Below are 232800 nucleotides of genomic sequence, written 5' to 3'. Positions count from 1 at the left end.
TTCCCAACTACTCCACTACTCAAAATTATCTCCTATTTACTTTGGATATATCTTAGAAAACATATTTGTTGGTTTAATAGATAGAACACTGGCCTCAAGGTTAGGAAGACCCGTCTCTGACACATATTGTGTGACCCTGGGCAAGTGACTTAACTTCCAAGAGATTTTACAAAAATTATAAATTACAGAGCAGGTATAGACCTCTATTGGTAGAGGGGGGGTTCCTCACCATTAGCTCTCTATACTAATGGAATCACAGGTTTGCTGAGTGCCCTGCTCCCAAGTATTTGGTACATTTTTATATGCATGCATGTTGTTTCACCCAATTAAAAAGTAAGCTTCTTAAGGTCAGGGACTAATCTTTGTCATTATATATCCAGTGTCTAGCACATGCTAGGTGCTCTGTAAATACTTTTTGTTGAATATGATTATTGATAATGGTTAGTTAAATAGGCTTAAGGCTTTCAAAAAAAACCTTATGTTTTAAAAAAGTGGTCATCCCCCAGCCCTTGCCCCCATTCCATACATTTTTGTGCATGCAAATAGAAGATGAGCTAACAGTATAAAGCAGGGAATTTGGCTAGTGTTTTGGAGAAGAATATTGTGTCACTTTGTGCACAAATCATTGTCACCAAACAGAGAAGAGTTACATTTCCATTCCAGCAAATTCTGACAGTGATTAAAAATAATATGATCTCTCAGGCTAATCAGTGTCAAAAACATACAGACAAAGGAGTATAGACTCAGAATAAATGTATTCAATGCATTATAAAGTAAAAATATAATCTGGAGGAAGGTTATCAGATATAACAAAACCCTTAGTTCTATACACAGAAGCCTGTCCTGCAAGCACTTGTTATGACATGGAGAATATGGGAGGGTAAAGGGAATTATTTTCTGATAAGGAATGTTCTGGGATTCCATGTGGGAAAAGACCATGTGACATTGGAGGAGATGAAAGAAAACCCACAGAGTGTTTATATTCAAGGTCTCTCTGTGAATGTTCCTGATGTGTTTCTGAAAAAGACATTTTGTGATGGTCTTCTTGGTCCATAAGAAGATGGAGGGGAAAGGAGATAAGAAAAAGGTGGGGGAGAGGAGTCTTGATTCTTATGATGTCTCTCAATTTTCATGGATTTCAGATGTCAATATTTCCTCATGAGTTCATCACCTTTCTGAGTACTATTCTGGATGGAGCTCAAGACATCATCCTTTGGGGGCTCTGTGGGGGGGCAATCCTTAATTGGGGGCTCTGTGAGTGAGGGATAATTTTGGGAAGTTCTTATTGGCATCCTGACTGCTAGGACAGATTATATTACAATGAATCCTGTTTGAAGTCTCTTGTTGAATTGAAATTTTGTCATATCCAGGATTACTAAACATTTTTTTTTTTTACATTAGAACTATTTGTTACCGGAAACTTTCATGTTATAATGGTATTTGATGTTTTGTTTCTGAGTTACAACAGCGGATTGGATTCAGACATGCCTTTCCAGGCTTGATTTCTGCTTTGAAGTTCATTGAAAGGAAGCTCTTGGTTGGGGTGAAAACTGTCCCTAAATTTGCACGTTCAAAATTCTGTCTTTGCACAGGGGATCTGTCTTCTTTCCAGCCAACATTCATGACAAGTTAATGTAGTCTCAATTTAGCTCTCTTTAGTAACAGATTTGTCATTGCCAAGATGACTATTCATGGGGTATGGATAGCCAGTTGTTTGCAGAGAGAATAGAAAACAAGGGTCTTTTTCTTTCCCAAATCATAAAAATTCCTAATTTGCCATTTTAAGATAGCAGCGAAGACATCCGGGTTTCCTCTAAGGCAGTATCTCCTCATGAGAAGTACCCTGGGTCACATACAAAAGGATATTATGACGGAGAAGGGTCTGGTGAATTTCTGAAGGGTTGGTTTGTTTTACTGGAGTCTAGAAAGGTCCCTGGTCTTCCTTGTTTGCTTGAACACTGTGGTGTCTATTCAGGCTGTGGACATGTTGTGTCAGTGCTGCTGTTGTCGAGTGTTTTTGGTATTTGTTTTCTATTTTGCTGAGCAAAAAAAAAAATCATTCCCAGAGAGATAATTGAAAAATCCAAGGATACAGGAAGAAGTTGAGCAACTATCAGGTTTTTCCTCAAACTGCCTCCAAATATGCTTCTCTCTTGTTTCATCTGTTAGGTGGGCAAATAGTTTGATCTTAAGCATTTCCTCTCCTTCCACTGCCATTGATTTTCTCTTCCCCCACCCTCAACATATCCCCAGGTGTCTCTGTGGTTTGATCACTTCTTTAATACTGATCTGAGAAGAACGAGGCTTGGAGGACTGGGGGACTAGCTGCCTCTCCTGGAGGGGTAGAGCTGCCGTCCTGAGAAGGTTCTGACAGGTCCCCATATTCACTGTTATAAAACGTCTGACCGGCAGCTGGTGTCTGGTAAGACGGCCGACATCTGCCTCTCAGGGCTAAGCGCTCCTCTGTCTGATCCATGTTTCTGCCAGAGCCTTTACAGCTAGGAAAAAAGAGAGAAAGAGAAGAGGAGTTTAGGACTTCATTGATTGGTTCAGATTCATCTAAGCTTCTTGGATTCAAAGGGTAAGACACTAAAATGAAGGCTGTGCCCTGTAAAAAAATGGTGGAACATACCACTCAGCAGGAAAAAAAAAGCCTCTGGCTTTTCCCAATCCATTCCTACATATCTCCCAATTTAATGTAATCACATTCCTTAAAAATCAGCTCAAAACCCCATACTATTTACTGGCTCTCTACTGTGTAAAAGAAAATGGTCTAGCTCATTAGCCAGCTTATCTCAGTGGCTCTTTTTTTTTTTTTTTTAAAGAAACTCTTTAGAAGGTGCTACTATCTTATGTTTACATTGCTTTAATTTCTCATTATTCCCTTTCCTGATTTCCTACTCAGAATCATTTCTTATAATAAAGAATAAAAGAGAAAGGGAAGGAAAAGTTCATGATACATCAAAACTATGCATGTGATACCTATAATGTTCCATACCCATAGTCCCCCACCTCTGAAAAGAGAATTATATTTTCTCATCTTTCCTCTTATGCCAAGCTTGATCTTTATAAGTACAGAGTAGGATTTCCCCTTTTTTCTCTTTCCATAGTTTCCATCCCTGAATTTCATAGGATCTTAAATTTAGAGGTAGAAGGAATATTAAAGGCCATTTAATCAATAAGGAAATTGGTCTTAGAAAGGTTAAGTGATGTGCTCGGCATCACACAGCTAGTGTCTGTTGTCCTGTGTTTTTGGTTTTTTGTTTTTAAAAGATAGTATCATATACATTATAGATTAACAAATGTATTTTGTTGACCTAAGTAATGGGAAAAAATTAATGAAGAGGCTGGAAACAATGAAACACAATTTCTTCCATATATCAGGGAGGTAGGGGCTACTAGGATAAAACATTGAGTATCTATAGTAGATGTTTTTGCTTACTTGTTTTTCTTTATCACAGGAAGGGAAAATTGGATCTGTCCCGGGGGAGTGATCATGATGAAAAGACAAAAAGCATGAATATAGCTTAATTAAAAAAAAAGTTTAGTTGAGTTGAATTGAGTTACTTTATTTATATGGACGGAGAGGAAAGCCCCATGTTCAGTGAAAGAGAATCTTCTGTAGCTCAGACTTGGAAATCTATTACTTACTATGATGTAGACAAAGAAGAACATATCCAGGACTGGTGAATTGCAATTACCTGAATCCCCCTTCTTTTCTGTGTCTGTTTTCTATCCTCTCAAATTCTTCAGAGGCCAAGACCATTCCACTATCAGTTTGGTTTTCCTACAGAAAAAGAGAAAGCAAGCTTCATCTTTATAGGTTTTGTTTTGTCTCCTTAGCTGACTCTACATTGAAGTACAAGTGGGGAAGAAATGCAAGGAATGTCCACCCCATGAAAGGATCAAGGAATCAGATCTACGCTGGAGGAGCCGCAGAGGCCATCTAATCCAATTTCTTAATTTCATCAATGGGGAAACTGAGGCTCAGGCAATTGTAGTGACTTTCCCAAAATCAAAAAGAAAGAGTAAATATCAGAGGTAGTAAATGAGCTTGGGTGCCTTGGCCTCTGCAGACAGTGTGCTTTCTCTTTCTTGGGTCAGTGAGTCAATCAATCAGTCACCGAACATTATTAAGTACTAAATAAACAGGTACTGTGATAATTTACAGAGAAAGACAAAAATCACTGGGCACTCTCAAATGACTCAACCTCAGAATTTTTTTTTAAATAATCGGTGTAAGTAGCATAAAAATGCATTGTTGTCTGCTTTGCTGCTGCTGGAACCTCCTGTGTATGTTGTTCCCTTATTAGAAAATGAGCTCTTAGAGATCAGGGTTTGTCTTGATTTTCCATTTTGTATCCTCATCACAGCTCAATACTCTGACTTAGTAAGTACTTAATGAATGCTTTTTTTCTTCCTCCTTTCCTCCCTTCCTCCCTCTCTCCTTTTTTTCTTCTCCCCTCTCTTGCCTCCCTTCCTCTCTTTCTTGCTTCCTTTTTCCCTCTCTCTCTCTCTTCTTTCTCTCCCTCCTTCCCTTTTTTCCTCCCTTCTTTCCTTTAATAGACTATTACAAAAGTCTTCTGGTTGTTTTTCTGCTTTTAAGTCAAATATAAAATACTCTATATAGCTTTTAAAGCCCTTCATAATTGGCCCCATCCCACCTTTCCAATCTTCTTATACCTAATAATACAGGAACTCCATGACAGAATGACTGATCTTGCTGTCCTCTCACAAAGCTTGTTACATCGCCCAACCTGAGGCTGTCGTGGATCCTGGAACCCTCCCCCTCTTCATTTCTGCCTCTCAGTTTTCCATCAGATTTCAGCTAAAGTTTCACTTACAGGAAGCCTTTCCTGATCCCTCTTAATGCAAGTGCCTTCCCTCCTTCCCTTCAGATTTACTCCAAATTGTTTGTAGCCAAACAAAATTTGAAAGTTACTTCCCGTTAGACTATGAGGCTCTTAAGGGCAGGGATTATCTTAAATTTCTTTGTATCCCCAGTGCTTAGAACAGTGCCTGGCACACAGCAATTTAATAAATGCTTGTTGACTTGATTTGAAGCATAAAACTCTAGCAAATCCCAGGTTCCAGGATAGTATGGTGGTAACACAAGGGAGGGAGCTATTTACAGACATAGATCTTATTCCCTAAATGCAGCCAAAGGCCATTTCTGAGACAGCCAGGGATACTTTCTGTCAAAATAGGCCACGTTTCATTCCTCACAGTCATTCTATGCATTAGTAGTATGTATAATTTCTCTCCATTTTACTGAGGAAATGACTTGCCCCTAGCTAATAAGCATTAGCAGACTCCAACTCAGGTCTTCTGACGCCAAGGCCTGGGTTAGCTCCAACTGGATTCTTTGCCTTTCCCATCTCTGTTGCCCTTATTTGTTAATATAGAAATGTTCTTCGCTTCCCCTTTCCCCCTAGTTTAAGAAGGCTGTTAGTCTAGGGATGTAATTCATTGTGGTAGAAGGAAATGGCTTTGTAAGACTGAATTCTAATCTGCACAAGCCATTAGACTCCATCCTGGGAGTGTCTGGGATGATATTTGAACTAAAGGCATCCCTTAGAAATGAAGATTAGGACACTTAGTCACTAGTGGACTCCATTAGTGGGTCAGAATGAGATACCCTCTATGCAGGAAGGGAAGTGTTGGAAAAAGCCACAGGGGCAGGTTGAAGGACTGTTGTTTCCAGGAGGATGCTTCTGTTGGGGCTCAGAGTACTCTAGAGACACTAAGACAGAGCTGGCAGGATTGACCTTGTAATCCCTGACCTCCACAGCAGGAGGGGGTACAGGCCTTTTGTAAACAGAAATCACTCTGTATAGCAGGTCTGGGAACTCTGTTGGCAATACTGTTTCCTTGCTGCTATTTGGAATTTAAATTTTTACTTTCAAATTCTGAGACACTTGTTTGCTGGGAAAGGCCTTATCTCTGTTCCAAACAGGCATTTCCTGACCTTTCATAACACTAGGGCCAATTTCTCTTTCCTCCGCCTTTACTTACCGGATGTGTTTTAGATGATGTATGAGTCATTGGAAATTCTTCAAAGGTTTTTATTCTTGATGGACACCTGATTTGATTCCCTCCAGTCAAACAACTTGGAAATGATACACAATTATAGTATCTGTTTAAAAGAAAAATACATTATCTTGGGCTGAAAATGCTATTGGAAAACCTAAACTGACCACAATACTAAATGTACTCCTTAAAGTTCCCATTCTGTTCCTTGCTTGTCTATGGGTAAGCCCCTGGCAGCTAAAGAATTGTACAGCTGGAGGAGGACAAGGGGGCCAGCTGCCTAGAGAGGAATGATAGGGGAATACCTTCCTTGGAGTCACTTTTCCATTCTTACAATTGAAAGCAGAGCATTTCTGCTCCTGGAATAATTTCTTAAGCAAAGAAATTGTGTTCACCATTCTGGCAGGCAGAAGGTTTGAAGGGTGAGGGATGTATATATGATGATTTCTTTGGTGGACCTGGAGATATCTCTGTTGGACTAAGGATGGTGGGATGGAAGGGACCTTAGAAGCCATCTAATTTAATTTTATATATGAAGATGAACATGTCTTGAGAAAGTTTTCAAAGGAGATCTTATTCAAATTTGGGTTGAATTAGATGGTCTTTGAGCTCTTTTTCCCCTCTAAGATCTTGGGATTCTAACTCTGACTTGCCCAAACTTGTAGAGATGACAAGTAGCACGGGGGATGAGAGTCTAACCTATGTCCATTATCTCCAAAGAGCAGAGCTTAAATAGTGCCTAGTATATATAGGAACTTAATATATTCCTGTCAACTGACCATTCTTTCCAAGGAGTCCCAATAAGCAGAAAATAAAAAATAATGCACAAACTCCAAATGTTCCTTTATACTTACTGACTAAGCCCTTGGAACTAGAAGTATTCAGGCCTTTTTAAGGCCCAGGAAGTTCTGGGATTTTATTAAACCAAAAGCTGCCTGTTTTTCGACTATTGTTGCAACTCTTTCCCTGCTATCCCCTCATCCCCAGAAAGAGAACTGACCTTGCTGCTAAACTATGGCAATGGAGTCTCAGGTCATATTCTTCTGCATCCAAGTTGTGATGGGCAGCAGAAGGCCCCTGAGAGAAGCCGTCATCCTCTGAACTTTGCGAGTCATTCAGGGGAATGTAGTCCTTTCCTTCCTGAAGAGAAAGTATAGGTTTATGTCAAAGATGTCCAGTGGCTGATACTAAGTACACTGTCTATGCTGATCCACAGGTCTGCATCTGAGTTGTAAAGCAAATGAAAGTCCTAGGCCAATAGAATGAAGGACTCTCAAAAAATTAACTTGGCTAGGGCTTTTTCAGTGCCTGGGAGCTCCTGAAACATTCTCCTTGCTTACTCTCTGCTTCTGGTCTAACTGCCCAATACCTGCTGGTGGTATTAGATTCTTGGGGCTGTTGATTTTGGTCTCTGTAACCCCAGTACTAGCACAGTGTCCTGCACAAAGTAGTTTTTAATAAATGTTTGTTGATTGATTTCTGTAATGAGACATTTCACCTATTTAGAGCAAATACTAAGGCTACTTAGCAACTATCAGGAAAGAGGAAAAAAGTAAAAGCATTTAATGTGATCACTGTATCTTAAAAAAAATAAAGCTACCTTCCTTTTAGATAAAGATAGATTACTTACCATCTCTATATAGGCAATATAGCAGTGAACACATTCATCTATATACATGAACACATATGCATATACACATTCACACAATGACCTAAATATATACTGAATCACTTATATAACACAGGCATACATATGCACATTGATCAGCACATATATTCACATAAACACATATACATGCATACTATACAAACACACATATCCCTCGATGGACACATGCATTTATATCAACATACAGATTATATAAATACAGTCTTTTCTTCCCTCTGAGGTGGAAAGAAGTACGTATATATTAGGCAAAAATGGGATTCATCCCAGAAAGTAATACCTAGGCAGGCAGAGTCCAGCTGATCCAGGTATGGGGAAAAACATGTATTTACCTGCTGTACATTTTCCTGAAGCAGATCTCCCAGGATCTCTACCAGGTCAGAGAATGCAGGCCTTTCCTTGGGGTCTCCTGACCAGCAACTCAGCATGATGTGGCGGCTGTCAAAGGAAAAACCAGACATTTTTCCTATGTTCTTTCCCTTGAATTAGTTGCCTAATTCTCCAGAAAGCAGGGATAAGCCTTTGAGTGAAGGTGGAAAACTCACATTTCTGCTGTGGCGTACTCTGGAGCCCTCATCCGTGTGCCATCCTTAAGTCTTTGGCAGAATTCTTCATTGATCTGCACACCAGGATAGGGAGAGGCCCCTAGGTGGCCACACACAAAGGTGGTTGGAATAGCAAGAAATCAGAACACAAGAATAATCCAGAGAGTTCCTCTCTAGGACAGTGGGAATTAAGTAGTTTTCTTTTCCTCTAGAGGGATTGCTGCCATTCCATTTTTTTCTTGCCATCAGAACTCCTTCTACCCCACACCAAGTTGCTTCTGTCTCCCAAGCAGATACCAAGAGAACTAAGACCTACTTCATTGCTTGGATTAACAAGAGACAGGCCAGAGAAGTTTGAATTGTTATGTATTTTAATTGCTTATATTTTCTGCCTTTCCTGAGGATTTCAAACTAGACTGCTAAAGTTCATTCATTTAAAACCATGACCTTGGAAACGTCCTTGGGGACCATACTTTAATCATGAGATGGCTTTATTACTATAGCATCATTAGTTTTATACAAGTGAAGGCTTGGTCATGTGTGAAGATAGTTTGAGCCTTAAGTATTTAAACATTTTCTTTGTAGCCCTGTTCATCCCACACTCATAGATTTAGTATTTGGAAGTCATTTATTCCAACTCCTTTGCTTTAGAGTTGATGGAATTGAGGACCTGAGAAGTTAAGTCTTTTGCCCCAAATCACACAGGAAGTAGATGACAAGAATCTGGGATTCAAATGCTGCTTAAACTTTAGCTTCAAATCCAGAACTATCTATTCTTCATCATGCTGCTTTCTAATAATTTTATTAGTTTTTACTCCTATTTTACAAAGGCAAAGGGGCTGGCCAGAGATTTAAGTTCTAGTTGTAGTATCATAAATTTGTAATTGGCAGGAATGTAGAATCATAGACCCTAAGGCCACCTAGTTTATCCAAATCCTTCATTTTGCAGAAGAAACTGAGACCCAGAGAAGTAACAAAAGTGATTTTCCCAAGCTCACAAATTTTTTCCCACTTCACCACATATGACCCAGTTCCACCAACATGCTAAGAAACACTGGGCCAATTATTTCTCCTCCCTTTGTTTCTCCTTCTCTGTAAAATGAAGGAGTTGGACTAGCTGATCTATGGCATCTCTTCCAGTTTTAACATTCTACTTTCCACGTTTTCCCAATGAATGAAAGGTTAAGACTAAGACCTCAGCCACAGATTCCATGACTGTCATCTGAATTCACGAGGTTAAGCTACATTTGCCTTAAATGCACTCTGGGTCTCTTGTTGTGTGACCCTGGACAGGGAACTTCACCTCTTCCCACCTCAGTTTCCTCATCTGTAAAATGAGGATAATAACAGCACTTACATCTCAGGGTTGTTGTTAGGATCAAATGAAATAACCTATATAAAGTGCACTGTGAATCTTAAAGCTCTCTAGAAATGCTAGTTATTATTTAAAAGGCTCAGATTCCTCTTTAATATGTCAGTGTGCACATACATGTTGATATGAAGCCCATCAGTGGACATGTGTGTTGTATACACACATGTATATGCCTATGTTTATTGTGTGTTTGTATAGTATACATGTTGATGTGAATATACATGCTGATCAGTATGTATATGTGATATGTGTCATATCAGTGGCTTAGTACATGTATATATACATACATATATGTGTCATTGTTGTGGATGTGCATGTATATGTATTCATGCATAAAGATGAATGTGTTCATTTCTATGTTGCCTATATAGAGATGGTCAGTAATCTACTTTTATCTAAAAGGAAAGTAGCTCTTTTTTTTTTTTTTTTTTTTTTTTTTTAAGGTACAGTGAGCACATGATTGTGGTCTGAATAAATGAGATTTAGACATATTCTGATCTCCTTATTTAGGACGTAAATACTTAATTAGCCTTTAGTACTTACCTAAGGAAAAGATCTCCCAGAGCAAGACTCCAAAAGACCAGACATCACTTTGGGTGGTATAGACCTTGTCAAAGATGCTTTCTGGGGCCATCCACTTTAGAGGGAGCCGGGCCTGTGATATAAAGGGACCAGCTCTTAATCAAGCTGGGCTTAAACTTGTTAATTCAAAAGGGAGCAGAGGGGAGGGCATAATCACATTCTTCTGAGTGATGCAAAGGTTAAGAGTGGGATGCTCTCCACATCTCTCAATATATCCCTATCATTCCCTTATCACCTCTCCCCTCAACCACAAAAGCCTCTTAATTGCTCTCCATCTCACAAGACTTTCCTTTCTCCATTGCATTACTTAATTTTATCCAAACTACCTAAAGCATAACTCTGGTCATGTTGTCTCTGTCTTCTCTCTCCCCTACTCTCATAAACTCAAGTGACCCCCTATTGCTGCTAGGATCAAATATAAGCTCTTTTGGTTGGTGTTTAAATTTCTTCACGGTTCTACCGTTTCAATCATATTATCTAATATTTCTCTATGTGACCTCTGTAGCTATTCTGACTTATTTTCTCATACACAATGCCTAATCTCCTGACTCTGTGCTTTTGCCTTGGCTGTGCCCATTCTTGGGATGCTTTCCCTCCTCACCTCTGCCTTTTCAAATGCACTAATCCACTTCAGATCCTCCAAGTCTCAAGCAGTCCCTTTTACACAAAACCTTTCTGGTTCCTCAGTCTCTTGTATCTTCCCTCACAAGGTTACCCTATATTTGTTCTTTATGTGTTTTGTACATATTTATTTGTATGTAGACATATAATCTATATCTATATAAAATAGGAAGCTACATGTGGATATCTATTTATGTTTGGGCATATAATGGGCATCCATTACAATGTCGACTTCTTGAAGGCAGAGATTGTTTCCTGTTGATTGGTGCATCTTCAGTGCCTAGCACAGGGCCTGGCTAATGATAGAAACAAATGTTTGTTGATTGATCGATTCTAATAAAAAACAGACTTATTGAATAGTGAGCCTAAATAGTCATCCTCTTCCAGGCGGAGCCTGCTTCCTCCTTTGCCCTTTTGACACTATTGTTCACACTGTTATCAGGACTGCTTCTTTTCCTCAAAGGGCCAGCAGGGTTCCCAGCCAGGTACAGAGAAGGTGAGCTGGGCTCCAACCTTCTCCCAGTTTTGTCCTACAGGGGCATCGGGCCTTCATGCATTCCCAACTTCTGTGTGCCCTCCAGGCTGTGTTGCAAAGCCTGACCTTATTATCTTTGGATCTGTTGGGCCCCAAGCTTCATACTCACACTGCCCTTCCTGACATAATCGGGGTCTTTGTAGATGTCCCGGGCCAGTCCAAAGTCACAGATCTTCACCACGTTGTTCTCTGACAACAAGATGTTTCGAGCAGCCAGGTCTCTATGAATGCACTGGGGAAGGGAAGGAGAGTGAGACGTCAGACAGACTCTCTGGCCAATTAAGGTTTCTTGATGGTGGGTGGGATTAGTCATTGCTAGCTCATGGCTCAGAAGAAGCTGGCAGACAGAATTCAGGGGATTTTTATATTTGGGAGGCCATATATCAACTGTCTGACTCCATTAAGTGTCTTCCCAGCATTTGTAACCAAACCAACCTCCAACGTAGCTCAAGTTATACATATATGCACTTTAAAAGCCCGTTGTCCTTTCCTTACATCATAAACTTGTTCTGTGACACTGGGACAGAAAATGTAGGGGTGGAAGGGAGAGAAAGAGAAGGGGGGAGGTTCCATGGAAACACTGTCATAAATAGCTGATCAGCTCCGTTTTATAATATTTTAGTAGAGTTCAATATTAAATCATAGCATACAGTTATAATTTGCCCGTCATGTTACTATAAAAGGCTGTAGGTGTAGGCAATGTCATAGAGAGTATACTGGGCTGGGCTGGGCTGCTGGCTGACATATGGGTGGTGAGGTTGAATAATGATGTTGTATTCACCTTGGTGTACTTCATAGAGCCTGGCCTCTCATTTCACTGCCCATTCTTACTTTTACCAGACAGCACACCAGGGGAATATGAGGAATTCAAGCCAATCAGTGAGTACTTATTAGCCTATCTGCCTTTAAAGGCTAGCCTAGGGAAAAGGATGAAGTTAATATATAAACCATTGGTTTTGGATCATCTCCAATTTTAGTTATCAGTATCACCTTAATTACTTTGGAGAAGGAAAGTCAACTGTTCTAACAGCAAAGGCTTTGTACTCAGAACTGCTTCATGAGCTACTCTGGCAATAGCTTTCTATTTCCAAATAAAAAGCTGAATTTTTCTCCTGGAGGAGGTGGCACAGGCCTGCAGTCAGGAAGACATAGCTTCAGATATGACCTCAGACATTGACTGTGTGACCCAGGGCAAGTCACTTAATCTCTTTGCCTCAGTTTCTTCATCTGTAAAATGGGAAGAATAATAGCACCATTTCTAGGGTGGTTGTGAGAATAAATTGAAATAATATTTGTAAAGTGCCTATATAGTGGTGGATACTTAATAAAAATTTTTTTGAAACCCTTATTTTTATTTGTGATTTGCCTACAAGGTCATATGAGTGAGTAGTAGAGCCAGAATTCAAATCTTAAATTTTCTAATTTCAAATACTCTGCTTTTTTTTTAATCAGTAATACTTCTACACTATATTGCCTGAAGAAGGATTGAGTTCATAGCCTAGATCTACTCTGAAAGATTTTCCCTGTGCAAGTGCTAAGTGTAATCCAAAGCCTCACTGGTTGACTGTGATCTTGGACACTCCCCAGAGCCTTAATTTCCCTATCTGTTAAAATAAAGATAATATTTGTCCTGTGTCTCACAGAGGACTACTGTAAGGACAATGAAAACAAAATAATTTGTACAGGAAAAAAGTAGATAGAATCCATCTGACATTAAAATATCATGAAAATGCAGCAAAATGACATCACAGTGAACAATTAGGTCCTTAGAGTGATATCATGATTGTCATTTTGTATAATGAGTATTAGTTCTGGAGTCAAAGAATCAAGGTTTAAATACTGCTTCCTACTTGGTGGGTCATTTGATACCTCTGGGCTTCCTTCTCTTTATTCCTAACATAGGAGGCTAGACAAGAATCTTTGGAACTATTCTAGCTTGATCAATGAACAGTAGAAAAGCAGGCCTATAGGGGGTCATCTGGTATTCTATATTAAGGATGTGGTAGTAAAATGAAACAAGATGAAATAATGTTAAGTGGAGTATGTCCACAAAATGGAAGTGTTTGTTGTCATAATTCTTGTTGCTCTTTGACTGTTTGTTCAGAGAATCCCTAATGCTTTTCAGGAGACAGCTTCTTTTAGAAGGGTCAGCAAAACTTCCACCCTTTTCTCACCTTTCTTGAAGCAAGGAACTCCATCCCTCGGGCCACCTGGAAGCTGTAGCAGATCAGGTCTTCCATGGTCAGAGGACTTTGCCACAGGTCATCCTCTGCCCAAAGAAAACCAGGAGAAACATGCATTTAAAACCTAGACTGAAATCACTGGGGTTTGCCTAGGACAGGCTTCTTCTCTTCAGCTCAAACTCCATGAACAAAGAGGGAATGATTAGATTTTCTTATGTGCTTCTGAGGTACGGAAAGTTGGGCTTCTCCTTCTGTATTTGAAAAATTTGAATTAATTCATCTAGATTTGAGGGAGGTCATTCATTTCCAGGGGAAACCAGGATGGAATTCCTATCCCCTCTAGCTGTTAGTCCCTTCACATCTCCTATCCCCCTTTGTATCTACAGAGTGACTTAGTACTGTTTTAAGCTTTAATAACTGCAGAAGTCTAAATGCTACAAACTTACCAAAATTACCATTAAAATTTATTCAGATTTCTTTTACATTGATTTTGTTGTATGAATTTCAAATAATGCATTTTTAATTTTAGTTTTTAATTTCATTCCCTGTTATGGCTAGGATCTTAAGGTTTAGAATTAAAAATGCAGTTTCCAATCACTAAGTAGTAGATGATAAAAGTTTGAAAATTGACTAAGACAATGAATAGCACAAGACAGTGATTGAACTGAATTTTATTAAGAAACATATCAATATTTAAAAAATAAATAATCTTTCAAATTTTTTTTGTAAATTGATAACAACTTCTGAAGTTGTTAAAGTTTAAAATACCAGTAAAACTTTTAAGACATTCTGTATTCATTCATTCCTTTTCCCTTCTTCCCTCTGTCTCTGTCTCTCTATGCTTGTGTGTGTGTCTTTCTCTATCTTTTTCTGTTTCTGTCTCTCTCCTCCCTCTTTGTATATGTATCTCTCTATCTCTCTCCACTCCCATCTGTTTCTGCCTGTTTCTCTCTCTCTCTTTGTCTTTGTCTCAGGCTGTCTCCTACAGATAGTCCTCATAGACTGTAAAAGAGGCTATTTCAACTTTTGTCTTGTATTTCCAGGACCTGACTAGCTAGTACTTAATGAATGCTTATTGTTTGACTGATTGCTTGATTGATTAAATACTTCTGGGAATTGTTAGAGTAGTTGTAAGACTCAAAATTTTTTGAATTTCCATTGGGATAGTTTCAGATGATCAACATGGACTGTGGGGTGGGTGTTCCTGCTTTTCTATGGCAGGGGGGATCATGGCACAAGCACTATGTCATGTGAAAAATGTACTGGATTTTGAATCCAAGGAAAAATCACATTTCTAAGCTCTTCAGCTCTAAAATGAGTCTGTTGGTGTAAATGGCCTTTAAGGCCAATTGATAGATATCTATTCATTTTCCAATTCTTTGTTACTACAAAAAGAGCTGCTACAAACATTTTTGCACGTGTGAATCCTTTTCCCTTCTTTATCATTTCCTTGGGATACATACCCAGTGGTGGCACTGCTGGGTCAAAGGATACGCACAGTTTGATAGTCCTTTGAGCATAGTTGCAGATTGCAGAATGGTTGGATCAGTTCACAATTCCACCAACAATGTATCAGTGTCCCAGTTTTCCCACATCGCTGTAACATTTTTCATTATCTTTTCCTGTCATCTTAGCCAATCTAAGAGGTGTGAGGTGATATCTAGAGTTGTTTTAATTTGCATTTCTCTAATCAATAGTGATTTAGAATATTTTTTCATATGATTGTAGATGGCTTTAATTTCATCATCTGAAAATTGTCTGTTCATGTCCTTTGACCATTTATCAACTGGGCAATGGCTTGAATTCTTATATATTTGGCACATTTCTTTATATATTTTAGAAATGAGACCTTTATCAGAAACACTGGATGTTAAGATTTTCTCCCCGCTTTAAATCTTGTTTCTGCTGGTTTTGTTTGTGCAAAAACTTTTTAATTTAATATAATCAAAGTTGTCCATTTTGCTTTTCATAATGTTCTCTAGTTCTTCTTTGATCATAAATTCCTCCTTTTCCCAAATTATACCCTGTTCTCCTAAATTTTTTTAATGGTATCATCCTTCATGCCCAAATCATGTATCCCCCCATAGCTTTTAATTAAAAAAAGGCAGAGTCCATGAATCTGTCTTTGGCAATGTTTCCAAGGGGTTCATATCTCTGAAGCCAGAACATTTTTCTTACTGTTTCATGGCAATTAGGAAATATGATTCAACCAAGGTGACCCTTACTGGTCAACCATCTATGATAACCCATTCCTGATTATCTTTTCATTAGATTGAATAACTCTGGAGTCATCGTGTATTTTGGGAGGATAACAAAACCATAGATTTAGAGCTGGGAAGGACTTTGGAAGTCACTTAGTCCAGCTGCCTCTTTTTATAGATGAAGAAATCATGGCCCAGAGAAGTTGAATAGCACAAGTAATAAATGGCAGAATTGGAATTCAAATCTTTCAAATCCTACATACCATGGGACAAGAAATCAATTGGTCTCCTCATCCCTAAAGATTTGCCCGTTTTTTGGATTGTAGTTCTCTCTGTTCTTGTCACTGTGCCTGTTTTTCCTTCAGATCCAGGGACAGAAGAACAGTCATCATGCTGATGACCTTGGAACTGTAGGCCAAGAACTAAATTGGTGGAATTCAGAAAAACCAGCTCCCTTACCATCTTGGATAGGCTGGGCCCGGGAAGCAAGGCCTTTCCCCAGCAGAAAGCGAGAGAAGATTGCATTGTCACTGGTGCCAGTCCTGCTCCTTCTGTCTGCCTTCACAGCCTCCACCATGGAACGGACTTGGTTTCGAAGCCTAGGGGACTTTTCCTGGGGAAACAACAGGTGTAAGTGAGTCATACAGCTTAGAAACTTGAAGCTCTCAGTTTCCTTCTGTAATAAGGGATGCTAGGGACCCCATGAAATTTATTTTCCTGAAGGAGAGCTCTAGTCTCCTTCATAACTTCTCTTGGGCAAGGGGAAAAGGGAGTTGACCCTTGGTAAGGAGTTATTAAAACAAGGTCTCTGCACACAGACTGCATGTATGTAAGGGAAAGGAGCTGAATACATACACCTGAAGTTGAACCAAAAGTGCTCCCTGAGGCCATCTCCAATCCTACTTTCTGTCCCACCCTTCCCACAGGTCAATACCCTTTGGGACTCTGTGTCAGGGGCAAGGTTTGTGCACTACAGTGAGACCCATAGAAAGTGTAGAGCCCAGTGCCATAGCAGCCTTAGATTTATTTGAAGCCATATCTACCTCCAAAAGAAAGTAGACACTCTCTGAAGCTGGTTCTAGGGTTATAGCCACTAAAACCCAGATTCTTACAGTCAGAAGAGGCTGAAGATCCATCAAGTGCAACCTCAGCATGAACAGGAGTCCTTATTAAATGGCCATCTAGTCACTATTTGGAGACCTGATCTGACCTGATCCTCTAGCACCAGCTTTTGGAAAGCTTGCTCTGGTAAGGAGTTTTTCTTTCTTTTGAAACCTGCATTTTTGAAACTTCTTCCCCTTACTTCCTACCTTCCAATTGCTCCCAGCTCTGCCCTTGTGGGTCAAAAAGAATTTTATTTTATTTTTTCCATAGTAGCTCTTCAAATACTTGAAGAGAATGATCATGCTTTTCCTCTCTCAGATTCTGAAAGCTAAATATCTCCTATTCCTTTATCTGATCTTTATATAGTTTGGATTTAAGTTCCTTCATCATGTTGGTCACTCTTTTCTGAGACTCTTCCAGGGGCTACATATATTAAGAACAACGTGAGAGCAAAGAGAGTACCTGACACAAAATTGTGGACAAAGAGGTCTCTGGAGATTATTTAAACATTGCCATTTGTCGATTCCATTTTGAAAGCTCATTTACCATGGTTCAGTGGCCTCATGGTAGGTTATACAAGAACACGACATTGAGGGGCAACCAGAGCCAGAGAAGTTGCCCTCAGACACTCTTTGAGTGAAACTACTTACTCTGTAAGGACTGAAGTCTTCTCTCTTGGTCCGAAGGTAGTTGGAAAGATTCCCATATTTGCAGAATTCCACAATAACCATAAGAGGACCTAAAAGAGAGACAGAGAAAGAGATAAGAGAGAAGGATCATTGTGAGAGGCCTAAAAAAGGAAAAGAATCTATAAATGGCCAGGGACATACAGACAAATTATAGTTACTATACAGTAGTAATAATAATAATATTGTGGGGAAGTTAGGGAGCACAGTAGATAGAGGAATGGTCCTGGAGTCAGAAGGACCAGAGTTCAAATCCAGCTTCAGATACTCAACTATTATTTCCTATGTGATCCTGGGCAAGTCACTTAACCCTGATTGCTTCACCAAAATCCAATTCAAGGCAAAGCAAAAAAACCAAACCAAAACAAAAAAAAAACCCAAACCCTCAAACCAAAAAATCCCCCATACTAATAATGTTATCCCACTTGCTTCCTAGGCCTGTGGACATTTCCATTTCCAGAAGCATAGCTCAGAGACAGAGTGTTATTGGAGAGGAGTGTGACTTCTGACTGGCTGAGCCATTTCTGTTATATGTGTGTGTAGAGAGACTGTGGGAAAAAAAGTGAGGGAAGTGGAGAATGGAATGAAAGACACTGATGGAGAGAAGTCTTGGGCTTTTGAATAGCTTGTGGGAGTTCCAAGAGCTACAGACATAGAGAGGAGCCTGGCGCCCAACCTCTTGCTTTCCAGCTGCTATAACCCTAGAGACTGCCAAGAGTACATTTCCCTGGAGAGGTTGTTGTCATTTTGAACTGAAATTTTTGTCTTGTTCCTCAATTGAAGAGCTCATCTACCCTAACATGTATAACTAATCTGATTTCTGTTTAATTCTTATTTTGATAAGGGGATTTAAAAACTATTTGTTATTTTTGCCCCAAGTTTGGTAGAGGAAGCCAGACTGGTGAATGGTCACTCTCCTGGTCTAGAGGAGTCTATTTCCCACCCAGAGGAACTTAGTGCAAATGGTGCTATTCTAAACCCCCAAAGAATTGTACCCCTCTGCTATATGAGTGTGGTAGATAGCTCTAATACCTCTCTTGGAGATAGGCCATTTAAGGAGAGAGTTCCCAGACAGTTTTTCTCTTGCCCCTCACAATGGTCTTCCTTGCAGACAAGAGAGGCCAAATCTCAGATCAGATAGTAATCTGTGCCACACATAGGCCATCCATGTGTATATTAGGCAGCAATAATAACTAGTATTTATATAGTGCCTTAAAGTTTGCCAAGAGCTTCACAAATAATCTCATTTCATCCTCATAAGAACCCTGGGTGATAGATGTTATTGTCATTTCCATTTTTTTGATGAGGAAACTGAGCCAAAGAGCAGTTAAATGAATTGCCTAGAATTACACAGGCAGCATCTGAGACTCTTTTTGAACCAAGGCTTCCTGACTTTGAATACAGTGCTCTATTCACTGCCTCACTTAACCTGGTAAGTCCATGCACCATCCAGTGTATATTACTTATACATTAAGAAATTAAATCCAGAATCTGGCTACACTAATAATAGTTCACAGTTATATAGCATTTCAAGGTTGGTGAATTGCTTTAAACACATTTTTTCATTTGAACTATTAGGTCTGCTATTATCAGCCCCATTTTGTAGGTAAAGAAACTCAGAGAAACACCATGATTTGCCAAGAGTCTCACAATAAGAAATTTGAATTTGAATCAAAGTTTTTTTTCTTGTTCAGTATTTCCATGCTTTAAGCTACACTATTGGTCCATCTCATCTGTGACTGCTGAAATTAGAATTATCATGTGCCACTCAAATTTATTAAAAGCTAAAGGGAGGCAATAATAATAGCTAATATTTAGAGAGTGCTTTAATGTTTGCAAGCTATTTACATTTATCATCTCATTTGATTCTCATATGCTATAGGTGGTATAATTTTTTTTTTACAAATGAGGAAACCGAGGGTAAGAGGTTAAGTAACTTGCAAAATTCAAACTCATATCTTTCTGACTCCAAGTTTGGCATCTTATCCACTACACTGGATGTGATGGAGTGGCTGGAAGTCTGCACTGCCTCAAGTGCAGTCCTGGACTGCAGCTATCTGACGTTTTACTGAAGAAACAGAGCTCATCTGGGGCAATGCAGATGGTGTGAGGAGATCTTGCCCATCCCCCTGTATCAGAATTATATTCCCTGAGAGATAGAACATAAAAGTGCTCATGAGTTCTTAGAATAATAAAGAAAAGATTATTCTATTCAGTCTGAGAATGAGGAGACTGGGCTGTGGCAAAAGATACGAGTCTTAAAGAGATGAGATATTTATAATTTTTAAAAATATAGGTTTGCTCTCAAACCTTGTTTTGCTTAATGGTTGTTTCTATAGACTATCAAAATTAAAAGCTTCTCAAATCTTCAACTTCTTCTAGTCTCCTGCTTCCTTCCCTCTTATCTACAAACACAGCTAGGTCCCTCACCTCTTTAAAAAACAATCACTTGGCCCAACCATTCCCTCATATTGTTGTCCTATATCTATTTCATCTCACAGTCAAATTTCTAGAAAAAGTGGTCCAGGTTTGTTGCCTCCACTATTTACTTTATACATGCTGTATATATTGTTATAAGTATTCATCTTCTCCAATAGAATAATGATAATAATTACTATTTATAGTAGTACTTTGAGGTTTGCAAAATGCTTTGTGTACATTATCTAATTTTAATAGACCAAAAGCCCCTGGAGGCCAGAGACTTCTTCTTTTTGTCTTTGTACCCCCAGTGCCTAGCACAGTGCCTGGCATGTGATAGAATCTTTGTGGATGGATTGTTAACTTGATCACTGAAGGTAACTTTGTCTTTGGTTGCTTTGCTAAGTCACACTTATTTGCTACTTCTTAGTGGCAGTGAAGAAGAGCACAATGTCACAAGTAAGCCAGAGAAGAGAAACAAAGGAATCTTTCCCAGCTTGCGCAGTTTCAGCTCAGGACTGCAATTGAGACATGGGAACTTGCAGCCAAGGGTCTGAAACATGACTTGTTCATCAAAGAAATACAACTGAATTAAAATTTTGTCTAGAGAATGTTGATACCTTCAGTGAAAACAGGTACCCCTATACCCACCAGGGTAGGAATCCAGCTCCTTCCTCCTTCATATCTGCCATCCCCTCAATTCTTCCCCTTCCATGTCTGGCACCACTTCCCCCACCCCCAATTCTTCCTTCTTTATATGTCTCCTACTTTCCCTTGCCCGAAAATCCCCCTCCTTCAGGTACTCCCCCCCTCCAAGTCATCCTTTGCAGGTCTGGCCCTACCTTCTCAATGCAGCCCTCTCCTTATCTGGCACTCCCTTCCTCCCCAATCTCAAATGGCTCCACCCCCCGGCACTAACCATTGGGCTTGGTGCAGGCCCCCAGGAGATTGACCACATTGAGATGGTTTCCAATGTGTATCAAAATCTTCAGCTCCGACATCAGTGCTTTGTGCTCACTGGCAGTAGCCCCCTCTGGAAAGAAACAGCATGGCGTTGAAGGCTTCCCTAGCCCAGTCAGTCTGAGTTACTTCTTTACCATCTCTCTGCGTAGGGGCCTGGCTCTGCCAGCCTCACCCTCCCAGAGCAGCCATAGCCAGGACCCACTGAGGGAAAAGGTGTGTGTGTATTGGGGAGGGGCTCTTCACAGGGCTCCTCAGTGGCCAAGCTCTGCCACTGATGGCCTTGGCCCAGTCCCACTGAGAAAACCAGGTCCTACATCATTCCTTTCTCTTCAGAAAGACTGGCTCTCTTCTCTTTGCTCAGGCAGGGGCAGCAGAGCTGGCCTAAAGGGACTCTCTTGCAGGGGCTCCTAGAATCTTTCTTCAGGACTCTAAGCCAGGGGCTCTATCTATCCTGGACGCTGGAGAGTCAGGCTCACAAGCGGCTATGCTGAGCAGGCAAAGGCAGAAACTGACTACTTTCTTGCCCCTGCTTCCTACTTGTGTGCAAAATGCTTCCTGTCTGTCTGCCCTGCCTCCCTCCATCCTTCAGCTGTGTGGGAATAAGGACCGTGCACGCTCAGGGACCTTTGTGTTCTGGGATCTGTCCCAATTGGGCTTCACCGATGCTGTCCCCCCTGCTCCTTCCCACACAGGATACCACCTGGCAGCTGAGGTTCAGAAGGAAGAACATTAACTTTGGAGTCAGAGTCCTGCCGCTGGCCCTCAAAACCTGTGGGATCTTGGGCCGATCACTTAGATTTCTTTGTGCCTAATGTCCCTTATATGTAAAATGAAGGGACTGGACCAGATGAATGACAAGGTCACTTCCAGCTCTAGACCTTTACATGAGTCTGTACAGGCCCACAGGACACTTTGCCTCTGGGGCAGACTTTTTGGTGAGGCACAAAGCCTTGTTTCTCAGAGAGCTCCAGCCTCTCTTTCTTTTCAAAGCATCACAGTGGAAAAGGGCCACTATCTTTGTTAAGATCCCATATTTAGATGGTATTTTAAGGTTTCTAAAAATTCAAGACTTTTTTTTACTGTCAGGTTTGCAAAATACTATTTTATTTGATCCTCAAAACAGCTCTGTGAGCAAGGTGTATTATTATTCCCATTTTACAGATGAAGGAAACTGAGACTGAAGGATTGTTACTTATCCAGGCCAATATCTGAGGTGACAGTCGAATACAGGTCTCTCTGATTTCAGGTCTAGCACTTGCTACTTTACCACCACCTTCGGAGCAAGCATGAAGAGTGTCTGCCCTCCCATTTGACCCCCAGTGACCAGCTTACCTTTCAGCATTTTGACTGCCACCTTATCACAGCTGTTGCCCTTGTTGATACCAAAGGCAGAGGCTTCGACCACCTTTCCAAAGGCCCCATGTCCTAGGACTCTCCCTGTTGGGCAAAAGGAGAGAGGGGAAAGGGAAAGGAAAGGGAGAAGAAAGGGATGGGTCATGGTTGTTGTATGTGAATAGAGAGGTGCAATGAGGGGAAACAGCTTCGGTTATGGGGCGTAGGAGGTGGCAGGGAGGGGAGCCAATAGGGCAGGATGGTAGAGTGCAGGCATGGGAGTCCAGGGCCAGAAGGACTGAGGGGTGCTGAGTCAGCCATGGCGTGCCTGCCACAATATGGAGAAAAAGGCAGAGCCTAAAACTCAGCCGAACTGTGGCCAAACAGGAAGGGGCTGGGGGCGAAAGAGAAGGACCAAAGCAGAAGAGGAGAAGAGGGAAGAGGAAGGAGCCAGCATCCTCTCCCTCCAGGTGCTCACAGCCCTTCCCTAACTGAAAGCAGGGATGGAGGCAGGAAATAGCTCATGGGGCTCTGCAGATCCACCAGACCCCTGGGGGGCATGGGAAAGGGGAGCTCTGTGCCTGGGGGACTAGGGGTCACAGGCCCGGATGGGTGGGTCAGGATGAGGGGACAGATGTGTCTGTATTTCCGGGATGAGCTTTAGGAATGGAAGGAATTTCACATGTCCCCAAGCAGGTGTGGAGGATGAGGATCCAACTCTTTCCCCATCTGCTTCCCACAAGTCCTTCACTAACCACTGCACTGATCTCTCCTTTCCTCTTCCCCAGGAAGAGCCTTCAGGTTAGCACTATTTCACAAGCCACATATTTCCCAGTGATTTTCCCACCCATTTCAGAGCACTGAGTTCCCAGAGACTAACGAGATCCACACAATTCCCTTCTCTCACCCAGATGGAGCCGCTCTCGGGGAAACTCCCATTTGCTGGAATCATAGGGCAAGTATTCACACTGGTCCTCCAGGGCTACCTCGCCTGGGTCCATGATGATAGACAGGTATCCCGTCTTGATGTCTGCATGGGCAGGCTTCAGGGAATAGAAGAAGGGGACAGGGGTGGAGTTAAAATTTCTGTTCTCCCTAAAGTTGACCTCTTCTAACATTTTAAACTGGATTCATGAAAAGGCTATGTAGCCTTGTCAAAATAACATGATGAAGTCATAGAGACGTAATTTTCATATTAGATGATCAAGACAGTAGAAAAATATTTGCTTTGGAATTAAAAGACTGGATTCAAATCTCACTTCCGATGTCCACTAACTGGGTGATCTTGGTCAAGCCACTTAACTCTCTTGGATCTTAGTTTTCTGGGCCATAAAATGAGGGTATGACATAAGATGGCCTCTAAGATCCCTTTCAACTCTAAATCTATGAGCCTATGGATGCTCTTTCCTTCTTGAGTCCTTTATGTTTAAGGCCCAGTGCTAGATTCTCTTAGGGAAACTCCATGGAAGAAGGAGATAGTGAGATCCACTCCTATGAAGGGGTTCATAGAATGATAAGAATGGATACTAAAAACTCACGAGATCACTGATATGAGTCCCAGAGTGCTTGAAGGATGGAGAGAAAGCAAGGAGCATGTCAAAAAGAGATCTCAGGGATAGTATCTAACTTGGGCCTTGAGGACCTCAGAGGCAGAGGGGCTGGTGGAACTAGGCTGGGAGAGAGGCAGAGGGGAGAGATATCTTGACAGAAGAGATATGATGATCAAAAGAAGAAGGGAATGTTTAGGGAATGACTGTGTATTCAGTTTGGCTAAACCTGTTACTGTTTGTCCTTCATTATCAAAAAGGACCATGACATCAGAGATGTGATGCTCTGACGTGCAAGTGAATTAGATTTAAGTGAGGGAGAGCTGTGCTAGGTACACTGCTTCACTCTCCCCACTGGATGCACCTTGGTCTGGGGGCCAGATATAGATCAGGATGACTGGAGATTGCAGTGAGAGACCTTGGCCTTTTAAAACTAGATTCTTTAACAGTTCTCAGTTTTACAAGGCAATATCTATTCAGTGATTAAGGCTAGGTAAGTTATGAAGCAAAAAATGGCCTCTTTTACCTAGTCCAAAAAAAAATCAATTTGGCAGGAGAAGGCCCTCGGGGTTTCTGGCCAAAACAGAAACAATTGCTATTTACATTTATATTATATTTACTATGAGTCAATCATATAGGTTATATGAAGTAATAAGTTAGTCCAAGGATCAGTCCTTGAAAATCAGACTAAGGTGTATAATGTAGGGTAGTGTATAATGTATGGGGTAGTGAACCTTGAAGTCAAGAACACCACGGTTCAAATCCTGTTATAGGCAATATATCTATATCTATATCTATAGACTCCTGGACTTGAGAGCCTTCCTCCAGCTCTAAACCTATGATCCAAAATCACTTTCTCTTGTAGCTATAGAGAAACATTGAAAGTATATGAGACACTTCCTAGCTGTGTACCCCTAGGCAAGTCACTTAACCCCAAATGCCTTAGCAAAAAAAAAAGTATATAAGAAAGAACAGGATGGGATCTAATCTGGGCAATCAGAAGATAAACAGAGTCATTCCTATAAATTTTTATGCCCTGGGAAAGTATCATACCCAACACCTGTAATAAGTAGCATGAAGTGTACCCTTAGCTGGGGAGTAGGGTGGAGACAGAGACCTTGGAATACCAGTTCAAGGACACAGAAAAAGAGACAGAGCAAGGCTGGATAGAAGAGGTACTCACTTTATCCATTTATTTGGTAAGAGTCAAGTTGACAAATCAAGAAGCATTTATTAAGTGCTTACAATATGCATTGAAAAATTTTTAATAAATTAGTTTTGCTGAATGTTGTTTCTATGCTGATGAAAACCACAAGCCCTGACAACTTTTGTTCTCTAGAAAAAACTCTGCCCTTGTTACTGCTCTAAAGATTTTTTTTGGTTTGGTTCCAAAAGGCAGAGTTGGGAGAAATAGGGTGAAGTTATATCAGAGCAACTTTCACAGGATTTAGAGCCATAGATCTAAAGGGTGAGTTCTAATCTCAGACAATTACTAGCTATGTGATCCTGGGCAAGTTATCTGACTCTGTTTGCCTCAGTTTCCTTAACTGTAAAATAAGCTGGAGAAGGAAATGGCAAACACTGTAATATCTGCTAAGAAAACCCCAAATGGGGTCAAGAAGTCAGACTTGACTGAAATGAGTCAACAACAACAAAGAGATCATCTTGTTCAGCCTCTTCATTTTGTAGATAAGAAAACTGAGATACAGAATGACTTGTCCAAGATCACTCAGATCATCAATATCATAGCTGGTGTCTAGAGCTAGGTCATCCGAAGGATGAAAGATTTTCTCCTGAAAGCTGGAGAATCTTATAAAGGAAAGAATTCTGCCCTATTTGTAGGATCTGTCTGAAGGTTTCTATCTACCTGTATTGAGAGGTGGGGGGAGGGAGAGAAAGACACAGAGAGAGACAGAGAAGAGAGAAGAAGAGAAAGAGATGGAGAGAGGGAGTGAGAGAGGAGAGAAGAAAGAAGGGGGAGGGAGAGAGAAAGAAGGACAGAGAAAAAGAGATAGGGGGAGTGAGAACAAGACAGAAAGAATGAGAATGAGAAAGAAGAGAGATTAAGAGAGAAAAAATGAGAATGAGAGAAAAAGAATAAGAAAAGGGAAAATGAGAGAATGAGAAAGAATGAGAGAATGAGAGGGGGGGTAAGGAGAATTAATTATTATATGGAGAATTAATTACTAGGTAGAGAATAGAGCTTGACAAGGTAAGGAAAGGGGGTAAACTTCAAAGAAAAATAGATTTGATGATATTAACAAAAGAACGATGGGTGGCCAGCACATAGAAGGCTCAGGGATAGGCAGGCAGAAGTGAATGGTTTAGAAACAAACACTAATAGTTCCTCTATCTCTGGTAGTATGCTCCTATTTGGGCTAGCCCCATCTACTTCCAGTATCAAGAGGCAATCAGTCAACAAATATTTGCAGATTTTCTGCTTTGTGCCAGGTATTGTACTGGGTAATGGAAATACAAAAATAAAGATGAGATAATTCCACATCTCAAGAAGCTTCCATTCTATTGTCAGGGTAATGGGGGCAGTGAGGCCTGCAGGACAAGGGGTAGAGGGCATCTGGCATCTTCTCTCTGGTTCTGCCCACCTGCTACAGCCTGGGTGTAGCAGCCTCTCAGCAGAGGTAGGAATGGCTGGCCAGAGGCAGGATTCGGGGGGGGGGGTCCTGGTCTGCCTTAGACTCACCCGCTTCATGTTGCAGAAGATGAGGATGAGGAGGATCCAGAAGAACACAGCAATAACTCCGGTGCCAATGAGGATGACAATCTCCATACTGCCTTTGTCTTCAGATCCTAGGAAGTGGGGAAGAAAGGGAAAGGTCAGGGCTAACCCACTGTCAAGGGCAGACTCTGGGGTATGTCCATGAAATAGGGTGAGGATTCCTGGAGCCTTATCTTGTTTCTCCACAGCCCTCTAGATTGATGAGAGCTTCATGCACCTGTTCTTCCAGTTTGGGGTCTTCATTTTCCTGTCTCCTTTCAGCTCAGCAACCAGGATATCTCTAAAAAGTTCCCCAGGTCTTTGCTAATCTCTCCCAGCCCAGTAATAATAACAATGAGTATTTATATAACACTCTAATGTTTGCAAAACACCTTGCATATATCATCTCATTTAATCCTCACCACACCCCTATGAGATGCAAGTATTATAACTTCCCCAAGTTTATAGATGAGGAAACAATCTGAGGGAAAGTAAATTATTAGTCTCAGAATTCAAGAAGTGTCTGAGTCTGAGTCACAATTTGAATACAGGTCTTATAATTCCAGATCCAGCCCATTATCCAAAGTCATCATATTGCCTGAATGTGAGAAGGAGATGTAAGACTGGAAAATCCTATCTAATTGGAGAGCCTGACTCTGAGCAGAGGCCTTGGGGTCTGTCCTGGGCCTAAAAAGACTTCCAACCGGAACCAGAAGACAAGGCAAAACTGAAGTACTGTTTATTCTCCCATTCCTGACCCCCCACTTGAAAATTGTTCCTCCACATATTGCTGTCCATAGGAGACTTTGAGCCATTTCTTGCCATTTAGGGGAAAGGTTGGAGAAAAAAATTTGGAACACAAAGTTTTGCAAGGGTGAATGTTGAAAATTATCTTTGCATATGTTTTGAAAATAAAAAACTTCTTTAAAAAAGGGAAATACATGCATTAATATTTTGGAGGGTCTCTCACTGTGCCACCTATGTCTTATGTCCTAAATGGCTGCCCATCCCCAGGTGTGGCTCTGTTACCTTCCACAGACACGCTGGCAGAGGAATTGACACAGCCCTTGGCATTGCAGACACTGCACAGGTAGCGGCCTGCATCTTCCTCCCGCACCCTCTGGATACTCAGTCGTTGGTTGGAGTCAGCCAAGTCAATCCCTGGGAGAGAGGAAGGAAGGAAGTCAGGGATGGGAAGGAGAGGGAAGAATAGTTTCTCCCTCCTCCCCCTACCCAGTAATACATTCTTTAGTTATTCTCTTGTAGTCTCTCCGAGACCTTCAGGACTGATAACAGCTACCTCTAATCTTTAGAACCTCCTTCCTCTCTGATAGCTAGACTGTGGTCTAGGTCAAGAAGGGTCTGTATTGTATTCTCTGTATCACAGGGCCTTCCACATAGCGATGCTCAATAAATATTTGTTGAATTGAATTTAACTGAATTGGTCATGTATTTCAGATATGTGCATCCTGCTGCCTCATAGAGATTGTGAGCTCTAAACGCAGGGGCCGTGGCTTATATTGGAGTCACTTATCAGTCAACCTTGACACCAGAAAAAAAGCAAACAAGGCATCTCAGCAGCCAAAGCAATTGTCACAAAGTCAAATATTTTCCTCACAGAAGAGATTTTCATTCAGAGTCTAGTAACACATTTCTATCACAATTCATTATCTAGTTTCTCAGCCCACAGAATATTAAGATAAGCAAAATTATATGAGAATGAGGATGGCAGAGTACAGTTAAAGGCAGGCACAGTGAGAAGTGATAGCTACACTGAAGGAAAAGAGAAAGCTATTAAAAAACCACCTATAAAATGAAGATGAGAACTTTTCAAGAACAGTGAGAAGGGGCCTCTAGAGAAACTCTCAGTATCTCAGCCAAAGACAATTCCTAAGGTTTGCAGTGATGAGTTTAAAAAAAAAAGAGGTTCATACCTTTTAGATTGGCCAAGATGACAGGAAAAGAGAATGACAAATATTGGAGGCAATATGGGAAAACTGGGACACTGATGCATTGTTGGTGGACACATGTGCATTATGAACTTATCCAACCATTCTGGAGAACAATTTGGAACTATTCCCAAAGGGCTATCAAACTGTGCATATTCTTTGGTCCAGCAGTGTTTCTACTGGGTCTGTATCCCAAAGAGACCATAAAAAAGGGAAAAGGACCCTAATGTGCAAAAATGTTGGTAGCTGTCCTTTTAGTAGTGGCTAGGAACAGGAAACTGAGTGGGCCTAGTTGGGGAATAACTGAATAAATTATGATATATGAAAATGTAATGTTATTGTTCTATAAGAAATGATGAGCATGTGGATTTCAGAAAGGCCTGGAAAACGAAACAAGCAGAATAAGGAATACATAATAACAGTAAGATTGTGTGATGATCAACTATGACTGACGGTTCTTAGCGGTTCAGTGGTCCAAAACAATTCCAATAAACTTTGGATGGAAAACGCCATCTGCATCCAGAGAGAGAACTATGGAAATTTTAATGTAAATCAACACATGCTATGTTCACTTTTTTTCTTTCTCTTCTGTTTTTTTTCCTCTTTTTCCTCTCTTCTCTTTTTTCCCCTTTTGTTCTGATTTTTCTCTCCCAATATAATTCATAAGGAAATAGGTAAAAAATGTACATATATAACAAAAATTTTTTTTTAAAAAGAAGTTAAATTATGTTTGTTATCCTCTGGTTAGGAAGATTTATATCTATCTGCCTATTTGTCTATCCTATCCTATCCTATCCTATCTATCTATCAGAAGACATAGATAGAGATGTATCTATATCTATAGATATCTAGATAGATAGATATAAACCTATATATGTGCTCCAATTTAAAAAAGATTTCCATCTATTAGATTAGATTAGAAAGATTCCATCTATCATGGCTAAAAATTAAAGTTTTAGTGCTGAAAGGGGATGCACACTAATATCCTGAAACAGACTGTCCCTAACAATGCTGAATAAAGTATGCCTCCCTTTGCTTCCCTGTATCTATGCTAGAACTGCCATGTTTAGAGCAGATTTGAAGGGATATCATTACCTTTGTCTCCTCTCCACCCCCCTCACCCAGAACATGTGGACCTTGTCCTTGGTCTTTGCTCTGGCCCATTCACAACGTGGAATTCAATGTTCTCTAGCCAAAAGAAATTGCACATTTGGTTTGGCTGAGTATGAGGGACAGAGATAACCTTTAATGTATCTCCCTTTTTCAACCCTGGTAACAATTTCTTCCTGAATTCAACACTATCCATGAATAATTTTTGGTAGTAGTTGTTATAGTCTTCCCTGGGAATGAAGGAAGTACTTTTGGGATTGAGGGATGCTCTTTGCAAACGCCTCTCCCTTAGGTTTGTCCTCTAACAAGAACAAAAAAGCACCAAATAACCAATCTAACTAAGCAGGGGAGCAAGTGAATCTCTTCCTTTAGAAAGAATATAAGGTGAGGGAGTATAAGAAGGGGCTTTGTGGGGCAGGATTGTCTCCAAGACAAAGCAGGGGCCCTAGTGAGCCTGTATTTCCAATGGAAGGGCCTCAGCTAACTGCTCCATAGAGAGGGAATCTTTTGGAATACAACTGGGTGCCCAGTTCTTAGATTTGCTTTCTTTCTCTCAGTTTCTTCAAAGCTCCCTCTGAAAAAGTCCAAACTTGTCTGAATTAAACCAAAGGGAAAAGAGATTGTCCATTGTCCACTTCTGAACTCAATGGACAGTGGGCTTGGAGGACTATAGTGAAGAGCATGAGACAAGAGCCATCCCTCCCAGAGTCAGAAAAATCAGCAAACAAGAAGATAAATAGAAGGGTGAGAACCTAGAAGGGAGTAGTCAGAATTGTGGGTCATAGTTCCATGCCTGGGACTTTCCTTTGAGCCTTCCCAGGGCCTCCCCACTCCCAGGGCCCCTCCATACCTGATTCTTCCTCCAGTGGCCTCTCATCTTTGTACCAGACAATGTCTGGAACATGGGCCCCAGCCACCGGACATCGCATCTCAATGGAGTCACTGACGTTCACCGAAAGATCAGTCAGGTTCTGTGTGAGTTGGGGTACCTCCAGAGCTGGGGAAAGGGCAAAGTATGGGGTTAGCTGCAGGGACGTTCCCACAGCTAAGAATCCGAGAAAATAGCAGGGAGGGAGTGATGTTGAGCTGGGACAACAGGGGACAGAGGAAAGCATCCTGATGAGATGGTTTGATTGAGGAGGGAAAAGAAAAGAGGGGTGGGAAGAAAGATAGGACAATGACATGCATGAGTATATGGAGGACAGAGTGGGGGCAGCTTTTCCTCCCAGTACAATATAAGCCCTCAGAGGACAGAGTTGTGTCCAACTCTAGATGACCCCATGGACATTGCTGATGGGGTTTTCTTGGCAAAGATACTTAGGTATCTAGTGGGTCCCCATTTTACCAATGAGGCAAAAAGGAGTTAAGTGATTTGCCCAGGGTCACATAGCTAGTAAGTGTCTGAGATCATATTTGAATCCAGGAAGTCTTCCTGACTCTATCCATTATATTACTTCACTGCCCCCACCTAACACATAGTAAGTGCTTAATGAAATGCGAGCTGGTATAGTGGATGGATCATTGGATCTGACACCGAAAAGATCTACCTCATTTTCCTTACTTGAAAAGTGAGGATAATAATAGCGCCTCTCTCCCAGGATTGTTGTAAAGATAAAATGAGCCAGGTAAGGTCATTTGAAAGCTTTAAAATTCAGTTTTTTTCTGATTCTTTGAGAACAATTTGGGTTTTTCTTGGCAAAGATACTGGAGTAGTTTGCAATTTCCTTCTCCACTCATTTTATAGATGAAGAAAGTGAGGCAAAAAGAGTTAAGTGATTTGCTCAAGTGAGTTGCTCTCACAACTAATAAGTGTGTCTGAGGTCAGATTTGAACTCCGGGCTTCCTAACTCTATACCCATTATTCTATCCTCTACTTAGCAGCTAGTGCATCCTAGAGGCCCCACTATTATTATTCGCTGTTATTAAATACTTTTTGATTTGAACTTATTGAATTTGTGGTAATATCCATATGTTTGTATGTTGTTTTTTTGTGTGGGTATTGTGAGGAAAAAGAGAAATGTAGCCATGGAGAGCTGTATAAGGCTCTCTCTTCATAGCCCATGCTCCCATAGCCATCACTCCATCTCTTCTGCTGCCTTCCTCATGTTTGATCTGTATCCCTCTTTGTCTCCCTCTCTCTGACCTCTGGCCCCTGCTACCCTCTGGGGCTCCTCACCCTGTACAGAGATGTATTTCTTGTGGCAGTGCTTCTCGTGGCTCCGCCGGTCTTGCACTTCACACACGTAATCACCCTCCTCATCAGGGGCGATGCGGGGCAGGGCTAGGCGCAGAGTGGCATGGCGGGAACCTGGTGTGGAGCTCAGCTGCCCTTCCAGCCGCGTAGCGTACAAATGCACATTCTTGCAGTCGAGCAGGAGCGGGTTCCCCTGAGCATCATGCAGCGTGGACAGGTTCAGGCGGTACCACTGAAGATTCTCATAAGTGTAGTTGTCTGCCTTACAGCTGAGGGTCAGGTCCTGGCCCTCAACGGGCTCCTCACTTGGCTCCGACTCAATAGTGAAGCCATGAGGGATAGCTGTAGGAAAGATCATGTGGGTTCCAGGGGCCAAGTGAGCTGTCATCCTCACTACTGCCCTGAGACCTCACCTGCCTATTTCACAAAACCCAAAGGCTTTTTCTTAATCCTTATCCTCCTTGACTTTCTGTGCCATTTAACATTATCCATCATCCTCTTCTTCATGATGTCCTCTTCTCCCTTGGCTTTCATAACATTGCTCTCTGATTACTCCCTTGCTTGTGCTAGTTTTTTTTTAATCTCTCTCACAATCTAAATACAGGAATCTCCCAAAGTCCTAGCCATAACTCCCCCTTTCTCTTTGTCTTTCTCTCTCTTTCCTTTTTTCATTTTTTTTTTTTTGCCTTGGCAATCTCACTCACCCTCACAACTTCAAGCATCAGATCTTATTTTCATTTCCACCTTCAGATCTCACTGATTTAAGCATTCTCATAGAACTAAACAGAATTTTAGAAATAATTTAATCCAATGCTATCAAACTCAAATAGAAACAGATCTCTGTGAGAAGCATATTGACTTAGAAAAGCACAAAGTAACATTGTGTAGTATTTGTATTTATTTTGTTAAACATTTTCTAGTTACATTGTAATCCTGGTTTGCAACTTACTTGGATGTTTTGGGGTCTGCCTGTGGACAAAGGTCTTGAATTTACCCTTCTCATCTAGTTTATCCCACTCCCAACCCCTACTTTCACTTTTCAGAGGAAGAAGCTGATTAAATTAATTTGCTCAAGGTAATATAGATGGATAGTGACAGATTAGAGACTAGAACCTGGGCCTTCAAAGTCTAGTCATGTACTCCTGCTATAATTCAATATCATTATCTACTTTTTGGCATTATTCTTGGATGTCCTGCAGGCGTCTCAATGGAATGTCTTAAAAGAGAGTTTATATTCTCCCTTACCCCAACCCATTTGCCAAACTTCCTGGTTTGGGTTGAGAGCTTTACCAATGTTCTACCAGGACTTCAATCTTAGAGTTCATCTTGACTCTTCTCTCTCCCTTATCTTCCCTCCCCCCCATATATTCAGATACCAACTTGTTGAGTCTATTTCCACAACAGCTCATGAATCCATCCCCTTCTTTCTACTCAAACAGCCTCATCATCTCTTGCCCAGATTACAATAATTACCCAATTGGTCTCCTTGCTGCTATCCAAATCATCTACCATACAGCTGCCAAACTGACATTTCTAAAACAGAGATCTGACCCTGCCTATTCAAAAATTAATGATTCTCAATAATTTCACTGATAAAATACAAAATCCTCAACCTGGCTTTCAAAGTCCTGTATAAACCAGTCACCTCCTACATTCCCAGTAGTCTCATTTAACTTCTCTTTATATGCTTTCCATTTCATTTAGACTGACCTACTAGTCATTTCTCCTCTCCAAACTTTCATCTCTTTCCAAGCCTTTGCAAAAATAAAACCCCTTATCTGAAATGTGCTTCCCCTACCCTTACTCACTAGTTACGTAGAAGTAGATGAGTCGCTCATCCTGCCCCACTTTGTTGAAGGTGACACACTTGTACATGACAGAGACATTGGCCTCCTGGATCACCAGCTTGCTCACAGTCTGGAGTGAGAAAGGACATACTACTGAGATTTCTTTTTCCAACCAATGTACCCTTCCCCATGTGCCTAATTGAGTGATGGAGAAATAGCCTGTGGACATAAAGTAACTGAGGCTTTAGGATAACACAGAATGCTAGTAGGAAACATTTCCCAGGAGTACTGCTTTCCAGCCTTTCTCTCATGGGACAATACCCATCTGCTTTATTTCCTTAAAGAAAACAGGAACAGTTAGGTGGCAAAGTGAATAGACTGTTGCACTCAGAGTCAAAAGGATCTGAATTTAAATCCTGCCTCAGACACTTCCTAACTATGTGACTCTGGGCAAGCTTCTTTAACTTCTACTGTTTCAGTTTTCTCATCTATAAAATGGGTTAAGAATAGTACCTCCTTTAAAGAGTGATTGTAAAGATCAAATAAGATAACCTCTAAAGTGTTTCATAAACCTTAAAACACTATATAATACTAGCTATTAGCATATGATAGTTATATATTAATAGGAAGCCAGTAAAAAGATAAAAGGGATGGGTTTTGTTAGTAAAAAATGACAAAAGAAAAAAACCATTAAAATGACAGAAGAGAAACTTAGGAAGATTTATATGAACTAAAGAGTGAAGTGACCAGAACCATGAGAATAATTTAAATAATTAAAATAACATTGTAGAGGCAGCTAGGTGGCGCAATGTTTAGAGCACCAGCCCTGAAGTCAGGAGGACCTACGTTCAAATGTGATCTCAGACACTTAACACTTTTTAGTTGTGTGACACTGGACAAGTCACTTAACCCCAATTGCCTTGGGGTGGAGGGGAACATTGTAAGGAAACTAGTTTGGAAGAGTACTTCTCTTGGGAAGAGCTGTGATTAACTCAATGACCACAATTCCAAAGAACTGCTGATGAAACATACTATGTACTAGTTTATTCTGAAGTGATAAGTTCATGATATAGAATACAAAACACATTTTTGGACATGGCCAATGCAGAAATTTGTTTGGCACAACTATGTGTACTTGTTTAAAAGAATTTTGTTTTTCTTAATTTCTTTCTTTCTAGTGATGTGGGAAGTGGGAAAGAGAAAATAAACACTTAATTGAAAAATCTTAATTAAAAAAATCAGAAATACATAGTTACATAGTTGACCCTTAAAATAAATTCTTACTGTTTAATTGACTAGTTGATAGTGTCATAGGTCTCAGAGTGAATCAATTGCAAAAGTTTCCCAAACCAGAGGAAAACATTCTCCATACCTTGTACTAAGATCCTTCTTTCCTGCTCTGGTGCTTTTTAGCTACTGGACTATTCTGGAGTAGTACTGGACTATTCTGGAGTAGTTCTGGGAATATTCCCACTGACTAAGTCAGCATCACAGATGAAGAACTAGAAGGTACCTCAGAGACCATCAAGGCCTCTCCTCCACTCCCATCCCCATTTTATAAATGAAGAAACTTAGGTTCAGAGAGGTTAAGTAAATTGTCTCCAGCCATGGAGGTTGAAGTATCAGAGAGCCTTTGACTCCAGAAACACTTTTTGCTGTAATCCCAATAAGTTCCTAAGTGGTCCCTGTTAGAAGGTATGCTCTTTGAGTGCAGGAACTTTTTCTTTGTTTAGCAATTTTTGTATTTTCAGCATTCTGAGTTGGAGTCATTTCAATTGTGTCTGAATCTTTGTGACTCCATTTGAGTTTGTTTGTTTGTTTGTTTTGGCAGAGATACTGGCAAAATGATTTACCACTTTCTTTTCCAGCTTATTCGAGAGATGAAGAAACTGAGGCAAACACATAAAGTGACTTGGCCAGGGACACACAGTCAGTAAGCATCGGAGGCCAGATCTGAACTCAGCAAGGTGGGCCTTCTTGATTCTATGCCTGGTCTTCTATCCACTTTGCCATCTCTCTACCTACCAACATGCAATAAATGCTTAATAAATGTTGATTGGAGGAGAGGTTCTTGCCTGGGTCTTTTGCAGGGTTAGATTTCCCTGATAGGCTTTAGTCATAATGGGAAATATGATGGAAGATTAAGGGGAAGTGAAAATGGGAAAATACAGGGAACAAAAATGCAGGTATGGAAGTAGGGAGGGACCAAGTCAAGACTGCTGTAGTTCTCTGTCTGACCCATGGGTGCTCTCTCTCTGTCTCTATCTTTATCTTTGTGTTTGTCTGTCTGTCTCTATGTCTCTGTCTCTAATCTCTATTTCTCTCTGTCTCTCTCTTTTGCTTTCTGTCTTTGTCTCTTTCTCTATCTCTCTGTGTCTCTGTCTCTGTCTGTTTCTCTCTGTGTCTGTCTGTCTCTCTTTCTCTGCAGGTTCCATCCCTTCCCTTTCCCTCCCATTCCCTTTCCATCCCCCTCCTGGCCCTGAGGCCACTTCCCGCTGGGCCTTTGAACAGGAAGCATCTTTGGAGGTGTGTATGAAAACAGGAAGTGACTTGAGGAAATGGGAGTCCTTTGTTGTTCTGAGCCTCCATTCCCTCCTCCCCACATGTTGCTCTCTGGGCACAAGCTCCATTTGGGGGCACTGAATAGACTGAACAGGCAGACAAGAGGGATGGAAGGGGGGAACCATCCTCTTCAGCTACAGTGGGAGCAGAAATCAGAATGTTGGCCTTAAGCAGCTGGCACAACCCAGGTACATCTCTCTCCCACTTGTCTCAGCAGAAAATCCCGGATCTTCTCTCAAATTCATGGATGATTAAGGTTGGAAGTCATCAATATTTAATATCCCTCCCTCATCCTAGGAACAGAGGATAGAGCAGAAGCTGGTTTGAGACGGAGTGGCAAAAGCCTAAGATCTGGATTCAAAGGGCTCTATAATTTACACCCTTTATGACTCTGGATGAGTCACATAAGCCTCAGTTTCCCCATCTGCATAAGGAGGGACTTGGATTAGATGATCCCTAACTTAATAACAGGATCTTTTAAGTACAGATCAGGTCTCTTGTGAGGCTCTGAATCCAGCCACCAGGAGCCCTACCTAGGGCTCCATCCTTAAAGTCAGAAGCAGGCTGTTCTCCTGTGTAGTACACAACAACACATATGTGTCCATAGAAGCAAGGGATGGAAAAGGAAAGAGACAATAATTTCTTTGAATTTCCTCCCAGGAAGAACTGACATTTACCCTGGGATAGAGTAGTATATGGTTAGGTATTAAAGTAGATGAAAAGCAGAGGGCCTAGAAAGGTATGCTATATAGAGAACGGTAGACATGGAATCAGGAAGGCCTGAGTTTGAATTCTGTCTTCGACATTTACTAGTTATATGACCCTGGGCAAGTCAATTACCACTCTAGCCTCAGTTTCCTTAGCAGTAAAATAAGACAATTGAAGTTACTGCCCTTAAAAATCCTTCTAGTCTTATGATCACTAATCTTGTGAGGAAAGTGCTAAGAAAATCATAAAGCATTACATAAAAATGAATTATTTTATTATTGTTACTTTGCATATGGGGAATGTGAAATCCCCCCAAAGTGTCTGACTTTTAAAAATTTCCTAGAGATTGGCAGAAATGACCTTGGCACCCAAGTCTTTGGACTTCTTGGCAGTGATGGTGATAGTGAATTGTGGAACTGAGTCCTCCAATCTGTCTTCACCTCTCTACCTCAGGACCTCAAGGTTGTGTTGGTACCCACCTAAGCATTGGCCACAACAGCCCAGAGCCAGGGGTCTTTCCTTCTGGCCTCCCCTTCTGGTCAGTTGGCTGTCTGGACAGTGCCTAAAGAGGGGGCTACCTTGCCTTTACTCTTGGCTTTCTATTTCTGGCCTCATCCATGGTACCTGGCACATAGTAGATGCTTAGTAAATGCTTATTGATTCATTCCAGTCCTAGGCTAGCTCTCACTTTGTTTTTGCCTTCCACAGATTCAGTCCAGGTGTCCAGGCTCTCGATGGGGTTCACGGCATCCTGGGCTGACACTTCTCTCCAGTCCACACACTGGGGCATTCGGTCCCGCTGATGCCGCCCTCCAGTTGGCTGGCTCCTGTGCTTCCACAAGAGAGAAATAGGTGGGGGGAAATCAGTATTTGGGAGGGTCCCACTCCTCTCAGGAGAGGAGACAAGAGCCAGGTGGCTCCCTTCTCTCTTCCTTGAAGAATCTGGACACCTCTAGTGATCTTGGCATGTGTAGAAAGAGGGGTAGAGAAAGGGAAGACACTAATTTCCCTTTATTCTCAAGGTGAGGTTCCCCACCTTTGGACAGTCATTCATTCTCATTCTCCCTTAATACAAATGCTCAATGATACTTTATCTAGCCAACAGATGATGACTCCAAAAAGATTAGCCCTCTCCCCCACTCTGCAGACTATGGCAATTCCTCATTAGCTAACAAAATAATCTCCTAATCTTGGTCATCAAAATCCTCCATAGTTGGGCCCCAATTAACCTAATCAATACACACTAGTCTTAGCAAAGCTCTTGTCTTTGAGCCTCTTCCACATTTAACCTCAATGTCTCTTCTCTCATATCAGGCCCAGTGAGGTCCCTCTCCACACCAGGCTCCTTGACATCCCCTCCACAAGCTCATTGCCCCCTCTGTATCTTTGCTCTTGTGGCTCCCTGGACTGAAATGTCATGTTTTTGCCTATTCAAACCCTATTATCCCTTTAAGGCTCAATCTGGTTCTGTTCCTTCTGTTTCTTCCAGACTATAAGTCTTCCTCTGAGGGCAGGATTTGACTCATTGTCTGTCTGTAGACTCCTTGAAGGTAGGCCTTTTTCTCTGTCTCTGCAGTATTTACCCTCTTTCTCCCCAAGACAGTGAGCTGCTCCAAGGCAGGGTATGACTCCTTCTCTCATTTTAGCCCAGGTCCAGCTCTGGATAGTATTTTTAACGACAAATGAACTGAATGAATTGAATGCAAGTGAGGGAGTGATGGAGAGGCAAGCTACAGAACCATCCACAGCTGTTTAGTAGTACGATAATGCACTGCCAGGCTTACAAACTGGGGCCTGAGCCATCCTCTACTCTTTCTTCTAGGAAGAAGTTGGTGAATGGAGAGGTCTTTTTGGAGCCCTCATGGATGGGAACTTGGGCTCTTGGGAGGGAACAGTTGAGGAAAGATGTCCCTATGTTGGGCCGCTGAAGCTTCCCTACAACTTAGTCCTGGGCAGTTTGGGCTCTGCTTCTACTTGTCTTCCTTCTTCCTTTCCCAAACAATTAGGGCACATGTCAGAGGAAAGCACGATAGAGGGAATGAGGTGTCACTGGATTCCAATCCTGGCTCTTCTATTAATTATATTAGTTATTTTGAGCAAATCAGCTAACCTCTCTGGGTTTCAATTTTTATACATATAAAATGAGATGGTTGGGACTAGATTATTTCAAAATGCTTACTAATGCTAAATTTTTTAACTTGCAGCTCAAATTGGAATTTTTTGAGAAGTGGCAGGGCAGGGTCTGTGCCCCTAAATAGAAGCTCACACCCTGGGATGGGGTCAGTGAGTCAGAGTTTGCACATGATAGACAGGGAGAGGGGGATTAGGCACAGCAGGGGGGTGGGAGAGAGGCCCTGATTGGGGAGAGACTCAGTTGGAAGATCAGCATAAACAACAGGAAGGAAATCAGTCAGGAGCATCCCAGAGCCAGGACTCACTGGCCTTGGACACAACACTGCTACTCATCACCCCTCCAGTTTCCTACTGCCAAGACTGCCACAAGTACCCAGCCTCCTCTCTAGAGCTGCCCTGAGAAGTCACTGAGAACCATTATCATCAGCCTCTCTGCACTATCCACATTCTTTCTTTCTCTTCTCTCTTTCTTCTCTGTCTCATCTGTCTCTTTCCCTCTTCCCCCTTTCTTTGTCCTTTTCTTTCTCTCCCCATCTTTCCTCTCTCTCCCTTTCTCTTCTGTCTCTTTTTCTCCCTCCCTCTCTATTTCCTTCTCTCTCTCTCTCCCCTCTTCTTTGTCTCTTTTCCCCTCTTCTCTATCTCTGTCTCTATTCCCTTCTTTCTTTCTTCTCCTCTCCTCTGTCTGTCTCTCATTGTCCCCCTCTCTCTCATTACTCTGATCACATTACTACCATGATCTAAAAAGTAACTATGGCTCTCTTTTGCCAAAGTTCAAATTCTTTAGCTTGGTGTTCAAGGTCCTCCCAACCTAGCTCTTCAGCCTTACCTTACAGCACTCAATTTTATGTCCTCTACACTCCAGCTTCCTCAATCTCTTCACTGTTCTCTAATTGTGGCTTATGCTTTAATGATTGTATTCTTACTTCTAACCTCAAATGATCCCCTCCTTGCTTATCCATTTATTTAAATCGTATTCCCCTTTTAAGACCCGGCTCAGGTCCTTTATCCACAAAGTCTTCTCTGACTGCCATAAGGTACAGGTAGGGGAAAGATTAGGATGAGGGTTGGGGCTTGGGTACAAGTTAGGGTCAGGAATGTGACTAAAATCAGCCCTGTGAGGGGATACCCACAGGCTGCGTCTAGAGAACATCTTGCAGGGTGTCCAGGGTCTCCACTGCCACTGTATGACATCAGGTGGTGGTGCCCCATACACGGTACAGGTGAGGGTCTGGCGGCTTCGGCGAGAATAAATGCTGGGTGAAGATGCCTCCTTCTCAAGGATGTGTGGAGGAACTGTGGACAAAAGAACAGACTGATAGATGCAGGTGGCAAGGAAACCTTAGGTCCATCCTGGAGCTTTGTGCTACCTTTCCTCCTCTGCCCGTCTCCAACTTTCCCACTACGATTTCTACTATCATGAGGGGTGGGGATAGGGGGTTGGCTGGCCAGAGTGACTCTCAGCAACCAGGCAGGATGTATGTCAGGAGCCACTCAGTCTGGAGTACATGTGTGTGTGTGAGAATGGATTTGACTATAGCTGTGACCCACATTCCTTTGGCACATTCACCATTACCCCATCATACAATCTCCCTTACCCCCATTCCTGCCATCTATAGCTCTTTTTCTATTGTGTTTTCCTCTACCATTCTCTTAGTTCTTATCTGTTTGGCTGTATTCTCTTCTGAGCCCAGGCCCTCATCCCAGTCCTTATTCATCCCTGTCCCTTATTCCCTTTTCCACCATCCATTCCCCTGCCTCTACTAGTTCCATTCCCCTTCCCAAATCTGGTATGTTTCCTACTAGTCTGGCCCAGCCCCTCTCCCTTGGGTCATACCATTCACTACCAGCTCCAGGCTGATTTCACGTCTCAGGCCAGCCTGCCTGTTCCACAATGCCAGGGTGTAGGTGCCTGCATTCTGTTCTGTCACCTCCTTGATTACTATTGAATGTGGAGACTGGCGTCCAGAGACAGGCTTCCCATCCTTGTACCTGGAGGCATAGAGGAACTCAATCCTATACCTGTTGGTATTAGAGCCTCATTTTGCCCCATCATTTGTTCTGGTTCCAGACTAGGCAGGGAAGAACCAGAGGATCACAGATAAAGAGCTGAAAAGGAGATAATTTAACCTAATCCCCTCATTTTATAGATGAGAGAAGCCCAGAGAGGTAATGTCAGCTGGCCAAAATCATGTCATTATTGGAACTAGGGCTTTTCAGAAGAAGTTTGGATGAGCCTCATCATACCATATTAAAATAGCAACCAACAATAATCCCAGTTGCTCTGAATATGCACATTCAGCTCCCTTGTTCTCTTAAAGTAGGATATGACACTACCTTTGAATCACCCAATTGTATTTCCTGGTCTCTGGGACAACTCATTCACACACCATTTTCTTTGGCACTTGGGGATGGCTATGGTATTTGAGATGTTGTTGATGTTGTTCCTCCTTCCTTCCCAAAGAGAACTAGTAACATCATCAGGATGTTGTGCATGAAAGTAAGGGGACAGAGTTATATAAAGTCATCAGCCTCATTTTCTCCTCCAGAATCATCCAGCTTCAGTGATAAGACAAAGTCAAGATGTCTGGCAATGGCCCAGGATGCAGGAGTCTCTTGGGCTTTTCTAAATGGTCTTTCCCAGTTTAAGGCAATGCCCATTTAATGACTAAAGGCTAGGTAACAGGACAAAAGAGACAGTCAGAAGTAAACCCAGTGTGATTGGCTTAAATCAGAGGCAAAGTTACAAAAGCAAGAAAGACTATATCTTAACAGAGGCCATTGGATGGCCCAGTGAATAGAGTACCAGTCTTGGAATCAGGACAATCTGAGTTCAAATCTAGTCTCAAAATCTCTTGTTCTCTTGTTTTGGTATACTTCAGTTTCCACACCTGTAAAATGGGGATAAAAACAGCACCTCTCTCTCAGGGCTATTGTGAGCATCAACTGAGATAACATTTGAAAAGTGCTTAGCACAGTGTCTGGCATATGGAAGACACTTAAATGCTTATTCCTTTCCCTTCCCAACACATCAGGCTTTGACTTTCATAGGAGAGTTGACTTTACAAGAGCAGTGAGGAGAGTCCTGGCAGATAGCAGAACTGAGTTCAAATTCCAACTAAAGTCCCACCGAGTTCCCCTGAAGGTAGATGGCACATTTGCCAAGCACTGGGATCATTCTGGCTGTCTCTCTGAGGATAGGATTGAAACCTATTTAGTGAGTGTGGTCTGGGAAGATTTCTCTGGCAGGCTAAAGAAGAGTTATGTCTGTGCTTAGTGAGGGCAGAGATACTAGGAAGAAGCACTCCAAGGAGGGTCTACACTTAGAGATCAGGAATTCAGAAGACATTTTTTTATTCTTTCAGTGATTTGCCAGCAGATCACTCCTTGCAGTCTATTGAAGGGTGCTAGGAGCTGGGTTAAGCTAGAGGCCAGCCTGGGGAACAGGTCTGGTGGCCAGTGTTGCTCAAGTGATTAGGGATGTGATATAATTAATATAATGTAATGAATGTAAATTCTTTATTCCAAACAGCAAGTACAGGGCCCGGTGCATAGAAGCTGCTAATAGATGCTTGCCAATTGATTGATGGGCACAATAAAGTATTTATTAAGTATTTACTATATGCCGATCACTGGCTGAACACTGTATATACAATAAAAGCAAGACAAATAACTTTCATTCTAATGGAGGAAGCCAACCTATAAAGGGAGTGACCAATTGTTGTAGGGGCATATGATACAATTCAGACAGAGTAAGGTCAGGTCTATACCAAATGTTAGAGCTGGGATGGCTCTTCTGATGAAGTGGAATTTGTGATGAAGCCTGTGCTCTGAGCACTTGGGATGTTGAAACTGTCAGCAGTGACTGTCCATTAGAAATTACTTTTAATAAAACAGTGTACACCATGGGTTGTGATCACAGAAGACACTACCTTATTAATAGAAGAATTTCCTCTGTCAATATTGCTGTTCTCATGTGAATGAACCAGATGAGGAAGTTGCAGCTAAATGGAAAATTGACTTACATGATTACTTGAAAAGTCAAAGGAGTTGATTGTGTTGCTTTTGTTTCTCACTCAAGGCAATAAGAAAAACCATTCATAGGACACTTGTGATTTTGCCTTACAACAGTGATGATGAATATAAGAAAAAGACAATCATGAAGATTATCATTGCTTATGCATCAATATCTGCTTATGCATCAACATGCAATATCATTGCAATATGCATCAATATCAAGATGAGAAAGTAGGGAAATTCTTTGAAGAACTTGAGCGCCTGAAGATGCTTCCAATTAAGTTAAGCTACAGTTTGATAGTCAATGATTTCAATGCAAAGATGGGTACAGGTAGTGATAGCCAATAGGATGTCAGAAAATGTGGGTCAAGTTGAGAAAGGCTCCAAAAGCTTATAGAGTATTCAGAAATCTTACATTTATGCATCATAAATTCAGAAGACAGTCCCAAGGCTGCTGTTGTTGTTAAGTCGTTTCAATTGTGTCCAATTTTTCATGACACTGTTTGGGGTTTTCTTGGCAAAGTTACTGGAGTGATTTGCCATTTCCTTCTTGAACTCATTTTACAGATGAGGAAACTGAGGCAAATAGGGTCTTGCCCAGGGTCACAAAGCTAGTAAGTTTCTGAGGCCATATTTGAATTCAGGTTTTCCTTACTTTAGTGCTCTATACACTGTGCCATCTAGATGCCCCCAAAGGTGCTAGATATAGTAAATTCAGGACACCATCATGAAAAAAGTTGATTCTGGGAAAGGGACCTGTATGTGCCAAAATGTTTGTGGCAGTCCTGTTAGTAGTGGCTAGAAACTGGAAAATGAATGGATGCCCATCAATTGAAGAATGGTTGGGGGGTAAATTGTGGTATATGAATGTTATGGAATATTATTGTTCTGTAAGAAATGACCAGCAGGATGAATACAGAGAGGCTTGGAGAGACTTACATGAGCTGATGCAGAGTGAAATGAGCAGAACCAGGAGATCATTATATACTTCAACGATACTGTATGAGGATGTATTCTGATGGAAGTGGATTTCTTTGACAAAGAGATCTAACTCAGTTTCAATTGATCAATGATGGACAGAAGCAGCTACATCCAAAGAAAGAACACTGGGAAATGAATGTAAACTGCATTTTTGTTTTTCTTCCTGGGTTATTTTTACCTTCTGAATCCAATCTCCCTGTGCAACAAGAGAAATGCTCAGTTCTGCACACATATATTGTATCTAGGATATACTGTGACATATTTAACATAGATAGGACTGCTTGCCATCTAGGGGAGGGGGTGGAGGGAGAGAGGGGAAAAATTGGAATAGAAGTGAATGCAAGGGATAATGTTGTAAAAAATTATCCTGGCATGGGTTCTGTCAATAAAAAGTTATTATTAAAAAAAAAAAAGAAAAAAGTTGATTCTATCTTATGGGAAAAGAAATGATTGTTTATAGATGTTTAGTCATATAAAATTCAGCAATCCATTTAGTCTACTACTATGGAGAAATATGATGAAATATTATAGGTAAAATTGCCTATAATAACTGAAAACAAAACAAACATATAGCAAGTCTGAATTAAGTTACATCATCTTAAGAAAACAATACCATTTTTTAAAAAGTATAGCAGCCAATTAATCCTTTTATAATGTTTTGAACTGGTGAAAAAAGAGTTTTCTTTAGAAATTTTGCCTTGCCATTCATTACAAGAGGAAACTGGTATGAAAGCAACAAAAAGAGTGAAACAGATATGTTATTATTGCCATAATGGTCCACTTTATCATCAATGACAATGGTATCAGCATATTCAGGCCCTGACACTTCATTCTGTGATGTGCTCACAAGGAAGTAGAAATGGCTCTTAGGAAGAAGCAAGCACTAAGAATGACTGGATTGATCTAAATAAGTACACACCAAAAAAATCTTTGCTGGGTATAACACAATCTTGAAAACATTGTAGAATTTTTTCAGAAGATATTTCAGGATGAGAGAGATGCTCAAAAGCATGAGAAGAAAATCATGGATAAGAGGATGCTACTAACATCTGAACTATATGTCTACTGTCTTATCTTTACAAAATGTTTATGAGAACAATCTATGCACATATTACGGGTATCCTTGATGAAAACATAAGAAGATTGCAAGTTCTTCTGAATGATATTCCATAGCATAGAACAGCTTGCCAATCATACAGTTGATTGAAAGGTACAAAGAATACAAGATTCTTTTGGGTGCCTTTTGTCACAAATTACCAAAGATTTTTGACTCAGTTGATCAAAGTGCAACCTTTCAAGACTCTATTCTAATAAGGAATGTCTCATAATACTTTGAGACTGCACAAAATTCCTTGATAAATGCAACAGAAAAACATGATTATTATTAAGCAAGTATAGTTATGTCTTCCATTGTGATAGATGAGGTTGTATGCAGGGTCTAGGCTGAAGAGAGATTCCCCATAAATGATTAGGTTCTCCAGATGACATTGTGTAATTTATTGCACTAATATCCAGAACATGAAAAGAAAGAGCCTCTTTAATGGAATCCATGATTACTCAAAAAATCAGTCTATAGTAGAGGTGAGCAAACTAGTCCTGGGGGTCAAATCCAGTTTTCTGCTTCTTTTTGTGTGGCCCTTAAGAATGTTTTACATTTTAAAATAAACTTTAATGTAAAAACAATTCTTAGCTGGAGGATAGGAAGGGTAGAGTGCAAAAAGATAAAGAGCTAGATTTGGCTCTCAGGCCTAGTTTACTGACTCCTTTGTCTATAGGAAAAAGAAAAATGGATGAAAATGCCTATTATCCAAATTATGACATGAATTTGGAAGGGAAGTCCATTGAATCTCTTTATCTGTAAGTATTTCTTCAGTTACTACAGAAGGACAATGATTGGGCATAGCATTGAACAGGAGAAAAAAAGGAGATCTCATGGTACTGGGGAAATTGTGCAACTCTTTCAACTATCCCAAGCTGCTCTTATATAAAACTTCCAACATTTCAACATTAATGCAAGGTAGATGCAAGTGGACTTCAACATATTTCCAATAAAGACCCATGTGAAAGAAATAAAAGGCTTATGAACAAAGAAAGGTATTCATCACAAAGGCATTGGTGGCTCACCCATGAAGTAAGAAGGAGGGATAACAGATAGATACCTTGAATGATACAATGAAACTCATAGGACATAAAATGCCCTGGAAGAAGGGGTCCAGCACATTGAATAGATCCTTTGTGAAGGACCAATGAAAGACCATAAACAAGAATCATGTAGGATAAACAGGTATGAAAAGGTCTCAATCAGCATTAATGGAGGGAATACCTACATTAATGAAATCATAGATCACTTGAAATAAGTTTATACAGAAGCAAAAGGGAATAAAGTCACTCTTGTAAGAAAGCAGAAGGTAACCAACCACCTGCCATAATTGTTGATCAGTTGCATCAGGTAAATTTTTGTTAGCTCTTCATGGGCAGAGATCACAATGGGTAATTTTTTTTCCATATTCCTATTTCTAGAGTTTAACATGGAGCCTTGCACAGAGCAAGCATTTGATAGAAAATTTGTTGAGTTTATAGGAGGTAATACTATATTGGGGAAAGGCTGGACTAGTGAGTAATTAATATTAATCCTCATTTTACTGGTAAGAAAATTAAAGCATTGAGAGCTGATGTGGCTTGTCCAAGGTCATTCAATTTTTAAGTGTCAAACCTGGAATTTGATCCTTGGTTTCCTTGGCTCCAAGTTTCATTCTGTTTTCCATAGCAGATATTGTTGGAAGCTCAGAACAGCAAGAAAATGGGAACAGGAATGAATAAAATGAGAGAATGATAACCAGTTTTCATGATGAAAATATTATAAAGGCTATAAGAGGCTGGGATTTGAGGGAAACATTGGATATGAGAAGACTAGCAAATTCAGTTATCTACTTTCTTCTGGGCTCTGTCACATTCTGTGTTGCACAAAAAGGTACAATTAGAATTAACTTTCATGCCTCCCAGGCAAGACTTCCTCTCTACTTTCCTGATCTTGGCCCTCAGTGAGAAGGTGCTATCCCTAATCCCCTCAGATCTCCTTTCTGACCCTTCCAGCTTTTGGAAGTGATGGCATGTTGGGGTTAAGGAACTAGGGAACCAAGGGGGAATCAAAGGGTATTTTTGGAGGTGGGAAAGAGGTTACCATTGGAATTCTGGTGGAGGATATGCTGCCACCTTCACTGGAAGCTTCACCAGATCATCTCCTGCTGTGGCCTCGATCACAGGGCCCTTCAGCCAGTCCACACTAATGAAGGGTTTGTCTGTGAAATGGAGCGAACAGGAGTGAGGCAAAGACCTTTTTCATAGTCAAAGATGAATTCTTACATTTTTTAAAGGCTTAACTCAAATGCTATCTCTTCCAAGAAAGAATATCTTATTCTAGACTATAAACTGGATTGTAAACTTCTTGAAGGCAGGGAACAATTTTATCTAAACTTTTAGAACTTGACACAATTCTCTGCATAAGCACATAAAGGTTTGTTAAATTGCTTTTAATGACTATCAAATTTCTCACCAGCCTTAAAAAGGAAATGGGCTCCTTAACCTTGCTGAAGTATGAAGAGAGGGAACACTGACCTACAGAAGGAACAAAGAGCAGGGAAGTTGGACAGAGAATGTAGGCTTGAAAGCCCAATCACTGGGAACAGATATAGACAGGAGACATTAGGAAAAGACATGAAACAGAGACACAGAGCCAGTCTCTAAAGAGTATAACAGAAGTAGAACACAGAGCAGAAATATGGAATGGAGACACTGACTAAGTGGTCACTAAGCTGAGTCAGCAATCAGGGACTCAATTCCTTTAGGTCACTTGCAAATGTAGGGATGTACATGTACACACACACACACACACACACAGGTCTCTACAAAGGCTTTTGGTGAATGAATGAATGCATACAGTGATGGATAGATTAAAGATCTATAGCCCTTTTGGTTATGGGCAACACACATATCTACAGTTATGAGGTCTTATGAGGGGGAGGGCTAGCTGGGGTTGAGGCAGAAAGAAAGCCTCCTCTGTGAGTCTCCCTTCCCTCCTCTTCCGAATACTGTACCCAAGGGCCTATCCTCTCTCCTAAGACCCAATTGTGGCCATACCGTGCACAATGACCTCAGTGCTTTCCCTGAAGCTCTGGACACCATTGCTGGCTTCACACACATACTTCCCGAGGTCTTGTTGGCTCACATTCTGGATGACCAGGATGCTGGATAGTTCTGTATGCGTCTGTTGGGAGCGGCGCTCAGGTGTCACTGCTCCAGCTCGTTCTGTCTGCCAATGGGATGGAACAGGAGAGGTCAGCATCCTGCCTCTGCCCCCTTCTCCTGTCTTTGATACCTTGTGTTCCCAGAGGACGAATCACCAGGTAGTCCCTTGTTGTTGTTGTTGATCCTTTTTTCTCAAAGAGGACTCAAGACATCTGGGGGCTGATATCTTGACTTGCAAATGAATTGGATTTAAATGAGGCAGAGCTGTGAAAAACCATCAGCCTCACTCCTCCAGAGTTGTATAGCCCCACTGTCTTCAGAAGAATGGTAGCCTTGTTTTGGGTAGGAGGGAGGGAAGGACTAGGATGCTGACTTTTGTGAAAAAGGAATACCCAAGAACTAGGTTATCTAGGATTTCCTCAGGAGCTTGAATTCAGTTCTTAAGGTGACCCACCAGCACCTCCTTCCAAGAGAATCTCCCATAGATTCCGATGGCCTAAAGTTCTATAGGGAAGGTGGCCCAAAAGATATAGGAAGTTCTTGATGATAATTTTTTTTTTAATGCAAACAGTTTACATTCATTTCCCAGTGTTCCTTCTCTGAGTGTAGCTGCTTCTGTCCATCATTGATCTACTGAAACTGAATTAGATCTTCTCTTTGTTGAAGAAATCCACTTCCATTAGAATACCTCTTCATACAGTATCGTTGTTGAAGTGTATAATGATCTCCGGGTTCTGCTCATTTCACTCAGCATCTCCAAATAAGTCTCTCAAAGCCTCTCTGTATTCATCCTGCTGGTCATTTCTTACAGAACAATAATATTACATAACATTCATATACCACAATTTACCCAACCATTCTCCAATTGATGCGCATCCATTCATATTCCAGTTTCTAGCCACTACAAACAGGGCTGCCACAAACATTTTGGCACATACAGGTCCCTTTCCCTTCTTTAGTATCTCCTTGGGGTATAAGCCCAGTAGTAGCATTGCTAGATCAAAGGATATGCACAATTTGATAACTTTTTAGGCATAATTCCAGATTGCTCTCCAGAATGGTTGGATTCATTCACAACTCCACCAACAATGCATCAGTGTCCCAGTTTTCTCGCATACCCTCCAACATTCATCATTATTTTTTCCTGTCATCTTAGCCAATCTGACAGGTGTGTAGTGGTATGTCAGAGTTGTCTTAATTTGTATTTCTCTGATCAATAGTGATTTGGAACACTCTTTCATATGAGTAGAAATAGTCTCAATTTCATCATCTGAAAATTGTCTGTTCATATCCTTTGACCTTGATGATAAAATTTAACAAAATTTTTTTCAGTGAGGCCAAAAAGAGCAAATTGCTTAAAAATAAAATTGTGGCTACACAAAGATCTCAGAAGTTGATTCAGAGAAAAGAAAAACAAAGGAGATGGAAACAAGAATTAATAAAATAAGAGAATGAATAAAAAGGGATGGTATGGCCCAGAAGGAAAAATATTAAAATTAGTAAAGCTCAAAATGAACTGAAGCTGGTAACAAATGCTAAGAATATACAACTTCTTTTTATGTTATGTAGGAAACAAGAGATAGAACCAATAAGGGATAGAAGGATTACTGACTGGGATAGATAATGAAAATGAATGAACAGAAAGCAGAGCTACTTAATGCTTATTGTGATTTTCTTTTCTCTTGTTAAAAAAAAGATTTTCTGATTAGAAAGAATTTATTATTTTGATTTGCCATAGGACTTTTAATATATTTAACATTATATTTTTCCCCAATGATATATAAAAACAACTTTTAACATTCATTTCAAAAATGGAGTTTCAAATTCTCTCTCTCTCCTCTCTCCCTTCATTGAAAAAGCAAGCAATTTGATATGGATTATACAAGTATAGTTATGTAAACATATTTCCATATTAGTCATATTGTGAAAGAAAACAGATTGAAAAAAATCCAAGAAAAATGAAGTAAAAAAAGTATGCTTTCAAATACCTTCAGACTCCATCAGTTGAAAGAATAGATTTTCAAAAATGTTTATAATGTTCTAAATCTCAAGAAAAATGAGTAAATGATAAGAGTCCCTAGTTATCCTTAATTAGTTCAAGTCTTTGGGCCTAAATCAACTGTTTCCTAGTATACTGAAAGAGCTGACTTTGATAACCTTTAAGTGATCCATGAAAAATCATGAAGAAAAAGTCATTATTGGTCATAGAAATGCAAATTAAGACAACTCTGAGATACCACTACAAATCTCTCAGATTGGCTAAGATGACAGGAAAAGATAATGATGAATGTTGGAGGGGATGTGGGAAAACTGGGACACTGATGCATTGTTGGTGGAGTTGTGAATGAATCCAACCATCCAACGAATTCAGCCATCCAACCACCCAGGGAGCATCCTGGAACTATGCTCAAAAAGTTATCAACCTTGTATATCCTTTGACCTAGTAGTGTTCGCTCTGGGCTTATATTCCAAAGAGATCTTAAAGGAGAGAAAGAGACCCATATGTGCAAAAATGTTTGTGGCAGCCCTTTTTATAGTGACTAGAAACTGGAAACTGAGCCCATCCATTGTAGAATGGCTGAATAAATTATGATATATTAATGTTATGGAATATTATTGTTCTGTAAAAATGACCAACAGGATGATTTCAGAGAGACCTGGAGAGACTTAGATTAATTGATGCTAAGTGAAACAAGCAGAACCAGGAGATCACTGTACATGGCAACAACAAGACTATATGATAATAAATACTGATGGATGTGGCTCTCTTCAATAATGAATTGATTCAGACCAGTTTTAATTGTTCAGTAATGAAGAGAGCCATTTGCACCCAGGGAGAGGACTGTGGAAACTGAGTAAGGACCACAACACAGCATTTTCACTCTTTCTGACTTTTTCTGTTGTTGTTTGCTTGAATTTTTGTTCTCCTTCTCAGTTTTTTTTTCTTTCTAGATCCAATTTTTCTTGTGCAGCAAGATAACTATGGATATATATACATATATTGGATTTAATATATATTTTAGGCTGGATTCTTTGAGATGACAGTCTCGTCCAGCCCTGGGACCAAGATCCATTTGGTCCCAGTATATCTCTCCATTTAATAAACTATTAAGTTGGTCTCTAACCTTTATCTTGCTCAGTTTCTCCGGCATTACACTATAAGAAAAAGAGTATAGTAGTCTTCCCCAATTCCCAACCGGCTAACCAAGAACTCTTTTATTAAAGGAAAGAATCAAAAGGGGCTGTTTCCCCTATCTTTCAAGTCTTTTAAGTCTGCAACATTAGACACTGTCAAAGAATGTAGCTTCTTTTTTTTTTTTTTTCCAGATAGCTCTTCCCTCCCCCCCCCTTTTAATAGCTTTTTATTGACAGAACATATGCATGGGTAATTTTTCAGCATTGAGTCTTGCAATCACTTCTGTTCCAACTTTTCCCTTCCTTCCCTCCAATCCCTTCCCTAGATGGTAAGCAGTCTGATACATGTTAAACATTTTAAAGTATATCTTAAATAATATATATTTTAACATGTATTGGAATACCTGCCATCTAGGGGAGGAGGTGAGGGGAAGGTGGGGAAAATTTGGAACAGAAAGTTTTGCAAGGGTCAGTGTTGAAAAATTACCCATACATATATTGTAAATAAAAAGCTATAATAAAAATCATGGAGAAAAAGAAAGGATCAGAGGTAGTGGGCACATGTCATATAAATTTAAGTTTTAAAATGTGTGTATGTGTGTGTATATATACATGTATATGTATATAAGACACAAATTAAGAGGACACAATTTTTAAAATATAGTTTTGATATTATTAGGGGGATAACTTGTGATTATTTAGAAATGGAAGGAATAATCACCAAAAATTGATATGAGTTCATCAAGAACAGATATATGAAGAACCTTGTTTCCTTTTTTGATATAACTACTTGGTTAGTAGATCAAGGGAATGACACAAACATAGCATGCCTGAATTTCAATAAGACATTTTAAAAACATATCTGGAAAATGATGAGGAGTTGAAAGGCACCAAGAGACTGGTCAGGGATAAGGAGTGTAATAAATGTCATGATAGGGCTTCAAGGATTCAAGCTAAGCACCTCTGACATTCCACTAAATTTAAGGGAGAACATTCATTGTCATCTCCTGGTACCTTGGTAACTTTCCTTAGTTTTTCAATTTCTCTAGTTGGTCTGTGGTTTTGTCCACAGCAAAAAACTAAGAAATCCTGTCTAGAGCTATTTACTGTTTAAAGAATGGGGAGGAGGAGAAAAAGAGTAGGAGAGGAATGCCAGGGCAGGGGAAGCTGGAAGGAAATGTCTTACCTCCTAGAGAGATTGGAATGACTGGGGTTTGGGAAGGAGAAATGGGTGGTAGATATCAGCAAAAGAAAGAAGGCTCAGAGGAGGGAAGAATATTGGTCATACAGGGACTGGTCTGGGGGTGAGAAGTACTGTAGAGTCTATATTGGCCAGAAGCCTACAAATGAGTCAACTAGCACTTATTAACTACCTATCATACCTAGGCTCTCTGTGAGATGCTGGGGATCCAAAGACAAAATTGAAACAGTTTTTGCCTTCAAGGAGAGTCTACCCTCTCAATCCTTGCTCATGTATGCAGCCCGAGATGCTCAGCCCTGTTCAAGGCATCAGTCGTCCAGGAGAGCACCAGGATCTCCAGAGAATGAGTCAGGGAATGAATTCTAGACAGAGCAGGGCTGATGGAGGCAATCTTGATAGGCTCCCTGGGAGCTTCATTGGCCTGGGGTTAGAAAATGGGCAAGGGATGGAGGCTTCAGGTCTACAAAGATAGACAATGATGACAATAAAAGGAGGATGACTCTAGTGGGAAGAAGAGAATCTTTCAGTACTGAAAGAGAGAAAGACAGACAGTGGAGAGACAGGAACAGAGACACAGAGAGAGACAGAGAAATAGAGGCAGAGAGATAGCATGTGAAAGAGTGATTGTGTGTGTTGAGTCAGAGGGATGGAATGGGGAGACAGTGTAGTCTAAGGAAAAGAGACATAACCTTGGAATGAGAAGACCTGGATTCAAATATCACCTCTGGTGCCTACTACCTTTGCAATCTTAGATAAATTACTTAATCTTCTTGGGACTCAGCTGTAAAATGAGGATGTTACAATCTGGCATGGGAGACTTCTTCTAGCTCTAGTATAGACTTTATGAACAGTGAATAGGAGATGAGAGGGACACTGAAGCAGTGTTGAGAAAACAAGTATCAGCTTCCCATATGGCAAGGTGTTTTAATGGACATGTTGGGCTGGGGATTGTGCCAGGGGAACAGTCATGAAGATGCTTCTCCTGGTTTGAGGGTTTCTCTTTTGAAAAGGAACAGCAACATGGATGAATAGAAAGGGAAATAGATAGGGAAAAACTGAGTTCAGATCTTGCCTTAGATGCTTACTGGCTGACCCTGAACTAATCTTTCTGTGCCTCAGTTTCCTTATCTGTAAAAAAAGTCTAAATTGGTCTTTGAACTCTATGATTGTATAGTGAGTGCTAAGAGTATGGGGTTGTCATTTAACATATTAGTTGGTATGAGATAGACTATTTCTAGAATTCTATAATATATTAAGAGAGGTAGTTTTTTTCTTTGTTTTAGAATATTTCATCAGAGAGGGAACAATTAATTAAGCTGGTCTTCCTTGATGAAGGAACAAGGTACACTAAGTCTGAGTCTCTTTTCTGAGCCTCCATTCCTTACTTGTAAAATAAACATGTTCATCATTGCCTTAGAGTTTTGTGATGTTGAAATGACATACTAGATATGTAAGCCTTTCGTAAACACTAAGTATCATAGAATTGTGAGGAATAATTATTGCTTTTGTTAATTTTGAGAAGGTATAGACTTATGATTTTGTTGGTATGACACTCCCAACGAAGAAATTCCTTATTATTAATGTAAACTGGCACATATTTTGCAACGTAAAGTCAGAGACTATAAAGAACTAATTTGGGGCATAGAGAGAATAAATGACTTGCCTAGGACCACCCTGCCAGTATGGAAACCAGCTCTTCCAGATTCTGAGGCTAACTCTCCTTATCTTTTATTCATCTTGGCCTTCATGACTGCTCTTTAGTTATTATGTTAATAATAAAAACATAATTATATCATGATACAATTAACATGGCATCAATTATTAACTAACCAATATGGGTTACACTTAAAGTATATGTTCATGATTATATCAGTTATGTTAGAATTTAAAAATTCTATTAAATATCTTTACTAGAACTTGAGAAATAAGAGTTCCCCTGAAGAGCAAATATTTAATTTCAGTGTCTTTTGCCTCTTGAGACCCAGTGTTATGATCCACATGATCCTATGGGTAACTCTAAAGAGCAAAATATTAAAGGATATGAGATGATTTGAGAGACTTGGGACAAAAAGTATTTCCAGGTGATGGATGCTTCTTACCAAAGGGAAGGTTGACACAACACTAGCTATGGGCATAAAATGCGTGGAGGGAGGAATTAGCCAGAACTCACAAGAACCAGGAGGATGTGAGGGATGGTTGTGATGAGCCACAGGGAGCAAAGCCCTAACTATTCCATGGAGAGATACCAAAGAAAGACCAGCCCACTTAGGGAAGAATATAAGTAAGGAGGTCTCCCTGGAAGGAAGAAGAGGGCTAACCTGCTTTCCAGGATAATCCCACTGGAAGGTAACTCCTGAGTTGAACTCGGCCCATACAGTACAGTTCAGAACCAGCTTCTCCCCCACCAGCAGCTCCAAGGCTTTCTTAGGATATAGCTGAATGTCATATAGCTCATTTCCTGGGGGACACAGGCAAACACAGAACACAATACAGTAACACAGAGCATACAAAACAACACATACACAATAATATAAAACATATGGCAATACAGTTGACTCAATGATACAGAAAAGTAATGGAGCACAGGACAACTCTTACAACAGACAGCACATATGACAGATACAGCAAATACAAAGAAAGATGCGTGCATGCACACGTAACAATATGCATGAATGTTCATACACAGAGACATAGGCATATACAAAAATGATTCCAAAACTCTAGCTGGAGTCTCTAGGATTGCCTTCTAATCCCTCCTCTTTCCTTCCAGCCCCATATCCAATATCACCACTACCAGGGCTGTGAGACCCAGCAGAAATGGGAAACACATTTCCCTCCCTGGACTCAGGAACTGGAGAAATTTTCATGTTTCTCATTCTGGTGGCACCTCACAAACAAGGGCTTGGGACCAAGGCTGGAGTGGGCTCCTCTGGGATAAACATGAGGGGGATACCCTATGATCTGGCAGGAGTAGGCTGTTCCCATCATACCAGTGATATGGATGATGAAGATGTTGGAACGGAAGGTTCGGCCCCGGATGATGGTCTCACACTGGAGGAACAAGGTGTCTCCGAGGAGTGACGTGGGCACCAGCATTCCCCTCCTGTCATCCCACACGATTTCTTGTCCATCTGGCCGGATCACCCTGATTTGCTAGGGGTGGGGCGGATGGTCAGGGGCTGGCTGCCTCTCCCCTCCCCACCATAACTCAGGGACGTCTGGATCCAAGGCCCCTTTTCCAGGAATGGTCATCAGACACCTCCAGTTCTGATTCATTGGGATCAGAAACCCTGGGCAGGGAGGAGGAATCTGGAGCAGGATAGGGGAAATAGGGGGTGGTGGTGAGAAAGGAAGAAAGGGAGTGGTGGTTCATACCGAATGCAGAGTGACGTTGAGATCCGGGATGGACACCAGGCAGGGTACCCACGTATGGTCCTTGTTAACCAGGAGAGTGTCTGGCCTGTTGATGAAGGGCTGCTCGAAGTCTGAGGCCAAGGACAGCCATCCGCCGAGGAAGAGGGAGAGAGGAGAAATGAAGAAGTGGAGAGAAAAGAAAGAAATGGAGAGGGAAAGAAGAGAAAGGTGAGGAGGGTAAAGGAAGAGAGGAATGAGGAAGGAATAAGGAGGAAAAGGATGGGTATGAAATGGAAGCAAAGGTGGAATATAATAGGATAGAGGAAGGAAACAGAAGGAAGGAAGAAGAAAAGGAGGAAGGATAGGAAGAAGGAAAAGGAAAGAGGAAAAACAAGACTTCCTGAGTGGTTGGATGGATGAGTAAGGAAGCAGGGAGGGGGGTCCATGGAAGGGATAACATGCCAAACCTCAGGTCATATTCCCATGTTCAGATTCCCATCAGTCATGGGCCTTCATGGACATAGCTGGGTTTTCAGACCCGCTTTTTCCAGGTGAGTTCTGTCTTGCTATAGCCTAAACCTTATTGCTGTACTGACAAAGGGAGGCTGGAGGCCCCTAGTTTGATATGCCAGACACAGAATAAGCACTATAGCAGCCAGGCTTGTTTTCATTTTATACTGACACAGAACAAGTTTAGCACTGAACTTTTACAAATAAGATGAAAGAAGAAAGAAACAGAATTGATATTGAGGTAGGACTTCAGATTGATAAGACAAGAAATGGGATGATGTTTTCCTAAAAGCAGATTATCAAACGGGCATGGCAGCAAGACATAACTGTGATAGAGGATTTAAAATAGTCAGATATCTGCTGAAAGTCTAAGAAATTCCTGCCATGATGAAAAGTTCATCTCCAAGAAAGCAGATGAAAAGAAATGGAGGAAGATCTATTTTGGACTTTTTTCTGATTAATAAAAAGAGACTAGCTTGTGTAATAACTTGTGAAAGACTAGCTTAGGAGAAAGTGATCATGTTATCTTAGCATTAATCATAGTAAAGAAAGAGAATGCAATATTTTTCCTTTAAGAAAGGAGATTTCAAAAAGTTCTGAAAAAACTACTTTATTATCTCTTGGATTAATTCTTTTCAGAATTGATGGCTCATAAGAGATTAAAGATTTTCTAAAAAGTAATTCTGAATACACAATTATACATTTTCAGTTAAAGCAGAAAATGGAGAAGAATAAAGAGGGACCAATGTGGTCACACAGGGAGCTCTTAGGTGAGCCTGGATATGTACAAAGGGTAAGGGAAGGTGGGGCATATACATAAAGATGAACGCAAAATATAGAATAATAAAAAAATAATAGGAATGCCAGATTAGCAAGTCTCAAAATGAACTGAGCTTTGGGGAAAATGCTAAAAAAAAATAACAAGGAAGTCTTTTTAAAAATTATGTTGAGCTTTGAAAGTCTTAAGATCTCTGATCAATACAATAATCAACCATAACTCTGAAGGACTAAACAGCATCCTTCTCATTTCTTGACTGAAATGTGATGGACTAAAAGTGTAGAAGGAGATATGTACTTTCTAGGCAAGTCAAATTATGGATTTGTTTTTACTATGCCAACTTGTTACAAGAGAAGGCTTTTTAAATTAATGGGTGGGAAGAAGTTTGGTTTTGTTGAGAATGGGGAGAAGAAAAACTTTTAAAGCATCAATGAAGCATTTTTAAAAATACACAGTAGAAAAGAAAAAGAGGGATAGCTTTGAAACTCTTGATTTTAATAGTTAAAACAAATTATATGTAATAAAAACTCATATTTTCAACTACAACTTTTTCTAACCTCTATATGTGGAAACATTCATGTAAGTATTGGTGTTTTGTCAAAATTGGAATAACAAAAATGAAACACATTTGTGAAATGAAAAAAATAAATAAAAAGTAACAAAAAGAAAAAGAAGAGAGAAATTATAGAGAATGTGAGAAGTAACATGGGGTTGGCAACAATGTATGCTGTCTCAGTTTTTGAAAAGGGAAGAAGGAATCTGGAAGTTATGAAAAGGGTAGCTTATTGTAAAAATCTAAAAATATTTCCATAAAGTTATTAAACAGATGGTCTATGAACATTTAGAATTCAAGACTCACTAGGAACCAATATGGGTTGACTCAGAACTGTCAAACTAATCTTATTAAAAGAAAAATATTTGTTTACTCAAAATATTATAAGCACTTACTAACTACTAAAATTCTAAAGGACTTGTGATAAAAATGTTATCCAGGGAAGCTAGATGGCACAGTGGATAACAGCACTGGCCCTAGAGTCAGGAGGACCTGAGTTCAAATTCAGCCTTAAACACTATGTGACCCTGGCCAAGTCACTCATCCCCAATTGCCTTTCAAAAAAAAAGGATCCTTGATAGCAGAAAGAGCCCTGGATTTGGCACCAGAAGACCTAAATTCACATTCTAGCTCTTACTTGTACTAGTAATTTGGGTGCGTTGAGTCTCAATGTCCCTATTTATAAAAGGCAGATAATATGTTTGCACTGTATAGCTTGCAGAGTTTGAGGGAGGACAACACCAAATAGACTGTATTTGGACCTTTGGAAAAGTGAGATAGCTATTACTCCTAGCTGACCTCAAAGGCTCCTTCAGTTCTAGATATTACTGCTCCACCCTTCACCAATTCTTTGAGGAGTTTCCCTCCCCCTGCCCCTTCTAGGGAGGTCAGTACTCCAGGGGGCCCCTGGATGGTGCTCACCTCTCACAAACACATAGGTGCTCACTGCGGTGGTGCCCTCAATTCGAGCCTTGATGTATTTGTAGTAGCAGATGTAGGAGCCGGTGTCATTGGCCTGGGTGCTGGTCAGCACTAGCACCTTGCAGTAGGGCCGGCTGTCGGTGCCTTCACAGTCTCGTTCAGCTCCGACCTCGGCTGGCTCCCCAGCTTTGCTCTCCTTGTCACCTTGTCTAGGTTCCTCCCCACCCCGGGGCCACGCCCACTCCAGGGGATGCTGTCCTCTGGCAGAGGGAGAGGAGAAAAAGAGAGAAATTATGGGTGCACTATGACAGAGACCATTCCTGGACCCAGCGTCTTTAGAGTGGGAAGGATAAAGAAGAAGGGGAGAGAAGATGGGAAAAAAAAGGACTAGAGACCCTGGCAAACTGTCTTAAGTCCTGACACTTACCTGAGGAGACTAGAGGTCTAAGCCATGGTTAGCAATGAATGCCAAGTCTGGCCTGAGTGTCCTGCTCTGATAGACAGGGGAGGTCCTTTGTAGAATATGGAAGTTAGAGTCTCAAAATTCTTAGGACCTTCTGGGCCTTGGGAGGGGTCAACTATGCACCTGTATAAAAGTCTTTGGGGTCAGAGACTTCTAAGTCAGATGATGGGGAGTAGGGACTCCAGAAGGGCAAAACTTGGCAAATTCTTCACAAATTGGCTCTTCTGAGCTGGGCCAATAGATACCATTATGTCCTGGTGGAAGATACTTCTTTGCAGGAGGCCTGGGGGACCAGAGGTGTGCTGTGAGATCCTAAGTAAGATATTTTCCCCTCCTCTCTGGGCTTTCTGATTCCCTGGCTTTTCCTGCAGGGTTCCAAATTGCTGGATTTAGGGTCTGCTAGGCTGAGTACCCATTCATTTAGGATCTGGGTGACAAGGCTTTCTTTGTGTAGAAAGGAAACACTTTATAAGTGAGCTTAGGTTTCTTACTGAGAGATAGGCAACAGACTTGGTATATCCAAAGGTTCCCTGCCTATAAGTAAGTGTGTAATCCTATGTCTTCTCCACAGAGACTATGGAGAAACATAATATAGTTGTAGTTCTCTAAGGAAGGAAACTAATTAATAGTAGCCTAGGATAGAAAAAGGAGGGGATAGGGACTGGGAGAAGGGGAGGAGTTTAGGGAAGAAGCTAAGAATTATTTCAACGTGTAATGGTCTAAACAAATTAGGAGAGCAAGAGACAATTTACCTATCAGATCTTTGGAGAAGGGAGGAATTTATGACAAAGAAGAACTAGAGAATATTATAAAAGACAAAATGGATAATTTTGATTACATTAAATTAAAAAGTTTTTGCACAAAAAAACCCAACAGAAACAAGATTTAAAGGGAAGTACAAAGCTGGGGAAAATCTTTATATCCAGTGTTTCTGATAAAGATCTCATTTCTAAAATATATCAAGAATGGTGTCAAATTTATAAAAATATATGGCATTCACCAGTTGATAAATGGTAAAAAGATATGAACAATTTTTAGATGATGAAATTAAAGCTATTTCTGGTCACGTGAAAAAAATGTTCCAAATAACTATCAATTAGAGAAATGCAAATTAAAACAATTCTGAGATACCATTGTATACCTTTCGGATTGGCCAAGATGATAGGAAAAAATAATAATAAATGTTGTAGGGGATGTGGGACACTAATGCATTGTTGGTGGAATTGTGAAATGATCTAACCATTCTGGAGAGCAATCTGGAACCATGACCAAAGGATTAGAAAATTGTGCATACTCTTTGACCCAGCAGTGACACTACTAGGTCTGCATCCCAAGTATATCATAAAGGAGGGGGAAAGGACTCACATGTGCAAAAATGTAGCAGCTCTTTTTGTGATAATGAAGAATTGGAGAATGAATAGATGCCCATCAATTGGGGAAGGGCTGAACAACAGTGGTACATGAAGGTAATGGAATATTATTATTATAGAAAGACCTGGAAAGATTTACATGAACTGATGCTGGGTTTGTATCCCAAGGAAATCATAAAGGAGGGGAAAGGACCCATGAAAAGAATTCTATGTGCAACTATGAATCTTTGTTTTATAGTATTTGCTCTCTCTCTCTCTCTCTCTCTCTCTCTCTCTCTGTATATGATAGATTCCACCTGCTATTTTCACAATTGTCCTGTTTGTCTTGGCTGTTTCCATACTTCTTTCCATTCTCTTCTGTGCATTTAAAAAAGTTCCAATAGTTTTCATCTCTGACTATCTCCTCATTTTCTATTAATCATAAGAAAGAAAAGGAAGAAAGAAAACTTATAACAAATAAGTATAGTCAAGTCAAAAAAATTCTTACAGTGGTTGTGTTTGTTAGAAGGTCCTCTGAAGCACAGATCCTCTGAAGATTTAGTCATTGCTTTGATTAAATTTCTTAAATCTTTCAAAGATGTATTTCTTTTTTTATTTTCAAAACTTATGCAAGGATAATTTTTTCAACACTGATTGTTAAAAAACCTTGTATTCCAATTTCCCCTCCTTCTTCCCACCCCCTCCTCTAGATAACATATAATCCAATATATGTTAAATATGGTAAAAATATATGTTAAAATCAAAATAGGCATACATATTTATACAATTAAAAGATGTATTTCTTTATAATGTTGTTGTCCTTGTATAAATTAAGTCTCCTGGTTCCATTTGTTACCTTGAGTCAGTTCATTTTATCAGGATCCTCAGAAATTGTCTCTGTCTTTTTCTATGACATAATATTCCATTGTATTTATATGCCACACTTTGTTCAGCCTATATCTACTTGTCTAAGAGGCTATCTAAGGCATCCCCATTGATTCTAGTTCTTTTTTCTTCTTTCCCCTCTGAAAAATTTCCCTTCAGGATCAGAAAGTTTTGTTTTCTTTGTGATTTCTGTATCTCTGCTATTATCCTCCATCTTAACTACCCCCTTCACTAATCCTACTTTGTTAAAGTTTCAAGGTTGGTGGATCTCCCAATAGGTGCTTAACAAGGTTTATTGAATAATAATTTATATTTGTCTATGTCTATGCCATATCTTCCCTGAGAATTCCCTGGGTAGAGAGATCATATTTTCTTTACTTTTTGTCTCTTCTACTCTGGTGCGCAGTAAATATTTGCTGAATGAATGATTCATTGGGGGAAGGACTTTCTTTCTGAAAGATAGCTAACCATGAAAAATCAATGCAATAATCAATTTGCAAACATTGATTAAGTGAATAATATGTGCCAGACACTATACTAAGCTTGGGACATACAAAGACAGGAGTTTACATTCTATGAGGGGGAAAGGAAGTGAATATAAAACACATATAGATATATGTGTCTATACAAAATAATAAAAGATATTTTTGAGGGAAAGGCACCAACAGCTAGGAGAGTGATCAGGAAAGGTCTTGTGTAGAACTGAATGGGGATTGTATTGATTAGACATTAACTTACAGGTGGCACTGAAATGCTTAAGGACTATAAGCAAGAAAAGAATCCAAAAGAGGGAGGTTGGTGGGGTGCCACTATAGGGCATCTAAGAAGTTTACTCCCAAGGCTTTCACTACCATAGAGGGAAGAGAACTCTTGTTTTTCTCTGTTCTTCAGTACAGAGAGTAACAGTGGCCACTTTACAGTTTTCTCTGTTAGTCTCATCCCAACTTCTTTTCTCTTTAGCAGAAGTAATTTTAATTATGTGTGAGGAAAAGAGTCACTATATCATCCAGCAGGGAGTCAGGAATGGGGATTGGGATTGATAAATGGTAGCTAGCTGAGTAGGAGCCATTTCCCTGGAAGACAAGAGGATGGAATATTTCTCTGAGGAGATAGCCAGAGGAACTGAGATATACTCTTCCAGGAGGTCCAAAAGCTCATCTCTGCCTGAGATCATACTAACACTAATCTTACCTCTGAAGCTCAGTTCTAGGTTTACCCTTTCCCATGCCTCAAGGTTCCCAAGCACTTTCCCCTCAGGGATATCCAATCTTACTTCTTCAAAGAGATAGGAAATGGTGAGGATGGCAGGGCTGGAGCTCATGGGAGAGTATTTACCTGCAGGTGATGGCCAGAGTATCCTGGATGTCAATCACGTACTCTTCTTCTGTGATGTTCAAGGTTGGAGGAGTCATAGAATAGGTGCTGACAAGGCCTAGAAGTGAGGGGTGGGAGGAGATGGAAAAAGGAGAAAAGGAGGATCAGTTTGAGGCTCACAGTGAGAGAGCATAACTTCATGATATTTAGATTGGGAAGAATCTAGAATATCATTTAGTTTAAAGGTGTCAAATATTGAGTGTGGTTTACACCAGCTTAAAATGTAATTAGTGGAGCACCAGCCCTGAAGTCAAGAGGATCTGAGTTCAAACTAGCCGTAGATACTTAACACTTCCTAGCTGTGTGATCCTAGGCAAGTCACTTATTCCCAATTGCCTCAGCCAAAAAAAAAAAAAGTAATTGGTAAATATTTAACAAAATAAATAAAAATATAAAATGTTGCTAATAAAATAATAATAAAACTAAGAAAATCTGTGGAATGTAGACATCCTTGCTTTTGATTTAGTAGTCACTGTTTTTGAATATGACACCAATAATTTCGTCTACTTCCCTAATTTTGCAGGGGAGGGGAGCAGGTCTTGGTAAGAACCTATGATTTCATCAGTTTAGGGTATCTCTCTACCTTTACCCATTCTCACTCATGGCTGCAGATCTGAAAATCATTTTCTTAAAGAGTTGCCCAGTATTTTAAGGGTCACTTAGCAATTATATGCTAAAGGCGGGACCTGAATCCAGGACTTTCTTAACTTCAAGAAAGTTCTATTCACTTTATAACACTATTTCTTCCCTAATTTAATGAATGAAAATATGGGTTTGAAAACATAAATGACATGCCCAAAGTCATACAACTAGTAATGGCAAAACTGAAATCTGAACCTCAGAGATGGTATCCATTCCTGCTCATTCATAGAGGTACACATAGTGGTTGGGCAGTATCACAGCTACTTTTTATTTTTTCAGGTCACCAGGGTTAAATGACTTGCCCAGGATCATACAGCTAGTATGTGGTTGAGGTCACGTTTGAACTCAGATCCTCCTAATTCCAGGTGGTGCTCTTGCTATGGCACCAAGTAGCTGCCTACCTCATTTACTTTTTCAAAAGACTCCTGCTCATTTAGTGCTAAAGAAGTAAAGTTGGCGGCACAAAATAGATAGAGCACCATCCTTGGTGTCTGGAAGACCTAGGTTCAAATCTGCTCTCAGACACTTAACCACCTACTAGCTATGTGACTCTGAGCAAGTAACTTAATTCCAATTGCCTCACAAAAAAAAGAAGGGATGGCTCAATTTCACACAAAGGTAATGATGGTGATAATGATGAGGATAGCTGATAATTACATAGTTATAAGGCCATGAAAGCCATTTCTATATTTTATATGCTTTAAAAATTGTTAATAGTATTTTACTTTTCCAAGTACATGCAAAGACAGTTTTCAACATTCACTTTTGCAAAATCTTGTGTTCCAAATCTTTCTCCCTCTCTCCTTCCCTCTACCCTACCCAAGACAGCAAACAATCTGATATAGGTTAAATATGTGTATTTCTTCTAAACATATTTCTGTATTTGTCATGCTTCTCAAGAAAAATCAGATCAAAAGGGAAAAAAAGAGAAAAGAAAAAATACAAACAAACAACAAAAAACAAAGGTGGAAATACTATGCTTTGATTCACGTTCAGTCTCCATAGTTTTCTCTCTCTCTCTCTAGACATAGATAGTCCCTTTCCATAAGTCTATTGAAATTGCCTTGAATCACCTCATTGTCAAAAAGAGCCAAGACCATCACAGTTGATTGTCACATAATCTTGTTGTTACTGTATATAGTGTTCTCTTTATTTTGCTCATTTCACTTGGCATCAGTTCATATAAGTCTTTCCAGGCTTTTCTGAAATCAGCCTCTTCATCAGTTCTTACAGAACAATAATATTCCATTACATTAATAGACTATAACTTATTCAGCTATTCCCCAACTGATGGGCATCCACTCAATTTGCAGTTCCTTGCCACTACAAAAAGAGCTACGTTTTTGTACATGTAGATTCTTTTTCCTTTTTTTAATGATCTCTTTGAGATACAGGCACAGCTGGATCAATGGATATACACAGTTCTATAACACTTTGGGTATAGTTTCTAATCTCTTTCCAGAATGGTTGGATCAGTTCACAATTCCACCAACAATGTATTAGTGTCCCAGTTTTCTCTCATCCTCTTCAACATTCATTATTATCTTCTCCTGTTATCTTAGCCAATTTGAGAAATATGAAGTTGGACCTTAGGGTTGTTTTAATGTGTATTTTAGTAATTTAGTAATTTAGTGCATTTTTTCATATGATTAGAAATGGCTTTAATTTCTTCACCTGAAAATTGCCTATTCATATCCTTGGACCATTTATCAATTTGGGGAATGGTCTGTATTCTTATAAATTTGAGTCAATTCTCTCTATATTTTAGAAATCAGGCCTTTATCAGAAACAATGGTTGTAAAATTTTTATTTTATGTGCTTTGACATCCACAAAATAAATCTGAGATATAGATATCATTATCATTTCCATTTTACAGATGGGAAAATGGAGTAAATGAGTGACTTGTCTAAGATCAAACAGTATCTGAGCCAGAGTTCAAACCCAACTCTTTCTAACTCATAAGCTGTACTCTCTATGCCCTTCTCACTATCTCTCAGACAGACTAATAACCCACAAACTGACCCCATATTCCAATTATAAAACTGACTTCCTAAACCCAGTTGCTGATATCTGACCCCTAGAGATCCTCCTGCTTCTCTAGGAGCTCAGTAGGTAATGATAATGGACATGACAATGAGTGACTGACATCTGTGAGAAGAGACAGATCTGTTCAGCCCTTTCCTGTCCAGCTCTGGGGGAAGGTGGGACACCCCTGAGGGCATGCAGGAATAGGCTAAGCATCACCTCTCAGTGAACTCCCAGGTCAGCAGGACTGATGGATAGACATCAACATGTCACAATACTGACATTTGGAACCATGCTGTTGTTAACCTCAGCTACCACTTTCAGAATGATGTGGCTATCAACTCACTGGTCACCTGAACACCTGCTTTTTTTTTTTTTTTTTTGGTCTTTATAACTTTCCTGAGTACTCCTCAATCCCCACACCCAGAGTGACAGAATTAGGCTTTCAGAGTTGCATGGAAACTTTCTAATTTATCTTATCATTTTTTCTTCTTTCTTTCTTTTTTTCCCTCCCTCCCTCTTTTCTTTCCTTTTTCCCTTCCTTCCTTCCTTCCTTCCTTCCTTCCTTCCTTCCTTCCTTCCTTCCTTCCTTCCTTCCTTCCTTCCTTTCCTGCTTTCCTTTCTATTCCTGTTCTTATCTCCCCTCTCTTTTTTAACTCTCTCCCTTTGTGCAATCTGCAGTCCATCTCATCATTCTACTGAAACATTCTTCAAGGTTATTACTGACCTCTTAAAACCTTAGTCTGCTGGTCTTTTCATTCTGATTTTTCTCATTTTTAATTCTTGTTTATTTCTGCAACTTCTTATACTGTTGACTACCTCCTACTTTAGATTCTCTTCTTTTACCTAGTTTCTGTGACACTGTTTTCTTCTCATATACATCCTTTTCTGACCATGCTCAGTTTCTTTTGCTGATTCTTTTTTATGGTGAATGTGTAACAACAGCTCTTTTATTTTTTATTTTATTAAAAAAATAGAAAAAAAAGATAAACAAAACAGAACAGAACATTGTTATGTGCCCAGCAGAACATCAGGGAGCATTCAAAATATGTAACAGTAAATTACAGTTCAAGAAAGAATATATAAGGGCAGCTAGATGGCATTGTGGATAGAGTACCAGCCCTGAAGTCAGGAGGACCTGAGTTCAAATTTGATTTCAGACACTTACTACTTCCTAGCTATATGACCCTAGGCTAGTCACTTAATCCCACTTGCCTCAAAAATCTATAAAGAAATAAGTGAGTAGATGTCCATCAGTTGGAGAATGGATACATTATGGTATGTGAATGTTATGGAATATCATTTTTCTATAATAAATGATCAGTAGGATGATTTCAAAGAGGCCTGGAGAGACTTAGATGAACTGATGCTAAATGAAATGAGCAGAACCAGAAGATCATTGTACACGGCAACAACAAGATTATATGATGATCATTTCTGATGGACATGGCTTTCATCAAGAATAAGATGATTCAAGCCAGTTCCAATTGCTTTGTGACGAAAAAAGCCATCTTCACTCAGAGAGCAGATAGTGGGAACAATGTGAGCCACAACATAGTATTTTCACTCTTTTTGTTGTTGTTTGCTTGCATTTTGTTTTCTTTCTTGTTTTTCCCTTTTGATCTGATTTTTCTTGTGCAGCATGATATGTGTGGAAATATGTATGAAGAATTACAATATATGTTTAACATATAATGGATAACTTGTCATCTAGGAAAGGGAGTGGGGATAAGGAAGGGAAAAATTGAGCACAAGGTTTTGTAAGGGTGAATGTTGAAAATTATCTATGTATATATTTTGAAAATAAAAAGCTTTAATTGAAATAAGTGGGGAGGAATGGTCAGAGGGGGAAGCAAAGGGTGGGGGAAGAAGACAAGGGAGGAATCCAAGGGTGGGAAGAGATTAAGTAATAGCAAGGCAAGCTAAGGAGCAGAATTAAAACAGAAGAGTTAGCAGGAATAGGAAAGGGGTGTATGTGTGTGTGTGTGTATCTATATATGCATATATAAATATATCCTTGCTTAATTATAGCCTGATTGGGGGGATGAAAGGGGAAAAAATAAAATAAAAAAGTTGTTCTGCAAAGAACAAAAGAACAAGTTACAAGGAAGTAAAGAAAAGAGACACTCATGAATATAATTTCTTCTACTACTATATATCCTTTCTTGAACTGGTAATTTATTGTTACATATTTTGAATCCTCCCTGATATTCTGCTGGGCACATGCCAATGTTCTGTTCTGTTTTGTTTTGTTTTATTTTGTTTTGCATTCCTTTTTTGTTTTTATTTTTTTTTATTATTCTGTTTTTTTAAAAATGAATGCTAAAAAAAGAAAGGATATAGAATAGTAGAAGAAATTATGAGTATACATCTTTTCTTTGCTTCCTTTAGGTTGTTCTTTTGTTCTCTGCTAGGCACATTTTTTTTACTTTATTCTTTTTCTCACTTTCATTCTCCCTACCTCCCCCAAGCAGGTTATAGTTAAGCAAAGATATATTTATGTATATATATATATACACACACACACACACACACACACACACACACACACATATATATATGTAAGTATATATATATATATATATATGCATTCACACTTACCCCCCCCAAATGCTATACACACACACATATATTCACACCCACCCACAGACCCACTCACATATACACATATTTAAATATACAAATACATAGAGAAACATGCATACATATCCACATCTATTCACACACATGTATATGTGTATATATATGCATACACACATGCATTTACCCATATGTAAACATGCATCTAAAACAATATTACTATGCCTACCATCTCTTGATTGAATCTTTAAGTTTACCTTTATCTAAAATCAATGATTACTAGCCATATTTTTTTCTAATAAACTCTATTCCTGATCCTTGTTGTAATATTTGTGTATAGCTCTTCTTTCTGATCCCTGTTAATTCTTCTGCTTTGATTTTGCTCTTTAATTTGCCTTGCTATTACTTAATTTTCTCCCACCCATGGATTCCCTCCCTTGCTTCTTCCCTCACTCTCTGTTTCCCCCTCTGCCCATCCCTAATCCCTTATTTCTTTATAGATTTTGGAGGGTGCTATATCCTTCATGGTACAAACAGATAGATAGATTAGATGTAGATATAGATATAATATTGTCTATTTAACCCATTCCTTATGTGAGTAGATTTTCAGAACTATGAGCCCTCCTCCCCACTCTAATGCCTCTGTATTTATTCTTCCTCTGCACCTCATTTGTAAACATAATTACTATTTTTACCTTTTTCTAGGTGGCTTTGCTTTGTAGAGTCAGATCATACTCATCTCTACCTCAATCTTTCTTTTGAGCTACCCAATTGCTGATGTCAATCTTACACATATGGTATATCCGTTTCCATGTAAAAAACCTAAACAATTTGCCCATGTTAAGTCTCTTGAAATTGATCTTCGATACTGGCTCTTATATACTAAATTTTCTATTGAGTTTGAGTTTGATTGAAAGAAAGTTCTGAAAATTTCCAAGTTCATTGAATGTCCTTTTTTTCGTTCAATATTATGGATAATTTTGCTGGATAAAATATTTTTGACCCAAGCCTGTTTTTTTTTTTTTGATTGCTGGTATATAGATTCCAGTCTTTTATTGTGGCTGCTGCTAAGTCTTGTACAATTCTAATTGTAGCTCCAGAGTATCTGAATTGTTTTCTGTTTGTTTGCTTGTTTCTTGCAAAATTTTCTCTTTGATCTGGGAATTTTGAAATATGACAATAACATTTTTATGTGTTTTCCACAAAGGATTTCTTTGAAGTGGTGATCAATGAAATTTTTCTATTTCTATTTTCCCTTCATGTTCTATCATTCCAGGATAATTTTCTTGGATTATTTCTTGCATTATTATATCAAGGTTCTTTTTTTGATCACAGTTTTCAGGTATTCTAATTATTCTTATATCTTCTTTTCTTGATCTATTTTCTAGGTTTTTCTTTCTTTTTTTAATAGCTTTTTATTTTATATGCAAAGATAGTTTTCAGTATTCACCCTTGCAAAACTTTGCATTCCCCCTACCTCCTCCTCTATATAGCAAGTAATCCGATACACGTTAAATGTGTGCAATTCTTCTATACATATTTCCACATTTATCATACTGTACAAGAAAAATCAGATCAGAAAGGAAAAAAAGGAAAAGAGGGAAAAAGCAAGAAAATAAGAACCAAAAAGATAAAAATACTATGTTGTGATCCATATTCAGTTCCCACAGTCCTTTTTCTGGATGCAGGTGGCTTTCTCCATTGCAAGTCTATTGGAATTGGCCTGAACCATCTCATTGTTGAAAAGAGCCAAGTCCATCAGAATTAATTATCACATAATCTTGTTGCTATGTACAATGTTCTTTTTGTTCTACTTACTTCACTTAGCTTTAATTTATGTAAGTTTCTTTGGCCCTTTCTGAAATCATCCTACTGATTGTTTCTTAAAGAACAAGATCTGTAGTTTTTCTTATAAGATATTTTTCATTCTATTCTGTTTTTTCATTCTTTATATTATTTTGTTATTTCTTGGTCTCTTATAGCTTCACTGGCTTCCTCAGCCCAATTCTAATTTCAAAGAGTTAGTTGGTAAACTTTTTTTTTTCATAATCTTGTTTTTCTTGAATGGTTTTTATTTATTTTAGTTTTTCCTATTTTTTTCTTATTTGATTTTTAAATTCTTTTTAGAGTTCTATAAATTCTCTCTGGGCAGGGAGCTATTTCAAGTTACTCTTTGGAGTAGAAGAATCTCTTTTTACTTCAGTATCCTCCGCTGAAGATGAACCCCGGTCTTTCCTATTCCCATAGTAAGTTTCTATGACTCGGTTCTTTCTTTGCTGATTCATTTATTTTTTTAAATAAGAGATATAAGTATATAAAAGCACCTCTAATTATGGGGTGGGGGGATATTGCCTCTAGCTTCACTTCAACTCTTCCCTCTGACTAGGAACCCCAAACTAAGAACTTTAATCTCATGCAAGTGCCAACCGCCAGCAGCTACCCTGCCCCACTGCTTCTGCACTCACTGGGTGCTGGTTCCTTCTCACTCAGGGCTGCATTTCTGCAGTACAAACAGCTGGGTCTGGCATTCCTAATGACCTAAGTTTCACTCTGTCTTCTGGGACTCAGACCCCCATCCCCTCCGCTCCTCAGCTACCCTAGAAGTGAAAGTTTCTGTGGTTCCTGCTGAGGTTCCAGCCACACCTAGCTAGGCCCAGGGCTCCTCACTTGGTTTCTCTGCTGAGCTAGCCTAAAGGTGTTTGCACTTCACTCTGGTTAATCCCCAGCCTGGAGTCTTTCTTCAGATCTTCTTGGTTGGTATCTGGAGGACCCCTGTTCTCCTCAAGTCTTCTTGGTTTTTCACCAATCTATATTCACCCTGAGGTGTAAATTTGTTCTGTTTGTGGGGAAATCTAGAGAAACTGAAATTTACCAACCTATTCTCCCATCTTTCAAGAAGCCTCCACTTCTTTAGCTGGTTCTTTATCCTCTTTCATGAATAATATGGAAGGCTCTCTTCTATGTACCTTTCTCTTTTCTCTAAACATCTTCTTCAATCATTATTTCCTCCCATTGTTTCTACTATTATCTCTTTAGAGAAGGTTTTAAAATCTGTAAATCCAATCTCAATTTCTCCCTAAACTCCAATTCTCCACTGATATTTAGATTATCTTATAATCATTATATCAAAAACTAGACTCATGCTCTTTGCTCCAAAGAGCTCCTTTCACCCAACTTTCCTATTGTGGTTCATAGTACTAATAGTACTAATAACCTTCCAATCTCTCAAATTCAAAACTTTGAATTCTCTTTGATGCCTCTCTCCCCTTTAAGTTCTTCATCCAATCAATTACCAAGTCCAAGTCAAAATAACTTTCCCATGTCTTCCATCTGTTCTCTTCTCTCATCAGTTGTATGACATGGAAGACACTGGCACAAAACTGCCCCATATGGCGTGCCCTCATCAAAAGAAGGTGCTATTTTTTTATTTCCTTCACAGTTTAATTGTATATTATTTCAAAGTCTGACTCTTCTTGTGCAACAAAATAACTATGGATATGTATACATATATTGTATTTAACTTATACTTTAACATATTTAACATATATTGGTCTATCTGCCATCTGGGGGAGGAGATGGGGGGAAAAAGGGGAAAAATTGGAACAAAAGGTTTTGCAAATGTCAATGCTGAAAAATTACCCATGCATATATCTTGTAAATAAAAAGCTATAATAAAAAAAAGAAGGTGCTATGCTCTGTGAGCAAGGTAGAATTGAATTAGTTCAAAAGAAATTCAAGATGCATAAAATTAGAGAAGCCAGTACAAATATTCATATGGACTATTTGTGTCTGACCTGTGGTGGAACTTTCTGAGCTTATACTGGTCTGATCAGCCACAGTTAGACATACTGCAACTCGACTCATATAGTGATGTCATTTTGGTCCTCTTCAAGATCAAAGACAACAACCCACCAACCAATCCCTTCTCTCCATTCATATGACCATAGCAACTAATTCAGTGCTTTTTCCTTCACACCTAGATTACTGTAAGCCTATTTTCCTCCCAACTCTTTCTTCTTCAATTCCTCCAACAAGGAAAATAATGTCAGAATAATCTTCCTAAAACATAGAAGGGGAAGGGAAGATTGGCTGGCTTGCCTTTGGGAAATGATACATGCTTTTAGAGACCCAAACATTCTCCCTGAAACAAAGACCATTAAAAAAATTATCAACAGTCTTCAAGTGAGGATGGATGGATGGATTATGTATGTGTGTTTATATGTATGTATGTATTGTTGTATGGATATAAGATAGATGCCACAATTTCTGGAGAATTCAAACTGCAACATTTTAATTTGGGGGGTGAAAAACTTTTTCATTAAAAGTCAATACAGAAGCAGAAGTATAGTATTTCCATTGGAATGAAAAGCATCTATTGAGTACTTAATACATGCAAAGCATTTTGCTAAGTGTTAGGGATACAAATGAACAATCAAATAAGATATTCCCTTATCTCAAAGAACTCACATTCCAATTGTGGGGACAATATATATATATATGAAGGGTTTAGCTGGGAAGAAGGTGGAAAGATCTGGTGGTCCAGGGGATTTAGAGCAGAGGAAAATGTTAAAAATCTAATAGTCCTTATGATCTGGTGGCAGGGCACATGGTTAGGTCTAGCACTTCTCCCTTCTCATGAGAAAGACTGTAGTTGGTAACATACTCCATCCTCCCAAACAAATTTGGGTGGGACGAATAACAGAAAATAACATCAAGGAAATGCATTCCCAGAAAAGGAGGTGAGACAGCTCCATCACAAGGGTAAGGGAAAACTAGTGGATGACTGTGTACTCCATTGGATTTCATACAATATTGAAGAGATCTGGCGGAAAGGATTAGCACACTGGGTGGGCCCCCAGTGGCGGATTTATGGGAGGAAATGGACAAGTCACACAGGATGAAAAGGCGTGGATGGATTTCAATTGGTGCTGTTAGAAGGATGACATCACACATTCACTGAAATACTAAGGCTCCCTTTTGCTTACACTACCAAATACAAACTTCTGAGACTGACATTTACATCTATTCACAAACTGGTTCCAATCTATCTTTGCAGTCTTATTTCACATAAGTCTTCTTTATACAGTAAGCCAAGTTAGACTATTGGCTGTTCTTCTAAACTTATTTTTCAGATCATAGATGGAATTGGTTTGCTCCTCAAGCCTAGAAGACAAGCCTTCCATAATTCTGTCTGTTGAAGTTCTTGTCTTCCTTCAGAGTTCTTGGAAAGCTCATCCATTCTCATCTAAGCTCTCTATCAGGTGTCAAGCTCCCCAGTATGGACCTGAACCAAATTAAAATGCAATTGGAGAATATTTTTTAGAAAATAAATAAAAATACAATAAAACACAAATAACATTATATTTGCAAACTATGATCATATGCAACCTACAGGGATCTCTCTGTCTGTATAGATTAACTTTCCTGGATACCAATTTGCTGAAAGAGATATCTTTATTCTTAAATTTCTCGGAGCATTTTGCTTGAATTGTTTTTGCTTATTCTTTGTATTCCTAGAAATTAGTATAATGTCTAGAAAAGAGTGAGTGCTTACTAAATGCTTGTTGATTGACTGCTTCTCCTTTGCCCTTATCACCTTCTATCTTGTATTATACTTATTTGAGCATATTTTATATTTTTTCTATTAGATTGTGAGTCCCTGAGAGTAGGGGCTATGTAATTTTCCACCTTCATATCCCCAGCTCTAGCACAGGATAGTGAATAGAGTAGATATTTAATAAAAGTTCGAAATGAATTAGACATGAAATCCAACCTTGTACCCAGTACAAAATTATCCTCTATATCCTCCCTGACAGAATTGTCCAGTTTTTGCTCATATTCTTCCAGAGACAGAGAACTTACTACTTTACAAAAGTAGCCCACTCCATTGCTGGAAAACTTTAATTTGTTGAGAAATTTATCCCATAACTAGTAAAAATCTACCTTCCTATAATTTCCCTCTATGGCTTTAGTTCTGTTATTTTGAACCAAGCATAATAAGTTCCTCTTTCACATGAAGCCATGATGTTTCCAGAATCTCTGATGCTTCTCCAGCTCTCCCTCCCCACCTCCACCCCTCAACCTTTCATTCAATAGGTACTAGTGCAAATACCCAGATGCTGAGAAATCTAAAGAAATGTTAGGCAGACTTTGACCCTGATATCTCAATTGGCCATACATCCTGGGGAGATTAATGATAGAAAGAAAAACGTAAGTGCAAACATATTTATAACACCACTGTGTGTGTGTGTGTGTGTGTGTGTGTGTGTGTGTGTGTTATAGCAGAGAATAAGAAATAAAATGTGTCCAAATATTGGGAAATGGTTGAACAAACTAGGTTGTGAAGGTAATAAAAGATTACTGAATCATCAGCAATCTGAGCATGAAGAGTCCAAAGAGACCTTTATGAAGTGATAAGAGTGAAGTAAAAGAATCAAAAAAAAAAATTACATGATGACTATAATAGCATTGAAAGACATCAGAAATGGACATGACTCTTTTCATCAGTGAGTTGATTTAGGCCAGTCTCAATGGTTTTGTGATGAAGAGAGCCATCTATATCCAGAGAGCAGACTATGAAGTCTGAGTGTGGATCACAATATAGTACTTTCATTTTGTTGTTGTTGTTTCCTTGCATTTTGTTTTCTTTTTGATCTGATTTTTCTTGTGCACCATGATAATTGTGGAAATATGTATAGAAGAATTGCACATATTTAACATATATTGGATTACATTCCATCTAGGGGAGACAGTAGTGGGGAAAAGATGAAGAAAAAAAATTTGGAACATAGTTTTGCAAGGGTGAATATTGAAAACTATCTGCAAAACTGGAAACTGAGTGGATGCCCATCAACTGGAGAATGGTTGAATAAATTGTGGTAAATGAATATTATGGAATATTATTGTTCAGTAAGAAATGACCAACAGGATGATTTCAGAAAGGCCTGGAGAGACTTGCATGAACTGATGCTAAGTGAAATGAGCAGAACCAGGAGATCATTATATACTTCAACAGCAATACTATATGATGATCAATTCTTATGGATGTGACCTACTTCAACAATGAGAAGAACCAAATCAGTTCCAATAGAGCAGTAATGAACTGAACCAACTACACCCAACGAAAGAACACTGGGAGATGACTATGAACCATTACACAGAATTTCCAATTCCTCTATTTTTGTCCGCCTGTATTTTTTATTTCCTTCACAGGCTAATAGTACACTATTTCAAAGTCCGATTCTTTTTGTACAGCAAAATAACTGTTTGGACATGTATACTTATATTGTATTTAATTTATACTTTAACATATTTAAAAAAAGAAAAAAGAGAAAACTGTGCATGTATTGTGAAAATAAAAAGCTTTATAGAAAAAAAGAAAGACATCAGAAAGCTGATCAATTAAGTGTCAAAGTTATCTGAAGGTTATTGTTGATAAAAAATCACCTGGAAGAAAGGTGGCAGACTACAGGTCTGAAATCAGACCCATCTGGCCAATGTGTTGGTTCTCTTTCACTGCATTACTTTGGAACAAGGGAAGATTACGGGAGTTGAGGTAGGGGGGGATAACAGGCAGGGATGTGTTGGAGTTAGCTCATATTTGCTACCAAGTTTTACTGTTGTTCAGTCATTTTAGTTGTGTCCAGCTCTTTGTAATTCCATTTGGGATTTTCTCAGGAAAGATATCGAAATGGTTTGCCATTTCCTTTTTCCATCTCATTTTACAGATAAGGATGTGAAACAATTTGCCAAGTGTCACATAGATAGTAAGGATTTGAGGACAGATTTGAACTCAACAAAGATGAATCTCCATGACTCCTGACCTGGAATTCTTATTAGGCCATCTCATTGCCCAGTTGTTAAATTTTTAGTGTGAGCATTTACACCTTGGAAATCAGCAAATGCTACAAGTCAAGACTTCATTTATTGTTTTGTTGATAGTCATGATTTTTAAAAGTGATGGGCATTCGGATTAAACTTAAGAATATGTATGATATGCATTTTTTTCCCCAGAGAAGTGGTTGTTAAGTATTTATAAGCAAACTCCTGGCTACAGGAGCAATAATATTTGTAAGGGACAGCACTGAATTTTTTTAAAAAAAGCATTGATAAATTTTAAAAAATGGTGGGAAGAGGGCTGAGATTTATGCCTATGTCGTGAGGAAAGGGGGGAGTTTTCCATTTCTCTGATCCTATGGCATAGGCTTTACATTGAGTGGTACCAGAGTGGAGAGAACAGTTCTCAAAATGTGCCAGTCAAGGCCACATCACCCTCTTAGAAAACAGTATTTGAAAAACATTATAAATCCTGGAGCCATTTCCAAATAGGAAAATGGTCAAAGGATATGAATAGGCAGTTTTCAAAGGAAAAAAACCAAGTTATCAACAGTCATATGAAAAAAAATGCTCTTTGAGTTCTGTCTGACACCTATTCTATTGGCAAAGATGACAAAAGAGGAAAATGACAAATGCTGGAGGGGCTGTAGGAAATTAGACCTTTAATGCGTTGTTGATGGAGTTGTGAGTGAGTCTGGCCATTCTGGAAAGCAATTTGGAACCATGCCCAGAAAGTTACCAAACTATGTATATCCTTTGACCCAGTTTCACTACTATTAGGTCTATACCACAAAGAGATCAAAGAAAGCGGAAAATGATATATATGAGCAAAAAATATTTATAGCAATTCTTTTTGTGGTAGCCAAAAATTGACAACTAAAGGGGTGTCTTATTGAAGAATGGTTGAGCAAATGCTAGCATATGAATATAAAAAAATATTATTGTTCCTTAAAAATGATGAAATGGACAATTTCAGGAGAAACTGTGAAGATCTTTATGAACTGATGCAGAGTAAAGTGAGCAGGATGAGAATAATTTATACAATGAAAACAATATTCTGGAGAAAAACAACTGTGAAATACTAGTAGAATACTTATCAATACAATGATAAACTATATAAAAAGAATTAATATGAAAAAGGCCACTCATAAACTTACAGAAAAACTTTAAAACCATGCACAAGTTTAATCTGTATTAGACTATTTACTGTCTAGGGGAGGAGAGAGGGAAAAAATTTGGAACACAAAGTTTTTCAAAGGTGAATATTGAACACTATTGAGCACGTATTTGGAAAAATAAAAATTATTAAAAAAGAAACTTTAAATTCAGAGAGAGATATACATGTTTCGGTGTGGCTAATGTAGGATATGTATTATTTGCTGAATTCCTCAATATGTGTGTGTGTGTATGTGTGTATGTGTGTGTAGGTGGGAGTAGTAAAAGGGATAGATTTTTAAAATACTTAATTGATAAATAAAAATGACAAAATATTTTTAAAAGTGCAGGTACCAGGGATGATTAGGCTGGGGCTAAGGCCAGCTCAGGGCCAGGTTTTCTCCCTGTGTGGCCCAAGGCTAGCCCCAGCCCCCAGACAAGCCAGTCTTGAATGTGGCACACATTTCCCTTTTTCCCCCATTGTTTTACCACTTCCTTCCCCAACATGTCTGGGGAATTGACTAAGCCCTCAGAAAGCAGCCTTGCTGGGGTGGTCTCTTCTGCCCCGACAGATCCTGGTCCTGCTATTATTTCCCAGTCTCCTGTTCCTGTACCTGGGGATGGCAGCTGGGCTAAGGGGGAGCTAGTACTGCCTCTGGTCACCAGGCAGGGATAAGAATCAGGCAGCAGGAAGAGCTGGGAAAACCCCAGAAACAGGAATAAAGGGCACACATGTGAGCATCAGTATAACTGGGTTTATTTGTAGAATCTGGGTGTTCCTATAGGATCATTTATTTGGAGCTTGAAGAAACCTCTGAGAAGAAGTAGCCCAATCCATCTCATTGCACAGGTGAGAAAACTGAGACCTGGCTGCAGGTAGGAGGGGCAGAGATGGTATGTGAACCCAAATTCTCTGACTACAGAGCCCTTGTACCACCACACAACCATGGTGTCTTTCACAAAAGCACAATGTGTTTTAGCTTGCTGTTCTGTCATTTTTCAGTCATGTCTGACCCTTCATGAGCCCACTTGGGGATTTTCTTGGTAAAGATACTCAAGGGTTTTGCCATTTCCTTCTCCAGCTCCTGTTATAGATGAGGAAACGGAGATAAACAGGGTGAAGTGACTTGCTCAGGGTCACACAGCTTATAAATGTTCAAGGCAGGATTTGAGTTCAGGAAGATGAATTTTTCTGACTCTAGACTTAGCTCTACGTGTGCCCTCGTGTTTGAGTTCCTGTATGAGACTCTCCAGACAGACACACAGATGCACACACAGACATAAACACAGACACACAGATACACATATATACATGCACATATTAACACAGACACACATATGTACGCACAGGAACACATACATATACACACATAGGCACACACATACCCAGAAATATGTGCAGACATTCAAGAGACATACAGAGCCATAAACAGACACAGGCACATAAATGCACATCCTCTGCTCCTTCTAAATGTGCCTCTGTCTAGTCTTCCTTCTCATCTCTGACTCTTAGACTCTCATCCCTTGTCTCCTTAAGCATTTTATGCCAGTATTAGCTTCTGAGACTTTCCCAATCTCCCAGATGCCAGTGTTTCCCCATCCCATTCCTGGTATTTGTATAGCAGCACTGCCCTTCCTTATATTTATTTTGCAGATCTATATGTCTAATGTGCTCATATACGTATAGGTTGTCCTGAGAACAAACACTGTCTCATTGTGGTTTTTATATCTCTGTGGTCTAACACCAGTGCCTAGCACATAGTAGGTGCTTAATAAATGCTTGTTGATTGGCTGTAGATAGTTAGTCTCTCCTCTCAGGCACATTTCTTCCACTTTGGCTCGGAGATGAGGTAGTGGTCTCACCTACAATCTGTCCCAAAGAACATGGTTGGATCAGCAATTCCCCTATCTAGAGAAAAATAGAGATGGAAGGAGGCTCCCAGGTGAGTCCCCCAAGAGTCTTGGAAACAGCCACTGTGGGTGGATGACAATAAATTCTTGTAGAGGACAAATCTTCTATAGTCTGTCCATTCATCTAACTGTATGGCAAAAAGGGGGAGGGGGCATTGCTGGGTGAATAGAGGTGACAGAAAAGCTCCAGGGGGCAGGTTTGGGCCTGGGGTTCCTGCAGATGTATCCTGCCCAGGACCATCCCCCAGACAACAGGAAAGGGAAGGAGGGCTCAGGCCGGATGGGCCACACCAGAGGCTGCTGTCCCTAGCCCCTGGCCCCAGCGAGGCAGTCACTGTCCTCAGTGTGGACGGGACGATCTGCTCCTGTCCCTCTATCTGGGGACAAACCTTTGGAGAGGGACCTGGGTCCTACCTAACTTCCTAATGATATCCTTCTCCCACTTTTTACCTCTTTCCTCATGTCCCGATCCCACCGGTGAGCTCCTTTTGGGGAACTATTTGCACCTGGTAGACTCATCCTTGTAATTTGGATTCATTATAATTGAGGATCACAGATATGGTAAGGAGCTCAGGGACCATCTAGCCCAATTCTCTCATTTTATAGAGGAGGAAACTGAGGCCTGAGGATTTAAGTATTTTACCCAGTGATCTTTCTACCATACCAAGTTATTTCCACTGTGACTTGAGCTTGGGGAGTGTCTGGTTTGGGGATGGGGAGAGATGATATTCTTTACTTTCCCCTTAACTCCCCACCTCACCTCCCAACTCCCATCAAGATGGTTTTATGCTCTGGAATAATCCATGATCCTCCTCCTTCTTTCACCTCCTGTCAGCCCTCAATGATATGAGACCTTAGGTTCCTCTCCTGGCTGCGATTTACATAACATCCCTCCTGGGAGCAGGCCAACTGTTTCCCTGGAGGATACCAGGGCCTAGTGGTCCAGCCTCAGAAGCTTCAATCTCAGCCTCCTCATCAGCTGCCAGGATTTCCTGAGCACCCTTCCTATGCTGATCTGGGCAGAGGTTACTGGGGGGTGGGGGGGGAAGAGACGACCTGGCCCTTGGGAAGCACAAAGGGCTGAGCTGGAGAGAGCAGGTCTGTATTCGTCCTTTGACCTTGTACAGCCCCTAAGTGACACCACTTGGGAAACTGGGAATTGCTGATCATCTGATTCTTCCGCCCCCACTTCCAGAGTGCTGACCATCTCTGGACAAAGTCACAAAATTGAGCAGAAAACCTACTATAAATTTATGGTGCATAAGTCCAGCTGGGGTCCCATTATTACTTATAATTCTTTTATTCTTTTACTAATCCCCTCTTTTTTTCCCCCACAGCAGCCCCTTATCAGCAGCATGGTATGGTAGAATTAGCCCTGGAACTGGAGCCAGAAGACCCTCCTCCAATACTTATTATCTCCGTGACTTTACTTCTTGGGCCTTCGTTTTCTCCCCTATAAAACAGGAGAGTTGGACTAGATGGCCAAGGTCCCTATTCTAACCCTCTCTGGCTCCCAATCCAATCTGGCAAACATTTATCTATGTATTCCATAATTATCCAGATAACCTAGATTCCTTCTTCATTGAGAAGACTGAAGTCATCTGATGCAAACTCCTTGAGCTTCCCTCCTTCACTTGTCAGAATTCCAGACAGTTCATAACATCATTCTGTCTCTCCAGTCTCTTTCCCAGGTGTAGAGGATGAGGTATTTTGATTTCTTACTTAAAGTGATCTGTGCCTTTGATCCCAAACCCTTTCTGCTTCCCTGAACAGATCTTACCCCTTTCTCTTACCTCTTCACTCCTTTCCACTGGTTTTGTACTCTCTGACTCAAATGACTTCTGTTCATTGATAATCATTTTTGATCATGTCCAACCCTTTGTGACCTTATTTGGGATTTTCTTGGCAAAGACACTGGAGTGGTTTGCTATTTATTTCCTATTCCAGCTCATTTTCCAGATGAGGAAACCAAAGGAAACAGAGTTAAATGATTTGCTAGGGTTACACAGCTAGAAAGTGTCTGGGGTAGGATTTGAATTCAGATCTTCTTGACTGCAAGTCTGGTCTACTATCCACTGCACCACCTAACTGCTTTCAAATATACTTAGGCCCTCTTAAATTTACAAAAGCATTCATTTACCACATCCAGCTCTCATCCTCTCTCCTTCCCTTCACAATCAAACTTCTGGAAACTGTTCTCTACACTTAACATGCCCATTTCCTCAGCACCACTGAGGAATTCACCCTTGCAATAATCCCTTCCATTCCTCTCTTAAAAGCTGGCAAGCTAATCAGCAAATCCAGTGACCTTGTTTTTGTCACCTTTCTGAAGTTTGCTGCAACACTGAACACTGCTCATTATGGATCCAGGTCAGCACTGGATTTTGAGTTCAGAAGACCTGGTTCAAGTCCTTAGCACCTTCTGGGCAAGCCAATTATCTTCCCTGGCTCAGTTTCCTCATAAGTAAAATCAGGGGCAGATAGTAGTCTAGATGGCTCAGGGGTCCTTTCTAGCTCTATCTAGATTTATATATATCGTTGCATCCTCCAGGAAGCTTCCCCTGATCCCCTTAGCCAACAGTGATCTGACCTTCTCTAGGGAGGGAGCACCTGGTTATGTGTGTGTGTCTTTTACCCTCTTACTAAAATATAAGCTCCATGTGTCTTATCTAGACTTTTTATCTCCCCCAGGGCCTAGCTCAGTGCTAGAAATGTGGTAGGTAGCTGTTGTTAGCTAAACTGAACTTAGAATGGTATGCAGAGGATTCCCCAGCTTCTCGATGAGAAATAATAAAATTTCTCCCTCATTTTAGGGGAATAGTTTTTGTCCTTTAAGAAAGCTCAACCCTCCCCTCCCCTAGGACTTTTCTTCCTTTAGTCACTTCCTTTGTGTGTGTGTGTGTGTGTGTGTGTGTGTGTGTATGAGGGTTAAGTGAGTTGCCCAGGGTCACACAAGTAGGACGTGTTCAGTGTCTAAGAATAGGTTTGAATTTAAGTCCTTAAATCTTTAGAAGCAGTGCTCTATCCCCTGCACCACCTAACTGCCCCTTCTTTAGCCATTTTTACTAATTATGGTCCCTCTCAAGCAGACCATACAGAGGACAGTGTGGTATAGTGGATCCAGGCCTGGATTTGGGGTCCACTTAACCTCTCTGGGACTTGTTTGCAAAATGAGAGGGTTGGGTTGGATGACCTCTAAGGTCATCTCTGCATGGAAGTTTATGATCAAAGAATTCATTCAGGGCACCTGCTACTAATTTTAGATATAAACTTGGGCAAACCTCTTCCCTGCTGTAACTTCCCTCAGTTTCTTCATCTGTAAAATAGTCAAAATAATCCCAGACCTATCAACTTTATAGGACTGTTGTGAGGTTCCAATGAGACCCCAGACATAGAGAGCTTTGTATCTTCAAGATACTCTAGAAATATGAGTTATTGTTGTTGTTATTATTATTAAATGGCCTGAGAACCTAAAAGAGAATCAAAAGAAAGACTGTGGTCAAGTAGATGTGAGTGACTGAAGATGGATCATTCATAGAATTTCAGAGCTAGAAAGGTCCTTAACAGTCTGAAAGGTTAGTAACCCACCCAGGGTCACAGAAGGAATAAATAATAGAGCTAGAATTTGAACCCAGGTCCTCTGATGCCAAATTCAGCACCCTTTCCATTGTACCATGCTGCTCCTTCATTTTATAGATAATGAAACAAGGGACCAGAAAAGTAACAGCATCATTTATTTAGCCCTGGAAGGGTCAAAGGATCATATATATATGTATATTTGTTTATCATGAATATCTATTTACTTAAGGAGCCTTAAAAGGTAATTCATTGGGTCTAATCCCTTCATCCTACATTTAAGGAAACTGAGGCTTAGAGAGGGAGTGACTTATCCAATATCACATAATTATCAGGTATCAGAGTCAATATAGGAGCACAAATGGTGCCTTCTGTGATCAGAGGGAAGTGGGATTTAGTTGATCAAAGGGATGAAAATCTGGGTCTTAATCAAGGGACTCTAGGAGGATCCTACCCTGGAACCCTGTGTATTCTGGTATGAGACAGGAAGTGAGTTTGGAGGGGAAAGGAAGAAGGAAAGAGGAAAGTCACAATAAGGGATCACCCTGGCAATAGATTTGGTTTCTTCCTCTAGTTTCTGAAAATATGTAAAACCAGAGTGGCCTGAGAGAGATATCAGTAGGGAGAAGAGAGTGTCAGGCAGGGCCTCTTACATGACATGGAGAGAAAGTAAACAGTTGTTCTGAGAGCCCACTGAAGACAAGTAAGAGGGAAAAAATATTGCATTACAAGAGGAGAGATTCTGGCCAGATTCTAGGGAAGAATAGTTCACTTAGCAGGGTGAGATGCTAGTATCTCTCATCTATACAGTCCAGGTACCCTTCAGGTATGACACTCAGCTTCTGAACAGCTTATATCCATGTCTCTCTCCATCTTTATCTAATATATATCCCCACAATCGACACACATATTTACACACATAAAAATATTCAGATGTATAAACATACATACATAAACAAACACACATACACATATAGAGAATTGGAAAGGTCATATCCTTAACTATATATACTTATTTACTCAATGGCCCTTAAAGGTCATTATGTCCAACTCTTGCATCTCACAGATAAGCAAACTGAAGTTCAAAGAGGGAAGCGATTTGCATAAAGGGAATATATGTCATATATGTGTATACATATACATTATAGACAATGATGTGCATATACATATACAGGTGTATGTGTCTGTGTGTGTATCTATATTATATGTGTGTGTGTGTACTATGTAGAGGCTAGAGGGTGGAACCTTTCTGTCTCTAAATCTCTTTCTCTCCATTACTTTTCCTCCTCTTCCCTTCTCTTTCTTCCTTTTTTCCACCATTCACAATTAACAGTTCTGCTTCAGTTGACTTTATTCTTCTGCATACTCAATGTCATTAGCCCTTATTTCCTATTCCTGTTTATTCACTTCTTTCTCTTTATTCCAATTTCTTTTCCTTCTTTTCTCAACCATTCACAAGCTAAAATACCACCCTAAACTTGATAAGCCAGCATCAAGAAATAGGTAAGAAAGGAGTTTGGAAGGAAGTGTGACATAAACATGACCTGGGATAATTCATTGCTGAGCCCCAGAAAGGGATGAAAAAGGCATATGAATAGAAGGGAATGTTATCTCATGATAACAAAGGATGAGTATGAGGAATTGTTAAAAGGTGAGTGGACTTGCATGAACTGATGCAGAATGAAGAAAGTAGAACCAGAAGAAGAATATATATAATAATTGAAATGATGTAAATGAAACAATACTAAAAAACAGCTGAAATAAATAAGGTTGATTACAATGACCAGTCTTAGTCCAAGAGAAGAATTGATGAAATACATATCTCTTGTCTTTCTAGTAGAAAAAGGGAGGTAATTAATATGGAAGCAGAATTCTGAATAAAAATAAATAAAAATAAAATAACTCTGTAAACACTATTAGAGAGTTTATATCAATTTGCTTATGATGCCAAGGATATTTTTTTTAAATGAGTGATTAAAAAACCAAAAGCATCCATAAAAGTTCCTTAAAAAAAAAAAAAAACCTCCTTTTAAATTTCCTCTATAAACTTCCTAGAAGTCTCTCCTTAAGTAGACTCAGATACAGGGTCTGTTATGAATGTGTGACCATGAGAAAGTAATTTCATTTCCCTAAATCTTAGTTTCTTTATCTATAAAACGGAAATATTAATGCCTACACTACCTACCTCACAAAGTTGTTTTGAGGAAAGAACTTTGTATAAATGCATAAGCCATTAAGTATCCAACTATTGTTATACTATTATTTCTTCAACTAATATATTCCCTTAAAGTCTCATCCTGACCAGAAGTTGGCTCTGAGTTCTCAGGAGCTATGCTAGTGGAAGGCAACTTCTGGTGGGTCACACAAGTCCTTTTCATGCCTAACATCTCTAACCTGGGGATGGTCTGTACAGGATAGGTAGTGATTGTTTGGGGACATCTTAGAACCAGATAATCACAGGATACCAGAACTGTGTGTGTGTGTGTGTGTGTGTGTGTGTGTGTGTGTAAGAAAACACCCAGAACAATCTCTTCATTTTTCAGACAGGGCTCAAGAGACGGTTCAGCCAACATCATTAGCAAGAGAGACCCGAAGGTTCTGGACTCCCAACTTAGGGCCCTTTCTAGATACCATCATACTAGAGTTAGAGGCCATTCTGTCACAAATGGCTCCCTGTGGTTCCTCATATCCTGAGGCTGAGGACTGACTGAGTCTGCTCTGCTCCAGGATTTATAGCCATACCTTCTGCAGCAACCTCATCCTTTCTACATAGGTCCCTGTCTTCTTTTTCGGTCCGTCCCCCTGCTCCCTCAGCAGGAAGCTTTCTCTCATCCTCACCCGCCCACTCTCTGCCCGTCTTCCTGTTCCTCCTGCCAGGCAGACCTGGCTTTTTCCTCTCCCTTCTGTCCCTTGATGACTCCCTCTCCAATTCCTCCCCCCATCCTAGGTTTGGGGGGAGGAGGAGGCTGAGCCAGCAATAGCCCCTCAGGATAGACAGTGTCTACCCAGAGGTCAGCCAGGTCACCGTGCAGACCTCCTCTCCCATCTGGGTTGTCCCGGCCCAGTCTCTGGGTCCCCACACGGCTGTGTCCTACTCCCCTGCTGGAGGTGGGGTGGAGGCCTCCCATCAGGAACACACTCAGCTTCATTCCAGGCCAGCGAGTTGTGGGGGAAGGGAGGAAGGGAAAGCTCTGGAGCTACTTAGAGTCCAGGTGTATCCTCATTTTGGGAACGAAAACTGAATCCTGCTAGACAAGACAGAGCAACCAGACTCTCAGCCCTTGAATGAAGATGGAGAACTGAGACCAGGAAGAACGGAGAAGAGGGGCTGTTTGGTGCAGAAGGGGAAAACTGCACAATATGGTCTAGACAGTTGCCGAAGTCATTACACTGAAGGCAGAGACTAATTTCTCTGGTCTTCACTGAGAAGAGATGGCTTGAAACTGCTCTAGGAAGACATAAAGAAGTATTTCCTGACCAGGGAATGAGACCCTGGAACACAGCATAATTTCTCATTGATTGGGATGTTATTAAGGAAAACCTTAATGGAGGCAGAAGATTGACCTATAATAGTAGCCTCTAGTCTGAGGATTTGAGAGGGAAAGTATGCTGGATTTGAGCCAATCATGGCTATTCCTTCCACCTGGTCCAAAAAAGGGAATCTCCCTCAGAAGGGAAGGGCTGAAAATTCTAGATTCCAGAGGCAACAGTGCAGTAGGTGGGGGGAAATACTAGAGCAAACTCTTAGATTACTTGTGGATGTGTGAATGGTTATAATTTTTTTTCCTGAGGCAATTGGGGCTAAGTGACTTGCCCAGGGTCACATAGCTAGGAAGTATTGTGTTTTTGACCAGGTCTTGCTGACTTCAGGTCTGGTGTTCTATCCACTGCACCACCCAGTTGCCCCAGTGAACAGTTATAATCTTTTGGGAGAGAAATTTGATGACATATGAGAGAAGCCATGTGATTGATTTATCACAATCAGAACTAGAAGGGGTTTCAGAGATTATCTAACTCAACCTTTTACAGATGAGGAATCTGAGGCATTTATATGGCTTGCTCAAGGACAAGGTTGGCATCAGAATCAGGATTTGAACCCAGGTCCTTTGACTGCAAAGTGACTACTTTGCTTCACTTTACAAATATGGAAACTGGATCTAACAGATAGCAAGTGAGTGATAGAGCTACGATTTTAACTCAGGTCTTCTGATCCCCAAGGGAATTGTCTCCTCTTCATTTTATGGAGGAGGAAGCTGAGACCCAGAGAAGGTCAGTGATTTATAAAAGCTTATTTAGGAGATGAGATTTGAACTCAAGACCTCTGACTTCAGATTCAATATTCTTTCCCTTACATCACACTGCCTTTGTTTGGATAATAGATCTCATTATTAGGACTATTGCATCAAGAAGATTATTGACTGGGAGAGGAAAAAAACTGTTTATTTGGAAATATTTCTAGTAACTTGTCCAGTTTTTTTAATAGCAAAAAAAAATTGGAAATAACCTAAAAGTCCAGACACTTAACAAGGCGTCAGTGATTATCAAATGATCACCTCTGTTTGTCTTTTAAAGTCTGTCACAATGTGACTTCTACTTTTCTCTCAAGACTGATCATACATTTCTCTCCTTCACAAACTCTGTGTTTCAGTCAAATTACCTTCCTTGGATTTTCTTGAATGCTACATTCTTACTCCAGTCTCCATGGTTTTGTACAGACTGTACATTTCCTGCCTAGAATGCTCCTATTCTTGGATCAATTCAAGTGCTTAATCTCTATAAGAGGCTTTTCTTAATTCTACCAATTTTTAGAGTTCCCCTTAGACCATCAAAATCACTTCTATTTATTTTATGTTATTTTGTCTGTGTACCTATTGTTTTCCCCAAGTAAAATGCAGGAACTGATTTGTTTTGTTCTCTCTACCTCCATGCCTAGCACAGTGCCCAATGCAGATTGGAGATGGTAAGTTCTTCCTGAGTAAAATGGAAAAGTTTGTTGAATTAAATAAAAATATCAGCACAGTAGTGTTTTATTGTGCCATTAAAACGACAAATATGAGGAAATCAAAGAAATGAATAAAGACATGTGTGAAAAAGGCAAAATCTGAGCATGCATATTCACTAAAATGACATCCAAAAAACAACACTGTGATTGAAACATTCTAATACTATAGACAAAAAAGGAATTGGGAAAGCTGAAAAGGAAATAGTTTATATTATTTATTTAAATTATTTAATAAAACATAAATAGGTTAGAGTTTATCAGGGATTTTATTTTATTTCTTATTTGGTTTAACTGTTTGTTGGTATTTGCTGAGACTTGTTTATAGTAAGAAATTGTTAGTGTTGTCATTTCATATAAAAAAGCACTGTTGACTTAGGAGTCAGAAACCTGGATTTTGGTATTAGTTTTGCCACCAACTTATGTGTGACTTTGGGTGAAACATTTTCCTAGGTATCAGTTTCCTCCTCTGTCAAGTGGAAGGGGTTATCCTCAGCCTCTCCCTACTAAGGGTTTTTATGGGGCTCACATGAGTTAATGATGGGAAGAAACAGTGCATCTATTACTGAAGCAACAGGGGTGTCAGCATCCCTGGAACCTGGCAAGTTGGAAAGACTAAATGAAGCTTCTCTCTTTCTACAACTCCATCCCTGGTTTCCTTAAGATATAAAGTTTGATTATGCCAGTGGACCCCCCTTAACAGACCCAGGAAATATGGGGTGCTAGAATCAGCCACAATCCCTGCTATCTGGAGCAGGTACCCGGGGGGGTCTATCAGACTGGGCTCACTCAGCTCATTCTTAGAATGAGCCTTAATCTGAGAACCAAATTGGAAGTTGCAAATGCTAATGCTTCTTCATAGCCTCACAGACATATCTGGGGGGTAGGGAACCCTCAAGTGGCAGAGCTTCCTGCATCTGGGACTTCAGAAACTTCTGGTTAATAGGTACACCTTCATCTGTTGGGCAGACACAGGAATCTGAGGATAGGTCAGCTTAAGGACAGGGATTCAAGCAGTATCTTCCTCTCTGAAATATCCTCTTCATTAAGGGGTGGTGATCAACCAAGAACTAAGACTCCAAACAAAAATTGGAAGAGTAGGAGGGACAGGAGATTCCTTCCTCTATTTGAGAAAGGGGGAGGGGACAGAGGAACATCTATAATTTTTTTTTCTAATTCTCAGTGCTGATGGAGAAGGCAGAGTCATAGGGAAGACCTCTCCTCACCCTCATCCCTCGCAAATATCTCCTTCATAGCTAAAACTCCACCCACTGTTGTGTCCAGGGACTGTTACTCACAATTCAATATAGGTTGGTTGGAATACAGTTTTATTCCAGGCCAGGATATTCTGAGGGAATAAAAGTTTTGGTGCGGTGCAGTGAGAAAGGCAAATTCCCCTAGTTATTTAGGAAAACAATTTGGAACTAGACCCAAAAGTCATATCCCCTAAACTAGTTATACTGCTACTAGGCCTATACCCCAAGGAGACTGAAGAAAAAGTAGAGGGTTTAAAAATATAAAAAAATATTTTAGCAGCTCTTTTTGTTGCAGCAAAGAACTGGGAATAAGGGAGTATCCATTCATCGGAGAATGGCTAGACAAATTATAGAATATAGTTGTAATAGGATATTTCTGAAAAAAGTGATGAAAAGGATTATTTCAGAGAATCCTGGTAATACTTGTATGGAGTAATGCAGAGTGGAGGGAAGAGGACCAGAACAATGTGTAAAATAGCAATGACATTGTTAATGAAAACAGCTTTGAAAGTCTTTAGTTTTCTGATCAATGAAATGACCAACCATGATTACAGATGACCAATCTTTTTTTTTTATTATTATAGCTTTTTATTTACAAGATATATGCATGGGTAATTTTTCAGCATTGACAATTGTCAAACCTTTTGTTCCGATTTTTCCTCTCCTACCCCCCCATCCCCTCCCCTAAAGGGGATGGCAGGATGATCAATACATGTTAAATATGTTAAAGTACAAATTAAATACAAAATAAATATACATGTCCAAACAGTTATTTTGCTGTACAAAAAGAATTGGACTCTGAAATAGTGTACAATTAGCCTGTGAAAGAAATAAAAAATGCAGGTGGACAAAAATAGAGGGATTGGGAATTCTATGTAATGGTTCATAGTCATCTCCCAGAGTTCTTTCACTGGGTGTAGCTGGTTCAATTCATTACTGCTCTATTGGAACTGATTTGGTTCATCTCATTGCTGGAGACAGTCACGTCCATCAGAATTGATCATCACATAGTATTGTTGTTGAAGTATATAATGATCCCTCTGGTCCTCCTCATTTCACTCAGCATCAGTTCATGTAAGTCTCTTCAGGCCTTACAGATGACCAATCTTGAGAAATGACATCTACCTCCTGACAGAGAGGTAATGAATAGACTGCTGATGTACAGAATGAGATATGTTTTTGTACATGAAGATGGTGTCCATCTATTTTCATTAATTATGCTTTTTACAAGAGTTTTTCCTTCTTCTTTTTTTAATTGGGAGAGTGATTTGAGGAAGAGAAGGAGCTTGGCAATAGTGGTGCCAAAAAAAGGAAGACTAAATTTTAAAAATGCCTTGGAAAATTGTTGCCATTGGGGTTTTTTTAATACATAGAAGAAAGTTCAGAAGGAAGTATAAACAAGCAAGATAGCCTCGAAAGTAATCTTTTGGAACTTATTATATACACTTAAAAAAAATCAGACTGTAGAAACTAGAGATGTGTGATTTATATACAATCAGCTTCTACTTTGTATATGAAAATACCCATTTTGAGGTATTTGTTACATCAGAATAAAAAGTTAAATTACATGAAGAATAAAATGGGATTAGAAATGTAAATGAACTACAAATTAATCAACCAGGTTTATTGGAAAGAAAATTTCATAAATCTTAAAGTACTATAGAAATGGGGGGGGAGGGAGGGAGAGAGAGAGAAAAACAGAGACAGAGACAGAGAGAGAAACAGAGAGAGAGAAAGAGAGAGACACAGAGAGAGAGAAAGACAGAGACAGAGACACACACACACAGAGAAACAGAGACAGAGAGAGAGAGAGAGAGAGAGAGAGAGAGAGAGAGAGAGAGAGAGAGAGAGAGAGAGAGAAAGAGAGAGAGAGAAACAGAGACAGAGAGAGAGAGAGACAGAGCAGAGATAGAGACAGAGACAGAGACAGAGTTAGAGACAGAGACACAGAGAGAAAAAGAACTAACTTGGAACAGGGCCTCTTTGGAGGGAGGACAAGCCTGGGTAAAAGACTTAATAGGAAGAGGACACTGTGCTTCTGGTGGGCAGAGGAGGGATCAAATACTAAACAGAAGGCTGGATGTCTCCCAAAACAAACAAGTATTTTTAGTTTTGCTCTAGGCCGTGACTGCCTTCTCTCTTCATACCAAGTCAACTATGTCACCTAGTCTATCCCTCTCATTTTTCAGAGAGGGAAACTGAGGCACACAAAAGTAAAGTCAATCTGCTAAGGTCACACAGCTATTTAATGAAATCTAAGAGCTGTAGACTCTGGGACTTCCGACTTTCAGTCTAATTTTCTTTCCTCTGCTCCAGGTTGTTGCTGCCTCTTATGCAGGTTTAGCACAAAGACAAGTGGAGTGTTTATTTGAGCTTTAACTGTCTGAAGCCTACGAGGAGTTGTAGTTTTTGAGGGCCAGATGAGGCAAAGATAGGTGGCCCTGGTCTTCTCCTGTTAAAGCATTGGGTTAAGGAGATATTTCGAGTGTCAGAGGGGAGATTATTAAGCAGGGAGATTTGTTTATTTATGGGGAGATGAATCCCTTGAAGGAGCCCTAGGGGCTGAAATTCTTGGAGGATGGAAGGGAGGAGGTTCCTTGAAACTTTGTAGAAGGAAGGTGATTCCTACTTTTTTGAGTCTGTGCATAGGAATGGGGGCCCTGTAGTCAGGAGGCCTCAGGAAAAGCCAGGGTGGGGGAAGGGCTTGGAAGAAACCTTTTCCCCTCCCTTGAGAGCTCTCAGTTAAATCAATAGGAAATTGGGAAGCCTGTGTCTGGTCTGTCTGTCCTGGAGACCCACATCCTCCTGTCACTCACACACACACCAAATGGGAAATACCAGACAGTGTTGGGCTGCTTCCTTCCTCCAGCCCCCTTCTTCTCTTTCCTCATTCAACTTTGTGTGGAAAGAAGGAAGGGAAGGCCCCAGGTTATCCCTGACCACCCACAGAACTCCCATCTCTCCTTGCCTTGATTAGGGCTTTTACTCTGTATCAAGGAAACAGAAGTAGTAGCTGCTAGCCTGGGAGCCACTGAGGCAGGCAGAGCAGACCTCATTCTTCACCTGGACCCAGGAAGACAAGGATCTCCAAGATTCGTTTTGCTAAATTATGGGCCTGAGATAATAAGCCATCAGGCCTGGGTCTGGGGTTAGGATTGATCAGTCTGGAAGGATCCTAACAATTGGTCTCGATTCCAAGTCAGCTGTTTATAGGCAGTCTGGTGTGTGTGTGTGTGTGTGTGTGTGTGTGTGTGTGAGAGACAGAGAAAGAGAGAGACACAAGACAGACAGACAGACAGACAAAGAGGAGAGGAGAGCTGGAGAGAGAGGGAGGAGGAGGGAGTAGAGATATACTTGAACAGGGAATGGGAGTGGACCTGTCCAGGGACAAAATAAAACAAATAGAGTCGTTGGCCTTTCTAGCACAGTGAGGTAGTTGCAGGGAAAGCATGGGAAGCCTGCAATTGTGTGGAAACCCTTGTTATACTCTCATCTCCACTGAGAAGCTGGATGCTGAGTCTGAGGTCTCTACATATAGATGTGCGTTGGAAGACATCAGTGTAAGTGGAGCAGGAGTGGATCAGAATATTTGAACAGCAAAGCCCAATATGAACTCCAAAGTTCTTAGCTCCAATTTGCCCAAAGCATTTCTAGCCTGGCCATGATTATCCATCAAGCCTTTCCCCAAATTCCAGGAAAAGGACAATAAGGGGGCAGGAGATATCTGTGTATACCCCCTTCCCTAACATTAAGTTCTAAAAGGGATAGATGTACTTACACATAAAAGAGCTAAATTTAGTCACCCTTTCTGTCCCTCTGTCCCTCTGTCTCTCTGTCTCTCCATTTGTCTGTCTGTCTGTCTCTCTCTCTCTCTCTCTCTCTCACACACACACACACACACACACACACACACACACACACACGAGTTGTCTTTTCACCTTGGATAAATCTCTTTTCTCCTATAGTAAGGGAATCATGGCATTGAGGTGGCACAGTGGATAGAAAGAAGTCAGGACGACATCTTTCTGAGTTCAAATCTGGCCCCAGACACTTATTAGCTATGTGACCCTGGGCAAGTCACTTAATTATTTTTGCCTCAGTGTCCTCATCTGTAAAATGAGTTGAAGAAAATGGAACCTTTGCCAAGAAAACCCCAAATGGGTTCAAGAAGAATCAAAGATGCCTGAAAATAACTGAACAACAACAACAGGAGAATCACAAGATTCAGAGCTGAAAACCAGAACTATATGGATCATTGGTGCAGAGATTCAGAACTAGATGTCTCTAAACTTCATACCCTTATTTTAAAGATGAGGAAATGGAGGAAATAGAGGAAGTTGAGTCACTTACCAAAGGTCACCCAGATACTGAATGATAGAGTTAAAATTTGAATCCTGGCCTTCTGACTTTTTCTATTGTACTTCCATTCAGTTCAATCTCAAAATGCTGAATTGAATTCATTAATTTTCATTCATTCATTCAACTAGCATTTATTAAGCATCTACCATGCACCAGTCCTTGCTCTCAAGGGGTTTACATTCCATTGGGTAGAACAATATGTATGTGTAGAAGTAGATATAACATAAATTCTAAGTAAATACAAAATAGTTGCCAGAGATGGTGGCAAAAGTGCAGTGGTTGATTGTGTACAACTCTAAGTAAAAATGTTTTAAGCCTTCATCCTCAACATAAATATATTTACTTATTTAAAAATTATATATATTGCATATATTGGATTTAATATATATTTCTACCATGCTTAACATATATTGGACTGCTTGCCATCTAGGGGAGGGGATAGAGGAAGTAGGGGAAAAATTGGAACGCAGGCTTGCAGGGGCTAATGCTGAAGAATTGTCTGTACATATGTTTTGAGAAATAAAAAGCTTTAATAAAAAATCACAACACAAAAAAATTATATACAGGTAACATTGTGCTAATAATTATAAAACACATAAAGATAGAAATTTAATAGAGGGAGATGAAGATAAAATTATATTTTAATCTCAAGTCAGTAGGAAGGTCAGTGAAGTATATCACAACAGTGATGTGGTCACACCTATCTTTGGGGAAGATCACTCTGGCAGGTGAGTGGAGGATGGATTGGAATGGGCAGAGGCCTGAGGCAGTAAGATCAGGTAGGAAGCTAAGCTGCTGCAATATTCAGGCAAGAGGTCATGTGAGGCCTGAACTAGGTGGTAGCTTTGTGGGAGAAGAAAAGAGTGTTGAGATGGAAGAGAAGGTGAGATAGAAAGGGCAAGATTTAGCAAATGATGAAATCCAGGTTGTGAGTTTGGGTTGCTGGAATGATAGTCATACCCTTGGCAATAGCAAGGAAATTTGGGAGAGAGGTAGATTTGGGGAGAAAGACAAAGTGTTGAGAGGGATCTGGGATCTGTTTTAATTTATCCAAGATTGCTTATCCTATGCTCTGTTCCATCAAAACAAGAAGGAAGGTAGGTTTCATATTTAGCACGGCCTTCTTGTTGTTTATTCTTGTTGTTTGTTGTTGTTGTTATTGAGTCATTTCAGTAGCATCCAATCCTTTGTGACCTCATTTGGAGTTTTCTTGGCAAAGATGCTGGACTAGCTTACTATTTCTTTTCCCAGTTTGTTTTACAGATCAGGAATACGAGGCAAACAGGAGTCACATAACTAGGAAGTGTCTAGGAATTCAGGATGAATCTTCCAGACCTGGGCCACTTAGCTGCCCCTTTGAGGAGTACCTTACATAGACATTAAGTGATCTGAGGGCTTAGGATATTGGGGACATATCTCATTTTCCCAATGAGATATGTGCAGTTACTGCTACAGGAGCCCAGGTAGTGAATTAGGAGAAGAGAAATGGGGCCTGTGGCTGCATCTGCAAGGAGGGGGTGGGATGGATTTGGGGAGGGGGAAATACTGAGGTGCTGGGCTTGCAAGCTGAGCTGCACCTGGGCAAAGAAGAAGGAGGCAAAAGTTCACCTAGACTGGAGGCCTCAGACACCCAGTGTGGATTAGGTGTTAGAAGATCTCAGGTAAAACCCCAGTTTTAGTACAGTGCAAGTCACTTTCTGAACTGTAGCTCATCACCCCTAAAATTAGTGGGTTGGAATTGAAGGCTTCTAATGTCCCCTTTAGTTCTAAATCTGCCTGCACCACCCGGGGGCCAGCATCCATCCCAGCCCTCCTGCCGAGGCTGAGAGACAAATCTCTATCAGAGTCTCAGAGACTATTGAGAGTCCCAACAATCCAGGCTTCCATTTTTTCTCTTCCATCCTGTCTCCCCTACAGAGAAGGTCAGAGTAATGGAAAGAGCAAAAGAACAGGCTCTTTCTACTTACTCGCTACACTAACTTGGACAAGTTTATATGTTCAAGTCTCAGTACATAATACAAAAAAACAGTCAGACAAAGATAGTACCTGAGGTTCCTTCCAGTTTTAAATCTATGGGCCTGTGATTCTAGAATAGGCAAGGAGGGCGGTCTGTCCAGGTTGCTCTCAACTCCCCCCCCCCGCCCCGAACATATTAAGGAAACTTGGGCCCAGGGAAGAGAGAGAGCGAATATCTATTAAGGACAAAAGCCCCATCTTCCAGATCACTAATTCACACCCCAAAATGTATGCGGGGCTCAGCTTCCTCTGACACTTGTGTACAGACCCAGTGGTAGACACCTAACCTGCCTGCGGCTGGCTTTGTACCAGGATTGTTGAGCAGCATCTTGCGCTCTCGGGGTCCCCCTCCATCCCTAATCCTTCACGGTGACTCCTCTCTCCCATCCAGAGCTCATGCCCATCCTGGGTGAACTGCCCACAGGCCTGCCTGCCTGCCCTGGGCCCACAGGGCTACCAGCTGTTATCAGTCAGGGACAGCTTCCGCCTCAGGAAAGCTAAATAAGGGTCGTCCCTCGCTCCGTGGCCACAGGAAAAGGGGAAACGCAGGCAGGACGTCCGCTCCAGCTGCCGACGATTCCTTTCCCATGAACCGACACTGACCTCACCAGGCCAGGCCCTCGGGGGCTGGGCCCACCCTAGCCACGTGGCAGGGGCACCACGGCCTCATGCCCCTGGCTGCTGGGCAGGGAGGCAGGCTGGCCCACAGATCTGGGGGATGGGAGCAGCTCTGCCTGTGGGAGGTGGCCACCTACCAGCCCAGCAGAGCGTTCCTGGGACAGCCCCTCCCCCGGTTCCTGATGTGCAAGGTTAGGGAAGGCTCACACACTGAGGGAGCATGAGCATGTGCACATGTGTGTCTGAGGGCCGCCTTTGTGTCTCTCCCTGCCTGGCACACAGCAGGTGCATAATATTGATTGGCGGATCCATTTTATTATTTGATTGATAAATAAATGCAGACACATCTCTGAGTCATGTGTCTGTGAGGGTATTTTGTGCACCAGTACATGTTTGTGTGTGCATGTAAGTAAATATTTCTTTCTCTGCTGCCTCTCCTGACTGTTGTGAAGTCAGAGGAAATAGTGAATGGGCAGATGCTTTGTAAATTGAAAAACATGCAAACTACAAACTACCTGTGTATATGCACACACATGAGTTAAATGTACATGATACAGGGCCTACATGGGTGTGTGCGTACGTATGCACGGCATGTGTATTTATGGGAACGATGCGTGAACATGCATGTCTAAATATAAGCACGAGACAGTGGGTATGTGTGCTTCAAATCCCACACACTGATTTCCCTCGAAACCTGCTCCTCTTCTCACTCAGGTTTGAAATCTTGGAGGCAACCTTAACTTTTCCCTTTCCCTTGCTTCCCCCTTCTAATCCACTGCAGAGACTGCCCCATTCCACCTCCCTAAGCCACTTGTCTTCTTGGGTCTCCTCACCAGCCACCCTCTCCTGAGTTCAGACCCGCATTACCTCTCGCCTTACCTTCTGACTGGTTTCCCTGCCTTTTTTGCTGCCTAAATGATCTTCCTAATGCACAGGCCTCCCCATGGCACTCTCTTATTTCCAGCCCCTCCAAGGCTCCCCATGCTTGTGAGATAAAGCACCAACTCCTTGCCTTCACGCCCATGGCTCTCCACAATCCGGGGCCACTGTGCCCCATCCAGTCTTATCTGCCACTAGTCCCCTCTGCTTTGGCCAAACCAGACTATTCTTAAATACTTCGGGTTTCTTCTGATTTCTGTACTTTTGCTCACAAAGTCCCAAGCCACCAAAAAATTCTAGTTGTTCTCCAGGGGCCAGTTCAGCCGCAGCCTCCTTCACATCTCCCCAACCAGAACTACTCTCTCTGACTCTTCATGACATTAACTTGCACCCCTCTTACTCACAACACATCACATCCTGCTGTGTACTGTAGCTATTTATGTCTAAGTCCTTCATGAGACTGTGGACCCCCTGAGGGCAGGGACCATGCCTTATTGGTCTTTTTGTCTCTCAGTGACCAGGCAGGGTTCCCTGCACAGCATATGATAGATATTTAGGGCTTGTTGAATAAATGTACTTGTGGAGGTGAGTATCTCTAGAAACATTCACATCATACTTTCCCTGAATGGCACGGGTTTTCCAAAAGTCTGCTACTAACAGCAGCATTTCCCTTCCCCCAGACTTCTCCCCACTGCAAAGACCGGAAAACTGAGGCCCCAGAGGAAGTCAGTGTCTGAAAAGGGATCTAAACTCAGGAATCCCTGGCTCCCGGCCCAGGACACTTTGCTCCTCTGGATTCCACGAGGTCATTTACTGGTGTGATTCTGGGCACTCACCCCATTGGCAGGCGGTCTATCCTTTCCGAGTGATAGACTCTCAAACAGGGATAAAGGAACTTATGCTCTGAGAAACGAGTGTGTATGTGTTGGGGAAGGGGACAGCATATGGGGAAGGGAGAAATGTATGTGGGGAAGTATCTCTGAAAACTAATAAGCTAATACTAGAAACAGGGGCATGACTCTTTGCCCCTACAAGAAAAACATCCCAAGCAAAAACAGACCGTCCCAGGAACAAAGAACAAAAAGCCACAGGAGGTAACCTAGGTTAGCCATGAAGAACTTTTCTCCTTGATGTTTCTGATCAGGTTTCCCGAAGGGTCAAGAATATAACAAGTGAGTGACAGAGGAACACCAGGATGACACTGCCAGCCACAAAGAGCTTAGTTAAATGAGCATCTCACAGCAAAGCTTCACATGTAGACCCCAAAATCCTCATTTTTAGAGATTACATGACTGAAGTTCACATAGTAGTGAGAGTGCAATCTCACTCTTGGTCCCTCTTCCCATCACTCTCTTTCTCTCTCTTTGAGAGCAGGGTCCAGCTATGGTCTCCCAAGATGTTGGATGGGTGGTCAGCTAAAGTCCCTGACAACTTGGTCCTCAGTGGCTAAAGTCAATTTTAAACAACAAAGAAAAGATTCCTGCAAAAAATGATCCCTAAAAATGTAGATATTCAATCCAAACTGAACTAATGAGTTTTCCTCCAAAACCCATCCTTCCTCTTCTAAACTTTCGTATTTCTATTCAGGGCCCCATCATCTTCTCAGTCACTTGGACTCACAGCCTCCGTGTCCTCCTCAGTTCCTCTCTCCCTCCCCCCACATATCCAATGTTACAACACATCTTCTTGTTTCTATCTCTTCAGTGTCTTTTAGGGCTCTTGACCCTTCTTACTTGGACTATTGCAAAAGTCTCCTAATTGTTCTCATCATATTCTGATCCAACTTCTGCTGCCAAAGAGATTTTCCTAAAGCTCAGATCTGGCCACATCAGTCCTCTACTCAACAAACTCCAAAGACTCTCTGGGATCAAACAGAAATCCTTTGTTCGACATTCAAAGCACTTCGTAGCCTGGCCTGAACCCACCTTTCCAGTCTTCACACATGGCTCACAGTTTTGCCAGATGGATCTTGCTGTTCCTCACCATCAACATAACATCTCTCATCACTGTTCCCCTGCACTGACGGTCCCCCATGTCTGGAATGTTCTCTCTACATCTTTGCCTATAGGAATCCCTGGTTTCCTTCAAGATTTAAATGAAGTGCCATATTTTGTAAGAAGCCTTGCCTGGTCTCTCCGGCTGCTCATATCTTCCTCCATAAGATTTGTTGTTGTTCAGGCATTTTTCAGTTAAGTTTGATTCTCTGTGACACCTTTTGGGGTTTTCTTGGCAAAGATACTGAAGTGGTTTTCTATTTCCTTTTCTAGCTCATTTTACAGATGAGGAAACTGAGGTAAACAGGATTAAGGGACTTGTCAGGGTCACACATTTTAGAGAACAATCTGCAATTATGCCCCAAGAGTTATTAAGACTGCCTATAGCCTTTCACCTAAGAATAACCATGACTAGGTCTATTTCCAAAGATGATTATAGGAAAAGGAAAAGAACCTATATGTTCTAAAATGTTTCTAGCAGCTCTCTGTGGTGGCAAAGAACTGGAAATTGCTGGAATGCCCAACAATTGAGAAATAGCTGAACAAGTTTTGGTGTGTGATTATGATAGAATATTATTGTGCTATAAGAAATGATGACTTCAATGATCTTAGAGAAACATGCAAAGACTTGCACAAAATAATGAAGAGTGAAATGAACAGATCTAAAAGGATGCTATATATAATAAAAGCAATATTATTTTATAAATGAACAAATGATTTATTTTAACTATCACAAATATCCAAATTAACTTTAAAGGACATATGAAGAAAAACAGTGTTCAGAGAAGATCAGTGTTCAGAAAAGGAAAGATAAAGGAAAAGGAAAGAAAAGAAAAGATCAAAAGAAAAGGAAAGATCAGTGTTCAGAAAAAGTACTAATAAATAGAAGAATGTATAGAATAATTTTACACATATACACAGAGTCTAATGATAGTCATCTCTAGTTCGGGGAGGGGGAGGGCAGGGAAGAAAAATAAATTTTACATGATAACTTTATTATATATTTAAAAGGATTAGCAAGTTGTACATAATAGATGTGCAATCATCTTTTTAAAAAATCACATTATATTTTATGAAAATACTTGTTTTACTCAAAAAATCTAAGATAAAATAAATTTTTAAAAAGTATGTGTCTGAAGCCATATCTGAAAGTCAGAAAAATGAGTGTGTCTGACTATATGCTTGGCATTCTATTCACTGTGCCAACTAGCTGCCCTTTTTATGTAGTTTGAGTGTGTTTTAAACATACTATAAGTATGTTGTCTATAACTATATGTTGTCTCCCTCATCAGAATGCAAGCTTCTTGAAAACAGATCCATTTCTCTTTTGTTTTTGAGTAACATAGTAGCTAATTAATAATGATTTGTTAATTAATTGAAAGGGGAACCAACCCTTGGAGATGAGGGCGATCTCAGAAGATCAGCTTCATATCCAGCTAGCTACAACATGTCTTTCATAGGAGCGGAAGAAGGAATTGGGGGAAAATCTAAAAGCTCCTTTCCCCACCTTGGGCACTTTGAAGACTTTCCATCTAATTTTCTAAGCCCTCCTTCCCCAAGGTCTTCCAGAGCTCCTTCTCAACCTCAGATGTACTTGTGGAGAATACAGAATGGTCATTCTAGGGCCTAATGATCCCAGATGAGTTGTATTGTCTCTCTCTACCTCAGTTACAATTTCTGTAGAATGAAGACTGCCTTCATATTTCCCCATCCAAAGGGAAGCCTTCTTTTTTTTTTTCTTTTCTTTTTGTTTTGCAAGGTAATTGGGGTTAAATGACTTGCCCAGGGTCACACAGCTGGGAAGTCTTAAGTGTTTGAGGCAGCATTTGCACTCAGGTCCTGACTTCAGGGTTGGTATTTGATTCACTGTACCATCTGGCAGCTTCAGGGAAGAATTATTTCTATCATGTCTCCTTGAAGTTCCTCATAGAATCAGAATAGATTGCCCCTTGAGTGTTGACTGAGTCACCAGGACAGAAAGATGGCAGGCCTGTCCCTAGAAATCTCTGCCCATGTCCATTTTCATTCACTAAACAGTAACAATGATGAACAGAGAGTGTTCTGGGGCTAACTCCACCAAAACTGTGCCATGAATGATAGGAAAGACCCCAGGGAATCACAGAATTTTCAAGCTGGAAAAGGTCTTAAAGGGCATCTAGTCTAACCCATCCCTGAACAATAATTCTCTAAAGCATCACCAATACATGCTCATGTAGCCTATACTCGCTCACTCCTTGTCCAAGCCGTCTGACTGAAGGGAAAAGGGCCTTGCTATGGAAGGGAGAGGGGAAAACAGGAAGGAATTCAACCTTAGCCCTAGGAAATCCACCAGGTGGATAAGCCACCCACAGATAATGGGGACACAGTTGTTTCACTCAGAGTACAAAACAAGCGTCAGACTTTCCAAAGTGACTTCTCATTCTGGAACTGACAGAAGCTAAATCTGGGTTCACCAGCCATGCATCCTGCCAGTTGCCCTGGCACACACTGTGTCGGGCTCAAGGGCAGAGATCAGAGGGCCCCCCACCTCCCATGCCTATCCCATGGTACAGAGAAGAGAGCTCAGAAGAACAGTCAGGTCAAGGTAGCAAGCCCAGTCAAAGCTTGGAAATCCATATGAGCCTCAGCATGTAGCAGATTTCAGGATGAGGAAAATGGCAGGGCCTTACTCAGGTGGTCATAATGAAAATCATAGAAATAGAAAATCACAGAAAACTAGACTAGAAAGACAGTGGAAAGAACCAAGAATTTAGGAGAACTGCTGGAAGAATAGTAGCTTTGATTGACATAAATCCCATATGAAAGATACCTAACAGATGGAAACTGGAAAAACCTGGGGTGTCCCCAATCCGGTGGCCTTTGTAACACTTTCTATTTCCTCTTCCCTTTTGGCTACTCTAGGAAAAAGGAAGGATCCTAAGTCAACAACTACTTTCCTAAAATGGTCTGAGTGAAAGCCCAGTTTGACTGAGGCCAGAATAATCACAATTTCATTGAGCAGCAATATGCTAATGCTGAGACTAGACAAGAAGCTAGGTGATGAGGGACAGAGTGAGAACTAGCATGGGGTAGCTGAAGCTTTATCCCCAGGTGCCGACCTCAGAGACACACTCCTTCCTATTCCTATTGCCCGAGGGGCACTGGGTACATGACAGCCCTGCACAGCCCTGCACGCTTCTTCACTCCTCTTTCTACCACTATGGCAGCAATACTCCTCCCAAGGGTCCATTTGTGCATTACTGGGGCCTTCTTGCTGGATATGGGGATGTGCATCATACAGGACATCCAGCTTGGCAGGATAGGCAATTCCCCTATTTCCAATATGCCATAAAAAATTATGAAATGGACAATCTCAGAGGGAACTGGGAAGAGCCTTCTGTTCTTATGCAGAGAAAAGTGAACAAAACTAGAACAATTTGTACAAAGATAAAAACATTACGATAAAAATTAACTTTAAAAGACTTTAAAACTTGAGTCAATGCCACAAAAAATCACAAGACAAGAACATTAAAGATGAACCCCACATTCCCTTCCTGCCAGAGAGGTGAGGAGTTTAGTATACAGAGAAGAGCATGTTTTAGACATGGCCAAAGTGGGAATTAGTTTTGTTGGACTATGCAAGTTTATGGTGAAAGCTTTATCTTTGTGGTTGTTGTTCTTGTTCAATAGAAGAGGCAATAGAAAGGACAGATTATAAATGCATGTTAAAATAAATAAATAAAATTTTTGCTGTTCAGTTGTTTCAGTCTTGTCTCACTTTTTGTGACCTTATTTGGTGTTTTGATACAGATACTGGAGTGGTTTTGTCATGCTCTTTCCCAGTTTGTTTTACAAATAAAGAAACTGAGGCAAACCAAGTTAAGCTATCTGCTTAGGGTCACACAACTAGTAAGTGTCTGAGACCAAATTTTAACTCAGGAGTTTTTTTGACTTCAGGCCTGGCATTCTATCCATTGTGCTACCTAGCTGCTTGCATAGCACATAATAGGTGTTTAATAAATGCTTCCTGACTCATATCTGATGATGAACAGAACCAGGAAGAGAAGTTGACATTCTCAGCCCTAGGTCTTTCAGATTCTATCTCTCCTACCATCACTCAGCAACTGTTTCCACTTCATACTGATAATGAAGAGGTCCTGAATGGTGTTTTGGACAGAAACTAAAGAAATGATCCCTGAAGCAAGCAGGGAGAAGGCTCTGATAGAAATCAGTTTAGCTGCATGGTCCCACCCTCTGGGGAGGTGGTCCAGTCTAAAATCTAAGTTATGTCATACTCCTGAGACCCAATCTCTATAAGGGTCTTCAGTAATTTCACATGCATGCCCTGTCAAAAATCCAAGTCATGTCCCTGAGGTTAAATTTTCCCTACAAAATCTACTTATGGGCCATCCCATGGCTACTATTCTCCTTTGGGTCAGTCAGCCACAGCACTCTGCCTTGTGGTACCTTTCTCCTTACTCTTCCCACCCATGCCATGTGGTATCTCCTCTAACTCCACTATGCTTCTCAACTCCACTTCTCTTCCTTATAGCTAACTAACTATTTTAGGCCCTATTTAAGCCTAAACTATTTAGGCACCCTAAAATAGGGTGCCAAGTCTCTTTCAGGATTTAGTCTGACAGCTAAGTGCTTGGCCCAACCTTATGGGGTGCTCCCTTTCTGCTGGGTAATTGTGAGTTCCACTGGAACTTGTCTTTCATATATTCTCCTACCCTATTTCATATCTACCATTCCTGGTGTCTATTGTACCCCTTCATTTTGTCTGTAACCTCTTCCCTAATTAAATCTACTTTTTGCCAAATAGAATGGCCATTGTGAATTCTTCACATGCTTGAAACCCAACTTTTGGTGCCTTCCATCATCTGGTGTCTACATCACTGACATCATGTTGGTCCTCAAACCTCATCATTTAGTGCCAAAGCCCACATCATAAACCACATCAATACTAGTGTGTCTGGATCTTCCTTGTGTCATTTGTGGACCTCCATGTTACTCAATTCCCTCCTCAGTGAATTCTTCTCCATTTTAATCCCTTCCCCTTTTGAATACCCTGCCCTTCTCACAATCTCAACCTCTCCAATTGTGAGATTTTGGTCTTCATTTTACCTCAACCAAGATAGCCTCTTTTCTTACAAAGAATTTGACCTCAGGGTCAGAATTCCTAGTTATGCATTAGGGTCTGAGAGAGGTAACCCTTTTAGAGACAGCAAGGACCAATGAAACAAGAAAAGGATATCAGAGATCAGAGAGCCATAATTCAAATCCTGCCAACGTTTAGTATCCCGTAGATCTGGGAAAGACATTTAAATTTTCTAGGTCTGTTTACTCCTTTGTAAAATAAAGGGATTGGACTAGAAGAACTCTGAGGTCTCTTTATCTCTGAATCTGTGATCCTGTCCTAGTGAGAGAGGAGGACTTGACATAGTGGTTTGGGAGCCAGAAGTTGGTGACTGGTGGAAGGCAGAAATATCAAAAGGAAATAGAGAAACTCTTTGGGAAAATGGAGCAGATTATTCTAGAAGTGATAAATGAGGAAGATCTTCAAGTCTCAAAAAGCTGAATGTAGTAGGCATTCAGATGTACTGCCCCAGGAAAGAGTGTATTTTCACAGAATTTCTTTAAGCAGTATTCAAGCTATAGTCTAGGTGGTTATGAGGACAATAGTTTTTTGTTTTGTTTTAACAAAGAACTAGACCATAAGCTTTTAGACAGGAACAGGGACCCTGTTTTCTTTACCTTCATGGTGCTCTCAGGGCCTCTCCTCATATTTATTTTAGACATACATATACATGTACATTTTGGTTCTCTCCCATAGAATGTAAGCTCCTTGAGGACAGGGTTTGCTTTATTTTTGGTTTGTATCTCCAATGCCCAGTACAAAGTAAGTGCTTAATAAATATTGGGCTTAAATGAACCTAAGATGGACCTAGAATCCCATTCGAAAGGCTCTTGTATCTTTGGTAACAAGGAAAGTCATTAGAAGTAAGGGGTTCTTAGAAGTAAAGGTAAATTAGGAAGGGGAACTGACGATGATTTAAAGATTCAAAGAATCACTGGACACAGAACTGTCTGACTTGGAAAGAACCTTCGGATCTAGAACTTGGAATGCTAGAACTGTAAGCAGAAGTTTGCTGGTAAATGTTTAACAGCTGCTCTCCAAAACAAAACAAAAAACTCCACGTTACACTTTTAAATTCAATCTGTATCATTAACATTTTCTCTATTACAAGTCAACAAAATAATAACTTCTAATCTGTAGCATTTGCTGATTTCTTAGGTATTAATATTTACAGTGAAAATTTTACTATTGATTCTTGAGAGCTTGTTCAAGATGGCCTGAGCATGCTCCTGGTTACATAAAAGACCTTAGGACAGACACAGATTAACAGAATGCTTTGAAGCATGAAGCCCAACTTTTTCATTATACAGTTGAGGAAACTGAGGTTGAGAGAAAGAGACTTGTTCAAGATCACACAGCAAGTTAGTAGCAGAGCTTGACGGAAATCTCTGTTTCCTTAACACTCATTTTGGTACTTTTATTTGTAATCCTGAGTTTACCTACAAGTACAGACCCCTGAGGGGAAATGCTTTGTACCCTGCATTTCATTTTTCAGGATTTTTCTTAAAGTATATGAAAGTAAGTTAAATATGTCCCTTACAATCTAGTTTGCACTATTAATTCCCTCAGCAAACTTTTCCCCCATGAATGGATAGCACAAAGAGAAATTTAATTCTTTCCTCTTTTGTTCTCCTTAATTCTGAGTACTATCTAACTGCCCTAAGGTCTGTTTTTACCAGTGCTCAGCTAGGTTAAGTTCTAGGGGAAACAGACTCTATAAGACTCACACGCTAACTTTCCTAAACTTTCCCTAAAGTTTAGACTACTGGGAAAGTTAGGACACCAATAAATGACATAAAATGACTTTACTGATGGTTTGATGAAGTTTGCTTCTCCATCTGAAAACTCCCTTCTCTGAAGTCAGAGGCCCTGGGTTAAAATTCTTTTGACACCCATGTGACTTTAAATAAGTCATCCTTTCGGGGCTTAATATACTCCTCTATAAAACAAGAAGGTGGAATTAGATGGTTTCTACAATTCCTTTGAGCTCTAAATATATGATTCTATGATGCCAGCTCAGGCCACACTGTACCAAAGGGTAAGAACACAATCAAGTTCTTACAGGGTCTGTTGTTACAAAAACCTAGCAGAGATATGATGGTAAAAGTATCATTCTTAAGACATTTTAGTGAAGGGAGATTAGAGTAATCTTAGTTTGATGGGGACTAAAGATCTTTTTTTTTTTTTTTTTAAATCCTATAACAGTAGCTTTTTTTTTTCAAAGTACATGCAGATAGTTTTCAACATTCACCCTTGCAAAACCTTGTATTCCAAATTTTTTTCTCCCTCCCTCCATACTTACCCTTTTCCCCAGACAGCAAGTAATCAATCAAATATAGGTTAAACATTTGCAATTCTTCTAAATATATTTGCACAATTATTGTGCTGCACAAGAAAATCAGATCAAAAGGGAAAAACATGAGAAAGGAAAAAAACAAGTAGCAAACAACTTTTTGGTGGAAGGTGGAAATACTATGCTGTGATCCATATTCAGGGGGACTAAACATCTTCATGCAATTAGGTTTCATACATACCAGTGCTGAAACTGAGAAAAAGAGATGGGCCTGAAAGGGGGATGGAAACTCTAGAATAAGAGAAGGGAGAAAGATCAAGGAATAGGGGACATATTTATCCATCTGCCCTGGCATCCATTTCCCCTGATTCCTCTATAAGGGCATGTCTTCTTGTCCTTCAAGAATTTCCTAGCTCCTCCTATCAGTTTCCTAATCTATAAAATGAAAGGCCTGGAGTAGAAGATCTTTAAGATCCATTCCTCCAATCCCTCTGCTCACCTCTAAATTGATGATCCTTTGATCTCTACTACCAAAAAGCCTGAGAGAGATAGGAAGTTGATTTCTGTAAGAGTAACTGAGAATAGAGAATCTGGGCATGGAAACTAGTGAAGGACTCCTGGTCTTTCACAAGCCTTTGGGCATCAAGATGTATATAGCTTTGGGAATAACAACAGTTCACATTTCTAAAGAACTCTGAATTCAACAAACCCGTATGAAGTACCTACTTTACAAACATCATTACTCTCTTCCTTAAATTTTTTTTTTTTTACTGAACCTATGAATCTGTGGGTGTACTAGCAAATGTTTAACAATCTATTCTCAAAAAAAGTACCCATGACACACTTTAAAGTTTAATTTGCATGACAATCAACAAAACAATAAAGCAAATCCTGATGTGTAGCCTCAGCCAATTTTGAGTTATAAATGCTCACACTGAAAATCTGATGAGACCTTAAGTGCTGACTCTAGTGATTTCATGGGTGTTGGGAGCTCCCAAAGAGGAACTTCCTCTCTACCTTCTAAGCACTTCATAGTCCTAGAGAGCTGTCTGGGGGAAATGAGATGTTAATTAGCTTGCAGGTGGTCACACAGACAGTCCAGTTATCCCTTCTACATCCTGACTTTCCCCATTATGATTTGAATATATTGAACGCTGGCATAACAAATTAAATGAATTTTTTGGGAGTTCTGCAAAAACTGCAGCCGACACAGGAAAAATTTAGAGACACAGAATTGCCTAAAATATATGTATAGTAGTATATAATATCAATCCAAATTTTTACAATAAGATACTGGAAACATCCCATAAAAGAAAAGGAAAAAGAAAAAGAAAAAATTCAGACTTCATCTCTCATATAGAAGAGAGGGCCAGAACATTTTACATGGATTTTCCAGATTGGGGGGCTGTTGTACTCCCTAATCCCTTTAATGGGGAAGGGTACTTGTCAGAGGCAGTACTTAAACTCAATGCTCCTTACTCTAAGGCAGACTGTTTTCAAATTCTCCATTTTACAGAGGGCTCAAATGGTCCGTTCAGTTTCATAAAGTGAGATTAAAATTCTGCCCATTTCACTCTAAATTCAGTTTTGTCTCACTATGCTATAATATTTCTCATATAAAGTGTTTGGAAAAAATTCTGCTTTTCCCTTATTCCTCTCCCCTGTCCCCAATTCCCTTCTCTACTCACTAAAAGTTTACATTTACCAGTAGCCATACAAAGAGATTTTGGAGAAATGACTAGTGCAAAAATGAAGGAAACCTTCCAGATGTTTCTGGCTATTCAGGGACTTTTCTGCCCTGGTCATACCCATTCCAAGTTTGACTAGAATGAGGTCTCACTCCCATATCCCTACAGATAAGGCTAAAATTTCATTCTCTGACATGTCTCCACTTTTTGACCCTGGATTCTATTCTCTTGGTCCTGGTTTTTCTGTCTTTAGGGGTTTTTTCTCCCAACATATCTCAAAATCTGTCTCCTTTCTATTTATAAAGTTATCACTGTAATTCAGCTGCTCATCATCTCTTTGCTAGACTATTCCAACAGTCTCCTGTTTGGTTTCCCTTGTTCAAATCTTGCGCTTCTCCCAATTCATCGTGCAAGAAACTGCCAAAATGATTTTCTCATAGCCTACATGTGGAAAAAGTCACCCACTCCTCAATAAACTCCAATGGCTTCTTATTGCAGTTAGGATTAACACCCTTTACCACCTGGTTTCAACTAACTTTTCTAATTATGTTACATATTACTTCTCTTCCCCTACCCTGTGGTCAGGCAGTTATTTATTATATTTATACTATATGTCAGGCTTACTTTATGGCTAAATGCTAAGGATACAAAAGAAGGTCTAGATTTCTTGCTATTCCTCAAGTAGGACATTCTTTCCCATTTTTGCACCAATTGCCATCCATGTCTGGAATACACTCACTCTTCATCTCTCTTTCATAGCATCCCTGGTTTCCTTCAAAATTGAGTTCAAATGCTACATTTTATACAAGGCCTTCCTGGATTCTCTTGCCTCTTGTTGCTAGTATCTTTTCCCTCCTCCCATTTACCTATTATTTCTTTTACACACACACACACACACACACACACACACACACACACACACACACACATATGGTACCTCCCCTCCTTAGAACTATCTACCTTACTCATTTATAAAATACTGGGACCACTTCTAGAGGAATAGTGCTCATGAAAAGCACAAGATGCAAGTATTACTCCCCAGAATGAAAGGCTAGGCTCTGACAGGGAATCTTTCCTCTCCCTGAAAAGCGAAAAAGAAGTAGACCTTTATACCTTCAGCCCTTGCTTGAGAGGGGATAGGCTCTGAATACTCGATCAGACTACAATATTGTCTCCACCAATTCCCAGTAATCTCAGTTATTATCTGTTTCCCTTCTGCTCAACTCAGGCCCCTCCCCCAAGCTCAAAAGCCTTTTCTCTTTCTCTCCCCCTTCTTACCTCATCCCCCACCCTCTCTCTCTCACACACCCACATTCCCTACACATCTTGGTGTACAACTACTTTTCAACCATCTTAATTTAGTGCCCATTGATTCTCTGGAATATCTATCCCTTTATTTTCCCCACTACCCCAAACCCTAGTCTAAATCTCACCCTTCTATAGCAGTCTGTCCTTTTTCTCCTGAGTTTCTTATATGTGCTTTAATATCCCTACCTAATAAACATTGGCATCAACACAAAATGCTTTCCTGAGCTTCCCTAACCCTTCTATATCTCAATCATATTACTGGGGCATGAAACTACTGGGCAATCCTTTTTAGATAATACACAGTTATTGTCCCTGACTACCAAGCAACCTTTGATTTCAATCTGGAATGGCAGGAAGCAAGGTTTATCCTCCCTGTTTCCTTTTCCTCTTCCTATTCTTGAAGTGGAGGTATCCCCAAGGCTTCATCTTTAGCCCTGTTCTCTCTAACCTCTCTTCCTTTGTGATCCCATCAACTGCCATCAGGTCAGTTATCTCCTCTGTTCAGGTCACTGGCCAGCTCTCATTTCTCCCTTGAGTTCTAGCCATCCTCACCTAGATGGCTGCCACATTATATTGGTGATCATGGCCAAAGCATTCATCATCCACTCATAAAGAACTGCACTATCCTTTAAGAAGTTGGTTTTGGAACTGCAAATATAGTTTGTCCCCAAGACAGAACTCCTTCTATCATGTCAAAGCTTACATTTTAAGGACATAGCTTTGAGAAGTCAAGGTCCGTACCATGCTATTGTGAAGCAAAGGAGTAGTAAAACTTGTAGAAGATCCTATCAGGGAAGGAGGAAGGGATATGTATGTTCAGAAAAGGAATTGACTCTGTCATGCAGAGATGGTGAAGGATAACAAGCAACCTAAGTGTGTCATAGTAGCCACAAAAGAATAAAAGAACTTTAGCATGACTAAGGCTGGGGAGGGGTAGTGTTGATCATGGAAGTACCTAGATGAGATCTGAGGCAGCATGGCACAATATAATGTGTGCTGGATTTGGAATCAGAAGATTCCATTCAATTCAAGCTCTTCCTCTTACTACTGTGTGGCCTTAGGCAAGTGACTTAATTTAGCTATCTCAATTTCTTCATCTGTAAAATTAAGGAATCAGACTAAATGGCCTCAAAGCTACCTTTCAGTTCTCAAACTAAGCTCTTCTCCTCCAATTCTAGACTGGTCAGAGTGATAATCTGTTATAACAAATAATCTATTAAAATAGTAACATTTGTTATGGTGATCATTCTTCTGTATTACAATGCATTCTAAATCCGAGCGTTTTTCATGTTAATGGTTATTTAAGCATATCTCTCCAGTTCTGCATTTGTAGACTTTTATTCTGAGGGTAATACTTGAAATTAATCCCTACTAAATTCCATTTTACTAGATTGGGCCCTTTGTTCTGAACTATAAAGATCTTAGATCTTGATTCTGTTTGTTATTGTGCTTATCTTTCCCAGTTTCACGCCATATGCAGTGTTGAAACATAAACACCTGGGACAATCTGCTATGCTTTCCTCATCTGTAAATTCATGAGATTGTACCAGATAATTTCTAAGGTCCTTCTATCTCTCTAGCTGTATAGCCCTTTGCCTTCATCACAATCACTGATAATAATAGTGAACAGAACACAGCTAAAGACAGGGTCTTGTGGCACTTCACATCGACATCTATCCTTAACAGTTGAGTCTGGTCTTTCAACTATTCCAAATCCACCTAACCGTCCAGTGCATATTCCTCCATCCAGTCTCCAAGAAAAGCTTAAAAGATCTGTTAAATGCTTTGCTGATCCTTTGTCTATGGTACCTCCTGATTACCCAGAAACTGTGCTTACAAAGGAAATAAATGACAATCCAGTAGCATCTGTTAATGCTGCTCCAGGAATAGCTCTTAAATCCTTTCTTTCTTTCCCTCTCCATGTTCTCCCTCTGCCTTCCAGGTTCTCATCTTTCGCCTGATTTATCACAAAAGCCTAAAAGGCCTCTCTTATCTTTAATTATCATGGTCTATAACTAACTACAGCCTTCCCGATGTACGTATCTAGGTCACTCTTCTCAAAAATCTTCAGAAACTCTTTTTTGTCCCGAGGGTGAATCCGAACTCCTTGGCCTGGCATTTGAGGGGGTTTCGGGTTCCTAGCTGGTCTGATGGTCTCAAAAGGCCCACTCTTACATTCTAGGCTTCCACGAAGTGGAAAGCTCCATCTTTCCAGCCTCAGCACAGAGCTCCAGGACTGGAGTCCGGGTCTTGCGGAAGCATTCCCCAAACTGCCCCTCGCGCTCTCCCCCTCCATCCACAACGCCCTTTCTTCTACCCCCAACGCATCCAAGTCCAGCTGAAGAAATACCGCCTGGCCGAGCCTTCCCTGGGCACGGCAGCGCGCACGGGTCTTCCTCCTCTCCTCTGAGCTCGCCCTGCCTCCCCCTGCGCCCCCTTTCCTCGGGCGTAAAAGCCCGAGCCCCCACGCCCGCCTGCTGCCCCGCTCCGGAGCCTTCGGGGCTCGGGCGCCACAAAAGGATCGGACTGGGAACCAGCGGCCCCGCGGAGGACGGGGGCAGTCCTCGCCCCGCCAGTCGGGGGCACCGCTGGTGGCGGGGGCTGCTGCCCCTCCCGGGGCGCCCTCTGGCGGATGGCCGGGCACGGGTGCTCCCCCGAAGCCACTCAGGGTGGGGGCGGCAGAGATGGGGGCGCAGGGAGGGCCCGAACGCGCGGATGTGGGCCGGGGGCGAGGTGCCAGCAGCAGCGCAGGGAGACGCCTCCGGGCGCCGTGCCCGGCACAAGCACGGAGTGGGGGGCGTGGGGGGGACGCGTGAGCAGAGGTGGTCCGGGCCACCAGGCAGGACTAGGGAGAAGGCGGCCAGAGTCTGCGGCTGCGGCCGGGAGGGGACCGAGCAGCCCGCCCCGTCCGCCCCATCTCGCCGCGCCGCGCCCCGACCGTGACGGCTCCTCACCTGCCTCCCACAGGACACCGACAATCAGCCACAGGCTCCGGCTCCAGGCGCCCCCTCTCTTCATCTCCAGCGGCCGTCAGCTCGGCGAGGCGGGGTGTGCGGCGCCGCCGCTGGCTGCGCTGCGCTGGGCTGCGCTGCTGCACCGCCGTCCAGTCCCGTCCCGTCCACTCCTCTCCTCTACGTGCTTGTGCCCGCCGCGGGGCGGGGCCGAGGGCGGGCCGGGGCCGGAGGAGGGGGGCGGGGTGGGGAACTCCCGCCAGGAGGGGCAAAGGGCGGAGGGAGTTTGGCTCCGGGACCTGACCAGGCCGGGACTGCCCCCGAATTGTCAGCCCGGGCCCAGCTGCGGGGAGACGGCCAGTGTGCCGGGCGCGGGGCCCGCGTAGCCGTAGTACCTGTGCGTGATGACTGCTGTCAGCTTTGGGAAAGACAGGGGTAAATAGAAGCTGAGCCGCCAGGGCAGCCAGGATGGCCGCGGGATCGGCGTTCGTTTCGTTAGAAGTAGGAGGATTTGGGGACGTTTGATCTAGAGAAGAACATATTTCGGCGGGATGATTCCCTTTCCTCCGGGTGTCCGAAGGATTGTCTTGTGGAAGAGCAGCGACGAGACCGTTCTCGTCTTAGCGGATAGACGGAGGGGCAAAGGGACGAGAGTTGCAAAGTGGCAGGTTTCAGTTCAATGAGGAATAACTTCCTTTCAATCAGAGCTGAACCACAGTGGGCTGCTTCTGTGGGGGATAAGCTCCCCGCCACCGGAATCGTTAAAGCAGAAGCTTCTTGCACAAATTCTTTCCTCTGAGAATCAAAGCTCTTGCGATAATTCTAGTTTAAATAAGCAGCTGTTAGACTAAAATGTGATCCCTCCCAGGCATATAAGAATTGGGATGTGTGAAGACTGAAACTTTTTCGCTGCAGTGACTTGGAAGGGAGCAGAGATTGGGGACGTCTTCTCCTTGCAGTGTTGATTCTGGCCAAGGAAAGGAAACGCTTCTGGATTGGTGGTGGGGAGACTCCCTGCCTTTCCCCCTCTTTCTCAGCCATGGACCACCACTGCTTGGCTGGTTTGTACCACAGGGATCCCTAGCTTGCGGAGATAGGGCTGGTAGCAGCTCTTTATTCTCTAGGAATCTGCCCCAATGGAGGAGTATGGAACCCTATCTAATGGCCTTCGGCCATTGAAGAAAGGCTTTGAAGAAAGTTGAAGCAGCTAGTGGCATAATGGATATAGCACTGACCTCGAGTCAGAAGATCTGAGTTCAAATGCAGCCCCAAACAATTTCTACCTATGTAATCTTGCAGGCAAGTTACTTAATCTCTGCCTCAGTTTCTTCAACTGTAAAATGGAAATATTAATAATAATTCCAACTTCCCACGTTGTTGTAAGGGTTAAATGAGATGATATCTGTAAAAAAAAAAAAAATGCTTAACACAATGCCTGGTACATAGTAGGTGATATAAAAATGCTTAATTTCCTTCTTTTCTCCTCCCTGAACACTAATTATGTGAAAATCACTATACTCCTTGCCCGGAGTGGTAGAGATGAGAGGAAACAGAAAGAGCCCTATCTCACTCACCTTACCTGAATCTAGTTAGGAAGGTGAAAAGGAGGCTGGAATAAGGGACCTGGACAGATTGGAATAGTGAAGGCTGTGAGATTCTGAGGACGGGACCAGAGTTGGGTGTCCTGCACACTGCATACTAGAGAGGCTGAATCTTGCTCTGGATATTGGGTCCTCATTGTTCTGAGGATTATGCCTGGAATATAAGATGATTAATTTAGCCCAATGTTCCTAAGAGGGGCAGCTTTGACTTTCCCACCCAAACTCAAGCCTGGTGGGGGCTCTCACTTTCCAAGGAACTCATCATCTTCCTAGTTTCCTTTTCCTTCCTTGGGTTTCACCTTCACTCCAGAAAGTATGCTGGGATTGGTGTGCCTCTGTTTTCTCACTGTAATTCAACAAACATTTATTAAGCAACTACTGTGCACAGAGTCTTGTTCTAGCAATTAGGGGAGACAGATAATTTTGATAAGACTTAGTTCCTGCCCTCGTGGAACTTATATTCTATTGGGGAATAATACATGTAGTTTACTATAAAACAGTTACGTGAGAAGTACATTAGAGTGTAAAAATGTTATGTGATATGGTTGGAAGACAGGTTCATACTGATAGGTGGAATCAGGGAAGATTTACTGCACAAAGTAGCCTTTGAATTGAGCTTAAGGTGGAGTGGGGGAATTCTTGGAGGGAAGAAAAGGCATTCCAGGCAGAAGTAAAATTATAGAGTAGGAAAAATAATTTGGAGGTTGGCAGTCTACTTAGGTTGGAAACTGGAATTAATCTCAGGAATAATATGAGATGAAGCAGGAAAAATAAGTGGTCCAAGATTATGAAGGGCATTTAATGCCAGGCAAAAGGGTTTGAATTCTGTTGACTGGACAATAGGGAGTCATCCAAAGGTCTTGCAGAGGGGTAATGCAACCAAGTTTATGTTTAAGAAAAATTAGTCTGGTAGCAATATGAAGGAGGGATTAAGGAGAGGATGGTAACTATTAGGTAGGTGGTAGGTGGCAGTGGGAATAGAGAAGGTCAGGGTTTCAAAAGCAATTACAGATATAGAATCAATAGGTCCTGGTGACATTGGTTATGAAAAATGAGGAAGAAGGAAATTTAGAAAATAACCTTCAAGAAAGATTATGACAAATGTTGGAGGGGATGTGGGAAAACTGGGACACTAATACATTGTTGGTGAAGTTGTGAACTGATTCAAGCTTTCTGGAGAGTAATTTGGAACTATGCTCAAAAGGTTATCAAACTGCATACTCTGGCTCAGCAGTATTTCTACTGGGTTTGTATCCTAAAGAGATCATAAAGGAGGGAAAGGGAACCACATGTGCAAAAATATTTATGGCAGCCCTTTTTGTAGTGGCAAAAAACGAGAAACTGAGTAGATACCCATCAGTTGGAGAATGGCTGAGCAAATTATGGTTATGTGAATGTTTGGAATATTATTGTTCTGTAAGAAATTATCATCAGGATGATTTCAGAGAGGCCTGCAGAGACTTACATGAAATGATACTAAGTGAAATAAGCAGAACCAGGAGATCATTATATACGGCAAGAGCAACATTATACGATGATCAATTCTGATGGACGAGGCTATTGTCAACAGTGAGGTGATTTAGACCAGTTCCTATGGTCTTGTGATGAAGAAAGCCATCTGCACCCAGAGAGAGGACAGTGGAAGCTGAATGTGGACCACAACATAATATTTTCCCTCATTGTTGTTTGCTTGCATTTGGTTTTCTTTCTTATTTTGTTTTCCTTTTGGATCAGATTTTTCTTGGACAACATGATATTTGTGAAAATATATATACAGGAATTGCAAAAAAAAAGTTTGTTTGTAACATGAATGTTAGTTATTAAATCATTAATAAAACTTAGACATAAAAAATAACCTTCAAGGGTTATGAACTTTGGAGATGGACTAAATACTTGTGTTACAGAGAAAAATATTGGAGTCATAAAGAGGAGCAGGTTTGAGGTGGGAGAGAGAAAAGAACTCTTTTTATACCTGGAAGGGATGCCTGTTTATGCTCAGCTGCCCTCTTTAACCCTAGGTCTATCTTGATCAAGGTCAGCTTGCCTAAGGGAGATGGCCAGACAACAGTGGAGGCGGGGGGAGGGAATGACAGAAAAATAAACCAATTTATTGTTGTTACCCAAAAAGAAAGCCCAGCCCTCTCTTCCTTCCCTCTGTCCTTGGGCTGAGTGGAGGGGGGGATTCCTGTAGGAAGCCCCCATTGACCTCTGCAGCCTGGCCTCCTTCCCTCTGCCTCTCCTCACTAAGAGCAATGAACAGCAGCCAGAGAAATAGCTGGAGTTGGTGGAGAAAGGAGTGGGGAGATTCTGAGCAGAAAGAAAACAAAGAGACAATGAAAAATATAGAAGAGAGAGGATGACAAAGGCAGAAAGGGAGAGAGGAAGGAAGACAAAAAAACACACAATAAAAGAAAGACAAGAGAAGAAATACTCAGCGAGGAAAAGAGGGGGGAAAAAAAGAAGATAGCTAAATATATGTAGAAAGAGAATAGGCAAATATAAGCATACAGAGAAAGAGATAAAAAAAGAAGAGGAACAGTATTTGAGGGTTGGGTGGAAAGAAACAGTTGAGTCCCCTCTCTGACTGCCCTAGGTACCCTGAGGCTTTAGCTGGGGAAGAGCTGCAATAGTAGGAGCACAGGAATGGAAAGATGGTGAGAGAGGGAGGAGTGGAGGGTAGGTAGCTCTCCCCGAAGATGTTACCTATCTACATTTCTGGTTTAACTCTGTGTTAGTGAGGTGGTAGAATATGGGTCTAGATGGCCTTGGCAGTGAGAGAAAGAGATAAATCCATATCATTCTACCCACAGGATGGACCAAGTATCTCCTTAGAGCTGCCACCTACTGGGAGAAAGGGGAACTCGGACTAAGATCTTGGATTTCCCTCTGTCATTTCCACTTGGAGAGCAGGCCACTGTCCCAGATTGGGGGAACAAACTCTATATAAGGGAAAAGGCTCAGAAATGCTTAATTTTCCTGGATTTCATTCCGAAGCTAGAATACCACTCCCTTTCAAGAAACTATTAATCTTCAAAATCCGATTTTTTTTTTGTATAGCAAAATAACTGTTTGGACATGGGCATTCTCAGTCATTGGCCAAGTCTTCTTCCTCCATCTTCTACACACAAAGAATAAATAATATTCTTAAAGTACAGGTCTGATCACATCACTTTCCTATGCAAAGACCTCTGATTATTCCCTATTAGATTTCAGTAACATAGATTTTGGTCTGGGATGGAACTAAGAGACTTATATTGTATTTAATTTATACTTTAACATATTTACCATGTATTGGTCTACCTGCCATCTGGGGGAGGGGTGAGGAGAAGAGGGGGAAAAATTGGAACAAAAAGTTTGGCAATTGTCAATGCTGTAAAATTACCCATGCATATAACTTGTAAATAAAAAAAACTATAATTAAAAAAAGGAAACTATTAACTTTACCCTTTTACTGCCCCCAACTCATATCCCACACCATATAATGTTTGAGTAATTTATAATTCATAAGCAGGAGATAAATTAGACAAAGGATTCATTTATTGGTTGACAGGAATATGGTTGTAATTGCACAACGATACCTCCTCTTCTTCCTTCCCATCTTCATCATCCATCACAGGAGAATAAAAGTGTGGCTTAAGAGTCAAAAGACCTGATTTTTAGCCTTGCTTTGCCACTAACTTACTGTGCGACCTTGATCAAGCCACTTAGAGAGAACTAAGCAACCTATTTATGGGTAAAAATGTTTATCCAATTTGTTAGATATAATAAGTAAATACTGAAACATAGCCCTGTATTAAATTGGAACTTGGTGTAGTAAAAATGAAGATGGTGATGAGTCAATAAGCAGGTTGAGGGGTGGCTACCCCATGTATGTTATAAGTGAGTATATTCATATATAATCTTATTTAATCCTCACAACAACCTCATAAGATAAGTACCATTAGTTTTCCATTTTACAGATGAGGAAAATGGGGCTAGGAAATGTTAAATGATTTGCCCAATAATATTGCTTGTAAATGGTTGGGCAAGCAAATGGAAAATGAACAGATGCCCATCAATTGGGGAATGACTGAATAAGTTGTGGTACATGAAGATAATGAAATATTATTGTTCTATAAAAATGATCTGATTATAAAAAAGCCTGGAAAGAGTTACACGAACTGATGCTGAGTGAAACAAGCAGAACCAGGAATACATTGTACACAATAATACCAAAAATGTAAAATAATCAACTATGAAAGACTTGGTTCTTCTCAGTGGTTCAGTGATCCAAAGCAATAGACTTTGGATGGAAAATGCCATCTGCATACAGAAAAAGAACTATAGAGATTGAATGTAAATCAACACATGCTATGTTCTTTTTTCTGTTTTTCCCCCTCTCCCATGGTTTTTCCCTTTTGCTCTGATTTTTTTCTCCCAACATGATTCATAAGCAATGTGTATTAAAAATAAATAAATTGAAAAGTCAATGCAAAATAAAAAAGACAAAGAGAGGGGCTCAGGAAATAATGAAGCAAAATAAAGAATATTAAACCAAAAAAAAAAAAAAAAAGGAAATATTTGGGCAAGATTTGAACTCAGGTATATCTTCACTCCAAGTCCCTCATTCCATCCACTATGCTACAGAGCAAGGTGAATACTACCCTCAGGGAGCAATAGCTTACCTTGAAGGTCCAGTAGATCAGTGACCAGAGGCCTTGACAAGACAACTTTGGCCAGGGATGAAAGTTGAGCTATTATTCCCACTATGAACAAACAGCTTTTCTGGCCTCTTCAGAAATGTCATGACATTACTGAGTAATGGTGTAAGATGTATATTCTCTCAGACAGACATATAGAAGGTGTTGATATAATACAGATACCACTATTATTCTGGAACTTCTTTCACTTGGGTAAAAGAGACGACAGCTAGAATGTGATCAGAGCCTTCTGCAGAATGAATGAGCACCCTGAACTCACATCATTTAATCTCCTATCATCCCTTGGGGCCAGAATAGTTTAAGCACATTCTTACATTCTTTTTGCAACCTCATTGGGAATAATTCGGGGTGTAAGTGTATATGGAGAATTTTCTTTACAGTTTTGGGCTTCTGGAAGACAAACAAGTTGTCTTTGTTCCCTAATTGTTAGCACATCATTCCCAATAAGATAGCAGGTCGCTGGCTTATTAGATGCATGGAGATAGTGGAAATACTTGGACTCCAGTGTTCATAGTCCTCAGCTAGCCTTTAGCAATCTGTCCATTAATCCATCTTAAAGAATGTTGAGAAAAGGGATGACACCCTGCTTCAATCACAACTACTCACTTTCTTGGTGACCTGGTCTGGTCCATAGGGTAGCTAACTGACCTTGGCTGCAATTCTGACCTCTCAAGAAGCCCATTATTCCTCTGATTTTTCCTTCTCCCTTGCCACCATTATATTCAGTCATTGGCCAAGTCTTCTTCCTCCATCTTCTACACACAAAGAATAAATAATATTCTTAAAGTACAGGTCTGATCACATCACTTTCCTATGCAAAGACCTCTGATTATTCCCTATTAGATTTCAGTAACATAGATTTTGGTCTGGGATGGAACTAAGAGACTATATAGTCCAACTATCTCATATTTCAGGTAAGGAAACTGAGGCCCAGCTGGTCCAAGGTTTAATGGCACAAGCAGGAATTGAACTCAGGTCTTCACTCCAAATCCAAAGTCATTTTCCATTGTACCACATTGCGCCTAAGACAGAATATACATTTTCTTGTTTGACATTTCAGCCCTTCACAATCTGACTCTAGCTTACCATTCTAGGTTTATTAAACATTCCTCTTCATGTACCCTATATTTCAGTCAAACCACTTTAGATGATGTTCTTGTGCATAACAGTCCATTTCATTGAATGTACTATATCCCTGGAATGTTCTTCCCTTATCTCTACTTCTTAGAATACATCCATTAATAGTGAATCTCTCCAAGTATTCTGTTTTGGGCTCTCCCAATAAATAATTTCAGTTAGTGTCTCATTAAGTTAAATGGATTTAACTACCATCTCTATGGAGATGATTCTCAGATCTGTTGATCTACCCCTTGATCTCCAATCTTTCATCTATCTATTAGAGGTTTCAAACCGGATGTGCTGTAGGTATTTTAAATTCAACATGTCTAAAAGTGAACTCATTATCTTCACTCTTCACTCCACTCCAAGTCCTCACATCTTCCTAACTTCTCTATTACTGTTGAGAATATCACCATTTCTCCAGTTATCCATGCTGACAACTTATGTCATCCTCAATTCCTAACTCTCTCTCAACCTCCTCGCCCACCTCTCCACATGCAATCCATTGCCAAATTCTCTTGATTTTTACCCTGCTTATATTTCTTGTGTATTTTCTTTGCATATACTTATTTCTTTCCTCTGACACTGCTACCATTCTGGGGCAGGACCTCATTCCTTCATGCCTAGACTATTGCTCATTGACCTTTTTGTCTCTAGATGCCTCAATACAATATATCCTGCACTCAGCTATCATAAAGTACAAGCCTGACTGTGTCACCTTTCTATTCAGTCAACTCCAGTGCTCATTGTTGTTTCCAGGATCAAATATAAAATTCTCTACTTGACTTTCAAAGCCTCTCATTCCTCCATTTTGAGTTGGGCCTTCCAGGGCCTCCTTGGACATAATATCACCCACCATTACACCAGCCCTTCATATTTAACTTCCAAAAATCTTATTAGATGCTTCTCTCAATAGACTCTCCCTTGAACCACTGATAATCTGCCTAGATTCATTCTACAGTGGTCAGCATACTTCCACCTCTATACTCTCCCATTGATTTTGAATTCTCACCTGCAGATGTAAAACTCTGGTTTTCATCCCCATTTATCTTCTTTTTTATTCCTATCTATCTCAACTCTCCCATCCCAATTGTCCCATTCAAGATAAGTCTGCTTCTTCCTTCTACTGTACCTTCAGGGATGCCTTCTCTATAACTGCAAACTTACTTTGATCTTAAACCTCTTCCTTTCTCACTACATCAACCTTCTGACAGCAATGAAGGCCTAGCTTTCTCTTGATGACACTTCTTTATCATCACCCTCCTCATTACTAGTTACACTTTCTCTCATAATCACCTAACTTACTGGACATGCTAGGGGATAACAATACTCCTTATTCACCATTGCCACTTCCATATTTTCTGTCTTCTATTACCCTTAGGAACTTATCTTCCTTTGAAATTATACTAGATACATATCATCCAATCTAGGTCTAGTCTCTACGATACTCTCCTTCCTTCCCCAATGAGTTTAATGCTAATTTAATATCTTCCTCTTTTCCCTAACTCCTATGCTGATGCTGGGTAACTTCCATATATATGTTTAATCTCTATAATTTATCTCTCTAGTTTCCCAATCTATTCAATTCCCATCACCTACTCCTCTACTTTACCTCTGCTACAGAGATGGTTATTCTCTTAACTTTGCCATCATCACTCACAAGTGTTTCGTTTTCATAAATTTTGAAATTGTTTTATAGGATCATAATCTATTATCATTCTATATCTCCCTATTCTTTACAGTCTCTAACCTATTCTTTGTCCTCATCACAAGTTCTCTGTCCTCCATCTTTCAGTTCTTTCTTAGGCCATCACCCCCACACTGGCTGCACCAAAAAGTGACATCATTCTCTCTGTATTCTCTTATTATTTGTTTAATTATTCCTTAGTTAGCTATTTTGTCTCCTTTTCTATTTATATCTGCTAGTCATTGGTATTTAAAAAGGCACTATCCTGGGCTCCTATGCTATCCCTCTTGGTGATGTCACTAGCTTCAATGGGTTCAATTTTCATCTCTACATAGATTCATCTATGTAGATGATTCCCAGTTGTTTGTAACCAAGTTCTACTCTTTCTCCTGAGTCATAGTCTTGCATCACCAATTGCCTCAACAAGCATTCAAAACAAATTTTTAAAAATTGTTTTTCCCTCAACCCAGACATCTTTTAAACTTCCCTATTATTTCTCTGTTACTATTGAGGGCATTGCCATCTGGCTTGGAACTTTGGAGTTGTCCTCAATTCTTTATTCTATGTTATCCCACATATCCAATCTGCTGTCAAATTTTCTAGTTCAGACCCTTGTCACCTCTTGCCTGGATGATTGCAATAACATTTTTATTTAAAAAAGAATCCTTATTGATCTTTCTCTGTGTGTCTGTCTGTCTCTCTATCTCAGTCTCTGTCTCTGTCTCTCTCTGTGTCTGTATCTGTCTCTCTCTCTTTCTTGTTTCTCTCTCTTTACATTATCAAAATCTTCCTAATAGCCTTTTACCTTCTGGTCCCAGATTGTCATTCCATATAGCAAATAATATTTTCAAAGACAAAGAAATAAAAAGAAGCTAGAAAAAAAATCATCAAAACTGATCAATATATCTGCAAAGTCTGAAAACATATGCAATTTACCACACTCATGGACACCCTTCCTCTACAATGGAATCAGAACATCTTAAGTCTTCTTCAGAGTCATACTTACTCTTTATAATTTTGTACCATTCACTTTAAGTAGCTCTTTCCATTTACATTGTATACTGGTTTTTGGCTCTGCTTATTTCATTCTGTATAAGTTCATATACATCTTTGGATGCTTTTTTGGATTCATCTCTTTTTGTCATTTTTTGAGGGACACAGTCATTCCATTACATTTGTGTACCATTATTTGTTTAGCCATTCTTCAATTTATGGGTATCTGATTTTCTTTCTAATTCTTTGCTGTCACATACAAAGAATGGAGGGAGGTTATCCCTGGAAAATAAGAGTGATATAGATAGATGTGTATATCTATCTATGGTATATATAGGCATAAATAAAATGAGAAAGCTACTTTTACTTCTCCAAGTTTCACTTTGTTAACCTGTAAAATGGGGATAATCATACACTGCTCACTTTAAATAACTGTTATTAGGAAAGATGAGTCATCCAGGCACTGTGCAAAGTGCTATGGATAGAAAGAAAAGCAAAAACCCCTGTACTGAATGAATTTATATTCTAATGGAAAAGACAAATATGAAAATAAGAAAATAACTATGATAGACAAATATCTATGAATGAAGTTAGTCACAGAGTGAGGTTTACAGCTAAAATACTTCTTTAAGTATAAGTCTACTACTGGAATCTCTGGTCAAAGGGTATGAACTTTTTTAGTCATTTTATTTGCACAATGTCAATTTTCTTTCTAAAATTGTTTAATGGATTCACAACTCCACTAACAATACAACTATTTCTCCACAATGCCTCTAACATTTACTTCCCATATTTTGTCTTTTCCAGTTTTTATAGTGTAAGACAAAACCTCTGGGTTGTTTTGATATTCATTTCTCCAGTTATTATTTATTTGGAGAATTCTTAAATATGGTTGTTAATAGTTTGCAATTTTTCTTTTGAGAAAGGTTTGTTCATATTTTTGATCATTTTATCTATTGGAAAATGGCTTTTGATTACACATACACCAATTTGATTCAAATTCTCCCCATCATATCACTTTCTTTCTTATTCTAGGTGCATTGTTTTTCTTGTGATGAAGCTTTTCAGTTTCATGTAATCAAAATTTTCCTTTTTATTTTTTATAATTGTCTCTATTCCTTGTTTTGTCAGGAATACATCTCCTATCTATAGCTGCAAAAGAAAAATGTTTGTCTTCTAATTTTTTAATGGTGTGATATTTAATATTAAGGTCATATTTTCATTTTGAATTTGTGTCATATGTTGTAAGTTGTTTATCTAAGTTTGATTTTTGCCGGATTTCTTTTTAGGTTTCCAAGAATTTTTTTATCAATTAGGAGTTTTTTCCTAAATTATTTATATTTTCTAGTTTATCAAATATTGTTATATTGAATTTCATTATTTCTGATTCTTTCTTATCCAGGCTGTTCCATTGATCTACCTCTATTTTCACAATAGACTTGTAATTGATCTCTGTCCTTCAAGTTTTTCTCCACTCTAAGGAATCCTTCTTATGTAGCTGCTTAAGTGATTTCTCTAAAGCTCAAGTTGGCCATGTCACCCCTTTCGTCTAAGTTAACCCTAGTGACTCCCTATTGCCTTTAAGATAAAAAATAAACTGCTCTGTTTGGCATTTACAGGAGAAAACAAACATCTAATAAGCAATTACCATTCATTAGATATTGTGTTAAGTAATTTACAGTATTATCTCACTTGACCCTCACAACAACCCTGGGAGGTAGGTGTTATTATTATCCCTATTTTATAGTTGAGGAAACTGAGGCAAACAGAGACTAAGTGATTTGTTCAGGATCACACAGCTAATAAGTATCTGAGGATGGATTTGAATTCAAGTCTTCCTGATTCCAGAACTCCCATTTTTTTCACCAAGCTGTCTCTTTGAAACTTTTCATAACCATCACCATTCAGACCTTTCCAATTCTTTTATATTTTATTCAGCTCTACACAATTGACACCCAGCTACATTGTCTAACTTGCTGTCCTTCACATATAAGACTCCATCTCCCATCTCTGTGCCTTTGAAATGGCTATCCCTCATACCAGCAGTGTTCTTCCTTCTAAACTCTGATTCCTGGCTTCCTCCAAGAATCAGCTCAAGTCTCACCTGTAAGAGGCCTTTCTCAACTTTTTCAGCTGCTAACCCCATGCTAATTCACTTTGTATATCTCGTCGGTACTTAGTTATATTCATATTTGTCTTTTCCATTAGAATGTAAGTTCACTGAGAGCAGAATTTTTTGCTTTTCTTTCTACCCACAGCACTTAGCAAAGTGCCTGGATGGCTCATTGTCTTTCCTCATAACAACTATTAAAAATGAGCAGTATAAATATGATTGTCCTCCTTTTACAGGTTAATAAACTGAAGCTTGGAGACGTTAAAGTATTTTCTCAAGGTTATGTTTCATTTATGTCTATATATGCATAATATATATATATATACATACGCATATCTGTCACTCTTACTTTCCAATGACAACATCCCTCCAATAGAACTCAACCTTGTAACAATCATAGTCAAGCAAAAAAAAAAAAAAACTTAAACAAACCCCAAAACCAAAAGAAAACCCCAGAATACTTTGGGAATATTGGAAAATGCATACCTCATTTTGTACCTATAGTACCACCTCTTTTTCAAGACATGAGAGAGGCATGTTTTGCCATCAGTCCTATAAAATTATACTGTATCCAATGCTCTTTCCACTAAACTCAAATAGTAAGATATCCTTCTGACTTTTTTTTCTTGTTGAATTATTTTAGTTATGTTTGACTTTTTGTGAACCCATTTGGAGTTTTCTTGGCAAAGATACTGAAATGATTTGCTACATCCTTCTGTAGTTCATTATAGATGAAGAAACTGAGGCAAACATGGTTAATGACTTTCCATGGTCACACAGCTGGTCAATGTCTGAGGTCAGATTTGAACTTAGAAAAATGTGTCTTCCTGACTTCAAGCTCACCACTCTATCCATTTTGCTACCTAGCTGCCCACATATTGACTTGGAAATTAACATATTCCTATGTTAATTTACATATTTGTATGTAACAATTTAACATACTTTAAATGAACATATTTAACACATTTAACATTAAATTAACAATTCTATGTTGTGTGGAATTTTTATTTATTTTGTTAAACATAGTTCAATTATATTTTAATCTTGTTTGGCTTCCTTCATCTCTCATTGTTCCTTTCCTATTTTTTGACCATTCTTAATCAGGAGTCACAGGTACAGTCCCTATTCAGTCCCTATGTACATACTGTTTCCCCCAAGTAAAAGGTAAACTTCTTGAGGGCAGAGATTATTTCAATTTTGTCTTTGTATATCTAATATATAGCATAATTCATCATGGTCAGTGACCACAAAAGAACAGCACTAGTGAGATCTTGGGGTGATGATGATGTCTCATGTTATCACATCTAGTGACCATAAGACTTGAATATTATCCAATATAAAAAAATCATAGAAATAAATCCTATGAATGGCTCTTAAGGTGTGTCCATATGCATATGTCCATATGCATATTTATTGGTATAAATAGGGTTCATTTGTAGTTATTAGCATGAGGACTCTGCATTGGTCTATAAATTCTAAGGGGCAGAACATTAGCACTGACTAAAAGTTCTCAAAACACAGCCATAATTAGTGGGACATAACCTCAGACAAATGATATATTTAGATATATAGCACCAGGCAGTTTCAGGAAGTTCTTAAATTACAGGCTCACTAATACGAAGACTAACCCACAGGCAATAGTGGATGCCAAGCATAGTCAGAACATCCAGGACACTTTGTGGGAGAGAGAAACAAAATAGATATATAGCTCCTCTAGTTGCATTCCAAGATGTCAACCTACTGTGGAAGATATATAGTGACATGCCCACTAGAGGGAAATCTACCATGGAGCCTAATAATGTAGTTATGCATTCTTTTCTTGGTCTCTAGAGATTCCTCTGGATCAGATTCACCTTTCAGAGGCAGACTTCTACAATAGTGGCCTCCTTAAACTCACCACTGCTTAAATTATCCACATTGTACACCCAACATGAAGGAGAAAGGCAGCTCAGTCCCTCAGCCCGATTCCATGGAAATGCTTGGCTCAGAGTTCTCAGCCTTCCGATTGCCCCTGGCCAGGGTGCTGACACTGCAGAGACTAAACAAACCGGGCTTGAGTGAATTATAAGATCATAGGACTAGTAGATTTAGAGCTGGAAAAAACCTTGGAGGTCATCTTGTCAAAACCTTTCATTTTGAAGGACCAGAGATTTACCCATAGAAAGTTAGTGAGGCAACAAGCACTTACTAAGCAACTACTATGTGCCAGATAAAGGTTAAGCGCTGGGATATAAAGTCTAGGCAAAAACAACCCTGACTTCAAAGAGTTCACATTCTAAAGGGGACGACAACATGCAAATAATTAGATACCCACACAATATAGATGGAAGGTATTCTTAGAGGAGAAGGCTCTAGCAGCAGGGTTGGGGGTAGGGAACATAGAGAAAAGCCTTCCTGCAGAAGGTGAGATTTGAGCTGAGGATTTCCTGTGATTTCCAAATTCAAAGTCTCAGGCCTCATAAGCAATTCCCATTGTTTCCATTGTCTGGTTTTATGGAATTGTTTTGTTTTTGGCTCCTGAAAAGTTGAAATGATGGTGGTGGAATAGCAGGAAAGGGGCAGAGTATGCTCAGATTAATCTGCAAACATTAGTTTTTAAGTACAGGTGGTCTGACAATGCACTCTTTACTAAGTACCCAGTGAGCTGCTAGCCTATTGAGGAATGGAGTTATTTCCAGTCAGATTATCAAGAAAAATAGAGGATATAGAGAAGTTGTAGCTAAATATTTGATATTTGAAAAGTTTCCATGAAAAGCTGCCCAAGGTGTTTGATAGTGCTTATGTTGCATTTTGCTTTTTGACTGGACTAGTGATGTTCTTGGAATAGGAGGAAACCTTCTACCAATACAACTTATACACTTAGAGTTTTCTGGGCACAGTGAGAAGTTAAAAGACTTACCCAGGGTCACCCACTCAATATGTGCCAGAAAGTCTCTTGACACCAGGCTGGCAAGTACTTTTGATGAGCATAAGAAAATAGAATATCATGAAGACTCTTGCAAATCATGCACCAATATCAATGGCAGCTGATTTGGCAAATTCTATGAACTTGACGTGGTCCTCTAAGAGGAGTTGATGTATACTCTTGTACTGTATGACTATTATAGAAGTGGACGTGGGAGAGAGAAGATGGTAAATATTACACTGTATAGTACAGGATAGATGACTTGGAAACCTTTAATCACAGAATTTTACTGTATTGGTTTCTAATGTAATTGGAGCTGCCCAAAGCAGGCCTAGAGACAGGTTTTTAGAGATCAAATGGTGGTTTAATTAATCATTTTCAGAGTGAGGAATGCAGTCCGCAAACTGGAAGTTTTCCTAGGCAGAAGACCCCACATGTTGTAGCAAAGGCAGAGATTTTATACAATATCATAAAGGGTGGGGAGAGGGAAGATGGATTATAATACAATCATTTTCAGGTCTGAGTGGTTTCCCACGACAAGCCCACGAGTGCAGGACAACATAGGTATTCTCCATGCTTGTGGGAACAGTTCTCAAGTGATTGTTTCAGTTCCTGGGGGTCATTATTTGCTGGGGGATAGACCAGAGTTCTGTGACAGAAACAGGTTCTGCAATTTTGGATTCACTTCACTTAACATACACAAAAGGGAGTTGTCAAGAATTGAGTGATTATTTCAAGCTGCATTTTAAGACTTTGACTTCCAAGTTAGAATCTGCTGGGGAAATGGTAACTCTGAAAAATCTAGATTATTAGCATATTCATTACACATATCATATTGATATTATGAAAATCATAATTTCCTTTTATACACCTTAAACCTGTGCATCAAGAATATTTTCATCAGGAAGAGAGTCAGAAGGTCTGGAGAGAGCCAAATCACATCATAGCCTTAGAATCTAGCTGTATGTCAGTTTGGTTGATTATCCTTAAATTTGGGCATTTGCATAAAGGAAGTCACTGTATCATTCACCACTAAAGGCTCAATAGAAGAATTTATAAATAAAAGCAAATGGATTCTGTTCAAGAACATGTGGGACTTCAGTCATGCATTCACAATAAGTTCAGGATTCTCAGCTCCAACATACTTAGTGGCATATTAATAGGATGACAGATTCATAGACCTAGAGATGGAAGGGATCTCAGAAACCATCAATGCCTTTGTTTCACCAATGAGTAAACTGAGGATTAGAGGGATTAGGTGACTTGCCCAGAGTCACAGAAGTACTGTCAGAAATGGCAATTGAAACTGAGTATTTTAACTTCAGAGCTAGAGTATTCCATTGTACTCTACTATGCCTCTCTTCCAAAGGGAAGTGCTCTGTACCACTTAGGATTGCAGACCTTCTCTGAATCATTACAGCTTCTATGCAGAGAAATAAACAACTTACAAATTGGAATGGAGAAGGAATAAAGGAGTTTGGGGCGAGTACCTCTGTATATATTATTCAGTAGACATGATTATATTTTGATTACATTTGTTCCAGACACAAAATAGGAATTGTCTCCAAGTTCAAATCTCACATCAGTGTTCTGAATGAAATTTATGATGAATTTTTCTCAGCATGATGGTGTAATCACAGGATTCTATCTCTTAGTCCTTAGAATACTTGCTCTGAATTGAAGAACTATTCAGTTGGTTCCTAACCTATAAGTCATAATATGACTCTAATTTGAATCTTAAGTTTAGAAGAGCTCTCAGAATCCATTTAGTCCAACTTATTTCTGACCAAGAATTCCTTCTATAATGTCTTTGATAATTAGTCATTCATTTTTTCATTTAAATATCTCTAGTGACAGGGAACTCATCACTTCCAGATATAGCCCATTCCATTTTTTTGGATTCAATTTTGCAAATTTTTCAATTGTATTGAATTTAAATCTGTCTCTTCAACCAATTGCTCTTAACTCTGTTCTCTAGGGACAAGAAGAACAAGTCTAATCCCTCTTCTGTATGTTAGTTTTTCAAATACTTGAAGATGACAACCATGCATTCCTCAAGTCTTCTCTTCTTTAGGCTAAACATCTCTTTCAAACATCATCTCTCAAGTGATCTCCAAAAAGATTCTTCATCTTGGTTGCCCTCCTTTGATAGTCTTTAGCTGATCAACATCCTTCCCAAAACACAGTGTCCAGAATAGAATAAAATATTCTAAGATGTGGTCTGACAAAGTTAGAAGATAGCAGGATATTACCTCCTGTATTCTAAAGACTATGCTTCTCTAAGATGACAATTTTTGGGGTTACTGTCACATTATTGACTAAGATCAGACTTCTTGTTCACCAAAACCTCCAGGTCTTTCTCATATAAACTATTGTGTAGATCCATCTCACCTCCATCTCTAGTCATCCTGATCTATATCTTGCCACTGGACCCAGATGATTTGAGAGGAGAAAGTAAGGCTGGTGACTCTGCACAATTCTCCCTCACTTAAATCCAATTGTCATGGCATCACCTTCCTGATATCATGGTCCTCTATGAGAATGAAAAACAAACAACATTGTCCAACTATACCTCTTCCATCAAGTACTTGAAAAGTTAATTATGATTGTTTTAAGCATACATTTCTATGTTGTTCTCTATTAAATTTTATTTTATTAGATTCAGGCTGTTGGTATGGAATGTTCTTGACTTTATATTAACTATCCATCTCAGTTTTAAACCATCTTCAAGTCTAATAAAAATGCCACGTATTCATAAAAATGTTTAACAGATTAGGGCTAAGGACCAATTCCATAGGAACTGCACTGGAGTTTTCTTTCTAAATTGACACTCATTTCTTTCTGATACCTCAGATATTCAATCAGTTCTAAATTTCTTTAATTATATTATCCTTTAGTCCATATGTCCCTATCTTGTCAATCTTGGTTAACTAAGTCCATTGCATTCCCCTGTTCTGTGGCTCTATTATTATATTAATATAATATGTCCATATTATATTATCTCATATATAATATCACATGATATTATATCATAATATCCATGAATCAGTCATAACCTGTTTTTGATGAAGTTATGCTGGTTTTTTTGTGATCATGATTTCCTTGTGAACATCTACTACTAAACCATCATTTAAATAATGGATTCAAGAATTTTCCCAGAAATCAAAAGCATATAGTTTGCTGGTTCTACTCCATTCCTGACTTTACTCTGGGGATTCCCAAGTTGAAAAACAGACAGCTGTAGGGGAAAGACCATATGGGCACATTGTTTCCTGCAGCTGTTAGCTATAACTGCATATTGTGGGCTTATTTAAGAACATAAAAATTCTCCTTTAGTTTAAGTGATTGTTTGTGGTGTGATAATGTGAGATCTGGTGCCTGGGCACTTGTGACAAAGCTTGGTTTGCAGAAAAAGGAGGATAGACAGAGCCTTGTGGTCATAGTGACCAACCTAATGAAGAGATTAGGGATGTGAGTCACAAGGCAAAAGAATATACGGTGGGAATGTGAGTCAATGGATTGGGAGAGGAAAAGTGATGACTTAAAAGTGACAAAGAATAATATATTCTTGGTGGAGTTGCAAGTTGATCCAACTATTCTGGAAAGCAATTTGGAATTATGATTTAAAAATGAACCAAGTGTTCAGATTTGACCAAACGAGCTTACATCTAGTCATATGTACAAAGAGACAAAGACAGAAGACAGACTTCATCTATACCAAAATAAAAATTGCTTTTGCTGTGGCAAAGATCTAGAAACCAAATAAGTGCCCATTTTCTGGGAAATAGGCAAATTATGCCATAATAAATGAAGAGGCAGCATGAAACAGGAGAAAGAATTCTGGCTCTCAAGTTAGAGGACCTGAAATGAACACCACAATTAATCATTCAATAAATACCATTTATTAAGTACTGATTATATGCAGAATATTGTGATAAGTTCTAGGAACACAAAGAAAAAGCAAAAATATGCTACTGATGTTTATTATCTGCGTGATCTTGGGCAAGTACTTAACCTCTCTGGGCCTCAGTTTCCTCAAATGTTAAATGAGGAGTTTGGATTTCAGGACTCTTTCTTTCTTTCATTGCAGACAGAGTGTGGACTATTATGTATACTAATATTCATTCTTGATGTGTTGCTTATTTTTATTGAACTTTTCCTTTTTTCTTTAAAAATCTTTGTTACAGGCTGAATCCCTTTTGAATTAGCCTGCCACACCATTCTCTCATGGTGTTTTTCTTCTTCCCCTCTCCCGTATGCCTCATGATGCCTTTCTCCTTACTCTACCCCTCTTCAGGGCCTCATAGTGTCTTTCTTCTCCTTATAATTAACTAATTCTTTTAAGGTGCTAAACTCCTCTATGGATTTAGCCTCTCAGTTAAGAGCATTTTCCCACCTCATGTTCACTAGGGAATTTGTCCTTTTCATTGTTAATTGTTAAACTCCTTCCCTTGCTAACTAAATGCTCTCCTGATACTATTTCATATTTACCACTCTTGGTGTCTATTATACCTCTTCATTTTGTTTATAATCTTCTCTCATAAACAAACTTACTTTTGTCAAAAGAAAAAAAATCTTTGTTACAGGAGAGGCTTCCTGATTGGGGGAAGGAAGGAAGAATATATTCAGACATAAACAAACAAAAGGCATCAACCAAATAGCTTTTAAAAATGAGAAAGGGGGAAAAATGAAAGTGAGGATATAGGCAATATGTGTCATGGTCTGGAATAAGAAGGTTTATACCTAGTTTTATGGAACTATAAAGAAATATTATTGCTGGAGGCAGAGAGCAACATACTTTATTAATGTCTTAAACCCCAAGAATGCATGGCTTGGGCTTCTGGTGCACTCCCACATAATGACATCAATCTTTTAAAAAATTTTTTAAATTTATTTTTATTTTTTAATTATTATTTTTTTATTCTAGCCTTGTGACCTTGACCTTGCAAAACCTTCTGTTCCAACTTTTCCCCTCCTTTCCCCCACCCCCTTCTCTAGATAGCAGGTAGTTCAATGCATGTTAAACATGTATATATTTATATATGTTAAATCCAATATATGTATACATATTTATATAGTTATCTTGCTGCACAAGAAAAATCGGATTTAAAAAGAAGGTGAAATTTTGGAGTTCATGATTCTCTTCTCCAATCAGCATCAAGATTGTTGATGTCTTCCAGGATGGTTATTCTCATGGTTATCCCCGCAATGAGCTTTTTCTGTAGAGGCAGTAGGGATTGAGTGGCTAAAGTGTATCTACTTATAGTCCAAAGACCTTGTCTTGGACCCCCCCTCACACACGTACTGATTTCTTTGTTTCATTTTCCTCATAACAATAGCACCCATTTCATACAGTAATGAGAATCACTTAAGATAATGTTCATAAAGGACTTTGTAGATCTTAATGCTCCCATATCAAGGTCAGCTTTGAATAAGTCATAAGACTTTAGTTTCCTCCTCTGTAAATGAATGAAGTTGGATGACTTCCAAGGTCCCTTCAAGCTCCAAGTTCATGTTCAACTTTTCCAGTCATCCAGGATAATAAAAGATAACCAAACTCACTGGGGCGTGCTGAACATATGGCAAAATGGGGTGACTATTACACTGTAGGATTGTGAATTCATCTACTCTTTTTATGCATACCATTTGACCTATTTTTATTACTGACCTATACACTAAGGAATTATTGATAGAAAAAAAATTACAAAAATATTCCAGAAATATTATTTGTAAAATTCTAATTCTAATCCAATGTTCCAATGTTCATATGACAATGATGATGGAGCCTTGTTGGCATGGTTGTAAGCTCCCAGAAGTCTGTGCACAGGAAAAAAAGAATGCAAGTAGAACTTGAGTGAAGATGTGAGGGTATGTGTGGATCAGGTTGATGTCAAATAAAATCTGTCATGAAACAAGCATTTATTATGCTCCTGCTAATTACCAAGCACTGCTTTAAGTACTGGGGAGAAGTACAAAAAAAGATACAAAAATAGACCTTGTTTTTATAGAGTTTATAATCAAGTTAAAGAGACAACATACAAACAATTATTTACAACAAGATATATACAGGATAAATTGAGGGACATAGGGAAGGGACAGGGAAAGGTTTCCTATAGAAGGTGAGATTTTAGCTGATATTTGAAGGAAGCAAGGGAAACCAGGAGGTGACAATGAGTAGAGAGAGCATTCCAAGTATGTGGACAGCCAGTGAAAATGGACAGTCAAGAGACGGGGTGTCTTGTTCAAGGAGTAGCAAAGAGGCTATTTGTAGAGGGTTAGGAGACAGCAAACACTGGAAAGATAGAGAGGGCTTAAATTATGGAAGACTTTAAAAGTCATCAAGGAGTTTTATATTTAATTTTAGAAGAAAGAGCCCCTAGAATTTAGTGTGTGTATGTGTGTGTGTGTGTGTGTGTGTGTGTGTGTGTGTGCAGGAAAGGTTGTCATGATCAGACATATATTTTAAAAGATCAATTTGAGAGGTGAGTGGAGGATGCACTGGAGCACATAGCACCTTGAGGCTATTGTAATTGTCTAGGCATGAGAAAGGACTTGCACCAGATTAGTGGCAGTATCTGGTAGAGAGTGGTAGTATCAGGTATATGTAATAAATGCTATGAAGGTAGAAATAAAAGGACTTGGAAACAGTTGGTTATGGCAATTATACTTAGGAGTCAAAGATAATAGCTAAGTCATCAGCTTGGGTGACTAATAGGATGGTGTTACGCTTGACAAAAATAGGGAAGCTTGGAAGACAGAGCAATTTTTGGGGAAAGATAATAAGTACAGTTTTTAAATTAAAAAATGTATTTTCAGTTCCAGATTTGCTCTTTACCTTGCCTAGAGGAAAGAAATATAATATCCATTGTACATTTGAAGTCATGCAAATTACAAAAAAGCAAGAAAATAAATAGAGAAAATATATTTCAATCTTTATCAGAGTCCTTTAGTTCTCTTTCTGGAGGTAGATAGCGTTTTTCATCATGAATCCTTTGGAATTGTCAGGGATCATTGTATTGATCCGCGTAGTTAAATCTTTCACAGTTAATGGTCATTATGATATTGCTGTGTACAATTTTCTCCTGGTTCTACTCACTTTACTTTGCATCAGTTCATGTAAGTTTTCTCAGGTTTTTCTGGAGCAATTGTCTTTATAATCCTTACAGCACAATAGTATGCCAACACAATCATATACCATCACTTGTACAATCATTCCCCAAATTATGGTATCTTCCTAGTTTTCAATTCTTTGTCACCATAAAAAAGAGCTGCAATATTTTTGTCTATATGGATCATTTTTCTTTTATTTTCCCACATCCCTTGCAGCATTTAATCTTTTTTTCTGTCATATTAGCCAATCTGAGATCACTTCAGAGTTGTTTTAATTCGTATTCTCTAATCATAAGTAATTTGGAGCATTTTTTCGTTTGAGAGCTTTGATTTCTTCTGAAAACTGCCTATTTATCCCCTTTGACTATTTATCAATTAGGGCATCACTCTAATTTTTATAAATATTTACTCAGTTCTGTATATACTTAAGAAATGAAGCCTTATGTCAGGGGTTCATTTTTAATGTCAGAGAAACTTGCTGTAAAATCTCTTCTCCCATTTTCCTATTTTTCTTCTAACTTTGGCTGCACTTTTTTGTGCAAACTTTTTATTAATTTATTGTAATCAAAATTATCCACTTAACCTCCCATCTCTTTGGTCATAAATACTTCCATTATTGAAGTGGATATCTTTGACAAAGAGAAGATCCAATTCTGTTCCAACTGATCAATGATGGACAGAATCAGCTACACTCAGAGAAGGAACATTGGGAAATGAATGTGGACTACCTGCATTTTTGTTTTTCTTCCCAGATTATTTTTGCCTTCTGAATCCGATTTTTCTTGTGCAACAAAAGAACTGTACGGCTGCACACATACAGTGTATCTAAGATATACTTTAACATATTTAATATGTATGAGATTGCCTGCCATCTAGGGGAGGGAGTGAAAAGAGGGAAGGAAAAAGTTGGAACAAAAGTGAGTTCAAGGGACAATGTTGAAAAATTATCCATGCATATGTTCTGTCAATAAAAAGCTATAATAAAATAAATAAATAAATAAATACTTCCATTATCTCTAGATATGACAAGTAATTTTTTTCCATGTTCCTCTACTTTGCTTATGATATCACCCTTTATGTCCAAATTATGTACCCTTGTTGAGGCTATCTTGATATATGTTCAGTTTAGTTTTGGACATTTTGAGTTTGAGATCTCTAAAGGACATGCTGTTCAAGAGATGAGTCATAGGAAATGAAAAAAGAGGTTGGGTCTGGATTAGTAGGACTTAGAATTATCTGCATAGAGATAAGATGATTAAATGCAATAGTAGATAGAGAAGGGAAAAGTGCCTAGGATCTATCCTTGGGAGACATCCAAGATTAGTGAGTGCCACATGAATGAATATGGGAGAGAGAAGAACTAGGAAAGAGCAGTGTCATTAAAATCTAGAGAGAAAAGAGTTTCAAAGAGAAGAGAATGATCAAAAGAAACAAAGCCTGGAGAGGTCAAGAAGACAGAAGATTGATAAAAAGACACTGGATTTGGCCATTAAGAAAGAGATGAGGTCAGAAGTCAGATGACAGAGGGTTCAGATGAGTGAGGGTAAAGAAAGTGGGGAGTAGAGGCTGTGGATAGTTTTTTATTTTATTTTATTTATTTATTTTTTATTTAATAGCCTTTTATTTACAGGATATATGCATGGGTAACTTTACAGCATTAACAATTGCCAAACCTCTTGTTCCAATTTTTCACCTCTTACCCCCCCCCTCCCCCAGATGACAGGATGACCAGTAGATGTTAAATACATTAAAATATAAATTAGATACACAATAAGTATACATGACCAAAACGTTATTTTGCTGTACAAAAAGAATCAGACTCTGAAATATTGTACAATTAGCTTGTGAAGGAAATCAAAAATGCATGTGTGCATAAATATAGGGATTGGGAATTCAATGTAATGGTTTTTAGTCATCTCCCAGAGTTCTTTTTCTGGGCATAGCTGGTTCAGTTCATTACTGCTCCTTTGGAAATGATTTGGTTGATCTCGTTGCTGAGGAGGGCCTGATCCATCAGAACTGGTCATCATATAGTATTGTTGTTGAAGTATATAATGATCTCCTGGTCCTGCTCATTTCACTCAGCATCAGTTCATGTAAGTCTCTCCAGGCCTTTCTGAAATTATCCTGTTGGTCATTTCTTACAGAACAGTAATATTCCATAATTTTCATATACCACAATTTATTCAACCATTCTCCAACTGATGGACATCCATTCAGTTTCCAGTTTTTAGCCACTACAAAAGGGCTGCACAAACATTGGTGCACATACAGGTCCCTTTCCTTCTTTATAATCTCTTTGGGATATAATCCCAGTAGTAACACTGCTGGATCGAAGGGTATGCACAGTTTGATAACTTTTTGAGCATAGTTCCAAACTACTCTCCAAAATGGTTGGATTCGTTCACAACTCCACCAACAATGCATCAATGTCCCAGTTTTCCGCATCCCTCCAACAATCATCATTATTTTTTCCTGTCATCTTAGCTAATCTGACAGGTGTGTAGTGGTATCTTAGAGTTGTCTTAATTTGCATTTCTCTGATTAATAATGACTTGGAGCATCTTTTCATATGACTAGAAATAGTTTCAATTTCTTCATCTGAGAATTGTCTGTTCATATCCTTTGACCATTTTTCAATTGGAGAATGGCTTGATTTTTTATAAATTAGAGTTAATTCTCTATATATTTTGGAAATGAGGCCTTTATCAGAACCTTTGACTGTAAAAATATTTTCCCAGTTTATTGCTTCCCTTCTAATCTTGTCTGCATTAGTTTTATTTGTACAAAAACTTTTCAGTTTGGTATAATCGAAATTTTCTATTTTGTGATCAGTAATGTTCTTCTTTGGTCATAAAGACCTTCCCCTTCCACAGGTCTGAGAGGTAAACTATCCTGTGTTCCTCTAATTTATTAATAATTTCATTCTTTATGCCTAGGTCATGAACCCATTTTGACCTTATCTTGGTGTATGGTGTTAAGTATGGATCAATGCCTAGTTTCTGCCATATTAGTTTCCAATTTTCCCAGCAATTTTTATCAAACAGTAAGTTCTTATCCCAAAAGCTGGGGTCTTTGGGTTTGTCAAAGACTAGGTTGCTATATTTGTTGACTGTTTTATCCCTTGAACCTAATCTATTTGTGGATAGTTTTTTAAAAGGAGTTTATCCATAAAGGGAGGAGAGACATTGGAATATAGACAGCGGTTATAAACATATGGGCAGTTAAGTGACACAGTGGATAGAGTTCTGGATAGAACACATGAATAGAAATGAAATAGAATAGAATGGGCATTGACCCATAGTACTCTATAAAGCCTTTTCAAATTTGGAACACAAAGTTTCACAAAAATGATTGTTGAAAACTACCGCTATATGTATTTGGAAAAATAAAATACTATTTAAAAAAACTCTTCAGTGAAATCTACAGCAGAATACAAGAAATGAATAGAAATGAATGGTGGGAGTCATCCAAGGTTGTAGCTTGGCTGAACATGACAGGTGCCTACACTCTGCTGGAATAATCTTTGAGAATAGAGAAACATTTTCATATCATGATGAAACATTTAAGTAGTGCTCATTCAACAGGTATCCAACATATATTTGCGAAGAGAAGAGAGACAGATTAAAAGTAGGGAAACCAATCAGAAGACTGTTACAATAGTCCAAGCAACTGACAATAAGAGTTTTCACCAAGGAGTGATTGTGTGAGAAGTGATTAATATACGTGTGTGTGTGTGTGTGTGTGTGTGTGTGTGTGTGTGTGTGATTTTTCAAAGGGAATATAAGGTTTGGCAATGGAGGAATATGTTGGATGAGAGTAAGAAATCAAGGATGATACCAAGGTTTTGATTCTGAATGACTGGGAGGCTAGTAGAACCCTCAGCAATAATAGAAAAGTATAGAAGAGAGCTGAGTTTTGGGGAAGGAGAATAGTTCCATTTTATTCATATTAAATTTTAGATGCGTATGGAGATGTCCAGTTAGAAATATCTAAAAGGTAATTGCTGATGTAGGACTGGAGCACAGAGAGACCAGGACTTGGTCAGATATAGGACTTTTCTGCATAGAGATGACAATTGAATCCATGAGAGATAGACTAGAGGGAAAGAGAAGAGGAAGGAGGAGAGAACCTTGGAGCCACTCATGTTTAGTGGGAGGAAGATGGATGAAGAACTAGCAAAAGAGACAGAGAAGGGATGACCATGCAACTAGGAGGAGAACCCAGAGAGAATATTATCACGAAAACCCATGGAAAAACACCCACGAGAAGAAGATGACCAGCATGTTAAAGGCTGCAAAGAGATCAAAATAGATGAGGACTGAAAAGAGGACATTGTTTTTGACAATTAAGAGATTATTGGTAATTTCAAAGCAAAGAGTTTTGATCATGCTGGAAGACAGACTGCAGAGCATTTGGAAGTAAGTGTGAGGAGAAGCAACTTTTTTCAAAGAATTTAGTTAAGGAGAGAAAAGCTATAAGATGACAGGTAATGAGGATGGCCAGATCAAGGGAGGGATTTTTTAAAAAACAACTTAGGGAAAACATTAGTTTATTTGTAGTCAACAATGAATTGAAGTATATTCAAGTATATTGAAGATGAGGGTGGCACAATATTTCTGGGGAAAATTATTAAAAATAAGGATAAAAAAACTAATCAAGTAACTAGATAGAGCAATAGCTGTATAGTCAAATCTGATTTCAGACACTAACTAGCTGTATGACCTTGGATAAATCACATGAATCTCAGCTTTCTCAACTAAATAAATAAAGATAATAACAGCACCTCTCTTGTGAGGTTGCTGTGAGGAACAAATAAAATAGTACTTGTAAAGTGCTCAGCACAGTGCCTGGCTTATAGTAGATATTATATAAATGTTTATCCCCTTCGCCTCCCTTTCCTACCTAAACTATTCCAAATTTCTACAGCTCCAAAATATCCATCTTCATTGGATCATCTCCCCTCAGATCCCCTGTCTCCCCTCCTCCACCAGGGGTCTTTCTTTCAGGTAGCACCTATCCCTGATTTGTGATTCACCTACCTGGGGTTTCTAGGTTAAACACATTGATCCATTCTTCAATCTCAGGCACACTTTGGTCCAATCAGGAAGCTTGCTGATGATGCATGATTTTTGGGAACACTACCATATTCCTATGCCATCCCATAACTCTACTCGCTTTCACTAGGGGGCATACATAGAAATACAAATCCATCTACATAATTCCCATAGCCTCACAATGAGTATAGGTCAATTCATCACATAGGTCATTGTCAAAGTTCACAACACTTGCCTAGGGGCCTCTCAGACTTAAGGCTTTGGATCTGAGGTCAGTTAAAAAGTGTTCGATTGTGATTTTGGATCTCATCTCTAAACACTCACAAAGTAATAGAACCATTGCCTTCCTGTAGCTAAATGGAGTCTGCCCTGGCTAATGAATTTAACTCCACAGAGATGAGACTAGAATGGTGGCTGAGGGAAGGGTCGTGGGCCATCCCAGTCCATCTTTCCCTGTTTCATGAGGAAAGAAAATGTAGCGACAGAGCCTGGAGTACTCAACCTATATCTCCCGGTGTCTTTGGCTTATTTCTTCCATTTAAAGTCTTTTGGGTTGAACTTCCCCAGATCTAAGCCATTCCTGGCCAGGTGGCCACTGACCGATCCCAGAGCACCCTCTACTGGTACTAGAAGAGCGGACACCTACCTCCAGAGGCTGTTAGGAGGCTCTTTAGCACAGGCTACCCCAGGTTTCCCCCAGTCCTATCCTGCTTGGTCTCATTAGGACTGTGGGACTTATATTCATTGATGGAAACTGGGTAAGAAAATAACAGAGAAAGGAATCTTGTTTATTGGTGATTCGTGTCAAAATCAGCACACAGGTCTTTCATTTCCCCAAATCCGTCTCCCTCCTCTAGGGTTGAAGGTGCAGAAAGAGCTTACAAAGACAGAAGGTCCCCGCCAGAATTAGACTAGTATCATTTCTACATTTGCACAAAGAACTGAGGGCTCCACAGGAGTCAGCGTTGTGATGTGGATGCCCCAAAACTGAATGTGACATCAGACCGTATTAGTGGAAGCTTGGTACCTAGAGTTAGTGAATGAGTGTGTGTGTGTGTGTGTGTGTGTGTGTGTGTTAGCACTCTCACACATACATGTAATTACCCCCTATCCTTCCTGACTTCTCTGCAGACCACTCTGTTCTTTGAGATCCTTTTCTCTATTGACTATACTTTCCTGGTTCCCCTCCAACCTATCTGATCTCCCTCCATCAGTAGCTCATCACAAGCTTAATTATTCTTGACATGTTTTTGGGACCATGTCACACTTTTCATTTTCAGAGAGGCAGTGGAGACAGCCACAAAATGGGATGGAGGATTGGAGGAGGGAGAAAATAGGGTCATGGGAGGGGGGGCAAAGGGATAGGGGATCAGAGATGTTGGGACAGAGGAACAGGAGTCAGAAATACTAAGAAATAAGGATAGAGGGATTAAAAAGAAAGAGATAGAGGGATGAGAAGCATACAATGATGAATAGGACAAAGGGATAGGGACAGAGGAATGGAAGACAGAAATAACATAATAGGTTTAGAGGGACAGAACATGGGGGATATGTGGGGTATTCAGGAGGACTAGCACCTCTGGCACAAGGGCTTGCCAAGCTCCTTTCAGGGTTGCTCATCTACCTTCGGTGTTCGCCTCTCACTTGTGGCATGTACAGTGGTCACACCCTGATAAAACCCTCTCAGCAGATGGGTTAGAGCAGGTTGGGGATAACCAACAGGCCTGCCAAGGAACTGGGGATTATATGAAGGCTTCATCTGATGGAATTGGTGGATGAGAACAATTTGTATCAATGACTTTGAAGGAGGCTAAAGAAAAGCTACTTAGGGCTTGCTCAGACATCAAAGATGCCAAGATTATCCACTGCATGCTGGACCATTGCCATCATCTTGACTTTGGTCTTGCCATTGAACTTGGAAAACTGTGAAAAAAAAAAGTGAGGCTGATAACAGTGCAATTCTGCCTCATTCAAATCCAGTTCATGTGCAAGTCAAGACTTCACCCTGTAATATCATTGGTCTTTTTTGAAAATGAAGAATGAAAAACAACATGGGGGATAGAGGGATGTGGATGGAGGGTTATGAGGCAGAATGGGAAGGGATGGAGAACAGAGGGATAAGGATAGAAAGATGAGGGACAGAATGCCAAATTGATAGGGATAGAGGGATAAAGAGAAGAAGGACAGAAGAATGGAGGTCAATGGGGCAAAGAAAAAGGCATTAGTGAGATGGAATGACAAGGCTAATGGACAATCTGGGGGAGGGGGTGGGGGATAAGAGGTGAAAAATTGGAACAAGAGGTTTGGCAATTGTTAATGCTGTAAAGTTACCCATACATATAACCTGTAAATAAAAGGCTATTAAATTAAAAAAAAAAGAGGCTAATGGACAGAAAATCAGAGAGAAAGAAAGAGCGATGAGGAGAAAAGGACAGATCTGTGTACATCTTATTCCCCTGCATCAGATTCCTTGAGAGCAGAGACTGCTTTCACTTTTTTCTTCGTACCCCTAAGCACCTAGCTAAGTACCTGGAACACAGTAGGTATGTAATAAATATTTGCTGAATTATATTCAATTCAATTTCCTTCTCCTACTTCCCAAAAGTGGTTGTACCTATTATTTTTTCATTTCATCTGAGGTTTTCTACTGACTGACAATTGTGTCTCAGTGATCAATTTGTATAATTCTTGGCATGATTTGCATAACTTGCTATTGCTCTATTAAGAAAAATGTTCTTTTTTGGGGGTAATTCTGACTCTTTGGATATGCTCTCTGGAAATTCATCCAAATTACCCTTAACATTTTTCTTAATGCCCTTTTTGGGGATCTATAAATCTGCAGTCAGATCTTTTGTAAATTTCTTTATTTTCCCTTTGGGGGTTATTTTGGGGAGATACTCCAGCTTGTCTTATTCTTAGCTTCTCCTCTAGGTCACTGGGGCTAATGGCAATGACAAGGTCATGGTCAAAGCTCTCTCCCTACACTTTTCTTTCCAGGTGGATATTCCCAGCTGTCTGTTCCTTCTTGGTATCAGGTTTATCTTGCTCAGAATTTGGCTCCACCTTATCCATGTCCCACTTCTGATACTTACTGATAAGTCATTTAATCTCTAATTCTTCCTGGCAACTTTTCCTCTATCTCCCCCACCCCATGGGGCAATCAGGGTTAAGTGAGCTGCCCAAAATCATACAGCTAAGTAAGTGTCAAATGTCTGAGGCTGAATTTGAACTCAGGTCCTCCTTACTCCAGGGTTAATGCTCTATTTACTCAGCCACCTAGCTGCTCCATTCATGGCAACTCTTGAAGACTGTAAGTAAAGGAAGTAAATAAGAGTTGGCTAACGTGAATTTATTCTATCAAACAGTCACAGTGTTTTGCTTGGTGCAGAGTACATGTGGATGTTTAGCAAGTTTACTTCTCATTTCATCCAGAGCATGCACATGCCTTCTGTGTTTCCTTCTGTGTTTCCGGTATACTTACTGTGTGGCAAAGAAAAGCCCATTGGGTTGGCTGCTAAGGTGCCTGAGTAAGCATGCAAAAGTTTCCCACTGGGCAACTGGACCTCTTTCCTTACTATGTTCAGGAGAAAAAGATGAACCTCCGTGGGCTTCTGGGTGGAAGAGGGGCCTCGGTATGTTCTCAGCCAGGGAATAACTCTATGACTGCTTACCCTCAGCCTATTCTCCCTCCCTCCCTCCCAACCTCTCTCCTCCCTCCCTTCCACTTTCTCTCCTCTCCCTCTCTGTCCCTCCTTCTGCCCCCTTTCTCTCTGTCTCTGTCTCTCTTTCTCTCTGTCTCTGTCTCTCTGTCTCTCTCTTTCTCTGTCTCTGTCTCTCTGTTTCTCTCTCTCTCTCTCTCTCTCTCTCTCTCTCTCTCTCTCTCTCTCTCTCTTCCCCCTTCCCTCCCCCCTCTCTCTGTCTCTGTTTTTGTCTGTCTGTCTCTCATTTATTCTTTCCTGTTCTTAGGTGAAGGAGTACTAGAGACAACTTTGACCTTATAAGATTCAAAAGACCTTAAGTTCATAGCCCAATTTGCTGGCAGCCTGGCCTAATGAGGTACCAGTAACATCTCAGCATAGTAATAGTTTAATAACAGCAAGGGAACAACTCCTCCAGAGACATTCAGAAATGAACTTGGTGGGGTGAATGCTTTGTAGCAATTGCTTCAAGTTTGAGCTTACTCTCCAGAGACCAAAATCGTAGAAAAAGCAGGTATCCCTGGGGGTAGAGAAGATATGCTTGTATTTTTGGTTTTGCTATATCTTCTTAGTAAATATTAATTCAGAAAATCTAACTGATATTAGTAACATGGCAATGAGGTGTAATTGGATATATCAATGATATATGGAGATATTAACTGGCAATTGACAAAGGGGAGAATACCTTAGAATGGGGACTTGGGGCAAGAGGACTAGAAGAGATCTCTACTGCCCTTCAAATTATTAGTAGGAGATGTCTTCAGCATTGTCCTCAGGAGACCCAACTTGTTAGTGTGAATGGGATCTGAGATAATTATCCTAAAGCTTATATAGATTGCATGTAAGTCGTAGAAGAGCTGACTTTATTAAAGGGACTTTCTCACCTGGAAGTGCCCTACACCAGTAAAATACCAAGCTCAGCCACTATTCCTATCCTTCCTCCTCTGCAAAACTGGACAGGAAGGGCTAACATTTACTATATTCACCAAGACTGCTCTGCCTCATTATTTGAAAATGCATTGCCATTTTGGGGCCTGAGCCTCTGACTGACTTACAGATTCCTTTGCCCACCAGACCTCTGGACATATGTTGATCTGCACCTGTTTTGTCCTCCTAATTTGTCTCCTTTCCTGTATATGGGCACTCTAGTTCTGACTGACCTCTTTGACCTGGCCCCAGCCTGATCCTACAAACCCAGTTACAACCTTCTCTTTTTGGCTGCCCAAATGGACACCTCAAATAGCTTGTCACTGGCTTGGTCTGATGCCAGCTCCCACTTAGGACCAGGTCCCTGGGAGCCAGATCTCTAGGAGAAAGGTACATTTGCAGAAGTGGTGAGAGCAAAGTGCCTTTGGAGAGATAGTCAATATTTACCCATGAAGGCAGGCTGGAGAAGGCCCTAAGAAGAGTCCAGGCTATTAGCTATTAGCTATGTCAGTGAGGGAGGCATCTGGTGGCACATATGCCCCAGGAACAAGGAAAGAGGAAATAGCTGTGACAGGGTTTGCACATTTAAGTGGGGTTGGAGGATGGGGATACACATTGCTCAGTTGATATTCCATAGATGAACCTCTCAGGGTAGGGTGGCCCAAATATTTACCTAGTTCAATTGAATCTAAATAGAATTTAAGTATTTGCCACATGTAGGGCTCTATGTTTCGGCTATTAGGACATAAGGACCATTAGCACACTAGAGACTATCTTGTAAATGGAGGAGTTCCCTCATTTCTCAAGGATTTTCAATCTTTGTGGTTGTTTGTAGATTAATCATGTTTGACCCTTTGAGACCCCAATTGAGGTTTTCCTGGCAAAGAAACTTCAGTGGTTTGCCATTTCCTTCTCCAGCTCATTTTACAGATACAGAAACTGAGACAGACAGAGTTAAATGATTTGTCCAGGAGTCACACAGCTAGTAAATGTCTGAGGATGGGTTCAGGAAGATGAGTCCTCTGACTTCAGGTCCAGTGCTCTTTCCACTGAGCCACCCAGCTTCCCACTATCTAGTAGAGATAATAAGACCTACAGCATGGCAGCAGAAAGAAGGTGGAGGGTGGAGAATGAATCCTGACGTTGTCACCTTTTCCTGGGTGACCGGCTCCAAATCAATCAACTGATTATATGCTTAACAGATCACTGTTGTTACTGTTGTTTTTAAGTTTTAGTCTTTTTGATTTGGAATCAGAAGGCAGGTGGGCATCCCAGTCCTGTACCCTCTGCTCCTGTGAGCAGAATGGATCGGGGATCCAAGAACCATGGGAGGGTGACAAGAAATATTGGAGGTCCTCTTCACGAGGGATACTCAGACTGCTTTGCACATCAATTGTAGGGGCAGTTAGATGGTGCAATGAATAGAGCACCAGTCCTGAGGCCGAGGACTTGAGTCCAAATGTGACCTCAGACACTTAACACTTAGCAGTTGTGTGATCCTGGGAAAGAGGTGATGTGAATAATTTATAGGCTGACTGTATGAATACTCACATTCTCCTATGTATGGGATCTCTTATATAGAAGGATCTCATCCATGAGGATATTCCCACCAACAGTGATAATCCCAAGTCATGTATACCTGCCCATCTTATGTGATAAATATCCATTTCCTCCCATAAGCTTAAACCAGCAGCCCATCTAATGTGCTGGAGGAGCTTCTTACTTTTTATGGATATCTAGAGGATCAGATGGAGGAGGACATGGATTGTCAGTTGTCAGTCCATACGCTCATCACCTCACTGGTCCTTTTCACTCATAAACTTGTTTAATGACATCTGCTTCTTCTTTATAATTCTCTGTAATGTCTTGCAGCCTGTACATATCTACCATGTGCCTTTTCATTGCCTTTTGGATGAAACTTATCTTCAATTCTTTGGAAACCATACTTTTTTTTTTGTGTCCCAGAGCCATACAATAATATCAGAAGAATCAGTATTAAAAATATAGGGTTTTCATTTGGTATTGGCTAAGAAAATAGATTAGTTGATCAGTGGAATAGGTTAGATTCACAAAACAAAATAGTCAATAACTATAGCAATCCAGTGTTTGACAAACCCAAAGATTCCAACTTTTGTGATAAGAATTCACTATTTGACAAAAACTGCTGAGAAAACTGGAAATTAATATGGCAGAAATTAGGCATGGATCCACATTTAACACTGTACACCAAGATAAGATGAAAATGAGTCCATGATTTAGGCATAAAGAATGAGATTAAAAATAAATTAGAGGAACATAGAATAATTTACCTCTCAGACTTGTGGAGGAGGAAGGAATTTGTGATCAAAGATGAACTAGAGATCATTATTGATCACAAAATAGAAAATTTTGATTATATCAAATTAAAAAGCCTTTGTACAAACAAAACTAATGCAACAAGCTTAGAAGGGAAGCAACAAACTGGGAAACCATTTTCACAGTTAAAGGTTCTGATAAAGGCCTCATTTCCAAAATATAAATTGAGATTTATATTATTGAGATATTATATAGAGAATTGACTCTAATTTATAAGAAATCAAGCCATTCTCCAATTGATAAATGGTCAAAGGATATGAACAATTTTCAGATGATGAAATTGAAACTATTTCCACTCATATGAAAGAGTGTTCCAAATCACTATTGATCAGAGAAATGCAAATTAAGACAACTCTGACATACCACTACACACCTGTCAGATTGGTTAAAATGACAGGAAAAGTTAATGACGAATGTTGGAGGGGATGCAAAACTGGGACATTGATGCATTGTTGGTGAAGTTGTGAACGAATCCAACCATTCTGGAGAGCAATCTGGAATTATGCCCCAAAAGTTATCAAACTGTGCATACCCTTTGATCCAGCAGTGCTACTACTGGGCTTATACCCCAAGGAGATACTAAAGAAGGGAAAGGGACCTGTATGTGCCAAAATGTTTGTGGCAGCCCTGTTTGTAGTGGCTAGAAGCTGGAAAATGAATGGATGCCCATCAATTGGAGAATAGTTAGGTAATTTGTGGTATATGAATGTTATGGAATATTATTGTTCTGTGAGAAATGACCAGCAGGATGAATACAGAGAGGCTTGGAAAGACTTACATGAGCTGATGCTAAGTGAAATGAGCAGAATCAGGAGATCATTATATACTTCAGCAACGATACTGTATGAGGATGTATTCTGATAGAAGTGGATTTCTTTGACAAAGAGAAGATTTAACTCAGTTCCAATTGATCAAGGATGGACAGAAGCAGCTACACCCAAAGAAAGAACACTGGGAAATGAATGCAAACTGTTTGCATTTTTGTTTTTCTTCCCAGGTTATTTTGACCTTCTGAATCCAATTCTTCCTATGCAACAAGAGAACTGTTCGGTTCTGCACACATATATTGTATCTAGAATATACTGCAACATATTTAACATGTATAGGATTGTTTGCCATCTGGGGTGGGGATGGAGGGAGGGAGGGGAAAAGTCAGAACAGAAGTGAATGCAAGGGATAATGTAAAAAATTTCCCAGGCATGGGTTCTGTCAATAAAAAGTTATAATTATAAAAAAAATAAGGTTTTGTTTCGAGTAGTTTGGGATCACAACTATGTTTCAACTGGGTTTATATCCCAAAGAGATCTTAAAGGAGGAAAAGGGACCCACACATGCAAAAATGTTTGTGGCAGCCCTTTTTGTAGTGGCAAGAAACTGGAAACTGAATAGAAGCCCATCAATTGGAGAATGGTGGAATAAATTGTGGTATATGAATATTATGGAATATTATTGTTCTGTAAGAAATGACCAACAGGATGATTTTAGAGAAGCCTGGAGAGACTTACATGAACTGATTCTAAGGGAAATGAGCTGAGCCAAGAGATCATTGTACACAACAACAGAAAGATTATACGATGATCAATTCTGATGGATGTGGCTCTCTTCAACAATGAGATGATTGAAGCTAGTTGCCATGACCTTGTGATGAAGAGAGCCATCTACACCCTGAGAAAGGATTGTGGGAACTGAGTGTGGACCACAACATAGCATTTTCACATTGAACTTCAAATAATATAATTTGGACAATAAATATTCTTCATTCACTTAGTTTTTCCTGTATGGATAGGTAGACCATAATCTTCTCATGGCTTATGTCCAGGAAGTCCTGCAATGTCCTGAGGCTTGATGCAATTAGCATCATATGACTGACAAAGAAGAGAACCTGGAGGACCTAACAATCTAGGAGGAATCCTTTCTTTTTGACCCTATATTGGATTTCCTCCAGGACCTTGGTGAGCACCTTTGGGGACTTAGGTTCCTTCCCTTTATCCCTTGCCTTATAGTCATAATCATAGAACAAGCTTATCTCTGTGGTCATGTCTTTCAAAGATCCTTATATGTTTGTTGCATGGAAGATGCCTCTTTGGAGGAGAGCCACAAAAGTAGCATTTTGTTCCTCTTAATCACTTTTTTAGTCAATACAGTTTAATAAACACAAGTGGGAATTGTATTCTTTACATCTTTCACACAATTGTAAGATAGTGAAGATATGGTCTACTGTGGTACACTGGTTGCAAAAGTCATCTTGTTCTTTTCTGATACCCTCATTAAGGATATCCTTGGTGCATATGTAGACTATTCTCCAAACTATTTAAATATGGATCCTCCAGAGTATGGGTGCAGAGGCCTGATGTGATTGAAGCTGCAGGAGGGAGCTCCTCTCTACTAACTCCCTTGATTTTAGCTGGTTCTCTAGTGAACCCAGAGATGCTGGGTCAGCTCCTACTCTAAGGGAACTTCCTATGGAGGTTTGTGGTATGCTAGGTTGTGTGTCCTAGTGACTCGGGGACAGGGGACAGGCAGAGATCCCTAGCATCATCCTTGCAGATCTCAAGAGACTCCTGGATCATGGAAGAAAATCTCAGATCCTTGCTACCTTAAAAGACTCACTGATTCTCACATCATATGAAACACTGAGAAGAATACTGTGGATTTGTTTTGGCACAGACGCTGTCTTGCAAACACATTCACACCTCTGTGATGATTCACTTTCCTGAGTAGGCTGGGAAAGGCCAGAAGCTGGGAGTACCAAAGTGTCTCTCACCCCAAATTCCAGGGAACAGTCTACTTTTGCAGGGAGGCTGAAAAGAAAAGGCATGAGACCAGACTGGTGTAGCACAGGTGGTCCAGTCCTTGGGGGCCTTCTCGGCCTCCAATCTTATAGGTGAATCATGGGCCCTGTTCTAACTCCGAAGTCGGGGCTCCTCAACCTGAGCCTAAATTTAGCCCTCTAGAAGTGAGGGAGCAGAGAGCTGTCTGAAGCAAGGAGACAGCTCCCTGCCAACATCAGAACAGATTAGAAGGACGTCCACCTTATTAGAAGCTCAGAAGTAGCATGCACTGAGCTCACAGCCCCAGTCCAGTCTGTACTGGTCACCAGGCAGCATCAAACAGGATGGGGGCAGGAAAGGTGATCTTTAGGGCATGTCACCCTAGATCACTGGGGAATTTAGGACACAATTTCTCCAGTCCAGATCTTGAATTTGCAATCTTCCTGAGGCAGGTCCTCACTGTTTACCTCTGGGTCACCTCTGTCACTAATTGAACCTCATAAATTTGAGGATTCTTCAGACATAGGTTTCTACCTTAAACAGATCCCTTAGTATGAATGCATCAGGCTTAGAAGACATGAGGTGGGAACAGGAAACTCCTTGCTATTCTTTTATTCCCTTTTCTTTTTAAAGAGCAAATTCTCCAATTTTCTGGAAGGGCTGCCAAGAGGAAGACAAAGTAGTGTCTGAGGCCCTGAGCTCCACCTCCCTCCCCCAGAGATTATGGGAAAGTGGCCTTTTCCATCTGCTTAATGGCTGAGCAAACAGCTGGGTCCTGACCCATTAAGAATGTGGTCCAGGTCTTCCTTGTGGGAAGGCAAGGGGCTCTCTATATATCTGAGGAGCTCCACAAGAGCCCAGCAGAGACTCTAGGGAGTATTGCAGACTGAACCCAGCTCACAATTCTCTCCAGTATGAAGCTGACTGTGGTCTTTCTAATGGCTTCCTTGGCTCTATATAGTAACTCAGGTAAGTCACTTTTTGAACTTGGTTGGGACGAGGGTCATAGGATTCTGGCTCTTGCACTAAAAAGGACTTCAGTGCCCTTCTAGTTCCAAAGCTGAAGGAAGTACTTACTCAAAGGGACTTAAGAGAGAGGATTTGAACCTGTGTCCTCTGTTTACAAAGCCTGCATTTTGCTTGTCTCCTCATTGATTTTCTGGGGAAAATTGTGAAAGTCTTCCTTGTCAAAAGGCAGTAGAGGTGTTATTCCAGCACCATTATTTATACATCCATTTCCTAGCAGTGGCAGTGTGGAAGTCTAGAAAAGGCTTCAAACTTGCTCATAGGAAATGACAACAAATTATAGTCCTAGCAAATCCCTGACATTGCTTTAAGCAAATGGACAGGTCAGAGAATTAATACAGCCCCAGAGATATTGGTGATTTTAAAAAATCTTCTAACTATTGGAAACTAGAGGGCTAGAGGTTTAAAAAAAAAAGGAGAAGGGAATGGTCATGAGGAGATATACTAGCTCTCTTCTTGTTTCATAAATTCTTTTATTTTAAAACATCTGTTGATAGCTTTTGTTTTGATATCACCTACAATGCAATCAGGAAGATTCATCTTCCCGAATTGAAATCTGACCTCAGATACCTTCTAGTTATGTAACCCTGGGCAAGTCAGTTAGCTCTGTTTGCCTCATTTTCCTCATCTATAAAATGAGCTGAAAAAGAAAAGAACAAACCACTTTAATATTTTTGCCAAGAAAACCCCAAATGGGGTCACACAAAGTTGGACACAAATGAAACAGCTCAATAACATTTCCAGTTATATTCTCCTTTTCCTCATTCTTTTCAGAGAGCCTCTTCTCATAACAAAGAATAAAAAAGAGAGAATAAAATTAGTGAAGCAAAGTTAACCGATTCATCCCCAAAGTTAACCAGTTCAATTCTGTCCATGTATACATTATTTTAACAAATATCATACTACACATTGCCTATTGTAACACACGTGTCACACACACATGAATATAATATACATCATTATAACACACAATATCACAGTCATATTTATCAGGATGTCCACCATGTCATAATGTGGTTTTGTGTTTTGCAGCTTTTGCCTCCTTCCAGGATTATCTACCCAAACCCCACATCCCTTCTGATGAGATCCAGAAGTCTATTGCCAAGCCTGTAATGGAAGCAGTACCTAACCCTATCTTTAGCAACTTTAGCCTGCTCAAGTTAATCTTGAGAGGTCTGGGGATTCCTGTGGACCACCTGGTGGAAGGGTCCAAAAAGTGTGTGGAGGAACTGGGATCTGAGTCCGTGGAAGCAGTGAAGAGCTTGCTGGTAAGAATCATACTCTGGCTATTTGTAGTGTTTTCATTACGTCTCCCTCACAGAAGAGAATCTGAGGCTACTTGTTTAATCACGATTGCCCCCGATTCTGGGCCAAGTCACAGTTCTATGGGCTTTTGATTGAATTATCAAGGTAATTTATAGCTTGTACTTCCCTTTGCAGGTGTAGTAGCTTTTCAAGAGCTTTAAAGAGCTGAAGTTCTATAACTAAAAGAGAGCATCAGTCTCCACTGTGTCCATTATGTAGATGGGGAAATAGAGGCAAGGACTGGTTAAAGCGTCCCTATGCTATCAGTTAAATTTTGATTTTGTGATTGTCAGTTTATGGGGTTTCATGTTTACTTTCTCTATTATGACCAGATAAACTGTCTTTGCCCTCTTTGCCTAGCCTTAACTGGAAAGCTAAGATGAGAAAAATGGCAGACTCAAAGTTTTCCTTTGAATACTCTCATCTTCTCTTTCCTTCACTTCTAATCTAATTCAACAAGTGTTCATTAAGCATCCACCATGTGTAGGGTGTTGCACTAGATCCCAGAGATAGAAAGAGAAAATGAAAACAGTTCTTGACCTCCATGTGATTGTACTCTACTATTCCTTTCTACTCTGTCCCATCCTTGTCCATCTCATCCCAGTTCCCTTCCTTTTCCATCCTACCTTGGTCCACCATATGGGGATCAATAGAAGGAAATGGAGATGTTTAGCCTGAAAAAGAGAGGTCTTATGAAAATATAATAGCAGGATCCCAGCTCACTGGTGCCACAGTGCACAGAGTACTGGGCCTGGAGTTAGGAAAGCCAGCCTCAGACACTTACTAGTTGGGTAACCCTGGGAAAATTGCTTAACACTGTTTACTTCAGTTTCCCCATCTGTAAAATGAGCTGGAGAAGGAAATGGCAAATTACTTTAGTATTTTTGCCAAGAAAACCCTAAATGGGATCATGAAGAGTCACACATAACTAAAAAATGACTGAATAAAAATATCTTGAAGGGCTACCATGTAAAAGAAGAATTGGACTTATTTTGCTTAACCCAAGAAGCCAGAATTTGGAGCAATACGTAAAAACTGAAGAGAAAGGATTTCAAGTTGTTACACAAGGAAAAACTTCTTAATAACTATAGATGTTTAAAAGTAAAATGAGCCAGCTAGGAGCACAGTGAAAAGAGTGCTGGGCTTGGAATTAAGATGTCCTGAGTTCAAATCTAGCTTTGGAATTTGCTAGTTATGTGACCCTGGGCAAGTCACCCTCTTTGCCTCAGTTTTCTCAACTGCAAATTGGGAAAATATAACAGCACCTATCTCTCATGGTTGTTGTAAAAATCAAATAAAATAATATTGGGAAAAACCCCAACCCCCCAAATCCCTACTTAGCCCAGTGCCTAGCTATATATGCTTTCCCCCTTTCATTAACCTTTCTTTCTCCCTACTCTGTGAAGTAATAGTTTTCCATAACTGGTGCACTTCAAGCAGAGATTGGCTGTGTGCTTTAGAATAGGGCTCCTTCCTATTCTAGCATGGATTGAATTAGCTAGTCTCTGATGTGCTCACCAATTTGGAGATTCCATGACCCTCCTCTCTCTTCCTAACATTGAAACTTAGTGTAGGATAAGGTAATAGAGACTAAACCCAACCAAATCACAACAACGGGTCTCTAGATCTTTAGCATGTGAGATCTTTAGCATTTTGTCTGTCTGTGACTTTTGCTATGAACAATAATCAGATCCATACTAGAAAAAGACTTGTCAATCAACTGCCCTATGATTTCACTCACCATCCCCAAAATACCTAACCCTAGGGGCAGCTAGGTGGTGCAGTGGGTAGAGCACCAGCCCTGAAGTCAGGAGGACCTGAGTTCAAATCTGGTCTCAGACACTTAATGCTTCCTGGCTGTGTGGCCCTGAGCAAGTCACTTAACCCCAATTGCCTCAACAGCAGCAACAACAAAAACCTATCCCTGGCTACCATTCCTATATTTCTCTTTCTCTCTGTTGATTAATAGCTTGTTCTATTTCTTTTTCTAAAATAGGACTATTTAAGTAGTTTATTTCCTCTTCTGTTAATCTGGGTAATCTATATTTTTGTGGGTATTCCTACATTTCACTTAGGTTATCAAATTTACTGACATAAAGTTGGGCAAAATAACTCCTAATTATTGTCCCTCTCTCTCCCTTTCCCTACCTCCTTCCATGTTCCACCTCTCTCCCCCTTTCCTCCCTCTTCTTCTCCCTCCTTATCATAATTCTTATAAAAATATCTGGAACACAGTAAGTGCTTCATATATGTTTTTCATTTGTTCATTCATGTAAACATGGTTCCTTCTAGTGGTTTTTCAGAGAGATTTGCTCTTTGCACTTACTGTCCTTTTTGCCTTTCAGGGGGCCCTGACATATTTTGGTTGAGATGCAGTTGGATTGAACCAGTCTCTGGACAACAGGCAAAAGGAAGCCCAGATGTGAAGTCCAGTGGGCATTTTTCCAACCTCTAGAGCATTGTGAAAACCTCTCATGGATGAGCCTTGAATTCCTTTCATTCATTGTAATAAATTTAATAAACTGATTTCAAAGCAGATATATGGTCTCTCTCCTATGACTGGCTGAGAAGCACTAGATTGGGATTGCCCATGACAATATCAGGTGTAAGAATTGTGCATAGAGCATTTAATGAAGTCAATTCAATTAATCAATCAATGAATCAAGGATTTATTAAGTTCTTATTATGTGCTGGCTCTGGGTTAAGCACTAAGGACACAAAGACAAAAACAAAACAGTCTTTGCTTTCAAGGAGTTTATGGGGAACAACATACAAAAGATATGTACAGCATATACCAAGTGATTTGTCATGGAGAAAAACAGTTGCAACTGAGGTGGGGGAGATCAAGATCCCAAAGGCCATTATGTAGAAGGTAGTGCTTAAACTTGGTCTTGAGGGAGACTAGGGATTCTAGGAAGCAAAGGGGAAGAGGCAATGAATTCTACGCATGGAGTCAGCCAATAGAAAGGCAAAGAGATAGGAAATAGAGAATGTTCATGTGCTGGGACCTTTGTTTGCAAAGGTAAGTAATATATAATAATGCTGGAGAGGAAGTTGGGCCAACCCTGTGCAGGACTAAATGCTAAAACGAGGAGTTTATATTGGTTCCTAGTGATAAATTCACTGGAATTTATTGAGTAGAAGAGTCATGTGGTTTAGTAAGATTCCTTTGATAACTGTGCAAAGGATTCTACCTAACAGCCATGATTCTTCATATCCAGGCACACTGAAATACTTTCTAAGGGTTATGCAGCAGCTGTTTCCTCACACAAGGCAGATTATGGCTTGCACCAATATTTCACTTTGATTTCAGATAATTTCAGCTATCTGCTTAATCCTCCTTACGTTTCTGCATTGCTGGAGTTTTCAAGGTTAAGTGTACACATAGTAGTTTCATCAGGTGATGAGCATATAACCAGTGTGGAACAAGCAGATCTTTGCCACAGGTTACTGACATCTAGATGACACACATTTTCTCTTTCGACAGTTCTCTGGCCTGCCATCCTTATGGTCTACTCCCTTCATCAGCCTCAGGCCATGGGATCCACACAGGGTCCACATTTCTTGCCTTATCCCCCAGAAGGCCGGAGAGTTTAGAGCTGTGCCTCGGGGGATCAGATTGGACTCAGAGATGGGCATGAACACAGCTGAAGTAGGTTTCTAGTGTAGCCCAGACTTGCCCTGCTTCAGGTCCCATGAAAAGCGACCCAAGTTCAAAGAATATTTTGGGCTATCACCTATTCAAAACCATCACCAATGAGCTCCTAACAATGCTTACTTTACAAAACTAACCAGACGATATGTTCATTCAAACAAAATGTCTAAATAACAAAGCAAAATAAATTACCCATAAATTCTACTTCTCCACATATAGAGAACTATATTTTCCTATGAATTATCACACCACTGTCTGGGATTCCATGCATAGCCTCAGACTGCATCCCAAATGCAACCCTTCATCTCAGTCTGGAGCTCTTTTGTGTTTCTGGGGCTGTGTCCTTAACCCATCTCTGATGTGATAAGGTGGAAAGAGGAAGACTGAAATCTGGCTGTGGGTTCTGTGAATTCTGCCTTGGCTGATCTACTCAAGTTCAATGGCTTCCTCTACTGTCATCTACTGGGTGTATCCTGAATTTCTGCTGCTTTGTAGCCATTTTTACTGGAAGGGCCTTCAGCTTTTTTAGTTCTGCCCAGAGACCACCACGATGTTGGCAAACAGAAAACACCAGATAGTACAGGAGTCATTTGTTTCCTCACAACCCCAGTCTAAACTCTACTGGCCCAGGAACTACCAGAAAAAAGCTGCTGGTATAGAGCTGAAGGATGAAGGGGAAGAGTAGTAGAATAGTGCAGGGGTTAGAGAGGGAAGAACCAGATTAAGAAAGTGTAATTAATAAGAAAGTGACCAAGTTATGATCGGAATGTTTCTAGGAACCAGGTGAGCAGGTGCTTTCCACTGTCAAACCCAGGGAGAGCATTATTTCCCATGAGTACCCCTTTCATTATAGTTTCTTCATATTAGCAGGAACTAGTTCACCAACAGTCCTTTGTAGTGATGCTATTTTTCTAGAAGCACAACTAAATAGATAGGCTTAGGGTCCTGCTTTCACATTTGAAGGTATCCAGTCTTGGGACCCTGTTGGTGACCTGCTGTCAGATTATAGTCTTTAAGAATCACCAGATCCACTGGCCTGAATTCCTAATCTTCAGCTCCACAATAGTGCAGGTCTGCTATCAATGCTTCTATCCCCCAGTGAGCCAAGATTCGTGGCTTCTGTTTCCTTGAACCTTCAGAACTGGAATATTAGGCAGGAAGAAGACAGGGACCTCTAGATTCAACTTTTCCTTCCTGTCTGAATGGAGGTCTTCTTCAAGCTGAGTTTCTTTCAGTTGAATTTCTACTTCAGAAAGTGACAACAGGCAATTTTATCTTATTGCAAATCACATTCTAGATCTGCCCAGGTGAAGTCACCCATTTCTGCAGTCTAGTTTAATGAAAGGTTGCTTCTTGGAGTTTGGCTATCTGGTGATATGTTACTTTCTTTTCTTTCTGGATGCTCAGAATGTCTGGCCAACTCAGTTATGTCAGTCAACAAACATTAACCCAGTACCTACTATGTGTCAGGAACTGGCTTCAGTGCTGGGGATCCAAAGAAAGGCCAAACAGTCTCCATCCTTGAGGAACTTAATATTCTCATGTGAAAGGTAATATGTAAATAACTAGATACTTACAAGTTACATATGGAGTAAATAGAAGGTAATCTGAAAGGGGAAGATTCTAACAACTTGCAAGAGTGGGGGACTATAAGACTGGGAACTGCCTTATGTAGAAGGCAACAGTTGAACCGGATTTTGAAAGAAGTCAGGGAAACTGAGAGGCAGAGGTTGGGAAGCAGAGCATTCCAGGCTTCGAAGGCAGACAGTGCAAATGCAGAGATGGGAGATGGGGTACAGTGTGTGAATAACGGTAAGTAGGTAGTAGGGGATTGCATGGTCCTACCTTGGCAAGGTCCCAATTCTTTTATGAGGCTGTTTTGAAGATTGGCAACTTGCCCAATTTTTCAACAACTTGATATGGAGTGGCTCTGCATTAATCTGCTATTCTGGTTTTCCTTGAGATATCAGGATTTCACAGAGAACACTATCCCCACTGGAGCTCTTTTTTGTAAACTCAGGTTTGATACAAAGCAAGCTTCTGCCTTTCTGAGGTATTAGGTCTCTTTCAACCAACATCTCATTCAAGAGACAAACTTGCTATGAGTCTTTATATCATCTGCATCTTCTGAGAAGGCAAAGCACAAATCAGTGGGGGACCGTCATTAGCAGGTTCAAATAACAATCTCTATGGAGATGATTCCTAGAACTAGGACTACATCTTTCTCCTAATATCTAAGTAGATATCCTGTAGGCACTTAAAACTCAATATGCTCAAAACAGAACTCACTCATTATATTTTCCCTAAAAGCTAACCCTCTTCTGAAATGAGGACATTGCCATCTTCCCACTTATTCCTGTTATTTCCAGTTATTGCCAAACTTGCTATTTGTATCCTCACAGTATCTTAAATATTGCCTCCTTCTTTTTACTCCTATTGCCATGACCCTAGTTCAGTCTCTCATTCTTTATTATCTGGATTATTGCAGTAGCTTTCAAATTGCTCTTGCTGTCTCATATCTCTCTTAAAACCAATCCACTTTCCACTCAGCTGCTAAGACAATTTTTCTAAAATACAGGTCTGACTTCAGAATCAATCAATATTTTCTCAAATATTTAATATTTTATTTTACTCTAATTACATGTAAAAATAATTTTTAACATTCATTCAAAAAAATTGAGTTCTAAATTATTTCTCTCTTCCCTTTCTCCTTATTAGAAAGTAAGCAATTTGATACAGGTTATACATGTGCAAACAGGCAAAACATAGTTTACCTTAATTATGTGTGAAAGTAAACTTATAGCAAAAAGAAAATTTAAAAAACAAGAAAAATGAAGTTTTAAAAAAAAGTATGCTCTGATCTACATTCAGACTCCATCAGTTTTCTCTCTGGAGATAGACAGCATTTTTAATTGTATGTCTTTCAGAATTGTCTTGGATCATTGCATTGCTGAGAATAGCTAAGTCATTCACAGTTGATCATTATCTAATATTACTATTACTATGTACGATGTTCTTTTCGTTTTGCTCACTTCATTTACATGAGTTCATTTGAGAAAATAAAATATCCATTTATTTTTAAAACATTAAAGCAATATAGGAACAAAAATATCATTCTTTTATATGATGAACAGTACCTATCTAAAACCAACAGTTAGCATTATCTATAATTGATAAGCCTTAGAGTATTTATAAAGGATCAAGATTGAAGTAACTTTTATTTGATAGAATTCTAGAATTTCTAGCTAGAGCAATAAGACAAGAAGAAACTGAATGAATAAACTTCAACAAAGAAAAAATAAAGCTATTGAGTTAAAAATTAGTTGAAGTAATTAATAATCATCAAGGTAATACAATATAAAATCAATCTATAGGACTCAGGCTTTCTGTATATTACCAATTAAACCTAGAAATTATTGTTGTTCAGTCCCTTTAGTCATGTTCAACTTTCTGTAACCCTATTTGGGATTTTCTAGGAAAAGATACTGGAATATTCTTTCTCTAGCCCATTTTACAATCGAGGAAACTGAGGCAAAAGGATTAAGTAATTTGGCTAAATTCACATAGCTAGTAAATGTCTGAGGTCATATTTGGACTCAGGAAAATGAATCTTTCTGACTCCAGGCCTGGCACCCTTTTTACTATACCACCCAGCTGACCAAAACCCAGCAGAAGGAGATAAAAAAGAAATTCCATTTAAAGAATATATGAAATATCTGGAAGTCCAGCTATCAGTAAGTACACAGGAATTATATTAATACAACTGTAAAACACTCTTTAAAGAAATATTAATTGGAGAAATATATTTTTAAAAATAAATTTTCTGAGATAGCTTTTGTTTTTATAAAACCTACTTGCAACACATCTCTTCTTTCACTCTCTCCCATGGAGACATCCCTTATAGTAAAACAAAATACAACAAAAGAAAAAGAAAAAAAAAGAAAAGGCTCTGCAAAAATATCCAACACATCAGAAAGTCCTAACCCAGATCCTGAGGCTAGTAGATGAAAGAAAACATCAAGTACTATTATTAAAAACACTTTATTGGGGGGTCAAGGGAGTGAAGTATAGGCAGCAACTTAGCTCACTTCTCTCAACATTCCTTTTAAAATAATTTCAAAATAACAGCTCAGATTGAATTTTGGAGTGGCAGACCTCAAAAAAGGTTCCATCCCAAGACAACTTAGAAGGTTGTTAGGAGTCTATTAACTAGGGTAGGAGTAAACCCAGAGCACACACAACAGCAGTTCTTGGAAGCAGCTGTGTCAGTGGTAGCAGAAGCTTCAGGAGCTCTCAGCCCAAAGATGGTAAGAGAGTCAGATAAATAGAAAGAGATTACATGGGATCTTCTGCTGGTTCTGATGCAGGACTCTGTTGCATTGCTTATACAAATTTCCAGGTTGTCATTCCAGGACAAAGAGGAGCAGTAGATGCTTGTGGCTGCTTGGAAGCAGGAGCCCTGGTCACAGTTTCAGGACAGAGAAGAATGCTTATAGTCATTTGTAAGGGAAGAGAAGCATTAGTTTTAAGGCAGAAAGAAGCATTAGCACTTGTGCCTACAGTGTAGCAAAGTCCCTTCCTGAGAAAAGATCAGAGCACAGCCCAAGAGTGCAGTGATTACATCTCTCCTTGAATCATACCACCTTGGAAACATTGAAAACTTAGAGAAACCCAGAATTAACTCTGAAAACAGCAGCACAAGAACCCCCCTGACGCTTGGAAAAGTGTCCTCTCCACCTGGGAGCAGAGTCCAACTTTAACATAAAGTTAAATGTTAAGAAATAAGCTCTGTCAATAAAAAGTTATTATAATAAAAAAAGGAAAAAAATAAATTCACTCACACATAAAAAAAAAGAAAGAAGCTGGAAAAATGATCATACAATGAAAAAAGCCTCACCATTAAAAGCTACTATGGTGACAAGAAAGAGTAAGAAACAAATTAAGAAAACAACAATGTTAAAATCACTGCAATTAAAAAATGCACAACTAAAGAAAAAAAATGTGAACAGGACACAAGCCCAACAAGAATACTTGGAAGAACTCAAAAAGAATTTTAAAAAGGGAGATAAAGAAAACATTGAAAAAGAAATGAGAGTAAAGCAAGAAAAATATGAAAAGAGAGTAACTAGCCTGGAAAAAAGAGGCACAAAAAATACTAAAGAAAATAGCACCTTAAAAAAGAGAATTGGGGGCAGCTAGGTGGTACAGTGGATAGAGTACCAACCCTGATGTCAGGATGTCAGGAAGCCCCGAGTTCAAATCTGAATTAGACACTTAACACTTCCTAGTTGTGTGACCCTGGGCAAGTCACTTAATCCCAATTGCTTGAGATAGATAGATAGATAGATAGAGAGAGAGAGAACCAAACAGTAAAAGAAGGACAAAAATTCTTTGAAAAATAATTCTTTGAAAATTAGAATTGGTTAAATGAAAGCTAATGACTTCAGGAAGATGTCAAAAAACAAAACAAAATGAAAAGATTGAAAAATAGAAGAAAATATTTAATATCTCATTAGAAAAATAACTGACCTAGAAAACAGATAGAGGAGAAATAATTTAAGAATTAATGGATTACCTGAAATCTATGATAAAAAAAGAACCTGGAAATTAAATTTCAAAACATTATCAAGGAAAATTGCCCTGATATTCTAGAACCAGAGGAAAAATTGAAATTAAAAGAATCCATCAATACTTCCTAATAGAGATAAAAAAATAAAAAGTCCCAGAAAGTCTAGTGCTTACAAATCAATGAGAATATATTGTAAGTAGCTACAAAGAAACCACTCAAATAATGTGAAGTCATAGTCAGGATCACACAATATCTCTTCATGTTAAAGCACTAGAGAGTTTGCAAAGGAACTAGAATTACAACCAAGAATAACCTACCTACCAAAATTGAATATAATTCTTCAGGGGAAAACATGAATATTTAACAAAATAGAGGATTTGAAAGCATTCCTGATAAAAACACCAGAGCTAAATAGAAAATCTGACATTCAAATACAAGGCTCAAGAAAAGCATAAAAAAAATAAACATGAAGGAGAAATCATAAAAGACTTACTATTGTTAAACTGTTTATATTCCTATATGGGAAGATGATACTTATAACTCCTAAGAATTTTATCATTATTTCAGATAGTTAAAAGGAGTATACCTAGACAGAAGATACAGATGTGAATTAACTATGATGGGATGATTTTTAAAAATTAAAAGGGTAGAAAGAGGTGTACTGGGATGTGGGAAGAAGGGGGAAGAGAAAGGAAGAAGGGGAATAGAAAAGGCACTTTTACAATGGTGGGGAAAATAAAAAGGAGTGGGCAATGCTTGAACCTTACTCTCATCACACACATACACACACATAATTGGAAATAGAAATATATCTTATTCAACAGGGAAGTGTGTGTGTGTGTGTGTGTGTGTGTGTGTGTGTATGTATGGGGGAGGATCAGGAGATGTGAAGAGGAATGATAGAAGGGAGGAGGATTAAGGAAAGCAATAGTCAAAGACAAAATGGCTTTAGAATAAACAAGAAAAAAATAAGATGAAGGGAAATTAAACAGTGATTACAACTGTGAATTATAACAGAATGAGTTAAAAACTAGAATCCAACAATATGTTGTTTAAAAGGGACACACATGAAATAGAAAGACACACACAGAGTAAAAATAAAAGGCTGGAACAGAATCTAATATGCTTTAGCTGAGGTTAAAAAAAGGCAGGAATAGCAATCATGATCTCAGCAAAGCAAAAGCAAAAATGAACTAATTAAAAGAGATAAGCAAGGAAACGAGAACTTATGATGAAAAATGCCATGTATTCACAAGTGATCTGATGGAATCTTAATACAGATTGAAGCATAATTTTTTCATTTTATTTTTGTGCTCTTTCCCCCCCCCAATATTGCTAATTTGAAAATATGTAGTAGATAAGTGACATAGTAGATAGAAGCAATGACCTAGAGTCAGGAAGACTTATCTTTCTGAGTTCAAATCTGATCTTAGATACTTACTAGCTGTGTGACCTTGAGCAAGTCACTTAACCCTGTTTACTTCAGTTTCCTCTTCTGTAAAATGAGATAGAGAAGGAAATGATAAACCATTTCAATATCTCTGTCTAGAAAGTAGAGTATTAAAGAGTTGGACATATCTGAAATGACTTCACAAACATTTTATATTACTTCACATGTTTAATTGATATCATATTCTTATCTTTTCAATTAGTGGAGGAGAGGCAGAAGGGAAAGAGAGAATTTAGAACTTAAAAATTTTTAAAATAACTAAAATTTTAAAATAAATAGTTTTAAAAAATGCTTTGTAAAAGATATCCTCAAAGAGTCAAGTAATCTCACAAGAAGTCTAATTAGGGTCTTAGAGAAAATATCATTGCATACAAAATAAATCCACATAAATCCTCAGCATTTTTATATATCACTAACAAAATCCAACTGCAAGAGATACAAAGAGAAATTCCATTTAAAATAACCATTGATAGCATAAAATATTTGGGAATCTATCTACCAAAGGAAAGTCAGGAATTATATGAGAAAATATCATCCCAGCCAGATAAACTGGCATTTTGTGGAGAAGTTATACAAAATGGAATATCGAGTCAGGAAAGATTGGTAAAGATTCTTAATATCTCAGAACAGGCAATGGGGCAGTCTTGCCCAACAACCAAATATCCAGATTATTAGAATTAGCTAAACACAAAGGCACTCAGTGAGATAGCAGAGAGATTGGAAAAACAGGCAAAACTGTAACTGTACCTCACAAATAAATCAAATGCAAAACAGATTTAGAAGAGATAAACTAAGAATTATTAGAATGACCCAATCTGAAATAATCACCCAAATAAAAGCTTGAATATCATATTTTTAAAATCCTAAACTACTTTTTATTAGAATATATTAGAATCCAGTAGGAAAAGTGAAAATACAAGAATCTGTCAATTATCTTTGAAAGAAACCCTTAATAAAAACCCCCCATGAATGTTATAGTGAAAATCCAATGCTTTCAAGTCAAAGAAAAAAAATACCTAAGCATTCAGAAAGAAAGAGTTCAAGTACCTAAAAGCTATAGTTGGGATATTATAAGATTTGGAAACTATAACTTTAAAAGAGAGAAGAGCTTATAATATAATATTATAAAAGCTAAAAATTAAGACTTGCAATCAAGAACAATTAATTTGAAGAAATTCATTATAATCTTAAAAAGGAAAAACTTTAGTGAAATGATTTCAAAACATTCTTAATGAAAAGTCCAAAACTAGGTTGTTATTTTTGAAATGGAAACAGATATCAAGAGGAATACAGAAAAATACAGAAATTAAATCACCTGAAAGAGACTATGGTGGAATGAGGAGAAGGGATGAATAATATACATGTTAATAAGGGGAGGTAGAATCAAGGTGGCAGAGAGAGAGCATTTTAGCCTAGCTTGCCCAACACTCTTCCTTGACAAAGGCATAGAAAATTCACAGAGTGAATTGTGATCAGGAAAGAAAAGAAAAAAGTCAGTGAGTTATTTTTTTCTAGCTCAGGGTAGCTTAGGGAGACATGAGAGATCCAAGGATGCAGATAGGAGTCTGGCAAGAAGCGCATGAAAGAGAGAATATTACAGTATGCTTAGAGACTGACTGAAAGATGGGGCAGCAGGGAAGAAAAACTTCTCTGAGGATCCCTGAACAAGTAATGGGTACAAAACTGACTGTCGTCTGGCAGTTTTGTCACCCATTACCCAGTTCTGAGCTACAGATCTAGGGAGGAGAAGGATGATCACAAATGTGGGGCAGAGTTGTGTACTGAGCAAGGAACAAGTTCCAGAAGCAAACAATAGATATGTGGTTCTGATACCAGAAGCAGAACAGTGATTCAGTTCTAGACTTGAGCCCAGAACATACAGGAATCACAGACCAAAAAAGAGCCAACAGTTTAATTATTTTGACTCTGCAAAATTTCCTATTGAGCTAATAGTGGCTGATTCTAGCAGCAGTCTATGGGAACTCCCAAAGACATAGTAATAAAACAAAACTTAGGAATCTTCAGAGCTTAAACCAGCTTGGCAGTGAACAGATTTCATCCCAGATCATATCACTTTAGAAGCCCTGAAAATACATCAATTAGGAGACAAGACATAAATTCCTTTCCAGATTGCTAATATTTTCAAAGATCAGAAAGAAAGATAACTAAGGTAGATAGCATGGAGTTGGTTTTGCTCTGTTTTGAATATCTTAGAAGATTGAAATGGAATGGATCAGAAAACAAATTACAGGGAGGAAAGGAGGATGGAAAAAATACTATCACTTTATAGAAGTATCTAAGATAAAAAGTATTCAAAAATAAAGGAAAGAATGTGGGAATGGACATACGGCTTAATAAAGAAAAGGTCAAATACAACTACACATACACACATAAATATATCAGTGTAGAAAAACATTAAACTCAAAAGAGAAGTAGGAAGGGAGCGAGAGAGATGGATAATAAGGGAGGTCAGAATAGGCAAAGAATAGTCACAAGCAAAACAAATTCCAGTTGCAGGTGGGAGGGAAGCATGAACAAGGGATTAAAAGGAAAGGAAGAAGAAAAACATGCAATTAACGATGGAGAAAGTAGAAGATGAAAGGAGCAACAGAGTAGAAACAACTCATTTCATTTAGAGATCACAAGTGCTAGCCAAACTCCCTCTCTTTTATTGCTTTCTTATTTATAAAAAGTGGGAAAGGTGGTTGAAAAGAGGAAAAAATACAATAGAACAGAATAGAAAGAAATACACAATTAACCAGTAATGAATAAGCATTGAACGTATTCCCAAACTCATAAACTAACCCATAAAACAAAAGAGGATAGCAGAATAGGTTAGAAAACAGAATCCATTTATAAGAAATGTTAAAAACATAAAAATTCACAAAGAATTCAAATTAGGGGTTGGAGAAAAATATTATGTTTCTGCTAAACTTAAAAAAAAAGCAGGGGTAGCACTCAGTTTCGGATAAGGATACATTAAAATAGTCTCTAAAAAGGAAATAAGCCAGGAAACATTATGCTTAAAGGAAACATAAGATAATGAATCAATTTAACACTTAATATATATGCACTTAAGTGCTTAAGGGAAAAGTTAATCAAACTGAAAAAAGAAATAGTAAAGTACAATAATGAGGGACTGCAATGTATCCCTTTGGTACATAACTCTAACCAAAAGAAAAACAAGAAATGTTAAAAGACCTGAATAGAACTTTAGAAACATCAGAAATGATTGATTTCTGGATATTGAATGACAAGAGAAAGGATTTTACACAATTCTCGGCCATCTATAGCACCTTTATAAATATCAATCTTGTATTGAGTCATAAAATCCATACCCAAAATATAGAAAAATAGAAATATTAAATACAGTATTTACAACTACAATGCAATAAAATTATATTCAATAAAAGCTTTTAGAGAAAGAATTAAAATTAACTGGAGACTAAATATCCTAATTATAAGAAACAGAGTTAAATGTTAAAACACAAATTATAGAAACAATAAAAAAGGAAAGAAAGGAAAATCAAATTAAGGACACAACATATCAAAATATAAGGGATGGTTTAGGGGAAATGTGGTTGGGAACCAGGATTTCAGAGTGAAGGAAAAACAGCTTAGCTCTCCTCAATACTCCTCCACAGGATGAGATAGAATTTGATTGAAAAATCCAAGACAAAAAATTACAACGTATCATTTTGTTGTCATAGAGAGACAGACAGTGAAGTCTATGGACATTAGGGACTGGATATGAGCAAAGAGCACACTATGTGTATAGGAATTAAAAGAATATTGAGGCTGTGTCCAAGAGCAAGAAGAGGTCATAGACTTCTGTGACATCATAACCTTGTGCAGTCTGTATCATTCATCATCTAGTTTTGAATCAGATCCAGGAAGAACGAAGGACTAATGATGCTTTGTCAGTGTAAGGAGTGGTCAAGGACTATAAATTGTGTATTTGAACTACTTCACAAGTTAAAAATAACTGTGGCTCTGACTGCTGAAGTGGAACAAGGGCTAATCAATCAATCAACACTTATTAAGTATTTACTATGTGCCAGCATTGTGCCAAACACTGGTGATAGAAAAAGAGTCAAAAGACAGTTCTTGTTCTCAAAGAACTCACATTCTAATGGTGGAGACAACAAGCAAATATTTACAAATAAGTTACATTCAGGAAAAATAAGAAGTGATTAAAAGAGAGAAAGCATTAGAATTAAGAAAAGTAGAGAAATACTTCTTGTAGAAGACAGAATTTTAAGTAATGCTCAGAGCTGCATGATGAAGTGACTTGTTCATGGAATAGCCAGAAGTGTCTTGTCAGGAGCCAGTATCACTGGAAGACTATAAAGGTAGAAGGGAGATGGGTTATGAAGTACCAAATAGAACATTTTGTATTTGATCCTTGAGGAAATAGGGAACCATTGGAGTTTATTGAGTAGGATAGGGACATAGTTGGACCTGAACATTAGGTAAATCACTTTGGAGCAAGAAAATTCATCAGCAAGCTATTGTAATAATCCAGGTGTAAAGAGATGTGAGCCAGCAGACAGTGAGAGATTGAAAATAAATGATAGAATGGGAATGGCAAAGGAATAAATTTGTTGGAGACCAGATAGAATGAGATCACTTGAGCAGTTAGGTTAATCTTGATAAGGGGTAAGACTATCTCATCATGGAGGCAGAAATGAAGGAAGAGTTAGCAGCAGAAAGCAATTTAGCGATATAAGATGGGGAAACAAGAAGAAGAAGGAGTTCATAGAAAATGGCCTAATTTTTTTTTCTTGTAAAATATGAGACAAGTTTCTTAGCAGAGAGGATGGAGAAGGTGGAGCCATGAGAGTTTGAGGAGAACCCAGTTAAGGTGGTACAATATACATTTGTAGTAGACCCAGTCAGAATGGTTATGATTTTCCCCTCTTCTTTTTTTTGGTAGCACATGTTTAGGAGCAAATGGTGGGAGTAATCTAAGGCTGAGACTTGGCAAATTATAGACTGTGAAGTGAAAAGGGGCTAGGGACTTGAGAGGAATGTATGGAGTTGAATTGGTTCAGCAAGAAGTCAAGTGGGGGAAAAAAGTGGTTAGTGCAAGAGGGATGGTCTGGGAGAGAATTGAGGGGTCAAGGGTTTGGAGGTAATGGTGCAGACAAAGAATAGGTTATTATAAAGGGCAGGGAGAGGGAGAAGTGAAAAGCCAATGGCTTATGGTCAAATAAAAGGATTTTGAAATTCTTATGAAGCTGGTGACTTGTAGATGATGACAAGATTAAGGGTATGACCATCTTTGTATGTGATTGAGATGGAGTGGAGAAGTAGGCCACAGAAAATGAGTGGGTGAAAGAATTTAGTGATTTAGTTTTCTGAGAGTGTCAATATGTATGCTGAAGTCCTCCCTAGTATGAGAGTAGGAATTGGGGAGTAGAGAAAAGTTGTGAGTCATATACCAAACTCATTGAAAAAAAAAGTAAAGTGACCTGGGAGGTCTGTAGAGAATAATTACTAGGATTTTCACTGGATATGAATAGCACAAACTTCAAGGGAGGAAAAATTAGTGAATTTCTGAATTAGTGAAGATAGGGAGAGACCCTGGAAGTGGCAGTGGAGAGAAAGAATTCCAACTTTCCTGCTTCATCCAATGAACTAAGGAGTGAAGGTGCAGCCACATCTGGAAAGCATGGTCAAAGAGCTTGTGTCATTGGACAGTAGGGTGGGGGCAAGTTTTAGTAATAGCTAATAGATGGAAAGAGTAGAGATTATAATATTTGGAATGAAGGAAAAGTGGAAGACATCAGACTTCTGTCTTCTAACAGATAGCAGGAGATAGAAGATACAAAGCATTCAATCAGAGGAAGTGGTAGATAACCTGTGCAGGGTTAAGTAATTTGGGGGTATATGGAAGATTCCTAGCCGATCCACATTTTCTCAAGGGTTGAACGACATAAGGCATGTGGTTAAAGGAAGGAACCAAGAGGGGGGATCCTAAATGGGATCTGCATTGCTGTCATTCTGAACTAGAAAAATCTTCCAGCTGGTTGATATGGCTGAGTCCAGAAATAGTCTACTGGAACTTCCAATTAGGTGAAAGACAATAGGAATTTGATGCAGACTCAAACCAAGATCAGGAACTAGCAAAACTCAAGAAGGTTAGACTTTGTCCTCAATCATACCATATTGAAAACTTGTACCTCAGCATACCCTATTACAGCTGAGATCCTGAAATAACATATCAATCAATGCCCCAAGAAAGCAGCAGAAGGACCCCAAAATTTATCCCAATAGTGCTCAGTTTGGTCACAATATAAAGTTAAAAGTCAGGAAGTAGGTTGGAAGAATGAGTGAATAGTGCAAAAAAAAAAATAATCCAACCCTAAAGAGTTTTTAGGGTAACAGAGTTGTACAAGACACAAACCTAGGAGAAGAAAATGATTCTAAAACATTTACAAGCAAAACTTCAAAGAAAAACACTTTTTCAGCACACATCCAATCAAAACTCCTGGAAGAGATGAAGCAAAGAATTTACAAAGGAGGTTAAAATGGAAATAAAAGTGCTAGAAGAAAAATAGGAAAAGAAGTAAGCTTTTCCCTGTACTTACTCTTTAACAGTCTTTTCTAATGCCATCTACCATTCATCTAATTTTCCCCTTTCTCCTTAATCCCATCCCTTCCTATTTCCTTTTTAGGGAATATGTATTTCTGTACTCAATTATATGCATATGTGTATGCTTCCTTCCTTTAACTAGTTCAGGGGAGAATGATGTTCAAGTGTTGCTTGCTTCCCACATACTCTCCTTATTATATAAGCCATTACTTGTACACCCCATTTATGCTATAATTCCCCCTGTTTCCCCATTCATTCTTCCCTTCTCCCAGTGAAGAGTTGTACTCAGGACTTCTAATTAAACATCCTCTATCACTCTTGGTAATGATAAAGTTCTGAGAGGTTACATGTATTATCTCTTCATATCGGAATGCAAAACAGTTAAATCTTGTTTGATCCCTTATGATTTCTCATTTATATTTATCTTTTTATGTTTTTTTTTTTGACTCCTGTGTTTATATGTAAACTTTTTTACTCAGCTTTGTTTTTTTCATCAGGAAAGGTTGTAAGTCTTCTATTTCACTAAAAGTTCATTTTCCCTCTCTCTGTAGGATTAAACTCATCTTTTCTGAGTGTGTATCCTTTGCTTTCTGGAACACCATATTCCAAACTCTCCTCTTCTTCAGTGACTGATACATCTTGTATTATCTTGATTGTGACTCCTTGATCCTTGAATTCTTTCTGGGTGTTTTAAGTATTTTTTCATTGACCTAGGAATTTTGACCATATTGTCACTTTACATCGTTTCACTTCCCATGCTTCTCTGTATTAATAATATTCAATATTTCTTATAATGTAGTAATCCATTACATTTATCAACTATAATTTATTCATATATTTCCCAGTCAATAACTATTTTGTTTCCAATTCTTTGCTAACACAAAAACTTGTTATAAATGTTTTGTTGCAGATAGGGACATAAGTAAACTTCCTTGGGGATACATGCATAAGACTGGAATCTTAGGCCAAAGAGTATGGACATTTTAGTCACTTTGGAGCACCAGGCCTGGAGTTGAGTACAAATCTATGTGACCCTGGGCAATAAAATAGGAATAATAATAGTACCTACCTCCCAGGGTTGTTGTGAAGTTTAATAACATAATACTTGTAAAGTGCTTAGCGCATAGTATACTCTACATAAATATTAGCTATTATTTCTATAATTATTTAATAATTAAAAACAATACTTGTGAAAATATTTATATATTACATATAATATAAATATGAAAATACAAATATTTATAAGCAAATAAAAATAATTGATAAAAAATAATAAAAATATTTATATAATTTCAAATTGCTTTCTAAAATAGTCATACTAATTTATTCCTTCAACAATAATACATTAATATGTCTATCTTTCCACAATTCCTCCAATATTATTTCTATACTTTTTCATTTTTGCTAATTTGGTGGGTGTAAGTTGAAACTTAAGGGCTATTTTGATTTGCCTTTATTATTCCCCTTTCTAAATGTTTACATACTATCCTTTCCATGCATCCCAATTATGAAAATAATGAAAGTAATTCTTATTCCTTTCTACTTTTGTGTATTTTTTTAAATCCTGCCTTCTCTTTTTTTTTCCTTGTTAAAAATTTCAGAATATACTTAATCCACTTCTTGTCTTTTTAACTACCTCAGTTCTCTTTGGAGACATTAAAGTTCTGAAAGAATATATGTTGTATTCTTCCACTGATAGAATGCTAGCATTGCATCATCATAAAGCTTTCTCTCATTGCTCAAATAAATTTACCTTTCTAAGTTTCTCTTGATTCTTGTGTTTGTATTTCAGAGTTCTACTTGTCTGTGGTCTTTTCATCAGGAATGCTTGAAAGTCTTCTATTTCTTGTATAGTCCATTTCTTTCTGTATACTCACCTTTGAGGGTAAGTTATTCTTGGTTTTTAGCCTCTATTTTTTGCTTTTTAGAATAATATGTTCCAAGATCTCTTCTAGTTCATTGCAGAAGATGCTTAGTCTTTTGTGATCTGGGCTATCATTCCTTGGTATCTGAACTCCTTTTTGGATGTTTACAATATTTTTTTCCTTTGATTTGGAAACTCTGGAATTTGACTATGATATTCCTGGGGCTTTTTTTTTTCCTTTGGAGACTTCTTTCAAGAGATGATGTTATTCTTTTAACTTCACTCTGCACTTAGACTCTAACAGATCTAAGCAGTTTTCATTTATGGTTTTTTGAAGTGTACTGCTTGCTTTTGATCTTTTCCCTTTCTCAGTATACAAACGAAGGCCTCCTTACTCAAGAATGTTCTAAGCATAGATCCCTTTCTCGGTTTGTCCTGCATCTTTGACTGGGAACTGGGTAGAAGATGACAAAGCTGCCGGTTTGCATCTATTCTGAGGGTGACATACTGTATGGCTCTGATGGTGCCCTGGTCTGGGACTATCTCTTACCCAGTTTCAGTTTCTCCCTGGGAGCCTGAGTGCTCCCTCTGAAGTATGTTTTTGGACTAGACTATCTCTAAGATCCACAAACCTATTTCACTATGTCAAACTGGGCTGGACAAATGACTCAATGTGACTTTTTCTGGATTTTCCCATCAGGATTTTTTCTAGTTCTGCTTGGAGTTTATTTTGAGGGAGGGGGGAGCAAAAAGGGGTAAGGAAGCAGGAAGAGGGAGCTTGCTGAACTATTTCCTGCTACTCCATCATCTTTGCCTCTGCTTTCATTCTACTATCAATGTTGACTCTATAAAGAGTCCACTATACATTAATTCAAAATTTAAGTCCTAGTTGATAGCAAATGTTTATATATTACTGTGCTATTTGATAATTTATTTTTTGTTGAGGCAACTGGGGTTAAGTGATTTGCCCAGGGTCACACAACTAGGACGGGTTAACTGTCTGAGGCCACATTTGAACTCAGGTCCTCCTGACTTCAGGGCTGGTGCTCTATCCACTGCGCCACCTGGCTGCTTTTATTTGCTTTTATTTTAATACAGAGATATTAGCTTATATTTTTCCCAATATTTTGTCACATTTAAGGATTGAAATTACATCTCATAAAAGAAACTGGGTAGAAAAATGATTTTCTCTGTATTAAGAAATATAATCTAATATAGGAAATGCATGTTCTTTAAAAGTTTGGTAAAGTTGTGAAACTTGTGAATCTGCTTCTGATGCCTCTTTGCAGGAAACTCACTAATGACTTGATTATTCTTCTAGCATTGTTCTATTCAAATTATCTAGTTCCTATTTTTTTATTTACAAGATATATGCATAGGTAATTTTTCAGCATTGATAATTACAAAACCTTTTGTTCTAATTTTTTTCCTCCTTCCTCCCATCCTCTCCCCCAGATGGCAGGTTGACCAATACATGTTAAATATGTTAAAGTATGTTAAATACAATATATGTATACATGTCCATACAGTTAATTTGCTGTACAAAAAGAATCGGACTTTGAAATAGTGTACAATTAGCCTGTGAAGGAAATCAAAAATGCAGGCAGACAAAAATAGAGGGATTGGGAATTCTATGTAGTGGTTCATAGTCATCTCCCAGAGTTCTTTCCCTGGGCGTAGCTGGTTTAGTTCATTACTACTCCATTGGAACTGATTTGGTTCATCTCATTGTTGAAGAGGGCCACGTCTATCAGAATTGATCATCATATAGTATTATTACTGAAGTATATAATGATCTCCTGGTCCTGTTCATTTCACTCAACATCAATTCATGTATCTACTTCCTATTTTTGAAATGAGCATTACTTTCATAGATACTCATTTCTTTTCAATTTTCAAATTTGTTGAATAACCACTTAGAAATGTACAAAACAGCTCACATGCTTGAGATCATTTGAAATTCCTAACAATCCTATAAAATAAATGCTACATGAAGCATTACTGCCATTTTGCAGATAAGAAGTGGTCTGCCTTTGGTCACATAAGTACTGTCAGTATTGGGATTAGAACAAAGATCTTCCTTATTTGAAATCTAGAAAGCTATCTACCACAGTAGTATGATACTTTTCTTGAATCATTTGTACTCATTTTGATGTTTCTTGCCTAATTTTGGTAATTTTAGTTATTTTTATCTTTTTTATTTTAATTGAATATCATTTTAGAAGTTTTGGTTTTATTTAACTTATTATTTTCAATTTTTATTAATTCCTACTCTCATTCTGGTTATTCTTCTATTTTCCACCTGAATTGCAGTTTCTTTTCTAAAATTTTAATATAACTCAGAAAGGTACTTTTGGGTGCATTTCACATTTACTTGGGGGAAAATGTACATTCTTTGTTTTCTCATTGTTTTTTCCTTATTCTTTATTTATTCTTCACCACACCCTATAGGAAGGTATTGTGGAAGTGAAAAGATTACTGAGATTTGCAGATTAAGAGTTAAATTTCAAGTTTGACATTTAGTTGTCTACATGCAAATCATTTTATCTCTCTGAACATCAATTCCCTCATCCATAAGAGTTAATTCATTGTAAAGTACTTTGAAAGAGTTAATCCTATAAACATGCATTAGTATTGTGATATTTTTGTAAAATTTATTATATTTTGATAATGGAATTTCTTGTTAATGTTATATGGATTTTCAAAACTTTTCCTTTATAGACATTGCCGTTACATCATTTGACATATAAAATCTACATCATTTGTTATATAAAATTTAAAACTTATGCTCATTTTGAAAATACCTTTATTTTTTAATATTTTTATTTTCCCCAATTTCATGTAAAACAAATTTTCTTACATTTATTTAAAAATTTTAATTCCAGATTTCCTCCCTTTTCCCCCATCCCTATACTCCTTTAAAAAGGTACATGTGAAGTTATGCAAAATATTTGCATAAAAGTCATGTTGTGAAAGAAAACACAGATCTCCCCCCACCCCCAAAAAAAAGTTTTTAAAAATATGCTTCAATTTGTTTTTTCTCTGGGTATGGATAGCATTTTTCATCGGAAGGATTGTGGATCACTGTATTGCTGAAAATAGCAAAGTCATTCATAACTGATCATCCCATAGCATTACTATTAAATTACTCTGTATACAATACATTTCACTGCTTGAGGACTTTCCAGATTTTTCTGAGAGCATCCTGCTGATCATCATTTCCCATGTAACAATAATTGAATAATGCCTTTAAGCATAATGGACTTTCATAGTCTTTCTCTCAATGCTTTCAGGTATAAATTCACTCTCATCTGACATCTCAATGTCATTTCCACTTTTGTCCTGGTTATATAACAAAATTAAACTGAAAAGTTGAACAAAAATTTACATCTTCCTATGTTAGATGTATTTACTGTAGACAACATATTGTTGGATCATTTTTAATTTGTGATGTAATCTTGTAATTGGACTGTCAATTAAAAAAAATTCTATTATTTTTAGTTAACTTAATTAAAATGGGCAAAAAAGGGGCAGCTAAATGCCACAGTGGATAAAACACCAGTCCTGATGTCAGGAGGACCTGAGTTCAAATCTGATCTCAGACACTTAACACTTCTTAGCTGTGTGACCCTGGGCAAGTCACTTAACCCCAATTGCTTCTTCAATAAATAAATAAATAAAATTGGCAAAAGGGAATATAAAATGTATCTTACTATTTAACTTACTTTCACAAAACACATTAAACAAAATTCATACATTTTGTTTTCCAACTATGCAAGTTTTTTTTAAATTTAAATTACTATTTTAATTCAGGATCATCCCATACAATCTTATTATTTTGCCATAATTTTTAAACAATCAGTGAACTAGCCAATGCAATTTTTGGCAAACACTTTTTTCAAAAAGGTAAGGATGGTTGTCAAATTTTCAGGAGGCTGATTATATGTTCTGGGCCCACTAAAAATGTATTAAAATTTCCCCATTCTTTTACCTTTTTGAAAAAGTGCTCTATGATCTTAACTAATGTCCCATAACATTTTTCTTAATTCTTGAGGACTGAATGACCATTATCTTGTGAATGTAGCTTTAAGATTGGACAAAAATGTATCTGGAGGAGTTAAAAATTTAAGTTCCTTAAAACATTTAATGGCTATTTGTAAGAATATCTAGATAATTCTAAAAATCTTTTAAAAATTGACATAATGGAATATTGTGATCAAATTCTTCCCTTTTCCTAAATTCTCTAGAATGTGATAAATTGATATTTCAAGCTGTATAGTCCATATTCCTTGAAACAGCAGTTTCCAAATTCCCTTCCAGTTTTTTCCAAGTTTGTTCCTCTCACACCCAACTTCTATTAGTTTGTGATTGTCCTCAACTATATTAATTTTACTCTTGGTTGTCTATTTTTAGTGGCAATTATATTCTCTGTATTAGTTTTCATATTTCCCTATCTTAACTTTTTTAAAGTTTCATTCAGTTTTAGGTCTTCACAGTGTTTTAACTGTGGCAAGTTCTTTTATTTCCTTCTGTGGTTTTCTTGCCAATGTGAATTCTTGCTTGAATCTGTTAAATCTTGTTTGAGGCCATCTCTCAATATATTTTGTAACATTTCTGATACGTTGGTCCTTTCTGTCAACTGATCCATAGTTTTTTTTTTTTTTTTTTTTTTAATTATACAAGGCCTCTTCTGTCCATTTATTTCTTTTATATTTCTTAAGGAGTTCTGCTTCTTTTCAATGTCTGTCACTTAGAAAGAGGCTATTGTAATATTCAGGCTAGCTTTCTGAAGGTCCTCCAGAAGGGCCTTGGTCTCAGCAGGATAGACACTAAGAGAATGGACAAGAATAGAGTCCAAATTCTTTATCGTCTCTTACAGTCTGTGTCTGTCATAGTCTGACCCAGTCTCCTCTAGAAGTCTGCTAGTCTCAACTAGTCTCCCCAAGTCTGACTTTGTCCCCAATTTAAATATCCTATTACAATTGCATCATTACAATATACCGAGTATGTGTGAACTAGAGAACCATTACATCACCATGCTGATTACTAACTATATATGTGAACTAGAGAACCACTATCAAAATTTTTGAGTTTTTTGAGTTCCAGTCCTCTACAGGCTATGACCTATGACTACCTTGTAACCTTTCTCTATTAACCTATCCTTCATTAGGATTGGCCCATCATTCCATTTTGACTTGTCAAGATCTTTTGGATTACTTCACAGGTTTCAGATTGGCTGACAGTAAAAGATAATGATAAACGATGGAGGGGACGTGGGAAAACTGTGACACAAATACGTTGTTGGTACAATCATTCTGGAGAGGAATTTGGAACTATGCCCAAAGGGCTAAAAATCTGGGTATACCCAGCAGTGTCTCTACTCTGTTTGTTATGCCAAAGAGATCATAAAAAAGGGAAAAGAACTCACATGTGCAAAGTGTTTGTAGTAGCCCTTTTTGTAGTGGCAAGAAACTGAAAGCTGAATGAATGCCCATCAAGTGGGGAATGGTTGAATAAGTTATAGCATATATATAATGGAATACTATTGTTCTATAAGAAATGATCAGCAGGCTGATTTCAGAAAGACTTGGAGAGATATAACATAAACTGATGCTAAGTGAAATGAGCAGAACCAAGAGAGCATATTTCACAGTAACAAGATTGTGATGATCAACTGTGATGGACTTGGCTCTTTTCAACAATGATGTGATTCATGCCAATTCCAATACTATATATATATATATATATATATATACACACACACACACACACACACACACACAGCTTTTTATTTACAAGATATATGCATGGGTAATTTTACAGCATTGACAATTGCCAGATTTTTTGTTCCAATTTTTCCCCTCCTTCCCTCAACCCCTCCCCCAGATGGCAGGTTGACCAAAACATGTTAAATATGTTAAAGTATAAATTAAATACAATATAAGTATACATGTCCAGTTATTTTGCTATACAAAAAGAATCAAACTTTGAAATAGTGTATAATTAGCCTGTAAAGGAAATAAAAAATGCAGGTGGACAAAAATAGAGGGATTAGGAATTCTATGTAGTGGTTCATAGTCATCTTCGAGTTCTTTTGCTGGGTGTAGCTGGTTCAATTCATTACTGCTAATTCCAATACTTGTGATCGAGAAAGCCATCTACATCCAGAGAGAGGCCTGCGGCGACTGAATGTGGATCACAATATAGTTGTTACTTCTTGTTTGTTTGCTTGTTTTTTCTCTTTTTTTCCCCTTTTTGATCTGGTTTTTCTTTTGCAGCATAATAAATATGGAAATATGTTTATAAGAATTGCACATGTTTAGCCTATATTGGATTACTTGTTCTCTAGAGGGTGAAAAATTTTGGAATATGAGGTTTTGCAAGGGTGAATATTGAAAACTATCTTTGCATGTATTTTAAAAAACAAAATGCTATCATAAAAAAGATCTTTTGGATTCATATTATATCTACTAACATGCTAACAATAAATCCTTCACCATTTTTCTTTAAACCTTAATATTTTGATAAGCACTGCCATTTTGGCATCATTTAAGTGACTATTAATCACAATGAAATAAGGGTAAGGACTAATCTAACTGGGATACTCCATTAAAAACATCTCACTAAGTTGACATTACCATTTAGGATCTGGTCTTTCAACCAGTTTAAAATTCATCCTATTGTACTATTATCCTATATATATTATGAACACCTATAATGAAATTATGAAAGATGTCCGATAGCCACTTTTTATAGGAAAAATTTGAAAATAGGATAAAATTAAAAATGTCTCATACAGACAATAAAACAGTAGTGATTCATTGTGACAAGTTTCTAATATTCTGCAGAAATGCTGTACTTCAGGTCCAACCCTCTACTAACTTCTACTCCCTTTTCTTCCCCCTCAAAATATAGTTTTTCTTAGAAACATTTTACAAATGTGCCATCTACTGTTTCAATAGGCTTCGTACACCTAAAGTCTCCTCTCTTTAAGCAAATAGGCTATATTGTAGCCTTTTCTATCCATTTTCATGTCTTAGCCTACCTCAATAAACAGGCTATCTGTAGCAGGATACAATTCTGATAGGATAAGTTCTAAGGATGTTCAAAGTAGCTAATTCCAGAATTCCTAGAGATTTGTTTTTTTTTTTTTTTTTTTAATAAAAATATGGGTGCACTTCTGTCACCACGCATTTGGAGATTTTCTGTAGTAATAGGTTTAGTTATTTGAAGCCCCTCAGAAAAAAAGTCTAGATTTCCTCACTTGGAGCATGTTAAGCTGAGTTCTACAAGCTGAATTAAAGTGCTTTTGTCAAAATTTTGTTTCGATTCTCAGACTAATACAAAGGTAACAAAAGAACACCTGAATCCTAGGAAGAAATTATCTAATTACAAAAGCAACAAAGTGTCTTTTATACCATGTAAACATACATATTCCTTTGTGGTTGTCAACAAATCATCATACCCAATGTAATTTTCACTACCTGCTCTGCAATTATTGGATTTGGCTTTAGAAGACCTAGGGTCAAATCTCTTCTCCGTTATCATATATGGGGCCTTAACAAAGTCATTTTTCTGAGCCTTAGATTTTTCACATGTAAAATAAAAAGTTGGACCAGATGATGAGCCTCCTTTCAGCTCTAAACCTATCATCCTTTACAGATTATTTTAATTTGATATGGTTCATTAAGTGCTTTTTTTGAGGGAGAAGCATTGATGGGAAAGAGTAAATCAATTTGGGTTTGGTTATTTAATTCAGTGAGAAATCAATACCAAGGTTTGTTCTGGACTAGAGTTCAGGCAATTAACATGGTGTATTCTGCTTTTTTGAGTCATTGTTTGGTGGAAATACTGCTTTAAGCATTTTTATAATCATTAGAACCTCTATCAAAGGACCAAGAGACATTACTCAAATGAGTCTATTCTTGTCAATATTTCTGGTTTTAAAAAAATGCTTGGTGACTGATAACTACTCACTAAATTAAGTTTTGGGGATCCTTTGTAAATTCAAATTATCTATGCAATCCTTGGTCCACAGTATCACAGATAATGACAAGCATTCTGGACCCTGAACTTTGAAAAGGATTTAAATAAACATTACAGACAGTTGAATGTTTACCATTCAAATATTTATTTTTTTTTACAGTGTTTTTAGTAAGATAATTTACTTCTTTAAAAAGGCTTTTAAGAAATAAAATTTCATAGGACATAGCTAGCAATTCAAACTTAACTATTAACAACATTCTTTATGAAATGCTAGCCTACTTTAAAATCAAATGAAAACAAGGAAATACAACTGCCATCATTATAAAACAATGTATTTTAAGTGGTAAAACTTGAAATTATATCCAGCATGAGACAAAATCATCAAGGCCATTACATAAAACATTTTTGTACTCAACAGGCAACAAGAATGACAAAATGGCAGCATCAACGAAGCCCAATGGAATAGGCAATATAAGCCACTTCATGTAACTCTACAAGTATTACAGACTTCAAAGCACACAATCATTCCTTTTGAAATCACAAAGTGTAACGAAAATAAAGTCAAAAATTCTGAATATAAATTAGTGGTATTAGGACATAATACTATTTCTGTCCTTTCTCTACTACCCCCCAATTTGCTCATTGACTAAAATACACAGGGATGAGCTGAACTATTCAATAACAATGTGCATTTTATACAGAGGACAAAGCCAAAGTAGACTGTGACATTAAAGTAAAAAGCTGGTGCTCCTCCCCACTCTCTATACCCAACCAAAAAAAAAAAAAAAAAAAAAAAAAAAAAAGAAAGAAAGAAAGAAAGAAAGGAAGCAATGACTCCCCAGGACCAAACTTGGATTCTAAGAAGCACTTATGTCAAACTACCCTCATTTTATTTTTCAAATAGGTTACACTGGTAATTAGGAAATAGACACATATGTGGTTACACATAACACACATATGTATGCTTATATTTGCATGTGTATTTCTGTGTGTGCATTCTCAGTAAGACTTCTGACAAAAGGCCTCAAGATGTCTTGTGGACAAAATGGAACAATGTGGCCTAGATGATTATATTAAGGTTAGTTGGCTGGATTAAGTAAGCAAAACTTCAAGGGAGGTTTCTAGAAATATGCCTTCGGGTATTATCACAGCATCTGAATCACAGAAATAGGACACTGTCTCCAGCCTTATTTAGTTCAACAATTTTATTTTGACTTGAGTGAAGACAAAGTATGGCATGGTCACCAAATCTATAGATGGATAAATCATCCACAAATTTGGGAGGGAAATAAAATGGAAGGTGAAAATATATGATCCATAATTATCTACATAGGCTGGAAGAATGGGCTCACAAATTAAACATTTTGCACTTAGACTAGGCCTAACATAATTTCACATTAAAAAAGAACTGCAGTTTTAGATAATTGCAAGCTCAATATGAGTTAACAGTGAGATGGCTGCCAAAAAAAGATAAAACAACCTTAAGGGCTTTATTAATAGAAGTGTAGAGATCTATTCAGGCCACAGCTAAAGACTGTTTCAGGTTCAGATGCCACATTTTAAGGAGAATATTGATAAAATGAAGTATGTCGAGAAAGTAAACCAGGATATGAGGGAAGTAATTAAGTAGGATGAATCAATTTATATGAAGAATGGCTTAAGGAAGGGAAGGAAGTGTTGTATCTTTCCAAATACCTAGAGAGCTCTCAGATAGAAGAGGAATAAGAGTTAATTCCATACAGCATCAAATGCCAGAATTAGAATCACTGGGTGAAAGTTATAGAGAAGGAAAGTTTAGCTCAACATATCTAGAACGATTAAAATTGCTGAAAAATGGAATGGGCTGGCTTGTGAGGTAGTGAGTCTCAGTCACTGGAAATGTTCAAATAGAGGGATGATGGCCCATTACTGAAGATATAATAAAAGTGATTTTTTGTTTAATTATAGGTTAGATTAGATGACCTCTGAGGTATCTTCTGACTCTGAAATTCTATAAAATTCAAATATGAGGCACAAAGACAAAGGCAGACCATTTTCATTGGAATTAAAATATGGGAAAATTTGGGGGGAGTAAAGATGACATTCTTAGAAAAGCATAGATTTAAAATGGAAGTACATAATTATATATTTCATTTAGTCAAAAAACCCATAATGAAGATGGTCCATATAGTTAACACCTTGCTTCATGCATATTTTCACGAAGCTCTAATGTCAAGATTAAGATTTGTCCCCCACTAGCAAACTCGCTACTAAATAGTAAAAGGAAAAGGGACATTTGATCTATAGTGATCTTCCTTCCTTCCTTTACTCTTCAACAAGAACCCCACCTGTCATGAGGTCTAGAATGAGGACTCTAAAAATTCCTTGTATTTAAAGATAAAAAATTTGCAGGGGAGAGAAATAGTAAAAAATGAACTTAGGAGGTTTTAGTAGATCTTCTGTCTTTGCTCTGGTATCAACATTAAATACCTCAGAAATAGCATTCCCATAGAGCCATAACAACAGTGAGAGACTGCATAGTAGATAGTTTAATTCAAAGAGCCTTGAACCTCTAGAGAATCAATAGATAATGGGTTCTAGTCCTGGTTCTGTCAAGGTTTGAGCAGAAATATGATACTGTATTGAAATCAATTCATGTCAGGTTTTGGATGTCCTCATCTATAAAATGAAAGATTTAAATCAGATGCTTTAAAATCCTTTCCAGTTCTAAGTTTCTCTGACCAAAAAAAAAAAAGCCTTTACAGCTACTGAGTCACCCTCTGACCTGGGTGCACTCTATGCACAATCAAAGAAAGTGACCATATCTGAATTTAAAGCCTCTCTTTTAAAATTCCCCAAAGAAAAGTGGCAGCCTTGCCTGAAGTACATATAAAAAAATAGAGGCTATGACAAAAACAGAGGGAATATACTGGAGCTCTACATTTCATTCTTAAAATCAAGAAAATTGACATGTATCAACATAATGGTTTTCTAAAGTCTATAATTATGTTTTTGCAAAACACAATTAGTAACAACTAGGGAACCAGTGCTTAAATTCATCACATGTAATGAAAAGTCTTCTGGACAGGATCAAGTAGTTAATTTTTAGATTAATTCTTTAAAATAAAACAAAAGTATGCTTTAAATTGATGAGTAGAATTGGACTCTTTAATATGCAGGTGAAAATAACAGTATTTTCTAAATTTAAAAGGGGATCAGTAAGGGGACAATAAGAGAGAAATCAAAGCCATGCTTATATAAACTGATTTTTCATCTACATATTTAAAAATAAAATAGATACTATGCTCACGTGTCTGGGATAGTCGGGGATAGTTCTGTCCTTCAATTATAAGAAAGAGGAACCTTCCAAACCTATGACGCTAAGCTAAGAGCATCTCATTAAAGTACCTCAAAAAAAAAAAAAATAAATTGAAATGGTTCATGTGCAAAACTGCAAGCACCATTAGGATTTTTAAGCAGCAAGACCTAAACACAAATGACAGCTAACAAACACTCCATTGGTCACAATCTTTTAAGGAGGCTTCACCTGGGAAAAGCAATGCCTACACGTTATGTTTGTGAATAAGTGTATACTAGCAAATCTATGCAGTCACAATCTAATGATGCAATTTGCCACCATACCTTTCAAAACAGGTACAAATAAAGGGGTCCTATTTGAAAATTTGGCCTCAGAAACTTTCATTGATCCAAATGGATAGACTTTTTCTTTTTTAAATGATTAAAAACTTAGATAAATTCATTTACTTTTGGGATGTGCAAATTTAAAGTTTATATATATTAATCACCAGGATATGTTTGGTCATGAGTGGCTGTGACCATATTTAGTGTAGTCATCAGGCAAGTTACCCAGATGAATTCGTCACAAATGATAATATTAAATTTGGATTAAACCAAGTTACATTCAGTATTCCATAATTTTCTTCCTTAGCTTTTATTTCATTATTGCTGCTTTGAAATCCACGTGCCAATGATCAAAGCCAAGAAAAACTACTATTAAAAAAATTAATCAGTGTTTCAAATTTCCTTGGCCCTTGCTACATTCTAAGCTCCTTGAGGGAAGGCACATGTGTCTCATTTCATTTTTGGTACCCACTGTGCCAGATTTGTGCCCTGAACATGGTCCACACTTGATGTTTGTGGAGCTGACCTGCTACTGTGCTCTGAGAGTTTCTCATGCTTGGGAATTAGCATGCGAAAACAGAGCAGAAACACTTTTCTTTTGGACTAAAAAGTGATCCAATGAAAAAGTCCAAATTTCCAACTTCAAGGTTCTTCTAAGTTATCTGTATTATAAGAATGCACTTCCCAAAGGGTTACTTAAACAAGACAAACAGCAAAGATGAAAAAGACATGCAGAATTTGTAATCTTCCATCCATCTTCAGTATCTGTCAAGAAAGGTCAAACTAGAACAATTCACATTGTATGAGAACCAAAAAGATCAGCCAGCCCAAGGTTTGGGATAGGAATTCTAAAACTGCAGTGAGGTATCATTCTGAAAAATATGTTGCTTCCAGCACAGGGTCTTAAGTCTTAGGTCTGTCATGTAGAACAAATTCACAGAATTCTACTGCAATGCTAACATAAGAAGAAAGATGGTGCCAACAGTAATCATTATCCAAATCATACTGGGCTTTGTCAATGAAAATGAACATCTGGAATTGCACCTGAAAATAAATGGGCAGCAGTGTAATTTATGGACAAGTTACAATGGACCACTCACAAATATCCTTTGGTAGATGATAGGAGGAAGTACCCTCTTAAGCTTTAGGGTACTTCTATTCAGACAAACTTCCAAAGCAGAAAAATTACCAAAGTGTCATTAATTATTTTAAAGTGCATTAAAAAAAAGAGAGAAATATAGGCATGGTGGATTTGTTGCTCTTCAAACAATAAATCTTACAAAAAGGGCCATCCTAATATGCATAGTGATATCCTTTTTTCCCCTCAAACACATTAAGAACAACTGATGATTAATTTTTATAATGGATATTTCTGCTGGCATCCTAGAGTCACCAAAGTGTTTATTTCTTAGCTGAATTTGACTGGTTTTTAACATTCGATACACAATTAATGATTTCAGAGATTCTTGTAAGTTTGCTTTCTTGTCCAGCAAAGGCTCCAGTTTCCAGTGATAAGACCAACCATGTGACATAACTGGTGTAGACAAAACCTCTCATTTTTATATAATATTTATAAGACTTTTCTTATTAAAATACTTCCTCAAAACATATTCTACCGAATGCTCAGTCCAAATAGCTTCCAAAATGACTAAAAACAAGATATTAGTCTGTAAAAATAAGCTCTTGAGGGGGAAAAATTATGAGCAACATAGTTGAAATGCAATTGTTTTAATTGACTCCATTTCTGCAATGCCATTTAGATATTCAGTGTCTTAATGAACTTTGATATATATATATATATGTATATACATATGTTTGTATATATATACATATATAAAAACACAATAATAGTCAATGTATCTCTTTCAGGTGAGCAGTTTAATTAAGTTACAAATCTCTTATCAGTTCAGCATGCCCTCTCAAATCCCAAAGTCATACTTCAGTAATTATTTTGCTAGTTTAAAAAAAAAGTATTCCCAGGATAGACTTCTTTATATGTATTTCAAAAAAAGTAAAAAAAAACAAAAACAAAAAAAACCCAAAAGTTTCTAAAAAATATTTTAAATGTCTTCCATTTAAAAACATGATAAAAGTATGAATTAGGAATTCTAATCATTGTTTTTCTTAATTTAGACTAGAAATCACTATTAACTTCAAATTGAAGATCAATTTGACTTTTCACACAAGTCATTTATTGTAGTACTTAAAAATCTCCAACACATCTTTTATACATGATCATGTTTGACCCTGGAAACAACCCTGTGAGACATGCAGTATGTGGATTATTTTCTTCTTTTAATAGGTGAAGAAACTGAGGTTCAAGGATATTGAGTGACTGGTCTACAGTGAAGTGTGTGCCTATTGAGCATCAGAGGCAAAATTGAGAACCAGGCCTTCCTGACTCCCCAAATCCCAACACTCTGCCCACCTTGCCAGAATTTTGAAAAAATCTACTCTATCAGTGATGAAGATAATAAATATAAGACTCCATGTACCATAATAATAGTGTTGTAAATAACTAACAATATATATTGGGATACACAGGGCTCTTTAAAGCACTGCAAACTAAGATATCTGGAGTACTAATAGATCAAGGGTAAGTTAAATGGACAGGCTTTTAAAAGTCAAATGTGATGTTGCATGTAACAAAACATTCTTTGGCATACCGAAAAGTCAAATTTACACATCAACACAGAGCAATTTAAGAAGAATAAATGTCCCTGTAAATATTTTTGTTTGGATAGTGGTCAATATCAACATATATATATATATGTATGTATGCATGTATCTTTTTTAATTACAATGATTCATCCTCAGCCTTGAATGCTATTAATTTGTGGAAAACAAATGCCTTTTTAAAAAATTACTGAATATATGCTTTTAAGATGCCTGTTCTCTTGAAAGAAAAAAAAGGTATAGGATGAAGCATACATTGATAGAGAATAAAATAGGCAATAATATATGATTAAACCTCACAGGACTATTTCTTTCTTCTACTGTAGTCACCACATTATTTAGGAGGAATAAGAAATGGCTTGAAAAAATACACTGTCTGGAGTATCACTGAACTCTTACACACCACATTTCTGAATGTGAGACAGGCCAAGCTAAATAAATAAAGCAAACTTCTGATGGCACATGTGTGTAAGTCCAGAAGTTTGCTAAAGATAGATGGTCACTGCTGATATCACAATTATCTTCCCCTCCCTCCCCCAACAAACTATAATTGCTCACCTGAAATATTCTATGAGTGGCTTGTGATTTTTTTTTGTCAGACATTGCATTGCTTTCATTTTTATAACATCAAGCAGGCAATCAAATTACAGCTGAGTAAGAACACAGGCATTGCACTGACTAGGACATGCAGAACATGGAGTTTCCCTGCTTGGTTCCATGAACTTACAATCATGGAATCAAGAGTTCTTTTCCAATTGCAAGTTTGCAATTTTTAACTTATCATCGACAACCTTCAATGGGTCCTGTCAAGGCATCCAGGCTGCTGTCTGTATCTGAAGCCAATGTCTGCTCTGTTGACATGGATGAAATGTCATTGATAGATGAGGACTGAGAAGGAGTGGTGTTGCTATTTACTGCTGCATCTGTGCTAAGTAAACCAAATATAATAAAATCTGAGGCAAGACATTGCTACAAAAACAAACAAAACAGTGAGGGTTATAGACAAATGACTTTTATTTCCCAACCCATCATGAATTCCTGGATCCCAATTCTGGAGGCAGGAAAGCAATCTTAAGTAGTTAGTCAGTGAGAAGCAGTTAGGCAAGACTAACTGTTAGATATTTTCTCAAGTTCTCTCCACTCTTAGGTTCCTCATTCCCCAGTTTGAATTATCTAGCTTCAAGTATATGGCTATATATGGAGCTAGAGCTTGGACTTTCAATTTCATTATTACAAGTTAGATGAGAAAAGCCTCTCCCTGTGTAGGTCAGTCCCTCCTCTTCAGCTCAGAGAACTACTTAGAACACAAGGGGTTATGTGACTTGCCCAGAGTCACAAAGCTAGAATGTGTCAGAAGCAGGACTGAAACTCCAGCTGGCTTGATTCTCTATTTATTCTGCCTCTCATCTAGAAGAGTATACTCAATTACGTGCTGAAAATACACTTTCACTTCACAAAGACTTAAAAAGAAAATCACTACATTTGTCCAAATATCATTGTTCTTCAAAAAGCTTGTGGAAAATAAGAGTTCAAAATCCACACCACTATAATCTACTTAAAGTCTAAGGCAACAAGCCCCAAGTTTAAGATTAAGGTTCAGTGATGACAAATTTAACTTCAATGAAGATTAGTTTGCCCCCAAAAATCATTTCCAGAGACTTGGGATTTTCTTTTAAAAAGTCAAGGATCACACTTAGATCTTAAAGCACCCCAAGATATTTCAATTCTAAGGCTCAGTTTTATGGTTCAGTCCAACAAGGAGAGAACTCTGGGCAAGTATAGTTTTCAAATATGGATTTCTCAAATTGTGTGCATTTTTCAGTTGCACTGTCATCTTGAATCTGAACACCACTTCTTGGTTTCTAATCCAAAAATGAAATCACCAACACATTCTGCATATATACTTTTTATATAATAGCCGTTAAGTGTAGTAGAAAAGAGCCTATCAAACCAAGTTCACAAGTGTCTCTGCATGCTGCTATTGTTAGTTGTTTCAATTATGTCTGACTTGTCATGACCCTATTTGGGGTTTTCTTGGCAAAGACACTGGCGTAGTTTCCTGTGCTCATTTTACAGATGAGGAAACTGAGGCAAAGAAGGATAAGCAATTTTTGTAGGGTCACATAAGTACTTGAGGCCAGGTCAGCCCTCTATCCAATATTGTTCCTTGTAAAAATAATCTATTGACCCTCTGTACTTTAAAAATTATATACACTATTACAATTTTTCAAATAGAGGGGAGCTCTGCTTGCCATCTGGGGGAGGGGGTGGAGGGAGGGAGAGGAAAAATTGGAACAGAAGTGAGTGCAAGGGATAATGTTGTAAAAAATTACCCTGGCATGGGTTCTGTCAATAAAAAGTTATTTTAAAAAATAAATAAATAAAAAATAAATGAAACTAAGTCAATAGACAATGTAAATAAATAAATAAAGGGGAGCTCATAGGTCCCAGACTACCAATAGTAGAAAAAAAGATTATTAGCAATTGGTTGAAAAAATTGGGCAAAAATATTTAGAGAAATAAAGGCCAATTTATCATTTAATTCTTTGCTTGGTTTGATTACAGAAGATTATGTGTATCTCAGAAGATAGCTTCACATTTATCAAAATGAGTGAAGTGCCAAGAAGAAGCAAAAAACTGCTGAAACCATAATGAATAGCACAGAACATTGTTAGTATTTAATTTGGCTAAAGGAAAGACCATTAGAAGTAAAACTATTAAACTAATCACTAACCTGAAGGTTGATCTTTTACCACACCATTCTTGCTTCTTTCTTCCCAGTCCATTACTTCTTTGTATATTAGTTCTTCAAACAGAAATTTAAATTAAAATCCTTTATCAGTTTCCTTATATTTCTAAAAACTATTTCAAAATCAACTTTCACTATAATAAAATGCCTATTTTTGACATTCCCAATTTAAATATTAAGCTAGTCTACATAGGTGTATGTATTACATATGCTCCATTTCAGTGCTGTGATTGTTTAAGCAGACCCAGTCTAGTACACTTTGACAAATTTACCTGTCTAGAATTACAACAAAACAACTGGGGAATATAATACCAAGACAGTAATATCTCTAAAACATAATGAAAAATGTAGAATTTAGAATAGTTAACAATATTATAAGATAATGAGAAACAATATACTACAGGAGATAGAGAGCAGGTTTTGGAATCAGTAAGACTCGGATTCAATGCCTCTTAGATACATCCTGGCTGAGTGACCCTCGGCAAGACACTTCATTTCTCAGTGCACTAGGGCTACAGAGCAGATATAGACCAATGTCCTCAGAGGGAATTTCCTATACCAATAAAATCATTGGTCAGGCTCAAAAAAAAAATAAAACAAGGAATAATAATCATTAATGGTATCTTTATATGCAAATGAATTTTTCAAAACGATTTTACTGGTAACTAAATTAATGCTATCAAACAGACTTGAACATCACAGGAAGAATACAAAATGAAGTATCCAATGGCACTTAAAAAGTGATTAAACAGCTATAAAATACAATGGATATCATTATTTAAAATTTACTGTTCTATTGTGAGAAACTTTTATGTACTTATATACCCTTCTGAGGTTTCTATTTATCATTCACACAGTGTGGTTTTGGGGAAAATTTCTATGCTAGAAGTTGGAAGACCATCAATTTTAACTCAAGACCTCATTCTGACCTACTCAAGAGGAACACAGAATTTAGGGCTGGAAGGAATATTAAAAATCATTTAGTCCAAGCCCTTCATTTCATAATTTAGGGATCTTAGGGTCAGAGGAATTAAATGACTTCCTCATGGATACATAGCTAATTAAGCTGAAGAGTTGAAATCCTAAGTTTGCTTAGGTCTTTGTCTCCACATCCAATATATTCTTTCTGTTAAGACCTTTGTACTGCTCAATTTTGCTAAGTTTTCTGCTTTCTCTGGGCCTCAAGTTTTTCTCTCTGGAAAATGAGAGCACTTGGATTAAATTGTCCTTAATATTTTTTTTACTAATTTTTGAAAGATACTACATTTAGTCACAAACAGAAAAGATGTTTAGGTATCATATGCTTTTATTATTAATAACCAAAAAACCCCCTCAAAATCTATCAAACCTCTTCAAAGTCTTGAAACAATGCTATTTTAGTAAAAACCATTCTTTTAAAAAAAAGTCTTCTTTGTTAAAAAGTCATATAAAATGATCAGAAATTTTTTTTTCTGGATCTGAGATAAAAAGAATTGAATTCAACATAGCTAATAAAAACCCATTTCAAGAAATTTACTTTATTAGCATAAGAATCTGGGGATAAAACTATCCCCACAGTTTTAGAAAATAGAGACTAAATTGACTCTTGGTATTTGTGTTAAAAAATATTGATGAATAAATTACCCTACACTTACCCCCCCAAAATTGAAAAAAATGCCTAAAATAACTTAAATCATTACCTTTCCATTCTTCAATAGCATGTTCTCGTTCTTCTAACTGGGCATCATAAATTTGAGGTGGTGGCTAAAAATTAAATTGGAAAAAAACAAGTCTTATTCAAAAATCTAACACACACACACACACACACACACACACACCCCTCTACACCTGTGGGTATATGGAATTTGTAAGAGACTTACCCAATGTCTAATATTGAATAAGCATCTATTAAATATGTACTACCTCCAAAGAAGTGAAGACAAAAGAAAAAAACAAAAACCAGTCCCTATTCTCAGGGAGTTTACAATCTACTGAGAAGAAGTAACTAACTTGTCCATAGGTAAATACAGATCATGAGAAGAAGAAAGTACCTCAAGTAGACCTAGAGGAAAGTTATATATAAACATATATAGTTTTAGGGAATAACTATAATGAAGAAATAGAACCTGGATTACAATTCAGCAAAGACAAAGAAATGGCCAGATAAGTAGAAGGAGAATCATGGCAGAGCTGTGCTACAAAAACCAAAGGAAGAGAGAGTATCCAGAATGAAGGGAGAATGAAGTGTCACAGCATGCAGAGCTCAAAGTTTCTTTGAAGATAATGGAATTCCAGTTGTGATATAAATTGGCAAACTCATACTTCCCAAACTCAGCATTAGAAATGGGCAGAGGCAGAGGAAGCAGAAAAAGGAAGAGAATTAGAGCTCTGCTAGGAATAAGTAATAGATATATTCTGGCACTGGCAAATTATAAACTTTCTACATTCCTATATCTGTATAAGTGAAGGCTACAATCTATACATCTACAACCACATAAAAGAAAGCAGGGCATTCACATGAAAGTTATAAATTGAATAAAAAGGAAGTACTGGTTCTTTTAAGAAGTGACAAGTTTAGACTGAAGACACTCTTGACTCCTATATGGATGTCTAAGTTGTGAATAAACCAGGGACTGGCTGTCCTTATTTTACTTACATAACCATATGTTATTTATGTGATATAAAAGATATAATTTATGGGAGAGATTGAGTAGATGAAGAGAAGGGAGAAGAAAAAGACATGAGAACAGAGAGAAATCTTCAAGTATCAACAATAAACTTTCTTAACTTCCAGGATATGTGTCTTGCTTCTAGCTATAAAAATCAGAGGTTAAAAAGATCTATTTGGTCTTTAAATCAATACTTACTGCTTCTGCTTCAGCAGGATCATACCAAACAGTAATATATGGGTGCCGTAAGGCTTCATCGACAGAAATTCGCTTGTCAGGATCTATTACGAGCATTTTTGATAACAAATCTCTAGCTTGACTTGCTAGGAAGAAAAAAAGCATATGATGAATCAGATTTTTAGAACTAAAAGTTTTAATTTGAAAATTAAACAAAAACACATGACAAAAAAATTAGTATGGCAGTATAGGGAAGGATAAGATCAAAAGTTCAGATTATGAAATGCTAAGAGTACCCACTTTTAAACAACTTTCAAACATCAAGATCAAAACTAAGTGACTTTTAAAAAGTTAGTCACTTCCACAGTCATTAAAACAATCATGAAATATTTCTTAAGAAAAAACACACTAAAACCTATTTGACTCTTTTTATGAGAAAGAAGAAATAGTATGTTCATGGGATGGGGCTGTGTGCAGGCTACATGTCTATTCTAAATAGCTGGAAAGGGCAGCACTCTCTTACAATGAATGAAAGAAAAAGGACCAAATAACTGGAACTGTCCTGAGGTTTGACAATTCTGGTTCTATCTTCTGGGGAATAAAACAAAATCTTGGGTATTATTTCTCTATTATTTCCTCTCCCATAGCTACACAAAAATTTTAAAAACAATTATTCTAAAAACTTATTAACCAGAAAGATCAGAAATTGTGGATTCTGCCTAAAATGAATTTCTGATTAACTGAGAATTGACTATTGAAGCACAAGGAAAACAATCATTAGCTATCAAAATTTACAAATCCATAAAATGGGCCATTTTCCCACAATGCTTATTTTCTAAGTTAAAAAAAAAAAAGGCCCAATTTCAGAAAAGAAATGTAGTGTTTTCTCTGAAAAAGATTGCATCAACCAATCAAAAAGAGGTCTACTATATGGCAGAAACTATGCTAGGTATTAAACATACATAAGTCTGATCTCAACTCCACACAAAGCTATTAAAAACAAAAACAAACAGAAGGGGGAAAAAAGGTCCGATTCTGAAAAAAGGCAAATGATTAGAATGATTGGGATAATTTGGTATGATAAAATACACTTTACTTGGAACCTCTGACAAAGGATGAAATCCCCATCTTTATAACTCCAATTTCTGTAATACACACACACACACACACACACACACACACACACACAATCTTTCAAATTAATTTATGAAGCTTTCTAATTTTGTTTGAAGAATTAAAAAAGGCAGACTTTAAGGGAAGAATCATAGGTTTTAAGTATTCATCTTGATATTGATTCCCTTCATCTGAGATTTCTTTGTCCTTGAGAAGTGGCAGCAATTATCCCAATTGCTGGGATAATTATAAGGTTTCAATGTATTCTGATGTTCTTCTCATTTTACAGATGAAGTAAATATGTCATATCATATTTATATTGTGGAATGTAAATATAAATTAAAAAAAAAAACCTTCATGTGGATTAGGGAATTCAAGTATAAGAAAAAGAGTCTTACTTTTCAGTTTATCTCGTTCAGATTCTGATGGGAATATCCAATCAGGGAAAAGCTCTTCAAATTTGATACCAGGATATTTCGGCCTGTTTTCTACATAATTCCTCACAGTTGGCTGTAATTTCTTCATAAAGTCTGATGATGGTGTTCCTAACTGCTCAATTACTTTATTCCACTGATCAATATCTGTAGGACCTCTTTAAGAAAATATAACTGAAACAACCATATTATACAAAATATAACTGAGGGGGAAAAAAGCTAAAGTATATTTGTGCAAACCAACAAGTAATGAATGAAATCCCATTCTGCAACTTTAAAAATACCATCTAAAAATGAACATGCAGAATTCCAAGTTCTGACTATTCAAGAGAAAGATAACTATGGGAGTCACTATACAAACTATATGACATGGCATATAATAAAACTTAAAAGGAAAAGTAGCAATTCAGGTAGAAAGAAACCCAGTTTTTAGTTCTTGCTCTGTCCCTACCTACCTGAATCCTTATGACTCTGACATTCTCTATTTTCTGTAGTCTTCTGATTTAACCTATCAAGCTACCTACTAACGAATAGTGCTTTGACATTTGGGATGCCAATGAGATAGTTTTCTTTTAACTGAAGATTAGAGCTTAAGCCAAAAGTTATAAGTAACTTGGGTTTTTTTGGATACTTATTTTGCAGGGTGGAAAGAAAGACAACCAGACTTGTTCAATGATATAGAGGATTACAAAGTAGATCTGGCACCTGCTTTATAAGAAGTTAAGAAGTTTTAGAAATTAAATGACGTGCCCAAGGTCATGTTGCCAGTGTATGACAGATGCAAGCCTTGCTAGCTCTGAGGATGACTTTCACACCTCTACTGCCAAGATGCCTATCATAATTCATAGTAAACTTTCATTAAAAATATTAATCCAAGCTCTTCCAGGTTTCAGTAATCTCACTTATTATTGTTGCTCACAAAAATAGGAATCTATACTCATGGCTTACTTTATGGTTAACAAAGTACTTCATGCCTCCTGTCTTGCTTGACTCCAATAACAGCCCTGGGAGGTGAAGGCAAGACAAGTATCACTGACTATTTCAGAGATGAAGAAAATCCTCACCCCAGGAAAGTAAAATAATTATCCCAAGATCACATTCTGGGAAGAGCTGAGACTCAAACATCTTACTCTCAATCCAGTGCCCTATTCCAGACATCTACTGACAGAATAAGAGTCTATAAAATCTGTTTTCTTTTTCATTTAAACTATGACAGAAAAAATTAAATACTTTATTATTTTTTTGAAAATGCACAGACTGATTCTCCTCTCTGCACCACGCTATTTTTTCTACAATAATATTATTTGCTAATTGTGTAGAATTGTGAAGTCTAACATAACGCTTAACAATTTTTTTCATTTGTTAAAAAGTACTATTTTTTCATTTCTGTACTTCCTAAAGCTTCAATTATCTCTTCATACAACATAAGCTAAGACATAAAATGCACAAAAACAAAAAAGTGACCGATAAACAGGATATTAATTTACCTAATATTAGATGAAACAGTTTTTTATTATGTTATTTGAAGTTTTTTTTAGCTGAATTTACTTTCAGAATAAAAGTCTATTTAACCACTAAAATGGGTGAACTTAAAATAGGGCATAACTGCTAGACAATTACTTGGAAATCCTAAAATATAACACAACATCTAACTTCGTGATAAATATTTCTAAAATAGATGATAAATAAAACATTCCTAAAGTCAATCAGAATGAAACAAAAAACCCTTTCAAAACAGTATCTGTTGCTTAAGAATTTTCTCTCTACTTCACCTGGAAAAATCACCCCAATAAAAAGATCGTAAAAAAAGTATGTTGACATAATATATATGACATTGAAGACAGGTTGATTAATTAGAAAAACAAAGAATATCTGTCAACTGACAATCTTAATTTTTTAAAATGAAAACTAATGAAAATATTCAATGATTATCATAATGAGAAATGGTTAGGATGAAAAGCATTCACATGATGAAAGCATGACTCTACAGACAAGAAATGGCATACAGAAAATATTAAATTTGATTTTTCCCCTGTTTAATGATGTTAACATGAGTAATTTGACTGTCTATTAATTTTAAAACTTGAAGTTTATGTTCCTATTGTATTTGAAATGTGCCAGAGCAAAATAACCATTGTTAAAAAGAAAAACAAAACAAAAAACAAGCACATACACTGGGGTGATTAAAAAAAAAAAAAAAATCCCAAGTAAGAATTAGAATTAAAATTTGCCACAACTTTTTAATCTCATTGGAATAGTTTCTGTTTGGGTCTCACTTAATGTGCTGTTGGTCCTAGTTTCTAAACAGAAGATTATTAATGCATTTTGATAATTTTAACAAACACAGTATATGAGCAGAATCTTTTAAGCACAACATCCTGACTGCGTTTGAAATAGCCACTTTCCTAAACAAATTAACTAATCTGGTGGGCAATTTATATTTTATTCTTTAACATGGTTGTATTCCTATATATCTACATGCTTTTTAAATGCATTTAAATGCCAATGTGTCATTTATTACAATAGCTCCTGGAGTAAAGACATTAATATTTAAGCAGTAGAGCTTAGCACAGTAAAGAATTCAGGAATGACAGTTAAATATGTGCAGCTTGATTAGTGATACTAATTTAACAAACATCAGAATAAGATCATTTCAAACACATACTCAAGAAGTATGATGTTTTCCTTTTTGTATTCTCATCTACTGCAGACAGTCATTTTGTCTTTGATGGTTATAGAAAGTATGGCTGGGGTTCAAGGATGACTGGGGAAGGATACGATCAGTGCCTTGGAATATCACACAACCTTTCACCAGTTCTCCCATGATGCACCCCACTGACCAGATATCAACTGAAAATAAAATGAAATGATAAAATTATGAAGTGCCATGAACAAAATAAAGGCGGGAAAAAGGAATTCTAGCTTCTATACTAGACACATAAATATGGAAAAATAAACAACTAGCTAAAGACACAGCATGAACTCTGCTTTTTTGTTGTTTTCAATTTGATAGAAATTCAGTTGTAGTACTGACTATAACACTTAATGCTTCTCTTAAAACATGCTGTTAAATACATGATAAACTAATCTGAAGACCAATTTCCAACCTGAGTAATTTACTTCATAATTTTAGAAATCACTGTGAAGGATACAGTCTCTTCCTGGGAACAGGACTTTATGAAGGACCATTTCTGCCATAATGCACCCAACAGACCAGATATCCACTACCCAACGCCAGGTGCAATGAGAACATAGATTAAAAAGTTAACCAAAGATACCCCATACCTCCTTAGTCCCCAAGAACCCCATCATCCTCACTCTATCTCAAACATTTTAAAATTAACTCAGAGTTTTTACAATGTTCTGAAAAATGATTAAGTTGGTAATTTAGCATTCTTATACTTCTTAAAGTATTCATCTCAGATTCAAATGGAAGTATTTCAAACTGAAACATCCAGCAGGGGGCTCTCTTTAGCTATATGCATCCATATAGGACTACAATGTCAGAGCAATTCCAGAAGTTTATTCCAATTTGATAAGTTAGAGCCAAAAAAATCCCTTTGAAATCATGTAAGTACAATTCCCTCATTTTAAAACATAAAAAACCTAAAACCCAAGAAGAAGTGACTTCAATCAAGTATTTCTCTTTTAGCAATTACTGATGATAAAATAAAGTAACTTCTTCTTTTAAGCCCAGGATAAACTCATCATCAAAAGGCATGAAAAGTTTTGTCCAAGAATACAATATTTATGAGGAGATAGGGATAAATAAGAAAGGGCATAGCCTGGTAATCATTATTTTATTTGTGTGGGGCATTTTTAAAAATAAGTATCAGGTCTGTTATGACTGAGTTTAAGTCAATATGAGGGAGGGAATAAGTTGGAGAATGTTTATGGCAACAAGAACAAACTCATTTTGTTACTTGTGACTACAATGAATTTAGGCTTCTATTCTTTATGGGCGAGTTAAAATAGGCTTAATTTCTTTTAAAATAATATAGAATCTTAAGAAAACAAAAGTTAAAAATTGAGAAAATAGCTTTCTTATTTTAGGAATCACACATTTTCAGATTTAAAATTAATTTTGAAGTTTTTTTTTTAAACTAAAATAAGTAACATATGCAATCACAATTTTATATTCAAATTTAAAATCACTGTAATAAATAAATCATAAAGCCAACAGCACAATTTTAAAGAACAACAACTTTCTCATTAAAATTGGGAACTTACCGTTTTCTTTGTATCCCATCCCCAAGATAACTTCAGGTGCTCTATAATACCGTGTAACTACATATGGAGTCATCATAAAATTAGTACATGCTGTCCGTGCCAGGCCAAAATCAAGGATCTTGAGTGTACAATCTGACTTTACTACTATATTGCTGGGTTTCAAATCCTAATAAACCAATGAATTAAATCAGTACAGCAATTTAAAAATGGGAATACATATATTTTGACTTACACAATATTTTTTGACAAAAATACTTGTCATCTGTCTTGCTTTTCCATTTGCTTCCTCACAGTTTAACAGTGCTTTGCATGACAAACACTAATTTTCTTTTTCATTAATTTAAACTTTAAGTACGCAGTTATCAGATGTAAGAATATTAAAAACGAGTTAGACAGAGCTTCTATTTATTAAAACAAGTATCACTTGTTTTATGGAATAAATACAGTATAGGAAAAATGGCTAGAATTTATACGAAGCAAATCCATCGTCTTACTGGCATCAAACATGAAATCAGACACATTTCTTGGGGGGGAGGGGAGGAACCTCCAGAGAACTGTGGTGAAAATAATAAGTAGAGGGGGAAGACCTGGGTATGTTGCCTATAGAAACAAATGCGATTTTTTAAGGACCCTGCAAACTTTTTCAAACTTAAGGACTTTGTCTTACATAATTATTCTCTTCCTTTCTTGACGCTTTTCAGACTACCACGGGAGCGTTTCCTGTGGCTCAGGATCACTGGTTCTATATTTGATGTAATATTTAATTTCCCATTCCAAAATCTCATTACAAAACATCTTGAGAGAATTATAAAGGGAGAATTATCTGTTCAAGTATGTCATATGTATGCATATGCAATTAAATGTAGATGTATGCATAACATATATGTACATATATCCATACATGTGCAATTCAAAAAGAAACTTTTTAAAATGTTCCATTATGGTTCAAAACAATAATGCAACAATTCAAGAAATGCCATAAACCCGATCTTATTTGTAAGTAGCTTGAAAAGCCACAAAAGTAGTGGGGGGGGTCTGATATTATTTATAGCAATATGATTAGGTCTAGACATATCTTTTTAATAGGGATATTAAATTGAAACAAAACCAGGAAGGTAACTAAAATGGGAAGAGATATTGGAAAGAATCTGTTGTAGGAAGTGGAAAAGTTTAACAGGAATAACATTTACAGGATATCTTATCAATATTCAAAGTAGATTTGTAGAGAGTAAGCTGTCAATTCAAAACAAAGGGAAAACATCCTTAAACAATGAGCTGCCTAGGTAGATAGTGAACTTTCTGTTCTTGGAGGTGGTTAAGAAGTAGTTAGATGTCTACTTGTCAGGGATACTGCATAGGTTGAATCAAAAAATATCTATGGTCTTTCCTAACTCTGAAATTCTCTGATTTCAGCTGTTATTAACTGTCAATTTTCAGGATCCCTGTTCTGTTAGTGGAAGTAATTTACTCTATATTTAAATCTTGGACCTAGAGCAATAAAAGTAATTAAAATGGAAATATTTTAGTACTACTACTTCTGTAAGTAATCTATATTCCACTGTTTTGAGGGTAAACCATTAATATTTTTAAAAACAATTCCTATCAATGTTATATCGTTACATACTCGGTGTATTATACCAGCTGAATGGAGGTGTTTAATACCACAGAGCATTTGATAAAGAAGGTAAGACATTCTTTCATGGTCCAATTCCATATGAATCACTTGGCATAAATTAGCATCCATTAATTCCATAACCAAATACCTAGAAAGGAACAAGAAATTCTCTTACACATATGTATACTAGCAGAGTTGAATGTCTATTTAAAGAATGTATATTCAACTGAAATCTGTAGAAAATCACAGTAAATCTTATCTGGTTATTTATTACATTGGCTAGCTTAAAAATTGCCAATAAAATTATTTTTTGAGTTTTCTAGAAACATAATGAACTATATCAAGTATCAGAGAAATGAAGAATGTGTCAGGGTTAATAAAAAATTGTATTTCAAAGAACATAAATGGAATCTATAGCTTATTATATTAAATAACTTATGTCATGTGATACAGGTTCCCAATATTGGAAAATGCAAAGGATATATAATTTTGGCAGCTTACAGGACCTCCTTCCAACTCAACCAGGGCAGATTATAACTCCTCTAAAACTTAGTATTCAAATCTTAGGAATTTCTTGAGGCACAAAGTGATCAAAAGATCTAAATTCAAAGAATGAATAAATATTGTTAATAGGATTTGAATCTTGTGCATACTAATTCCAAACTCAACACTATCTATGACAACAGGCTACTTTCAAAGGTCTCCATATGCCAATAAGTGTTAACATAACATATAGCAATATAAAAAAATTAAGATTCTACTTCATGATTTTTGGAAGGAAGCATTTTTATTTACTAATCAGTTACAAATAGTAATTTCTTTTGTATATAATTAAAACAGTAACTGATCAGAAATAGCATAATTTAATGTTCCAGAAAAGAGCTAAAAAAAAAAAAATCTACAAAAGATCTATAATTACTTGGTTATTAACATTTGATTATGAACAAAGCTTCAGATATTATAATGTGCTTCCTCCTAAAGAAGATAATTAATTCTTTTTTTTTTTTTTTAAATTTCAGTCTTTTCAAGCATTTCTCCATAGTGTACAGAGACACATTTATAACTAATCTTAATGATTAAAGAAAGTTGAATAAACAGTATAATTGCAAAATTTTCATTTCAACAGAGGAAGTGTCAAAACAAAGACTCTATCCTGAGGAGGAGATTTTTATTAGATGTTTTTAAAAATGACAAGTAAGAAAATAATTGCCTTTCTTAGTCTTTTGGTTACACTTCTCTAGTTATTTAAATATATTAGCTAAAGATATGAGTAGAAATAAGAATACTTACACATCTTGAAATTCTTCTAGAGATTTCTGTGGTGTGAACACATTCAATAAGCTAATTATCTGGGAAGAGAAAATTCATTCTCATTTAGGGTATCAGGATATATTTTTTAAATCTTACTTTTAAACATTTACAGAAAATTCACTTAAAAATGGAAACTTACTATCGATTATTTTACTACATCTTTTGTGTATAATAGATAATTAATATTTTAAAGCAGAGCAAGAATTAAATAATCAGCAAGAACATATAAAGCCCTCTCCCACCTTCCCACCAAGAAAGACTTAGGGAGATGAAAAAAAAATCCTAGGGTAGTTAGAAAACTCCAAGGTAAAGCCCTTGAAAATTCCAAGGAGCAGCAGCACTCATATTGGGATAGCCCAAACCTCTAGGTTTCCATACAAAAAGCCCTCAGGATCCAGTGATATGAATCTCAAAGATACAAAGGAGAGCCTAAGTCAGAAGTGTAGGTGAGCACATAAACGTAAATGTCCTGGGGCAAGCTAAAGTAAAGCCAGCCATCATACCCAGGAGAACAGCATGGGGTGGAACATGATCCTGACACAAAGGTCACTAATTCAGGGACTAATGTTGAAAAGATAAAAGAAAACACTTGCTAGTATAAAAAAGTCATTATAAACTAAGACATTCCCCTAATGGAGTAACTTCATAACAACTATTATGCAAAATAAAAAATGGATTTTCTCAAGGACTACTTGAATATCTAAAAGAAATAGACTAGGGCAGGTAGGTGGCACAGTGGATAGAGCACCGGCCCTGAAGTCAGGAGAACCTGAGTTCAAATTTGACCTCAGACACTTAACTTTTCCTGTGTGACCCTGGGCAAGTCACTTAACCCCAAGTGCCTCAGCAAAAAAAAAAAAAAAAAAAAAGAAATATACCAACAATTTTAAAAAAGAATGACATAACAACTACAGAAAAAAGAAATAAAGGAAGAAAACTTAGAATAGAAAGTTATAAACTTTAACTAAGGGATTGGAAAGTATAACAAAATGTAAGATATCTAATATTAAAAACAGCTGACCAAGAAATCAGATAATGAAAAGATAATTTAGGAATCACTAGACTTATTAAAAACCACGATTTAAAAAAAAAAAAAAGCCTGGATACTATATTTCAAGAAATCAAAAACTGACCAAATCTATTAGAACCAAAGAGCAAAGTGAAGAACAAAATAGTCTACAGATCACTTCCAGGGGAGAAAAAAAAAAACTCAAAAAAAAAAAAAGTTCCAAATTCCCACAACAAAGGAAAAAAATACTGTTAAGTATTCAAACTGAGGTTGGTTAATGTGATTTTTGTTTCATATAAATGGAAGAGAAAGGAAAGAATAACTTTTGTGGCAATTACTTAATCAAGTTTTTCAAATTCTTTCCTTACCTAATATGTCTTTTGCTATATATAATTTCTCCATAAAAAACAGAATTTTAAACTTCAACTAAGTATATATTATATAATAGCTCAACCCCAAAATCACTTAATGCTCAGCTAATATCCTTAATTTGCCTTTTGAAGACAATTCTAATTAACAAAAACATCCGTGAACTCACAAAGAACATGTCACTTATGTTAATACATTCATGAAAATATTACTAACTTACATTTTTATGATTGACACATTTTAACAGAACAAGCTCACGGTAAGCTCTCTTTGCATGAGTCTGATTCTGAAATGGTCGACTTAATTTCTTGACAGCAACATTTATTCCAACAACTGTATCAAAAGCAGCGCTGCAATTGTGAAACATAATAAACAGTTCACCGTCAGCTTTGGATAAAAGATTTGCACAATATAAAAATTTTTCCCCCATAAGAACAATCATTTGAACCACTGAAATGTATTTGGAAATGGAGAGGTTCTGACCATTTGTTTTAACTCTACTATGTAAGGCTCCAGGGTAGGTACCAATTATACATTAACTTAGAGTATCAAACATAGGTAACATTTTAAATGAGACTACTTGAGAATTTGAGTTCTATTAGAATTACCTCTATTTAAAATAAACACCATTTACAGACCTTCTTTGTATACTGTCTTCTATCAGATAGTAATTATAACTTTATATTCAGCTAGCTTTTTACATTTTCAAATGCCCTTTGTGTCAGTGAGTTTGATCTCACAACAACCATATAAAATAGAAAATATAGATACAATCATTCCCACTTTAGAGGTCCTTGCTCTGCCACTTTCTGGTTGTGTGATCTCAGGCAAGTTGCTTAATTTCCCTCCAAAGGAGGCTCCTGCTTTTCTGACTCCAACACTGACTCTACTGAGGATGGGTCTTGCTGGGGCCCCATGGACGAGTGGCAGAGCCAAGAGTCAAACTCAGTGAGTTTCCCAAGTACAGCACCATTCCTACTTTCTCCCAAGTATAAAAGTAATTAGTTTGTAAGTATAACAATTCTATGTCAACATATAGAGCATAAGTTGGCTACTTTTTGTATGTGGAATTGTGAATTTAGGCCACTGAAACTATATTCAAGTCAAGAGTTACTTATTATATACTTTATGGCAATAAAGCATATAATATTGTACAAAAGGTCTTAGTTTTATAAATTTCAAACAGAGAAAAACATTACCACAAAGAAATATTTTTATACATCCTAGGAACTATAAAAGAAAAGAAAGAGAAGCATAATATAGTCCATCTTAGATGAAATATGGAATAGAAAAAATAGAAATGAGAAATATCATAATGCAAACATTTCCTAAAATAAAGTTAGAGGTCCAGGAGGTAGACACATACTAGGATTACCTATTTCATGATTATTTTTTAAAATTCTTTTCAGTCTGGATCTATGATTTCATATCATTCATGTAGAGAACTCCATTGAGGACACTTCCCCTGCCAATGTAGATCAACTGTTCTGTATAGTCCAGTCTTGGACAGTTACCTGAGGGCACCAAAATTCAATGACTTGTTCAGGGATGTGTCCAAGCTGGAGAGAACCTTCAAGATCACTTAGTCTAGATTCCTCATTTTACAGAGGAAGATAAAGCTCAGGAAGGATCAGTGATTTGCCCAGGGTTACATAGGGAGTATCAGATATAGTTTGGAAAAAAACAAAACCAAAACCCCAACCAAGATTTCTCTATTTCTCTCTCTCCCCATACCCCTTACCCCTTCTCTCCCTCCCACTCACATTTGCTCATGGTCTCTCTCTCTATCTCTCTCACACACACACACACCCTAGTCCAAATCTAGGTAGTATCCCTTTAATGACATGTTTTTTTCAAAATAAAGATAACTATGTAGATATACATCAATTGTAGTCCATACTCAAGTTTATATGAAACCAATTTTGGAAGAGTGTGGTCTCTATTTATTTTTATACACACACACACACAAAACACACACATATATGTGTCTGTAGTTCTTATGTATATGTACACACACACAAGCATGTGTACTTGAAAATATTTCAAAATAGCTATCATTTTATCAGTTAAGGGATTCCTTTCATTAAGATAGATTACAACCCCTTTGTACACTTACTTATTGCAAAGTTTCGAAAATAAACTGCTGTAACAAAGTAGTAATAATGACAATGATACTTTCATGATCTTGTGGGCAATTTTTTGATAATAAGCCTCTGAGAATTATATTGTGCTGGTACTCAGACGACAGTTACACCATACCTCTACTTTTTGGCTAAACTTATTAGAATTGTACTCCTGAGGCATGGCCTTTGAGATTCTAGACTCCCCCATGTGCTAAAAAAGAATTAAGAGTAGTGTCTGTAACAGCTATACAAACTAAACACACATACAAATATTCAGGAAAGGTCCTATCAATCAAGAAAGGCTTTGAAAATGAGGCCATAGAGCCATCTGCTATCCACAGGCCATTCTAGGTAACAGAATGAGAAGACGGACTGCTAAAGTGTTCATTTTTTTAAAATCACAAATTCATGAAAGTTATCAAAGAGTTGTGATCTGATCTGCACTGGAGGAAGTATCCATGTCTGAAATCACCAAACTTTTGAAGTGAAATAGTATATTCTCCACATATAATGAAGATATGTTCATATTCCATGAATTGGGAAATATAAGATATCAATTCCAAGATCTTTTTCTTTTAGTACTTCTTTTCCTGCCTTAACCAAAGTCCAAGATGATTAAAACAGAAGAACCAAAACTATCAAAGATATATTCACAATGACTTAAACTTGAATTATCTATTCAAATTAAAGTTCCCGTTTTCTTCCTCTGCAATTTTTTTCTTTTGGCTTATAAAGTAGTATAAACCAAAGTACCATTTGTTCAATTTGACAAGCTGTTTAAAAGCAATAGAAAACTGTTTTCTTTAGAATAGAATATCATAGAATCCTAGTACAAAAAAGGTGATATTCATCTTATGCATAATGAAGTTGAGGCTTGGGACATGATGTATTTTACCCAAGACTATATTATCCCAGTGGCAGAGCTGGAGCTATGAACTAAACCTTCTGATACCCAGTCTAATGTTCTCTCTATAACATCAAGAAACTACATATAAAGTTAAATGTAAAAGAGACAATGAGCCTCCTGTATGAAAGTATGTTCTGTAGTAGAATCTGGAGTTTGAACCACATAAGACAGGTAGTAACTTCCACAAAAATAATCGTAGGCTACTATGACTAGAAGGAGCTTTATATATCGGTCATTTTACATATAAAAAAACCATGGCCCAGGGCTTTTTCTTTTCTTTTCATGCATTAAGCTAATGCAAAAGTAACAAGAGAATTATCACAAGATTCTCCTACTTATATAATATTGGAGAAAGCAAAAAGAAAAATGATTTTTAGGCATTTTGGACAAGGACGTGATTACATATTCCAATTTTGCAAGATCTAAAAATAACTTTTTAAAAGATTAAACACTTCATAAAACTGAGTTAGAAATCAAATCATCATTATTTTGATTCAACAGCTTGGATTTTTGGAGAGGGATTAAGAAAATCAATATTTGTACATTTGAAAAGGAAATAAATATTGATGATAGAAAACTATTAATTCTGTAAATATTTATGTATAAAAGACAAAACTGATAAAAAATAATATCCCTCTTCCCTAAAACCAACAGCCAAAAAAAAGTTATCAATATATGACTGAAAGTGGTGTTAAGATCTTTTTCTATTTCTCTTAAGTTGAGAAACATCTTGGTGTTGGGTATCAGAAAGATAGGTTCTGCTACTGGCTCTCTCACTTACCATTCATATGAAAAAATATTAGAGCTTGGAACAAATAATATTTTTATGAATCTACATATGAATCTATGAATTTACAGAAAAGGTCTTTGAGGCCCTGAGAAAATGAAGTGATATCTAAAATAACATACATAGTTGGTAGTACAGTTTCTCCAGCATGTATGCTTATAAGTAAATATAAGACACTGTATCATAGATTGTCTGTACATGCCAAAGATCTTCACAGTAAGGGAAACTTTATTGTTTCCCTAAGGTGTGTAAATCTTTCACAAAGTTGACTGCAAAGAATGGGTAGGATAAGGGTAGATTAAGTGAAGAAGCAACCCTTCCTCCCATTTTTTTTTATAAAGCAGAAGAATCAAAAATATAAAGATAGAAATAAATATGGAAAATTAAAGTAAAGGATGAAAAGAAAAAAACAAAAGATTTTGTGACAGGGAAAACTCAATGGACCATAAGAACAACAATAAAAAAGGGAAACAGTAAGTTGGGGGGATGTGATCCAGAAAAAACCCTCTAATTTTAATGTATCGATCTTTCCTTTCCTTAGGTTCTTCTTTCGCTCTGATCTTAATACTCTAATAAAAATAATTAGTATGTTTCTAAAGCAAAATAATTATTAAGAAACGAAAAATTTCAAAATTCTACTTGGAATATAGTATCAGAAGCCTCTATTAAAGATTAATACCATCAGTTTATGTCATTTTTACCCATTAGTTTCAGTGTTTACATGATTGTAAATATCTGAATTAAAATTATTCATATTTCTATAGCACTTTAAGATTTAAAAAGCACTCTTCTTACAAGTCAATGAGATGGGTTATTCACAAGCACTGTTATTGCTATTTCACAGAAAAATTAAAAATGCCTTTTAAACTACCAATATTAGAGGAGTTTTTCTTAGGAAGAAGGTAAGGTAATAAACCTTACATATTTTAATTTCTGATTTGTTTTATTCTGTCCAAATAAAAATTCATAAGGAAGAATTTCATCAAAATTTCCTTTAAAAAAATATTAAAATAATTGGCACATGCCAGGAATCAAAAAAACAATCATCAAATAAAACCAACATTCTGTTAGTTTAGCATGATTTATTAGTGATAAATACCACTGTTCTAATAAGGTAGTTCTTTTTCACTTTCTCTTTTATAAATATATAGTTTTCACTATGACAATTAAATACTGACTTTGCCCTTAACTAGTTTATAGTTAACAATATAGTTAAACACTTAAAAATCCTATTATAGATGTCAGGCTATAAATATTTTTAAATGACCTCAAGATTATTCTCAGGAAAATATATCTGTGAGTCAAATGGCTTGGCTCTAAAAAATAAGATGGAATATAAACCAAAAGTTTGCTTCATCTCAAAAAAAGTCACACTAAGAACAAGAAAATTTTCTTAATTTCCATGAATTCCCTGGTAACTCTTCCATAATACATTGGATTTGAGTTTGATACAAAATGGTACCATTTGAAAGTTAAAACTATCATTTTAGAAAACACCAATGAATGACTTCCAAAGATCTGTCCCTTTTTCTTATACAGTGTTTAAATTATGGACTGCAAATTGTATCTCTTCCAAATATTTTTTTTGTGATCACCCATGAAATACAACAGATGAAAGAAAGCTAAATACACTTCTTATTAAGTAACCAGTCAAAAGAATCAAACTAGACACCCTTAGTTAAAATGTCCAAAGGGCTCTTTAACCACTGCCTCAGGGTACAAACTCAAACTGGAACTCTTAGCTAATTTGCTTTCTTCTTCACCTTAGGTTTATGTTACCAGTTTGTATTTAATTTTATTTTTGTTTAAAAATGATGAAGACCATTCTTGCCTTTAGGAAGGGGGAAAAAGAGCTTGTTGCCCAGTAAAATATGGGACAAAAAAAGTGTTCTGGAATTGCTGGTAGCTGTAGACTAGAAAAAATTTGAAAAACTTTACCTTTAGCTGGCCCAATGATGTAGTGGCAGCTCATTGTCTTACCAAGCAAGAGACTAAGGTTCAGGATCAGACAGTAGAGACTGGACATAGTTGAGGTAACACACCAAAGAGGAGACGGCCAGCCCAACCCCTCACACAGCATCCCTTCCTGGTTATTCCATGGAGTGATAATGATACTGATTTGCCTCATCCTGCCAGTTACTGGCAAGGCACTGCATTGATGGCTCCTAGAAATGGATAGGAGTGATTGGGAATAAAAGGGGGTAAGAGGGAAAAAAAGGTGGCCATGATGAAGAAATGAGCAAACCCCAGAAACTCTCACCAACTCACTGTTAAATCATATATTTTACTATTATAACTATTAGGGGAAAATAACAAAACAAAAAGGAAATAAGAAATGAAAAATTACCACCTATTATAATTTATGTAGAGGTCTAAGAACTGAAGTTTGTATCCTGCAAATAATTTCACTATGTTTAATTACAGCAAGAAGTAGATTCAATTTAGCTCATAATCCTGTAGTAAAAAAATAGAGCATTACAATATTAAGCATTTTAAATTCTGGCAAGTCAGCTTTACCTTTTATTGAACCCCAATCATTTCATGATAGCAAAGTTTATTACTTACCAAACAATTCCCTGAGCTCCAGATCCTATTGGTTTTAATTGCTGGTAACGTTTCAGTACTGTGAAAGTTGAATCTGCAACTTGCACACTATAAAAATGACTATCACATTTATTGTCACTCATGATGCAGAGCCACGTAGTTTTCCAAAGACCTGGTACCGTTTGAATTCCTTTAAGAAAAGCAAAATATACATGGATTCTTACTAAAATAAATATCTATTCTTATTCATTTATGATTTATTCTTATCTATTTTAGTATTTTTCCATTTTTAAAAACTATGAGAATTAATTTTCAATGAAGATGGAAATTAGGGTATCTTCTGGCCCTCAAAAACATAAAATCACAAATGTTATCACAAAAGAAGTCTTCAATTATTTATTTCTTTCAGACATTAACAGTCAAAAAGAGAGAAATCTTGGTCAGAAGCAATATGTAGAAAGGATAAATGTCTTGGAGATAATCCTAGACTCTACACTTTCTTTCCGTAAATCCCTGAAACATCTATTTCTGTCCCTCATACCTAAAGAAAAATCCTATCCCAGTTACTTTTCTTTTGTCTAGAATTGAATGAATTCCAGATCTATGGAAGAAGGAAGGAGTAGGAGGTTCAATTGGCTGCCTCTCCATTGGTGTGCCACCTCAATCAGCTCTAACCTCCACTGTCTGATACCAAATTATGAGATCTGTACCTTGTCAATAACTATTCCAGAATACAGGTGGGCAATACCACAATGGTTTTAAAATTGAAAGAAACGGATGCATATGCTATCATTTTTATAAAGCAGGCCTTGAGCCTAATTTACATAAATATTATATGAAATTACTTTCTAGCTACACAAGGAGCTTTTAGAATATAATTCACTTCAGAACTGAGGTTTACCTATATGTATGTAACTATACAACATAAAACAATCTGATAAGCTTTATTGAAAAGCTTAAGAAATATACTCATGCTGAGACCTGCTTTAAGAAACTTTGACAGTTCATGAATAAATCCCTTCATTATGAAATGAAAGAAAGTAATTCTTTTCCTGTAGAATTAAATTTTAATAAACTGGAATTCAAGTAACTACCTTTGGAGAAACAAGGGACACATTATTATTAGCACTGTTAGTACTACCATAATGGGATTATATGGGATTATAACTTTCTTGTTATTAGTTTTCTTATATAATCAACTGATCTTCTATTTCAATTGGAGGTGGAAGACACTTTCTAAATCACCATTTAATGAACTATACAAATCATAAGTTTAGAACTGGGGGGAAAAAAAAGGTACCTCCAATTTCCTCCAGTTCTCATTGTCAAATTCATAGTCTAACGAGAAAGACTACATGCAAACTATGTGCAAGCACATATAGTATGTATGTGTTTGTGAATGTGTGTGTGTATACACACACACACATTCACAAACACTAATATATCCACAAACACAAATATACACAGGATAAATTGAAGATAATCTTGAAAAAGAAGGTATTAGCATCAAGAGGATAGGAGTTTGGAAAAGATGGGATTAAAGCCCACTTCTTTAGACTCCAAATTCTTTGTGTTGAGTGATATGGGATTGACTTCATTAAGTCTAACAGCAATGACCCTGGGAGCTCAAAGATTCAGAGACAGGAAGTACATAGATTAATATTTCAATCAAGACAACTAAGCTTTACATAAAAAAGGACCAATGAAAGAATGTTTACTTATTGTCCAAGAATCTCATGTGTTATCAGGTTGACCTTAGCAGGAGTTATCCTTACTTGATTATTCTGTTGCTATTGTTTTTTCTTCATTCTTGAAGAGAACCAATGACATCAGAAAAGTGATGTCTTTAACTTGCAAGTGAACTGAATTTAAATAAGACAGGGCTTTGCAAAGTCACCAGCCTCAGTCTCTTCTCCAGAGCCATTTGAGTCCAATGGTAAGACACAGATTCAGAATGACTGGAGATAGCCCATGATGCAGTGGGAGACTTTGGCCTTTTTAAGCTAAGATCTTTCCCAGGTCTCAGACTGTCTGAAACAACCACCATTCAATGATTAAGGCTAGGTAAGAAATGTGGCAAAGAATGGCCTCTTTTACCTACTTTAATTAAAAAAAAAAAAAAAATCTGAGAGGGGAAACTCTCAGGATTTCCAGCCTGGAAATGACTGCTATTTATACTTTCTCTGAGCCCACAAAACCCCAACAATGATCAACTGAAGCTTGGGTTGGGACTCATTATCTACCTACCAATCACTGAAGCCAGAGTGATCTGGATTATGATTCCTTACATAAGGAAATATAGTTCCATCCTAGCCCCCAAAGCCTGATGATTTATTTGTTTTAATTGTAATAATTTTCAAACTTTCATTTTTGTGGAAAGGAGTCAAACAGTAAATCCAAACAGTGAACCTATTTCAAGTTAATAAAATTCTATCTTTTCTATTACTAATTCATTATCCATAACTGTTATTTTTAGAATTATCTAAAAGACAAGGAAAATGTTGCTCTTCCATGTCTTTTAATAGAATCACTACCCACATCTTCTAGATGAATAATGTAATTTTCAATAGCTACCATTCTTACACTTCCTAACAAGAGAAGGAATATATCCTTTCCCAAGGGGTACCTAATTCTTACTTAGGAGTCTTCTAAGTAAAAAAAGGAAAGGAAAGGGAAGAGAATAAACATTTGTATAGCACCCACTTGATATGTCAGACACTGTGCTAAGTGCTTCCTACAAATCTCTCATCTGCTCCTCAAAAATAACACTGCAAGGTAGATACCATTTTTATTCCCATTCTACAGCTGAGAAAACTGAAACAGAGGTTAACTGACTTGCTTGTTTGAGGTCAAATTTGAACTCATGTCTTCCTGATTCGAAGCCCAGTGCTCTGTCTGCTGTGTCACCAGCTGCCTCCAAGAAGCAATTATTAACTCCATATGTGTTTATGTATGTATATATACATACACAAGCTTTTGATAAAGCCTCATAATATCAATTAAAAGATAATACAATCATTTGACAAATGTAAAGATCTAAGCTTTTGGGATAACAACTCATTATTTGAAAAACTGCTAGGAAACTGGAAAGTAATCTGGCAGAAACTAGGTATGGGCTAATATTTTACATCATTTACCAAAACATGCATTAAATTAAAAGGCTTTTTATAAATAAAATCAATGTAACCAAGCTTAGAAGGCAAGAAATTGGCAAAAAAAATTATCCAATTGGTAAATGATCAAAGGATATGAACAGCAGTTTTTGGAAGAAATCAAAGTTATCTACAATCATGTGAAAAAAATGCTCGTCATTAATTAAAGAAATGTGAATTAAAACAATTCTGTGGTGCCACTTCATATCTATCAGACTGACTAAAATTGATAGAAGGGAAAAATGATAAATGTTGGAGGGGATATGGAAAAACTGGGATACTAACATACTGCTGGTGGAATTGTGAACTGATCCAATCATCTTGCCCAAAGATTTTTAAAACTGTATGTACCTTGATGCATTGTTGGTGGAGTTGTGAACGAATCCAACCATTCTGGAGAGCAATCTGGAATTATGCCCCAAAAGTTATCAAACTGTGAATACCCTCTGATTCAGCAGTGTTTTTACTGGACTTATATCCCAAAGAAATACTAAAGAAAGGAAAGGGACCTGTACGTGCCAAAATGTTTGTGGCAGCCCTTTGGTAGTGGCTAGAAACTTGAAATTGAATGGCTGCCCCTCAATTGGAGAATGGTTGGGTAAATTGTGGTATATGAATATTATGGAATTTTATTGTTCTGTAAGAAATGATTAGCAGATTATGGAATATTATTGTTCTGTAAGAAATGACCAACAGGATGATTTCAGAAACTTATATACTTCAACAACAATACTATATGATGACCAGTTCTGATGGACCAGGCCATCCTCAGCAACGAGATCAACCAAATCATTTCCAATGGAGCAATAATGAACTGAACCAGCTATGCCCAGAAAAAGAACTCTGGGTGATAACTAAAAACCATTACATTGAATTCCCAATCCCTATATTTATGCCCACCTGCATTTTTGATTTCCTTCACAAGCTAATTGTACAATATTTCAGAGTCTGATTCTTTTTGTACAGCAAAATAACGGTTTGGTCATGTATACTTATTGTGTATCTAATTTATATTTTAATATATTTAACATCTACTGGTCATCCTGCCATCTAGGGGAGGGGGTTGGGGATAAGAGGTGAAAAATTGGAACAAGAGGTTTGGCAATTGTTAATGCTGTAAAGTTACCCATGCATATAACCTGTAAATAAAAAGGCTATTAAATAAAAAAAAGAAAAAAAGAAAAAAAAAAAAAAAGAAATGACCAGTAGGATGAATACAGAGAGGATTGGCGAGACTTACATGAACTGATGCTAAGTGAAATGAGCAGAACCAAGAGATCATTATATACCGCACCAACGGTATTTTGATGGAAGTAGATTTCTTCAACAAAGAGAAGATCTAACTCAGTTCCAATTGATCAGTGATGGACAGAAATAGCTAAACCCAGAGAAGGAACACTGGAAAATGAGTGTAAACTGTTTGCATTTTTGTTTTTCTTCCCAGGTTATTTTTAACTTCTGAATCCAATTCTTCCTGTGCAACAAGAGAACTGTTCAGTTCTGCACACATATATTGTATCTAGGATATACTATAACATATGTAAGATTGCTTGCCATCTAAGGGAGGAGGTGGAGGGAGGAAAGGGAAAAGTCTTACCAGAAGTGAGTGCAAGGGATAATGTAAAAAATTACCCAGGCATATGTTCTGTCAATAAAAAGTTATAATTAAAAAAAAGAAAGAAAGAAAAGGAAAAAAAAAAACTACCTCTGATCCAGCAATACCAATCAAGTCTGTTTTCCAAGGTGATCAGGGAAAACAGAAAAGAATCTATATGTTCTAAAATATTTATAACAGCTCTCTTTGTGGTGGCAAAAAACTGGAAATTAAGGGGATGCCCATCAATTAGGGAATGGCTGAATAAATTGTGCAGTAATATTGTTCAAAGGATAACTGTAAAAAAATTAAACTATCCTGAGTAACTTGAATATTGAAATCAAATGAAGGACTTACAAAGGAAAATGTTACCGATCTCCAGAGAAAGAATTGTTATATAAAATTATGTATTGCATAGCTCCACATATATGTGTATGTCAAATTCTGGCCTTCTATAATGTGGAGTTGAAAGGGTTGGAAGTCAAAATGCAAACAAAAAATAACCCTGTGAAGAATAGTGGTGACTTATATTGAAATAGGGAAGTATGTGTAGAAAATAGAAAACATTTAGAAATCTACTTGCCAAAACAAACCCAGGAACTTTATAATGCAATTACAGAACACTTTTCATAACAAAGTCATATCTGAATAATTAGAAAAATACTAATTGCTTAGGGTAGACTGAATCACTATTTAAAAAATGACAATTCTGTCTAAACTAATTTACTTATTCAATATCATATCAAGCAAACAACCAAGAACTTATTTTATGAGCTAGAAAAAAATAACAACAAAATTTGTATTTTAAAAAAAGGTTTTATATATGTGTATATATATACATACATATATATTAATTACTTGCTGTCTTGGGGGAGAGGGAGGTAAGGGAGGGAAAGAAAAAAATTTGGAACCCCAAATTTTATAAAAGCAAATGTTGGAAACTATCTTTACATGTATTTTGAAAATAAAGTACTATTGAAAATTTAAAAAAAAGAAGTTTTGAATATCAATGGAATAAATGAAAAAAAATGAAGGAAGGTAGCCTAAATTTCAAATTGTATTATAAAGCAGCAATCATGAAAACAATCTGTTACTGGCTGAGAAACAGAGTAGTGGATCAGTAGATTAGGTATACAATAAACAGAACAAAGTAACTACAGTAATAGAGTGTTTGATAAACCCAAAGATCCAAGCTTTTAAGAAAATAACTCATCCTCTGACAAAAATTGCTGGAAAAACTGGGAAATGGTTTGGCTCTTACTCTTCCTGTTCTTGAATGACTAAATAAAAATGAAAAAAGTAATACTAGTCGACAAGGTCTACTGCAAGTTAGCTCGCTTACCTCAGTTGATCATAAGATAAAGTTAGGCTAAAAAGCAGAAGGCAGATGTTTCTAGATGATAAGGGAATAGGAATTAGCACTTAAATTAGAAGGGTATAGAAACTATAGGAGAAGGGATAACTGTATAGACAGAAATAGCTAACAGGAAAACCTATGAAATGCTTCAGCACACTGATATGACTGTACTTGATGTGGCATAGCTCCCCCTGAATTTAAGGGTTGTCTCATTGAAATATCGTGAAGAGAAGGTGAAGCTTGCTGAATGCCTCTGCACCGTGTGTTGCATCCGAATCCAGCATTTCCCTTGATTTTCTGAACTATGTCAATGTAGAGGTACTATGGCTTTATAATTTCTAGACCCCAGATATTCTCTGGTCTAGCCATTTTCACCATCAACAAATAATAATAGAAAAAAAGGACTAAAGAGGTAAAATAACTTGTTTAAGGTCATACAGTTCTGGAACTTGAACCCAGATTTTCCAACTTCTAGTCCATGTTTATATGACAGTATTTTCAATTCTGGAAGCTTCCATGAGCATTACATAAAATACCTACAAAATGGTGCTTAGAAAATGGATATATCAGCTAACACAAACATTGCTCTATTCAGCTAAAATGAAGAACAATGGCTAAAGCTTGGATATTTTTCTACTTTATCTAACAAAAAATTATGGGATTTGATCTAATTCTTTCTTTCTCCCAGATTGAGAGCCAGAACCAGAAGCAGAATGTACCAGCTTCAGCTATTAACAGCAAATAGAAATACAGAAACAATTATCAACTATTTAGGTCAGGAGTGGGACACAGTTTTTCAAATTAATTTGCCTCTGATTTTGCTCAACTCTTAACAATTAGTTAAAACTACATAGTAATTTTCATAAGGAATAAGTGTTTTCAAGGTAGGTAGGTAGTTTACCCTTATCAGAAAGAACCATAACAAAGTAGCAGCAAATTAAAGTCAGCCAAAAATTATAGAATAGGAAATAGGGGCTGACCCTATAATTTCTTTTTTTTATTATTATTATTATTTTTTATTTAATAGCCTTTTATTTACAGGATATATGCATGGGTAACTTTACAGCATTAACAATTGCCAAACCTCTTGTTCCAATTTTTTACCTCTTACCCCCCCCCCCAACCCCTCCCCTAGATGGCAGGATGACCAGTAGATGTTAAATATATTAAAATATAAATTAGATACACAATAAGTATACATGACCAAAACGTTATTTTGCTGTACAAAAAGAATCAGACTCTGAAATATTGTACAATTAGCTTGTGAAGGAAATCAAAAATGCATGTGTGCATAAATATAGGTTGGGAATTCAATGTAATGGTTTTTAGTCATCTCCCAGAGTTCTTTTTCTGGGCATAGCTGGTTCAGTTCATTACTGCTCCATTGGAAATGATTTGGTTGATCTCGTTGCTGAGGATGGCCTGGTCCATCAGAACTGGTCATCATATAGTATTGTTGTTGAAGTATATAATGATCTCCTGGTCCTGCTCATTTCACTCAGCATCAGTTCGTGTAAGTCTCTCCAGGCCTTTCTGAAATCATCCTGTTGCTGACCCTATAATTTCAAGTAAACTTCCTCTACCAAGGAAGGTCAACACTTCTTCAATTTATAATCTTACAGAGCTACTTACAACACTGAGAAGTTAAGTGACATGCTCAGGAACAAATAGCTAGTAATGTGTGTGAGGCAGGGCCCGAATTCAAGTTTCTCTGGTTTTAAGATTGACTCTCTACCTACTATATCTTGATGCCCAGCCGGGACTGCTAGACAAAAAGGACTTGGGAAGATATTTAGAAGACAGACTTCAAATTAAATAGCTCTTATCTATCTAGAGCTACACAAAGACCTTTCTTTACCATTCTTCTTTATTCCCATCAGAATGATACAATGTTAGCATTAGAAGGAGCCTTAAATATAATGTAATAAAACCTTCAGCCTCAAGAAGAAACCCTTTTGCAGAATGTTAAGAGAACAAAGTTCTTTATATGGCGAAAGCCAAAATTATATTCTGTAACATCAAATGCTTAGAAATGTCAAGAAACGAAGAATTAGCTTAATTCTTCATGTATGTAACAATCCTTCAAATGTTTGAATTTCACTACCAAGACAGTTTTTTATCTTCTTTTCTCTAAGCTAAACATAGCTTATTACTTTAACTCTTAGTCAATGGGCATGGTTTCTTCATCATTCTGTATCCTTCCTCTGAGTACATGCAGATCTGTCAATGTTGCCCTTAAAATATGATTCTGAAAGAGACATGATGTCTTCTATCACATCAGAATATAGTTGGATTGTCAGTGAAATAGAAATTCTCCTGCTAAGGCAGTTGATGATTTAAGTTTCTTTTGTATTCACATCACACTGACTCATACAGAACTTTGGATCAAACTAAAATCCTAATTTTCCTCCTTAGTCTCTGTCCTTATGTAAACACCTACTGCTGAGAAACCTTACCTTTCTCATTCTATACTTATATATTCATTCTGATTATTCAAAAAGTGTGGGTTTCATATTTACTTCTATTCAATTTTTTGTGGTTTCATCCTAGTAAGAAATCCTCTTCCTGAGTTCAAAAGTAGTCTCTGGCATTTATTAACACATAGTAGACACTACAAAAATGTTAGCTTCTATTATTGTTATTATTATTATTATTATTATTATGTCCTGTGTACATGTCTCAATTTCTTTACTATAGAAAACAAAATGTAAAATGTGATAAACTATATTACAAAGTGCCTGAGAACTCTAGTTAGTGCTTTACATATATTATCTTTATTCTGCTGCAAGAAATGAAATAACTTTCCTAAATCTTTGATCAAGGAACTTACAATTTTAAAATCTTGATTATTAATCTGGACTAATTATTAGACTAAATATTGATATGGGCCAATTTGGACATAGAAACTATAGATATTTGAGTTAAATCTAGATTCATCCTAGTTGATCCCTTACCCTTGGGGTAGGATGGAATAAGAATAAATCCTTGCTATGAACTTAATTTTGTGACTTTCTTCACTCCATACAAATTATAGCATTGGGGAAAGAGGTTGAAATCTAGCTTTATTTGGGTTTTATCACATTTGTGAGGATGGCATGAACATGCATGTGTGTGCATACATACACTCACGCACGTGCACATGCACACAAACATACACAAAAACACACCCTCTCCTTTCTTCTCCATCACTGCTCTCTGATTTCTATGCTTTTATTATGTTGGGTTCTTTTATACTATGAAGTAGGGTGCTTTGTCTCTCTTCATCCCTCCAGCACATTTTCATTGTTTCATAAGAAAAGACATTTGAGGAAAAAGCAAACAAGGTTGAGGAAATATAAAAAAGCAAGTGTTAATTTTCCTGGAACAGTATAGGGGAAGGAGGCCAGGAATCAATAATACCTTATCCCCAAAGAGCAGTTAAAATTCATTTACTAAATAATGGCAAATAGGTCCAAAAATATCTTTAGCCCAATAACATTTTTGTGACCTAAAATATGTTTATTATTTCACTGGATAACTGCAATGGATAACTTTGAAACTAAAATGACTGTCTGTTTCTTTTACAAATATATTATTAATTAGTTCAATATTGCAAGGAACTGTGACTACACAATTTGGTCATTTGCTCCAAAATGGATCCTCAACTCTTTCACGTAAATGGATGTTTTATGAGTTGCTGTGACAAAAACAAAATAAACAACACATCCCAACTACATGGTAGCCAAATTTCTGATGATGAACTTTTCCAAATTTGGTAGAACAGTCCTCAGTCAATAGGCAAAAATTGTGTTGCTGGACTAATAAATCCATTCTAGTTTAGTGGGACTAACTGGAGTTTTATTTTGGTGAAATAGCCCTACAGAATGCAGTCATCGCCATACATTGATGAGGTATTCAAGAAGGCCTTTAGTGAAAATGCACTAAATAGCCTACATATTCATACTATTCTATGCAAAATCTAACCCAAAAATGAGTGTATGAACTAATAGAATGAAAAACTCTGAGAAACAATAAACAAGATTAAAAAAAAATCTAAAAGTACATTTTGTAATCTAGGAAGGATGTTCTTAAATAAGAAGGCAGGAGAAGCAAGATGGCCAAGGGCAGTAACCTTGAGCTTTACTCTCTACCCATCTACTACTTTAATTCTAGATGATTTATTAAGACTAAAGAAAATGCTTACTATATCAAGTTTTAACATTATAAGGAACATCAGCTAGTCTCACTCCTTTATTTGAGTGACTTATGGCCTGAGATTTAAAATTACCTACCCAAGGTCATTCAACATGATTCATTTGCCTTTGTTTTATAACAGATGACATGAATCAAAATTCAATTATAGAACTGTAGATTAACATCCTTTCCCCAACCCAACCCTCAATGGGGTAAAATGTTGTAGAGGTCACAATTGGTTGCATTTCAGAATCAGCTGTGTAAATTCACTTAACCTTAATTTTTTAATCTGCAAAATGAGAATAAAGATATTTATGTTAGCTATTTACTTCATAAGGCTGTTCTGAGGAAAGTTCTGTATAAACTTTGAAGTACTCTATGCATATGTCTTAAGCTAAATTATGTTAGATATATTTCTAGAAGACAACTATAAACTAACAACAGAAAATTACTAATGCCTATGAATAGCTGAAATTTATACAATACTTAAAAATTCAAGTTCTTAATATATATGACCTCATCTTATTCTTACAACTCTATGAGTAAAGTAGTATATATATTATTTCCATTTTACAGATAGACCCAGTAAAGTTGAAACATTAAGTAATCTGTCCATGGGCAACATCCAAAGCTAAGCAACAATATCAAAATCCCAATTCCAAGTCCTGGCCTTCTTCCCCTATACTGCTCCAGGAAAATTAATACTTGCTTTTTTACATTTTCTCAATCTTGTTTGCCTTTTCCTCAATTACCTTTCCTTATGAAATAATGAAAATATGCTGGAAAGATGAAGAGAGACAAAGCACCTTACTTCACTGCTGAAGGTATGAATTAGTCCAACACATTTGGTAAATAGGATGGAATTATTCGAGAAATGCAAGTAAACCATTTATAGCTTTTTACCCAGAAATTTTAATACTGGATATATTTTCCAAGGAAATCAATAAGAGAAAGGACCTGAATGCATTAAAATAGTCATAGTCATAATATTTTTAAACCAAAAAGGGAAAGAAACTATGTGCCCAATGACTTGTCTTTCATTCTTGAAGAGGACCATAACATCAGGAAGATGATGCTATGACATCCAAGTGAATTGGATTTGAGGACCGTGACATCAGGGAAATGATGCATGATATACAAGTGAATTTGGTTCAAGTAAGAGAGGGCTGTACAAAGTCACTAGTCTCATTTTCCCCTCCAGAGCCATCTGGGTGCAGTGGAAAGATATAGATCAGGATAACTGAAGATAGGCCTGGATGTAGTGGGAGATCTTAGCCTTTTAAAGCTAAGGTCTTTAACAGGTCAGTTTGACTGAGAAAATGCCCAGGAGGCAGGGAAAGGTTTCTTACCTAGTTTTTGTTTTTTTTAAAAAGTATACATGCATCTAATTTATATTTTAATATATTTAACATCTACTGGTCATCCTGCCATCTTGGGGAGGGGATGGGGGGAAGGAGGGGAAAAATTGGAACAAGAGGTTTGGCAATTGTCAATGCTGTAAAGTTACCCATACATATAACCTGTAAATAAAAGGCTATTAAATAAAAAATAAATAAATAAATAAAATTTAAAAAAAAAATACACGCATGCATAGATACATATATATATCAAACTGGGTGAGGAAGACCCTTGGGATTTCTGAAAAACAGAAACAATTGTCATTTACATGCTCTGAGCCTAATGGACTAAGGAATGACTGAAGAAATGTGGTGTAGTGTATGAGATAGTATATCAGAGGGAACAGAAAATATGAAAAATTCAGTGAAATATAGAAAGATCTTTAGTCAAGAAAGCCAAACTCCTCTCAAATTTTTAAGAAATTTGTAAAATGAAAGAAGTGGATGTGATGGCCTCTGAGGCCTCTTCCAACTCTAAATTTATGATCCTAAGTCATTGTGTATATTAAAGATAATACTAGGGGCATCTAGGTGGCACAGTGGATAGAGCATAAGCCCTTAAGTTAGGAGGACCCCAGTTCAGATGTGGTCTGACACTTAATACTTCCTAGTTGTGTGATCCTGGGCAAGTCACTTAACCTCAATGGCCTCACCTAAAAGAAAAAAAAAAAGATAATACTAAAAAGCGGTAAAATTAAAGTTAAATACACTAGACAATATTGATTTCAAATTATTAAAGTCAAAGAATACAACCTTAATTTTTGTTACACAAAACACAAAAATGAAAAATGATACATACTGCCAATTGCAATGATTATCTTAGGTAGTGTTACTTAACTTTTCATAGGGAATTATGGAGGTAGATAGAGTTTTGAGTAATTCATCCTATCAAAATAAAATATATCAGATATAAATTTTTTTAAATATGTGAAAAAATCTGGATTGCTAAAGGAATATTTAAAATAAAGTCAAATGTACATCAAATGTTACTTTAATATTCAATATTTAATTTTTTCAACTGTTAAGAAAATTGATATTTTCAAAAATTATTCATTCTCATGGGATTTGACTTTTCAAACTCAAACAAATAGTAATAGGAAAATATGGGGGGAAAAAAATCTGCATGATTTCCTCCTCCATCCCTACCTTAAAACCTGGGAAAATTTCACAAGATTTTAGACATTTAAAAAAATATTCTTAGTACAGGTGAAAGCACAGAAGAACCTGTATCTATGTACTATTACCATTCAGTCAATTAAGTACATATATATATATCAACCTAGTCCCCATATGCTTAGAAAAATAGGCTTCACAACTGTTAGATCAGCAAATATTATAAAGGGGAAAAAAATGTTGGAATTTAAATCTGAATTGTTCTGAGCTTTGGAAACTTTGATAGAACTGGTAAGTGCTCCATATTTGACATATGGGTCAATGAATTTCTGATGCTATGAAATGGAATATGATTTGAGTTACTATTGAGACAAATATATGAATTTTTCAAAGATTAAATTTACCTCATATTTACATGTCTGACAATTTGTTGTTTTGTTTTTTTTAAAATTAGCAACAGTTTGAGAACAAGAGAATCATGATTTCCTTAGGGAAGACAATGGGATTTTTAACTTATAATGAGCCCTCTGAAAAGGGGGGAGGGGGGAACTGCATACACACAAAAAAAGAAAGAACCCTGACTGAATCAGGGTTAAATGTCCTTTTTGCATTGTAGTAAATTACAGCTAAAAGATTGTCAATGCTAACATTCAATCTTACTGCTGGTTCTGGAAATTTACCAACAAAAGGAAATTTATCAAGATCTAAAAAATAGCAACAAATTAAAATGAATTTCACTGTGCTGAAGAGCCTCAAAGAGCCAGAACAAGAGGGAAAAACTTACAAGTTATTAACTAAATCCATATAAAAGTTGGCCTCAAATAAGATATTTTTTAAAAAGGCTACACCATTTCTCTTCTTAAACAACCCCAAAAGTCTCTGCCTGTAAATAACAAACAAGGTTCTTCATGGAAGACATTTTTTGCCTTACTCACTAAAATGTTCTGCCAGGTTCCCTAAGAGACTGGCAACATACCTAATTCAAGATGCTCAAAATCTAGGCACAACTTTGCCTAAGGCCTCTCTTAAGACACTCTACAAAATGTCATTCTCTCATTCCAGATGTCTCCAAATCCTGTTCAGCAGTTTTTCTGAGAAACTGAAGCTAGGAGATGCCAATAGGGTTTGATCAAGATTTGATTCTCCACTCTGCTTCCTACTAAAGTGTGTGACTTAGGCCGTTTCATTTAAAATCTCCAAGTTCCCTACTCTGTAAATTGAGAATAATAATACCTACACTCCCTATGTCGCAAGGATGTTGAGACTTCATACAACTACACGATAATGTGAATTATCACCAATAATACCGGAATCTGATATTTTTATGCAATTCTTCAAAAATTGAAGAATTTGGGAAAAGAGACATAAATATGGGTGACTTTAATTCAGGTGATAAGAATGTTTTTCTCATTTCACCTTTTCAAAGAACGAGTGTGAGTAAGGGATGAAAAGCACAAGGGCTTGTTTTTTCCAAGATGAAGTGCAAGAGTCTGGAGTGGGAGGCATCAGTCCCCAAAGAGGCTCCAGATGGGGAGGGGGAGGGAAGGAGAGCCCAAGAATGACAGCTGGGAAGGGAGGCGGGACATAGAGTACCTGGATGTCCAGCCGCCCCAGCAGGGGAGCCCCAAAGGGGCTGGGTTGCCAAGACCTGGGGCTACAGGGCCCTGGGATCTTCGAGGGCAAGCTAAGAGAGGGGTCGGCAGGGGCTGGCCCAAGGTCACGCAGACAGACGGAGCGGGAGGGGCGGCTCTGGGGGCCCGCCTCGCGATGCTGCGCCCCGGACCGGCCCTGGCCCGGCTCCGCGGCGCTGGCACGAGCCTGGGTCCCTCCGGCGCCTCTGACAGACAGAATGCGGCACTCTCCGGGCGGGGAGGAGGAGCGGGGCACGGTGCCAGGCGCAGCCGGCCTCCCGAGGCCCGCAGCCGCCCTGGTGCTGCCCCGGCCGGCGTAGCCCCCCTGGCCCGGCCGCTAGCTCCTGCCCTGCTTCATCCCCTCCCCCTCTTACAGAAGAACCCTCCGCCTCATCCCCCACCCCTCCAGCCGCGGCCCCCGGCTCTCCGCCTGCTCCCGTGCCCCGGCCCAGCTACTCCCCGCCGCCTCACCTGTCCTCCCTGCGGCTGTCCGGGCTGGCGGGCGGGCGGCGCTCAGGGCTCAGCCCCCGCTCCCGGGCCGCCGCCGCCACCGCCGCAGTGGGTACGAGCTCGAAGCTGGGAGCGGAGCTCAGGCCCTTCCGCTCATGGCTCCGTCTTCAGCCGCCGCCGGGGCCCAGCTCGCCAGACCGACGGTCACCCCGACCAATCACTGAGCGAGAAGCGAAGCCAGGCGCAGCCAATCCTGAGAGGGGGCGGGGCTACGGAGCCAGGGCTGCCGGGAGGGCAGCCTCGGGCCGGAGGTGTGGCTGCACGGAGCCGGGGAGGCTGCTACCGACAGACCTCTGCTCTCAGGTGTTCCAGACGCCGCTTGGGAGAGTGGGCTTCGATCCGATCGCCTTCGAAGCACAGAGAGGGCAAGCGATGCTCCCAGCGTCATCCAGCCTAGTGTGGGAAGAGGTAGGCGCCAGAACCGAGTTGTCCCGTCCGCTCGGAGAGAGTTCATTCATCCGGCGGGTCCTGATGAATCACCTGTCAGAGAGAGGATGCTGCTGTGCCCTCTCCGCGCTGCTCCCAGAGCTCACGGGCCCTCTCTGTGCAGAGATGATAGGCGGTCAGTGCGGGCGGCGCCCGGCGCGATGGGGTTCGCCCTGAGCCGGTCGCCCGGGTGTCGTCTGCCCCTACGGACGCGTGCTGCATGCGGGACTCGTACGGACTTGTTTTCAGCCCGAGCCGCTCCTGCACTCCATTAGCCCGGCACCACCGCCAGCTGCCAATCAGGTGTGAGTTATGTGTCCTTTAAGCATCCTGCAATAACACGTCCGAAGCAGAACTATTGTTCTTCCTCCCCATCCCACCCGTTTTCTCAGTTTCCTCCTTTCTGTTGACAGCCTCCCTCTTCTCCCAGACGTCTAGATCTTCCATCTTGAAATTGCCTCCTACTATTCTTTTTTTTATAAATCTAATTAAATTTTCAAATTATTCTTCCCACTTTCCTTCCTCCCACCCTTTGGTGTGCCCCTGTTTTCCCTGTCTCTTCTGAAGTATCACTATTCTCCTAAACACGTGAGTCTTCAATCTCAAAATCCTCTACTCTTCTTTTTAAAATACATAAATTTTATTTTATTTTCACATCTTCATTTTCTCCCCGTCTCCCTCCCCCGATTGAAAAAGCAAGAAAAACAAAACTCTTGTTACAAGCAGGTATAATCAAGCAAAATAAATTCCTCACATTGACCATGTTAAAAACAAGTTTCAGTCTGTTTTCTGTCAGGAGACTGGTATCATGTTTCATCTTGAATCCTTTGGAATTTCATTGTGTTGAACAGAGTTACTACATCTTTCAACGTTTTTTTGTCTGTATAATATCCTGTTATTGGATAAATTATCTCCTTTTTTATGCTCACTTTACTCTGTATCAGTTCATACAAATTTTGCATTCTTTACTCTTTAATCTCATCCTCACTGCTTATACCTAAAAAGTTGCCAAATCTTGTTTAATAAAGTTCCCAAATCTCTCAAAATCTATTTCCTTTTATCTACTCTCACAGCTACTTCCCTGGTTCAGACCTTTATCATTTCTAGCCTCTGCTAATGCAATTATCTTTTAATTGGACTCATGCTTCCAGTCTCTCCTCTCTTTAATGCATCCTCCACATAGATGTGAATCTAATATTACTAAAATTATAATAGCTAGCTTTTATATAGGACTTCCTATGTGCCAGAGCTCTTATATGCTAAATACAAGTATTATCTCATTTTATCCTAAAAACAGGGAGTTATGTGCAATTATTATCTTGCATTTTATAGATGAAGACACTGAGCAAACAGAGGTGAAGTGATTTACCCCAAGCTATACAGCTGGTAAGTGTCTGAGGCTGGATTCAAATTCAGGCCTCACTGACTTGACTCTATTCTACTACTGGCTTCCTGTTGCTTCTGGATGAAATTTAGATCCCTCTGTTTGGCTTTTTAAAATCCTTTGCAGTCTGGCTTCAACCTTACTGACCAGACTTACTATTCATTATTTCCCTATCTCTATGTTTCAGTCAGAATGGCCTATTTCTTGTTCCCATACGGGATATTTCGTTTCCCTCAGATTATCCTTCTGCTTAGACTATTCTTCATGCCTATAATGCATTCTTTCCTCACCTCTGCCCCAAAGAATCTCTGGCATCCTTCAATCCTGCTCAAGTGTTATCTCCTAATTACTAGAGCCTATGAATCCCTGTGAATACTTTGTAACTAATGTTATATTTGCCTTTTTATGTGCACATTCTTTCTTAACCAATAGAATATAAGCTCTTTGAAGGCCGAGATTGCTTCTTTTATGTTTGTGAAGCTGGAGAGCTCTGGCGCAGTGCTTGGCACAAAGTAGGCACTTAATATTGCTGAATGAGCAAATGAACAAACAACTGAAGAGCATTTTACTTGCGGCAATTAGCTTGAGATGCATAATAATAAAATAGCTGACACTTTGAGGCATATAAAGTTCTTTACATGTGTTATTTTTTGATCTTCACAACTATTCTGTGAGATTGGTATGACCTCTCCTATTTTGCATGTAAGGAAACTGAGGCTTTGCTTATGTTTATATGATCTTACAGTTAATGACTGGGATAAGAGTCAATCATAAGTCTTTCTGCCTCTAAGACCAGACTTTATCTATTACCCCAACACTGCTCCACTAATTAAATCAGAGCAGTCAGTAAGTAATCCATTTGGACAAGTAGAACTCTTGTGAAGGAGACAGTTGGAACAAGAATGGAGAGGGTTTAGTTAGTTAGTCTTTCAAAGAGAAGTGCTAACTTGACCTTTGAAAAATAGGCATGAAAGTTGAGGTTAAAAACAATTTTCAGGCCAAGAAATTAAAGACATTTCTAATTATATGGGAAAAAAATGTTCTGCATCACTATTGAGTAGAGAAATGCATTTTAAGACAACTCTGAAGTACCACTTCATATGTCTCAAAATGACTAAGATGACAGGAAAATATAATCATAAATATTAGAGGGGATGTGGGAAAACTGGAACAGGAATACATTGTTGGTGGAGTTGTGAACTGATCCAAAAAGTCTGAAGAGCAATTGTAACTATATCCAAAGGGCTATAAAATTGTCTATACGCTTTGATCCAGCAGTGTCTCTGTTGTTTGTATCCCAAAGAGATCATAAAAGAAGGGAAAAAGGCAAATGTTGTAAAGTCAAGGTTTTTTGATTCACTCCTACAAAATGACACACACACACAATTCTCCAAATAGATTTAATTTTTAAAATACTTAAAGAGTAGGCAAGAACATATCAGTTTTACAGAGGCAATATCTTAAGCAACTTAAAATGATAATCAATACAGCAAAGCAAAGAGAGAGATAAGTATAGTTATAGAAAACATCACTAACCCAGGGGACTGACAACTCTAGAATCAGCAGCTGGGGAACCAGGGGCAGTCAGTTGAGTTCCAATTGAGAAAATTCCCAGGTAGAGCATCCTCTCCATGTGTGACACTCCAACTAGGTAACTACTTTCTCTGTTAAATAGTCTGAGAACAAAGAAGGCATTCTTCCTGAAGGTGTTGGCAAATACTAGTCATAAGGCTCTGAAGGTGGGAGACAACTTGCCCATGACCTCAGAGAACAGTATGCCCCCAGGGAGTCCTTAGGTAGTTAATCATGGTCATCCTTGAAAGTCTGGCAGCATCTCACAAGGATGTTCCTTCACGTTCTCAAAACCATCTGCTCTCTGATTATACTGAAAGTCAATTATAGTTTAGGGGTTAGTTATAGTTCAGGTTGTACTTTATAGATGTATGGGGCCTAGGTTTGAATATAGACTTATTGAGTCTAGGTTTGAATAATCCTATCACAGGATTTCTCTAATCTGAAAGGATGTGCAAAAATGTTTGTGGCAGCCCTTTTTGTAGTGGCAAGGAACTGGAAATTGAATGAATACCCATCAGTTGGGGAATGGCTGAATAAGTTAGGATATATGAATGTAATAGAATATTATTGTTCTGTAATTTCAGATTTCAGAAAAGCCTGGAAAAGACTTACATGAACTGACGTTGAGTGAAGTGAGCAGAACCAAGAGAACGTCGTATACAGCAACAACCAAGATTATGTGATAATCAACTATGATGGCCTTGCTTTTTTTTTTTTCCCACAATGAGGTAATTCAGATAAATTCCAATAGACCTGTGATGGAGAAGAGTCATTTGCATACAGAAAAAGGAGTATGGGGACTGGATGTGGATCATAACATAGTATTTTCACCTTTCTTCTTCTTGTTTGTTTGCTTTTTTTCTTATTTTCTTCTTTCACCTTTTGTTCTGATTTTTCTTGTGTAGCATGACAAATATGGAAATAATGTTGAAAATTATATTTGCATGTTTTAGAAACATAAAATACTATTGGGAAAAAAAGGAAATTGAGGTTGATAAATGAGCTATTAACATGCACATTAATCACTAACTGTAAAGTCTGGTATTGAATTAAGGAGAAAGACTAAGTCATCAAGGAAGATAGGAGAGTGCCTTAGAGTAAAGCTACTTAAATGTGGGGTCATATAAATGAATGTGGGGGTCATGAAACTATTATGATTTTTTTATCAGTAAACATTTGATTTGTTGACCTATTCCATATACCTGAAGCGGGTTGGGGTCCCTTTAAGAAACTATATTTCCTATTAATTGTGATTCCTTTCAGATTCCCATCCCCTCCTGGCTGAGGCATATCCTCCCCAGACAAGTTGTCTTTCCAGGATGTCAGAGCCTTTGATTCAATTACAAATCCTGGTCAGAAAGCATCCCTTTGAATTCCAATAGGAGATCCTGGCTCTCCCAGCCCCCACTAGGTCTGAGTCAACTTGGGCTGTCTCAGCCCCCACTAGGACATTCAATATAAAAGAGCCAAACTAAAATCTTCTCCTTGTAGAGGTTCCAAACATGCCAGCTATGCCATGCCATGCCAAGGAGCCTCTGTTCACTGAAATAATATTCTTTTCCAGTGCCACCCTCTCTTTACCCTCACCTATTTCCCTAACCAGACTTTATGCCTCTCTGTCAGGATTTCTAATCTAATTTCCCTGTCCCCATAATAAACTTCTTTTATCAATCTAGGTTTTCGAGTCTGTAAATTCCTTTACAGAGAATCTCTGCACCACCAAAAGGGAGTCCCCAAAACTCCCTACCCTTGTGCTGAATCCCAAGGGGTTGCAGGGGAGCCAAACCTCTCCCTTTGGTTCCCTGAACCTACCACCTGACCTTATCATTTAACTCCCTGACCACCAGAAACCCTAATCTCATTTTGGTTCCCTAAATCTAAACCTTTATCATACCTATCCATCTGGTGTTGAGTAAAAATTTCTTGGGTGAAAAGGAGTCTCAAGTGGAAAAAAGTTTAAGAACGCCCGCTATAGAAAGATATTTGACTTAGAATTGACTGATCCCGACCTGGTTTCCAATTACCAGGCCAATGAATTGCCTGGAGCTGACCAGTTCACTCTGGTTTCAGATTATTTTGTAAACCTCCCAAAATCTCTCCTCCACAGATTTCCAAGCTTTCTTTATGGACTTTTGCATGGTACATAAAACAAATTATTTGGTGAAACTGTAAGATACCTAACTCTCACTTCTGTAGCCTAGTCATTCTTCTGTCTTTTGTATTTTATATAAGCTCTGTTCCCAGCACCCTGTGTGGGTACTCCAACACTTGCTGTGTGGTACCATGGGCTGCAACTCCTTTGCTCCTATTAAAAACCTCCATTTTATTGATGCCATACATTTAATAAATGTTTATTTCCTTCCAGTTCCCCCAAAAGGAAGTCAAGATCTTTGAAAGATGAGAGTCAAGGGCACAAAGAAGGGGAACACTGGAACTTTTCAAAAGTTTTAAATTTAGGAGGCCACAGAAATTCAAACAAAAACATCTTTATGTGCATATATTGGATTGTAATAAAGAAAGATGCTGAGACAGCAAAGAGAAGGAAGCTAAGGTGTTTGAAGTCTGATCACTTGGGCAGAGAGAAAAAGAAGGAGTGGCAGGAAACTGGATTTCTACTTAAGTCCTTTGAGACTACAGCTGTGCTTAGTTTCTGTTTGCATTTCAACTTTGGCAGGAACCTGCTAATTATGGATCAAAGCATCAAGTGGCCTCCTGGAGTAACAGAAAAGTCCAATGCAGAAAAAAGTATCTCCTAGGAACTACTGGCAGTTAAGTTCCTCAAAAAGCAAATAGGCCTCCAAAACTAGCATTAAAAACATTTGAGAAAACTGGTTAATAAGAACCCTTTGACATTTCAAAGGGGCTTAATACATAACTACCTTATTTCAGCTTTTTAGCAACATTGTAAGATAGATTCTAGTTATTATCCCCATTTTATAGACAAGGAAACTGAGACTCAGAGAGTTTGCAAGTTGTCTATGATCTAGCATCAAGATTCAAACAGGACTATCTTGAATCCCTCTCAAAATCTCAGATATGGGAGGTATGGCAAGCATGGATATTTTTATGGTGAACTACAGAAAATTTTGCACAAAATATATAGTAGTTTCCCAGCTTAAGATCAATTGCTTTCCAGGTTATTAGGAATAATAAAATGTTCTTTAAAAGAATAGAAATGAAAGGAGATGGTTATCAAGAGGATTTGGTGAAATCAACCAATATCAGAAGCTGAAGAGATGTCAAAGGAGATGAGGATTAAGAAAAAGCCCTCAAGTTTGGCAGTGGATAATGTTACTTAGTGATTTATGGATAATCTTGATGAGAATAGTTGCAGCATCTTAGTGGAACTAGAAAACAGATAACAAAAAGCTGAAAAGTGAATTAGAGATAAAGCAGAGGTAATTGAAAGGGAAAACAATTGTTTGAGAAGATGAAAAGGTTATGAAATTATGAGTAAGAAACTGTATAAGTTTCAGAAAAGAAATACAGATTTCGGAACTGAATAATTTGTAAACAAAGTTATGTCTGTGAATGAGCATTCATTAAGATGTAGAAATTGTGCAAGATGTGGAACACCCAAACAGAATATCCTGAGTTTGAATCACAGAACAGAAAAGCTTTTTTAGTTAATTGATCCTTTAGTCTTATGAAAAAGGCTCTATTGCTTCTTTTTATCCTATCTCCTAATCCCGCCCCTTGTCCCTGTCCATCTTGTCATTGCCTGACCAGATTGGCTCACAATCTCCCAGGAAAAGCTAACTAATCAGTTCAAATGGATCCTGATCCATCATTATCATAATTATTTATAATTTCTGTAGTCCAATGAAGTGGAGAATTCCCAATCCCTTATTATGCGCACCCCTATACCATGTTTAAAAATATCCAATGGGGAGAGAATGGTGTGTGTCTTCCTATAGAGACATCTGGAAAATGGAGGCCTTAACACAGAACTCTTCTGGTAGAAGTAATACTTGGGCTGAGGAAACTACACCATTGACCATCTCTCACAAAGTAACTCAGAGATATCTATTGAGGACCAGGAAAAATATTTTCATTGAATACATATAAATCTAATCAGACAGACAAAATGGAAAATGAAATACTTCAGAAGGGAGGTGTTGAGTTCTTCCTAGTTGAAGACTTCATCAGACCTGTCATTTCATTGTGGAGACAAACTGATAATAACTATGATCATTCACAGAAAAAGGAATTGTTTTGGAGATTACAGATGTTGTCCAGGAAGAACAAAATTCAGAAGTGACTTACACTTTGATGCCTAATTATCTTCATGATTTCATTTTACTATTTGTTACTTCATTGTGGTTTTTTTTTTTGTTTACTTCATTGTTACTATTTGTAGAGGGCCACAGATAGTGGGGGAACTCTGGGTAAGGTATAAGACCTTTTAGCCCAGAAAAAACCCACTGACAATGTCTGGTTTGGCTCCCCATTTCCCTTGGTGTTTACACCTTTTCCTGAGAAGTCAAGGAGGCATGACCACCTGTGTTCTACTTGAAGCAAAGGATACTTACATTAGGTTGCTTATAGTTAGCACTTACTCAGTGTGATTGATGAGACAATGGTTCTCTTAGAGCACACATACTAGTGTGTTGTAATGATGTAAACATACTGAGGTAGTTAAGGGCTGAGAAGACTGGAAATAGACACACTCTCCATCTTCGACCATCCTGGTAGCTCTCCTGCCTCCTTCACTCCTCCAAATGCTGGTCCTGATATCCTCCAGAAAGCTAGTCCAGACATTACACACCTCTATCCCTCAATTAACATGGTATCTAACACCTTTATCAGCAGAGCATTATCAGAAGTTTTCCAATCCAAATGGATTGGAATCCCTCCTTCCAATCCTGCCCAGCTTTGGAAGGTTTTCACTTGGAAATCATCTTCCAGTTTGAGCCAAGTCCCTGAAAAAAAATTACCCTTTATCTCCAGCCCTACCCCTCCTTGTCAGCAGGTTTCTTCTGTGCTAAAGGGTCTTATACCTCACCCAGAGTCCCCCACTATTTGCAGCCCTATACAACCATTCCTATTAGTTCTGTGTTATTAACAAATTTGATGAATCTGCCACCTATGCCCTTATATTAATAAAAATGTTTAATAGTCAAGTACAGGACCCTGTGGCATTCCACTGGAGACATTACTTCCATATTACCAATGAATCATTAACATCTACTCTTCCAGGCTAACCTTTTAATTAGTTCTCAATCCATTTGATTGCATTATAATATAATCCATAACTTTATGCCATTTCCACAAGATTAGTATGAGATAAGTTGTAAAACTCATTGAAGTCTAGATAAACAATTTCCCCAGCATCCCTCATAATCTAATAGGTCTGTTAAACAACTAGCGTCTACGCTCCGACTATGTACCCGATACTTTGGTAAGTGATGGGAATACAAAGAACGAACAATAACAATAAAAAATAAACAAAAATCCAGTCCTGGCTTTCAAAGAGCTCGTCTAATAATGGAGCGAACGTGAAAACATCTAAATACAAGTAAGATATATTCAGGATAAATTGGGGACTGGGAAAGGCTTCTTGCAGAAAGTAGGACTTTGGCTGATACATAAAGTAAGCCACAAAACTAGGCAGAGATAGGAAAAAGAGTATTCCAGGCAAGGATACTCAATGAAAATGTTTAAAGCTGGGAAATAGAGTATAGTGTACTAGAAAGAATAGAGAGGCTATTTCTTTTTAAATAATATTTTATTTTTCCAAATACAAACAAAGATAGTTTTCAACATTAACCTTTGCAAAACTTGTGTTCCAAATTTTTTTAACCTCTATCCCTCTCCAAGATAGTAAGCAAGATGGGTTAAACATGTGTAGTTCTTCTAAACATATTTCCATATTCGTCAAGAGTATATTTTTCCCTTCTTACTGAAATTGTTCCCATATGTGTTTTTAGAATTTTATTCTTGGCCATATACCACCTCTCCTAGGCTGATTTCTTAAAATATTTTATTCCATGAAAGAGCCTACCTATATTCCCACTAAACTCTTTGACAATATGCTTTCCTAGATTTTATAGCACATCAAATTGACCAAATTTCCTTTTTTTCCTCTCACAAAATGTAAGATAAAATGGTTACTTTCCTCAGGTTTTCCATCATCTTTTGATTTTGTTTCTAATCTGGCACATACTTTACTAACCTTTGTTATGTATATTCCAGGTATTGTAATCTGTGATTCAAAAATCTATACTCCATTTTTAGACAGATTGAAAGATTAGGTGGTTGTGACCAGAGTGAAATTTCAAGTTCTGGATCAGTCATCAAGCACTGATTGAGCACCTGCTATGTGTGGACACTCTTGCATATATGGTTTAGGGATAACAATCCAGAAAATTTACAGCCTGTATTTGTTTTGCTACTCTCTATTGTGAGCTTGACACATCTGCTTCAAAAATATCATTCTGGCAGTTGTGTAAGAGTGAGCTGTAGAAAGGAGAGACTGAATGTGGGGAGACAATCAGAAGTGTGTTGTAGTTGTCTAGGTGAGAAATGATTATGGCCTGGACTAAGATGGTAGTAGTGTCAGAGAGAGAAGGGGACAGATACTAGTCTTAAGGCAGTAGAATTGATAAAATTGGCAACTGATTAGATGTGTGAGTGTGAAACACTAGAAATAACTCTGACGTTGCTTCTGAGGGGGCAGTACAATTTTGTGATATGAAATCCAAAATGTCACTATGTAGGCATGTAGTTGAAACAGAATGGAGAACACTGAGAATGAGGAAGTTAAGAAAGTAGTGATATCAAAAAATATTTACTGACCCCTGAGAATGATAGCAGAGATAAGATGGAATGGAAGAATGAAAGCTTTAGGTATTAAAGTTATTAAGGAAGTTGGGAGAATGAAATGGAAATTCATAAATAAAAACAATTAGTTTAGATAGAGAATGCTATAAATTAACTACATGGGTATTGAAATAAGAGGAAGAGATGAGTTCATCTACCTTCTACTTAGCTCTGAAAATCAGGGATAATGTAAGCAGTAGCTTTCATTGGAGAGGGCTACACCTCAGGGAATGATTAGATTTTATTTAAAATGAAGTAAAATTAATGTTGTTTCAGAAATTCTCTAACAGCTTTTAACTTCTGAAATCACAATCTCCTGGTGTCTCCCCAACTTTTTTCCAACTTCCATTTGTGTGTTGTCTTCCTCTATTACATTGTAAACTCCTCAACGACAGGGGTTATCTTTTTTTTCCCTTCTTATTTGTATCCCCAATACCTAGCATAGTGCCTGGCACATAGTAGATACTTAATGTTTATTCAATTATTCAATTGGGAGTTCAATTTACTGTCCATGTTAGGTGCTTGTTCCAGATAGGTGTACCACTGATATACTGATTAAATGAACTGGTTGTTCCACTTTATGCCAAGAATTGGATAACAGGTATTTTTCATACTTTTAGCTTTTTTCTTATAGTATGATCTCTCTTAAGTACTCATGGATTTTCTCAAGGTGGCCCTATAATGTTATGGAGCTTAATGCAGTCAGTATAACATTCATAAACAGGTATACTTGGGGTATCTACAGGGAATATCTCTCTTTGTTGTATATAATTATTTTTATATGATGTTTTAGAGAAAAATTATTTTTAGAATTTCATTTAACCCAGCTATTTTTCATTTTTGATAACAGTAACACTCTCTTGCCCATTAATTGGACCTGTGCTACATGACTTGCACAACGAAAAGAAATGGATCTTATATAAGATGAAACCTATATACAAATGATTATAC

General features: G+C 38.2%; 3 protein-coding genes across 7 annotated transcripts; 1 reads left to right on the top strand and 2 right to left on the bottom strand.

Moving 5' to 3' along the window:
* Positions 1-736: 736 nt before the first annotated feature.
* On the bottom strand, positions 737-112109 carry FLT4 (fms related receptor tyrosine kinase 4). The gene is made up of 30 exons (XM_031953816.1): positions 111917-112109; positions 62669-62765; positions 58637-58896; positions 55896-56005; positions 55511-55673; positions 54839-54978; positions 48077-48248; positions 47121-47238; positions 40779-40933; positions 40075-40237; positions 37500-37638; positions 33563-33671; positions 31737-32096; positions 30411-30557; positions 27531-27662; positions 26487-26593; positions 23146-23281; positions 22239-22343; positions 20863-20976; positions 17490-17578; positions 16195-16348; positions 13526-13620; positions 11461-11583; positions 10157-10268; positions 8242-8341; positions 8029-8134; positions 7031-7170; positions 6016-6136; positions 3702-3787; positions 737-2498 (listed from the first exon to the last, which is right to left on the bottom strand). The coding sequence occupies exons 1-30, from the start codon at positions 111978-111980 to the stop codon at positions 2279-2281; spliced, it is 4137 nt and encodes a 1378-aa protein (XP_031809676.1). The 5' UTR covers positions 111981-112109; the 3' UTR covers positions 737-2278.
* Positions 112110-149696: 37587 nt separating this feature from the next.
* On the top strand, positions 149697-153899 carry SCGB3A1 (secretoglobin family 3A member 1). The gene is made up of 3 exons (XM_012553135.2): positions 149697-149918; positions 151008-151243; positions 153626-153899. Exons 1-3 carry the CDS (start codon positions 149864-149866, stop codon positions 153647-153649), a joined length of 315 nt encoding a protein of 104 aa, XP_012408589.1. The 5' UTR covers positions 149697-149863; the 3' UTR covers positions 153650-153899.
* A 24629-nt stretch (positions 153900-178528) lies between these two features.
* On the bottom strand, positions 178529-221685 carry MAPK9 (mitogen-activated protein kinase 9). 5 transcript variants are annotated; one of them, XM_031953812.1, is made up of 12 exons: positions 221604-221685; positions 206737-206905; positions 200575-200704; positions 198956-199014; positions 197675-197813; positions 196051-196216; positions 194973-195044; positions 191785-191967; positions 190295-190419; positions 189128-189191; positions 187434-187505; positions 178529-185622 (listed from the first exon to the last, which is right to left on the bottom strand). In XM_031953812.1, exons 2-12 carry the CDS (start codon positions 206856-206858, stop codon positions 185480-185482), a joined length of 1275 nt encoding a protein of 424 aa, XP_031809672.1. In that variant the 5' UTR covers positions 206859-206905; positions 221604-221685; the 3' UTR covers positions 178529-185479. The 5 variants fall into 5 exon arrangements, with proteins under 5 accessions (XP_031809672.1, XP_031809671.1, XP_031809674.1 ...); XM_031953811.1 differs by lacking the exon at positions 194973-195044 and adding an exon at positions 194599-194670; XM_031953813.1 differs by lacking the exon at positions 194973-195044 and adding an exon at positions 194599-194670 and having other exon boundaries at positions 185480-185627.
* Positions 221686-232800: the final 11115 nt, after the last annotated feature.

This window comes from Sarcophilus harrisii, chromosome 2 (genome assembly GCF_902635505.1).
Source record: "Sarcophilus harrisii chromosome 2, mSarHar1.11, whole genome shotgun sequence".
Taxonomy (NCBI): Eukaryota; Metazoa; Chordata; class Mammalia; order Dasyuromorphia; family Dasyuridae; genus Sarcophilus; species Sarcophilus harrisii.
Note: the sequence above shows the minus strand (reverse complement) of the source record. Positions and strands in the feature narration are given on the sequence as shown.

Coding starts and splice junctions, on each gene's coding strand:
- MAPK9 (XM_031953812.1), bottom strand. CDS start 206,858: ATGAGTGACAATAAATGTGATAGTCATTTTTATAGTGTGCAAGTTGCA. Junction 187,506..189,127: donor TGCTATTGAAGAATGGAAAG/GTAATGATTTAA, acceptor TTCTGTTTGAAG/AACTAATATACAAAGAAGTA. Junction 185,623..187,433: donor GGTAAAAGATCAACCTTCAG/GTTAGTGATTAG, acceptor TACTTAGCACAG/ATGCAGCAGTAAATAGCAAC.
- FLT4 (XM_031953816.1), bottom strand. CDS start 111,980: ATGAAGAGAGGGGGCGCCTGGAGCCGGAGCCTGTGGCTGATTGTCGGT. Junction 58,897..62,668: donor ACTCTGGCCATCACCTGCAG/GTAAATACTCTC, acceptor TCCCTCTGCCAG/AGGACAGCATCCCCTGGAGT. Junction 8,135..8,241: donor GAGTACGCCACAGCAGAAAT/GTGAGTTTTCCA, acceptor TTCCTTTGACAG/CCGCCACATCATGCTGAGTT.
- SCGB3A1 (XM_012553135.2), top strand. CDS start 149,864: ATGAAGCTGACTGTGGTCTTTCTAATGGCTTCCTTGGCTCTATATAGT. Junction 149,919..151,007: donor GGCTCTATATAGTAACTCAG/GTAAGTCACTTT, acceptor TGTGTTTTGCAG/CTTTTGCCTCCTTCCAGGAT. Junction 151,244..153,625: donor AAGCAGTGAAGAGCTTGCTG/GTAAGAATCATA, acceptor TTTGCCTTTCAG/GGGGCCCTGACATATTTTGG.